The following is a 238,780-nucleotide window of genomic DNA, read 5'->3' as shown; positions in this document are numbered from 1 at the left end:
GCAAATTCTGCAGCCTTTCCACATCCAAAAAACAGGCAGAAAACGTGTGCAGAAAGCCGTGCTCCTGGGACCTGTAGTACTATGTACTTTCAGCAGCGCATGGCTGCAGGTGTGGTTGAATTGCCTGGTTGATGGTGTGGATTGCTCCAGCCCCGCCATCCTTTACATTGCCTAATGAAACCTGGGTATTAGGGCTCCTTCACACAAGTGTAAGCGTTTTTTAACACTGGCTGCATCGCGGGGACGAAAAACGCAGCGAGCAAGTCCCGATCTTAATTTGCGTTTTCTCATCCACTCACATGGGCGGCTGTGGCGTATTAGCGAAACTCTATGTTGTCGCTTGGAAATCCTTCGCTCGGCATAAATCCACGGAATGAGTTTTAAGGGTTAACTATAGTCAGATGTAATCATTTCCCAGCGCTACACGCAGCTAAACTCCCTCCCCTCCCTTTTATTGCCACCTCCTATAGAAGCCTATGGGAGCTTTCAGCGTGTCTCGGGAAAAGATAGGGCAAGACCTATCTTTTCCAGCAGCGCTCGCTGATTTCGGTCACCGATATTCTATGTTTCCCAGTGAGATTTTTTTTTACACGGCTAAAAATCGCTCATCTGAATAAATACATTGGAATCAAATACTTCAGATGGTCGTGATTTTTGCTGCTAGTGTGAATAAGGCCTTAGGGCTCCTTCAGGTGAGCGTGTTTTTCCCGCATGAAAAATGTGGAGAATAGAACCTATTAATTTCAATGCATTCATTTTCATTTCTTTTTTTTTTCTGTCTGGCGCAAAAATATAGGACCTGCTCTATTTTTTGTACATTTGGGCCCAAAAGAGGCCCATAGACTTCTATGGTAATGCACACACCTGTACCTCATTTGGCTAAAAAGCCATTTAAATCAGGATGCGGTGATTCTCCTGCCCATGAGAACTAGTGGTTCCTGCGCAAATGCACACAGTATTTGCACAGGCATGTGCGCAATATACACTCATTCTCTGCACAAAACTTACGCAGAAGCGAGCGTATTTTGAAATACGCACATCTGAAGCCGTCCCTTAAGACGCATACTGTGCAAATCTTTGTGTCTTGTTCTGTCCGTCTGCTTTTTGATCTGCATGTATGCGGCTTTTGTCTGATGTCCCCTCTGTATGTAGGTGTGCAGACACCTAGTGTGACCTATGTTATGTTTGGTGTACCCCTTTCATCTATAGGTGAGAGGATGCCTGAACCCCTTTCATCCTTGGGTAAGAGGGAGGACGCCTAGTATGAACTATGTCCTTTTTGTATTTGCTCTGACCCGGTTGCTGTGTGGGGCCGTCAATGTCGGGACGCTCACCCTGCTTTTAGGCAGGGTTCCTCTACTTGGTAGGTGTAAGGTCAGACTATCCTCCTTTCCCTTAGTTTGTATTACATTTGGTCTGTGTGGTGATCTGTGTCCAGTTTTGAGTTTATTGCACAGAAGATAGAAGTGGCAGCATCCAAGGTGCGGTTCAAACCACCTTTATTTTTCCCAAGCGATAAATATAACGTTTCGACTCTGTAAGTCATTTACAAATACAAACATTTAAATAGTGAAGCAATTAAAACAATTAACAAATCAGAATGTGGAGAAATAGCGGTAAGTAGCTTCCTGTATCAGGTGGTATCAGGGCGTCTGACCGCTCAAACAGGCGTCCATATGTTTGCCTATTGCGCATGCGCTATGTTCCGGTCCGCTGACGTCAATGTCATGTGATAACACATCACATGATATACTGCGCATGCGCACTAGGTCACATATCACTTAATGCGTTCCAAGCTGAAGCGCACCGGAGTGCGCAATGATATATCAAGCAGTCCCTTGCGCATGCGGACTAGGCCCCATACTGTCCCAGATATTATACCATAGCGTGCATGAAGAGACACACACAACGGCAGCGCAGTGTACCGCGCAATCCACATATCTTGTATGGCGCATAACAACGCTGACCAGGGACCTCAACACACCAAAGTATGCTCCAACTCACCACAAGAAACAAAAATGTATATAGCAGAAGTATAATGTGGCACCATAACAAATCACTAATGAAAATATGGACATTCATATATGGCAGGATAGTCATTATTTCAGTACTCTATTGTTTATAATCATCCTTAAGACGATGATGTACATACTAAGGGCGCCCACCCACTGGCGTTTGCGATTTTCGTGCGTGAAAAACGCAGCGTTTTCCGTGCGTTTTTCGCGGCATTTTCGCGGCTTTTTCGCGCCTTTTCCGTTAATTTCCATTGACTTTCATGGGTGCATTAAGAGAAAAATAAGGACACATATGCAACTGACAGTTCCTATGTTAAAAATCACAACGGACCAAAAAAAAACGCCAGTGGACAGGAACACATTCAATACTAATTGCTCTTGAGAAAAAACGCAAAACGCAAAGGAAAAAAAATCGCCAGTGGGTGGGAGCCCTTATACATATATACAAAACATATATGTACGCACTATACACAACTTGATGTTCCTTCCTTATAATATAAAGTATTTTATTCCAAAAAATATATATTTTTTTTTTTAAAAGAAACCACATCAAAGAAAATATAAATCAATAAAGATTGATATCGAAATGTTGGTGCGTAGTTTAATGCCTCGCTCCAAAGTCAACATCCTCATCATCCAAAGATTCATAATCATGATCTAAAAGAAGAAAAACAAAATTAAAATATATCCGACTAGGGCGGAACAGTAGATAACAGCGGGTCTATAAAAATTGTGCAACATCATATTCATGATTTAACCCCTTAGGGGTCAGAGTGTCCAATAGATAAATCTATCGAAGCTCCTTCTACAAGAGAGCCTCCTCTCGGTCACCACCCCTAGCCAAAGGGGGCACGCTATCGATCACACGAAATCTCAATTGACCGACAGAGTGTCCCCTCTTGATGAAGTGGCAAGAAACCGGTAGGTCTATGTTTTTTGTCCGGATAGTACTTTTGTGCTTATTAATCCTACTCCTCACCTCCATCGTGGTCTCACCTATGTATTGTAGTCCACATGACAATTTATTATGCGGGTGACAGGTGAGTTGCGGCAGTGAGCGGGGGGGGGGGGGGAGAGGGAGAGAGAGATCTCCCCTCCATTCCTCCCCGCTCTCCCCCGCCACTGGCAGCCGAATCTTTTCTTCCGAGCGGGCAGGTACTCGCTAAGGTCAATGCTTGATCGAGTAATTGCCCTTAGCGAGTATGCTCGCTCATCTCTAGTTATAAACAATAGAGTACTGAAATAATGACTATCCTGCCATACATGATTGTCCATATTTTCATTAGTGATTTGTTATGGTGCCACATTATACTTATGCTATATACATTTTTGTTTCTTGTGGTGAGTTGGAGCATACTTTGGTGTGTTGAGGTCCCTGGTCAGCGTCGTTATGCGCCATACAAGATATGTGGATTGCGCGGTACACTGCGCTGCCGTTGTGTGTGTCTCTTCATGCACGCTATGGTATAATATCTGGGACAGTATGGGGCCTAGTCCGCATGCGCAAGGGACTGCTTGATATATCACTGCGCACTCCGGTGCGCTTCAGCTTGGAACGCATTAAGTGATATGTGACCTAGTGCGCATGCGCAGTATATCATGTGATGTGTTATCACATGACATTGACGTCAGCGGACCGGAACATAGCGCTTGCGCAATAGGCAAACATACGGACGCCTGTTTGAGCGGTCAGACGCCCTGATACCACCTGAGACAGGAAGCTACTTACCGCTATTTCTCCACATTCTGATTTGTTAATTGTTTTAATTGCTTCACTATTTAAATGTTTGTATTTGAAAATGACTTACAGAGTCGAAACGTTATATTTATCGCTTGGGAAGAATAAAGGTGGTTTGAACCGCACCTTGGATGCTGCCACTTCTATCTTCTGTGCACTGGATACTTGAAGGGACCTATTTGGATCAGGTCTTACTTGTGGCTGTTGCATATTTCCGGTCCGGCCGAACGTGGTGTGAGGTTGTGCTGTCTGCACCCTATTTATTTATTTCAGTTTTGAGTTTATGTCCTTCCCTTTAGCTATAAATGTTGTGAGACGGTGACCGGCAAGGTACTGGAGGGCAGGTATATTTAGCCTAGGATGCTCTCCTATGCTACCTTGGGGAGCGCTTGGGCAGATACGTGCCAACGAGCAGCCTGGGCTCGGTGGAGGAAGCCGGCAGTATAGTGTTAGTAGCATTAAGCTACTAACACGTTGTAGTAAGTAAGTGGCTCCAAGCCGCATAATCCGGGCCGGCTTTTCCTGGAGTGACCAAAGTGAAGGGTGGGATGGTCACTCCCACGTACCAGGTGGGGCTGGTACCAGGCCTTATAAAGCCTGGGCCTACAGGGCCAGGGAGAGAGCTGAGACCTTTGCAGGTCTGAGAGTCCTGGCTGGCTGTGTGCAGGAGCCATTTGTTTACCAGTACGTAGACAGGGACGGTCCATGTATAGTAAGTGCTCAGACGAGCAGGATTTACTTTATGTTTGCCTGATGTTAAGGCCTGTATTTTGCTTTTGTTTGCTTGGAAATAAACCCAGGCAAAGCCTGAACTAAAGACTTTATCCTATGTGTCACTGTCTCTGACTGCTTATGCCCAGGTTGCTACCGATCCTAAACGCTAATCCCTCACAATGTATTACGTTTGTGTAGGTCGCTGTTCGCAGGAACGTAACACAGACACTGTAGTTAGTACAAATCCAGATGCTGCACTGTAATAGACACATCGGAGAACTGTACTGAGTGATGAAAATGATGAGTGATACATGTCTATAGTCAGATACTGATAGAAGCTCATTACCAGCCTCTGCTGGGAGCCGTAAAATAAGGAGGATTACAGTCATAATAAATGCTGAAATCCCACCAGCCTCAAAAATGTCACAAACCCATCTAATATTTTTCATGGACACTGGAAAAAAGTTCCCTATTTTTACAAACTGTCCAGAAATTTCTAGGCGGTTGGCAACCCTGGACTGCCTCTTATTGCCAGAATAGTGCCCACTAGAGATGAGCGAACGTACTCGTTTAGGGCGATTTCGCAATCGAGCACCGCTTTTTTCGAGTAACTGACTACTCAGGCAAAAAGATTCGGGGGACGGCGTGGTGAGCGGGGGGTAGCAGTGGGGAACAGGGAGGAGCTCTCTCTCTCACCCCCCACCCCCACTCTCCTCTGCAACCCCCCGCTCACCCCAGCACCCCCCGAATCTTTTCGCCCGAGTAGGCAGTTACTCGAAAAAAGCGGTGCTCGATTGCGAAATCGCCCTAAACGAGTACGTTCGCTCATCTCTAGTGCCCACATAATGCCAGCTGAACTTGCCCAATAAACAAGGCTGGCAACAAAGTGCCCTAAATAAACTGCTGCAGCGCTTCATTTCTCTCACCCACAGAACGAAAGGCTATGGACACCTGTGGACAAATGTTGTTTTTTCACCTAAAGCCACTTATAGATAAAATCGCACAATTTTCACGCGATGCAAGAGTGAGTAAAAAAAGCAGAATTATGAAACCAATGATTTTCAATAGTTTCCTTCACATTAGCAATATTTTCACTGATGCGGTGTTGCGAGAGAAAAAAATCGCGGCATGCCCTATCTTTCTGTGATATACGATTTTTCTATCTCCCATGCATCCCTATGGAGCCTACTTTTTATCACATCGCAACGCAGAAACTTGGAATTTCATGCAATGCATTTTTAACATTAGAAAGTCCTATTGACATTCGCAATAAAAAATTGCGCGATTTCATCGTGGGCGGATGCGATGTGATGCAAGATTATTCTCAAGAAAAAGCACCACTGACGCTCAAATATCACGGGAACAAAGATGCCATTTTCTGTAGCAAAATCGCGATCGCCCGTGTGAGACTCCTCTTAACGTGTGTATTTGGGCCTCACAATCATTTTTGCAATAGGGTTTTGTTACATTTTTTTGGCTGCGTTTGTCTTTTGCAGCTTCTACATATCGTTGTATGTAGATGCTGCAGCCTGAGCCTCAATAGGAGATCCGTTAGGCCGCCTGCAGACGAGCGGGTCGGATCCGGCAGCGAGAAATCTCGCCGCGCGATCCGACCCCAGAGCCTGCAGGGACGACCGCGTACTCACCCGCGCCTGGCGGCCCCGGCTCTTTGATGTGCCGGCTGCCGCGCAGCCGGCGCATGCGCAGACCGGAGCCGGCGGCCAGGTGAGTGCGTGCCCCGCAGGAAATTAGAACATGCCGCGGTTTGTTTGCCGCGCGAGATTTCGCGCGGCCAAACCGCGGCCGTCTGCATAGGAGTGCGTATTGTAATGCACTCCTATGCAGACTTTCAGCGGCGGAAATCCCGCGGGAAATCCCGCGGCGGGATTTCCGCTCGTCTGCAGGCAGCCTTAGTGAGGCTGGACTCACAAACCTGTTTAGTAAACGGTGCCAAATTTTTACTCAAACCCTACTACAGAATAGGTTGTCAGCCCCAAATTACATGTATTTAAGTGAAAAAAAAATGTTTGGTAACTCTACAGTAACAATTAATTGCTTACTGGTTATTTACTTACTGCTTTACTTACCATTGTTCACTTTCATTCCTTTGTTCATTAAGAAATATCGCATATTTTTGTTATTCCTTCTGCAGCATTGTATCCTGGATCTACATTACAATCCACACGTGACAACAGGACCCTTCCCATATTAACCCTTTCCAATCCACTGTCTGACATCTGAAGACATTCTGATTGAAGGCTGTACAGCTCCGATGTCAAAAGACGTCCGGCAGGGTATTCTTACTGTATATTACTGGCCGCTCTGTTGTCGGGGGCCTGTCCAGCATGTCCCATACCGCAGTACTGGCTTTAGCCAGCAGATGGCGCCATTGTATAATGGCAGAAAGAGAAAGGCCCCTAGGAAACTCTGAAACCAAAATTGGATTGCAAAGGGTTAATAAAACCGCTATATAAGGTATAAACTGTGATGGCTCTCTTGCATATAGATGTGAACGAGCCCTTACACTGCCTGCTTTTCATGTTGCCAGCATCTGAATCTTCTCTTCCGCTCTCCTCCTTTCAGCTGAGTGATGCGCTGCAGAACCAATGCGGAGCTCACATGTCATTGCAGCCCGGTATAGAAGGCAGGGGAGGGGGCCGCTGCAGCCTCTATAGTTACGCCACTACTTCTAATATATTTGTTGCACCTATCCCGGTGCATACTTTCCTTAGACGGGCGTATGAATTACTGGTCTATGTTAATATGCCCCAATGTAAGATTTCAGTCTATACGATTTCTGTAATAAATTTTACTGACACCAAACAAACCCTTTTAAAGGGAACCTGTCAGTTACTTCTTCTTGTCTTCATTGGGGTAAAGTTCTGTAGTTTCCAAGCATTTAGTGAAGCCACTTGTCCAGCCTAAAGTACTTGATAGGTTCCCTTTACGAATGCGTAAACTGTACCTTCTACCACTAGATGGCGCTAGGATACAGCGTGTTGCTGCTCAGCTTCACCCGCTTTTGCAGTACCGTGGCTAAATAGCGGCTCCGTTATTTGTCATTGCAATAAACTATATATTTTTGACGCTTTTTATTGCTATATACTGACATTCCAAAAGTCATGGGATAGCAGTATGTAAACTGATTAGGAAGTGGCGTTATCTCAGATGACGGCTCCGGAACATTCACACCAGTATAAGTTGTGAACTGTTATCTTAGCTGTCCAGTTATGCCTGGGGAAGGATCCTGAGTAGGTTTGAAAGCTTGCTGTAACATCATGTATTTTTGTTAGCCATTAAAAGGTATCATATCTACAAGATGACTTCGTTTCACACTGTGTTATCTTGTGAGACACGAGACATTCCATTTCCGAAGTTGTATGGGCATTTAATATTTCTCAATCCACAGTGTCACACGTGTATCGGGAATACGTCATAGAAGATATTACCACCTACAGCAGACAGCGCAGTTGCCACTCACTTGTGCTTTATGATCATGACCATGGGCGTCTGGCCATATTTGTCCATGTGAACAGACAAATGCCTTTGGAAGAATCACATACACATTCGCTGTAGGAGGCCCTAGACATATATCCTGCAGGTTAGGGCAGTGCTCTGTATTTTCCATGGGCTATGGGAGCAGAAGACCCACTAGAGCACCTCTGTCAACACCACAACCCCGGACACAGCGCCTCACCTGGGCTCATGGGATTGGTAACTTGACCCTACAGGACTGGCAATATGTGGCATGGGCCGATAAGTCCCAGGACCAATAGTTTTGGTGTGATGGTAGGGTTTATGTGTGGCACAGACCCTAAGAAGCCATGGACCCCATCATCAACAAGGCACTCTGCAGGGTGGTGGTGGTTCATACTAGTGTGCATTGTGTTTTTATGGGTCAGGAAGGATATTGTTTCTCTTAGACGTTTTAAACAAGCCTGTGAATTGTAAGCCAAAGCTAGAATAACCACACACAGACAGCTGTTTCGGGGGTTTTGCCCCTCATCAGTGAGACGTATAAACGTGGGTTAGGAAGGGTATCGTTTCTCCTTATGGAGAGCACCTATAAGGTGTGTGAGGAGACTTATAAGGCTATCCATGCTCCTCTGGGAAATATGCAAATAAAGAAGATGGAACAATACCTCTGCAGCTCCAACTATTGGAAAGCAACATTTCTGCAAGTCAATGTTAGACTTTTTAAACAAACTTTATAACCTTCTAGGTCCTCTCCTTAAAGGGGTTTCGTCATAAAAAATAAATTCGACACTCACCTATTTCTTCCCCGTCACAATCCTTACCACATCTCCTAGCTGAGCTTCTGCAGTGCCCCCAGGTTTATTCACGCACGCTGGCTGTCTTGTTATGAAGCCGGCATTCCTCAAATTCCTTCCGGACAGGTCAGTGAAGGTCAGGTCCCTGTGCTGTAGCGTTCGCTGGATAGGAAGGCATTCTAACCTATTTCAGAGGCAGCTCGTATGAGCAATCTCTGAAGAAGATCGGCACTCTCCCTGCTGGCCTGTGACGGAACCGTACATTGGCTGGCAGGCAGAAGATTGTGAACCAATGTACGTAACCTCACAGGAAGGAGAAGAATAAGGCATATTGACTCACAATTCCCAGTCATTGTTATAAGGCTTTTTTGAAAAGTCTAACATTGACTTGCAGGAATGCTGCCTTCCAATAGGTAGCATTGCAGAGGTATCGTTCCATCTTCCTATTTGTGTTCTTTGTTAGTTTGTTGTGACGCCAGTCTGTATATGGGCAGGGACCAATTTGGGACAAAAATAATACCGTATAAAAATGGGAGAACTAAACAAAAATAGGGGTAGCGGTCCTTGTCCCTAAAGTGTTGTGTGGTACCTCGGTGCAGCTGTAGGTGGTGGGAAGCACTTCAGGAAGCAGATTTTAGATGAAAAACAATTCCAAACTTTATTTAGGAGAGTTCTTTGTCCCAATAGCAGTTACACCATTCCCATTACGTTGATATTATTTAGATCACAGAATCTACGTATATCATTCAGTATAGATTCAGTGAGCTGACTTGGACTGTAAAAAGTTAACCGATGGCTTGCTTGCTGGCTTAACATCGCTTGTTTCTGTTTCTCTCTCCTACTGACACTCCAGGACAAACTTGACCTCATACTCACACTTTACGTGTTCAGGCTCCTCACCGCACAGGCTATCATGGATGTTCGCCTTGTTCCTCCCTGGTCTCTATCTCTGGCCTGTACACTCTCCATGAACTCTAGAACTAGACTGGCAAACCCTACCGACTCTCTACCTTTTATACCTATCCGGTCCACCAATCCTGGGCTAGGGGAAAACTGACTATCCAATTTCAGGCTAGCTATGGGTGACTGGCAGGTTTGAGAGCAGGTTAGAGTGTATTCTGCAAAGTCATACCATGTTAGGTGGTAGGAACACCAAAAGTCAACCCATAATGGACCAATTACAGTAGTACATAAACAATTTCACACATTTACAGATTTATATACACACTCTACATGAGGTAGCAATAGCAATGCTATGGGACCCCAACTCTGGGGTACTACACGTTCCCCCGATATGAGCCCATTTGAGCATTTAGGAGATGTGATGGTCCATTTGCAGCCGAGATCCTGTCCCTGACTCCTGAGACTTTTAACAGGACAAAGGGGTTGCGATACTTGCAGGAGCATCATGACTTCTCCACTGCAGATTCCAACATCACATTGTCCATTCATTAAATAATGTTGAGTTGCAGTACCGAACAGTGCTGCATGAGCAAAAGTGGCGCTGTTTTGTCAACTGCAGTAAAGGGACTGTGGCGCATCAACACAAGTCCAATCCTGGGATCTCAAATGGTTATCAGAATATAGGAGCCTGAAAACACTAGTTATGACTATAGCTGAGACTACAGACAGGGTCATAGATACAGATGTAGGCCTACTAGCAAAAATTACAATAGGGCGGCTTAACGGTGCTAGCTTATTCCAAGTCAGGCAGACCAAACATTAGCCTACCTGTACCATTGCTCTAGCTTCATAAGTGAGATGGCTGACTGAAGCTTGGGGGTCTTAGAAACCTGCCTCTCCCAGCAGCTGGATTCACGGACTCCAAGTAACAGAGCGCCTCCTCTTCTGCGCAGCTGCTGGGCTAAGGGGGTAGAGCACATAATGTCCTGACCCTGGCCAATGTTAGGATCCTGAGCGAAGTGATACCCAGAAGCTAAGAGAAGGATCCAGTAGTGGTAAATATATTGGGGTCTGATCTTGGGTCTCAAATTTTTTGTGTGGACTGGGGTCTGAATAAATTTAGAGGCCTTGGGCAGCTAAATGAAGAACAGTGAACTTGGTCTAAATTTTAAAGTCTTGAAGATCAATTGAAAGGGGTTGTGCCGAGATGGCATCTCCTGGTCATACGACTTATTATGGCATATGAATATCATTTGGTGGGGTCCCCCACTTAGGATCCCCCTCTAGAACCCAAAATGGAGAGCCGCTCAATAAGAGCAGCTCCAGTACTAATAGCCTTCCTGCTGTCCTGTAATACCCCATTTTCCCCGTAGAGGTCGCTGCAGGGATAAAGTCAGACTGGCCGTGACTTGCCCCAACAAAATCAGTGGTTTGTTGGGGAAGTTGAGAGCGGTCTTTGGGATGGTCAGCTGATTGTCCCACATTCTTGGCACAACCCCTTTTAATGGAGTTAAAGTGACCTTCCACTTTCAGGATGAGGAGGGGGGGGGGGGTGTATACTTGCTTCCCTACCATCCAGCCACTCCATTAGTTCCGGGTCCTGTTTTCGGCTATCCGAGATATCCGACACAATCTTCACATTACCTAATTCCCATAGTGCATTGCTAGTGCTAGGCTATGAATGCACTCTGATTGGTGAGAGCTGCTCATGTGATCAATATTGGCTAATCAGAGTATGCACTAGCTAAAACTGGGTCCTGGAACTGGCAGATTGGAGGTGCAACAGAGAATAACAAGTGCAGGTCATATACCCCTTCTTTTGTCCCAAGACAAACTTTTGTCCCAAAACCAGAGAATTGCTTTAATTTAACAAAAAATATCAAAAACGTCATCACATTGAACTAATTGTGCAGAATTATTATTATTACTTTATGATGTTGGGGGAGGGTGTCGCCTTTTTTATGTTTACCCAATTGGCCAAATTCTCTAGAAACTGCCTTGTTTTCTTCTACTACAGACCATCGTAGCCTCGCCTGCCCCTTTAAATTAAAAAATGCAAAGTAATTAAATTACTCTGTTCTGGAAATAAATGTACAATGAAAAACTCACATCTTCTTCCAAGACTGCAGTCACATGACTTCCTCAGTCCAAAAACAGATCTCCACAATTAGGGTTTTATGACCTGGAATGTGTCAGATGTGCTCCACACTAATTCAATCATCAGAAAATAAAAGCAGGGTGTTCAGTGTCTCCTGTTATTTAGTCAAACAAGCTGTGTTACTATAAGGGCTTTATTGTGGGGCAGATACACGTCTGGGCGGCAGTCATACAAACTTCACAGTAAGGACATGGTCACGCACCAAAAACTGCAGTGATGTAATGTATGTACACAGTGTTTCCACCAGCAGAATAGTGAGTGCAGCTCTGGAGTATAATACAGGATGTAACTCAGGATCAGTACAGGATAAGTAATGTATGTACACAGTGACTCCACCAGCAGAATAGTGAGTGCAGCTCTGGAGTATAATACAGGATGGAACTCAGGATCAGTACAGGATAAGTAATGTATGTACACAGTGACTCCACCAGCAGAATAGTGAGTGCAGCTCTGGAGTATAATACAGGATGGAACTCAAGATCAGTATAGGATAAGTAATGTATGTACACAGTGACTCCACCAACAGAATAGTGAGTGCAGCTCTGGAGTATAATACAGGATGTAACTCGGGCTGGATCCTGTGAGTTAGGGATGTTTTCTCACGTGGGTATATTGTTATATGTAGTATGTAGCGTATATGTATTGGTGAGGATGAGTGAGTGTAGTTTTGGAGTGCAGGTTGGTGTAGTGTGCTGTGTGTATTGTTTGGACCAGATGGACCTTTTGCTTTTGTCCCTTTGTCCTGCAGTAAGGCAAAGTACAGATAACACAAGTGATGATTTGTTTTGGTTTTATGTTTATGCCAAGTGAGCGATATTTATGTTCTGTTTATTGTTATGTTTTTCACTTTTATAATAAAAAGATCTACAGGATGTAACTCAGGATCAGTACAGGATAAGTAATGTATGTACACAGTGACTCCACCAGCAGAATAGTGAGTGCAGCTCTGGAGTATAATACAGGATGTAACTCAGGAGCAGTACAGGATAAGTAATGTATGTACACAGTGACTCCACCAGCAGAATAGTGAGTGCAGCTCTGGAGTATAATACAGGATGTAACTCAGGATCAGTACAGGATAAGTAATGTATGCACACAGTGACTCCACCAGCAGAATAGTGAGTGCAGCTCTGGAGTATAATACAGGATGTAACTCAGGATCAGTACAGGATAAGTAATGCATGTATACAGTGACTCCACCAGCAGAATAGTGAGTGCAGCTCTGGAGTATAATACAGGATGGAACTCAGGATCAGTACTAGATAAGTAATGTATGTACATAGTGACTCCACCAGCAGAATAGTGAGTGCAGCTCTGAGGTATAATACAGGATGTAACTCAGGAGCAGTACAGGATAAGTAATGTATGTACACTGTGACTCCAGCAGCAGAATAGTGAGTGCATCTCTGGGGTATAATACAGCACAGGTCCCCAACTCCAGTCCTCAGGGACCACCAACAGGTCATGTTTTCAGGATCTCCTATAGTAAGAACACCTGTGGCAATGCCTGAGGCATTGACAATAATTACATTACCTGTGCCATACTGAGGAAATCCTGAAAACATGACAGGTTGGCGGTGCCTGAGGACTGGAGTTGGGGAACATTGTAATACAGGATGGAACTCAGGAGCAGTACAAGATAAGTAATGTAATGCATGACTCCACTAGCAGAAAAGTGAGCGCAGCTCACCATTAGCAGAATAGTGAATGCAGCACTGAAATAAAATACAAGATGTAACTCAGAATAAGTAATGTATGTACGCAAGGACTGGCAGAATAGTGAGTGCAGCTCTGGAGTATAATATAAGATGGAAAAAATATTTTGGAAAAATTGAGTAGTTTGCTTCTGTGTTGATCTGGCAAACTTGAAGATTTGGCGCAATTCCTTGAACTGAACCTTACTCTCTGGGTCATACAGGTATACCCACATCTCATTCCCACTGACGAAGTCATGTTCCTCAGCTTCAAAGGCATCCGAGAGCTCTTGACAGACCTCAACCTGCCTTTGCCGATTGCTAATTGTAAATTGCTTGGGAACACACTTAGCATAAACTTTGTGATTTGACAGCATTTCCATAAACATTCTTGAGCCAATTATGGATTTCCTTGGGTGCAGACCCCTCATTCAGCAGATATTCAATGACAGCCCTTTGTTTTATCCTCGGATCCATGGTTCTAATCAGAGTCAGATGAAAAGCACACGTTAGTAGTGTAAGGACACCTGTATTACATCATTCATAGCCGTTCACAGTCACTCAAATAGATATAAAGTTACAGACATGGAGGCATGACTTTTTGATTCACCCTCATATGATCTGATATAATTTTCCATTTGACCCCTGAAGTTTTCTTTGTGTGGGCATCAGAGGCGTAACTTGAAGCTCCCGGGCCCCGGTCCAAAATCTGTAACAGGGCCCCCAACTATAATACTTTTTTCATAGTACTGGGCTCCCAATATAATATGGAGAAGAGAGGCCTTATGGGCCCCCTAAGGCTCCTGGGCCCGGATGCAACCGCATCCCCTGCACCCACTATAGTGACGCCCCTGGTGGGCATAGTTGTAGCAAGAATACTACTTTGATGGGATATTGCAGATACCTCTATCTAAATGGATTTTGCCTGGGTGACTGGTGCCCTTTAAGAAATAGAGAGAATAGAGTGTATAGACTATAAATTCTGAGTTAATCACTTAACTAATTGACCTTGGTTGATGATATCAGTCGCTCCTTTGAGTTACATATCTCTGGAGACTTCTTTCAACTCAGTCCAATGTAAACAATACGTAGATAAAAGCCGGATCTGTCTCGACATGTTCTTTCTCTGTGAAAAGCCGGCTTCATATTAACAGCGTGTAACATTGCCTATACTGTCATAAAGTCTCAGTTTAGTTTCCATTGGGTTGTGGGGATTTTTCTGCAGCTTGTGTCCGGCCGAAGGTCAAAGTGAGTCCTGAAATTTTTTGCACTTTCAAAGTGCAAAGTGGCATGACGGCACAAAAAGTCTTTTTGCCCGATGAAATTAAAAAATTCCTAAGCTTTATTTTAAACTGTCTTTCTTGCCCACAGCAACTAATCGCAGCCCAGTTTTCATTTCATATTCTGCTCTTCGAAGTGTGATGTGTTGCCAAGAAAGACAGTTTTTCATTATGATAATTGTCATAAATCTGGTCTACTTGTCATGGGTGGTGGTGCGAAACAGGTTTAGGATGGCGCGGCGATGACAGAGGTGGCACATTTGAAAAAAAAACCCTTTTCTGAACATGATTTTTGGAATGAGAGGACTGGAATACCCAGAGAGGCTATCAAAATTGGGATTATACACATTTTGCAATCTTTGCTTGCCCACAGAAGATCACTTCCTGGTTACAGGTTTCATAAATCCCGCCTCCAGGAAGCGATAGCTCTGATTGGTTCTCAAGCGCTGCTCAGCCAATTAATGCAGCGGTCGAAGAACCAATCACAGTCGTTTCGTTGTGGAGGTCGGATTTATAAACTAGCTGAGCTGCGGCATTCATTGGACAATTAATAAATCCTGCCTCCACAATGCGACGGCTGTGATTTGTTCTTCGACCCCTGCGTAGCCAATCAATGCAGCGTTGGATGAACCAATCATAGCCATTGCATTGGTTCATCGAGCGCCGCATTGATTGGCTGAGCAGCGCTCGATAACCAATCAGAGCCAATGGTTCCTGAAGGCGGGATTTATGAATCCCATAACCAGGAAGAGACCTTCCGCGGGCGAATGAGGACTGCAGGACAAACGGCGAAGCTCCGCAAAGCAGTGGGTGGACTCGACAGCTGCTAAGTAATGTATTCCCTTTTTTAGTGTAATGCAGCTAGGGCTCATTTTTGGGGTAGGGCTTATATTTCAAGCCTCCCTTCCCCGTAAATTCTGAAAAATCAGGGTAGGGCTTATTTTCAGGGTAGGTCTTATTTTCAGAGAACTACATTAGGGGACAGTGCAGGCAACTCTCCCGTAAATTGTTTATACCCAGGACTGCGACACTAACAAGAAGGCATCCTCCATGGTTAGAGGAAAGAAGGTATATCACCAACATATAAGGGGGTTCTTTACTGTAAGAGCAGTGAGACTTTAGAACTCTCTGCCTGAGCACATGGCAAAATTGATAGAGGGGTTTAAGAGGGGACTAGATACCTTTTTAGAGTGCTATGATATTACAGGATATAGACATTAAATAACCAGTGGAGTTGTTGATCCGGGTCTTGGAGTCTGGTAAGATCTTTCAAACGTTGACCCAGGGATTATTCTGACTGCCATTATGGAGTCGGAAAGGAATTTTTTTCCCCACTTGGGCTAAATTGGCTTCTGACTCATTGGTAGCTTTTTTTGCCTTCCTCTGGATCAACAAGAGGGGTAGAAACAGGCTGAACCACATAGACATTATCTTCCTCAGCCTAACATAGTGTTTTTCTATGTATTTGCATAGTATGACGCTCAATTGGAGGGTTCCGGTAGTTCAATGTTGCAAAATAACTTTAAAATACATTCTCTTAAAGCAACAATACTCTATTTCTCTTCTTCAACACTAGGTATATTCTTCTCATCAAACGGCGTCCCTCGCCAAGATACACATCACTTCTCATCGTTTCTTGGCAGCAGCAAAGCACATGACTATCACATCATCATCAGTGTCTTTTGCAACTTCTCTTGTATGCGGCATAACCGCTTTATACCTAATTATCTTTATGGCCGTAGGTCCTGACCACAAACGCCCTGAGGGAGTAGCGCCCTCTATACAGATCCCTTTACACGTCATAGACGGCACTTAATATCCCCAGGGGTCAACACACATCAAAGGCGGTAAAATTCCATTGTCACAGATTACTTTAATAGAATCCGTATTCCTACTCCTCTGTCATGTGCCCAGGGACGTAACTATAGGGGATGCAGGGGATGTGGTTGCACCCGGGCCCAGGAGCCTCAGGGGGCCCATAAGGCCTCTCTTCTCCATATAGGGAGCCCAGTACTATGAATAAAGCATTATAGTTGGGGGCCCCGTTCCAGGTTTTGCATTGGGGCCCAGGAGCTTCAAGTTACGCCTCTGCATGTGCCCCACTGCGCCATTCCATATACTGCGTCATATTCCATCATGTACTATTACAATCCTCCGAACGGTCATAGGCGCACGCCTGGATTAACACTTTACATTACACTTTATATATAACAGCACATATCCCATTAACCCTTGGAAGACCTTGCATAACCTAATCTATGGCGTCATAACTCTGATAACTATTTCTCAATCCTGTGAGTCCATTTAACCCCCACCCTGGCCAGGGATTTTACGCTATACTGTCTTGGGGTTGTCCACTCATGCTTGCTTGAAACATCTTTTGCTGCTTGCTGGCATTTCTTTGGCATCGCCATTATGGTGTCAAGCATTGCAGGAAGGGAGAATCCCTCTCCTCCTATGCACTGCGGGATGCTTCACCCCAAGGCACTCTCTGCTCCATCCTTATAGGTAGTCTGAAACCTTTGATCTGTCCCTGGACAGCTCCCCAGCATGGGGAATATACCTGCTGTGAAGCCCCTATATACGGGTATTGCCTTCTAGGCCATGTCACTGGGCCAACAGAGGGGAACACACACAGCGCCTACCAGCCCACATGCTGGTCTTCTCTTCTTCTCCACTCCCTCTCCCGGCCGGATCCCAGACTGCAGGGGATAAGGCCTATGCAGGAGATGCAGTTGTACCGGGGGCCCACAAGCCTTAAGGGGCCTATAAGGCTTCTCTTTTCCATATAGGGAGAATTATAGTTAGGGACACCGTTACAGATTTTGCATTGGGGCCCAGAAGCTTCAAGTTACGCCTCTGATCTACCCCATTAACTGCAGGACCCAGAGCAATGTCAGAGTGTTGGTCATGTGACCTGAAGGTAAGAAGAAAAGTGCAGAATGCACTGCCTGGAGGGAACAAGCTAGATTCTTCACAGCAGAGGTGACTAATTTTGGAATGGATTTCACAAAAAAAAAAAAGCGGAGTGCTTCATTAAACATTGGTTACACATATGTCTCCAATAGTCATCACAGAGGTGGGAGGATCCACACATCATCTCTGTGTTAACTATGTTTTCCACATTGTATTACTTTTTTTGTTCACTTTATTTATTCTTGGGTGGAATCTTAACCGCACAAAATAACAAAATTCCTCTTACGAGCACAATTTAATTTTTATCACATGTTGCTGGATTGGACATTTTTTCACTTTTCTACGTTTGTGGAAATTATGTATTTACATCATAATCATGAAGCAAAAGGCTGGAATTGTCTTAAAGGGGTTTTTCTGAGACTATTAAAACAAGTGGCTAAGGGCAAAGAATGGGACAAAATAACAGACGATGCAGTTCTTTCTGGTTAGTTGTCCTGCCAGTCCACGGCTTTGGTCCCAGAAGCTCCAGCAGTAGTCAAATACAGTTCATCATTCACGTGACTACTGCAGCCAATCACTGGCCCCAGCGGTCACATGTGCGTGAATGGCGCATAATCACTGAGGTCAGTCAATGGTTACAGCAGTCATATGAATGGCACATGACCGCTGCAGAAGCTTTTGGGACCGAAGTGGCAGGGACTGTTGCAGCTGCGTTGAACTGGGGAGATATCCCCTTAGCTACTTTTTGGAAAGTCTTGGAAAGCTCCTCTAAAGGAGCCTCGGCAAATATCTGATTTGGAGAAGCTTTTGCCTAACAGAGGGAGAGGGCTCCTGAAAAGCCGCAATGAGATTGTGCCATGACAGACTGGGGCCTGGTGAAGGCTCCCAGAGCTTCCATGTATTTCTACCTGATAAGACATTCCTGTGGCATGGTTTAATGGAATGCCTGCAGAAATTCAATATACTGCAATACTGAGGCACTACAGTATATTGCACAAGTGATCAAAGGGCCACTGGTTCAAAAGAAAATTAAAAAGAAGTGAAAAAGAGTTTTTTTTATTATTACAAAAATAAAAAAATTGAAAACCCCTTTTCCATTTTTAAAACAAACAAAAAAAAATATACATATGTGGTATCGCTGCGCATGTAAAAGTCTTATCTATTAAAATAACACATAAATTATCCTGCAAGGTGAATGCTGTCAGAAAAAAATACATAACGCCAGAATTGCATTTTTAGCCACCCCGTTTCTAAGAAAAAAAATGTAATAAAAAGTAATTAAAAAGTCAAATGTACCCCAAAATTACACCATTAGAACCTTCAGGTCATCTTTCCTGCATTGAGGAAAAAAAATAGAAAAGTACTGGCTGGTGGTGAAAAGATGGCAACAGAAAATACCTTTTGTAAAAAAAAAGATTTTTCTTAAGGCGCATTCAGACGACCGTATATCGGCCGCCGGCCCCGCCCTCGTCCTGCCTCTCCTCATTGAAAATAGTGCAGGGGGGTAGAGAGGAGGCAAAGAGGGGGCGTACTCCATAAAAAGAAGACCATCCCCCCAAAAAACTTTTTTGGGGGGGATTTATTTTCATTTCACATCATGTAGAACTTTTTAAAAGGCACTCAGTACATCATGTGTTACATCACATTGTACCATTGAAGAACACAGCTTGTGCCACAGAGACCAGCCCTCAGACAGCTATATGAACGGAAAAAAAAAAAGTTCTGATTTTTGGAAATGCAAAGGAGAAAACAAAATTGAAAGAGTTCTACATCCTCAAGCGGTTAAAAAGCAGCCAGCGGGATTTTTACCTGTACTTTAGATGTGTATGGAGAAGAAAACACACACCAGAAGCCAGCCCTGTACACAAATGTCACATGTAATGACTTCATAATGTACAGGAACTATATATGACAACATTAAAGGGGTTGTCCGGTTGTAAACTAGTGATAGGACCCCCTTAGGATAGGCCATCAATTATTAGATTAGCAGGGGTCTGCTGCCCAGGATCAATGCCGATCAGTTCTTTGCTGGGCTGGTGCACTCATGCACAGAGCTGATGTGCAGGAAGCAGGCAGCTTTGTTCTCACTGCATTGGCCAGGCTTGGTATTACAGGCAAAGTTTTCATTGAAGTGAATAGTAATTTTAGCTGTAATACCAAACATGGCCACTACAGTGAGAACAGAGCCGTCTGCTTCCTGCAGAAATCAGCTTAGTGCATAAGTGCACCAGGCTGGTGAACAGTGGTTCAACAGGGTTCCTGGCTGGAAGACATCCACCGATCTTCTACTGATTACCTATCCTAGTGATAGATCATCAGTAGTTTACAACTGGGCTTGGCTGTTGCTGGATTATCAAATGTTCTGGATGATCAGTCTTGTGGATTTATGACATTATACTGCAGTTCTGTGCTAGAAACAAACAGCTTCTCTAGAGGATTGGAGGCAAATGAAAGGAATTGCATGATGTTTTACTATAACCCTCAGGATGGACCCATCATTGTACGGAGCAGGGAAGTCTTCATGAAGAGTTTATATAAACTGCAGCTAAATGACTGTATGATGCGATCTCCTGGCCTCTGCCCAACAGGAAAGCCGGATCGGGTTCCACTAAACTATATTCAGATGTTACAGAGCGGGGAAGGCGGAGGACAATATGGGGGACGCGGTGGTACGATTCTAGATGGGAACTACAACGGACGATGAATGCAAATAATTCCCTAAATTGGAGCAGAGACATGACAGAGTCTGAATGGCTGAAAGGTTTATTATCTCCATGATATGATATTCAGACTTCAGCATTTCTTCCAGCTTTCCTGCAAGAAAACAAAGAAAGGAAAATGAGGCTGAAGTTACAACTATAATATATGCAAATCCTCCGATAAGGAATGTGTATTGTTTGAAGCCAGAACACACAAGCCAACTTTCATGGTTCTACCAGCTGCTGAATAATTATTGCAGCCACTGGGTGATGATAGGAGTTGTAGTGCTCTCATGTACTCTACGAATCACATCAGAATTCCATAGTGCTGTTCGCAGAGATCAGATATTTTTATTATAGTGATATGGAGCATGCTGGTATAACCTGGGCATCCTGTGTATAATGATAGTATATATAGGGAATAGAATTTATACATCTCCTGTACAAAATGATATGGACCATGTTGGTATAACCTGGGCATCCTGTGTATATAATTATATATGTATAGCTGGTATAAGTTATACATCTCCTGCATACAGTGATATAGAGCATGCTGGTATAACCTGGGCATCCTGTGTGTATAATTATATATGTATAGCTGGTATAAGTTATACATCTCCTGTATATAGTGATTCGGAGCATGCTGGTATAACCTGGGCATCCTGTGTATATAATTATATATGTATAGCTGGTAAAAGTTATACATCTCCTGTATATAGTGAAATGAAGCATGCTGGTTAGAGATGAGCGAACGTACTCGGATAGGCACTACTCGTCCGAGTAATGTGCCTTATCCGAGTACCGCTGTACTCATGCTCAAAGATTCGGGGCGCTCCGCTGCTGACAGGTGAGTCGGAGCGGGGAGCGGGGCAGAGCGGCCGGGAGAGAAGGAGAGAAAGATCTCCCCTCCGTTCCTCCCCGCTCTCCCCTGCAGCTCCCCGCTCCGCAGCGCGTCCCGAATCTTTGAGCACGAGCACAGCGGTACTCGGATAAGGCACATTACTCGGACGAGTAGTGCCTATCCGAGTACGTTCGCTCATCTCTAATGCTGGTATAACCTGGGCATCCTGTGTGTATAATTATATATGTATAGCTGGTATAAGTTAGACATCATATATGTAGTGATATAGATCATGCTGGTATACCCTGGGCATCCTGTCGTATAAGTTATACATCTCCTGTATATAGTGATATTGAGCATGCTGGTATAACCTGGACAACCTGTGTGTAATATATATATATAAAAGCGAAAGCCCTTACTTACTCACTCACTCACTGACTCGCCACTAATTTCCTAACTTCCTGGTGTTGTACAAACTTGAAATTTGGCACAACCATTCTTTAGGTCCTAAATAAGAAAAGTAAAGGGGTCACAACTTGATATTCAATGCCAAGTGCAAAAGTAAGTGACCCCCTATATAATGTACCTAATCTAATTCTCTAACTTCCCGGTGTCAAATAAACTTGAAATTTGGCACGACCATTCTATAGGTGCTAAATAGAAAAAGTAAAGGACTCACAACTTGATTATTCAATTTGAAATATGAAAATTCGCAAAAAATGCGATACATGAGATAGTTATTTTCTCAGAAACCATAAAGGCTAAGGAAATGATTTTTAGCACCCACACTACCCTCAGGTTGTGGAGGCGCACTAGGCAGGCCTTTTTGTGAAATTCAATGTCCAACCGCAATTATTTGCGAACAAAACGTGAATCTTGGAAATTTGCTATGTGAATAGGGACTGTGAAGGGGTCACAGCTTTATTATCTACCTCCCCTCTATGTATGCATACCTGATATAAGCTATACATCCTGTATATAGTGATATGGAGCATGCTGGTATAACCTGGGTACCTCCTGTATATAATTATATATGTACACCTGACATAAGCTATACATCCTGTATATAGTGATATGGAGCATGCTGGTATAACCTGGGTACCTCCTGTATATAATTATATATGTACACCTGACATAAGCTATACATCCTGTATATAGTGATAGGGAGCATGCTTCTATAACCTGGGTACCTCCTGTATATAATTATATATGTACACCTGATATAAGCTATACATCCTGTATATAGTGATATGGAGCATGCTGGTATAACCTGGGTACCTCCTGTATATAATTATATATGTACACCTGATATAAGCTATACATCCTGTATATAGTGATATGGAGCATGCTGGTATAACCTGGGTACCAACTGTATACCTGATATAAGCTATACATCCTGTATATAGTGATATGGAGCATGTTGGTATAACCTGGGCACCCTGTGTATATAATTATATATGTACAGCTTGTGTAAGTTATATATCTCCTGTATATAGTGATATGGAGCATGCTGGTATAACCTGGGTACCTCCTGTATATAATTATATATGTACACCTGATATAAGCTATACATCCTGTATATAGTGATATGGAGCATGCTGGTATAACCTGGGTATCTTCTGTGTATAATTATACATAAGTTATACATCTAACTTCTTCCACCCTTCTAAAAAAAAAAATCTACTTTTTACGCTTCTCTATTCCGATTTGTAAATAATTCACTTCTCTAGAATGTTCCGTGCGTTCCGCGTTGAACATTGTGCATTTATTATAATTGAGGCTTCGGGTTTATTCCACACAAAATGTCACCATAAAACTGACAATTCAAATCAACATTATTTTTGCAGCAATGATGAAAGTGGCGGCAACGTAACAAAACTTTCATTGCTGGTTGCTCGGCGAGTCCCGGCAGACCGTGTGGGATGTAAATTTAATACCTGGGCCGCATTCATTAATTATTTCCGTTGTTAGAAGCCGTCATTAGGGCTGTCACGTCAAGCTGCCATGTGGCGGGAGACGTCCCCAGCTTCACTTCTTTGCTGATTGCATTTTATTGTGTTCTGTCTATCACAGATATCTCCCCAGCTGAATACACCGCCGCTCCTGGGTGTGCGCTTAATCTACAAAGATCTGATATCTGCCTGCCATTAAATTAATCCTGCGCGGCTGCCGCTTTCTTCTCTTACGTTTTTTTGCCAACTTGGTTATCATTATTTGTTTGTGCCTTTAGTATATCTGCCTGCAGTCATAAGTCATGTACTGTTAATTTGCTGTAACTCAGCTTTCCCGAGCTCCCAAAAGGCGAGCTAAAGGGTACTTTATATGGTGCAACTATCACCCGAATTCTTGCTGGAAACAGCAATTTCAGGTGATAATTGTCCCATGTGCACCCGGCCGAAATCACTCACTTCTCGGAGTCGCTTAGTTTTTTGCAAGCGACTATCGGCCCATGTACACAGGAGCCGCTCCGCTTCCATTCACTTCTGTGTGAGCACACATAATATAGTTTTTTGAACAATGAATAGCGGGGGGATTAAGGAGAACTAGTAAATCTGAATTACACTCCGGAGCTGTATTCACAATTCTGCTGGTTGTTGGAAAACGTCAACAAGATTGTGAACAGAGACACTCCTATACTCATTAGATGAGCTCTTATAATGCAGGTGAACAGTAAGGGCTTCTTCACACTGGCGATCGCGATATCGCCGTGTGAAAAGCGCTGCAAAATTGCAGCTTCGTTCAGGCAATTTTTGAGAGTCAGCAATGTTTTTTCTTGCGAAAAATCGTGCATCGCATCACCGCCGCCCGCGATTTTCTCAATAGGAGTTTCCAATGTTAAAAATGCATTGCATTGCACAAAAATCGTAAGCTCGTGCGTTGCGATGCGATAAAAAGGAGGCTCTATAGGGAAACGTGGGCTAGAAAAAAAAACTAAACGCTGAAAGATAGGACATGCCGCAGCTTGAGTGAAAAAAATTGCAAATGGAAATGACACAACTGAAAATCATTGGTCTCATAATTTTGCGTTTTCACTCACTCTCTAATTGCGCGATTTTAAGGCAGACGCCGTTTTCCCTACATCAGATTTATGTGCAGTTCCTGGCGTAAAGACAATGACTCCCAGTATTTATATCACCAGACAAAGATCTGTGAGCTATTGCTCAGGCAGGGAATGCTGGGAGATTGTAGCTCTGAAGGCTAATGAATTGTAAATGCAGCTCTGGAGTATAATACAGGATAAGTAATGTAACGTATTCACACAGTGACTACACCAACAGAATAGCAAGTGCAGCTCTGGAGTATAATAAAGAATGTAACTTCAATATCGGTACAGCGTGCCGGACATCTTTATCGATAATCAAGGCCAGAAATGTAATAGACATCTTCACCCCCATTGGAATCAATGGGAGCAATGCCTCCTATTACACCTCAAGCTCTAATTGCAATGAGGAGCAGGAAGTGTAATTGGAGGCATTGCTCCCATTGATTAACCAGTAGCATTACCATTACACTTCCGGCTCTGCCCACTGATGATGATGTCTGGCTCTGGATTAGCTGATTGGTGGGGATCCTGAGCGGCAGATCCCCGACGATCAACTATTGATGATCTATCCTAAAGATAGATCATCAATGGTAAAAGTCAAGAAAAAAAAACATTAATGAAAAAAGCACTATACAAAGACCAATGTGACCACCATGACCATATAACAGTAGAAACTATCTATACACCGGCGCTCAGGAGATCATATAAGGGATTACTGTTAGGTCTGGCAGACGTGGGCGTCGTTCTCTGAATCTGTGATTGCCTTTTTTCCTGCACATCTATGGTTAAATTGGTTCTTCCTCTTCCACCCAGCTGCAGATTGTTTGTCATGTCTTCACCACTATATAGAGGCCTCAGATCTGACAGCCTCTGCTGCAGTTATGGTCTATGAGTCCTCTCATGTATCGCAGCTGCTCCTATTGTTCCTGTGTCTGCAGTTGGTGCTTGGTCTTCAGTTTGCTCAGTACTTCCAGCTTGGTCCTGAACTTGCTTACTCATTCTGCAAATGGCGTGGTGTTATCCAACTTCCTGGCTTCATGTTGACCAGTCCTGACAGGGTTAATCAGCACCTAGGGTTCCTGCACAGGGCCGCCCTTATCAGAGCAAATTCTTTGCTGTTGATAGGCAGGGACTTTCCACCTCCTGCTTCCAGCATAGGACAAGATCGCCTGGTCACCTTTGCATTCCAAGCCACACCTCCAGCGGTGAGCACCTGGGTTTCCAGAGACGGCTGTCTGCCCTGCCGGTATGATCCATCTACTGGTTGGGCGACATAGCAGATCCAAATTAAATCCCTAACAATTACAGTACCATTTTCTATAGTGATAGCAGGTGACTTCCCCTCTTAATCTAATTGTTCACTTTCCCTTTTCTTCTTCATCCGTCTCAGACCGCCATTATGACATTTTTCATATATCCCTATTCAACACCACCTCTACTCGAGACAACCTAAACAACCAATCACCGTGAATCAGTCAAACCAAATAACCAATCACCGCTATTCAGCCAACTCAAATAACCAATCACCGTGAATGAGTAAAACCAAATAACCAATCAGGTTGTGAATGGTGTGGAGGTAATATGCCTCCGGGCCCCTGCGGAGTTCCGGGTAGTGCAATCATGTGACAAGCGCATGTGATCGCTGCGGCCAATCCCCGGCCTCAGCAACACTGAGGTTGCGCAGTCATCGCAGCAGTCACTTTTGCTTGTCTCCTGATCTGGGTACATACTGTGTCTGGCAATAACATGAATTCTTGCCAAGTAGAGCATCTGTCACTGATCTGTCCAGAATTCATGATGGGACTGGCATGAATATCTGGATTGGGATCACAGATCATGCGTTGGTGAGGATCATGGCCTCCAGCTACGAGCATCTCACTCATCAGACACTCCCTATGAACTAGACGGTGACTTGACTTCTAAACACAGAGATTTAATCCGACTGAGAAACTCGCAGTCTACATGACCTTAGCTTAACACCCATGTCACGTAGAGTTCTTCTGATCATTACCGCCACAGTGTTTACATCTATACTCATGGTGCATTGCAACTAACGGAGTGACCTTTACTTGCTATATATCGTCTTCAATGTTGGGTTTGCATCTCAGCTCCATCAGGATATAATTATGAGGAACCTCAAGAAGGAAGTCAGGACCTGCATGAGGAGGAGCTTAGGATCTGCAGCCACTACTAGGGGGAGCTCAGGACCTGCAGCCACTATGAGGAGGAGCTTAGGATATGCAGCCACCACTAGGGGGAGCTCAGGACCTGCAGCCACTATGAGGAGGAGCTTAGGATCTGCAGCCACCACTAGGGGGAGCTCAGGACCTGCAGCCACTATGAGGAGGAGCTAAGGATCTGCAGCAACCACTAGGGGAGCTCAGAACCTGCAGCCACTATGAAGAGGAGCTTAGGATCTGCAGCCACCACTAGGGGGAGCTCAGGACCTGCAGCCACTATGAGGAGGAGCTTAGGATCTGCAGCCACCACTAGGGGGAGCTCAGGACCTGCAGCCACTATGAGGAGGAGCTTAGGATCTGCAGCCACAACTAGGGGGAGCTCAGGACCTGCAGCAACTATGAGGAGGAGCTTAGGATCTGCAGCCACCACTAGGGGGAGCTCAGGACCTGCAGCCACTATGAGGAGGAGCTTAGGATCTGCAGCCACCACTAGGGGGAGCTCAGGACCTGCAGCAACTATGAGGAGGAGCTTAGGATCTGCACCCACCACTAGGGGGAGCTCAGGACCTGCAGCCACTATGAGGAGGAGCTTAGGATCTGCAGCCACCACTAGGGGGAGCTCAGGACCTGCAGCAACTATGAGGAGGAGCTTAGGATCTGCAGCCACCACTAGGGGGAGCTCAGGACCTGCAGCAACTATGAGGAGGAGCTTAGGATCTGCAGCCACAACTAGGGGGAGCTCAGGACCTGCAGCAACTATGAGGAGGAGCTTAGGATCTGCAGCCACCACTAGGGGGAGCTCAGGACCTGCAGCAACTATGAGGAGGAGCTTAGGATCTGCACCCACCACTAGGGGGAGCTCAGGACCTGCAGCCACTATGAGGAGGAGCTTAGGATCTGCAGCCACCACTAGGGGGAGCTCAGAACCTGCAGCAACTATGAGGAGGAGCTTAGGATCTGCAGCCACCACTAGGGGGAGCACAGAACCTGCAGCAACTATGAGGAGGAGCTTAGGATCTGCAGCCACCACTAGGGGGAGCTCAGGACCTGCAGCAACTATGAGGAGGAGCTTAGGATCTGCACCCACCACTAGGGGGAGCTCAGGACCTGCAGCCACTATGAGGAGGAGCTTAGGATCTGCAGCCACCACTAGGGGGAGCTCAGAACCTGCAGCAACTATGAGGAGGAGCTTAGGATCTGCAGCCACCACTAGGGGGAGCTCAGGATCTGCAGCCACTATGAGGAGGAGCTTAGGATCTGCAGCCACCACTAGGGGGAGCTCAGGATTCGCTGTCACTACTAGGGGATACTCTTGACATTACTGTATACTGTGCTATCATTAAGATCTATGGGGCAGATTTATGAAACTGTCTAAAAGAAACCTGTCCTATTTCCCCATAGCAACCAACCACAGCGCAGATTTCATTTTCCCAGAGCAGAATACAAAATGAAAGCTGCGCTGTGATTGGTTGCTGCGGGCAATTAAGACATTTTTTTTTATTTTAGACCATTTCATAAATCTCCCCCAATGCATATTAGAAAGTTGTGGAATACATTTGTATGTAGCAGCCTGACATGTATTTATATATTTCCACAATCCTCTAGCATTCTGCTCGCCAGCAGCAAGTTCTGTGAAACTCTCCGCAGAGATGACGAACGGGAAAGTTCAGTCTCGGGCTGCTGAGGCGAAGCGCTGAAAATGTGATCTCACTACAAATATTGGAGAAGAAAGAAAAGAGGGTTTAAAAATACATGAGCTAAGAAATAATTTAAGGAAATCTGCATAACACGAAGGACGGAGAGTAGGAGGCAGGCAAAGCCCTGGCACGCTATGCAGAATGCGTGTTATTATGTATGGGCAGAGGGGGCACACAGAGATGGCACTATGTAAGCGGGTGGGAAACTTAAAGGGACTCTGTCACCTACTTTTAGCCCTACAAGCTAAGCTTATGCGCTAAAAGTAGGTGATCCGCTGAGTCCGGGAATATAGGGGTCCTTTTAGATGAGCCGATTATCATTTGAACGAGCGAGTGATGTCATCGCGGACTGCTTCGCTCTTGCGCAGCCAGTTTAGACAGCTCCATTCAGTTTTTCGCATTTGCTGTATAAGCGACTAAAGGAGCGCTGTATTAACCGAACGGTAAGCGAACGAGCCAACGATGATGTTCGTCTTCAGTCGTTGGCTCGAGATTAGACCGAATGATCATCGTTCATTTTTGCTCGTTTGAATAATTTTTTGAACGAACTTCGTTCCGACTAAAGAGCACCGTAAGACCAGCTTCACACGGGTCTATGTGTTTTTACGCAAGCCTTAACGCAACATATTTGCGCTATGAACAAGTCTTTATTTGCGAGCATATAGGCACATTTTACTGTACTTTTTGCGCAAACAGGGCATGTTCATTTGCGTGTGGCAGACGAACACGCATCGATTTAAATGGCTACTTAGACTAATAAGTTGCAGATTTGTCCTCTTTTTCATGGAATTGCGCAGTGTTTTACGCATCCCGTTGCGCTTTGCACGCATAATTACACCCCCATAGACTTCTATGGGGACGATTGGTGCAGAAAGATAGAACAGATTCAGTTTTGGTTTTTTTTGTGCGTTTGTTAAATTACGCTCACACAATCGAGAACTGAGAACAGACTCATTGAAATCAATGGGTTCTATTCACTGTATATTGCGCACATAAATTTTGCAGGTGCAAGAACGCCAGCCTGTTATATTTACCTCCCTTGTCGTTCCCTCGGTGTCAGCGCTGGAAGACGCTGGTCAATGTAGTTCACCTGTTCTAATTTTATAATGGGCGGACTATTTAGCAGCGCCGCTCAATGCACTGGAGCAGGGGCGTAACTAAAGGCTCAGGGACCCTGATGCAAAACGTGAGCTGGGGCCCCCCCTCTATCTGTACCCGTACCCATACCTAAACCATGCTGCACAGAGACATTACTTGAAGCTCCTGGGCCCCAATACAAAACCTGTAACAGGGCCCCCAACTATAATGCGTTACTCATAGTACTGGGCTCCCTATATGGAGAAGAGAGGCCTTATGGGCCCCTTAAGGCTCCTGGGCCCGGGTGCAGCCGCATCCCCTGCATCCTCTATAGTTATGCCCCTGCACTGGAGAGGGGCTTGTAGCCCTCGCACCAGGGGGGCAATGGGGAAGGGAAGAATAACACTAACAGACTAATGTTCATTGCATAACTGTTGGGGTTTGCTAATGTGTATTATGCAACTGACTAATGTAACAGGCTCTGTTGTGGCCCTTGTGGACGTTGTGCAAGTGGTTTCCATCCCGGTCACGGTGGCTTTTATGGAGGTTTACATAACCGATCACCATGCTGGGTGGAGTATGAGCATCTGATGGACGAATAGTAGGGCATGTCTCACCCTGCAGGGTGGTGCCTGTATTTGGTACAATGCGTGGGGTGTGGCTCACAGGAAGTGCGCTGGGCGCGGCGGTGAAGTGTGCAAGCAAATACCATAGGTCGGAATAAGTTGGGTGTGGCCTGAGTTGTGATCTAGGAGAGAAACTCTGGAAGCCTACCATGAAAGCGGTTGGGTGTAGACTGAGTGTGCACTGCGACACAAGCCCTGGAGCCTCCTGGTCAGAGTGCCCGGTCAGCTGGACCTTCAAAGCTGAGGGAGCTCTGGTGAAGACCTGCTGTACTGCCAAGAGAGAGGGAGTCCATCATTAAAGGGGTTGTCCAGGGTTTTAAAAACAGGGCTGCTTTCTTCCAAACACAGCCCCACCCTTGCCTGTGAGGTTGTGTTTGGTATTGCAGCTCAGCTTCATTGAAGTGAATGGGAGTTGAGCTGTAATACCAAATACAACCCATGGACAAGGATGGCGCTGTGTTTGGAAGAAAACAGCCATGTTTTTTTGTAACCCTGGACAACCCCTTTAAGAGAATGTGAGTGTATACCATTAACTATTGAGTGTGTTCACAGTGCTACGGCAGGCCTTTTGAGTACCTAAAGAGTTTGTGACTTGTTCCCACAAGTGCCAACAAGCCGAGGCAAAGTTGCCAAATTGTAGATTCAGCACTGCCAAGTACTGAAACTGTGTTGCAATGTCCTGCAACTGCGAGCCAAGTTATAGAGACTGTAAGCTAATTCAGCTGCCAAGTAAAGACTTCTTTTTTGCTACAATGTGTCAGAGTGATCCTCCTGTATAGGGACAAAGTTCCATCCTGGGACGGGAGCGGCTATATTACCTGCACTTGTTCTTCTCTGACGCTCCACTTATCCACCAGTTTCGGGTCCTGTTTTCGGCCATCAAAGATGGTTGCAGCAATTTTAGTGGATACGTTACGCTGCTCTCTGATTGGCCAATGCTAATCACATGAGCAGCTCTGGTGAATCACAGAGCAGGTATAGTGTATTAGTAGCTTCACATGGACGTAACCGCAATTGCCTGCACCTTAGGGCGCATTCAGACGACCGTATATCCGCTCGGCTTGATTTTCACGCCGAGCGGATATACGGTGTCCTCATCTGCAGGGGGGGGAGGATGGAAGAGCCAGGAGCAGGAACTGAGCTCCCGCCCCCTCTCTGCCTCCTCTCCGCCCCTCTGCACTATTTGTAGTGAAAGGAGGCGGGATGGGGCAGGGCTAAGTTCCAATAATTAGCCCCGCCCCCGTTCCGCCTCTCCTCATTGCAAATAGTGCAGAGGGGCAGAGAGGAGGCAGAGAAGGGGCGGGAGCTCAGAGCACTGCTCCTGGCTCTTCCAGCCTCCCCCCCTGCAGAGAGAGACGACGTATATCGGCTTGGCGTGAAGACCGAGCCGATATACGTTCGTGTGAATCCAGCCTTAACGGAACATTTTTGCGCTATGAACGAGGCTTTTTTGCGTGTGTGTCTGAATATTTACCTGTACTTTTTCTGCCCGCAGGGCATGTTTCTCGGCGCACAAGACACACAGACGCACCAATTGAAATGGCTTATTTGTCTAATGAGTTCTATATGTGTTCTTTTTCCAACTGAATTACGCAGTGTATCACACATCTCATTGTGTGCACATTTGCGCACCTCCATTGACTTCTATGGGGGCATTTGGTGCGCAAATGCACAGTAACATAAAGCATCTTCTATCTTTTTGTGCTGCAAAAAATACGGAAATGTGTACGAACACATTGAAATCAATGGGTTCTATTTTCTGCGTATTGCACAAATACATCCGGCCTCAGACCACCAATGCACTATGGGAGTTAGCTAGTCTGAATATTGCATTGACTATCTTGGGTGGCCGAAAACAGGACCCGAAATTGGTGGATTTGAAGGACAGTAGAGAAGAACAACCACAAGTAATATTTGCTCCCCGGAATATAATTCTGTCCCAAAACTGGAGGGTCACTTTAATCTCCCCATCCTGTGTCTCAGGGGTGTAACTAAAGGCAAAAGTTCAGCTTGGGCCCCCTTTCCTCCTCTTTTCCCACGGCCGGCAGTGCACTGATAGACTGCAGTTGTGGCCAATAACAGTGGAAGGGAGGGCCACGTACCAGGGGACTCTGCAGCCTGTAATTGGCAGCTGCCCAGGTAACAGTCCCTCCCCTCCCTGGGTGCCACCCACAGCAGTAAAATGGCAAATGGCAGGGCCCACGGGCCCCCTTTCTCTAAGGGGCAGGGTCACAATTACGACCCTTAGCGGTACGCCAGTGCTTTATCCCCCCATTGAGGCAACTATACAGCTGCAGATATATTCCAAGGATGGTCTTGCTTTTAGACAGGTTTGATAAATGGGGCCCAAAAAGTTTTATTCTGCTGTTGTCAATTTGTAAGTGATACTCCGATTATAAGGATAAAGGTTGTATCTGTAAGTGAAGATCATCCGTCCGTCAACCGGTAAGAGTAGAAACAGCGGAAAGCGTCCGTGGAAGTCCATATGAAGTCCTCAGAAATCCACTATCAGAGTGGGCAGAGGATTGGACGTCCCGCGGCCAACTGTGAGGAAGATTCTGCGCAAATGTTTGCGATGTTCTCTCTACCAACTCTAATTGTTACCGACCCTGAAACCGGACGACAAGAAGCGCGGCGGGGTTCTTTCTGCGAGAGCATGCGAACTGGAATGGAACGTGATGGTGTCATGGAGTCTTTAGTGATGAAGCCGCCTTCCACCTTTCAGACAATAAACATAATGTCAGAATCTGGAGGAAGGAAAACCCACCCGTCTACGTGGAGCGTATGTGTGACCCCCCAAGGGAATGTGTTTTGCACTGTAACCTGTAGGAAAGTCTAAGCCCCTTCTTCTTCCATGAGGAAACAATCCTGGAGATTTCGTACCTTGACATGATACAGATGTGACTTCTACCACAGGCGGAACAGGAGAGACCAGGTTTTATCCTCCCCCCATTATCACTATGAAGTCAGAAGCGAGCGTCGGCCACCAAGCAGATAGATTGGCCATACAGGTGGTGACTATAGGGAACATCTTCCTTGGGCTGCACGTTCCCCGGACCTTATGCCTTGTGTTGTTTCCTCTGGGGGTGTTAGAGTCTACAAGCCCCCTTTACCACCCACCATGTATGACCTGCGAGGACGCATCGTGAAGCCATTGCATCAGTCAGCCGTGATCCACTACATCGTGTACGGCAGGAACTCGACTACAGGCTCCATGTGTGCCGAGTGACCAAGGGGGCCACACTGATTACCTCTAAGATGGAAAACAGTGTTGATGATGTGCGAGAAAACTTTTTGAGTTTTTGTTTCCATTAATATCAAATTTCTGTATGTAGTTAGGCCGATGTTACATGACCGGGTCGGATTTCACCAGTGACCAGTGACCCCCCCACATACCTGTCCGGATTGGTCTTATGTGTGCTGCAGATGTGCCAGCGTGCCAGGGCAGTGCAGAAAATGCTGGGCTGTCCATGACGCGGATCCGGGGCATTTCAGAATCGCCGCATGTCGGACGGCTTCCATTGACTGCAATAGAAGCCGTCCGTGTGAGACCCGCACAAAAATAGAGCATTCTGAGATTCTTCCTCCGCAAGTGATTTCCGCTTGTGTGTGTGAGAGTCATTTTATATTGCACTCCATGAACGGACATTGCTGCGTCTGGCCGTGGATTCCGCAGCAAAAATCTGTCCGGGTGCATTGGGCCTAAATGGGAGTTATGGGGGGGGGGGGGGGGGTTATAACGGGAAGATGATTTGTAATAACCCTGTATTATTATGTGATATTGGCACAATGTGGGGCAAGCTCTTACCCCCTGACATGTCTTCACTGCCAGCTGTTATCCCCCTCAACGCCATGTCCACTTTCAGATGTACTTCCCCCTGTATTATTGCTCTGGCCATCACTGCACTCCGATATCCCTCTTTCCAACATGATTTCCATCATGATTACATTTTGTGAACCCATTTTCAGACACCCCTGTACCCCACTTATAAATACCCCCACTCCTATCTGCTTCCTGCATATTCACTTCTCACTGCCATTTCTCATCACTGTGCCCCACTCTTAATTGCTGTCCTTCCAATAACTAGTAGTGTTCCTATTACTAGAGAAGCCAAATGCCTAACAACAGGTAGTGGATTGCGAATGTGCTGGAAAAGAGATCCCTATCTCTCCGCACTTCAAACAGGATTTTCAGTGGTAATACAAAGTATTTTTGAATGCAAGTATATTACAAGATTGATGACACACAGGCTGTTAGATGAGCAGAAGGTGTGTGAAAAGTTAGTATCCATTTAATGGCTATAGACGGTTCAGAAGGATCTTTCTCAATGAGGGCACACTCTTGGCAGTTGTGTCACAACAAAACGGTGACTGTTGTATAAATGGGTGGTTACTCGTTAGTGGGTACATATGGCAAGCCCAGTGTTAGGATGTCAGGAGTCACTGACTACTCCAATTTCACCCCTCAGGTCACTGCTGGTACTGCTAACCAGGGGCAGTAGCATTCTCTGACGACATTGGCCTGGAATGAGACTCGGGCACGCTGTATAGAACACCGGGGGAGTTTAGCTTAAAACCCCTAAATTAATATGCAGGCATGAGTTCCATATAGACACAACAGTTCACGTTTCACTGTATCCTGTAAACCCGCCATCACCCTGCGCTGTGTGCACCTATTTATCACTGCCCTACTGGCCCCTTACTGTCCTGTACCCCATTTTCATGTCCATCACAGTGTCCTTTGTACCCCTCTTTATCATTGCTCTCTCCTGTACTGGTTCCCATGTACCCCTCTTCATCACTGTACCACGAATACCCCTCTTTTTCTCCCCCGCCCCCCGTCCTCTGTATCCCCTTATTATTACCATCACTGAGCCTTGAATAGCCCACTTTATCACTATCACCTACTGTGTATCCTTCTTTACCGCTGTTCTCTGGGCCCCTCTATGTGTCCTGAGTACCCCTCCTTCTTCCCGTATACCCTTCTTTTTCTGCCCCATCTACCTTTTTGTCTCAACTGTACTCCTCTTCATCGCTGGTCTTTGCTCCCCCTCTTCCTTTCCCCAACTACGCCCACTGTACCCCTCTTTTTTGCCACTTCGTCCTTTATGTGCCCCTTTTTTCTGTTCCCCTCTTTATCCCTGTCCTAATGCCAAAGTTTTTTCTGCCCCTTCTTGCTCTGTACCCTGAGTACCCCTTTTTTTGTCCCCTTTGCGCCCCTCTTTTTCACTGCTCTCCATGCCCTCTTTTCCTCTGTTCCCCTTCTCCTGTGCCCCCCTCTGTCATCTGTGTCCCCCCTTCTCCTGTGCCCCGTGTGTCCTATCTCCTGTGCCCCCTCCATCCTCTGTGTCCCCCCTTCTCCTTTGCCTCCTCAGTCCTTTGTGTCCCCCCTTCTCCTGTGCCTTTTCTGTCCTTTGTGTCCCCTCTTCTCCTGTGCCCCCTCCATCCCCCATTCTCTTGTGCCCCCTCCGTGTTCCCTCTTCTCCTGTGCCCCCTCCATCTATGTCCCCTGTCCGGTGCCCCGTATTCTGCCGCTGTCTGTACCCCTCTTCGTCCCTGTGCCCCACTATACCCATTCCCCCTCCACTGTCTGTACCTCTTTTACTGTGCCCCTTCTGTCCTCTGTCACCCCTTCTCCTGTGCTTCCTCTGCCCTGTGTTCCCCCCTTCTCCTGTGCCTCCTTCATTCTCTGTGTCCCCCCTTCTCCTGTGCCTCTTCAGTCCTCTGTGTTCCCCACTCTCCTGTTCCTCCTCCTTCCTCTCTTCTCCTGTGCCCCCTCCGTCCTCTGTGTCCCCCCTTCTCCTGTGCCCTCTCCATCTTCTGTGTCCCCTCTTCTCCTGTGCCTTCTCCATCTTCTGTGTCCCCTCTTCTCCTGTGCCCTCTCCATCTTCTGTGTCCCCTCTTCTCCTGTGCCTTCTCCATCTTCTGTGTCCCCCCTTCTCCTGTGCCCTCTCCATCTTCTGTGTCCCCCCTTCTCCTGTGCCCTCTCCATCTTCTGTGTCCCCCCTTCTCCTGTGCCCTCTCCATCTTCTGTGTCCCCCCTTCTCCTGTGCCCTCTCCATCTTCTGTGTCCCCTTCATCCTTTGTTTCTCCCCCCTTCTCTTGTGCCCCCTCTGTCCTCTCCTTTCCCCCCTTCGTCCTCTGTGTCCCCCTTTCTCCTGTGCTTCCTCCGTCCTCTGTGTCCCCCCTTCTCCTGTGCCCTCTGTCTTCTGTGTCCCCCATTCTCCTGTGCCCCTCCGTCCTCTGTGCCCACTCAGTTCTCTGTCCCCCCTTCTCCTGTGCCCCCACTGTATCCCATTCTTCTGTGCCCCCTCTGTGTCCTCCCTTCTCCTGTACCTATCCGTCCTCTGTGTCCCCCCTTCTCCTGTGCCCCCTCCTGCCCCTATGCCCGTCCCCCCGCCCGCTGTCTGTACCCCTCTTCGTCCCTGTGCCCCCCTCTTCCTCTGGTGCCGGCTCCTCTTCTCCCGGCAGGGGGCAGTCTTCCCCCCGCTTTCCAGCTCCTGAGTGTCGGCCGTGATTTCCCGCCCCCTCCTCCGCCTCAGTTCGCACTTTCCCCGGGACTCCGGCAGGTCTGGACCGTACTAGCCGCCCGGGATCCGGTGACTTTCCCCCGTCCGCCGCGCGGTCCCTAGAGCCCCCGAGGCTCTGATGTTTGTCCCCGGTCGTCGGCCGCCGCCGCTGGGAACTTTGGGCTGAGAGCGGACAGAAGTTTGTGGCAGCCGGGAGGTCGGAGGATGGGGCCGGGGGGGAGCTGCCTGCTCGTCCTCTGCTCCGTGGCCGCCGCTCTCTGGACACCTGCCCGCGGCGAGCCGGACGTCTCCATCCTGGACGAGGCGCAGCTGCTGGCCGATCACATGGGGAGACTGACGGCGGAGGAGCTGGGGGTCCACACCATGCAGGTGAGCGGGGGGGCGCGCAGGGGACATAGGGGCGCACGGAATGTACATAGGGGAGCGGGTATAGTGTGTATAGGGGCAAATGGACGGTGTATGGGAGGGCGGACAGCTTATGGAGGGGTGAGGGGAGAGTGCACGAAATGTATATAGGGGAGAGTGTATAGTGTGGGTATATAGGGGAGAGGGTATAGTGTGTGTATATAGGGGAGAGGGTATAGTGTGTATATAGTGGTGCACAATCTATATAGGAGTGGACTGTATACTATATGTGTATAGTGGTGCACGAAACCTACACATGGGTGAAAGTAGAATGTATACATAGCAGAGAAGGTAAAGTATATATTGGAGTACATGAAATGTATATAGGAGTGAGGGTATAGTGTGTGTAGGGGTGCATGGGAAAATATTTCTTCCCTGCCCTCCTATATACACAGACACTATACCCTCATTCCTATATACACTCTACCCTCTGCTATGTGTACATTCTGCGTGTATACAGCGGTGAGGGTAGAATGTATACATAGGCGTATTCGAATTGTATAAAGGAGAGAAGATATATTGATTGTGTCTGTGTGTATATATAGGGGTGCACAGAATATATACAGGGGAGAAGATGTAGTGTGTGTGTGTATATATGGGTGCATGGAATATATATCACGGAGAAGATATAGTGTGTGTGTATATAGGGTTGCATTATTTACACACACACACACATATACATATATATGAGGATATAGTGTGTGTGTGTGTGTGTATATATATATATATATATATATATATATATATATATATATATATATATAGGGGTGGACAAAATGTGTATATAGGGGGGTGGTAAATTGTATATAGGAAGTGCAAGAAATGTTTATAGGGGTTGGTGTGTGTGTGTGTGTGTGTGTGTGTATATATATATATATATATATATATATATATATATATATATATATATATATATATATATATATATATATATATATAATATTTAAAAAAAAAATTTTCATTAAATGTATACACCAACCCCTCACTCCTGTATACATATAGGGGTTCATGAAACATAAACAGAATGGAGTTGTTGGGTGTGTACATATAGGGGTTCATGAAACATATACAGAATGGAGGGGTTGGGTGTACATATAGGGGCTTATAAAACGTATACACGAGTGAGGGGTTGGGTGTGTACATATAGGGGTTCATGAAACGTATACACGAGTGAGGGGTTGGGTGTGTACATATAGGGGTTTATGAAATGTATACACGAGTGAGGGGTTGGGTGTGTACATATAGGGGTTCATGAAACATATACAGAATGGAGGGGTTGGGTGTGTACATATAGGGGTGTATGAAACGTATACACGAGTGAGCGGTTGGGTGTGTACATATAGGGGTGTATGAAACGTATACACGAGTGAGCGGTTGGGTGTGTACATATAGGGGTGTATGAAACGTATACACGAGTGAGCGGTTGGGTGTGTACATATAGGGGTGTATGAAACGTATACACGAGTGAGGGGTTGGGTGTGTACATATAGGGGTGTATGAAACATATACACGAGTGAGGGGTTGGGTGTGTACATATAGGGGTGTATGAAACATATACACGAGTGAGGGGTTGGGTGTGTACATATAGGGGTGTATGAAACGTATACACGAGTGAGGGGTTGGGTGTGTACATATAGGGGTTTATGAAACGTATACACGAGTGAGGGGTTGGGTGTGTATATATAGGGGTTCATGAAGCGTATACACGAGTGAGGGGTTGGGTGTGTACATATAGGGGCTTATGAAACGTATACACGAGTGAGGGGTTGGGTGTGTACATATAGGGGTTTATGAAGCGTATACACGAGTGAGGGGTTGGGTGTGTACATATAGGGGTTTATGAAGCGTATACACGAGTGAGGGGTTGGGTGTGTACATATAGGGGTTTATGAAATATATGTATGTGAGAAGGCACGGTGTATAGGAAGTCGCTCAGTGTATATAGGTGTGTCCAGAATGTGTACAGGGGGAGGGTATAGTGTATATAGGGGTGCCCAAAATGTATATAGGGGAGGGTATAGTTTGTATTTAGGGGTGCCCAAAATATATCCAGGGGGAGGGTATAGTTTGCATATAGGGTTGCCAAGAATGTATACAGGAGGGAAGGTATAGTGTATATAGGGGTGCCTAGAATGTATAGAGGGGGAGGGTATAGTTTGTTTATAGGTGTTCCCAGAATGTATATAGGGGGGTATAGTGTGTCTGTATATAGAATTGCACGGAATATATATTGGGGGTGAGGGTATGGTGTGCTTATATATATAAATGAGATAGTATGGTGAGTATATTTGGGGACTTGGAACGAATACATTGGGGAGAAGGGTTTGTGCTACATAGGGGAGAGGGTAGTGTCTATAGGGGTGCACAAAAAATGTATGGGTGAGGGAATATTGTGTGTGTATGTATATATATAATGCACAAAATGGTATACAGGGGTGAGGGTATTATATATGTGTACATCTAGGTGTGTGTATAGATAGAGGTACACAGAATGTATATAGGGCAAGGGTCTATAGGTTATAAATAGGGGCACTTGGAATGTGTATAGTTTATATATAAGGTTACATGGAATCTGTATATAGGGGTGAGGGTAGAGTGTATGTATAGGGGGTGCCCAAATGTATATTGTGTGTGTGTGTGTAGGCGAGAGAGTATAGCGTGTGTACATAGTTTATGGTGGTACACAGAATGTATATAGGGCAAGGTCTATAGTTTATATATAGGGGGTACATGGAATTGTATATAGGCTGATGGTATAGTTTATATATAGGGGCACATGGAATGTGTATATAGGGTTAGGGTAGAGTGTATGTATAGGGGGTGCCCAAAGGAACATTGTGTGTGTATATATACAGGCGAGAGGGTATAGTGTGTGTATATAGGGGTGCACAAAATGTATATAGGAGTAAGGCTATAGTGTGTGTGTATATAGCGTGCATGGAAATATACAGGGGTGAGGGTATAATGTATACACGGGTACATGAAATGTATATATGGAAGAGCGAATAGTGTATATAGGAGTGCACAGAATATATACAGGGGACAGACAGGGTATAGCATATGTATAGGGTTGTAGGAAATGTATATGGGATGAGGGTATAATGTATGTGTATATAGGGGTTTACAAGATGTATATGGGCTAGTGCGTATGTTTAGGGGTGCATGCAATATATAGGGGTAAGCGTATAGTGTGTGCATATATGGGGGTGCATGAAATGTATAAAGGAGTGAGGGTATATAGTATATACAGGGTTATTGTATAGTGTATATGGGGGTGATGATATAATGTGTGTGTATATATATATGGAGTGTGTGTGCAGAATATATAGGGTGAGGGCACTATATAAAAATATGGATTTGCACAGTGTAATTTGGGGGTGAGGCAATGGGGCTCTGGGGTATATGGATGAGGGTACAGGATATAAGTGGGGGGCTGAGGTATGGGAGCTTGGATGCAGTGTACATATGGGTACAAAGGGCTGTATATTTGGACTAGCATAGAGTATATGGGGAGTTTGGGGGCACAGGAAATGTTTGCAATGCATTGGGGGCACAGGGTAACAATGGGGGCGTAATATAAGGTGCTGCCTAAAACACTGATTCAATGTTTTTGTTTTTTCTCCTAATTGAGATGCTGTATCTTGTTGGGGGGCACTTATTTAGTACCCCTTATATCTGCAGATTGTGTTAAGAATGTTTGTAAATCTCTGATGTGACCGACTCCGAACTGCCGATAACCGCTGCGCCTGTAATACGGAGCGACCGAAAACGGTTGGATGAAATCTTCAGAGAAGCCTCCCCTGATTGCGCATTTCATGCATCGTCGCCGTTACATTGTCGCATGCATTTGCGAGTCTGACATCACAGGAAGGCGACTTCAGTTTCATGTTACAGTTCTCGCACCCCGTAATATGACAGTGATAAAGTTGCAGTTTGGCGCAAGTTTTGGTTATAGCCATCTGATCTAAACGGCAGCCATAGGGGTCCTGGAGCTGTACGCAGCCCAACGCGGTCGTTGCATCTCGCACAATTATCAAGTTAATGAGCGCCAATAATCGAAAGTAGAAAATATGAGCAAATCGATTTGTTTCAGTTCCATAGACGCAGCGGCGATCGTCGCATACAGTCAGATCGTTCGCAAAGTGTCACCTGACGGGGTTCGGTTTTGAGAGTGACCGCCATCGATATGAATTCAGGCTCGTTTATTTCACGTGAGCAGATTGGGGATTTCTATTGGCCGCTGTAATTAACCGCAGTAATGCCGGAAATTTTAGTCGCATCTGATGTTAATTATTACACTTGTATCTCACAATTACGATGTTATAACCATTTAAAGGGGGTATCCTGCAACCAAAGTGCGCCGTGTAGCGTTTGTGAAACCCCGCTCTTGTCTATTCACGTAGTACTGCTGCTGCAGAACTTCTTGCAAACCGCCATTCATTCATCTGGGTTGTCTGTATGTAAAGCTGCACAAGTGTATCAACAGTTGTGTCCTTTATATGTGAATATTGGTTTTTCAGCTATGCCGGTGAGCGCCATAGGTTCGAACCGCGGTCATTATTAAAACGCCAAACTTTGTTTGAAAAAAAAAACAAGTTTTTTTGGACTAATTTTGAAGATGAGAGCAACATCATTAAAGTGGCGTACAGGCCCCTTCACACGGGCGTATTTATTTTTTTTTGTGTTACATTCGTGTTTTTACGGACGCAATACGGACAGCGTGCAGCAGCATTGATTTGCATTGGAGAATACAGATGAGTTTTTCTTGCGGACTGATTATTTGCATTTCTTTGCATATTTACGTGTTTTTTGGCGCATATTGCCAGGAGACCGAAGGGGAAAAGAGTAACTTCAATTGGGCCTCATTATGTATTTCTTTCTTTGCGCGCCTGCAAAATGCAGAGAAAACGGATGACGTACGGATATAAAAAACGCGTATGCTTATGTAACACACGTAGTAAAAATCATGCTTTTTTTTACGGGTCTCCCCGCAATGTTTTACCGATTTGTAAACCGCGCCTCGCCGGCAGAGACCGCGTATGGCTGCGGGTGTACTGCGCTTGCCTGCATATCACGTGCACGCAGTCATGCGCAGTGTGCCTTTTTTTTTTCCATTTCCTGCTCTTTCAGAACTGGGATGCGTATGCCCATGTGCCTTGTATTGCGTACGGACAGCGTATCGCTCGGGCCGCGTGGTACAATGTTGCGATTTATTTCTAGTGCATATCGATAGTGTCTAGAGACTCGTGGGCATGGAGCAATGAGAGTCCATTGACTTTCATTGACTCCATTTACCGCGGATCACGCGGCCGTGCGACGCATGCGTAATTCGCTGTTAAATAATGAACGCAAAAAAAGCATTGTTCGTTTTGCAAAAACGCTACACTTGTCTGTGCAAATACGTAGACGCTTGTGTGAATCTGGAATTATAGTCCCCCCCCACCGCCATCCGCGGCCCCCCGTGTTCAGCTCTGGATCCAGTTTACATCGTGACTCTTTTGGGCTGCACTTGTCTGCCCTGATGAAATATTCCGTTTTTTTTCCCCCCGCATCTGCTCCATATTACACTTTATCAGGAACACATCGCACGAGGCGGAGAGGGATGGAAGTGAAAGAGATTTAAAGATCAATGGCGAGTGCGGCAGCCCGGGCTTCATAGCGGGAAATAACCTTGGATATTCACGTTTTGTATTCCAGACTGCGGTTCCTCTGAAATATCCATATCCATCGTAGTCTGAAGCCGGGGTGCTATACGTTCCAGTTATGTGCCCACTATGTATCGCCCATGACTGTAGCAGGATACAACCTGACACTTTGCCGCCATCTTGAATACACGTGGTGGTTTCTCGCTGTTCGCCTTCTACGACATCCTGTCCAGTGAGGGGCTTTCATGATCGGGAACATTCATTAAGGTGCTTTTAAATGGAACGATTAGCGTTCAAACGAGCAAAAGTGAACGATGAGTGTTTACCTTTCATTCCACGTTCGTTTTCTGCAGGCCTAAAACCATCGTTGGTTCGTTCGCTGGTCGTTCAGGTTAAATGGCGCCCGTTCAGTCCTTCTCATTCGCTTATACAGGGACTGGACGATTCACGTATAAACGAGCCAACAATGTATCTGCCTGTCTAAACGGGTCACGGGAGCGAAGGAGCCAACGATGACATCACTCACTCGGTCCAACCAGAATCGACTCTAGACAAGGATTGGAGGCTTTGGTTTTCTCTTTTCCGGATGGGTTAGCGCCATTTCACATGAGTGTTTTCTGCTTTTCGCCTAGTTGTTCAAAATGGAAAGAAAACGTTTCTTTTTCTGCCTGTAGAAACGCATTGAAACTGGAGATTTGTTACTAATTTCCCATTAATTATATATAAAACAGCCGTGCCCTCCGGCGCTGCAGGCTGCGCACAACTAGTGGACAGAATCCCCTGTCCTGTTGGGACTATTTTAGATGAGCCCATTCTCGTTTGAGCGAGTGACAGTATTATGTACAGGGTTTTGGGTCAGTTAGGGTACTTTTAGACAAGCCAATTATCATTTGAATGAGCGAACAAGCGAGTGACGTCACCGTTGGCTCGTTCGCTTTCGGGCAGCCTGCTTAGGCAGACGCATCGTTGGCTCGTTCATACGATAAGACCCAACGTCCACGGGCGGATTTGGTTGATGAGTCCGTGCAGGTCTCTCACAGCTCTAACCGCCCATAGAGAAGCATTGGGCATCCACACTTCATTTAAGTCCAGCAGGTTTTGATTTTCAATGATTTGCGTATGCACGCGCGGATAATAAATCGCAGCACGCTCCATTTTACTGCAGATCTGGCTCCATTCATCTCTATGGGAGCTTAGGATTCGCATCGCATCCGCAAATACATTTACATTTTGAAGGTTAGAGGCAATTGGGGAGGCGGGGTTGCAGATTTTTTTCCGCACGGATGATCCACAGTGCATCCGCGTACGAAGTCCGCCTGCATAAAATGAGTGAAAAGTGAACGATTCTTGTTAGTCGTTTCGCATTTAGACTGAATGATTATCATTCACATTCGCTCATTTGAACAATTTATTTTGTTTGATCATCATTCCATCTAAAAGCACCTTAATTATTGATAATTCCATCACTTTGGCGGTCCTGGAGAAGGAGACGAGTCGGACCTATTTAGCTATCTCAGCTTTCCATGTATCACTTTCTCTATGTATCTGCTATCTCATGATATATCGTATCACATGTCTGTGTATCTGCTATCTCATGATATATCGTATCACATGTCTGTGTATCTGCTATCTCATGATATATCGTATCACATGTCTGTGTATCTGCTATCTCATGATATATCGTATCACATGTCTGTGTATCTGCTATCTCTCGATGTTTCTATGTATATGATATCTTTCAGTATCTCATATCTCTTCCATGTATCTCTCGATGTATCACATCTCTCTTATATGTCTCTGTATCTGGTATATTATTCTTTCTGTATCTCATATCTGTGTGTTATTGCTGTTGGGATACATTTTCTTTCTCTTGATATCTACAGGGATATTTAGTATTGGAGACTCCCTTGCTGATTTCAGTGAAAACCCCAGACGATACAGTGCAGCATGCTGCGCTACTTTGTGCAAACACTGATCAGCCGGATGGAACCAAAACGAACCCCATTGTAGTTGGAGATGCTTCCGGCGTTGTTCGTTCCATCATAAGCCAGATCTCTGGGGTCGGGGGATTCTGTTTTTCCATTTTTCTGCTCTTAAGACTCAACAGGAGAATGGAACCCGCAACGCTGATGTGACCCGAGCCCAACACGGTGCAAACAGAAGTATGTAGCTGACCTGAGAGAGGGAGCCATGTAGATATAAGAGAAAGTAGTGTTTGTATTTCCAAACATCTTTTGAAATGAGATTAAAAAAGTGTAGATGTGTGCAGGTACGGCTAGTGACAGGCAATCTGTACACCCTCCTACCAAAAGTAACTGGATGCCTGAGCAAGAATGTAGTATTTATTTCCATATGTTAATACCTAGTGGGGGGGGGGGGGGGGGGCGGGGTCCTTTAGCCCTAATGGCATCGGATACTCTCCGTGGCATACTTTCTACCAACATCTGATATACTTTTGTTAGTGTTACCCTCCATTCATCCTGCAAATGTCTGGTGAGTTCTCTCAAAGATACATCGGGCCCGTCTTCAGTGGAGTAAGGAGCGTCATCATTGGACAATTGAGCAATGGAAGAATGCTCTATAGGGAATGAACCGCGCTACTTCATCTTCACATCAGATGGAGGTACCTGGGTGTAAATGTCTAGGAACGCCTTTTGCCTGAGTGTATTGTGTCAATGACGGCAGAGTATCCGCTACAGTCGAGGGATGTTTTACATGGCATGGTCTCGGTCCGTTGGTTGTTGTGACAAGAAGCATGAACAGGGAGGTGACCCTAATGTCCTAGACAATAATGTGTCGCTGGCAATATGGAAATACTCTGGGAATGGTCGGCCATACTTCCAACAAGACAAATCAAACGATGTTTTATGTTGATTGAGGATATGGATGTTTGACGATTGGACTGGCTGCACAGAGTCCCGACCTGAACCCTACTGAACATCTCTGGGACGAACTGGAACATCAGGTCAGGAAACGTGAACAGCGTCCATCATCTTTGAGAGATCTTACCAGACATTTGCAGGATGAATGGAGGGAAATACCAGCTGAAGTCTATCAGATGTTAGTAGACAGTATACCATGGAGAGTATCCGATGTCATTAGGGCCAAACATATGGAAATACTACTTGTGATTCTTGCTCAGGTGTCCAATTACTTTTGGTAGGCGAGGGTATAATGTTGCTTTATTACATGTGCAATAATCAGTCTTTTGGTTACCCGGATTGTAATATGACGTAATATCCAGCGACTACTGGATGTAATCCACGCCGGTCCTTGCAGCCATCACTATTATATCTTATTTACTCACAGCATAAAATTAAAAGCAGAATGAAAGGACTGGAGATAAAAGTGGAGTCAATTATGTTTTAGAGGCTTTGGAGATTAGCAGGCATGCATTTCTACACAGTCGGCAGGAGGTCGGCCCACATGGCCTTTTATCTTTGAAAGTAGTCCGCTTTCCTGCCTCTTCACGCCCTCCTTGTGCTGACCGCCCCCCTGCGAACTGCCATTGTCCACCAAACAAAAATATCCCCCCCACCTTGTCCTGTCTCTGCCATATAGATGGGATTCAAAGGAATGGGGGTAGTAGTGGGAATAGCCGGGGATTTATTCCTTCTTCTTCAAGGAATGTTCTGGATAATTTGTAGTCTGGGGCTGTATATACATCGGCGAGTGCAATATTGCTATTTTGCTTGCGCATTTTCAAGCATGAGATGCATTTTGCGCAAAAAAAAACCCCAGCGGTATGCGTCACATGTACTTGGACTTTTCGCATGTGAGGAAAAAAAACCCTAATTAAAATGTGGGGGGAAAAAAGCATCAAACTCACACGAAAATTGGGCTCATTCATAAGAGCGTATTTTCAGACCTGCGCTTTTAACTTGCATATTTACGGGCATGCGAAAAGACGCAGCATGCCCTACTGTGGTCCGTATTATGGATCGAAATGGCTTATCGAAGGCGATGGGAATGTGTGTAAATGTGCATGATGCATACATATTCGCTGCCTATTTGCACGTTAAATCAATGGAACTGCTTGTATTTTTATTTTTTTTTGCGCACGTGAAAAAGCTGTTAATGCGCAAAAGAAAAGAAAAAAGGCCAGAACGCCGGGAATACGCAGGGTGTCCAACCAAGAACTGCATATGCCCACGTGAATGAGCTCATACGCAGAGGGATTAATGGGCGATTCTCGCTGCAAAACCACCCAAAAATAGGACATGCTGCGTAAGCGATCTTGCACATCGGTGCGAACGGAAAAACGCCACATGTAAATTAACGCATTGAATATAATTGTGCCATGTGCGAGTTCAGTCAGTCTCACAATGCACAGAGCCTGAGTGTGAAGCTGGCCTGCAGCCTGTGATTGATACAATGTAACATATTTAGATACTTGTTTGTAAACATTGTGTGATACAATGTCTGAGTGATCTGATGTGGACTGATGCCAGGAGCAGCTCACGTCATGCATGCCCCATACAGGTGGCAGGGATTGGCATGGGATATCGCCTGTCATCAAAGACGTGTAAAGAAATATGGGGATCTGGCAATAGGAAACTGAAAAAGACCAGTGAAAATCTATTTTAACAATTGGGACATCTTTGGGGGGGGGGGGGGGGGGTTGGCCTTTTGAGTTATAGTCATGTGGTTTTTTTTTGTGAGAATCATGGCAGAAACCACTATACAACCGCAACATGTGTACACAAGCGCTGCGGAATATGTTGGCGCTATATACATAAAGATTATTATTACACAGCCTACAAAGTTTGCTCATTGTTATTGTATCTGTGGTCATCTCCCAGCTTCACCAGGAGGGGAAACGAAGACAAGACTCGAGTCCATGAGTTGTGGATTAGCTGAGAAAACTGCCACCGCAGGGTGTTCCTGTCACCGCCACAGAACTTTTTGAGATTGCCATAAGATCCGTCTGAATACCATAAGGAAACATTGCGGCCGCATCTGGGTGTTCCTACAATGTGAGTGAACTCAAGAGACATCATAGAGCCCTAGCCAAAAAGAGTTTTCTGGTTTAAAGGGGTATTCCCATCTCAGACTCTTATGGTATAGCCAAAGCATATGCCTTAAAAGTCAGGTGTGGGTCCCATCTGTTCCCTGTTCTGGCCCCTGCTGCCTTGGCCCAGCTGTATAAGACCTTCTGCGCATGCGGGATCCGGCTGTGACCCCGGGCTGACGAACCCACATACCTGCATCATCTGTAATGCGGATGACCGCGGCGGCTCGCCTTCGTCATGCACAGTACATTTTTTATTCCCCCATTCCCCCCCCCCCCCCCTCCCCCCAATATTTGTATTTACCACAGCATCGCGAAGCGACGACGCGGGTGCCTGCGGCCCATACACAATGTTAATTGCATATGGGCTATGGGTCGGACAGCCTCCATTAACCGCAATGGACGCCTCTGGTGTGGAAGCCACGGCAAAATTCATTTCCACGAATATGAAGGCAAAATCGAAAATGAATGCTTTTCAATTATCATGTTTTGCTACGGATCCTCTGTGCAGATTCCGATCGCAGATTCCGCGAATAGAATCTGCCCGCGTGAAGACAACCTAAAGTGGGCGGAGCTTGTCAAGATTCAGGAAACGACCAAGCAGGTTTCACTGTTTTTTCCTTGTGACCGGGCTCATACGAACGCTTGCGCATATCATCTCTAGTGCAAGCCTGTAGTAGGTATGCAATGACATCCTTATTGCTGCGTGCCACCAATCCCTATACACCGTCTTGGCATGTATGTGCGTGTTATGCCTACCAAGATGGTGCATGCTGGGATTTTTTGCATGAGTAATTGAGTATTGGCATCGCGTGCTCCGCGAGGGAAAATTGCACGTACAATGACAATATGCCCGTATGAGACTGGCTTAACTTCCATAGATGTCACACAAACAGTGTGGCACAGGGAGCTACGTGTCTGTAGCGCCAGGGTTACAAAAAATGGCATAGCTCGCTGGGCTATACTCCTGTTGACTTCTATGGGAGTTGCAGTGACGATGTAGCCCGGCCACACTTGTCTGTTTCAACTACCTCGTACAGCGCCGGGTTCCCATCGCCGCCATGTTTGCCTGAAATGGTAGACACCCCTATTCACAAGGAAGGGGAGAAGTAACTGATTGGGACGGTCCGACTGCTGGGATCCCCATTGATTGCCAGGACAGGAACTGGGGTCCTGGAAAGACTGTTAAAATGAATTGACCAGCAGCGCGCACGCTTGGCCCCGGCTCCATGCACTTCCGTGGGAGTGCTGGAGTTTTCCAAGTGCTTGATCTTGGCACTCCCATTGAAGTTATCAAGCATACGCAATTTGGTTGGGGGTTCAGCACCAATCAGCTAGTTATCCCCTAACTTACGGTCACCGGATTACCCCTTTTGAGCCTAGATGTAGACAAGAATGTGTCCATTCAGTGACAGGCAGCAGTTGAGTGGTTCACTTCGTTTTACTGCTTTATATATGGAAGTATAGAAGAAATACCCCGACCTCGTAGAAGCTGTCAGTGATCCGCCGCAGGAGTTGTTAGCCTTTCCTAGCATGGAGGCACATTAAAGGGACCTCGTCACCCGCTGCTATGGGGGGCGGTCGTCGGGGAGGGCACCGGGTAGTTTATGGAAATGGCTTTGACAATGGTTGTGGAAATAGACTTGTTGAACTGAAAATACGAGTTGATCCGGTGATTAGAGGGGTTTGTAATGTTTATATTCCACTTAGAGCGCGGTAATACCCTGCAGGTATTTATACAGCGAGCGCTCACCTGGGCTGCTTATATTGTATTATGGGGGATGGAGAGAGAAAATAGCCTTAAGGCCCATTTACACGTAACGGTTATTGCTCAAAATTCACTCAAATGAAAGAGAGTGCGCGATAATCGTTACGTCTAAACGCGAACCATTGTGCACTTTTTTCGTTTGACGCTCAGTTTCAGCCTGCATGAAGATCAGCAACAACTCGCTCACTTCTCATTACGTCTAAACGCTTCCTGATCAGCGTTTCACGTAGAATGTGACCGCTGAACGAGAAGTGAACAATCCTCAGCGATGATCTGCCTGTCTATAAACACTTTGCACCAGCGTGAACTGCGAACCCATCAGCGGGGATGTCACTCGCTCGTGCGCCCTTCCAACCAGAATCGTCCCGTGTAAAAGGGGCAATAGAAGAGTTGTACCAAGATGTAAACTTAATACCTGTCCACTGGAGGGGGTCCTACCGCTGGGACTCCCACCAAGCCCAAGAACCCCTGCATGAATGGGGTGGAGGTTGTGCATGCGCATTACTGCGCAAATCGTTTCAATGATGGTGCCGGAGATTGTGGGGCGCTTGTACTTGGCGATTTTCTCAGCTGTCATTGAAATGACTGGCGTGGTAATCTGCATGCTCCTCTCATGCAGGGACCGTTGCGACTTTCGGTTTCAGGATTGATATGGGTCCCAGCAGTCGGGACACCCACCGATCAAAAAGTTATCCCCTATCCTGCATAACTTTAGATCTTCGTACAACCAATTTTTTAAAGGTGTTTTCCAGCTCTGATCGGTTGGGTTTGCTGCCCAGAATTTGTGCCAATTGGCCATTGTGTACGGAGATGGGAACAGACATCCCTGTTTTGTGCAGTGGTCAGTCATGGTATTGCAGGCTGATCTCCCATTCATTGCAGTGCCACTGCAAAGTGTATGAAGCGCTCCGCTTACTGCTCCATAAACCGAAATAGCGGCCTGGGGAACAGCTAGTCGGCCGTTGCTGGTAGCAGAACCCGTCAACTAGGTTTCCAATTTTTTTAGACGTTGAAAACCCCTTTAAATCACTTTTCATGGTCTGGAAGCACCAGACTCCGAATCCACCAAAATGTGGCTGTGACTCCGCAGCCCTGATGATGTAGCGCAGTATCACAGTAGTACCGGGGTACTGTATAAAGGTATTGGGGCTCGTTCACATAAGCGCTGGGGATTTTTTGGTTATCCTCCATTTTGGGAACGAGAAAGTGGCACCGCCCGCCCGAATGGAACGTCATATGACTGAACTGGACAGCGCCAAATAAACTGGGACTATAATGGGGTCCGTTCGCCACCTGTGTGGCATTTTGCCAGATTTGATAGGATGAAAGTGCAGCATGTGGCGCTATGGTGGCCTGTTTTTCTTTTTCTCTGTTTTGGGAATTCTGCTATAAACGTTTTGAACGGAACCTCTTGACGCTTGGGGTTCGTTCACACTTAGTGTCCGTGTCTCTGCAGCGGGCATTCCGCGCCAAAATCCTAATCAGAACCGCATGAAAAACCAAAAACCATACCATAGTTGCGGATTTTGACACATTTTTTGATGCAGATTTGATCCTTTCACTTGAGCAGGTGATGCGTGCTGCGGATCCGCATTAAAACCATTGGTGCGGATCTTGACGACATTTTGGCTGCTGTTTTGACGCGTTTTGATGCAGATTTTCCGCTATGTGTTAAAGTACCCAAAGGCCGGCTTCAAACAACAATAGAATGTTCTTTCTGCGCATATTTGCGCACTATGGTCCTAATACAACTCAGTGGGGATGCGCAAATGTGTACGCAAAATGTAAGGAGATGCGCGAAACCCTGCATAACGCAGGAAAAACGCCCCATCTGGAAGTAATTAGCCGTTTGCGCACAAATGAACATGCCGTGTGGGGCAAGAATTACAGTAATATATGCCGATGTACACGCAAAAAAGCGTAGTTCATATCTCAAAAACGGAGCGCTCAGACATGCCCATTATGCGTACGTCCGTGTGATTCCGGCCTTTAGCGTCCTTTTACACGCAGTAATTGTTGGAGGCAGCAAACCAGTTGTTTTCAAGTGATGTTTCTTTTCCACGCACAGATGATCGCTTACGTTTTTGTATCAGTTGGTCGGTCAGGGGATCCTGGAAGCGCCTGGAAATTGTCTGTGATGGACCGAACGATGACCGCCTTTTACACGCAACGACTGGCAAACAACCAAACAATGGCGCAGGAAATACAAATATAAAAAAAAACAACTCGGCGAGCATCCGCTGTCATCCGCAGTAAAGAAATGACAGATATGCGGGATTGCTGGCCGCAGTCAGAGCCGGATTCCGCTGCGGGCTCCCGAATCCGATTAGTCTGTGTGAGACCGGCCTCGTTAATAAATGTCCTGTTTAAGGGCTTCCTCGGACGACCATATTTACATGCAAAATATACACGCGCAGAGAATAGAACCCATTGATTCCAACGAGTTGATTCTCATGAACGTGAATGTGTGCGCCAAAAAAATAGCTCTCGCTTTAGTTTTCTGTGCATGTGTGCAGCAAGGGTCCCATAGGAGTCTATGGGAGCTGCGTACACACAACGCAAGAATATATGCGATTCCGTGAAAAAGAAAACACATGGACTTCATTAGGTTAAACGGCCGTTTAAATCGCGGAAAGGGGTGTGTCACGTGCAGGTGAACTGGCCCTTCATGCGCAATAAGTACGCTACTATGCATAGACAAATGCAAATGACCTCATCCAACGTTGTCCATTGCGCTGAAGCATGCGCCATTGCACGTACACTCGTCTGAACTCGCCCCAAGGGTATTTTTTTAAATTTTTTAAATTTTTTTTAGACAAGCCAAATTACCTTTTCAACAAACGAGTGACGTCAACGAGCGCCGATTAAACCGCACGATAATGAAACGAGCCAATAAGCTGCGTTTAGACCGAACGATTATCATTTGCTTTCGCTCGTTTGATCGCTCGAAAAGCGCCTGAAATACCTTATTTTGGAAATACACGGAGTCTTATTTCTTTCCAGTACATTGCGTTCTCATGACAGCAGACGCGGCTACAACCGCCCCGAAAAAAAAAATGTCCGCCTCCACTGCAGACGACGGGCATAAGTAACATAATGGCCTGGAATTTCCTAGCAGGATAAAAATGAGTGATCCCGGCCGTGTCCCGGGGCGGCGCTACTCAACATTGTATTAATAATCCAGCGCAATTCCTGCTCGTGAGTCCTCATGTGCGGAACACGATTGTCTGCTGGGCGCGCTCCAAACACAACAATCTCCGGAGGGACTCTGTGAAAGCAAAAGACTGTTGCCGATTTTTTTTTTTCCCCCGCTCCCCCCCCCCTTCCCTTTTTTTTTCTGTTTTAATTCCACTTGGACATTTTTAGTTTCATGTAACGAAAAAATAAAAATGGAAGAAAAAAAAAAGCGACATTTTTTTGAATGGGCTCCAAGTGGAAAGGCAGTTCAAACGAGCAACGCTTAGGAAACGGAATTAGAATTTTTAATTAGGCTTTGAGTCCCGTCTTCAAAGTATGAGCCATCATTAGTGATGTAAGTCTGACTGCATTAGCCGAGAGTGACATTTTCACTTCAAACGCTCTCGTGCAGCTGTCCTGTGTAGATAAAAGTTGCGCCAGCGCGCTGCGGCAAGGTGGATTGGCGGGTAATTAGCTGTCCTCCTTCACTCACGGCTGCATTTTGCCGGTCTCCCTCGCAGAAATCATAGCTAGTCAGGGCGAATTATTAACAGTCGAAAATCCAAATATGTCAGAGTCATTTTGTCTCTTCAGCTTCGCCGGGACTGATAAGCTGACGGCTTAGAAATCTGCGCAAATGCAATTGACTAAACGATCGTTGGGGTATTAAAAAAAATAATAAAACCAATAAAACCTATGTAGAATGGAATATATAACAAAAATATATAGTGAACGAGGATTGTAAAAAAAAAAAGATAAGTGGGGCCTGTCACCGTTACTGACGCTTATCGTCCTGGGAAACAAAGGATTGGATACGCTCAAATCCAGTCTACTACTGGTCCCAATTGAGGCTGGCCTATAGGTATCATAGACCGTTGTGTAATGCTTAGCAAATCCGTGACCTATGAACACACTCTCATAGACTGTTTGATAAATGAGGTTGTATAGCAGAGCGGTAGCCAGTATATAGGATGCCTCCATATGGTACTATAGTCTGCCCTAAAAGCAACGCACTGTAAGTAGGTGCTACGCAGGGACAACCCCTTTTTTAGATGAAATTCTCCTTCAACTCTTTTCTCATCTGTGCACATGTAAGTCACAGGGGTGCAAGGTGGGTATAAAGCAGGCTAGGAAGCAGAACCCCCCCCCCCCCCTATCACAGGCAGTGGTTGAGAGTTGTTTCTTGACAACTGTCAGTAACGGTCGGCTCTAGCTCAGATGGCAGTTGTTTGACAGCTTACATGTGTGGTGAATCTTGACAGCAGCATGTAAACTGGCAGAGGGGCGAGTCTACCTGTCTATTTTGTATCTGTTTTCTCTCAGGTAGATGGAACATCAACTGAGCTTCCCTGTGCTATTGGGGGAATAAAAGAATTCAGGCTATCTATAAGCCGAGAGATGGTGAGGGAATACTTGGCTAACTTAAATGCATTTGAGTTTCAAGGTCCAGATGAATTACATCCTAGGATACTAAAGGAAGCAGCGGACGTAATTGCTGAACCACTCGCCATAATCTTTGAAAATTCTTGGAGAACAGAAGTCCCAGAAGATTGCAAAAGGGCAAATGTTGTCCCTATCTTCAAAAAAAGGGAAGAAGGTGGATCCAGGAAACTACAGGCCTGTGAGCCTGACTCCTATACCGGGAAGATCTTTGAACAAATTATTAAACAGCATGTATGCAAGTACTTGGATGAAAATGGAGTAATTAAGCAGAGCCAGCATGGGTTTGTAACAAACAAGTTCTGCCAGATGAATCTAATTTCCTTCTATGATAGTATCACCGACTGGGTTGATCAGGGAAATGCAGTGGATATAGTTCATCTTGACCTTAGTAAAGCATTTGACAAAGTATCTCATACCATACTTATTGAAAAAATGACCAAATCTGGGAATGACAAGGCAACTGTTAGGTGGATTCACAACTGGCTGAGTGATCACAGTCAAAGAGTGGTCATAAATTGCTGCACATCCAAGTGGAAGAATGTATCAAGTGGGGTACCACAAGGCTCTGTTTTGGGCCCTGTGGTGTTCAACATTTTATAAATGATCTGAAGTAGGGAATTGATGGGAAACTGATCAAATTTGCAGAAGACACAAAGTTAGGAGGGTTAGCTAACACTAGGGAAGAGAGTGTTTAAAAAGATTTAGAAAAGCTTGAACAGTGGGCAGGGACTAACAGAATGGTATTTAACAAGGAGAAATGCAAAGTCCTACATCTGGGCAAGAAAAATGAAAAGAGCACATGCAGAATGGGAGGAATTGAGCTAAGCAACAGCACATGTGCAAAAGACTTGGGTATACTAATAGGTCATAGACTGAACATGAGTCAACAATGTGATGCAGCAGCCAAAAAGGCAAACACAATTCGGGGATGTATTAAGAGAAGCATAGAGTCAAGATCATGTAAGGTCATTATCCCCCTCTACTCTTTCTTAGTCAGACCTCAAATCATGGTCTATGAGGAACGGTTAAAGGATCTGGGAATGCTTAGTTTGCAAAAAAAGAAGGTTGGGAGGAGACTTAAAAGTGGTCTACAAATATCTAAAGGGCTGTCACAGTGCAGAGGGATCAGCCCTATTCTCATTTGCACAAGGAAAGACTAGAAGCAATGGGATGAAACTAAAAAGGGGGAGACACAAATTCGATATTAGATAGTGAGGGGGATCAGTGAGTGGAACAGGTTACCACGGGAGGTGGTGAGTACTCCTTCATTGGGAGTGTTCAAACAAAGGCTGGACAGACATCTGTCTAGGATGATTTAGTGAATCCTGCACTGAGCAGGGAGTTGGACCCGATGACCCTTCTAACTCTACCATTCTGTGATTTTGTGATCATGTGATTGCGGGGTGCTGATGGCTGCTATGGGCCTAGTGGAGGCTGTCATGTATTTATTCATATTAAAGAGGTATTTATTTCCTGGCTTTTCATGGCCAAGTTGGGAAAACCTGGCTGCTCTGCTTCAACCATCTATCAGAAAGAGCTGAGCGCTGTTCTTTTTTTTTTTTGTAGCTCTTTAAGTGAATTAGAGCTGTGGAAACGGTGTGGCGCAGCACGCTGCATTGCTTCTGTGACTCCCCGAGCTATGGAAACAGTATAGCTCCCATTCACTTCAATGACGGCTACAGAAACAGAGCTGCGCTTAGTGTTTGGCTCTTTCCGTAAGCTTCGGTAGCCAAGGCAGCAGTTTTCCATCTCAGCTATGAAAATCCAATATGGCAATACCCCTTTAGGCCTCATGTCCACGGGGAAAATCAGGCCCGCTACGGATTCTCCAGGGAGAATCTGCAGCGGGTCCCTCCTGCCCCGCGGACATGAGCGCTGAAAATAGGAATAAATCAGAATAAACTCACCTCTCGCACGCTCCGGATACTTCCTTCGATGCGGCGTCCTCTTCTCTGCGTCGCGGCCGGATCTTCTTTCTTCGGCCCGGTGGATGCGCAGGATGACGTCGGAGACGTGCCCCGCGCATGCGCCGTCCCGAAGCAAAATGATCCGGCCGCGACTGAGAGAAGATGACGCGGCGGCGAAGAGAAGAAACGGAGTGGGTGAGTAAAATCTGATTTTTGTCTCCCGCGGATCCGGACGGCTTCCATAGGCTTCAATAGAAGCCCGCGGGAGCCCCGCATGAAAATGGAGCATGGTCCAGATTTTTTCATGCTCCATTTTTAAAAAAAATCACTTTTATTGACCATCTGCGGGTATTTATCTACCCGCGGGTGGTCAATGCATCCCTATGGGGTGCGGATCCGCGTGCAGGAGAAGAGTTAAAATCTGCTGCGGATTTTAATTCTTCTTTTGCCCGTGGACATGAGCCCTTAAGCCTTGCCTATGACTGGTCTTAATATGTGAAAGATACAATAAAATGAAGAACCTTATGTTGTAGAAGTGATCAAATGATCACAAGTTCAAGTCCCCCTAAGGGGACAAAAAAATTATGTAAAATTAAGTCAAAATTAGTAAAAAGAAAAGAGGGGGGGGGAGAAAGATATTACTGATATAAAATTGGCATCGCCGTGTCCAAAAAAGCCCAAAGTATCTAAGCGTCACATTATTTATCTCACACAATGAATGCTATAAAAAATAAGCTGAAAAATAAGGCAAACGCCCATAATTGCAGAATAGGGTTTTTACACCAATATAAATTGATCAAAATATTGTGTACCCAAAAATGGTAGCAATAAAAACTACGGCTACCCTCACAAAGACCCCTCGCACAGCTCCATCAATGGAGCTCTAAAGCATTTTAATTTGTCAAAAATTTTTTTACAGTTGTGAAGATATAAAAAAAAATATACAACCTATAAACATGATGGCATCGTCACAGAATGAGCCGAACCCCATTTTTTACCACATCATGAACATGGCAAAAGCAAAGCCCTCTAAAAAATGGTGCATTTACATTTCCCCCCATTCTACCCCACTTTAAAAAATGTTTCAAAAGTTTTCTGATACCTTATATAATGCATTAATTGGTACCATAAAAAATAAACACGTACACACCTTGTTAACGAACAACTGTCATATGGCCGTGTATGGGAAAATAAAAAAACTACTTCCTGGGACCCAGAGATGAAGTGGTAACAATAAAAAGGATGTTAAACGGTTAAATATGTAGGTTTTTAAAATTTTTTTATAGTTTTTCTCCAGCGGTGACCGCAGTCCATCAGTTCTGTCATTTAAATGGATCAACAATAGAGTATAACTTTTTAAGAGTCGACTTTTAGTGAAGTCCGGGATGCACAGAGCCCCCCTCTACACTAACAAAGCCCTTCTCCAATTCACCAGGGGTAAAAGTATGTTGAACAGTCGCGTAATGCAACCCATGAGCCGCGGAAAGCGCTAAACATGGCCGCCAGCACATTCCCCGGTGTGCAGGACAAATGTCATCCAGATGTTTCATCATCAGGTTTTACGTTCCCATCACTTGTAATTATACCTGATTCCAGCGCCGGTTCTGTATGCGCTCCTTTTTTTCCCTTTAACCCTTCGTCCTTGCTGATGGGGGTCTGCTTGTTCTCACCACCTTAGTACTAGAGACCGGTTTTGGTTTTGTACTATGATTTAAGCGCTCATTTCACCAAAGCCCTGCTTGCCACAATCATAGTGGATGGCGACCACATCAGAGCTCGAGGCCGCGCTTGGGCATGAAGGTTTTTTTTCCCCCTAGAACAGTCACTATCTCATTATTTTGTGGTTCCCGTTGGACCTTTTAAGATGACCTGTCTGTAGTTTACAAAAAAAAGTTAGTTGCATAAATATTCCCCCCCCCCCCCCCCCCCCTCCAGTAATTTGCAATTTATTTGGGTAAGTTCTGCTTGACTTTTGTGGATACTGGATACACAAATTGAGGTTTTTTTTTTAAATAGGGGCTTAGTGAGACTTAAAAAAACTATCATCTGGGCTCAAAATTACTTGATTCCGCTTGGGTCACATGATGCTGCTCCTTGACATCCACCCACGTCATGTGATGCTGGTCTTGGACATCATCCCTTCGTCATACAATATCAATGAGCTTTAAGGGTGTGAATATTTATGCAACTGACTGTTACACATCTAAATTCTCTTTCTTTTTTTGCCGAGTGATACAATGTTGCGGAGGAGTGGAATGTATCACTGTGTAACAATACAGGGGGGGGGGGGGGGAAGGTTCTAACTAAGTAACAACTCAACGGAGCACGTGAAAAACTGTCTGGAGATGCCTAGAAGGCCTCTAAATGTTGAGTAGGGTTTCCAGCTTCCGCCTCGGCCCCCCTCCTCCTCCAGTTGGATCCTATGAGCCGGTTTGCACTGAATACCCCCCCATTGAATATGTGTGCACTTTATTAGGTTGCGTTTAATAGGCACGCTGTCCAAATGAAAGAATGCTTTGTTGCTGTGAAAGAGCCGAGGAGCCATTGTGCCGCTGCGGAGCTGTGCGAGCGAGAAGAGGGGAACGTATAGGTTTCAGGGCTGAATGGAGGATAATGGTGGGAGCCGGGCTGGTCGTGGGGGCACAAGAGGCGACTCCGGAATGCACACAACATTGTTATTGGCCGCTATACAAGAGCTGCACATTTGTTAACAGTTTTTATTCTCTGCACCACCAGCTGAGGCTTTGCATAAGCAAGCAGGTTGGTGCCGCTCGGAAACTCATCACCCAGTGGGCAACAAGACCATCCGCGGTTTTCTTAATTTTTTTTTTCTCAGTTGCAAAAGAAAAGATCCCCACCCCCCCCTCCTCAGGAAGGAAAAAAATTCGATGTTGTAATTTTCTAGTTTTTCTCAGTTTCTGGGTAAGCTGGGGAAAGGCCCTTTTACATGGCGCAATTATTGTCGAAAAAAGTGATTAAATCGTCCGCTTTTCGTTCATTTTTGCAGACCACCGTTGGTTCGTTCGGTTTAAATACGGATCGTTCGGTCGTTGTCATTCGCTTATATGGTGAACGACGGAACGCTTGCTCGTGTGAGCGAGCCAACAATGTATCTGCCTGTATAAACAGGCGGCACGAGCGGAATTTGAGATTGTCTGCTCGTTCAAACGAGATCTCGGCAGGTCTGAACGGATCTTAAGGTTCTTGTTTAAGAATTGGCCATTATATGGGAGTATTAAAAGAACCCAATGCGATTTTTGTTTTAATTTAATAATTTTTTTCTTTTTCACCCCATGTGCGGGAAAAACTCCTATACATCTGCTGCAGATTGCTCGTTTTAAATGCAAAGCGCATCGGACATGAATGAAAGTTGCAGGAGAAATGATCTATCCCGCCCCCCCCCGATGTACATCGCACTGAAGATCATGAGATGCGAAGAGTAAGACCTACCTTGTGGCTGCTCCTGTAGAACAACCTATCGACTGCCTATAGCCGAAACTGTGGCATGTGACAGAGTACCCAAAAAGATCCAACATGGCAGAAGAGGTGTTTTGACATCCATCTGTTGAATGATGAAGGAACATGACCACTTAGTCAGTCGTCAAGAAAAACAGTTGGGCCCGCACCTTTTGGCCATCCTTTAAATGGGGAAAATTGGCTTCTAACTCATTGGGATTTACTAATTCTCTAATATCTATGACCTGAAGTCCGTTTAGATAGAGCATGTAGATGACTTTAATGATCTGCCCTCCCGATACCGCCATGCAGTGCTTGGAGGGACAGTCCATCTTGCCTAGTTTCCCACAATGATTTGCTGCAGGGTTCAGCTTTGTACTGCACAATGAGAAAGGTGCCCGTCTGACACCTCACAGGAGCAGGTAATATAATCTGATGTGTGCTACCAAGGCTTCGGGTCATGAAGGTGAGCGAGGGGCGCTGCTGGCGAGGTGTGCTCATGCTTGAATCCGCCCTGGGCTGAGAGTGATGGGCAAAAATTGGCTCAAATTGTGTTTTGCTATTGTAAGTCCCTGTTGATATATAATTACATTACTTATACTGATCGGTTGTGCTTCAGAGCTGCACTCTCTATTCAGCTGGTCTTTTGTGTACGTGCGTTACATTACATAGAGCAAAAAATCATTCAAAACAAGCGAATGATGATGGAGTCGTTTGCTTTTAAGTGCTGTTAGATTACAAATTTAGATTAATTCATTTGCTTCGTCGTTCGCTCATTCACTCGTTCAGTGCCAGTGAATGTGAATGATGGAACGATTGCTGTCTACACCCAACGACGAGCAAACAATGATTTTTTTTTTATTTTTGCATAAAATGAACAACGAAGGAATTGTAGTCCATCATTCAATCATTGAACACTTGTTGTTCAAATTTACATGTTACAACACATTTTTGAACGATAATTGTTCTGTGTGAAAGGGCCCTTATTTTGAGTAACCTCCTGTATTATACTCCAGAGCTGACCTCACTATTCTGCTAGTGGAGTCACTGTGTACATACATTACTTATCCTGTACTGATCCTGAGTTACATCCTGTATTATACTCCAGAGCTGCACTCACTATTCTGCTGGTGGAGTCACTGTGTACATACATTGCTTATCCTGTACTGATCCTGAGTTACATCCTGTATTCTACTCCAGAGCTGCACTCACTATTCTGCTGCTGGAGTCACTGTGTACATACATTACTTATCCTGTACTGATCCTGAGTTACATCCTGTATTATACTCCAGAGCTGCACTCACTATTCAGCTGGTGGAGTCACTGTGTACATACATTGCTTATCCTGTACTGATCCTGAGTTACATCCTGTATTATACTCCAGAGCTGTACTCACTATTCTGCTGGTGGAGTCACTGTGTACACACATTACTTATCCTGTACTGATCCTGAGTTACATCCTGTATTATACTCCAGAGCTGCACTCACTATTCTGCTGGTGGAGTCAGTGTGTACATACATTACTTATCGTGTACTGCTCCTTAGTTACATCCTGTATTATACTCCAGAGCTGCACTCACTATCCTGCTGCTGGAGTCAGTGTGTACATACAGAGCTGCATTTGCAATCCTGTAGACTTCGGTGTGGAATGTCCCAGCATTCCCTGCTTGTTCAGCGTCATGCTGGGAAGTTTCATCTTTACACCCCGCACTGGGCTGTCATCTGAGGGTGGGTGCCTGACAACAAACTTGTTGACTGTTTCCATTAGAAATGTATTGTACTGTATTTATGAAAATGTGGCAGTTCTACTTTATCATCTGCTTGGGTTTTCCAGCTCCGGTTTTGTCTTACTGCCGCCTCCTCTGCTGTCGTTCTCTCCTGATAGATAAATACGCAATGCTGAGAATAATGTAATCTCTCTTTAGGGCCAAATATCAAATGTTGTCTTTTTTTTTTTTTGTTTTTTTTTAAAGTTTTTGCTGAGGGTTTAGTTGAGGTGACCTTCTGTGGTCGCAGGAGCCGACTCGTCTAAGTAGACTGCGAAATGAAATGCGGCGGCGGGATGAAAGCGTCATATACTTCCTATATGGTGGCCTCTACCTTTCCGTGTACCCTTCCCTGCGACGGATACACAACACCTACTCTTCACTCTTACCCGCAGAATGTGGCACGACTACGTTTCTTGCGGGGGCTTTCAGCAGCTGTGGGCATATGGCTTCCATCGATCCTTCTGAATATTGAGTTAAAGGGATTATATGACCAAAAGTTTTAATATTTTTATTGAAACCAGATGAAGACACATTTTTATCATTTTTCTAGTCTGTTTTTATTTTCTGATTGTAGGTTGTTTCGTTTTTATTCTGTTGTCTACACACGACTATGGGTGCGGCCATCTTGCTTGAGCTACGTTTAACAGCATTTAGAGCATTTACAGCAGTTTCATGGGCCATTCCCTCAATGGACAGGAGGGACCCATTGAGACTGTTGTAGAGATGATATGTAGTAGTCACAGCTTTTACCTCTTGTGAATGTGTTGGGTTTTTTTTGTTTGTTTTTGTTTTTTTAACATTTTTTAAAAACTTTTTTTGTTCTTCTTTCCCCTCGCACTAAGGGCTTATTTAGACGACCATATATTGGCGCGGTTGTCACGCCGAGCCGATATACGATGTCCTTGTCCGCAGGTTGGGGGGATCGAAGAGCCAGGAGCAGGAACTGAACTCCCGCCCCTCGCCACTATTTGCAATGGGAGGGTGGGATGGGGGCAAAGTTAAGTGTAGGAGGGGGGCTTAGCCCCGCCCCTGCCTTGCCCCCTCCTATTGCAAATAGTGGCAAGGGGCGGAGAGGGGGCTGGAGCTCAGTTCCTGCTCCTGGCTCTTCCATCCCCCACCCCCTCTCCCTGCAGACAAGGACACCGTATATCGCCTCGGCGTGAAAACCGCGCCGATATACGGTCGTCTAAATAAGCCCTCATAGTGCAAGAGAAAAACTGAAGCGGGTTCCTATCTTTGTGCGATCTACATGTGAGAATAGACTTGCAATGTCTTGCTTGGACAAGGTGTCCATGTTTGGATGCAACTCGCTACTGGCCGTGTAAATGCCGTCTAATCCTGTTTATCAGCAGGATCTCGGCTAATTAAAAAAAACAAAACAAAACAAAAAACCCCAAAACTTTGTATATTTTTTGCGATTGTTTGTTTACCAACACAAATGATACTTTTTGACCAGGTGTTTGTGATTGAAGGGATGGAACAGATTGGTGTCATTGTGTTCTCTCTGCTACATTCACAAATCGGGATACAAAACTCATCTGTTCTCACTCATAAAACAAGAAATGTTTTTTAAAAAATTTTTTCTTATTCCTTAGATACTTTCAGCAAATGCGGCAGAAAGTTGTCCCGAGGTTACGTTTCCATGACACTTGCCCACTTGTAGCCATCTCAGCTGAAGATGAAAGCCCGGCTCCGTCTTTTCATAGCTGACAACTAATTGGGCTGTCTTATGCCGCATGAGGCTTTTTTTTTTATTATTTTTCTTTTTTTTTTTTTTTTCTTTATGTGAAAAATGGACAAAAACAGCTGCAGTCTGTCCATTGTGCGGCCGCAGATAAAACGTGGCAAGGATAGTGCAATCTAATACCATCTAATCAAGGCGTATTTACTGTGTAACCCGATAGCGAGTTATTTCTGCATTAATGGAGGGATTCGCCGCCGCCGGTTCAAGGTATTTCTGCTGAGGCGTTTGCAGGAGGAAAAAAAAAATTCCCCTTTGTACGCGACTATATGGATTTAATCAGGCTGCATTCTTCTGATCACTTTGAAGGCCGGGTTTTTTTCAGTGTTTGCTTGCCAGAGAGGCACAAATCTCTGCAGACTCAGATAAAGATCACTGCCTTTTGTGAACACTTTTTAAATTGTCTGCGAGGGTTCGCTGGGGATCGGTGCGTGACGGGCGCTGCTCACCTGCAGAAGTAAATGCCCGATCGTGGAGCTGAGGAGCCCGTGGATGAGAAGTGGCTGCAAGATTGAATGTTGTCTTGGTCATGTGACGTATGCCTGGATAAATGTCACTTGTACATGGCAGACACTGCTTTTGGGCTCTTTGTGCCAGGCAATGTTGGGCATCTAGCATTTTCGGGACTGCTGGCACTTTGGCACTATTGTTGGGACCACTGTTAGAGATGCTATTACTAGCCTACTGGCACCATCGTTGGGACCACTGTGGCAGGTTCTGTTGCAAACAGGCTGTATGCCCACTGACACCATTGCAGGTACCTTTAAGTGAAACACCCCTTTCCCCTCCTCCCTCTGTGGGTGCCGGAGTGTGGAATTTTTACCTTTCTTCCTTTTCTAGGCACCAGGATGTGATACTACCTCTTTTGCTCTGTGGGTGCTTGCTGGAGTTTGGGACTTTACATTCCTCTGTGGGCGCCAGTGTGAGGTTTTCCCCGTTCCCTCTGTGTGTGCTTTACCTTCCTTACCTCTGTGAGGGCCAGAATGTTGGGCTTCTTTATGGGTGCAGCACAGCGTTGGACTTTACCATCCTTTCCCCTGTGGGCGCTAGGATGTTGGCTTTGCCCCTCCCACCCCTGGTGGGCACTAGAATGCTGGTTGCTGCCCCCCCCCTTTCTAATGGGCGCTAGGATGTTGGTTGCAGCCCCCTTCCCTGTGGGCGTTAGGGTGTTGGCCCCTCCCCCCCATGGAGTCTAAGAAGTCGCCCCCCTCGTGGACGCTAGAATGTTGGCTTTGGCCCCCCCCAATGGGCTCTAAGTCTCCCCCCCCCCCCCCCCTCGTGGCCGCTAGGATGTTGAGCGCCCATCCCCCCCCCTTCCTGCCCATGGGTGCTAGAATGTTGAGCGCCCTTTTCCCTGTGGGTGCTAGGATGTTGAGTGATCCCCCTTCCTTTGGATGTTAGGATCTTGAGTGCCCACCCCCCCTTTGGGCTCTAGGATGTTGAGCGCCCCTCCCCTGGGCGGGGGAGTGTTGGGCTTTTCCCCTCCTTTCCTTGTCGGGTACCAGAATGTCTGCCTTCCCTGTGTGGGTTCCTAGAATGCAGAGCTTCCCCACCCCTCGAAGAGCCATGGGAGGGTAGAAGGCCCCCTACAACCATACTTTTGGCTGTCGGAGGGTAGGAGGCCCCCTATACCAACACTTTTGGCTGTGGGAGGGTAGGAGGCCCCCTATAACAACGCTTTTGGCTGTGGGAGGGTAGGAGGCCCCCTATAACAACACTTTTAGCTGTGGGAGGGTAGAAGGCCCCCTACAACAACACTTTTGGCTGTGGGAGGGTAGGAGGCCCCCTATAACAACACTTTTGGCTGTGGGAGGGTAGAAGGCCCCCTACAACAACACTTTTGGCTGTGGGAGGGTAGGATGCCCCCATAACAACACTTTTGGCTGTGGGAGGGTAGGATGCCCCCATAACAACACTTTTGGCTGTGGGAGGGTAGGAGGCCCCCTACAACAACAAATGGATGTCAAGCAGCTTGTTAACAATGCAGACTTTTTTCTGTTCCAACATGGACAAATGCAACGGTGTAAAACCGAAAGGCCGCGATATCGGATGACCCCACAGAAGTACGTAATAATCACTTGTGTAACGGCAGAGAAGAATCATGGCGAAAAGTTAAAAATAAATAAATCTCTCACTTTTTTATTTTTTATTTAGAGAAACGTCTCCGTTCTTTTTTCGTTTTGTGAAATTCCAACTTCTTATTGCAATTCTTCGCCCGATTATCGGAACTTCATTATTAGTTTTGCTGCTCTGTGTATATTTATAGTTTGTACTTTTTATGATTATTTTATATATAGTGTGGACTGTATTTTTTTTAAATGTTTTTCCCCGTTGTCTATCGGCTCTCCTAGTGATGACTGATTGTCCCGGCTCTAAAGCCTTGGGGTGGGTTTGGGGGCGGGGGGGTGGGGGGGGGGGGGGGCTTATGACCAGCCGCCGAGGAAGGGGAGATAATGTAAAATTAATGTCTCCAGCTATGCCTGCAATCTGACACTGTGGGAATGCAGGTGGTCCGGGCCCTCGTACAACATGCCAATCCTCGCCTGGGCTCGGGCGCTGCGGCCTTGCTCTCTAGGCCTTGAAATGCCTTCTGGCGTTGTTATGAAAACTGAATCGCAGATGATGCGAGCAGCCGGAAACCATATGGACTTGTTGTTGTAGCTGATAAAATGCGACACGTTGTGTGTTTTTTATATTTTTTTTCATCCAGCATAAGAATGCCGATCATCTGAAGTGCAGTCTGGGAGCTCGCTGCGTGGTCGGGTTGGTGCCTCATGCCTCCGCTCGGACCTGGGTGCGTTTGTATGCCTATCCGTTTATCTGGGCTGCCTTACAATAAAATTACATGTGTAAAAAGAAAAAAAAAAAGGTTGCCTTGATTTGCCGTAAGTATGAAGACTTAACCCCATTTATTACTTGGATTTCCTACTGTACAAGTTGCATTGCGCCGCACGAAAATCACGTTTTCGTGCGATGCAACAGAGAAGAAGGCTGCATAGGGAAACGTGGACTACAAAACCTCACGAGTCGCGGGCATAGCGCCGGACCCGCGGGGTTTTTGTGTTTCGTAGCATGCTACAAATGATTGCATGTGTGGTGGAACCCATAGGAAAGCATGGGCTTCACATACATGCGATTTGTAACATTGTAGCAACGCTTACAAAATTGCGCGATTTTGTCGCTTGTGTGAAGGAGGCCTAAGGCTGTATCGACACTGGCAATTTGGTTGCGATGCGACAGTGCTACAAATGGCATGTCTGTAGAGCCCATACTTTCCTGTGGGTTCGTCCACACGAGTGATGTTTTGCAGTCCACTACATTGCGAGACTACAATATCGCGCCATGCTCTAAACGGCTGGGATTTGCTATTTTTTGCAGCCCATGTTTCCCTATGGAGGCTGCTACTTTCTCGCATCGCGCCGCACGGACTTGTGATTTGCATGCTATGCGATTTTTAACATTAGTAAGTCCTTTTTAGGGCTCTTGTCCGCGGGCGATAGTTCATTGCGTTATCCGCAGCGATAATCCGGCCGCAGGTAGCGCAGTGAACGCTTTTTATAGCGCTGCCATGGATAGCACAGCCCCCGAGGTCTACAAGCGGAAAATCCTAGCGATCCTCCACTCGTGGGATTCAATTCGCGGCATGCCACGATTCTCCGTGGAAAGCCTATCTGTCAGATAGGTTCAGCGCAGAGACCTGACAGCTCCCACCCCGGCTCCCTTGCGGCGGAATATTGCTAGCGCTTTTCCGTCACGGCCGTAGACAGGGGGTCTTAGGCTGGCCGTCCACAGGCAATTTGTCATGGTGTCATCCGCAGCGGTAAATCGCACACACGACATGCTTTCCGTAGGATAACTAGAGCCTACGACTAAGTATCCGTTTAGACCTGCTGATTTCTCATTTGAGCATGCCAACGATATCGGGGTTCACGCCCGTGCCGCCTGTTTATACCGACAGACACATCGTTGGCTCGTTCACGTGCGAAATCGTTCAGTCATTCGCGGTATAAGCGCCTGAGAACGGCTGAGCGGACGGTCTTTAAACTGAATGATTAGCGAACAAATCAACGAGGATTTTTAGTCCTGCGTAAAATCAACGATGAACGAAAAGCGAACGATTATCATTCGCCGTCCGGTTTTTGGCCGTGTTTAGACCGAACGGTTATTGTTCACTTTCACTTGTTCGAACGATTTTTCGAAAAGGGCCTTAAGTTATCTTTATGCTGCGTCTTCAAGGTTGAGATGCATCTGGGCTGCACTGTCTGCACATGCTCAGTAGTGAAACTCCGCCTCTACAGAAAAAGGCGCTGGGCAGCGGCCATGCCTGCACTCACAAGTCCTATATGAAGGAGTCCGAGTCAAGGAAGGTGGAGGAGTCCGAGTCTTGGCTGTCCGACTCCACAGCCCTAGTATCTACGGTATAATTAGGGCTCGTTCTCATTAGCATTTGGTTTTGATTTGTTTTGTTTTTTGTTTTTTTTTAGTTTTTTTTTGCAATGGATGTGTTTTTCTTTTAATTTTTTTTTAAGTGAAACTGATAGCAAAGCGAGATTAAAATGGAACCACATTGACACCAGAGTTTCCTCTCCTTTTATTCTTAAAAGGACTGGTTGACATCTGTTAGTAAAACTGCACATTTCTATCAGTTTGTTTCCGCTTTGTCTGGTTTGCATCCACTTTTAACCGATTTTCTTTTTTTTTTCTTTTTCTTCTTCTTCTGTGCTTATTTAAAAACTGATCGGCTAAACGAGCCAGCAAAAAGCCCCAAAATAAATGTAAGCCTTTCCGATCATTTCCGTCACTCACTGACTAGAATATATAGTATAAAAAAAAAAGTTTTTTCTGTTTTACTTCTCAAGTTTTTAAAAAAGCGCTGCAGTCTGTTGCCGTGAAAAAGAAAAAATGACAGAATGGGACGAACTGAACGTAATTAAAGCTCAGAGAATCTCTTTAAACTTAATGGGAAGCAAAACGTAAACTTTTCCCCGTCCCCCAGTTTTGCTGTTCCCACAGCCGCTGATCCCAACGAGTCCTTTGGAAACTCTTCCCAACGTCTCTCTTTTGCCAAGCGTGCGCCCTCTTGAAGCGAGCAGGCAGCAGCATATGTGCGTCCTTGTCTGCAGTGCACTCAGATTGGGGTTGAAGTGTTGCTATTTGGGCTGGACGTGCTTGTAAAGGGGTCTTCACAATGGCTGGAAGGCTCTTGTTGCTGCCGCCGCCGCGGTGGGGGGAGGGGTTGGTAATCAGTCACAGACCGTCTCCCTGTCTTCAGGCCTCCGAGAACCATTTAATTGAAACCGCTTGCAGTGAGAGGTTTTGTTGAGACTAAACTTGTAGAGCGCCCCCCACCCCGGGGTCTTTATGAGCCGGAGCGCTGATAGCCCCTCAGTATATAGATGAGTTGGGGGGGGGGGGGGGGGGCTCTCTGACTGTTTTTGTATTTGCGCAAGCTGATTTTTTTTTTCTTTCCCTTTTTTTGTTATGGCGCAGTAAAAGTTGCGTTCAGATGGAATGATTGGAGTTCAAAAGATTGCCCGAATTTGAATGATGGTTCAGTGTAAACTCGGCCAACGATGAATGATAGTTCACTTATCATTAGTTTCATGCAAGCGTGAAAATAATAGTCGGCTCGTCCGGTTTAAATACTGATCAACAACAACTGAACAATTAGCGAAGCGAACTCTGATGTCATTTGGGGGAGGGTCCTGCTGCAGCCGCTGATGGAGAGCGAACTCTGATGTCATTTGGGGGAGGGTCCTGCTGCAGCCGCTGATGGAGAGCGAACTCTGATGTCATTTGGGGGAGGGTCCTGCTGCAGCCGCTGATGGAGAGCGAACTCTGATGTCATTTGGGGGAGGGTCCTGCTGCAGCCGCTGATGGAGAGCGAACTCCTGTCATTTGGGGGAGGGTCCTGCTGCAGCCGATGATGGAAAGCGAACTCTGATGTCATTTGGGGGAGGGTCCTGCTGCAGCCGCTGATGGAGAGCGAACTCCTGTCATTTGGGGGAGGGTCCTGCTGCAGCCGCTGATGGAGAGCGAACTCCTGTCATTTGGGGGAGGGTCCTGCTGCAGCCGATGATGGAAAGCGAACTCTGATGTCATTTGGGGGAGGGTCCTGCTGCAGCCGCTGATGGAGAGCGAACTCCTGTCATTTGGGGGAGGGTCCTGCTGCAGCCGCTGATGGAGAGCGAACTCTGATGTCATTTGGGGGAGGGTCCTGCTGCAGCCGCTGATGGAGAGCGAACTCCTGTCATTTGGGGGAGGGTCCTGCTGCAGCCGCTGATGGAGAGCGAACTCTGATGTCATTTGGGGGAGGGTCCTGCTGCAGCCGCTGATGGAGAGCGAACTCTGATGTCCTTTGGGGGAGGGTCCTGCTGCAGCCGCTGATGGGGAGCAAACTCTGATGTCATTTGGGGGAGGGTCCTGCTGCAGCCGATGATGGAAAGCGAACTCTGATGTCATTTGAGGGAGGGTCCTGCTGCAGCCGATGATGGAAAGCGAACTCTGATGTCATTTGGGGGAGGGTCCTGCTGCAGCCGCTGATGGAGAGCGAACTCTGATGTCATTTGGGGGAGGGTCCTGCTGCAGCCGCTGATGGAGAGCAAACTCTGATGTCATTTGGGGGAGGGTCCTGCTGCAGCCGATGATGGAAAGCGAACTCTGATGTCATTTGAGGGAGGGTCCTGCTGCAGCCGATGATGGAAAGCGAACTCTGATGTCATTTGGGGGAGGGTCCTGCTGCAGCCGCTGATGGAGAGCGAACTCTGATGTCATTTGGGGGAGGGTCCTGCTGCAGCCGCTGATGGAGACCCTTCCAGGAATTCAGGCGTGGGTCCTACGCATTACTGGGCCAAATCCCTGTGCGAAATCGCGTCAGAAAGCCACGGTTTTCATAGGCGTAATTCGCCACGGAAAATTTCGCACTTAATACGCAGTACCAATTCTCACATTGACTTTCACTTGTGCTTCCCTCACACAGCGCATGAAATGCACATGCAAAAAAAAAGATTGCGGCATGTACTATCTTGGCGCGTATTACATTTGCATACTCGCAACGATGGTGTATGGGGGTCAGGAAGGGTAGTGTTTCTAAAATGTGAGTGAGAAGACTTATAAGGCCATCCATGCTCCTCTGGGAAATATGCAAATAGGGAAGATGGAACAATACCTCTGCAGCGCCACCTATTGGATGCCAGCATTCCTGCAAGTCAATGTCAGACTCTTTAGACAAGCTTTATTACAATGACTGGGAATTCTCATGAGGTTTGTGTAAAGAGTGAAATCCTGACTTTAGGAAAATCTAAACTAGCCAAACCATAGTGAATAATGTAAAAAAAAATGGGGATTATAGAAGTGCTCGTGTTTTAAAGGGTTTGACCACTTCTAAACTGTTGACCTATCCTTTAGGATTGTCCTTCAATAGTAGATCAGCATGGCTCTGCCACCTGGGACCCCCCCATTGATCAGCTGTTCCCATAACCGATGCACTTGTGCACTGAGCTGCTGACAGCTCCATTTCCATTGCAGTGGTCAGGCTTGGTAGTGCAGGAAAAAAGTCGCCATTGATGTGAACATGGATTTTGTCTGTAATACCAAGCTTGGCCACTGTAGTGAGAACAGAGCTGTATGCTTCCTGCAAAAATCAACTAGATGCATAAACACACCTGCCCGGCCGATCTACTACTGAAGGCCAATACTAAGGATAAGTCAACATTAGTTCGCAATTGGGCAACCCCTTCAATGTACAGCGGCGCACACAGTCCCTGTGCTTCTGGATTATGGAAGCGATGCGGATAGAGCATCTCTATAACACAGCGCTGCAGGGAACATCGTTCTTTCTATCCATAACTACCAGTCAAGTAGAGCAAACAACCCAGAAGTAATCAGATCTTCCTTTTTTAAGGAGAAAAAAAAGTTTTCCGACTTTTCTCGACTGCTATGAACAGACCCTTTTTGTCAGCGCTGAGATGATCAGGTTTTATGGATTCTCGCTGCTTCTTGTTACCTCGCCTGGCAGGGAGATGGTTAACGGCCCAGTAATTGGCAGCCTTTGACTTTATAGTCATTGGTAAACTCTGGTAATTGGGTGTCCTGTTTCCTGTGAACCTCCCACTCGCTAAAAGGGAAGGCAACGGCCTCTTTCCAAGGGATCCGGGGACACCAAATGTTCTGTTACTTCTGTGTCCTCCATGTGCAGCTGAATTAAAGGGACGTTCTGACTAGTCTTTCCTGTTACAAGCATCCTACGTCTTCCTCTAGTGGCCCCAGATGGACGGAACGGGAAAGTGTCTAAGTGGAAAGAAACTTATGACACAAGTTATATCACCGGGCACGCTGCGGAATGCACAGCTTCTAATGCGGGGAATTCCACACCAAGATCCGCGCCGAATTCTGCGCCAAGCAGTGCGGACATTCTGCAGCGACTATGTCCCGTGTGGATGCATTTTCGTGACTTTCCACGTCCGAGGATGACAACTCTTTTTGATGCGGAAATGCTCGTTTCGGGTCAGAATTCCATACATTGATTTTTTTTCTCCATTGACTGCGATAAATCCATTTGCGAATCTGTGCCAAAAACCGCAACAGAAAGCTGTGGATTTTGATGTGGTTTTTAAAAAAAAATAAATTTCGGAATAAGCGTGAACAATCCTGCAATGAATTCCGCCTTGTGAACGTATCCCTAAGGCACATTGATATGTGGCGGTAGGGCTGCAGACTTCAATGGGGATCTTGGTACAGATCCTCAGCTGATTTCATTTTTTCAATAGGGTTGAAATGTGCTGCAGATCTGCGCCAATGTTTTGGATTGTGACGCGGTTTATGAGGCGGATTTTCTGCACCGCGTTTCTGCCAGATGTGAACATATACCCTGAGGCCGGCTTCACACGGGCGAGAAAATCTTGCACGAATATGAATCTCATTCTTTTTGAATGACCGGCGTGATGCGGGAAACAAACAGTGGCGCATCCTATCTTTGGGCGTGCCTCGCATTGCGTCGCACATTGTTTTCAGTGGGGCCGGCAGTAGCTAGGCGCACGCAGTGTGATGCAGGGCTTCCCCATTCAAAACAGTGGGAGGCACTCTGTTAACTTCTGCGGCGGCCGCCTCACATCTGCGGTGAAATCGCATGTTGGTGAGTGCGATATCAGGCCGTGCTTTACCACCTGATATTGAAGCTAGCCTGAGACTGCATCCGCACGGGCTGCAAAACACCGCTCATGTGAAAGAATCCATTGGAAACATTGTAGCGAGACTATGTAGCCCGTGCGGATGCAGCCGAAGGGTACGTAAACTTTGGCAACAATTTGTTATTGCTGAAACATAGCTATACAGAAGCTGTGCAAAGTCTGGATAAAATACCTCCTGCCGTTTTATGTACACAGGTTCTATGCAGACCTATGTGTCTCCATAGTTCTAAAGTCCAAGCAAATCCTCTGTGAAGTGTGATGCTGCAGTCACACGCTAGTTACTTTACACAGGAGTGATAGACGATTAGTGAATGGAGGCGGATCGGGCCGAAGATCTCTTCTGGCCACCCGCCCCCATTTACTGTGAACAGGCAGTCCTTCGAAAATGAATGTCTGCCTGTTTACCCTGATCCAGAAGTCGCTGACTAGTTTCTTCCTTTCAGTGAGCTCCAATGAAGCGACTAATGAACGGGTGTCAGCAAAAAGCAAGCGTTGTTCAAAATTGTTAGTTTTAGTGGTTTTTCGGCCGATGGTTGTCCCATGTGGAGCGACCCTTCCTCCATGTTTGCTCCCTCCTCCTCTTGCTAATATGGAGATAATAGAAGAGGCTGACGGGAGCTGTACAGGATCAGACTACGCAGGGTTTGTTTGTAGTCTGTAACCATAGAACTACATAGATTTGTGTAGGAGCTGGATACACTAAACGGTAGTAGATTTTAAACCATGTCTCTTTCTCCGTGTGGCTTTACATGGGACAGCGGTCGGCCCGAAAATCATTCAAAAAAGCGACTTTAAGTGATGGTTGTCCTTTGTAAACATGGGGCTCGTTGGGGTGCGGGGTGTGAAATCGCTCATTAGTCTCTAGTTTTTGTTTTGGCTCGGTGAAACAAAGCGACTTGTGAGCGACTTCTCGCTCAGTTTCAATAGGCGGCAGTTCGTCTTTGAGCGACTGCCTGTTCGCCATGACTGGAGGGGAGAAGACGAAAGATCTGCGACGCTCTCCGCCTCCATTCACTGAACTACTATACTTACCCCTCCATCGCCGCCGGGGGCCAGGGCTGGAGCGCGCCAATCCTGGTGATTCCTGTGACCGATAATAGGACCGTATTCACATAAGTGTGTCCAAGTTTGTAGCATGAAAAGGAGAGGCGGGACGGGGGTGGGGCTAATTCCTGGAACTTAGCCCCGCCCCGTTCCGCCTCCTCATTGCAAATAGTGCAGAGGGGCGGAGAGGGGGCGGGAGCTCAGAGCACTGCTCCTGGCTCTTCCAGCCTCCTCCCCCTGCAGAGAGAGACGCCGTATATCGGCTGGGTGTGAAAACCCGGCCCATATACGGTCGTCTGAATGCACCCGAAGCCAGTAGGTAGTGTAAAAAAAATTACATCAATGGATCCTTCTTGCATTTTTTTTCGCGTGAATACGCACTTAATTCCCAAATAGACATCGTGGAAACGATGCGATTGTTCAACCACCTAAACTGCATACTCATGTGAATAAGCCCTTATTTTGGACACCTACGGCTAAAATGGTATAGCAATCCAGAGGCCGCTGCTTCTCCGTGCGTTTTTTTTTTTTTCGTTTCCGCTCCTGATAATTACTTTACTTTGATCGGTGTGTGAAGTCGGGTTAATCAAATAATAGCGATATCAATTGTTTCATAATGATTTACTCTGATTCCCGCTGCATGGGGGGGGGGCAACTCTCACGCAATTTTAATTAAAAATCTTAGCTGCACCCAGCGTGACGCCAGGAAACGCCACTCATCTCGTCTCGCCTGAACAAGCAGACGGTCACATAAAAAAGCTGACTGATGCTACCGTGGAATCGTCTCATTATAGAAATGACTGTATTTCCCAATGTACGGTAATGTGGCTTTAATCCGGCATCTATAGGCCCGGGGGGTGTAGGGGCATCATGTGTTCTGGATTACTGGACGGTCACGGAAATGTCTGTAGTCTTTGTAATGGAGTCCTTTGTTTCTGGGCCTGTGATCTGCAGCCATGCTGGACTTCTGGCTGTTCAGATGTTGGACTGAGCTATTATATTGTATATTATGTGTCATTCCTGCAGACTATTATAGGCTCTGCAGACAATTTACAAGGTCTGTGTCAATCGAGATATATGCTCTGCTTTTTATATGCAATATGAAGACTTGTAAATACTTTGGAATTTATGCCAGGGGGCAGAAAAATACTTAATTATATTTTCATATTACCAATCAAGGTTTTACAAAGACCGCATGTCTTGGGAGTAACAATGGCCTAATTGGCCTTGTGTGAATTGGCCTTTTGTAGGAACGGAAACCAGCTCTTCTATAAAGGGGAAAAATGAGCATTAAAGTGCAATGGATATTACTGCACATGTATGACATCGTAAGGCCGGACCCACTAGGATAAAAAGAAATCCACCTTTACTTCTCAAAGCCATGTGTGAAGCAGATGCTGTGCAGAGGGTGAAGAATATTGCCTATTGTATGCAAGGGTATAACTATTATAATACAGCTACGTACAACCATATACCGATAACTACTATAATACTGCCTCCTATGTCCAAGGATAGAACGGCAATAATACTGCCTCCTATGTACAAGGATAGAACTGCAATAATACTGCCCCCCGTGTACAAGGATAGAACTGCAATAATACTGCCCCCCGTGTACAAGGATAAAACTGCAATAATACTGCCCCCTATGTACAAGAATATAACTACTATAATACTGCTCCTTTGTGCAAGAATATAACTACTATAATACTGCCCCCCGTGTACAAGGATAAAACTGCAATAATACTGCCCCCCGTGTACAAGGATAAAACTGCAATAATACTGCCCCCCGTGTACAAGGATAAAACTGCAATAATACTGCCCCCCCGTGTACAAGGATAAAACTGCAATAATACTGCCCCCCCGTGTACAAGGATAAAACTGCAATAATACTGTCCCCCCGTGTACAAGGATAAAACTGCAATAATACTGCCCCCCGTGTACAAGGATAAAACTGCAATAATACTGCCCCCCGTGTACAAGGATAAAACTGCAATAATACTGTCCCCCCGTGTACAAGGATAAAACTGCAATAATACTGCCCCCCGTGTACAAGGATAAAACTGCAATAATACTGCCCCCCCGTGTACAAGGATAAAACTGCAATAATACTGCCCCCCGTGTACAAGGATAAAACTGCAATAATACTGTCCCCCCGTGTACAAGGATAAAACTGCAATAATACTGTCCCCCCGTGTACAAGGATAAAACTGCAATAATACTGCCCCCCGTGTACAAGGATAAAACTGCAATAATACTGCCCCCCGTGTACAAGGATAAAACTGCAATAATACTGCCCCCCGTGTACAAGGATAAAACTGCAATAATACTGCCCCCCGTGTACAAGGATAAAACTGCAATAATACTGTCCCCCCGTGTACAAGGATAAAACTGCAATAATATTGCCCCCCGTGTACAAGGATAAAACTGCAATAATACTGCCCCCCCGTGTACAAGGATAAAACTGCCATAATACCGCCCCCCCGTGTACAAGGATAGAACTGCAATAATACTGCCCCCCGTGTACAAGGATAAAACTGCAATAATACTGCCCCCCGTGTACAAGGATAAAACTGCAATAATACTGCCCCCCGTGTACAAGGATAAAACTGCAATAATACTGCCCCCCCGTGTACAAGGATAAAACTGCAATAATACTGTCCCCCCGTGTACAAGGATAAAACTGCAATAATACTGCCCCCCGTGTACAAGGATAGAACTGCAATAATACTGCCCCCCGTGTACACGGATAAAACTGCAATAATACTGCCCCCCGTGTACAAGGATAAAACTGCAATAATACTGCCCCCCGTGTACAAGGATAAAACTGCAATAATACTGCCCCCCGTGTACAAGGATAAAACTGCAATAATACTGCCCCCCGTGTACAAGGATAAAACTGCAATAATACTGCCCCCCCGTGTACAAGGATAAAACTGCAATAATACTGTCCCCCCCCCGTCCCCCCCCCGTGTACAAGGATAGAACTGCAATAATACCGCCCCCCCCCGTGTACAAGGATAGAACTGCAATAATACCGCCCCCCGTGTACAAGGATAGAACTGCAATAATACTGCCCCCCGTGTACAAGGATAGAACTGCAATAATACTGCCCCCCGTGTACAAGGATAAAACTGCAATAATACTGCCCCCCGTGTACAAGGATAAAACTGCAATAATACTGCCCCCCCGTGTACAAGGATAAAACTGCAATAATACTGCCCCCCCGTGTACAAGGATAAAACTGCAATAATACTGCCCCCCCGTGTACAAGGATAAAACTGCAATAATACTGCCCCCCCGTGTACAAGGATAAAACTGCAATAATACTGCCCCCCACCCCCCCGTGTACAAGGATAGAACTGCAATAATACTGCCCCCCGTGTACAAGGATAAAACTGCAATAATACTGCCCCCCGTGTACAAGGATAAACCTGCAATAATACTGCCCCCCGTGTACAAGGATAAACCTGCAATAATACTGCCCCCCGTGTACAAGGATAAACCTGCAATAATACTGCCCCCCGTGTACAAGGATAAACCTGCAATAATACTGCCCCCCGTGTACAAGGATAAACCTGCAATAATACTGCCCCCCGTGTACAAGGATAAACCTGCAATAATACTGCCCCCCGTGTACAAGGATAAAACTGCAATAATACTGCCCCCCGTGTACAAGGATAAAACTGCAATAATACTGCCCCCCGTGTACAAGGATAAAACTGCAATAATACTGCCCCCCGTGTACAAGGATAAACCTGCAATAATACTGCCCCCCGTGTACAAGGATAAAACTGCAATAATACTGCCCCCCGTGTACAAGGATAAAACTGCAATAATACTGCCCCCCGTGTACAAGGATAAAACTGCAATAATACTGCTCCCCGTGTACAAGGATAAAACTGCAATAATACTGCCCCCCGTGTACAAGGATAAAACTGCAAGACGCTGCCCTCCCACCCATGTACAAGGATAAAACTGCAAGAACACTGCCCCCTGTTTACAAGGATAAAACTGCAAGAACACTGCCCCCTGTTTACAAGGATAAAACTGCAAGAACACTGCCCCCTGTTTACAAGGATAAAACTGCAAGAACACTGCCCCCTGTTTACAAGGATAAAACTGCAAGAACACTGCCCCCTGTTTACAAGGATAAAACTGCAAGAACACTGCCCCCTGTTTACAAGGATAAAACTGCAAGAACACTGCCCCCTGTTTACAAGGATAAAACTGCAAGAACACTGCCCCCTGTTTACAAGGATAAAACTGCAAGAACACTGCCCCCTGTTTACAAGGATAGAACTGCAATAATGCTTTCCCCTGTGTACAATAATATTGACCCCCCCCCCCCCCCACACATCGTGTACAAGGATAGAACTGCAAGAACACTGTGAGGCTAGGCTCAGATGGGTGGATTGCAATTGTAGCATCCGCGATCGAAATCCGTGGCAAAACAGAGGCCGTGAAAAGCATGTAAAATTGATTTTTTTTGCTCACACTTGCGAATACAAATTGCGCATTCCATGAGCGGAGGAAAAATCCGCATGCTGTAACCCGCAGCCCATAGGCAATTATCATTGCTAAAGCACAGGAAATACAAGCCTTCAAAAAAAACCCCCAAAAACAAGAAACCCTGTACTGCACATGGGAGACGGCGGGGCGCCGCAGCCATACGCACCACAAGAACAAAAGGTACGCAGGGTCGACAGCCGGGCCTAGAATGTTCATACCTGAGTGACGCTCCTCTGTATGGGGAGATCAGTGAAGTGGTGGATATGACAGGCCATAAGTTATAAGCTGGTCTGGTGACATAACTGTCATATATGGCTGCGTAGTATAAGGGGTCTTGGAGCGGGTGGCACTGTGTGTGATGGGCATTGATGCGAATGAGGCCGCAGGGTGCAGCTTGTCAGCGTGTTACATGGTCGGGACACCCGGTTCTGCTCGTTTCCATAATACTGTATAAGTGAGAGGGAATTCTGGGAGCATCCAATGGATTTTCTTGTAATACAGCAGAATGATCTCCTTTAAAGGGGGGCTTCTTCCGTTTTTATATAAGCATGGGCCAGATCTAGAGGGGAAAAAATGTGGCGTACCTGAAGGGATGGGGCAGAATTTTTCTTTAGCGGTCACTTCCAGTGTCGTCCTCCACCCGTCACACTGAGCGGACCGTGATTGCGCAGAATTACTATAAAAATCCACCAATTTTCTGGTGCAAATTGCACCAAAAACTGGCTTACATGCCTTGCATCACCTTCATGATGTGTGTTAACTACCTTTTGTACCGCAAAACATTGGAACGAGCATGACATGAGTGAATGCGGAATCCGACCCGGCCGTGTGCATTCGTCCTAGTGGTGACTGATATCCCCCAAGTAACGTAATTAATATTTGATAATAAGTTAGACCGCCGGATAGTCAACGCGATCCTCCTCCCAATCGCAACTTACAGCTGCAAACGTTGGGCATCGATGAAAGCAGACTGGAGGAAGATTGATGCCTTTGAACTTTGGTGTTGGAGGAAACTCCTACGAATTCCTTGAATTGCCAAGATCACAAACAAAGCAGTCCCAGGCCGCATCAAACCAAAGTTTTCATCGGAGGGCAAAGTTATTAAATGGAAACCCTTCCACTTCGGCCGCATAATGCGAGCTAATTCACTAGAAACATCAATAATGCTTGGAGGGGTCAGCGGCAAAAGATGACCGACGAAGAGCGCTCTGGATGCTGGTATCAAAGCCGACACCAACATGCAAATGATAGAACTGAACGAAGCCGTACAAAACGGAACTGCGTGGACAGCGCGGATCTATAAAGTGTCCGAGAGTCGCCCCGACTAAACTGATAAAGTTAGACTAGACAGTCTAAAGATAAGCCAGATCACAGGATACTGTGATGCATTTAAAGACTGTTTAGTCTAAGGGCTTCTGTCCAGGGGCGAATTTTCACAGCATTTCCCGCAGCGATAATCCAGCCGCTATGGAAAGTGCAGCCCCTCTGTCCATGACCAAAGAATCATAGCAATTCTCTGCTCGCGGCCACCAAATCGCAGCATGCTGCGAATTGCCACGGTGAGCCTATCTGTCAGGCTCACTGCGGAAATCTGTCTGGCGCCTGATCCCCGACGGCGGCTTCCGTGCCGGAGATCCTGCGTGGGATATTGCAACGCCCGTAGACAGGCAGCCTAAAGGCCCATTTAGACAGCGACTATTGCTCAAAATACGCTCAAAAGACGTCTTTTGAGCGATAATCGTCTAAATGTGCCCATCTTTCAGTTTTCTGCCAAATGACTGCTTTTAGTTCTGCTTGAAAACCACTGTTTGGCAGAGTAGCTGATAAGCAGGACAGCACACTGGTGGAGAGCTGATTACAGCTGATAACATTGTCTCAGCTGTCAGCCCCAGTGCAGAACAAAGCAAAAGTAATCAGAGAACAGCGTGAGGTCCGTTTCCTGATTACAGCTCCCAGCAGCTCACGCTGCCACTTGGTACTAATAGGCATTCATGCCAAGTAGTAGTTTATGCAAAATGATCGCTCAAAAGCCATCTTTTGAGCGATCATCTTTGCAGTCTAAATGCACCCTTAGGTCAGGCTCACACAGGCATTTTTAAATGCGGCCTTCGACAGCGGTTTTAACGCACCCTGTAATTGTAATGGGTGAGTGGGGTGTTAAAAAGTTCTGCAACTGAACTAGAACAGGCAGCATACAATTAGCGTGGCGTTAAACATGCTGTGCTAAAACACTCGTTTGAGAAGCCCCACTGAAATCAATGAATGCTTAGTACAGAGTTTTTAGCGGGTGTTTCCAATATCCGCTAAGCTGTAAAAACCGCCTGTGTTAGAGGAAGAAAGGCTACTTTTACATGGGCCGTTGGTTGCTCAAGTGATCGCTGAAAAGCGCGATTTCAGCAACTGTCATCCCGTACAAGTACAGACCTGACAGAGGACTGAGCGAGAATCACTGACTTGTCGAAGTCGCTTAGTTTTCAGATCACCTCAACACCTAGCAACTGTCAGCCGGTATGAACAGGCAGTCCACCTGTGAATGACTGCCTGTTTATTTTAAAAGAATGCTTGCGGCCAGAAGAGATCTCTGGCACAACCCAAGCCTAGAAGTGATAATCATTGGGACAGGTTTTCGGGTGCTTAAAGCACCTGACAGTCTAAAACTACCTTAAAGGGGTTGTCTCACGCCGAAACGTTTTTTTTTTTTATTCAGTAGGCCCCCCCCGTTCGGTGCGATGGGTTAAAAAAAAAAAGTTTATTACTTACCCGAATCCCCGCGCTGCGGCGACTTTTCTTCCTTTACCAAGATGGCCGCCGGGATCTTCACCCACGATGCACCGCGGGTCTTCTCCCATGGTGCACCATGGGCTCTGTGCGGTCCATTGCCGATTCCAGCCTCCTGATTGGCTGGAATCGGCACACGTGATGGGGCGGAGCTACAAGGACCAGCTCTCCGGCACGAGCGGCCCCATTCACCAGGGAGAAGACCGGACTGCGCAAGCGCGTCTAAAAACGCCAGAAGACAGTGAATTTAGACGGATCCATGGCGACGGGGACGCCAGCAACGGAACAGGTAAGTGAATAACTTCTGTATGGCTCATATTTAATGCACGATGTATATTACAAAGTGCATTAATATGGCCATACAGAAGTGTATAACCCCACTTGCTTTCGCGGGACAACCCCTTTAAGTTTGCATTGTCAGTTTCTCCTTACGTTTTTCCTCAGTTTGGCGCGATGCCTCCCGGGTGTTTGGCCATTTTTTGGGCATGTGTAATATGCAGTAAAAGAGCCTTAGTCCCATAGCAGAATCCAATTGACTAAAATGGTATCTGCAGTCCGACCAGCGGGAAAAAAATATCACTTAGTCCGGACTCATAGGGGCGGACCAAATTTGACATGTGGGAAGCCCACAACGGATTCCAGCCTAGCCCGGCCAGCAACCCTACGTACCTCCTTTTCTTGTATTCCGTACGACCGCGGGCGCTTGCTGTCTGTCATGCGCCTTACAGTGGCTTTTCCCCAAAAATGTTTCTATTTCCCGTGACGACTCTTAGCAATGACACTGGTGCCCGTATACACTGTTAATTGCGTATGGGTTGCGCGTCGGATGACCTTGATTGACTTTAATGGTGGCCGTCCGTGCAGAATCTCTGGCAAAATAGAGCATGCCGCAATTCGTATCCGCGACTGGGAGCAAATTAGCGGGCTTTTTTTTATTAAACATGCTTTTCAATTCCCGCGTTTTGCTGTGGATTCCACAATTGGAATCCTTCCCATGTGGGCTCGGTCTTACCGATTTAAAATCTACGTTGGGTAGCCGCGTTTGGATTGGCTTCATGGCTAATGGGCTCTAATGTGCGTACAGAATGTCTGCAGTGCAAGCTGTAATGTCATGGCGGACATCCGCTGCGCTGAACGCTACTGGATGCTTTATAATTAGAGATGAGCGAACGTACTCGTTTCGAGTACTTACGCACCCGAGTACCGCCATTTTCGAGTACTTCAGTACTTGGGTGAAAAGATTCGGGGGGGGGGGGGGGCGGGGAGAGGCGTGGCGGTGCGGGGGGGTAGCAGCGGGGAACAGGGGGGAGCCCTCTCTCTCTCCCTCTCCCCCCCACTCCCCACTGCTACCCCCCGTGCCGCCACGGCGCCCCCCGAATTTTTTCGCCCGAGTACGGAAGTACTCGGAAATCGCGGTATTCGGGCGAAAAAGGGGCGTGGCCGAGCACGTTCGCTCATCTCTATTTATAATGCTATGGTCTATTTTTCCATTGAGCTGGTGAAATATTCTGTCCTGCGGCCCCTTTAAATGTTTATTAGATGGTCCATTTGTGCCCGTAGCCGTTGGCAGCTCTTGCACATGGGCAGGGGCCCCGGGCATTGCAGGCATCTGTTTTATTTTACCGCTTTGGATAGAAGTTTTGTAGGGGGCGGCTGCTGGCAGCTTCGGGGGGCTGCGCTGTAGTCAGGTTACACGGCCTCCAACATGTGGTACCTATTTTTCTGGCCTCTCGCCTCTATCCTAACCTCCACTTGTAACCTTCAGCGTCGCTGATTGCTTTCTGGCAGTTGTTCAGGTTGCTGATTGCGAGAACCTTGTTTGGGGTCCCCTCCGCTTGTAACTATTTCCTGGCCTGGAGAGTGAGCACAAGTCCTGTTTGCCGGCTGACGCTGCTCCCCAGTCCTACATCACAGGGACTGGTAAAAACGTGCGCCCAGGAAAGTTGCGAGTTTTTTATCCGTGCGTGGATCAGGCAGCACACTGACTAGATACGGCGGCTCCGCTCTAGTATACATGTAAGTAATACAGTCCCCATGTGATAGTCAGGCGCCAGCAGCGAGGCCGTATTTACATGCCAATATTCGCGCATGGTTTTTGTGCGTTACGGCATGTACGAAAATGGACCTTTGCACGGGCATTTTTTTTTCTCTCTCGCAACGATGCAGAAAAATCGCAGCATGTCCTATTTACGTGTGAGTCGTACGTGCGGGAGTCCTACCGCGAAAAATCGCGGTATGTTGCATCCCTCTGTGATGTGTGATATACTTTATCTCCCATGGTTCCCTATGGAGCCTCCTTTTTATCGCAACGCAACAAACGTACGACACAATTTTTTTTTAACATTGAAAAGTCCTACTGACTTTCAAAAAAATTGCTGCAAAATCGCACCATAAAAAAACAAAAAAGCGCGGTAAGTCACAAGCGACCGCGATGATTTTGTGAGCAAAAAACCCGCACTGATGCTCAAATCGCGGGGGAAATCAAGACGCTTTTTCTTGCAGCAAAATCGTGATCGCCCGTGTGAAAAGGCGCTATGACACGAGCGCCGGCGCAGCCGAGGTGCGGGACACGTTACAGTGATGGGAACTAGTTTTGTCCATGAAGCGGACAATAATGGGACGTACTGGAATAAATTCCACGTGACGCCCCCCCCCCTGTTCACATGAGTGGCTGCTATTTGCGTCCAATTTTAGGCGGAAAACGCGCCCGTGTGCACGTAGCCTTATAGGGTGTAATTCACAGGGTCGGCCTCTAGGGTGTACGATTACCGCGCATTGCATGTGCACTGTCCGCCCGTTACACGGTAACCCGCAGGCAATCAATCACATTGCCTTATGCAGATCTGAGCACCTTGTGGAATTGCGTAATACGTGAGCGCAAAAAAACACAGCTCCTGTATATACGCACAATAGAAACCACCGTTCTCTCTGGGCAGCGTGTATACGCGCCATTGCTTCTAACAGCGGGGGAAATGTAAACAAAAAGGACAGGTGGACCACGCATGCCGGTGAGCGGGAGATACGCTGTCATGCTCAGTACAGTTTCGCCGCCATACGAGGCAGTACGCGGGGTCACCGCTAGCTGTAAAACGCAGCATGACGCAAGCGGCGTTTAACGCTTACGGCCTCCGTCTGATTTATTTACTACCGTGAACAGGAAAGCTGGGGAACGACCGGTATGGAGGAGCATCTGTTTACACGGGCCGCTCTGTCGTTCAGTGTCATGGATATTACATGTATAATATCACATTATTATCTGCTTTTACTTCGTTATTAGCAAACACTGAGAACCGTGAAAAGATGGGATTTCATGTTAGTGTTCCCATTCACTGACAGCAAGCAGAGTCTCCAATAATGGTGAGGGTTTGGTACGTGATCTTATATATAAAACACAAAATCTGTGTAATTAAAAATCGAAAACTCAGACTTCCCCTGTAATTTGTGTTGCCCATAGCAACCAATCACAGCGCAGCTTCATTTCTTATACTGCTGAGGTAAAACGAAAGCTGCGCTGTGATTGGTTAGTATTTCTTATACTGCTGAAGTAAAACGAAAGCTGCGCTGTGATTGGTTGCGATTTCTTATACTGCTGAGGTAAAATGAAAGCTGCGCTGTGATTGGTTGCGATTTCTTATACTGCTGAGGTAAAATGAAAGCTGCGCTGTGATTGGTTGCTATTTCTTATACTGCTGAGGGTAAAATGAAAGCTGTGCTGTGATTGGTTGCTATGTTATCCTTCTGAAGTAAAATGAAAGCTACGTTGTGATTGGTTGGTATTCATACTGCTGAGGTAAAACAAAAGCTGCGCTGTGATTGGTTGCGATTTCTTATACTGCTGAGGTAAAACAAAAGCTGTGCTGTGATTGGTTGGTATTTATACTGCTGAGGTAAAATGAAAGCTGCGCTGTGATTGGTTGCGATTTCTTATACTGCTGAGGTAAAATGAAAGCTGCGCTGTGATTGCTTGCGATTTCTTATACTGCTGAGGTAAAATGAAAGCTGCGCTGTGATTGGTTGCGATTTCTTATACTGCTGAGGTAAAATGAAAGCTGTGCTGTGATTGGTTGCTATGTTATCCTTCTGAAGTAAAATGAAAGCTGCGTTGTGATTGGTTGGTATTCATACTGCTGAGGTAAAACAAAAGTTATGTTGTGATTGGTTGGTATTTCTTATACTGCTGAGGTAAAATGAAAGCTGCGTTGTGATTGGTTGGTATGCTGAGGTAAAACAAAAGTTGTGTTGTGATTGGTTGCTGTTTCTTATACTGCTGAGGTAAAATGAAAGCTGTGCTGTGATTGGTTGCTATTTGTTATCCTGCTGAAGTAAAATGAAAGCTGTGCTGTGATTGGTTGGTATTTATACAGGCGCCTGTTAAAACGCTGCATTTTAACGCTTTTTTCGAACGACTGTTTCAAACACGTTCAGTAGTTTTTTGACAGCATTTTCAAGACACACCCCGTTATTGCAACGGGGGGGTAAGTTTCGTTAAAAAGTGCTGAAACGCACGGAAATACAGCAGGCAGTGTTCGAAGATCATGGCGTTAGAAACGCTGAGTTCGAACGCTCGTCTGAGAAACCGGAAAGAAATCGGTGGAGGAATCTCACCGCCGTGAAGAAACTGTGCGTGAGCGTGGCCTTAGGCCGGCTTCACACAGGCATATGTGCGTGCGCAATACGCAGAGAATATAACTTGATTTCAATTGGTTCGTTAACATTTCCGTATTTTACACGCACGTTTCAGTCTAGGAGAAAAAAATACAACATGCTTTATCTTTCTGCATATTTGCGCACCAATGGTCTCCAAATTTGCGCTTAATACGCAAGGAGATCCGTGAAACGCTACAAAAAGAACACGTCTGGAGCGAATTCGGCATTTCAATCGGTGCACTAGATTGCTGTACACAAACGAGCAAAAAAGGCTCGCTCAGTCCGTAAATACGTCGGCGTGCGCAGCTGTGTTTGTCTTGTTTCTCTCCGGTCCTTCTGGCCATGAATGCGCCCGTGTGACCATGATTGCGGTGGTAATCCCCAGCTTCTCGTGACCGTCATGTGATCGGCTCCGTTCACGGACATTCTCCTGATTACAGGATTTATTCCTTGGTGGGTCCAAGACCTTTCCCCGCCTCCTCTCACTTCTCGAGAATGTTTTTCCATGTCGGTATGAACATGTTTACTTTTGCGCGGTTTGTGGCTGTATAGGGATGCCATTAAAAACACTTATGCAGGTAAAGGGGAGATTTTGGGGGGCAATTTATTTTTTATATATTTTTAATATATTTTTTTTTTTTTTATAACGTTTGGTGCAAAGTGATAAAATAAGTCGTACTGATCCGGCGCTGTCATTTATCACAAACCTCCTGGTTTTCATTTATGAACCGCAACAGCCAATCAGAGGCCACAGTGGTCAGGTGCCGTTCTCCTGGCATCATGGCTCTCAGTACCTGGTCTGTGATGGCAAGAGGAAGGGTATGTGACCACGGCAGCGGTTAGGTGGTAGCCGTTAATAAGGCCTGAAAGGGCCACTGTAGCTGCAGTGCAGGATGTCGGGGGAACCCAATAGTTGCATCCATGTTTAAAAAAAATCCTTTTCACCTGGACAGCCCCTTTAAGGATGTATTCACAAACATCAGATTAGGTGTGGATTTACTGCAGCGGAAACTGTACCAAAGTCCAATTCCGCATCAAGATCCAGTCCATTGGCGCGGATTTTGACATGGATCCGCGGCGGACGTCACTGCTTCAAAGGTTAAATTCCACTCTGGATCCATGGCAAAATATATCAGGATTTGAACCAAATGGTGATAATTTCCTGGCGGATCTGCACCAAGATCTGCCACATGTGAACGCACCTGCACTGGTGCTGGTCTCTGTTATCAGCAGTTCATACTTGAAAAAGGCTTTTTTGTTTTCTTCAGTTTGAGAAGTAATAACCCATCTCGCCATGATGACTACTACCGTCTCTCCCATTTCTCCGCAATTATTGACAACATGGGTAGAAATGACTTCAGCCTCTATTTACATGTTGCTGATTTTCTGTGCAGATTCCGATCCAAATAAAAACCCTAAGGCTGGGTTCACACAGGGTGGATTTGCCGCGGAAATTTCGTGCGGAATTTCGCCGCGGCAAATCCGCATGCGGCCGCTAAATACGAGATTAGCCAGCCAAGTGGACGAGATTTCTCAGAAATCTCGTCCACGCCGGCCGACCGCAGCATGTCTATTTATTTATCTATGGGAGCGCCGGCCGCAGCGGAAGAGCGTGTGGCCGGGCCGCTTCAAAGCCGCCGCGGGTTTTCCCGGCGGAAATGTCGCGGTTTTTCGCTGCGGCCAAACTGAGACATTTCCGTTGGGAATCCGCCCTGTGTGACCGTGGCTTTAACCTGCTTACATTTGAAACATGTCCTAGCTACGCAGGGCTAAAATCCACGCAGTTGCGTAATCCAGCGGGGAAATCCGCAACAAATCCGCCATGCTTTAATGTGACTTTACACACTGCAATAATGTGCGCTAATTCAGCGATAATCATTAGGAACCAAGCATTGACGGGCAATATGGCGATTATTTTTAAGTAGCGTTAGTCATCTGATCTAAGCTGCGTTGCGGTCATGTTCCTCAGTAAATTGAAGAAAGGACGATCTAAATACGAGCGCGGTTCTTTTGAATGCGATCATAAACATGAGCGACTTAATTTTTTATTTTTTTTCTCTCCGCATTGCGGTGCGGCAAAAAATGCCTGCATGTCCTATCTGGGCGTTCACTTGGAACGCATCACCCATTGTTTTCAATAAGACAGGAAAACGCACCGCACGGCCGCACACGACTGTGATGCAAGGTTTCCCGTTGAACACAATAAGAAACACTTGTCGATGCGGCTGATGGCTGCGCTAGAGGATCACATTTCAGCGCAATGTATTTGCACATGTCTGCAACTTTTTTGCGCACGCCGGGCCTGTTTATCTGCGCCCCCCTCCGCCTTGATTTTAAAAGGCTATTTAGTCTAATCTGGTCCAGATGTGTTCGTTTTTCACATAATTACGCATTTGCGTTCCTCCAATAAACTTTTATGGAGACTTTGCTGTACAAAATCGAGCATGTTCTATTTTTTTTTTTTTTGCGCGTGTGACATTTAGTGCAAAAAAAGCTGTGAACGAACCCATTGACATCAGTGGGTCGTATTCTCTGCATATTGCGTGCTTTTATTTTGCAAGCGTCTGTCTGAAGCCGCTCTAAATCACGCAGGAAATGTTTACACGTGAAAGCATCGATCGACGTAATTGCCGCCTGTAAACGTTGCCTATAGATACGGGATAGGTTGGTAGACGCACAATTACGAGAGATTGCGCAGTGGAGTTTATCCAGATGTGACCTTAAATCTGTGGCGAAATCCTATGTAATATTGCGCAGTTTGTCCGTAGATTTTGCCCATTGCATGATAAAGACTTGATAATCCTCGTGGTGCCCTGAAAGTCCGCACAGCTCTTCTTCGCTGCGTTCGGGCGCTTTACTTGTAACGTAAATTGTTGCAAATTTGCAGTGCAGAATTTGCAATGATAAACCTGCCACACCTTGAAAGGGTCGTATAGCGCTATATCTACGTTAGAGCATGTGAGTATATAGATATGTATGTATTTTTGAATATAACGCTTTATTTTCTGGTCTTGTTGTCTAGTATCTGGATATAAATGGCAGACGAGCGGCTTTTTTTTTTCTTTACACTTCTCCGTAAATAAGAAGGTTGTTGGGGGGGGGGGGGGTGCAGCACGTTATATTCCTGGCATTTTGCTAGCAATTATTTCATAGCCTCAGGGAAGAATCGGAAGACGTTATCTGTGAACCGCCGGGTGACTAGACCTTTTCACAAAATGGTACAGTCCTAATTTAATGTGGATTTACTGGTTTTTGGTCGTCTGTGAAAATGGCAGATTTGCTAATAGGTTTTTTACCTCGGCTGCAAAAATTTTAATGAAAACCAGATCACCGCTTTGCCCGAAAGGGAAAGTTCAAAGTGTTAGCTGGCGAGCGCGACGCGGGCTTGTGTTGGTTAAATAATGCTCTCAGGTTCAGCGCAGGAAGTTAATTGTTGGGATTGAAGACTTATATTTAGGCCAAATTGTGAAATATTCATCGCGGCTTTTTTTTCTTTTTTTTTTTTTTTACTTTTTGCTTACTGGCGGGTGTTTTTGAGAATTAAGGGTTAGGTCGAGGATATTTTGGCGGTAACCCCCATAATCTGTGTATACAATATGCCTCATCAGAACTGTAGGACAGGAATTAGTTGTGTTGCCCATAGTAACCAATCAGAGTTCAGACTTAATTTTCCGCAAGAGCAGTTTGAAGGGGTTCATCGCTTTAGATAATCCATGCATTTAAGAAGGTTGCATTTACAATAAGATGTTGTCAAAGTGTTGTCCTGACCCAGTGTTCAGCTGTACTCTCTGGAGAAACCTGGTAGTTTGTGTTCAGTTTCCCAGCAGCACTCCCGCAGGAGAAACTTAGTATTACATGGTTCTCATTCAAATCAGTGGATTTATTTGTATAAGACGGGACTGATTCTTCAGAGGGAGTCTCTTTATAACTTCTCTAAACTCTGGCCGATAGGTGAGGATCCTGAAGAGAGCACGCCCCTCAGTTAACTCAGAATTCCTTAATACAGCGTATAAAAATGTTTTTTGTTTTTTAAATTAGACCTCCCCTTTGAAGAATGAAATGTGATTGGCTGGTATGAACATGTTTGGCCAACGTTTTGATGAAATAAGATTCCTTTCTTATGCAATTGTCATTAATTACTAGCTTGGGCTAATTGTAAATGATCATGGGTTATGTAGAGGCCCACATAGATGTTTGCCATAAGTTCATGGTACATGTGAGTTAAACAAGCTTTAGGCTCACTGCTGTATACCCAGACTGCAGCATTAACATGTCCATTCATCTTGTCTTGATAAGTGTATTATTTCTATGGAGGATAAGGGGCTTCTAGATGCTGCTTATCTCTAGTGAATCCGAGATGAAACATTCAACCTTGATCTATGCCTCCCCAAGCAACAGACATTAGGCTTTTCAGGTAGATATTAAAGTGTACTTAAATGGGTTATCCAGTTAAAAACTATGGATGTTTAGGACAGACAATCAATAATAATTGTCGGGGGTCTGCTATCCCAGACCACCCTGATCAGCTGTTTGCCAGTACAATCTGCTTATACACTAAGCTGATTACTTCAGGAAGCAGACCGCTCCGTTCCCACTGCAGTAGGTAGGCTTGGTATTACACACATTAACTTCAATGGGAGCTCTGCCTGTAATACCAAGGCTGGCCACTACAGCGTGAAGGGAGCTGTCTGCTTCCTGTAGAAATCTGTTCAGTGTACAAGCATACCAGCTTGGTAAATAGTTTAAGCACTGATCCTGGGTGGCAGACCCCTACTGAACTACTATTGGGGGGCCGGTCCTGCACACAGACCATCAACAGTTTACAATTTGACAAACCCATTAACTACTTCTCCTGTGGCCACTAGAAATATACAGCCAGTATGAGCAACTGGAGGGAAATGCATAAATTGTATCTTTGAGAAAACTGTTGTTTGTGTACATAAGAGGGACTGCAGACATACATCAGGCATGGAAGGGCGCCCCCGGTGGCCACTTTTTTTTCCCGCATGTGGTGAACAGTGGAAGGCGCTCTATCACTTGCCATTGATATTTCCCAGCGTCCTGTGGTTTAAGGTGAATGACACGTGCTGGCTGATAGCAGCCATCCATCTTCCTGGAGAAGGAAGCCCTTACAAAGCCCAGAATCTCTTCTTGGCTCTCTCCATTCCCTGGGAGCTGTTAAGCGGAAGAGATTTATTGCTGCCTTTTAGATCTGTGAGTTCACATTTCTTACATTCTCCAATTCCCAGCCAGCCACGGTGAAACGAAGAAAAGGGTCTGTTATGGAGAAGGGGGGAAATTGCGTCCATTGGATTTGCCAGGTTGGCGGGTGGGCGGGGGGGGGGGGGGGGGGAGTATTCACACATTGTAAAGCCTATGATTTGTGATGGAACGATGCGGCGTCATCACAATAACCTTCCTCAGTAACATGTAATGTACCAGAGAGCTGATGATATCTAAATTAAAAAGGAAAGGTCCTCGGTGGGTTAAAAATGGGTTCAAATAATGACATTGACGCAATTCTTCACCATTTATGAATTGGAGGGGGGGGGGGGGTACTATAATAAATGGGGATAGGATGTAACATACAGATATGCAGTCAGTCTGACTGTGAACTGTTGAATTGCTTCTGTTGTACAGTAGGGATATTACTGCTGCAGAGCATACTGGGAGTTGTAGTGGTGCTGAGGACAAGATACTTTATATGCATTCCGTATTTGGCGCGCATTTCATGAGTACCACGTGAGTTTCTCCTAACTTTTTTTTTTGTGTGTCTTTTTATGTCTACAGAAAATATTCAATTCATTTGTTTATACAGAGAAGATTTCAAACGGTGAAAGTGAAGTCCAACAAGTAAGTTCAGACTTTTGATTTCTCTTACCCTTTCTGCAGACTTTGGATCTTTCCTGAATGCAAATGCCAAAATTTTGTTTCCTTACCTGTAAAGGTCTCAATATTCGCCTTTTAGATGTCCAAACCAGCAGATTTGGTTGGAAATTCCTGAATGTGTATTTACTTTCCCCTGACAAATGATATCAGGCATATTGAATTTCAATGCCCGATATTTTTTTCTCCTTTCCTGGAGAAGAGCCGCTATCGGCGCTGTCTAGCTGAAGCATTCTCAATAAAACGCATAAAGGCCCAGCTGAACCGAAGCGTTCATGTGCCTGGAGGAGCTGGGAAAAAAAACTGCTGGTTAACACTTGTTGAAGGATGTTTGGTTTTAGGTTGGAGAAGAGACAGCTGTTGTCATCCTATTTTTACTCAAAATTTCAGACTTTCAAACTTTTATTTAGTTGTTGGCTACTCCCGTGCTATAACTAGATGCTATAATTACACTCCTATGCATAAGAATAGAAGTATTGTAATACTGCCCCTACATACAAGACTATACCTGCTATAATACTGCCTCCTATGTACAAGAATATAACTACTATAATACTGCTCCTGTATACAAGAATATAACTGCTATAATACTGCCTCCTATGTACAAGAATATATCTACTATAATACTGCCCCCTATGTACAAGAATATAACTACTATAATACTGCCCCTATGTATAAGAATATAACTACTATAATGCTGCCCCCTATGTACAAGAATATAACTACTATAATACTGCCCCTAATGTACAAGAATATAACTACTATAATACTGCCCCTAATGTACAAGAATATAACTACTATAATACTGCCCCCTATGTACAAGAATATAACTACTATAATACTGCACCCTATGTACAAGAATATAACTACTATAATACTGGTCCCTATGTATAAGAATATAACTACTATAATACTGCCCCTATGTATAAGAATATAACTACTATAATGCTGCCCCCTATGTACAAGAATATAACTACTATAATACTGCCCCTAATGTACAAGAATATAACTACTATAATACTGCCCCTAATGTACAAGAATATAACTACTATAATACTGCCCCCTATGTACAAGAATATAACTACTATAATACTGCACCCTATGTACAAGAATATAACTACTATAATACTGCCCCTATGTATAAGAATATAACTACTATAATGCTGCCCCCTATGTACAAGAATATAACTACTATAATACTGCTCCCTATGTACAAGAATATAACTACTATAATACTGCCCCTATGTACAAGAATATAACTACTATAATACTGCTCCCTATGTCCAAGAATATAACTACTATAATACTGCCCCCTATGTACAAGAATGTAACTACTATAATACTGCCCCCTATGTACAAGAATATAACTACTATAATACTGCTCCCATATACAAGAATATAACTACTATAATACTACTCCCTATGTACAAGAATATAACTACTATAATACTGCCCCCTATGTACAAGAATATAACTACTATAATACTGCCTCCTATGTACAAGAATATAACTACTATAATACTGCCCCCTATGTACAAGAATATAACTACTATAATACTGCCCCTATGTACAAGAATATAACTACTATAATACTGCCCGCTATGTACAAGAATATAACTACTATAATACTGCTCCTATGTACAAGAATATAACTACTATAATACTGCCCCCTATGTACAAGAATATAACTGCTATAATACTGCCCGCTATGTACAAGAATATAACTACTATAATACTGCCCCCTATGTACAAGAATATAACTACTATAATACTGACTCCTATGTACAAGAATATAACTACTATAATACTGCCCCCTATGTACAAGAATATAACTACTATAATACTGCCTCCTATGTACAAGAATATAACTACTATAATACTGCCCCCTATGTACAAGAATATACAATGATTGGCGTTGTATTAGAACCCGCCATCTAGTGTTGTGTTTTTTTTCCTTTGGCCTTCAGAACTGCTCATTGATACAATGTTTGCGCTTGCTCTTGCCCCCGGAGTCACACCTCTCTGTCTCTCCAAAGCCAACGTGCGAGTGATGTGGATGCTAGCCCGTTGGCTCTCGTGCAGCCTATTTAGACAGGCAAGTGCATCATTGGTTCATTCAAGCGAGAATCGTTCTGTCTTTCACCTTCGCTGTATAATGGCGTCTGCTGTTATAGCCTATCCTTGGGAATGAAGAAGAGGTTGTGCGCACAGACACGTTGGAGCACCGGCCTTGTGTGCAGCTGGGGTTTGCTTGACTGTGTGGGCCCTGTTTATCTGAACATAGATACAGGGAAACTCCAATGGTGAAAGGGCGGGGGTCTCTAATAAAGTGGACATTCCTATGCACTATTGAGTGTTTTGTGTTTTTCAATGCCCATCATTGTCTTTGAATTGGAGTTCTCACCCATGTAACCCAGCCGGAGCAGTTGGCGAGCTTATAAATAAACATTCATATACAATCCAGTGTTGGCATTCCTACAGGCTGCTAAAGATCTTGTTACGAAAAAGTTTGATGACCCCTGACCTCGAGAATGTGAGCCCAATGAGCTGCGGCAGGTTAGAAAGGGTTAAGGCACTTGTCCTAAAAAACAGAGTTTCCCTGAGCAAGGCCCCGTAACATAAGACTGTGTAAGCTGAGCCCGATGACATCACCCTGAATGGCAGGGCCCATCTTTCAGTGCGGTGAAAGGCCGGAGCGGAGAGTTTACTGGCCAGATGGAGAATAAACAGGGAGGGTGACGTTTGTCATTCAGCACTTTAATGGCTGCCGCTGCCGATTGACTGCAATGCAGTGTGTAAAGAGGTCAGGCCTCAGTAAGTTTGACTAACTTGCCGTGTTAAGTTGTAATGACATGAGGGGCAAAAGCCTTCTGCTAAGGAAACCCGATCGGAGAGATTTGTAACCGGGCAAATTACAAATTCTTGTTCCAGGAGACGACATGAATTGTAGCGTTACCGAGGCCCAAACAGCCTCTTAAGGTTTTTTTTCCCAGATTTACGTATATTAAAGGGACCTGTCGGTGGGTTTAACCCTACTAAACAGACAACGGGCCGACTGCTGATGAAGAAGAGTGCTTTCCAAAAAAAAAAAAAAAAGGTTGTCAGTGTTCCATTTAAAAACTGCAAAAAAGTTTTTTAAAACTTTCCTGCTCCACATGCTAACATCCGCGGTCAGTGCAGTGGGCCGGCCTGGATTGTCTTCTCTGGCCTGAGGTTTTTGAATAAACTCTCTCCTCTCGGCTGTTGCTGTATATGTCTTCCATGGAGGGCTTTGAACTTTCACGCATGCATCAGTTGTTTTATAGACTGGCCCATGTGCAGATCATGCATTCCTATTGTGGGCAGGCCTTTTCTCATCTGCGCATGCCCTGGTTCACAAACTTCTGGCACATGCACAAAAGGTGGAAGCATTCTGTGGATGACGTACCCAGCAGCGGGTGAGGTGGGTGGGTTTATGTAAAAAGCGCCCGCTAAAAGAGGCCGTCCGGGCCCGCCCACTGGACCAGAGCATTGATATTTGCATGCGGTGCAGGAAAGTTTTAAAGACTTTGTTGCAGTCATGTTTTGAAATGCAACAGTAACAAACCTAATTTTGGAAAGAACTCTTCAATCACTAGTCTGCCCCTGTCTCCTGTTCAGTAGGGTTAGAGCCGCCAGCAGAATCTCTTTAAAGCCGAATGCCCACGGACGGATTATCAATGCGGAAATCGCGGTCAGACACCCACCGCGATTTCCACAGCAATGTCCGTCCATAGACATGCTGTGTAAATCGATTTTCCCTTGCCCATGAGCGGGAATCAACTGCGATTTTTTTTTTTTTTTTTTTTTTTTTTTTTTTCTTTTTAAATTTTTAAAAAAAAATTTTTTTTTTTTTTTATTATCCCCCCCCCCCCCCCTTCCCCCCGCTAGCAGGGGGAGAATTGCAGCATGTTCTAATTTGTGCGGAAAAACGCGCGGGAGGCTTCCATTGCAGTCAATTGAAGTTGTCCGTTCCGCGATACTTTGCGCTGTGGGTGCAGCAAAAGTATTGCGGGAATCTGCGATATTCGCCGGCGTGTCATGCGCTGTACTGTGCCGGCTCGCCGTCCGATACTCGCGCTGCAGATCTGGACAGGTAAGTTTAGGGTCTCTGGGGGGTGCCGGATCTGATTCTGCTGCGAGACTTCAATTCATATTGAATTTGTGAAATCTGTTGCAGATCTGCACAAAATTCACAGCAAACCAGTCACTCTAAGGGCTCCTGCACGCTGGCGATCGCACACTTGCGATTTTTGAGCGATGCTTTTTTAACATTTAAAAGTCCTACTGACATTTGTGTTAAAAAGCGCAGCAATGTCACAATGGCCAGTGTGCCGGAGCCCTAAGGCTGTGTTCACACTGGACCGATACTCTGCGGAATGTCCACTGCAGAATTTCCGGTGTACATCCCGCAACATTTTGAAATCCCAGCTAAATGAATTAATCTTAGTGATTTTTTTAACATTTTTTTTTTGTCTACATGGAGTGTAAAATATTCGCTGCCTAATTGTGCTTGCTGGGCGGATTTTCACGTTGCAGAAAAACAGCGTATTAGCAGCTTTTTCCACACGTTTCCGCAGCAGAATTTAACATAGAGGTAATATAGAGGAAAATCCGCAGAAACGAATTGAATTCAAAATAACATTAAAACCCCCACAGTAACCAAGAAAAATGCCACGAAATCCGCAACAAGGGGCGACTTTATGTCTTGCGGATTTCAGTATTGTTTATCAACTGTCCAGCGGAGTGGAGAATCTGCAGCGTATCCGTCCCGTGTGAACACACCCTAAAGGGGTTAGATGAACATGGCTGCCTTCTTCCAGAGATGATGCATGTTGTTTCCATCGAGGGAAGCGGATAAGCTGCTGATATTGGACATGTAAGGCCGCCTGCAGACGAGCGGGTCGGATCCGGTAGCGAGAATTCTCGCCGCGGGACCCGACCCGAGCGCCTGCAGGGACGAGCGTGTACTCACCCGCGCCTGGCGGCCCCGGCTCTTTCATGTGCCGGCTGCCGCGCAGCCGGCACATGCGCAGACCGGAGCCGGCGGCTGGGTGAGTGCGTGCCCCGCAGAAAATTAGGACATGCCGCGGTTTGTTTGCCGCGCGAGATTTCGCGCGGCCAAACCGCGGCCGTCTGCATAGGAGTGTGCATTTTAATGCACTCCTATGCAAACTTTCAGCGGCGGAAATCCCGCGGCGGGATTTCCGCTCGTGTGCAGGCGGCCTAAAGCATGCACAAAACTGGAAGGGTCACCAATGAGACAGCCGCTCTGGGAACAGGCAGCCATCCCCATACTGGACACTTTTGATTGTGGGTCCTTCCTCGGCCCGTATTCTGTAGACGTGCATTTTTCTTTTTTCTATCTCTACTTCGTGATTTCTCATTTATAGGTTGTCCTATTTCAGCCCATCACTCGGATGCATTGTGGGAAATGCATAGGTGCCATATGTGTAGGGAGCAGCCGTGGCAGTTGCTCTGTGCGCCTCGTCGTTTGCCTATCCCCCCCCCCCCCCAAAGGCCCCTCTAATTGTGTTTTGTAAATGCTCTGATTTATCACGTGCCAAAATCTACTCCCGTATTCTTACCATCTAATTTAAATTAGTTTCCGCTTCGCTATAGGATTAAGGTTGGGGTGTTGATAACTTTAGGGCTTTACACCAGCTAGCTGGAGGTTATTTATGGGAGTCTCTTAACCTGTTTGTTCCTCATCAACGGTTGCTATTAAATATTCACTACGGAGACTGGTTTACCCGGCTGCTCAGTGTAAATCTTTACCTTTTTTTTAAAGGGGTAGTCGCACCAGTATATATTATATCCCTTGTACGGATCGTGAGCAGTTAACAATGTTCGCCGCTTGTGTGCATTTAAAGTAATCCAGCGAGAAGTCCTGACATCTTAATATGGCGCCATCTGGTGTTCAGTGTATGGCAAATGTGCATGTCCATCTAATGAGCGGCATGCGGGTGGACGCACATGCTCAGTCATTGCCCACACAGCCATGTCTGTGCATAGCGATCCTCTGTTCACTGCAGGTCAGCCAATAGGAATCATTTTCTACCGCGGCATAGAAGAATGCAGTAAAGCTGGGAAGTCTGCCCCCTAGGATTGACTGTGAGCAAGCAGCGATTTCTTTTAATGGCTTCATACTCCCTGGTATTATCCAAGTATATGCAGGGAGACTTATTGGGCACTAAATTTACAACTGCCAGAGGGGAGAGGAGACTAGCTAACAAGGGGGAATAGATTTACAGCTCCCAAAGAGGAAGAAGACTTACTGGGGAAATATATTGACAGCTGTCATAGTATAAATGATACGTATTTATAGCTGCCAGGGAAGGAAGGCGACTCACTAAGGAACTTATTGGGGGAGTATGTTCCCAACTACCAAAGGTGGAAGAAGACTGACTGGGAACTTACTGGGGGCTATTTTTACAGCTACCAGAGTAGGAAGGAGGCTGACTGGGGAGCTTACTGTGGGAATATATTTACAGCTGCCAGAGGTGTGAGGAGGCTGACTGGGGAGCTTACTGTGGGAATATATTTACAGCTGCCAGAGGTGTGGGGAGGCTGACTGGGAAGTTAGCAGGGACTATATTTACATATACCAGGGGGGAAAAAGAATGAGTTGGTGATGTTGAGCATGGGTGAAGGAAAGACTTATTGATAAGAGTAATGGGTTGTGACGCTGCCCAGCAGCCCACCCACAATAGCACATATTAGTTGTAATGAGGGGGACACAGAAAAGGTGAAAAAATATTTATATATTTTTTTCATTTAAAACCGTGCAAAGTACTTCAAAATGGCATTTAAAACCCCTTTCGGACATTTCTAGAGAAACTTTATTCATGGTATAACCCCTTTAAAGGCTGCGTCAGTCATTGGTTTGTGAATGTCCTGTCCTTGCTGTTTATCGTAGCCGATGTGAGGGGGGGATTTACACCAATTGGTCACTATGGGCCACACTGATTTATCTCCACAGCCTTTACTAGCAAACAACATAAAATGTTGAGTAACTTTGTAATGGCTTCTCTTTACTTGAGTTGTACTGGTTTTGAGTTACTGGCTGTCTCCATTCGGGTCTAGAGCCAAATCTAGAATTCTGCTCTTCTGTTACCAGAGAGCGGTGCATTGTGGGAGCTTAGAAGACAGTGATAGTTAGAAGTTGACGATGGCAGCATGGGATGTAAATGGAGACAACAATATGTCCTAGCAAAGAATCGGGTGTGTGTAAACCCAACATGTCCAGTCCTCCAAATATCTTATTGACCAAAAAATGGCCGCTGCCAATTTCTCTGTAATTAAATTTAAACACTAAATTAGTGAGCTTTGGCTATATTGGTGCCCCTACACATTAGGCACAGTGAGTCTAAGCCCTCCGATTTACTCAAATCATCTGACACTTGGTTGGCTGTAATTCTTCCCGATAACATAGATGTGCAGCCAACCTACTAGCGTTTTTATGCTTGCTGAAAGCAACCCTCAGTTGACAAACGAGCAAACGCTCGTTAGTTGGTTGATAGTTATCTCTTATACCCAGTAATCTCCGTTCTCCTGTGTCCCATCACTGGAGTGTTCTATCAATCCATTAGCTTCTGTCACTGTCCCTGGCGGTGTGCTGTATCAGGAGAAGCTGTTCTATTCTGCAGACTGCTTCTCCTCCTCACAGCGGGTCCACTCATCGCCGGACCCGATGCATTGTCAGGGACTCCTTACATCGGGTTGTGACATACACTATTGCACACCCAATGCATTGACACCCTGATGGTGCATCCAGTCTGTTGTTGAGTGGGGTTTTTTGTAGGGAGAAGCAATCTGCAGAATAGAACAGCTTCTCCTGACACAGCTTACCGCTAGGAATAGCGACGGAAGCGAGAGGATTTATACAACACCCCGGTGATGGTATATACACATTGGGGGACACGGGACAAATGAGATTATATGAATTACAATGCATTTGTTAATAAAATGGAACTGTATATTGTCAACAGTGTTTTTATAGCTGTTCTAGAGAGACCACTAGCAGACACCGCTGGATGGAGCCCCCTCTATTGCACCTTCCTCACCTAGCTGCAGAAATGCAGAGAATAGGGTTTTTCGGCCTATTGCAAAAATTCTTAAAATCGCCTTTTCTGTACATTTAAAAAAAGTATAGGTACTCTTTCACACCAATATTTAAAAGGGTCACCAGGCTGTCATAAATATCATGTTAGGACAGCAGTGTAAATAATGGAGGTTTCCATTTCCGTTTCCATAGCGATGTTCAGGGATATGTAATGTATCCCCCTTTTCTGCATTTGCAAAGTTTGGTGAGCGCACAGATTTTCTTTATCAAAAGCATATAGAAAAGAAACAAGTCTGGTAAGTGATGGACGTAACCGTGACCACTGAGATAAAAACCTCCATTCTTTATACTGCTGCCTGGAAAATAGAAACAATCGGGCAGGTTTATAAAATGGTCTAAGAGGAGAAAAAAAAGGTCTTAGTTTCCTACAACCAATTGCAGCTCAGCTTTTGTTTTCCCACAGCAGAACATAATATGAAATCTGTGCTGTGATTGGTTACTGTTAGAGTTGAGCGAACATACTCTGCCAAGTTTGATGCTCGTTCAAGTATTTGCGTACTTGCTGGTGTTCGTTACTCAAACGAGCATCAAGCCGAGAGCGAGAGAGATCCCCGTGCTTCACCCCAGCAGGTGAGAGCCTCGGTCAGATAGAAGGGTTTAAAGTGGTTAAAGCTAGTGCATGCTGGGAGTTGTAGTTTCGTAAGGACTACAGTCAGAGGTTCTCCCGCTGCTGTTCCGGCGATGATACTCCCCGCCGTCCTTTGCCCGCCATCATACCTCCCCCTCCCCTTTATTTACCAGCTGTGGATTCATATTCACAATCCGCTCTTGATAAGATTGAAATCCTTTTTTGCCTTTGAGATGTCATTTTTCATCTGAAAGGGGCTTCTTTTGAGATGCAAAGTTTAAGGGAGCGACGCTGCGGAGCGGCTCGGGGGATATGTGCCGATAAACAAAAAGGACGCCTGGGGAAAATTAAGCCAGATAAAAGGAACAGATAGGCTGGATAAAAAGAAAACGCCTCCCATTGAAAACACAAAAGGGATTGATATTCAAAGGGCTGTTTGAGGTTGTCTTATAAGAGGAAAATAAAATCCACTTACAAAACATATTTCCATATTTAACGCTATCACATCTCCGCTCGCCGGCTCCCCATAGGCCGGAGGAACCAATATTAGTTTGCTGCCGTCTGCTGTCGTTTTCCAAGTTAGGGTCACACGGGCGACCTCGGGGCTGCAGGCAAACAAAATAGGGCAGATCTACTATAAAATGTTAGGAAAAGTGATGTTCAGGCCATGCCCCTTCAGGCTTTTCAAATGATTGAAAGATTGACAGTCTTAGCGACTGTTTTTACATAAAGTACTAATAGGCCCATTAGCACTTTATCAGCTTCATTTGCGTGCCAATCAGCCTCTAGCAGCTGTTTGCAAACCCCAGCATGTGGTCTGGACTTTGCACTCAGCTGCAATGTCTTCCTAAGGGCTGGCACGAGTTGTCAACTGAACACAATGTAATCAGCTGCTCCTGTGGAGCGCAGTCCCTGCTATCCGTCTCTGGCTGAGGGATGGATTTTATGCTCACCTAAAAATCATCATTCAGCCAAAGAGTGAAGGATGGAAGTGTTTACATGCCATCGTTTGAACTAATTTTGAGCGATAATCGTTGCGTGTAAATGGGGCTTTAGTCATGAAGGGAAATAGTGCATGTATAACAGTTTTCAGGCACCTTTTTTAATGGTAAATTCGAGAAAATAAGATTTAATAGGGCTAATGTCGTTTGGATCTGTCTTTGGGAGTTGAACAACGAAAAAGCTGGAACCGATGAACCTAGCACATGTTTCAGCCAAACGGATCTCATGGACTGTAATGGGGTCAGTCTGGTTCTGGCATTCCGACTGTCATTTTACTGGACGAATGCTGTGCTACTTTGTCCCAGAATTTCTGCTGGATCTGCAATGGAGGCTTCAAAAGGAACTTTGACGCAATTTTTGTCATCTACGTGACTGATTAGATTGTTAAAGGGGCTGTATCAGAAAACGGTTATATCTCCAGATCACTGCTGAGATCCTTAGTGATCCCAAGAATCGGGCCCCGATGTCCTCTCTTCTGTCACTGCGGGCTCTCTGCACCCCACCCCCCAGTGAGGAGGAAATTAAATAGAGCGGTGGCTGAGCATACTTGTCACTTCATTCATTTCAATGGCGATGACGGAAATAGCCGGGTACAAGCACTCGACTATCTTCGGCCGTCTCATTGAAAATGGATGGAGTGTCATTGCGCATGTGTGATCGCTGCTTCATTAAGTCTCCTCCTCACTGTGGAGGGATACAGTAAGCCTGCAGTAAGGAGGAGAGGGGAACATGGGACCCGGGTTCTTGGGAGACCCCCACCAATCCCACTTTTATCATCCATCCTGTGAAGTTTGGTGGCTTGGAAAATTCATTTTCAAATGCCCCATTAGGAAATTTCGTGTTACTAGTTAGGGGTCACCCATTCAGAAGCCTTTCTTTACCTGGAGGACCCGACAATGCTCAGACAGCCCATTGAGTTAATTGGGAACTGTGTAATACTTCATATCCACCTGTGGTGTCACTACTTGTGGTTGGGAGCACCAGGTAGATGTAGGCTGGGGGCAGTCACCCCCTTAGGTCCACAATGGCAGCTGAACTTCCTCCATGCAGCAGTGCTTTGTGGAGCTACATGAATTATCTCCCCCCACCCACTCCCGCTCTGTCTCCTGCCCGCATTTTAACATCTTCATCAGCAATTCGGCCCTATTCAGCAATTCCAGCAACCTGATTGGTTGAGTCACAATTCCAGTAACCTGATTGGTGAATAGGGCCGAAGTGCTGATGAAGATGTTAATCTGCCTCCTGCCCCCTTATGCTCTTAGGCACTGCTGTCAGCCTCTAAGCACCCCCACAACACAATCCCTCAGTTCTGTTCCTGTATTTGGTATGGATTGGAGCTGGTATTGTTGATGTATTGAGGTTGGTTTGTGCTATATTTATACACTGACCTTTTGTTCTGGGGCTATATTTAAATATGGAGCTTGGCTCTAGTGCTGTACTTATATATAGAGCTTGGTTCTAGCGCTATATTTATATGCGGAGCTTGGTTCTGGAGCTATAATTATATACAGAGCTTGGTTCTGGGGCAATATTTATTTACGAAGCCTTACCCTAGGACTATATTAATTACGGCACTTGCCACTGAGGCTATATTGTACGGCGCTTGGCACTGGGGCTATATTGTACGGCGCTTGGCACTGGGGCTATATTGTACGGCGCTTGGCACTGGGGCTATATTGTACGGCGCTTGGCACTGGGGCTATATTGTACGGCGCTTGGCACTGGGGCTATATTGTACGGCGCTTGACACTGAGGCTATATTGTACGGCGCTTGACACTGAGGCTATATTGTACGGCGCTTGACACTGAGGCTATATTGTACGGCGCTTGGCACTGAGGCTATATTGTACGGCGCTTGGCACTGGGGCTATATTGTACGGCGCTTGGCACTGGGGCTATATTGTACGGCGCTTGGCACTGGGGCTATATTGTACGGCGCTTGGCACTGGGGCTATATTGTACGGCGCTTGGCACTGGGGCTATATTGTACGGCGCTTGGCACTGGGGCTATATTGTACGGCGCTTGGCACTGGGGCTATATTGTACGGCGCTTGGCACTGGGGCTATATTGTACGGCGCTTGGCACTGGGGCTATATTGTACGGCGCTTGGCACTGGGGCTACATTAGTGTGTGGCGCTTGGCACTGGGGCTACATTAGTGTGTGGCGCTTGGCACTGGAGCTACATTGGTGTGTGGCGCTGGGCACTGGGGCTATATCGGTGCGTGGCGCTCGGCACTGGGGCTATATCGGTGCGTGGCGCTCGGCACTGGGGCTATAATCGGTGCGTGGCGCTCGGCACTGGGGCTATAATCGGTGCGTGGCGCTCGGCACTGGGGCTATAATCGGTGCGTGGCGCTCGGCACTGGGGCTATAATCGGTGCGTGGCGCTCGGCACTGGGGCTATAATCGGTGCGTGGCGCTCGGCACTGGGGCTATATCGGTGCGTGGCGCTCTGCACTGGGGCTATATCGGTGCGTGGCGCTCTGCACTGGGGCTATATCGGTGCGTGGCGCTCGGCACTGGGGCTATATCGGTGCGTGGCGCTCGGCACTGGGGCTATATCGGTGCGTGGCGCTCGGCACTGGGGCTATATCGGTGCGTGGCGCTCGGCACTGGGGCTATATCGGTGCGTGGCGCTCGGCACTGGGGCTATATCGGTGCGTGGCGCTCGGCACTGGGGCTATATCGGTGCGTGGCGCTCGGCACTGGGGCTATATCGGTGCGTGGCGCTCGGCACTGGGGCTATATCGGTGCGTGGCGCTCGGCACTGGGGCTATATCGGTGCGTGGCGCTCGGCACTGGGGCTATATCGGTGCGTGGCGCTCGGCACTGGGGCTATATCGGTGCGTGGCGCTCGGCACTGGGGCTATATCGGTGCGTGGCGCTCGGCACTGGGGCTATATCGGTGCGTGGCGCTCGGCACTGGGGCTATATCGGTGCGTGGCGCCCGGCACTGGGGCTATATCGGTGCGTGGCGCCCGGCACTGGGGCTATATCGGTGCGTGGCGCCCGGCACTGGGGCTATATCGGTGCGTGGCGCCCGGCACTGGGGCTATATCGGTGCGTGGCGCCCGGCACTGGGGCTATATCGGTGCGTGGCGCCCGGCACTGGGGCTATATCGGTGCGTGGCGCCCGGCACTGGGGCTATATCGGTGCGTGGCGCCCGGCACTGGGGCTATATCGGTGCGTGGCGCCCGGCACTGGGGCTATATCGGTGCGTGGCGCCCGGCACTGGGGCTATATCGGTGCGTGGCGCCCGGCACTGGGGCTATATCGGTGCGTGGCGCCCGGCACTGGGGCTATATCGGTGCGTGGCGCCCGGCACTGGGGCTATATCGGTGCGTGGCGCCCGGCACTGGGGCTATATCGGTGCGTGGCGCCCGGCACTGGGGCTATATCGGTGCGTGGCGCCCGGCACTGGGGCTATATCGGTGCGTGGCGCCCGGCACTGGGGCTATATCGGTGCGTGGCGCCCGGCACTGGGGCTATATCGGTGCGTGGCGCCCGGCACTGGGGCTATATCGGTGCGTGGCGCCCGGCACTGGGGCTATATCGGTGCGTGGCGCCCGGCACTGGGGCTATATCGGTGCGTGGCGCCCGGCACTGGGGCTATATCGGTGCGTGGCGCCCGGCACTGGGGCTATATCGGTGCGTGGCGCCCGGCACTGGGGCTGTATTAAGATCTTGGCCCCGCACGGCTGCGTTTGTGCACCAGACTGTTCTGGTGTGTTTATTATCGGCAGAGGATTCCATCTAACCTATGGTCAGCATTGACTGAACTGCCTTTGTAGTTGACAGTCATCTGTTAAGCATCTAGAACCCACCAGTGTTGTACAGGAAGCTCTGGACTGGGTCTCTTCGTCAAGCACTTTTGGGTCCCCATACTTGTGATTGCTGCACCCCTTATTCACTCCATTACCCGCTTATTTTGTGGGCTACAGGTTGTTTAATTCTAATAGACTTAATACGGCATGGATGTAATAACTACTCAGGGACCAGGTAGAGATAGATGTATGGCATCTCTAGATTAGGATAATATTTCATTTCAGATTTTCCCTCCTCGGAGACGTCTGGTACAGTTGTAGATTTTCATGCAAATGACTTTGAATAATGAGCGATTGCTTTGCAAATCCCATTCACACAACAACATAAAAATATCCTGGCCCGACGCGTTTTGTTAATAACAGTTAAAGAATTCATTTGTCAATATAAGTTCTCAGCAACCCAGCTGGGGTTTATTAATTGGAGAGATTGGATTACTAGCTGAGAAGGGGTTGGATGTCTAATCACAGCTTACATCAGGGGCCCGGTGACTGGGAAGGGGAGAGGTTCGTGGTGAAAAATGGAAAGCAAATGTGTGAAGAGAACATTGAATACAATATGAAGCTTGTCCTGTCTGTGCAATACTATAGCAGTTATATTCTTGTACATAGGGGGCGGTATTATGGCAGTTATATTCTTGTACATGGGGGGAGGGCAGCATTATAGTAGTTATATTCTTGTACATAGGAGCAGTATTATAGCAGTTATATTATTGTACATGGGGGGCAGTATTATAGTAGTTATATTCTTGTACATAGGGGGCAGTATTATAGTAGTTATATTCTTGTAATTGGGGGACTGCAGCATTATAGTAGTTATATTCTTGTACATAGGAGCAGTATTATAGTAGATATATTCTTGTACATAGGGGGCAGTATTATAGTAGTTATATTCTTGTACATAGGGGGCAGCATTATAGTAGTTATATTCTTGTACATAGGAGCAGTATTATAGTAGATATATTCTTGTACATAGGGGGCAGTATTATAGTAGTTATATTCTTGTACATAGGGGGCAGTATTATAGTAGTTATATTCTTGTACCTTAGGGGGCTGTATTATAGTAGTTATATTCTTGTACATAGGGGGCAGTATTATAGTAGTTATATTCTTGTACATAGGGGGCAGTATTATAGTAGTTATATTCTTGTACATAGGGGGCAGTATTATAGTAGTTATATTCTTGTACATAGGGGGCAGTATTATAGCAGTTATATTCTTGTACATAGGAGGCAGTATTATAGCAGTTATATTCTTGTACATAGGGGGCAGTATTATAGCAGTTATATTCTTGTACATAGGGGGGCAGTATTATAGCAGTTATATTCTTGTACATAGGGGGGCAGTATTATAGCAGTTATATTCTTGTACATAGGGGGGCAGTATTATAGCAGTTATATTCTTGTACATAGGGGGGCAGTATTATAGCAGTTATATTCTTGTACATAGGGGGGCAGTATTATAGCAGTTATATTCTTGTACATAGGGGGGCAGTATTATAGCAGTTATATTCTTGTACATAGGGGGGCAGTATTATAGCAGTTATATTCTTGTACATAGGGGGGCAGTATTATAGCAGTTATATTCTTGTACATAGGGGGGCAGTATTATAGCAGTTATATTCTTGTACATAGGGGGGCAGTATTATAGCAGTTATATTCTTGTACATAGGGGGGCAGTATTATAGCAGTTATATTCTTGTACATAGGGGGGCAGTATTATAGCAGTTATATTCTTGTACATAGGGGGGCAGTATTATAGCAGTTATTTTCTTGTACATAGGGGGGCAGTATTATAGCAGTTATATTCTTGTACATAGGGGGGCAGTATTATAGCAGTTATATTCTTGTACATAGGGGGGCAGTATTATAGCAGTTATATTCTTGTACATAGGGGGGCAGTATTATAGCAGTTATATTCTTGTACATAGGGGGCAGTATTATAGCAGTTATATTCTTGTACATAGGGGGCAGTATTATAGCAGTTATATTCTTGTACATAGGGGGCAGTATTATAGCAGTTATATTCTTGTACATAGGGGGCAGTATTATAGCAGTTATATTCTTGTACATAGGGGGCAGTATTATAGCAGTTATATTCTTGTACATAGGGGGCAGTATTATAGCAGTTATATTCTTGTACATAGGGGGCAGTATTATAGCAGTTATATTCTTGTACATAGGGGGCAGTATTATAGCAGTTATATTCTTGTACATAGGGGGCAGTATTATAGCAGTTATATTCTTGTACATAGGGGGCAGTATTATAGCAGTTATATTCTTGTACATAGGGGGCAGTATTATAGCAGTTATATTCTTGTACATAGGGGGCAGTATTATAGCAGTTATATTCTTGTACATAGGGGGCAGTATTATAGCAGTTATATTCTTGTACATAGGGGGCAGTATTATAGCAGTTATATTCTTGTACATAGGGGGCAGTATTATAGCAGTTATATTCTTGTACATAGGGGGCAGTATTATAGCAGTTATATTCTTGTACATAGGGGGCAGTATTATAGCAGTTATATTCTTGTACATAGGGGGCAGTATTATAGCAGTTATATTCTTGTACATAGGGGGCAGTATTATAGCAGTTATATTCTTGTACATAGGGGGCAGTATTATAGCAGTTATATTCTTGTACATAGGGGGCAGTATTATAGCAGTTATATTCTTGTACATAGGGGGCAGTATTATAGCAGTTATATTCTTGTACATAGGGGGCAGTATTATAGCAGTTATATTCTTGTACATAGGGGGCAGTATTATAGCAGTTATATTCTTGTACATAGGGGGCAGTATTATAGCAGTTATATTCTTGTACATAGGGGGCAGTATTATAGCAGTTATATTCTTGTACATAGGGGGCAGTATTATAGCAGTTATATTCTTGTACATAGGGGGCAGTATTATAGCAGTTATATTCTTGTACATAGGGGGCAGTATTATAGCAGTTATATTCTTGTACATAGGGGGCAGTATTATAGCAGTTATATTCTTGTACATAGGGGGCGGTATTATAGCAGTTATATTCTTGTACATAGGGGGCAGTATTATAGCAGTTATATTCTTGTACATAGGGGGCGGTATTATAGCAGTTATATTCTTGTACATAGGGGGCGGTATTATAGCAGTTATATTCTTGTACATAGGGGGCGGTATTATAGCAGTTATATTCTTGTACATAGGGGGCAGTATTATAGCAGTTATATTCTTGTACATAGGGGGCAGTATTATAGCAGTTATATTCTTGTACATAGGGGGCAGTATTATAGCAGTTATATTCTTGTACATAGGGGGCAGTATTATAGCAGTTATATTCTTGTACATAGGGGGCAGTATTATAGCAGTTATATTCTTGTACATAGGGGGCAGTATTATAGCTGTTATATTCTTGTACATAGGGGGCAGTATTATAGCTGTTATATTCTTGTACATAGGGGGCAGTATTATAGTAAGCTTTTCGTCCCTAGGGACCTGGAAACGGTCATTTATCTAATTGTTCAGTATAATCCCTGTCGTAAACATGCCTGGGATTTCCCATGACTCTTTGTTTTCTGTCCTACCAGTTGGCCAAGAAGATCCGGGAGAAGTTTAATCGTTACTTGGATGTGGTGACGCGAAATAAACAGGTAGTGGAAGCGTCGTACACGGCCCATCTCACTTCCCCTCTCACTGCCATCCAGGACTGCTGTACCATCCCACCGTCCATGATGGAGTAAGTAAGATCTTAGTATTTTTTAAACGATTTTGTCAAAGTTTATTGAACTAATCTGGCGATTTTCAAATCCCAGTGTGAAGCTTAGCTGTGCCATTTGTTTCACACCTGGCATTATCTGTATGCTTTACTGATTTCTATAGTTACTTTACTTTGTATCATCTACATACAGTTTTAAAGGTGTCTCTTGGACTACTTTTATTGATTCTCTTCGATTACTGTGCCATCCCCAAATTTTCAGATAGTTTCGCTTATCCAATACCCTGTGTGTCTCTTCAATCTTGCAGTATACTTTCATTTATTTTCGTTTTTTGAATTACTGTTTTAATTCAAGTCTGAAGTGTTGCCCATCTGCAATTCACTGACTGTTATTAGACATTCAGCTTCTGTAGTAAATGGGATTTTTTTTTAGCTGTGGGGGAGAAACTGGCTTACAGGATCATCTTTCTTGGACTTGCGCTGCTCTCATATCTGCAGTCAGTGTGTACGTCATCTCTGCACTTATCTTTATGTTGTAGTTATTATTTGTCTCCAGTTTTCTGTAGCCAAAGCTGCAAATTTCTTATTGGACTGATCTTTATTGGGTCTTGTGTGTTTGCTTGTTTACATCATTTAACAAGGCCCCTGTGAATGCTGTGACAATGTAAACACTCCAGACTTAGCAGTCCAGTAAGAATGATGCTGTTTTTCCCACAGCAAAGTGGACAGACATATAATGTCTATTATATAAAGAGAACTGTGCATACCAGGTTGGAGAGGCAGAGATTATGAACTCACTCACTGCAGATCTGAGAGCCTGTGAAGCCAGCGCCTCTCCCACAGCTACTAGAACTCCCTAACTTCCCAGAACTAGAGAAGCTGAATGCCTGACTACAAGCAGTGGGTTGTAGAAGGGCTGCACTTCAGTTCTTATTTTAAAGGGTAAAACAAAAAAATATTATAATAAATAAATAAATAATGCAAGTATATAACGAGATTAGCGAGAGACAGGCCATTAAATGAGCCTAAAAGGTCAGGTGCCCTTTAGCATTCCTGAGAGGAGTTTTGGTAATTCTGCCCCATTTTGAGTCTCTTATTACAGAGTTACTTTTTAAAAAAGAGCAATTAAAGCAGCAGCTATTTGACACCTAAACTTCTAGCAGTCTGCATCTATCTTTGTGGTGGTCGTGTTGGGAGTTCACTATATTACAAACCCCCATAGAAATATATATATTAAAAATACATACCAATCTAGGGCAAATTTAGATATAAATGTAGATCTGCTTAGTCATGTGTTTAAAGGGAGTTTCATGTAAATCTTTTTAGCCCCCATTTCGATTTGGCTGTTTATACATGGGACAACTATTTAAGTCCCCGATACACAGAGGTGTTTAGTCTCCTTAACCCGTGGACTCTGTGATGTGTATGGGAGCAGCTCAGCTTTCCCAAAAATTGTTGAATTTTATTGCCTGATCATTTTGTTGCACAGGAGATAAGCCGTCACCAGAGCAGTCTCTGTGCAGCTTATGTCTTTAAACACACTAATGCCCGGCTGAGCATTCATGTATATAGAGAAGCCTGGAGAAACAGTTGTTAGCTGAACAATCGTGCAGCCTACAGTTTTTGGAGGCTTATTTTGGTGCCTTTTAGTGATGAATCATTACACGGACCCCTTTAATATATGTATTTTAGTGTCCGTGCAAAACATCAATGAATCAGGGTCTCTTTTGGCATTGTCTCTTTGCTTGGCTATTACCTTAAGGCCCATTTACACACAACGATTGTCGTTTAAGTGACCGTTTTGTGTAAATGTTCCCATCTTTCAATCTTTGGCTGAACGATGATTTTTAGCTGTGCATAAAATCCATCATTCAACCAGAGTGAATATGGTAACAGACTGCATGCTATGTTTGCTGTCCATAGTGCTGAATTCTCCACGGGAGTGCTGATTACATTGTATTCAGCAGAGAGCCCCTTGCAGCTCTGTGGCAGAACAATAGAGCTGTAAGTAGAAAACAGACCACCTGCTGTTCTCTTACATACAGCTTCTGTAGGCTCATTAACATGTAAATGAAGGTGATAAGCTGCTAATGGACATTCCTGTCCATTAGCAGCTTATGCAAAACAATCGCTCAAAGCCTATCTTTTGAAGGATTATCTTTGTGTGTAAATTGGCCCTCGGTGTTACTACTCTTATGTACATATACCCCTATGACCAAGGGATTTCCATTATATACCCTGTTTGATGCTACTCTGATTCCCTAGGGGAGTTTTATTAAAGAGTACCATATATGCTAAAGGATACAGCATGCCCTGTTACTGCTCCTTATATTCTCCTGAATTCCGTATGACGGACAGTATGGGCACATAGCTGCCATATTACAAACCTTTACAGTACAGATCAGCAGGTCTTATAGTGGCTTTACACAAGACAACTATCGTCTGAATACTTGATACCGTTGCTAAAGCTTAGCAACTGTTGTTCACTTGTTCAATATCACGATCCCTGAACCAATTGGTAGGAGCAGTCATTGGGGTTGAAATATCTTTCGTCGACTAGTTAGGGGGCTTGAGGATCTTTGGCAGGCGAATATTTGAAATTTCAACCTCTCACCAGCCCATGCTTATTGGTCTCCAAGTTCACTGAACACTTAATTATGTGCGGGCACTTGCAGCAACGAGAGGTCTTGTACTAATTGCTCTGTTGAAGGCCAAACCAGCGACAAACTGCAACAGCAAATGTATCTTTAAAGATCAGAACCAGACAGAAGCCGTCGCACCGAGTGTTCCGTCGAAGACCAGCAAGGACTGTTCAGTCGAGGATCACGCGCACATGTTTGTGTTATCAGGAACCAATGAGTGTTAAGTAAGGCTGAGTTCCCACAGGGTGGAATCCCGCCGGAAATTTCGTGGTTTGACCGCAACGAAAAACTATGAGATTTCCGCCGGGAAAGCGCTGCTTCAAAACCCACAGCACTCAGCCGTGCGTTTTGGAGTAGCTTGGCCGCATGCTTTTCCGTTACAGCTGGCTCTCCCATAGAGAAGAGTGCAACCGCAACAGAAAAAAGTTTACATACTGCAGCCAGGGAATCGGCGCCGAGTTTGCCGTGACGGATTGGCCGTCCCGTGTGAACAAGATTTTTGACAAATCTCGTCCACATGGCTGGCTAATCCGGCGATTACCGGCCACAGGCGGATTGGCCGCGACGAAGTTCCGGACGGAATTTCCGTGGCAAATCCACCCTGTGTGAACCCAGTTTAAGGGGGGCGAACTGTGTGTGCATGTAATAAATATATATATTTATTTATGTGAGCACGAGCCAATCAGCATTCCTGTGGGATGCACGCTGCACAAGCGCACACCTCCCTGCAAAGTTGTTGACTAGTGGTTGAAAAGCAATGATTACCTCCTTACAATAATCAACCAGCGACCGCTTTTAGTTGAGCTGAAATGAAACGACTATTGAATGAATTGCCGCTCGTCTCCCGTTTGGAGGCCGTGTTTACATGTAACAACTGCCCCTTAAAGGGGTTGTCCCGCGGCAGCAAGTGGGTCTATACACTTCTGTATGGCCATATTAATGCACTTTGTAATGTACATTGTGCATTAATTATGAGCCATACAGAAGTTATAAAAAGTTTTTTACTTACCTGCTCCGTTGCTAGCGTCCTCGTTCCCATGGAGCCGACTAATTTTCGCCCTCCGATGGCCAAATTAGCCGCGCTTGCGCAGTCCGGGTCTTCTGCTCTCTCCAATGGAGCCGCTCGTGCAGAATGCCGGCTCCGTGTAGCTCCGCCCCGTCACGTGCCGATTCCAGCCAAAAAAAAACCCGTTTTGGCGCGGGACAACCCCTTTAAGGTGCTTTTAGATGGAACGATTATCTTTCAAATGAGTGAAAAGGAACGATAACATTGCGTTCATCACTAGTCGTTTGGTTTAAGCGGTGTTCATTCAGTCCCTCTTATTTGATTCTACAGCAGATATGTAAAATCGCGCAATTCTCGTTTAAACAAGCCAACAATGCATCTACCTGTTGCTCGTTCAAACAATAATCAACTCCCCTCAAAGGACCCTTACATTGGCTTTAACAGGCAACTGCTCAGCTGGTAAGCCACTCTTATCACTTGTTTTTGTGGTTGGCATGACTGAGAAATCGATATTTCTTCGGTTGATCGAATGCAGAGTTTCCCAGAAGGAGCCTGCGCCCTGAGACGTGCCCACACTATCCCCCTCCTCACTGGAACGTCTGGACTTGAAGGATTATATTCACTTCTATTTCGGAAACAGTTTTTTTTTTTTCTTTCTTGGTTTTCTATGGTTTATCAAAGTCAGAGTTCAAGTTTCTAGATAAATCCCTAAATGCTTTAAAGCCGAATGATCTGTATCACCCTGGTATGAACCTCCGCAGTAATCTGAACAATATGACTGCCCTTGCCGTAGCTGATTAGAAAAGACGTCTCTTCACAGAAAGATACTGGCTGATGGCAGATGAAAAACATTTGGACCACCTTGTCTGTTCGGCTCATTTCCTGCCGTCCTCTCATAGACTCCACAGCAGGGTGTCAGGAAACTTGAGGGGGAAAAAAAGTTGACTCAAAGTTTGTGAAGATCCCCGGAGGTCACGTGACCACCTCATTTCTGTATCACTTAATTGATTCTATACTTGCAGTCATTTGTTTTGTTGACTGGTAGCTCAGAAGCTCACAAGGATCCATGATGAGAGGTTAGTTGAGTACACAGTTCCAAGGTCATGATATTTTTGAAGCTATGAAGACGTGCCACCTAGATGCAAAAGCATGGTGTCGAAGGTGCGGTGGTTGCCTTGGAAGAGGTGGTCAATTAGCAGTCTATCTCAGTCTGTTTTCACATAGCTAGTTGCTTTTAACGCACACTAGATGTATGAAATACACAACCAAAATATAAACTATCTTGCGCTCTTACTTAAAGGGGTTGTGTCATGAGTGCCAGTCACCCCTTTCCACAGGATAGGGGATAACTTGCAGATCAGTGAGGCCCTGACTCCAAGAAACTCCACCTTTCCTGAGAACAGGGCCCGGACATGTTCCAAAATGTGGGCAGCAGTGGTCGTCAATGCGTACAGATAGTCCATGCACTTCAATAGGACCGTCAGATAGTTAAGTTCAAGCTCTAAAGAGACCAACTAAAGTGAATTCATTGAAAATGTGCATATGTGACCGCTGCTGCCCACACTTTGGGACACGCTGGGGCACCATTTGTGGGATTGGTTGGCAGGCCCCCACAGACTGCTCCTCTATCTCTCATGCAGAAAAGCTGTCCCAGCATGGAGGACATTATCCAGCAGTAACGAGCAGTGTAGATGTGAATCCAGCATATGGGTGAGATAAAACACTAGAAACAGCAGTGTCTGCGTGAGCATTTCTGCCTCTGGCCTCCTGCAAACGGCCTGCTTGGATCCCACTGTGAGAATTCTCGCAGAGGGATGCGAGCTGTGCCCCTGCAGTGATCACCATGGCTCACCTCCTCCTGGCGTTTCCCCGCTCTGCCGACTGCAGGCCAGGCGGCACATGCACAAAGCGGAGCTGGCGCGTCACCAGTGACACAGAAGTAGGACATGCCGCAATTTGTTTACCGCGTGAGATTTCGCGCAGTCAAATCACTGCTGTCTGCATAGGATTGCATTATGTAACGAAATCCTATGGCAGCGGGCTCAGGCGGAAATTCTGCGGGAAATCCCACCACTGAATTTCCGCCTGTGTGCATTTACCCTCTCTCACTCTGCAGCTATTTCCTACTCCTCCCCCTCCATAGACATTTATTGCAAGCATGTAATCTGATCCCTCAGTGACTCGATCTGTTATGAGATGGATATTAGCAGTATCTCAGAGTGAATGATCAGCGCAGAAAGAAGTATTTTATGTAACTATATATTACAAAGTTTATTTTTGGTTTCACTGTTGATTTATGCAAAGTTTGTTGAAACGTGGCTTATTTAAAGGGAATCTGTAGAAGCAGCGTAGACTAAGTTATGATGCTTATAGGATGGGTTCTGGTGACTCCTGGGGTGTAATTTGTTTATGCTTATTGGGCTCCCTATTCCCACGCTGTCAGCCCAGGAAGTAGGTGCTCCGTCTATCAATATGTCTGTGCGTGCTCCTATTGTGAACAGTAGAGTGCGCGCACGGACTGAATAAAGAGTCAGGGCTCTTGCACACTTGTGTTTTTCTTGCGTGTTTTTTTTCCACGCGGTATCGCCGTGTTTTTTTTTTTAACGCAAGTGTCAATGGGACTTTTTAATGTTAAAAACGCATCACACAGGTTGGGGGGATGGGTGGTATATTGCTTGCAGTTCTTCTCTACGTTTCATCAGTTCCGGGCCCTAGTTTGGGCCAACCAACATGTCCAACACAATTCTTAGACTACTTTATGCCCCAAAGTGCATTGGCCGTGTTAGACTACCAATGCACTCTACCTACTTTCCTATTGGCCAATCAGAGCAGTGCAGTTTGTCCATAAGGTAGTTAGAAATTGCTGCAGCCACCTTGGACAGCTGAAATTGGGTCCCAGAGGTGGTGGATCATCGGAGCAGCAGAGAAGAACAAGGCAGGTAGTATATCTTCCTTCCCCCTCTGATCCTGGAACAGAATTTTGTCCTGAAATTGGGTAGTTGCTTTAAATAACTTTCACAACATAAGTCAGTGATAAAACTTCCTGTGAGTTGCGTGAGCCAACTGCATACCGTTTATACTGTACATTGAACACAAAAGTATACAGTAAGCTCCCCCTAGTGGTAACCGCAGGCACCCAAAATTTAATCATTTATATGTCTGTTTAAATCTGCAGGGGTATTCACGCACTGAGCTGATTTCTACAGGTAGCAAGCAGCTCTTTTCTCACTGCAGTGACCAATGGAGATATTTTTTTGGGTGGGGAGTCACGTGACATAACTAAAAATGAAGACTGTAGCTAGACCCGTTACAGTGAACCTATTACAAAATGACCTATTGTGATGATGTACACTGGATTTTATAATGCTAGTCTGTGCCCAGAATACCCCTGTAAGCATCTTGGGTTATTTTCTTTTCTGGTGTCTATCTAGCAGCTACTCTACGAAGTAACAGAATCAGCCGATTGATATCATTTGCAACATTGTATCAGCCCTGTAGCTAGACCATGTACATGCACATAGTGCTTCATTATCTACCGTCCTCTCAGGCCTCGTTTATTTGGCGTGCTGCTGTTGTAAGCTCGCGTTCGTCTTTTATATCGTTTTTAAAAATGTTTTCCAAAAAATTAAATATCGGGTTTGCAATGTGATTAAGGCCACATCAAATCTGGCCTGAGCTGAAGTGAGCCCCGGCTTGATGTGAGATTCAAAGCTCCTGCAAACCTTATTTTATCCTCTCCACTGCTGATCTCCAGCTTGTAAATCCTGTTGAGGAAGAATAAAAATGACTGCAGTCTGATGGGAATTAAGTGTCTGAAGTTCAAAGCGTGCAGCACATCAGAGCACCTGTCAATCAAGTGAGCATCTTGCAAGCTACAGAGGGGAGCGGATATCTCCGTGGGGAGCAGATCAAAGTGGGAGTCACCGCGCTGTTTTCTCCCTTGGGAGGCAGTTTCGATCAGTTTTTTTCATTAAAGTGAATCCAGAAGGCACTTTTCTTTCCCTCTTCCATTACTTCCCTCTATTTTTTTTCTAAATGCAACTTCCCTTGTAAATGAATTTCAGGCGGCTTTTTGATCTCCTGAAAGTCGGCGAAGAAACCAATTACAGTCAAATAAATGTGTTTTTTTTTTTTCCCCCCCTCCCTCCTTCTGTGGTTGTTTTTAAGGTCCCGGATTTCAGCGCAGTCGTTGCAGTGTCATTTTGTTTGTATGCTTCCCGCAGCAAGACAACTTGGCGTCCACCTCTTGGGATTTTTTTTTTATTTTAGGTTTTTTTTTTTGTTTTTTTTTTAACTCTTTGGGGAAGCAACCTGCTGTTTTTACCGCCTTTGAAGTCAGGAGATTTCCTTGTTTTTCACTCAGTGTGTGGTTTACGTTGTGTGTACACCAGGCCTGTCGAAAGCAATTCATTTTTCTTTCCTCCCCGTCTAATTGATAGCGGTGCTCGGCTGCATTTTGTACTACAAGCCGACTCTCCCTGTGTGTGTGTTTGTCATGCTGAGACCATCCTGGGTTAGAACGTCAGTTATTTTGTAGCTTCTTCAAATGACGAATAATATCCGATGCCAGGCGCTGTTGGGTCCTCGTCTCCCATTGCCTGTGGGTATGGATAGATATGCACAGCGGATCTGCCCATATAAGGGGCAGGTTTGGGTTTTTTGGGGGGCCAGATGACGAATGAAGATCTGCGCTACATTTTTTTTTTTTTAAGTAGTCATAAAGCATAGAGGTTTTTTTGTTCCTCCTCCGGTTTTCTTGTGAGAACCGTGGGAGAAGGCATCGTGATGCAAGAAATGCTGTCATGTGGATGATACATTATTCTAATAACAGAAGGTGATGTTGCACCTCCTCAGAATATTTCCCCCCACCCAATCATTTAATAAGATGATTCAGAATCCTTCACTCTGTTACATTAGATCCAACGAAGGATGTAAGTCCTATACACATCGAGAAAATAATAGTTTTCCGTAAAGGGATTGTCTGAAAATTCAAGAAATTAAACAAATTGCAGGAGAATAATAAAAACAAAAAACTTAACCCATTAAATCCCCCACTGCTCCAACGCAGATCCTCTGGCTGTCTGTACTGGTCTTATTTTTCTGGAACCATAACCTGATATAGTAGCACATGACTGCCCCAGCCAATCATTGGCCTCAATAGTTGTGCTATCATGATTGGCTGCAGCAGTCACGTGACAGTACAGGGGGTCATTGTTTCAGAAAAAAAAGACTATCAGAGCTTCAATGCTGAAGCAGGGGGAGATTTAACGGCTGAGTCATTTTTTTCCCCTAATGCCCTATTCACATCTGCATTTGGGCTTTCCGTTCCTCTGTTGCATTTTTGGAACAGAGAAATTGAATTTAAACGGATCCGTGTTTTTTTTCCCATTGAAATCAATAATTGACAAAGAAAACACAGAAATGTTTTTGAATAAATCTGTTCCATTTGACTTTTTTTTTAATAGGACCAAATAGCGCAGTCTGCTTAGCTATTAATGCCGTTAAAGAAAAAAAAGGAAGTAAAACAAAGTTGATTTTTTTTGTCTATCTTTGTTTTCAATGGAAAAAAATGGATCCGTTTAAGATTCAGTTTAACTTAATTTTTCTCTGTTCCAAAAACTGTGCCTAAAATACAACTGTGGCTCCTGCACTACAGAGAGAGCGGGCTCCATCTGCAATGACTGAGACCACAGTATTGGCTGATCAGCAGACATCCCAAGCAGCAGAGCCGTGACTGTGGGGCTATGCAGCTAGCCATGCTGACTTTATCCCTTGACAGGTCCTCTATAGAAATTAAAAATCTCACTGCCTGCAGCCGCCACTTCGGGGGTCTTGCAGCTTTATTATTGAGATCAATGTATAAACTAGTATGCAGTGGGCTCCCTCTAGTGGTAGCTGCAGGCTGAGAGAAATTAGAGTAACTGCACTTTTCACAAACTTGTGATATGTCAAATGTTTTGATCCGTGGGGGTCCTGCTGCTGAGACCCCTGTAGAATATTGAAACAAGGGGGGTTGCAGCACTCATCTGAGCGCTGTGGCCCTTCGGCTGTCTTTGTTGCCTGTTGGCTCCACTCAACAGCTGATGGATGCGAAAATGTCTATAGACCTCTATGTCTCTATTTTCAGCTGCCGAGTGGAGCTGGTAACCAGCGAAGACATGCGAAGGCTCGTAACGTTGGTTTGAGCTCTGCAGCCCCCTTGTTTTTGCAATCGGCAGGACCCCCACTTATCAAAATTTTTGACACGTCTCTTTAACATGTCAAAGGTTTGTGTAAAGTGCTGTTGCTCTTCACTCATTAAAGAATTGTCTCCAAGGGTGGAAGAAGGATCAAGAAGCAGTGGAACGTTCTTACATTCACTTAATAAATGACGTTAATCATTCATATATATAAAATGTCTTCACAATTGCTTGTATGGAAAATCATTGTCACGGTGCCACAACTCAGTTTTCTGCATTAATGGATTTTCCGTGCCATGTTTTCTCTGTTGACTTTAATGAGGGTGTAAAATGTTAAGAATTTTATAAGAATTTCACTTGGAAAAACGGGACCACAAAACGGTCTCCTCTATAAAATGCGCACCTGCCGGGGAGCGGTCTGATTTGTTAACCCCATAATTTTATTTTCTCAATTGTAGCTTTGATGGGAACTTCAACACCAACGTCTCAAAAACAATCAGTTGTGATAGATTGTCCACGACGGTCAACAATAGAGCGTTCAACCCCGGCAGAGACCTCAACTCAGGTAGGTGGGAACTCATCTACTCTATTGCAGCATTTTGATTGTTGGTGGTGGTTGAGAAGAAACCCGTGTGGCAATTATGTATCTCTTCAGTGCTGATTTTATGTGCAGCTTTTGATGTGACCGGAGCAGGAGGCATTACAGATTAACATGAAGCATAGTACTTACAATGCCACTTATCATTAAATACAGATTCAAAGGGGTATTCCCATCTCAGACTTTTATGGCATTTCCATACGATAAGCCATAAAAGCCTGATCTGTGCAGGACCCGCAGCCTCTGACCACAGTGAATGTGATGGCTGAGATTGATGGGGAGGATGAGAATAGCAGAGCTCCCCTGCATTACATTGTTTCCATAACTCCCATAGAAGTTAATGGGAGTTAGGCGAATAGTGTAGCTCAGTGAGCTGTGCTGTTTGAATAACTTGGGAGCTGCTGAATCTGTGCATCTTGCTGTGCTGTTTGCGTAACTACCATTGACTTCTATGGGAGTCAAAGAGAGCGTAGCCCGGTCAAGCTCTGCCATTGCACAATCGGGGGGGGGGTGTTCCCATCTCGGTCAACTTTAAAGAACAAACACATGCTGGCGTTATGCATAAGAACTAGGGCTGTATACTGTGTGAGGTGAGCCTGGGTGATATACACTGTCTTGATTCGTGGACTGATGCTTCTAGAGGCGGATGCTGGGAATTATTTTCTTTGTGGCTGCTCTGCTTTTTGCTCAGTGATTTTGTTGAAGCTATAACTTCATAATATATCCGTACAGAACTGTCATTTGTTCACATGAATAATTCTGACAGCCTGCAGCCACCACTAGAGGGAGCTCACTGTAGACCTGTTTAGATCGCTAGTATGGAATTTAAGGGGGTAGTCTGGTGAGACAAAAATTGAGTTAAAATGTTCTCAACCCTGCGTAAAACAATCCTACTCTCCTCACTTGAACATTCTGTTCTGACGGCGCCCAATCCCCCAATGCATTCTTCAGGCTCTTGTAAGGATGGCACGTCACAGGGTCATGTGACCACTGCAGCCAGTTACCAGCAGTATGTAACTCAGGATCAACTGATAAATGGCTGCAGCGATCATATGACCCTATGATCTGTCATCTTCTCTGGAGCCCAAAGAAGAATGCAATGGCAGACTGGGCGTGATTGGAATGGCATTTACGGGGAATCGGGGGAAGTGAGTTTGATGGTTTTTATGCTGTTGCCTTGCACTGAGAAGATTTCAGTTAAAATTTTCTTACCAGACTGCCCTTTAATGGGCACTGCATAAATCTGTATGCAGTGAGCTCCCTCTAGTGATGGCTGCAGGGAGCTGTTATAACAATCTCATGTTTCAAGTGCGTGGGCCCTATTTGGCTTGCTTCCGTGGTAGGGCCACCATTGTCTCTTTAACTGCTACTTCTGCGAAATGGCATTTCTCCATCCTTGTCACCCTCACCCGATCGCACACTCTTAATACCTCCTGTGTATATTGCAGTCACTTCCATGCAGTGTATCCTCCTGTCTGATACTTATTGGGCACCATCTTGATACTGAGATTTCTCCCTGCTCACTTTCTCTTATGCTCTAACACTCCCGTGCTGTACAGCATCACATGACCAGCTAGAGCCATTACCATCTCTGCCTGCAGGGAGGACATTACCATTACCTTCAGTATTTTATGTTCCCCTAAATAAATCACACACCTTTTACAGTCAGGAGGATGAGCTGCAGTTTCCTTTTGTGAGTGTAGCCTCTAATTAGAGTAACTGACTGTGATGGGAGCGTTTGGCCATGCTCACATGAACTGATCAGATGCAGCGTGCGGATTTCCGCAGCACAAGACCTGTGATCATTTGCAAAAAGTAATTGCGCAAGATCGCGGATGTACGCTATGCACGGTTTTTCTATCTGTTTGCTTTTGAAGTTATGAGAGTTTCCGCCGTTCATACGTAATGTTAACTTCATATGGGCGAGGAATACTCGCATCCATTGACTTCAATGGTGCAGTCTGAGCAGAATCCGCGCTATAAGAGGACATGCTGTAATTTTTCTTCCGCTCGCAGTATACGCATTTCCTATCCGCATGTCGGCGTGAACGTGCAAAACTTCATGCTTTTCAAAGGCCACATATTACTGTGTATTGTCCGCACGGATGCGGATCACTGTATAAATCAAATCCGGCTGTGAGAGCCCGGCCTTATGTCCCCCTCTGAAGAGAAACTGACCTTCTGAGAGAACATAAAGCCAAGTAATTCTCCCATGGTCACAATGAGATCGCATGACCACCTGAGGAGAAGGACTTCAGGAAGAACTAACCAAGGCAATACTAGCCCACTTGTATATACTGCGGGACTAGTTACATAAGGAAATTCACCTGATATATTACCAAGTTATTCTCCAGCCCTGAAGCGAACCTTAAAGTCCTTATTTTGCTATAAACCGTAATATTAAACTGCATTGTTGCTTGTCCATAAGGGAATCCCTCTCATTTTCATCAGCCGAGAAGTATCTCCTTTTTTTACTCTTTGCATCATTTTGACTCCTGTTTAATGCACTGCTGATATGTACATGAGCCTGGAGTAAGTTCATATTTACTATAAGCCATTACAAGACTCGTATTTACATGGCCGAGGGGCTGCGCTCCAGGCACTTACAGGCTGTTTATAATATCCAAAGTTTACGACTTCAATCTGTCTTTTACTCTAATAGAAAGTGGTCTCATCTTGGCTGTAAACACTCCACTGCTATAAATACATGTGACGGATGATGTTTACAGAGCAACTAATAAAGAGAAGTCAGATTAACAATATGGATCGCTGTAGGTCAAACACAGGCGAATGGGCTGACAGACGAGCACAAGAGAATGTTACAACCTATAATCACTTCTGAGCACCAGTTTATAGATGACTTTTTATGAAGACCAATCTCGTATCTAAAGGCTCTTTGAAAATATATTATATTATCTTGTACTGATCCTGAGTTACATCCTGTATTATACTCCAGAGCTGCATTCACTATTCTGCTGGTGGAGTCACTGTGTACATACATTACTTATCCTGTACTGATCCTGAGTTACATCCTGTATTATACTCCAGAGCTGCACTCACTGTTCTGCTCGTGGAGTCACTGTGTACATACATTACTTATCCTGTACTGATCCTGAGTTACATCCTGTATTATACTCCAGAGCTGCACTCCCTATTCTGCTGGTGGAGTCACCGTGTACATACATTACTTATCCTGTACTGATCCTGAGTTACATCCTGTATTCTACTCCAGAGCTGCACTCACTATTCTGCCTGTGGAGTCACTGTGTACATACATTACTTATCCTGTACTGATCCTGAGTTACATCCTGTTTTATGCTCCAGAGCTGCGCTCACTATTCTGCTGGTGGAGTCACTGTGTACATACATTACTTATCCTGTACTGATCCTGAGTTACATCCTGTATTATACTCCAGAGCTGCACTCACTATTCTGCTGGTGGAGTCACTGTGTACATACATTACTTAATCATGTACTGATTCTGAGTTACATGCTGCATTATACTCCAGAGCTGCACATGATTGGATTACATTGGGACACATTGTTGCAGCATAATTCCTTTAATACCTTATGAAGTAGAAGTTGGTCTAATACAAAAGTTTTCTCTTAGCTGCAGGAATGGTTTACACATCTCAGCTCATCTATCCAGTCGTTATTCAGATGCCTCTGCATTATGCCAGTCGCTGCATTGGCTGCCCATCCACTGCAGAACTAAATTTAAACTCCTCTACCTCACTTACAAAGCTCTGCATGGCGCTGCCCCACCATACATCGCCTCCGTCCTGTCAGTATACCACCCAGCACGCTCACTCCGATCCGCTAACACCCTCAGACTAAACACCCCTGTAATACGAACCTCACATGCTCGCCTACAGGACTTCACTAGAGCAGCACCCATACTCTGGAATGCTCTACCCCAAGGCATCCGGACAATTCCCGATGCACGAAATTTCAGACGTGCCTTAAAAACGCACCTCTTCAGGGAAGCATACCAAATCTCCTGACCTAGTCCCTCGCCCCGCCCTATGGCGCCCCATCCTGTTTGCCTTCTAATAAATGATCTGTACATTAAATTTTTTATTGCCTGTGTTCCCCACCCCCTGCACCTCCTGTACCACCCTCAACCCATTTGTGTCTAACCCAATGTACCTCACAGTGTAATTGTTGCAATTGTTGTATTGTTTTGCATTTATCCAAGCCTGAAAGCGCTGCGGAATAAGTTGGCTCTATACAAATAAAGATTATTATTATTATTATCTCACCGTCAAGCAATGTCTATTTGCAGCGTTACCATAAAGCACGCTTGTATAATGTTCTCGCTGCAGTTTGGTCTTCTATGTACCCCTACCCGGAGATCTAGACGCTCACAGCTGAGTCCTGCACATCGGTGCTATTCCTCTGCTAGGAGACACATCATCTCTCGTTCTGCAGCCTGCAATGAGCGTCTTATAGAGGATCTTCTCAAATTGGTTTGAAGGGCAAATAAATAATAAAAGAATCTTAAGAAACAAAACGCTTCAAACGCAGCAAAAGGAAAATGAGTATACTAACAATACAATGCTAAAACAGATTAGGTCCCGGATTATGTGGAAATCCCATTAAAGAGATTTTCCAGGATCTCCAAAGAATGCAGATATTGCATAATGTTAATATTAAAGAGAACATGTCATCAGGAAATAATGACCTTTTATGAATCACGTTTTTATGTTGAGGATACTTTTAAAGTTTTAATACCAAGTTTAATAATAATTCCTGTTCTGTCGGGCAAGCCTCGCAGCCGTTATGTCATTATCATCACAGGCAGGGTTACCATGAAAGGTAACACCTAAATGTACTGTAGGTAGCACCGGATCCAGCTTTTACAATAGGGGAGTCACAGCTCACCTCCTCAACCTCCCCTGCACAGTGACCTCTGTACAGAACTCAGAGCATGCACTTTCCCATAGAAGTCAACTATGCTTATGGACCATGAGACTGCCTTAAAAGCATCTCTAAATGCTATTAACTGGAACACAAGCAAGATGGCCTCCCCCATAGTTATGTACAGACAATAGAGAAAAATCAAGTACAATCAGAAAATGGAAACAAATTAGAAAAAGGTTTCACTTTCTGGTTTAATTAGTAAAAATACAGGTGATACGTTCTAAACTCCACACTTTTACCTAAAGTATCTTTCATCCTGAGCTTTCTGGTATTGAATAGAATGTCTAAACTACAGTACATACTGACATTTAATAGTTAAGCTGAATGCAGCTCGCTAGTATGGGGACAAGGGGGAAGTTTATGGTTTTTGGTGTAGGAAAGCTGTAAAATGAGGTGCAAACATCACGTGCGCAGAAATTTGGTGACTTTTTTGCTTATATTGCTTCATGCTACTTTCCTGAGAAGAGGAGCGTGGCCGCGCCGGCCCAATACATTTATGAATGCTTTATGCCAGAAACACAGCCGAAGAGTGTGGCACTCAGATGAGCACTGCAGACCCTTCATTTCAGCAATCTATGCCGCACCCACACTCCCCCCTGAGCAGAACCTTAAGGTGTGAAAAGTTTTAGGAAAGTTCAGTTACTCTGTAAAAGGGATTCTGTCATCTACTTTGAGCCCTATGCGCTAAGCTTATGGGCTGAAAGTAGGTGACCCGCTGAATTCGGGGATGTAAGTGTTATACTTACCTTCCCCGTTGTGAACCCTGAAAGACGCCACTGAATGCATTAGGAGGTGCTGCTAAGTAGTTCACCTGTTCTAATTTTACAACGGGCGAACTACTTGGCCGCGCCGCTCAGTGCGCTGGGGGCCAGCTTGTAGCGCTGACACCGGCGGAACAACGGGGAAGGTAAGTACAACCCTTACATCCCTGGACTCGGTGGGTGCCTACTTTAATCTTAGCTGATGGGGCTAAAAGTAGGTGATAGATTCCCTTTAAATAAGACGAATCGAGTCAACCGTAAGGTATTAAAGGAGCGATTGCTGCGATCTTAGACATTTGCTCTCATGTGACCCTTCGTTAGTTACTTCCTATAGTTTTCTGCAGCCTTGATACTTTGTGTTGTCCCTCATTGAGGCTTTCTCTCATTCTCTTGGGGGTATCGGGTTTAATTGTTGCTCGTCCTATTGAAGCAGTTTATGAGCTGTTTGCAGGCAGAGGATCATATGACCGTACGAGTCTGGCCGCATGTCTGTGTCAGGGGATCCATATCGGCGTCGGGGAGGCCTTCTCCTGTATGTTTATGGAGAGGCTCATTCTGAAGGAGGAGGTACTTTGGCGCTGAGTGCCGCTGCTCTCCGCTCCTTCCTACATATCGGGCTGACTGTCAGAGGCGGCTGAGTGATTTCCTCCTATAACCTCTTCACATTCTCTGCTCCACTTCTATAAACAATTGCTTCTGTTACATAATATTAAGTGGAGGCCAAGAGCTGCGCCAGCTACAACGTCTGTTCATTCTGTGGGTATTTTTTAAGTATCTTTTAATTTTGCCCCATTGGGGTGAATATAGTAAAAGGAGTATGCCCAGGCTTTTGATATATTGATAGCATATGGCATCACTTTGGTGGGGGGCTGGCTGCTGATCTGGACAATGAAGGGGCCGCAGCGCTGACTTAAGGTGCTTTTACACGGGATGACCTGTCGGACTCCGATGCCCGATGGGTCGTCCCAGCCATGATCGCTTTTATGCAGGAACCGATGGCCACTCTGTTAATGGAAGTGAAGCGGGCCGGGGATCGTTGCGCTCGCCTACCTCCATTCGCAGTAAACAACTGAGATATCGCCACCGCTCAGTGTCATTGGGTGACCAATGTTTGTTTGTGGAGACCGGTCTCTTGACAGTGGACCTAAAGTAACTGGAGTCACTGTGGCCAAATGGGGGTTAATGTAAACAAGTGGTTAAGAAAAAAGTGATGGAGCCGAAAATTTGGAACGCCAGTCAGCCACCGTGACGGGTCCTCTTTAAGAAATGGCTGCAATTATTTCTGAATCTACTTGGCTTTTTATTCAACTTTTTTTTTTTTTTCTTTCTTGATGTTTTCGCTTCTTCAGTGATTGAAGAGGCGGCGGCTGCGAGTATAACCAGGGGTCCGGTTGGTTTTCAGGGACTATAGAATTAGCATTTTGACTGTACACATAACAGGAAGAGGGAGGAAGGAAACGTGGAAATGAAAAGTTCGGAGACGTGGGACTGATGTATTGGGATTGTGCGGCGGCGGCCAGATGCGTTGTGTATTATTCTGATTGAAGTCTGAGACAATGCGTGCCGCGGCTGAACAATCGCTCGCCCTGATGTTTATTTTCACTGCCGACATCGTAGTGTTGTATTCTGGTGGGAGAGGCGAGATATTAGCTGTTTGCTATATGCTATTAACACTCCTGAGGGTAACGATACAACAACAGTGAGCGAGGATCGATTCATCTTCCAATGCCAACAATAGACGGGAGATTAGGGAGAAACCGCGCTCACTTGGACGCCAGGCGTTGGAACGGACCCGGCAGCGCATTAGAATAAAAGTATGCTCTCAACACCCAACGCGTTCCTCATGAGACCCCTCTCCGACATAAGCAGATGCAGGAATATCCCTGCGTGGCTTCGGGAGCCTCCGGTCTGTCCCATCCGCCGAGCACCAGCCGTTCACTTCTAAGGGTAGTTTTACATGTAACGAGAAATAGTTCGCCCCAGAAAACGATTGTTCAGTTCACTTGACCAGTGAATCAGAACGACTGAACGATCGGTGTTCAATCCAAACGATTAGCGAATGACTTAACGATACTTTTTATGTTTGCATGAAATAAACAATAAGGGGAGGGCCAGACGGGGCGGATTTGCCGCAGAATCTACCGCATCAGCAAAGTGGATGAGGTTTCGTAAATCTAGTCCGCAAGCTGCGGAAATTATACGCAGGAATTGAGATGGAGAATTCGGTTCCGCAAAATGTCAATTTTATCACCCGCTGCAAATCGGCCCCCTTGTGGACGCAGCCGAGACTAACAAATTATCATTCATTGTTCAATCGCTTACCGTGTTTACGTTGAACAATTTCGGTATAAATTTAAACGAATCGGCGATTTATTGATTTATCTTTTCGAAGGAGTAATTGTTCCGTGTGAAGGGTCCTTCAGGCCGTATTCACACAACTGCAATTTTGGTCAGTAAAGATCTGACCGTTTCTCATGCGTTTTTCATGCGTTGTTGCTGTTTTCACACGTGATTGGTATCCATTTTTACATTCGTTTTTCATGCTCGTTAAAAGAAAAAAAAATACACAAAGTTCTGATTCTTTTTTTTTCATGTGGTCTCCATAGTAACATGCATTAAAAGTGGATCGCACTAGCAAGGTATGTAAGTGCCATCTGTTTTTTTTAATGCTCCCATAGAAAATAATGGGTAATTTTTAGAACAAAAATCGCATTAAAAATAGGACATGCAGCGATTTTTCAGACTCGGACTTTCGGTCCGATCGAGAGATCGCGCGTGTGAATTACTTCATTCAGGTGATTGGGTTCTTTTTTTTTCTTAGTGTCCGTTCTTTCCATCTCCGACTCGGACAGAACTTGACTAGTGATGAGCGAGCATACTCGCTAAGGGCAATTACTCGAGCGAGCATTGCCCTTAGCGAGTACCTGCCCGCTCCAGAGAAAAGGTTCGGGTGCCGGCGGCGGGCAGGGAGCTGCGGGGGAGAGCGGGGAGGAACGGAGGGGAGACCTCTCTCTCCCCCCTGCTGACTGCCGCAACTCACCGCTCCTCCACGCCGGCACCCGAACCTTGTCTCTCGAGCGGGGAGGTACTCGCTAAGGGCAATGCTCGCTCGAGTAATTGCCCTTAGTGAGTATGCTTGCTCATCTCTAAACTTGACCATTAAACACGTCCGTGTGAATACAGCCTTCACCACATTGCCTTCCCGCTGCTACCACCTTTCAGCCGTGCCAGCAACAGTCCTGCCTTCCTTAGTACATAAAATGGGACCACCCTATCATCGCCGGCTGCGTATTTGGTGGTCTTCAGTGATGTCTGCCGTGTCGTGCTTCTACAGTGGCTGCTGATCCCACGGAGCTGGGCAGCCATGAAAGCCCCTCCAACATGCAGAAATACTTCACTGTCCGCTATAAATGGGTGGGCTTCAGTGCACTGCTAGACCACGGATTGCCCAAGGATCCCGAAGTCTATCGAGCATATACAGTGATCTCTCGCTTGCCTCCATTCCCCCACTGAAATACTCTGCGCTGCTGTGACTTGGAGCGTTTCTCTAGCTTTTTTCTATAAAGTTGCTAAAATCTCTGTTCAGCCTTTTCTTAGTTGTTCAGCTTTATTGTTGGGAGGGTTTCACCCCGCTTTCCCAGAGTCCTGAAGGCCAGGGTTTACTTGTGCATTGTGTTTTGTGCTGTAGATCATGATTTGTTTTTTCTCCCTGACTTTTATCATTGAGTCTTATGTTTACTTCTGCTTCTATTTCAGTTCTCGCAGACAACCTGAAATCCAACCCCGGTATTAAATGGCAATATTTTAGTTCCGAGGAAGGAATTTTTACAGTTTTTCCAGCGCACAAGTTCAGATGCAAAGGGAATTACGAGCACCGCAGCAGGTGGGTAACTCTGTTTTAGTATTTTCCTAATGGCGAGCAGCTCCTCTAGTTATTGGCATGTAGTAGCCAAAACCTACAAGTTTATGGAGGGACGGTGGAGTATTCCCGCCTTGTAAAACTGATGGCGTATTACTGTATGACCAGCGGTGGTCTGACCTTCTGGACTACCAACAGTGCTCAGAAAGAAGGAGCCTTCACTATTGCTGCCGGCCACCCGACTGTACAGGGAGATACAGCCGGCCATTCACTTGAATGGCCCGGCCATTGTCGGACTGGGATCCCTATGACCCACCAGTCAAATTTTGGTTCTGTGGGTCCACTGAACAGCTACATGCAAATATTACCTGTATGAGATGCTGCCTACTCTTATGTAGTGCAGTGGGTTACTGTGCCACTTGTGCAGGGGCCCACTCCTGACTCGGGGGCTACAGGGGGATTTATCTGTTCCCCTGTGGGCCAGTCTGAGCCCAGCCTGGGCACTATGCAGGAAAAAATAGTGATTGAGCCAGAGCAGCGATTCAGGAGTTTATTCTATGGCTCAGTGGTAGTACCAGAGGTCAAACCCCCACCGGTCATAAAGTAATGGTGTAAGATGGGAATAGACCTTTAGGTACGTTCACACTTGGTGGAATAGGTGCGGATTTAAAAAAAAGTAAAAAAATAAACACTCTAAAAACTACATGGACATGGATTTTGGTGTGGATCCGCAAAAAAATAACGCACCAAAAGGAGTTCTTGGAACAAAGCGACACTTTATATGTGTGAATGTAACAATGATATATGTAAATGATTACAATATTAGAGCAAAAGGATACATGGTTTGGGGGGGAAACTGTACAAGTCTAAGGGGGCACTAGTACCCTGATGGGCCACCTCTAGCCTAGATACATGATGAGATGCAATGGGCATGGAGGCATACAAGCTCCGGATGTCGTCCTGCAGCACATTTGTCCACAGATGTTGCAACTGGGCCTCTAGATCTTGCAGGCTGCCGAAGTTGGGGTGTCAGCTGATCCTATAAATGCTTGATCGGCAATAAATATGCTAAATGGGCAGGTCAAGGAAGTGTGACAACCTGGCAGAGACCACCACACCAGCAGGGGGCTGTGTGCCGCTCCACAGCAAAGGCAGGATTGAGGCGCTCACCCCGAGGTCTCCAGGCACGAACACGATTCCAGGTTCTGTTTGGGAACCGATGACTGTCATCGCCAAAGGCTGTATGCTTCCAGTCTGTAGCAGTCAATATTTCTCATTCACAACACCACTGCAAATGGAGGTGATGGTATTGGGGTGCTAATAGCAGGACACGTAATGGGCGTTGGGCTACTAAATTTCCTTTTGCTAAGCAACTGAAAATGGTGTGGGCAGAGATTGGGCCTGTAATAAAGGGGCCACCTAGATGGTGGACAATAAATCTGTTGGATCTGCTTATAGGTGAATCAGGCAATCCTCTCTACTGGTAGTAAGTCTGGGCTGTCCGGAGCCTGGTCACCATTTGTACATGCCCTCATGTAACTGCTGCTTCCAATACCTCCAATTCATTGAAATGACCATCCTTCTCTCATTTCAACTATGGGCTCCTCTCCAAGTCTATTAACTGGGCAAAACGTCTTTGAGTTCATCGTCTAGTAGCCAACGATCTCTCAACAAGAGGTCCACTACACAAGTAACCTCTGAGAGACTTTTTATAGGGGAACGAGGGAAGCGCTTCTACAGCCTTTGGTGACAACACCCAGTATCTAATCATCTATATATCTGCCTGAGACATAAGTGTATGCCAAGGTTTGTAGCAATCTGACATTTCTATCTGGGTGCATTATTATTTTTTTTGTCAGTGTGTACGTTACATGGGAAGGACAATTCTGCAACTTTCTAATATGCTTTGTTCTGCAATTTCTCACTAGTTGCATGATCACTGCTTATCTACACTGAGGGTAACAATCCTGGTCACAGTCATGTAGAGCGTGTCTTAGGGTGCTTTCACACAGGATGATCTGTTGGGCAACAGATGCCCGACGGGTCGTCCCAGCGATGGTCATTCGTGTACCTTTACACAGGAATTGGCATCGCTGACTGGAGGTGGATCTGGCCGGAGATCGTTCCGGCCCGCTCCACCGCCATTCACAGCGAGCAGGGAGTTGTTCACAAGTAAAGGGCTGCCTGTTTACATGGCATGCAGAAACTGAATGACAGACGAGAAGTTAACGAATTCTTGTTCATCGCTCAGTCAATACATGCGTTTTCACTGAGCCATAATTGTTCAGGTTCCTGCTGGATCATGGGAATACGAATGATGATACAAATGATGATCGTTTCGTGTAGAAGCACCTTAAGGCCCAATGTCCATGGGCGGATTTGATTTGCGGAATTGCACTGAAGATCCGCAATTCAAGCCACCTATTGGGAAGCATGGGCATCCGCACCTGAATTAAAGCATGTGGATTTGATTTGCAGATCTTTTTGCCTGGAAATCAAATTACAGCATGCTCCATTTCAAAACAATTCCTGCACGGACCAGCCACAGATTCTGCAGGAAAGCAGACTTTAACCCCCCCCCCCCCCAAATACTGCGCATACCGCACATATCATCAATAGAGAAAAAAAGAAGACCCGGACAGGTATGTGCGGTTTCCGGCCGCGGGCAGGGTGGGATTCCGCTGTGGGCTCCTGCATGGTGGACATGAGGCCTTGGTGTATCAGAGCTTTCTTTCACATTGAGTATCCGTATAATATGAGCAGGACGGCTTTTCAGCATTAAGACACTTTTAGGGGTACAGGTTGAGGGGCACTTAGGGAACAGTGACTACGATATAATTAACTTCCAGCTGTCATTCAATAAGAAAATTTGATCAGCTTAGAACTACTATCGGTAACATTAATTGAGACAACATCCTCAAAAATACCAGTACAGAGGACAAATGGGAAAAGTTTAAAAAAAATCCTAATCACTTCATGTGAGCAGTTCATTCCCTTTAAAAATAAAAGAACTTCAAGTAAAAGGAAACCAATGTGGCTCAACAAGACAAATGAAGCGTTTAAATAACAAAAGTAAGAAGGCAGCGAAGAAGCGCTAAAAGCATACAGGGAAAAAAACTAAATATGCAAAGGAAAGATCAAAATTGCTAAGGAGGAGGCAGAAAGACTGATCGCCAAAGAGAGCTAAAACAACCCGCAGCTATTTTTCAGCTACATAAACAGCAAAAGGATTTGCACCGAGAGCACTGGCCCTTTAACAAATAATGTAGGAGAAATCATAGATGACGATGGAGGGAAGGCAAACCTATTAAATAGTTTCTTTTCAAGCGTATTCACGAACGAAAAGGAAATGTCACATGAGCTGAAGGGGAATGAAATGAACCCCCCACAAAATATCTCATATCTAACGCGGGAGGAAGTGCGGAACCGGTGATAAAAGATTAAAATCGATAAATCGCCAGGCCCAGATGGAATACACCCAAGGATACGAAGGGAACAAAGTGACGAGATAGCTAGGCCACTATATCTAATATTTATAGATACTATAAAGACCGGGGTTGTACCAATTGATTAGCGCATTGCCAATGTAGTTCCAATATACAAAAAGGGGTCCAAAAATGAGCCTGGTAACTACTGGCCGGTAAGTTTCACTTCAGTAACTGGAAAAATATTCAAGGGATTCTGAGAGACGCCATCGAAGAATACTTCAAGGAGAACAACGGAATAACATCTCACCAGCATGGGTTCATGAGGGGTCGATCATGTCAGACAAATCCGATCAGCTTCTACGATGAAGTAAGCTCTAGGCTGGACCTGGGAGAGTCTATTGATCTCGTATATCTGGACTTCTCTAAAGCATTTGACACCGTGCCGCATAATAGGCTGATATACAAAATGAGACAGCTTAGATTGGGTGAAAACGTGTGTATCTGGGTAAAGAACTGGCTCAGAGATAGAAAGCAGAGGGGGTAATAAATGGTTCGTACTCTGATCGGGCCACAGTCACTAGCGGGGTGCCACAGGGTTCAGTATTGGGCCCCACTCTGTTCAATATATTTATCAATGACCTGATAGAGGGGCTGCACAGCAAAATATCAATATTTGCAGATGGCACAAAATTATACAAGATAATTAATGCAACGGAGGACAATGTACGGCTACAAACGGACCTGGATAAGATGGGGGCTTGGGCAGAAAAATGGCAAATAAAGTTCAATGTTGATAAATGTAAGGTTCTGCACATGGGCAGGAGAAACGGATGTCACCAATATACACTAAATGGGGTACTGCTAGAGAAAAGCAAGATGGAAAAAGAGCTGTGGGTACTAGTGGACTGTAGACTAAACTGAAGTAACCAATGCCAGTCAGCTGCTGCAAAAGCTAATAAAGTCTTGGGGTGCATTAAAAGAGGTATAGGGGCGAAGGACGAGAACATTATCCTCCCACTATATAAGGCACTTGTCAGGCCTCACATGGAATACTGCGTACAATTCTGGTCACCGGGGCTCAGGAAAGATGTTACAGTGCTGGAGGGGGTTCAAAGAAGGGCAACTAAACTAATACATGGAATGACGGGACTGGAATACCCAGAGAGGCATCAAAACTGGGATTATTTATTTTGGAAAAAAGACGGCTAAGGGGCGATCAAATAACTATGTATAAATACATGAGGGGACGATACAAGGATCTCTCCCATGATCTGTTTAGACCCAGGACTGCGACACTAACGAGAGGGCATCCGCTACGTCTAGAAGAAAGCAGGTTTCATCGCCAAAACAGAAAAGGGTTCTTTACTGTAAGAGCAGTGAGATTGTGGAACTCTGTGCCTGAGGACGTGGTAATGGCAAAATCCACAGGAGTTTAAGAGAGGACTTGATGTTTTTCTAGAGCGGAAGGATATTACAGGATATAAATTTTAGTTGACCAGCGGGTTGTTGATCCGGGTATACAGACAGGTAGGAACTGTTAGGAACTGGTCCAGGGATTAGTCTAGGGATTAGTCTGATTGCCATTAGGGAGTCGGGAAATAATTTTCCCCCCAAAAGGGCTAATTGGCTCCTGCCCCTTGGGGTTCATTCGACCTCACATACTATGTTAATACTATGTATGTTAGGCGGAACGATTCATCGTTGGAGCGAATGATGTCTGTGTTCACTCTTGCAGACGGTCTATGCAGGCGGATATACATTCGCTGTATAAGTGACTGAGAACGACTGAACAATCAGTATTTAAACCGAACGATTAATGAACGAGCCAATGATGATTTTCACGCTTGCATGAAATGAACAAATGATCATTCAATGGTTGGCGGCGTTTACACCGAACGATGATTGTTCAAATTCGAACGATCCAGCAGTTTTTTGGAACGATAATCGTTGTGTCTAAACGCACATTTACGCCCCGTTTAGACGGAACAATATAATTCAGAAAGTTGTTGAAAGGGACGAAACTGCATGATCGTTCAGTCTAAACGCGGGCGAACGACTGAACGGCGAGTGATACTTGTGAGGTTTTCGCTCTTCATTAAGTTTTAGCCGGCGCGCTCATCGTTCGATTTAAATGCTGATCTTCAGTGTTTCACGTAGGAATGGCCATTACTGAACAGTAAGCGTCCGAAGGGTTGTACAGTGTAAACGGGCTGCGCGATCGAGCCGGTGAGCACGCCATCCGCTTGTTCCGTCGGATGAACGAAAGTCGTGAGATTCTCGGCCCGTGTGAATGCAGCTTTTGGATGTAGAGCAGACAGCGGGGTTGGAATGGAGTTTCCTATTACAGACAATGTTGTATCAGTGGAGTTACATTGTCCACATGTGGGGGAAGGGCACGGCTCGGCGCTGTATATGGGGGGCTTCTAGTTTTGCACCAGTCCATCCCTAGATGAGTCCGCAGAGTACAATAAATCACCCCAGAGGCCTCCACTCTGCAGCTCAGCTGACAGTCTGTTTATGTAGCCAAGCATGTAAGATTAGTCTTAAGCACATTCCTGTTCGGGCCCCCTTCTCCTCCAGTCCCTGTCAAAGCCCCCTCATCTCCACCATACAGACCCTTCTAGGCCTGAGTGCAGCCTGAGCAGTTTACACAAAGAGCAATCGAGCCAGAGATCATTAAGGCCTAAAATCTGTCTCCCTCCGAAACCCCGGAGCAGCGGCGAATTCCCAGCTCTCCTTAACTAAACACCAGGCATTGTCCAAGAGGCTTATAGAGCAATCATTGAAAGAGTTTGGCAGAAACACTCCAGAAGTGAATAGCCAAACAACACTTGATGAAGACGTCTCGCTGCTGTTCCCGGCTGTACACAGATATTGAGGTTTAAGAAAATGACCAGGTTGGATCTTGCGTGCCTGCGGGAAATGGTCAAGTTTCCAGCGGGAAATGACTTTGCTGGCTCGTAGAGAGAACTGATTGGCCAGGATTCAGGAGTAAATGAGGCCTGCATCCTGTTCCTTTCACTCATCCTCTCCCCGTAGGCTGGAGAGACGCTCCCAAACCTCTGCTGTCCTAAATAATTGGGTCTAAAGGAGCGCTAATGTCCCTTTCCCACAAGACGACCTGTCAGGTGTAGATGCCCAACAAGTCAGTGCATCGGTAAAGGAACAATCATCGCTAGTGAATGGAAGGGGAGCGAGTCGGGGATCGTACTAGTCCGACAGCCTCCATTCAGAGTAAGCAGGCAGTTGTTCATAGATGTGTGACTGCCTGTTTAACCGGGAAAAAAGTTTGGTACCGTGTTAGCCAGTAGAGCAAAGTGTGACTTGTTCTCAGTGAGAGAAACCAGGTAATCTTGTAGATATGATAGCTTTTAATGGCTCACAAAAATACATGATGTTACGGCAAGCTTTCAGGTCTTGTATCGACCCTTCATCAGTCTAGAATAGAACATCCTAGCCTGTTGAAGGATCAATAGAAGAACCCGAAAGCTCGCTATTACATCATGTATTTTTGTTAGCCATTAAAAGCTATCATATCTACAAGATTACTTGGTTTCTCTCACTGAGCACAATCACACATGACTGCCTGTTTACACGGGACAAAGTCGTTGTTCAGTCTGCTGCTTAAACTGAACAACAAATGAGAAGAGAATGAATTCTCATTCATTGTTCAGTCGGGGCAGGCATTTACACTGAGCAGTTATCATTAAGATTTCCACTAGATGTGGGAATCTGAGCGATTTATCAGCCCGTGTAAAAGGGTCCTAATCCTGAATGTGTCTTCAGATGTTGCCTGGCAGGGAAAGCAAAAAATAGGCGAGATGCATCTTAATGTTTCCACTTGTTTGTTAACACCAGAGATGAGCTGCACCAGTCTGCTTAGGTTGCCACTTATCACCACCTACATGGCCGACCTTACCTATGTTCTACCTGTGCAGTTGCTTCGGGCGCTGGCCACCAGCTTGTCCAGGAAGATGGGAGTCACCAAGAAGATGTAGGTTAGGTGCGATCACCTCCCTTAGGTCTACCTGGCCAGATCATCTTTCTCTATGTGGCAGCATTTTGTAGAGCTTACAAATATCCTCCCGCTGGCTCTGTTTCCTCCCTTGTGATGATCCAAGGTGCAGCTGTCAGCCCATTGGCACCCCCAAAACACAATTGCTTAGTTCTGCCACTGTGTTTGTGATATGACCTTGGCTCTGGCGGTGTATTTATGTACTGAGGTGCTGGCGATGTATTTGTGTTATAAGCTTGGCTGTATTTGTGTACTTAGCTTGCTTCTGGCGCTGTATTTGTGCCATGCGCGTGCGGCGCTGTATTTGTGCCATGCGCGTGCGGCGCTGTATTTGTGCCATGCGCTTGCTTCTGGTGTCGGTGTGTTGCTCTCTTGCTGCTTTCTGCATAAGCAGAATACAGGCAGACTTCCTTTCAATGATTTTATATATATATATAATTTTTTTTTCCTTAGGCGGGAAGGGCTCTGCACAGGGTGGCATCTACAATGTGATGCAGCAGCCAAAAAGGCAAACACAACTCTGGGATGTATTAAGAGAAGCATAGAGTCTAGATCACATGAGGTCATTATCACCCTCTACTCTTCTTTAGTCAGACCTCATCTGGAATACTGTGTCCAGTTCTGGGCACCCCACTTTAAAAAAGACAGAGAAACTGGAGCAACTTCAGAGAAGTTACCAAGATGGTGAGCGGTCTGCAAATCATGTCCTATGAGGAACGGTTAAAGAATCTGGGAATGTTTAGCTTGCAGAAGAGAAGGCTGAGAGGAGACTTAATAGCTGTCTACAAATATCTGAAGGGCTGTCACACTGCAGAGGGATCAGCCCTATTCTCATCTGCACAAGGAAAGACCAGAAGCAATGGGATGAAACTGAAAGGGAGGAGACACAGATTAGATATTAGACAGTGAGGGGGGATCAATGAGTGGAACAGGTTACCACAGGAGGTGGTGAGTTCTCCTTTAGTGGAAGTGTTCAAACAAAGGCTGGACAGACATCTGCCTGGGATGATTCAGTGATCCTGCACTGAGCAGGGGGTTGGACCCGATGACCCTGGAGGTCCCTTCCAACTCTACCATTCTATCATTCTATGATCTAACCTAGGCTGCCACTAACCACCTATGTTTACTAATAGGCTATTGTGTTGATTAGATTTCTCCTGTAGACTAGGGATCACCCATTGACTGTTTCTAATTGCATGTCAGCCATCTTGGAGTGCGGTGGTGACATGATGGTGGATTACCAGTTTTGAAGAAATGAATTTCACTTGCAAAATGTGAATTTAAAATGTGAAATATTTAACTAGATGAAATCTGTTCTTCTCTCATTAGACCCATTTATGTCTCCACGGTGAGGCCACAGTCCAAGCATATTGTTGTCATCATGGACCACGGAGCATCAATCACAGAGACGCAACTGCAGATCGCCAAAGACGCCGCACAGATCATCCTCAACTCAATTGACGAACACGATAAGGTGACTGATTTCTGTCAGGAATAGATTATTGTAACTTTAAGGGTGGTCATAAGTTTTCAAAGAGTTCTATGCGAAGGCAAAAGAAAATAATTTAAACTTGGGACACTTATCCCCTTATTCTGTGGATAGGGAATGATTGGAGGGGTCCACCCACTGGAACCCCCATATATCTTGAGACCGGGTGTCCCCAGTATGATTGGAGTGGTGGCTGAATATGCTTGCTGCCATTCTCTTCATCTCTGAGGTTGGTGATTGCTCTGCTCTGCTTCTCTCCAACCATCCTGTAGAGTTGAATGGAGCAGCAGCCCTCATGCTTGCTTGCTCCTCTATTCGCAGCAAGCTAATATGTTTCCATTTACTGACTGCAAGCAAAAGAAACGGTGATGAAGTTAGAACTTCTTGGGTGCGTCATCCATGTAAACTAAATTCAAGGGAGAATTAAGGCGAGCCCTGTTTAAGAGGAAGGATATTTTTGATGAGGTCCCATGTAGAGCTCCTATCCACTGGCTATTAGACATGGACTGGAGAGATGGGGTTTTAGGCGCCACACCCTTTTACTTGCAAACACTGGTGGACACCTGAGTAGCCACCCATACTTATAGTGACACGGATGATCACTTTAGGATTTGGTGATTGGTGGCCATTGGCTCTTGCTGGCTTGCCTTTTGTAGGGGGCATGTGGTTGATCAGACCTTTGCGCACTTCTTGTGTGGCACATTCGTAATTGCTTGGGATACAGCGCACCTCAAAATGAGCAAAACGACTGATCTGGTGATGGGATCTCATTTTCTATTGGTCTCCAGTTTGTCCACTGGGTTCCTGAATACATTCTCTACAGACCGGACACATGGGTTTGGGTAGAATGAGGTTTGGAAGAATTGAAGCCTTGTATTGTAAGACATGGTAGGTGTTTGACTTAAAGCAGGGACGTAACTAGAGGGAATGCGGTTGCACCCGGCCCAGGACCCTTAGGAGGCCCATAAGGTCTCTCTTCTCCATATAGGGAGCCTAGTAGTATGAATAAACCATTCTAGTTGGGGGCCCATTCTTCTTACAGGTTTTGCTTAGGGGCCCAGGAGCTTCAAGTTACTTCTCTGACATAAAGGAAACGTTATCCTTCAGCAAATCTCAACGTATAAATTTAACAAAGTGCATCTGCAGCGAGTTCCTTCAACCCTTCCCTTTCAAACGTCTCTGAGCATGAATGTAAGAGAAGGACCTTCTTGTATTCCTTATGATCTTAGCCTTTTGGCTTGGCAGTGTGGACATGGAATTTCTATGGAAGGAAGGAGACAAGCAGCTGCCTGACACGTGATACTGCTCATCTCTGGTGAAGATCTAATGTGTTCGGTCCCTGTGTTCATTGATAGCATCTTGGAAGATGGTTCACACCTATTTTCCTGCTCCGTTATGGGAGCAGTAAAGTAGAATCTCCAAACGGACCTGCTTTATGATTGAACTGAACGGATCCTATTGACTATAATAAAGTCCATTCGGTCTTTGGCCGGCCGGCATTTTACCAGATGAAACCGTCTTGCATGAAGCTTTTCATACCAGATCTGCGATGGAGGCTTCACTCTCTGCCTACAGTTCCTCAAAACTACCATGGACAAAACAAAAATGCTGTAGCAAACGTGGGACCCATTCACACCTGCATTTAGGGCTTCAGTCACAATTCTATTTCTCTATTCTGTTTTTGGAGGAGAATACCCGAATTAAAATGGAAATAACCCCCCCCCCATTGATCTCAATGGGTTTTCAAATAAATGGGAAAACTTTCAGTGTGCTTCCGTTCCATGAGGCCACCAGTTTTTTAACAGGAGCAAATAACCCTGCAGATGGCGCTATTTGGTTCATGTAAAAAAAACAAAAACCTGAAGCTTAAATGGAAATCTGTTTGTTTCTGTTCTGTTGTTTTCCATTCTTAAAAACCCCATGGAATTCGGAAGCGTTTAAAGGCGTGGTCCAGTTGAAAATTGATGGCCTACTTGCAGCATATGCCATCAGTAATAAATGGCCGGTGGGCTGCCATCTTGGCCTGCAGTACCAGGCGGCACGACTGCAGTGAAAATAAGGCTGTTTGCTTTCTGCACAAATCGACTCAGTGTGCAGCTGATTGGCAGCGGACCCCCATTGTTCTACTATTGTCCTATCCTGAGGACATGCCATCAGTAGCTTAAGGCCCAATTAGACACAATGATTATTGCTCAAAAGCCAAAAATCGTTGCATCTAAACGCGCAGACATCATGCACTGTTCGTGCACTATTCGTTCATCGCTCATTTCTAGTCAGCTTGAAATGAGTGATGAGCCTTATCAGCACCGCACACTGATATCTCAGCGGGCGGTGGTGATAGCATTCTTTTAGCTGGTATCACACTGGCAGTTCTCAGCAGGATACCAGCTGAAAGCACCAAGAACAATGCAGCTGTTTGCATGTTCAAAACAGCTGCATTGTTCTCCGAGCTGTTGCGGTGGTATCTGGTTCCACCTGCATAACTCTTAAGTAGCTAATTAGCACTTATATTATTTATAATTATAGAATTTGAGTTCTGCAAAGATGATCTCTCAAAACTGTCAATCAAATTGTCGTTGGAGCATGATCGCTCAAAAATGGTTAGTGTAAATGGGCCTTTATAAATGGTAGGTAAAGGTAAAGTCCCTTGGTGCAAGCACGGAGTCATGACTGGCTCCTAGAATGACGTTTAATTGGCAGACTGTTTTTGCGGGGTGGTTTGCCATTGCCTTCCCCAGTCATCTTTTACCCCCCACCAAGCTGGGTACTCATTTTACTGACCTTGGAAGGATGGGAAAAAACACCCAGTAAGCCTAAACATAGGCTAAAAGCTAATGTGAAATGAGCCCTTAAAGGGTATGACTAGGATTAAGGGGTTACCCAGCCGTCAAAAAAAAAAAAAAAAGGTTTGTCATCCAATCCCCTGCTGCTCCCATTGTAACAGTACCTGATACGCCGTCCGCCTCCATTCACAGTAAACAGGCAGTCAATCGCAGATGAACAACTGCCTGTTTACACGTGCCGATCATCATTTCATTCATTTATTTATTTTTATTGCGTGAACTGAGCGCCAAGCGGTAAGCGAAAAAATTATCCTTCCTTGTTCAGTTGCGGGCAGCATTTATACTGAACAATTATCGCTCATTTGTGCGCAATCCAGCAATAATCTGAATAATTGTTGAAAATAGAACGTGCTCCGTTTTTTTTTTTTTGTTTTGTTTTGTTTTTTACACACAACAGAAATACACAGCGAAAATTCGCAAATGCAAATGAACCCATCAAAATCAATGTGTTCTATTTGCGGCGCATTGTGCATGTAAAGAAACGTGCGTAACACAGTACTGTATTACACTCAGTGCTAAAAGGACCCTAAGAAATCTCCATTCCCTTTTAGCCTTGTGTTGGGGTAGGGAACCTTAGCGCCACCAACTGGTCTAGGAATTCACACCGCACCATCTAGTGGAAGCTGAGGGTAATTGCAGTTGCTCTATAAGACTTGGCAGAAGCCTCCGCATATTCTTACCTACAGCGCAGGCTGCACGAGTCCTGGTCTGATTGAGTGGCAGAAGTAGGGAGATAAGAAATGCATTTTACATATTTTGGGACGGCTGACAAGTAAAATACTTGCTAAATAAAAAGTAAGCAAAATGTTTAGAGATAAATGGAGTCTTTGGCAGCGGAGCAGAGCGAGCGCGGCACATCTGCGATCTCCGTACGTCTCTGGGAATGTTCCTCTGGACATTGGGTGTGAAGAGGAATAACAATGTTGTAGACAAATGTTTTTACAAGGTCAGCTGTGCGGCGGCCGCAGGAGCTTTCCATCCTCTTCAGCTTGGAAACACCAGAATCTTCTCTCTTCCAGATCTCTGTCCTAACCGTGGCCGATGTGGTGAGAACCTGCTCTCTGGACCAATGTTACAAAACCTTCCTGTCCCCGGCCACTAGCGAGACCAAAAGAGAGATGGCCAGCTTTGTGGGGAGTATCAAGTCCTCGGACGGGCCCACGCAGCACGCGCTCGGCTTTCAGAAGGCGTTCCAGCTGATAAGGAATACAAATAACGGCACCAAAATGCAACCAAGTAAGAAATAGAACAAATAGGCAAAGTCATAAAGAAACTGCAACAATAAATGTAAAATGTATCTTTTTATATTCTTTACTGGAATGCTCTCCAATGTTGCAAAACTAAAATTCCCAGCATGCCCGTGACAGCTGCGGGGTTTTACTTTAAGCAGTACATGATTGGTTGCCATGAACAACGTCACATTTACCTAGTTGTCTAGCCATAGCCTGAAAATTGAAGGGGGTTCTCCACTTTTGTCAAACCATCAGTAGAGCAGCTGTATTCCCATTACAGATATCTGCGTAAGTCATAAACGGGGTCATGTGATCGCTGGAGTTAATCATCAGCTGAAGTGAACCGGTCATTAGCTACAGTGATCACATGGCCATAGTGTCAGTGACGTCATCGCTTAGCAAATCTTGTCCCCAGATAACCCCTTCACAATTTTTTTTTTTTTTTAGGCTTTCTGGAAAATGACAACCTAATTGGTTGCTTAGCTGCTCCTCTTTATTTGTACTTGTTTCCATGGCCCTTTATTGGAGTCACGTCTAAGGCGATCAGCTGAAATGCAAAGCCGTGCTGGCTGTACTAAGGAGGTTGTGCCAAGTTATGAAGTTGTCCCCTAGCCACATGACAGGCGATAACTTTATGCTCAATGGGGATCCAACTGCTAGGACAGATCTTGAGAACATGAATTAAGCGGCAGTTGCGAATACGCACCATGGCTCCGTTAATTTCGTCCGGAATCCTGGAAATTGCAGAGTACGAGTGCTTTGCAATCTCCGGCGTTGTAATTGAAATCAATGGAGCAATGTCGTGCATGCATGACCGCTGCAATGTGGAGACCTTTGGGAATTCCCTTTCTCGAGATCCATGGGGGTCCCAGAAGTTGGACCTTCATGATCATAAAGTTATCCTGTATCCACAAGGTAGGGATAATTATATAACTTGGTGCAACCCCTTTAAAGAGTACCTGCCCATGCACTTCAGAGCGCTCCTGCTCCACTGGCTTTTTGCATTTCTATCCGGCAGCTGAAGATTTTCTCATATAGCCCAATATAGCGCTATTTGGGGCGTCTTCAGCTGCCGAAAGGATCCGAAAACGGCCAACTGAAGAGCATTCCAAAGTGCAGGTAAGTATTGGATGAGCGTTCCATATATCAAGAATTGTAATTTAATTCTTCATCTACTGTAGAGCTTGTGTTTGTGGGCTCCTTGGAGCTCCCTGAAATTCGCACTGGGAAAGGGGAAAGCAAGAGTATTAAATAATGATGTTCCCATATTCCTTGGTAGCTATTCTTGTACATAAGGCATTTGAAAAATGGGTGCCATCTTGGCGCTGCCCCTTTAAGTATTCCTCTATGAATGGCCCTCGTGCTGTTATTACACTTGTGATGATATTATGTTCCTTTACAACAATGATTCACTTTAAAGGGAATACCAGGTAGAAAACCAAATACTTGTCTAATGTTTGCAGAAGGAAACGTCTTCACACAATACAGTATGCGAGTCCTTTCATCCTGCGCCAGGTCCGGGTTCAGAGGCTCCTGGCACTGTTTACCCACTCGTAGAGTGCAGCGGTAATTGCCAGGTTTTGCAGTTGGTAAACTTGCCGGCAGTCTCAGCAAACAGACTAAAGATTAATGTCACTGGGTTATGAATTTTCACGGAAACTTGCAGAAGACTCCGCCTGTCAGAAAAAGGTGCAAGACCTTATAAGAAGCCTGCAGATTGTCTAGTTTTCTGGATGGCTCTCACACCTGTTACCCTGGAATCTACATAGTTACCTGTGGTTATCCATTAACATGACTGAAGGCGTCACCTCACATGTGTGCAAGCTAAGCACTCCACAAGACAGTGATTCCAATTCTTCTATTTAGTCCTGTTGTAGTATAATATATTCTTGTACATAGGGGGCAGTATTATAGTAGTTATATTCTTGTACATAGGGGGCAGTATTATAGTAGTTATATTCTTGTACATAGAGGGCAGTATTATAGTAGTTATATTCTTGTACATAGGGAGCAGTATTATAGTAGTTATATTCTTGTACATAGAGGGCAGTATTATAGTAGTTATATTCTTGTACATAGGGAGCAGTATTATAGTAGTTATATTCTTGTACATAGGGGGCAGTATTATAGTAGTTATATTGTTGTACATAGGGGGCAGTATTATAGTAGTTATATTCTTGTACATAGGGGGCAGTATTATAGTAGTTATATTCTTGTACATAGGGGGCAGTATTATAGTAGTTATATTCTTGTACATAGGGGGCAGTATTATAGTAGTTATATTGTTGTACATAGGGGCAGTATTATAGTAGTTATATTCTTGTACATAGGGAGCAGTATTATAGTAGATATATTCTTGTACATAGGAGCAGTATTATAGTAGTTATATTCTTGTACATAGGGGGGCAGTATTATAGTAGTTATATTCTTGTACATAGGGGGCAGTATTATAGTAGTTATATTCTTGTACATAGGGGGCAGTATTATAGTAGTTATATTCCTGTACATAGGGGGTAGTATTATAGTAGTTATATTCTTGTACATAGGGGGCAGTATTATAGCAGTTATATTCTTGTACATAGGGGGCAGTATTATAGTAGTTATATTCTTGTACATAGGGGCAGTATTATAGTAGTTATATTCTTGTACATAGGAGGCAGTATTATAGTAGTTATATTCTTGTACATAGGGGGCAGTATTATAGTAGTTATATTCTTGTACATAGGGGGCAGTATTATAGTAGTTATATTCTTGTACATAGGGGGCAGTATTATAGTAGTTATATTCTTGCACATAGGGGGCAGTATTATAGTAGTTGTATTCTTGTATATAGAGAGCAGTATTATAGTAGTTATATTATTGTATATAGAGGGCCATATTATAGTAGTTATATTCTTGTACATAGGGGGCAGTATTATAGTAATTTATATTTTGGTACATAGGGGGCAGTATTATAGTAGTTATATTATTGTATATAGAGGGCTGTATTGTAGTAGTTATATTCTTGTACATAGGGGGCAGTATTATAGTAGTTATATTCTTGTACATAGGGGGCAGTATTATAGTAGTTATATTCTTGTACATAGGGGGCAGTATTATAGTAGTTATATTCTTGTACATAGGGGGCAGTATTATAGTAGTTATATTCTTGTACATAGGGGGCAGTATTATAGTAATTTATATTTTGGTACATAGGGGGCAGTATTATAGTAGTTATATTATTGTATATAGAGGGCTGTATTGTAGTAGTTATATTCTTGTACATAGGGGGCAGTATTATAGTAGTTATATTCTTGTACATAGGGGGCAGTATTATAGTAGTTATATTCTTGTACATAGGGGGCAGTATTATAGTAGTTATATTCTTGTACATAGGGGGCAGTATTATAGTAGTTATATTCTTGTACATAGGGGGCAGTATTATAGTAGTTATATTCTTGTACATAGGGGGCAGTATTATAGTAATTTATATTTTGGTACATAGGGGGCAGTATTATAGTAGTTATATTATTGTATATAGAGGGCTGTATTGTAGTAGTTATATTCTTGTACATAGGGGGCAGTATTATAGTAGTTATATTCTTGTACATAGGGGGCAGTATTATAGTAGTTATATTCTTGTACATAGGGGGCAGTATTATAGTAGTTATATTCTTGTACATAGGGGGCAGTATTATAGTAGTTATATTCTTGTACATAGGGGGCAGTATTTTAGTAGTTATATTCTTGTACATAGAGGGCAGTATTATAGTAGTTATATTCTTGTACATAGGGGGCAGTATTATAGCAGTTATATTCTTGTACATAGGGGGCAGTATTATAGTAGTTATATTCTTGTACATAGGGGCAGTATTATAGCAGTTATATTCTTGTACAAAGGGGGCAGTATTATAGTAAATATATTCTTGTATACAGGGGGCAGTATTATAGTAGTTATTCTTAGTCACTTAACTTTTGTGAGACAGAAATGATCTGAGAATTGTTGCCAGCTTTGATACTCATTGCAACTGCTTTGATCTGTCCAGCAGCCATATAGGTTTTCGGCCAACTTTTCCCAGAATCATTGGTTGTTCAGGGGAAAATGCTCTTTAATATACAAAACCGCTTTTGGAGGCACGAAGCAAAAACACTCTACGATCGCTAATAAAACTTCAGCTGCTTTCTGGTGTATGAAAACCGCAGCTTCGGCGCTCACCAGCGGGACGTTTACCCCTAAACTAGTCCCTAATGAATGAACCTGAAACCACTCATACCCTTAATTATGGAGCAGATGTTTATTAATAGAAATGTATTATATTTATGCCGCTCCAGATTCTCCCCAGTGGGGTTTAAAATAAAGCATCACAATAAAGCAATGTGCGGGTTATAGGCCAAGTACAGAATGCAGACAATGCCTGCTCTGTTTGTAGGCTGCCAATAAAATAGATATTGTGTGAAATCCGGCTGTGTTACATATCAGCGGTGTCCCTGTATAGCCACATGGCGTGCAGTCATTAGTCTCATTTTTCTTCATGTGTATATATTATACGTTTGTGTGTGTATATGTATGTATTATGTTTTTGGAACCTCTTGTTACTCTCGTTACCAATGAGAACGGATGTTCATTGCAGGACTCCTATTGTTCTTCAGGGGGAATCTGTTTTCTCAGCATTCTGCTTTTCGACTTCGTCTTGGCATTTTAGACTCAAAGCAAGAACCCGCCAACATTCTTTTTTTTTCTTTCATTTTTCATCCCCTATTACTTAAGGAAGGAATCCTCTTTTGGCAGAGGTTTGCTACAATGCATAAAGCTTGGTGTAATTGGTAGGTGTTTGTATAAATGCAGGGCACTGCTTCCAGTTTTTTTTTTCTATGACTTCCCTATGCCTTAAATTAAAAGGGTTTACCAGGGAAATACTGCTTGTGACCTGCCCTCAGAGTAGGTCATCAACAGTTTATTGGCTGGAGTCCACCACTAGGGATCCAGTGCCATAACACACAGGGGTATGGAGCACAAGCAATTAGCTCCGACCGCTGTGTAGTGGCTGACGCTTGTAATGGCAGGCGCTATTCTTTTTTTATTTTAATGGGAAATATGCCTGCAATTACAAGTGTCAACCACTATGCAGGATTTGGAGCCATTTGCTTCTTCTCTGACCCCTGTGTATTGAATTGGGCTGACAGCAGGCGTCCCATCAGCTAGGATCCCAAGTAGTGCACCCCAATGTAGGGTGCAATGCATGTGTCTGAAAAACCCATTCAATACACATGCATTACACCCTCCCTTATAGGCATTGTCCTCTACTACCTTTTTTACCTCCAAGAAAGAAGCCTTCCCAAGTATTTCTCCATCTGTAAACTGTTGATAGCCTGTCCTAAGGATAGGCCGTCAATACTAAATCGGCGATTTTCTGTCACCTAGAATCCCCGGTGAACAGCTATTTCCTCGATCAGTGTGCTCGTGTACTTGTCTGCTTCCTGCAGCAATCCGCTATCTCCGTTCCCACTGCAGTGGCCAGACTTGGTATTGCAGCGGAAAGTTCCATTCATTTCAATACCTGCTTCTTCCTGGATTGGACGAAGAAATTCCATTGTGCCGCCTAGAGCACAAGAATGGAGCAGTCTGTAGGGAAAGCTCTTATTTTCCTAAATCTTGCACTTTGCCAGAATGTAGCTACAGACCATACGTAAATTCTAAAATCCTTGTTACCAGAGAACAATAGCGTTTGCGAAATAAAAGGGTTTGTTACATTATATCCGATTTCACAAGGGTGTTTTATTTCCCCCCCTCTTGGGTTATATCAGCACATGTCTTATTCCTTTTAGGTTTTTGTAAGGAACACACGGTTGGGTGAAATTTTTTGATCATATTGTAAGACTGGTTTCGTTTTTTTTTTTCCTTTCCCAGATACAGACATGGTGATTATCTATTTATCTGCTGGAATCACCTCAAAGGATTCCTCTGAAGAGGATAAGAAATCCACACTGAGAGTTATTAATGAAGAGAACAGTCAGCTGAACAATTCGGTCATGATCCTTACCTATGCCGTTATGAACGGTGAGTCTGCTCTGCCATGTTATAGCAGGAGAAGGGGATGAGACTCCATTACTTAATATATCCAAGATACCAAGACCGAACATGTTGGTTCTCCTCCTCCAGCTGAGCGTGGTCCCTGCATCCCCTATTCATCGTAATAGAGCTTGCACAAGTACACTGCTCTACCAAAAGTAAGGTAACACCTGAGCAAAAATAAAAAGTAGTATTTATATCCATATGTTACTGTTTAGTGGGGCCTGCTTTGACCTTAATGACATTGAATACTCTTCGTGGCATACTTTCTGCTAACGTCTGATATACTTCAGCTGGTATTTCCCTCCATTCATCCTGCAAATGTCCTGTTTTCTCAAACAAGATGGACACTGTTCATATTTCCTGACCTGATGTTCCAGTTTGTCCCAGAGATGTTCAGTAGGGTTGAGGCCGGAACTCTGTGCAGCCAGTCCAATCTTGGAACATCCATATCTTCAAACCCATGTAAAACAGCGTTGGATCTGTGACAAGGCACTTAGTCTTGTAGGAGGTATTGCTGACCATTCCCAGAGTATTGTCACATTGTTGACAGCACATTATTGTCTAGAATGTCTAAGTACACCTCCGTGTTCATGGTTCTTCCCACTGCAACCAACAGACTGCGACCGTGCCATGTAAAACATCCCGAAACTATAAAGGAACCTCCGACGTACTTGACCATTGGCACAGTACAGTCAAGTAAAAAGTGTTCCTCAAGCCTCCCCCACACCCTGGTACATCTATCCGATCTGAAGATGGAGTAGGGTAGTAGGGTGATTGGTAACTCCATAGAATGTTCTTCCATTGCTCAACTGTGCAATGACGATTCTCATTGCACCATTGTAGATGGGCCAATGCATCTACTTTAAAAGTGCTCGGCAAATGTTTGCAAGATGAATGGAAGGAAATACCAGCTGAAGTGTATCAGACATTAGTAGAAAATATGCGAGAGTATCCAATGTCATTAGTGCCAAAGGAGCACCACTAAGTAATTACATATGGAAATAAATACTATGTTTGATTCTTAGGCTTGCCTGTCCACGGGGGTTGCGGAAGCCGCCACCTGGGAGCAGGAACCTGCAGACGGATCTCTGCGGTCAGCCTATCATAACAGGCTGACCGCGGAGAATCGCTGCAATTCGCAGCAGGCTGCGAATTGCCCTCCGCGAGCGGGGAATAGCTGTGATTCTCTGCTCGTGGAAAGAGGGGCTGCGCTTTCCATAGAAAGGCTATGGAATGCATGCATTGCATTCCCCGTGGCCAGATTATCGCCGTGGGGAACGCAATGTAAAAACGCCCGTGGACAGGCAGCCTTACTCGGGTGTCCAATTACTTTTGCTAGGTTAGTGTATACAAGTATGGCCACCACTCTGACAGGCGCAGGGATTTAAATTACTTTCACACCTGCCGAATTCTCAGCCTGATATATCCAGCACCGTTTAACACGGATGTAGATCGCTGCTTGTGTAATTTCTTTTATGTGAGCTGAACAGCAGCTTACAGGGACGAACGATTGCTAGTATGATCGCACAGCCCCGTAGTCTAGCGGTACATTTCCCTGTTCACACGGGGAGACGTACAGTCAACCAGCGTGGTACGCTAACTGAAAATCTGTAATCAGCTGGCGAACAAGCGTGTACTTGTTAGCTTTTTATCATTGGCCTTTTTTAGATGGGACGATTAGTCAATGAACAAGCTTTCAGAGGATTGCGTGAGCCCGATAATTGGGCCTTGTAAAAGGAGCTTTACACTCTCCCCAGCAAGATCAATGGGAGTACCAGAGGTCGCCCATACACTGAAGTCCTGTACAATATGCCTGAAATGTCTATAGCGGTGGACCCAACCTCAAATCTACGAAAATGCGTTGTGTTCTGTCCTCTTCTTTTCTTGACTTCTCTTTTCTTTTTAGACGGAGTGACTGGTATAAAGGAGTTGGCCTTCCTCCGTGACCTAGCAGAGCAGAACTCCGCCAAGTATGGCTTTTCGGATAAGAGCGGACTTCCTGTCACCAAGGGGAGCATGATGGTCCTAAATCAGCTCAGCAACCTGGAGACAACAGTGGGAAGATTTTATACAAACCTCCCAAACCGTATGATCGACGAGGCGGTGTTCAGCCTTCCGTACTCTGACGAGATGGGTGACGGTACGTCCTAACATTTCTATGTGGACACTGTGTTATAGCGGTTGTAAGTGCATGTTCTGAGTTTGTAGATGTTCAATTTTTTCTTCTTTCCTTCCGACTTGGAATTTGTCAGTCCTTTTTTTGTAATATCAAGCTTACTTCCATTGTGCACCATTTCTCAGTTTTCTGTATGCAGCCAATAATGTAAAGGGAGGTGTTCACGTATGTCACTGTGGGTATGGGACGTTGTCACTTAAAAGGGATTTCTAGTTAAAAACTATTGATAGCATATTCTTAGGATGGATCATCAATACTACATCAGTGAGGATCTGCCGCCTGAGACGCATACCAATCTGCTGTCCACCTAACTGGTGTGCTGGTGTAATCTGCTGATTTCTGCAGGAATCAGACAATTTAATTCCCAGTGGCCAGGCTTGTTATTGCAGTTATTGAAATGAATGCACTCTTCAGCTGCAATACCAAGTCCTGCCACTGCAGTGGGAACAGAGTTTTCAGCTTCCTGCAGAAATTAGTTAAGCGCACAAGCTCACCGATCCATATAATAAGCTGATCAGCAGGGATTCTGGTTGATTCTTGGGACACACAATCAATAGTTTACAACTGGACAACTGCTTGTAATCTTCGTCCTTGCATCACAGCATTAGCTGTTAGGCCTATGGATGCTGTTTTTCACATAAATACAGTTGCAATGTATCAGTACAGGCAGAACATTGACCACAGTTGTCAACGTTTGCTAAGATCCATCAAGCAGAATCAGAAGAGGGGTGCAAAATAATTTTTTGCGTTGTACCCCGACCATTTTTAGGACACAGCTCTAACCTACAGTGTTTGAAAAAGAGATGGAACATATGACTTCCTTCAACACACCCTGCAAAGAATGCAGACCCCAAACTACTGAAAGAAATATAGATCACACACAAGACCCTCTGAATAGATATATATATATATACCCCAGGCATGTATGTACCCATCACTCCCCGTTCCTGCAGTCTTACTCACTTTCTAGCGCTGCTGTAGACCTCTTGCTATCGGCTGGCTTGTGGATGTTGTATGCCTCAGCGCCCTTTATGGGAGAGAAGTATAAGGTATGATTTTAAAGAGGGTTGCACTAAAATAAACTTTTGTCACCTATTCACACCTATCCAGGTCACTACTGACACCTCCACCGATCCTGAGAACAAGGGTCCCTCCTGCCCCGCCCCCTTTCCCCGCAGTGAAGAAGAGATTGAATGGAGCATGCACTCGTCTATTTCCGTCAGTCCCATTGAATCGAATGGAGCTGCAGCTGCGCTTACGTGGCCACTGCTCTGTTCACTCAGATGTCGCTGCGGTTGGGAGAAACGACCCTGCAGGAAAAAAGAGGAGGAGTAATACGAGAGATCTTTGTGAGTCTCAGCAGAGATCCCCACCAATCCGACTTTCTTATCACTTAGCCTATGGATAGGTGATAAAAGTTGATTGTGGTACAACCTCTTTAAAGACACTGGGTTACCCAAGATACTTAGTGTTTTGTTTTGGGGTTCTCCTCATCCCCATGAATCCAGGATATCTACCCTATTTCTGTCCAGACTTTATCGTGCAAGTTGGCAAGTATTCGATGTCTTCGATCCAAACACAATACTAGTACAAATTGATGCTCTTGGCCGATGGCTCTTGCCTACACTGATACATTGTAATAGACTGTAGTTGTATCCAAGTATAGCACTCGGTGAAGACGAGTATTCTGCCTCTGCGAGGAGGATTCTTCTGTTGGTTCACATCAAGCAAAGGTCTTGAAAAATGGTTACAAAGAAAAGCTCAAGGTCTGTTTAGAAATTAGCAAAACCTTTCATTCCAAAATGACCCAACTGGAAAACTTCTTTACTCTTTTTCTTAATTTTTCCCGTAATTGCTGTAATTTTCCCTCCTGTTATATTAAACACCTGCACTTTCTGTGTTTTTCAGGTCTGATTATGACCGTCAGCAAGCCGTGTTATTTTGGGAACCTTCTCCTGGGAATCGTGGGTGTAGACGTTAACCTCGCTTACATCCTCGAGGACGTTACCTACTACCAAGACTCGCTGGCCTCGTACACATTTCTCATAGATAACAAAGGTATCTTTGTGATCCGGCAGGGCAGGAGTGCCGCAGCGCATACCATTGAAGTGGTGTAACCCTTTGCTAGGCACCGTGTTGTGCTTTTTCCAAGGCTTACGTCTGACTGTAACAATAAACAGTCATCTGCAGAGAATGGCAGGCTATCCTGAAGTTGCCTCACAACTGCAAATTTTGGCTAGGAAACAGATAAATATTAAGTGTCTCCGAGAGAAAAAAAAATGATTTCAGATCAAATAGCAGTTGGACCAACCTGCAAGATAAACAGCTCGGTAACTGTGGTGCCAAGGCACTTGGCACATTATATAGGATTTTACAACCTTGGCTGAGAGTACAGTCAGTCAGTGCTGGGAGCGGCACGGGAACATGTGGTTATTTTACGCACTCAAATCTATGACCACTTTTACAGCTGTCAGACACTGGTGTTTTCGTTAAAGGATCATTTGCAGCAACAGGTCAGCTTACAATTTGGTTAAGTAAACAGAAACGCTCCATTAGGCATCATCACACACAACCGTTCAATTTCCCTGCAGTGCCACCTTTGGAGAATTGGAGTATTGCACTGTTTCTATTGAAATCAATAGGCTGTTTACGTAATGCATGGTCATGTTGGGTCCTCCAGAATGGGGGACCCTCTTTATAACTGCACCCCACTCTTAAAGGGGTTGTGTCAAGTTATTAAGTTAACTCTTATCCATAACTTTATGACCAGTAGGGTTATAACTGCAGGGACCGCCACCTGTGAATGGAGAAGATGACTGGCAGGTGCTCCTCTGTTCCATACATGGGAGTGCTAGAGATAGCTGAATACTTGTACCTAGTGGTCGGAACGTCACATATGATAATGATCTCATCAGCTTTCTATTGGGGATATAACCTGGTATCATCCATTTAAGGGTCCAGAATGGGTTACCTGCTTCTATAAAAGTGGTTGTTCCAAGATAGACTTTTATTACCTATCTATAGGATAGGTGATTAAAGTCAGATCAATGCCAATAATGGGGGTCCCATGTCATCCTGTCCTTACTGCGAGCTTGCTGCACTCCCCCACAATAAGGAGAAGACTGATTGGAGCAATGCCTGTGTATGCGCTGTGCTGCTCCATCCATATTTAATGGGGCTTCTGGAGATAGAGTGAATCAGTTGGGAGCTGTACTGTGAGAACTCAGCCTTTCAGAGTTTCATCACCTATGGGATAGGTGATAAAAGTCCATCTTGATACAACCCTTTAAGTCCGAATTCCCTAATAAGACATTTGAAAATGGATTTTCTATAAAATCCCATTCACTTCAGTGGTTAGTCTGGACACGGCGTATTGTCACAGTGGCCTAACGGCAGAAGACAGGCCTTTGTCCGTGTGTACGGAGCCAGAAGCAAACGTTACCGTACACTTGGCAGCAGCCCTGGTTGGCATTGCATTGAATTTGATGGAAACAGTGCCTGCTATACTAACCAAGGCCACTGCAAGTTTATGGAGATTTCTGCATTCTGCTCCATACACAGCGGCCTGGAAATTACTTGATCAGCAGAGATCTTAAGCGGTAGACCTGAATCAACTGTAGATGACTTGTCCTGAAGATCATCAGTAGTTCAGAGGTGGACAATCCCTTTAAAGAGAACATGTCACTACGACAGACCTATTCTAATGAGGGCATTCGTATGATTGGGTAATAGAGTGGGAGTGCAACACTTAATGAAGTGTTAATTGGTATCATTTTTACCTTTTAATACTCATTATGCAAATATGCATTAGAAATCATATGGTAATAGAATGATTTTATGGCAGAAGCTCCAAACCATTCATTGGTTAAAGAGGACCTGCACTTCCACTTCGAAGCGCTCCTGCTCTGTTGTCCATTTTTGTCTCCTTTTGACAGCTGACTGCCCCGTATGGCACTATATAAGCGCTCTGTGGGACCGTCTTCAGCTGCCGGAAGGAGCCAAAAAACAGCCAATGGAGCAGGAGCGCTCCAAAGTGAAAGTGCAGGTCCTCTTGAAGCACAATTATCGTTTTTTTGTTGTTTAAGCATCCGTTTGATGGAGCCGCCAAACAGAACTGCAAAATACTTTGTTTCACTTCTATTTTGTACAGTTATTTTTTTGGAAAGCTGGATCCATCGAAAAAACGCTAATGTGAACATTGATGAATTGCAGGCATTGGGAAGAATTTCCAAACACTATAGTGTCACGAAAAATACTCTCTTTGGCATGTCATAAAACAATCATCCCTTTTTTTTCCTGCAAGGTTACACATTGATGCATCCCTCGCTGACCCGACCGTACCTGCTGGTAGAGCCCCCCCTGCACACGGATATTATACATTATGAGAACATTCCCAAGTTTTCGTTGGTTCGACAGAATATTCTCAGGTAAATTTTAACATTTAATACAGCCAATATTACTGACCTTATTTAGATAGGCCAAGACTAGTGTGTGCAGTGATCTTAGTAGGATCCAAGACTCGTTACTTTCTACAGATTATATGGGGTGTCTGTAAAAAGTGTAACCTTTTTTGCATCGCAGTCAAAGTGTATTTCAAACGAACCTTGACTGGAATTTAATGTGGCAGCAAATTGACAAAAGCAAATATGACAAATATATTCCATTACTACACTGCAAACATAAAACTGGAGCAATTTCACATGTCCCTGAAGCTTCTTTGATGGCCAAGGGTGAGAAATTCCCCATATGTCCATGTCAAGTAGAGACTGAAGGAGAATCAATAAACGCTCCATTCTGCAGTCTGACACCTCTTCAGAATGTTTGACTAAAGCAACATGTGTTATCTGCTCTGAATGATATAAATCACATGATACTACAATAGTACCCTGTGCACAAGAATGTAACTACTATAATACTGCCTATGTACAAGAATATAACTAGTATAATACTGCCTCCGATGTACAAGAATATAACTACTATAATACTGCCTCCGATGTACAAGAATATAACTACTATAATACTGCTCCCATGTACAAGAATATAACTACTATAATACTGCCTCCGATGTACAAAAATATAACTACTATAATACTGCTCCCTATGTACAAGAATATAACTACTATAATACTGCCCCTATGTACAAGAATATAACTACTATAATACTGCCCCCTATGTACAAGAATATAACTCCTATAATACTGCCCCCTATGTACAAGAATATAACTACTATAATACTGCCCCCTATGTACAAGAATATAACTACTATAATACTGCCCCTATGTACAAGAATATAACTACTATAATACTTCCCCCATATACAAGAATATAACTACTATAATACTTCCCCCATATACAAGAATATAACTACTATAATACTGCTCCCTATGTACAAGAATATAACTACTATAATACTGCCTCCTATGTACAAGAATATAACTACTATAATACTGCCCCCTATGTACAAGAATATAACTACTATAGTACTGCCCCCTATATACAAGAATATAACTACTATAATACTGCCCCCTATGTACAAGACTATAACTACTATAATACTGCCCCCTATGTACAAGACTATAACTACTATAATACTGCCCCCTGTGTACAAGACTATAACTACTATAATACTGCCCCCTATGTACAAGACTATAACTCCTATAATACTGCCCCCTATGTACAAGAATATAACTACTATAATACTGCCCCCTATGTACAAGAATATAACTACTATAATACTGCCCCCTATGTACAAGAATATAACTACTATAATACTGCCCCCTATGTACAAGAATATAACTACTATAATACTGTCCCCTATGTACAAGAATATAACTACTATAATACTGCCCCCTATGTACAAGAATATAACTACTATAATACTGCCCCCTATGTACAAGAATATAACTACTATAATACTGCCCCCTATGTACAAGAATATAACTACTATCATACTGCCCCCTATGTACAAGAATATAACTACTATAATACTGCCCCCTATGTACCAGAATATAACTACTATAATACTGCCCCCTATGTACAAGAATATAACTACTATAATACTGCCCCCTATGTACAAGAATATAACTACTATAATACTGCCCCCTATGTACAAGAATATAACTACTATAATACTGCCCCCTATGTACAAGAATATAAGTACTATAATACTGCCCCTATGTACAAGAATATAACTACTATAATACTGCCCCCTATGTACAAGAATATAACTACTATAATACTGCCCCCTATGTACAAGAATATAACTACTATCATACTGCCCCCTATGTACAAGAATATAACTACTATAATACTGCCCCCTATGTACCAGAATATAACTACTATAATACTGCCCCCTATGTACAAGAATATAACTACTATAATACTGCCCCCTATGTACAAGAATATAACTACTATAATACTGCCCCCTATGTACAAGAATATAACTACTATAATACTGCCCCCTATGTACAAGAATATAACTACTATAATACTGCCCCTATGTATAAGAATATAACTACTATAATACTGCCTCCTATGTACAAGAATATAACTACTATAATACTGCCCCCTATGTACAAGAATATAACTACTATAATACTGCCCCCTGAGGGTTATTGTAACCATTTGCACAAGTAGGGGATTATTTTATTAGGGAGATGAACTATGGATGTGAACTAATACATTTTCCCCAGTTTCCTTGTGTCTGTATGGTATGTGATTTCTGGTGTGAGTTTGGGTTCCCAAATGTCAACCTTTTTTATATTACCGTCTGTGTGGGGAATAGTGAGTGCTGCTTGTGTTGTGATCGGTAGTTTTCAGCGGTGGAACTGACAGATGATGACAGTCCTCAGAGCTGTGGATAGATGATGTTGGGTCTCTGTCACAGATAACTTGTGTATTTGTTTGCATGAGACATATCAGTGTCTGTTTCCTCCACAGCCTCCCCCTCGGCAGTCAGATTATTACGGTGCCTGTGAATTCCTCCCTGTCTTGGCACGTCAACAAGCTGCGAGACCCTGGGAAGGAGACGTACAATGTCAGCTATGCCTGGAAAATGGTAAGACCCTGCTAAGTGCCTGAATTGTAATCCTCTTTATTGTAATAAATGCATGTGGCTGGAATCACCAGGGGATGGAATCCAGATTTTCCCACATTAAAATAGGTTTTCTTCCAGTTCTATCAAATTATACTGTAAATAGGTTATGGTATCTGAACGCAGGATGATGTTTTGACCCTCTAAAAAATTGTCAATATACTACAAGTTCTCTTATACAATATCTTATAGAGTCACCAGCTTTTCATCATCATTTCAGAATTTATATAGTGAAGTGATTGCATTACTTATCCTGTACTGATCCAGATTTACATCCAGTATTATACTCCAGAGCTGCACTCATTATTCTGCTGGTGGAGTCACTGTGTACATACATTACTTATCCTGTACTGATCCTGAGTTACATCCAGTATTATACTCCAGAGCTGCACTCACTATTCTGCTGGTGGAGTCACTGTGTACATACATTACTTATCCTGTACTGATCCTGAATTACATCCTGTATTATACTCTAGAGCTGCACTCACTATTCAGCTGGTGGAGTCACTGTGTACATACATTACTTATCCTGTACTGATCCTCAGTTACATCCTGTATTATACCCCAGAGCTGCACTCACTATTCTGCTGGTGAAGTCACTGGGCAGTACTTGGGCAGTTTTTTCCTACATGAGGTCCCTGCATGGTATTAAAACAAGTTCCCATGATGCAAAGCATCAGAATTAACTGTGTGCCAAAACTGAACAAGCAGGGGATGCTGGTAGACCTCCGCTTATTGAGAGCTTGGACCTTTTGATGAGCTAATCCTTTCCCTACAGGTCCAGGACACCTCCTTTATCCTGTGCATTGTGGTGATCCAGCCAGAAATACCTGTCAAGCAGTTGAAGAACCTGAACACGGTCCCCAGCAGTAAGCTGCTGTACCATCGCCTGGATCTCCTGGGCCAGCCCTCTGCCTGCCTGCATTTCAAGCAGCTGGCTACTCTAGGTAAGGGGATGATTGCAGCTAATAGTCCAGTCTCTCCTTCCATAAAACATCTTCCGCCTTTTAGATAACCACTGACTTGATTTTACAGAAAGTCCTACCGTTATGTTGGCAGCCGGAAGTTTTTCCTCTCCGTATGAGCATCTGAGTCAGCCGGAGACTAAGCGAATGGTGGAGCACTACACGGCGTATCTCAGCGATAACACTCGGCTTATTGCAAACCCAGGCCTCAAGGTCGGTACAACAGAGTTCTCCAATCAGATGTCTGAACATAGTTACTATGTGGTCACATTTCGTATGTTGTAAGCACAGGGCTCTCTTGATCTGGTAGCCAAAGCAGTCTGTTACCCAGTTGGATGCCATCAGCAAGCGCCATGGTCATTGGTGCAACCGTGTTGGCATGCTCTATTGACACGATCAGATAAGAACACGACATCAGAAGATTGTCTCAGTAGTGCAGCCTCCAGCTTCACAGCTGTAATCTCTAGTAATCTTATCTCAGCCAAGATCTAAGAAATTAACTTTTTTCATATTTTTAATGTACATTAAAGAGTCTTATTATACACTGGTCACTTTTTTAAAGACACCGGCCTTTTTACGGTTGGAGCTTTTTGGTATAGAAATTACCCCCGTGACCCCGGAGTGCAGCATAAAATCATGTGTCACGTTTTCCATTAATCAGTTTGAGAGTAAATCCACATTAGATAGGAAAATTAAGCTATCTGTGCAACTTCCAGCAAGGCCTGATCATCGTTGCTGGACTAGCCGGGACAAGGATTTCACTGCCAACCTGGGTTTTTTCGCGCAGCCGTGCTGACAGTATACGGTGTGATCAAGGAAAAACATCCAGCAAAAGGGGTTCCTGTGGATGTAAAGAACTCATCGCTGAAAGGGGTCTGGGGGGAATGTTAAGAATTATTCTGACGAACAGGCGCTGCACAGCCATTTGTAGCTGAATACATTGCTGGTGCTACATCTAACGTGTCCAAATGTACAGCTCCTTGTTTCTTGGTACCGATAAGCTTATAACTATATGGAGCGCCATTGTGTCTAAGAGTAACAGAGACTCCAGTGGGCAAAAGAGCACAAAAATTAGGTCACCGAGCAGGGGAAAAACATCATCTGATCAGAAGAATCCTGATTTCTGTTACTCCATGCTGATGGGAGGGTCAGAATTTGGTGCAAGCAGCTTGAATTGATGACCCCTTTCTGTCAGCTGATCAGAACATGTCAGCACCTCCATCTAATTTGTGGCATTTACAAGAAGCTTCCTGTCCGCGGGGGCCAATATTCCTTCGGAACCGTTTTATCATCTAGCAGAATCTAAGCCATGACTAATTGCCGTGATTCTGAAGGCCAAAGAAGGTTCAAAGTGCTGCTAGTTGGGGGTCTCTTAAAAAAAAAAAAAACCACCATTCAGTGCGTTTCTTCTGATTGATCTTCTTTTAAAGTTTCCTTATTTCTTTTACTTTTTCATCTGTATCAAAAGTGACATAAACTTTGTGTCTATTTATGTTTTTTGGTATAAAGAATTTCTACTGTTGGGCTTATCGGTGATCTGCGCAAGCTTTCTGCAGATTAATATCCTTTCATGCCCGTCTTTAAAGCTCCCCCGCTGTGCTTGTCTTTATCTTCCAGTTTTCTGTCAGAAATGAAGTCATGGCTACCAGTCACGTCACCGATGAATGGATGAGACAGATGGACATGAGCAGTCTGAACAGTTACATTGTCCGCCGTTACATAGCAACGCCCAATGGGGTGCTGCGGATATACCCCGGGTCTCTCATGGACAAAGCATTTGATCCCACCAGGAGACAATGGTAAACCCCGGCCCTCATTACTTCTGTCGTGTCTGTCGCAGCAGATACTGCGGTACTGTAATTCATCTTTAAACTTTGCACTGGCCTCTATTATGCCTGTGATGTTCGGAGTTATTTGCAGTCTCTTTTACGGAAAATATTTGCTGATTTCCACGGTAAGCCCAGAAGGTTCTATGCTTAGTGTATCTACTAGATCGTTCAGTCCACACTCCACTGCATTACTAATTATGTGGTGATCGGTGCAGGCGGGTTGACTTACATAGTATGTAAGGCCGAATGAAGACAATGTCCATCTAGTTCAGCCTGTTTATCCTCCTATGTTGTTGATCCAGAGGAAGGCAAAAAATCCCAAGAGGCAGGAGCCAATTAGCCCTTTTGGGGGAAAAATTCCTTCCCGACTCCCTAATGGCAATCAGACTGTTCCCTGGATCAACCCTAATAGTTCCTATCTGCCTGTATGCCTGGTATTACTATTACGGGTATTTACACGGGGCGATTGTAGCGCAATCATCGTGTCTAAATGCACGGCCATCGTGCACTATTCGTTAAAGTTTGCTCTTCCGTCACTTTCAAGCAGTATAAAAATTATCACTTTATCCCTGGCTTCTCGCTGAGCATAAACGCTCCCCGCTCAGCGAGAACCCATGGAGGATCTGCCTGTCTAAACGCTCTGTACGAGCGCTAACAACCTAGTGGTGACGTCAGCGCAGGTGCAGTCGTTTAGCAGACTGTCAGCCCATCTAAATTGGACATTACCCTCCAACCGCACGCACTCCATCTTATCATCCAGCGCAATGGCCTCCAACCACTGGGTCCTTGGCTGTTGCAAAACCACAACTCCCAGCTTGTAGTCAGCGTATGCTGGGAGCTGTGGTTTACAATCACTGCCATCCGTTGTGTGAGTATACATAGATGGGAATGGGTTTGGAATTGTATTGATACACTGGGCATGACTGGCACACCGCTTCAGATGCCACTTGTAGCCCTTCTCCACATCCATAATGAAAGCCTCCTTTCTTTACACTGCAGGCTCTTGAAATGTAGACTGTGTGACGCTCTATGGCTACGTCCTTACAGCATGTACTGTTAGCAAGATTTGCAGATTTTAATGTGGAATCGGTGTGAATTTTAAAGCGACACTCTGGGCCGGGACAAACAAAGATGGCCAAACAGCTTCTCCAACTACCTGGTGCATACTATGCCTTAGTACATTGTAGATAAGTAGTCTAAGACACTACATGCTGCTCACATGGGCTCTTCTGGTCAATCAAAGTAGGGGTAGTGTCTTATTGCCATTTTACACGAGACGTCTTGTCAGACAAATGCCTGACAGGTAGTCCCAGCGATCATCATTCCTATGCCTTTTATCAGGAAGGCACAGGGGATTGTTCCTGCCCGCCCTTCTCCATTAACAATAAACAGGCAGTTGTTCATAAGTAATGCTGCCTGTTTACACGGGCCGATCCATCGTTCCATTTTCTGCATGCAGGAACTGAATGATGAATTAGAAGCAAACACATTTCCATTCGGCGTTCATCCGGGGCATGCATGTATATGAACGATTGTCAGTCAGATTCCCGCTAGATGTGGGTACTGAGTGATTTATCAGCCTAAGTAAAAGGGCCCATTTACACTGAAAGTTGATCGCTCAAAAATTTTGACCAATAATCTTTGCTCAACTCTAAGTAGTCTAATTGGCTACTAAAGAGTTAATGCAGGCGGAGTGGGATACCTCAGCGATCCCTACGAGAACAATAAAACTGTTTTGCGTATGCAAACAGATACATTGTTCTCCGTGCTTTCAGCTGGTGAAAGCACTAAGAAATGCCAGCAGTATACTACCTGAGAGAATCTTATCAGCGCTGCTGGCTGAGATATCAGCCTGCGCCACTGATAGTCATCGCTCATTTCTAGAAAACTAGAAATGAACAATGCACGAAAAGTGAATGATGGACAGGCATTTAGATGCAATGGTTATCACTCAAAAGACTGCCTTTGAGTGAATATCGTTGTGTCTGAATGGGCCTTTACACTATGCTTTAGTATGCATCATTAGTCTACCAGGTAGTCAGAAAGGCTGGTGCCGCCATCTTTTTGGTCCAGGCGCAGATGATTTGCAGAATTTAATATACATTGTTGTTTCTGCACATAATGGGTGAGATTTCTTACCTTTCCATGTACTTGGCCTGTACTATAGTACACTGCAGATTATCCACATGCAATTCTACAGAGGTAAATATGCATCCAGTGCGCCATGCGTGAGCGCACCCTTACATGTAACAGTCCTGTAGGTAACCCGGTGGTTGCTTTGTTGCCCATACAGGGCAAATTTTTTGCTATAAGTAGTCGGATGTTGTTACATTAGCAAAAAGGGGGGTAGATAACGGGCCGCCCTCTCAATTCTCTGTCTAAAATGGTTGTGAACAACAGAATTTATGTACGTTTTTTTTTTTTTTTCTTTTAAGGTATCTTCATGCATTGGCCAATCCAGGACTTATCACGTTTACTGGACCGTACCTGGATGTGGGAGGAGCCGGCTATGTGGTCACCATAAGTCGTACCGTCCAGTCCTCCAAGTAAGTTGATGTATAGGTTGCTCTGTAGAGAAGAGCTTGTTGCAACTGATGAGCAATGAATTTCAGGAACATATAACCTAATTACACTGGAGCTTGATGATGCATCTCCACTATAGAGCATCCATTATCATACATTGCTCTGAACACACCGCAGCATGTAAGGCCGGTGAAACTCGAGAGTATGATGGCTGCATTTTTGCATTCTTAATATGGATGAGTGTTCTGGCCTGGCCGCAGGTATCCCAACTTTAGCTACATTGGACTCCATGATGCTTGGAATTTCAGGGAGGATACCCGCAGTCAGGCCAGATCACTTACCAGTATTACGGACACATTATTGCCGTCTTAAAGGGGATTTCCGGGCATTTGCTATTGATAACCTAACCTCAGGATGGATCATCAGTGGTTGATAGAAGAGGGTCCCTTACTCTCGATCCCCACCAATCAGCTGAACTGCTGGCATTCTGCCAGTGCCGCCAAGTAGGTAGTGTAATAGGAGGCTTCACTTGAAATGATTTCAAATGCATTCTGTTACACTTGTGATTCCAACTTCAATGCAGCCGTCCAACTCAGCTGGACAGAAAGTGGGTCCAGGGATCAGCTGATCGTCGGGAAGCCCTACTGGTGGATCACTACCGATCAGCTGATACTCAGGCCAACTTTCTGTGCAGCTGAGTAACCAGGATTAGAAAAACATTGTCCAGGATTAGAATAACACAGCACCTCCCTTGTCCATCGGGCTGTGTGTGGTATTGCAGCTCCGTTCCATGAATTGAATGGAACCTGAGATGCAATACCAGGCATAACCCATGGTCCAGAGTCGCGCTGTGTTTGGAAGAAAGCAGCCATGTTTTTCTGATCCTGGACAATCGCTTAAATATACATATGTGTCACTGGCCTAAACCAGTGTGTCTGCAGCTAAGCAAATACATCTCCACAACAACTCCTCCCAACATGTACTGATTGCACCCATGTAGCCAATGGAGTATCTCATTCTGGTTGTATCCACAGACCTGCATATATGTACACATGTATAGATACTTTTCACTACAGTCTATACTAGATATACTAATATAGAGGTAATTAACAGTAATTAAAAATGCCAAAGTACAGTAGAGATGACTCTGAATGGAGACTTGGCAACCAGAAAGAGAACCACCATTCTTTACACTGCAGGCTGGATTTGAAAATTGGAAAATGGAGCAATGTAGAAATGTTTGGCTCCCCTTTAAAGTGATGCCCTCAGTCAGTCCTCCAGCATCATGTAGTCTCAACCTGCTGATGACCAGATATGTTTTTTCTGAATGAGTAACTTTTTCATCCTGGATTGTTCAGTTCCCAGGTCTCCTCTGGTTACACCGTCGCTGTAATGGGCATTGACTTTACTCTGCGATACTTTTATAAAGTTCTCATGGAGTTACTTCCTGTATGTAATCAAGATGGTGGCAACAAAATAAGGTAGGATCTCCGAGAGGGTTATCCTTACTAAGTTTGCTGTCAGTATGTAAGTGTGTGCAGTCAGAGATGTACAAAAGCAACGACTGCAGAAATATTTTGTTGTGGTTCTTGCTATTGATATAGATCATTAGTTACATGTCAGGATCAGTAGCGGCGTGGGACTGTGACAGCCAGTTGTCTTAAAGGGGCTGTCGCACTTCTAGCCATTACCAACAGCAAATTGGCAGGAGTCTACCACCTTGGACCTCCCGAGGATCTCCTGTCTTCCCAGGTCAGTGTCTTGTGTACTGCAGGAGGCAGACAGCTCCGTACATTGCACAGTGGGTGGGATTGGTACTGCAGATTGATTTGTACTAAAGTGAATGTAACTCAGTCTGCAGTACCAACCCGGGTCACCACGTCTTTGTGTACGGAGCTGTCTGCGTCCTGCGGCAAAACAGCCCCAGGATAGGTCGGCAACAGAGGTGGGACAACCCCTTTAAAGAAACCTGGTTGTCACTTAAAATGTATAGTTGTTTAAAGGCATATACTAGTTTGAACTAAAAAACTTTTTCATTGTATATATTTCCATAATAGTTTGTTCCTCACTGTTCTCTAGATCTCTGCTTACCGTCATTCTACACTATGCTATCAAAAGTAATTAGACATCTGAGCAAGAATCAAAAGTAGTGTTTAATTCCATATGTTAAACCCTTAGTGACGGAGCTTGTTTGCTTTTTTCCATTTTTGTTTTTTCCTACTCCCTTTTAAAAAATCGTAGCTCCTTTTATTTATCCATCGACGTCGCTGTATGAGGGCTTGTTGTTTTTTGCGGGACGAGTTGTATTTTTCAATGGCACTATTTATTGTACCATATAATTTACTGAAAAACTTTTAAAAAATTCTTAGCGGAGAGAAATGGAAAAAAATGACATTCCACCATCTTTCGGTGCGTCCTGTTTCTACAGCACACAAATTGCAACAAAAACGACCTGATATTTATATTCTATGGGTCAGTACGATTACTACGATACCAAACTTGTATAGTATTTTTTTTGCTGTAGTACTTTTATTTTTTTTTAAAGATATTTAATTTTTTTTCAATTGTTTTCTGCGGTCATTTGTGCGCACAATACCTTTTTTATTATTTCGTTGACGTAGTTGAGCAAGGGCTCATTTTTTGCGGGATGTCCTGTAGTTTCCGATAGTATCAATTTGGAATACATACGACTTTTTGATCGCTTTTTATTGCGTTTTTTCTGGGAGACGGGGTAACTAAAAAAGTGTATTTCTGGCGTTCTTTATATTTTTTTTCAGACGACGTTCACCGTGCGGGAAAAATAATGCACTACTTTGATAGATCGGACTTTTACGGACGTGGCGATACCAAATACATATTTTCATTTTATGATTTTGATTTTTTAATAATGGATATGGCAAAAGGGGGGTGATTTAAACTTTTATAACTTTTTTTTTTTTTTTTTTTTTTTACAATTAAAAAAAACTTTGATTTATTTTTTTTACATTACTTTCAAGTCTCCCTGGGGACTTGTGATGCTTTGATCGCTCCATCACAAACATGTGATGCTTTGATCGCTCCTGCAGTATGACGTAATGCTATAGCATTACGTCATACTGCTTTTTTACAGGCAGTCTTTCAAGCCACCCTGTGTGGATGGCTTGATAGGCAGTCTGCTAAGGCAGCCCTGGGGCCATTCATTAGGCCCCCGGCTGCCATGACACCTGCACGGATCCCCCGATCTCACCGCGGTGGGGGGGGCCGTGCGGGACCCCCGAACGCTGTTCGGGGGATTTAAATGCCGCTGTCAGAATTGACAGCGGCATTTAAAGGGTTAATAGCCGCGAACGGCCGAGCGCAGCTATTGCCCGCGGGTGTCAGCTGTAATAAGCAGCTGGTGCCTGCGCTGTATGGATGGAGATAGCGCCGCTACCTCCCTCCATACACGTCCTGCAACAGCAGGACGTAGTTTTACGATAGGGCCGTCACTAAGGGGTTAATACTTAGTGAAGTCTCTTTTGACCGTAATGATATTGGATACTTTTTACTAATGTCTGATACACTTGGGCTTGTATTTCCCTCCACTCATCCTGCAAACATCTGGCAAGTTCTCTCAAAGAAGATTGACGCTGTTCATATTTCCTGACCCGACATTCCAGTTTATCCCTGAGATGTTCAGTAGGTTCAGGTCAGAACTCTATACAGCCAGTCCAATCATGGAATATCCATAACCATTCCCAGAGTATTACCACATTGTCTGCAGCACAATATTGTCTAGAACGTCAGGGTACACCTCCGTGTTCATGGTTCTTGTCACTGCAACCAACGGACTGAGACCATACCACGTAAAACATCCCCAGACCATAACAGAACCTCTGTCGTACATGATGGGAGCCCAACACACTCAGACAAAAGGTGTTCCCCAGGTGTCCTCCACACCCAAGTACCACTATCTGATGTGAAGGTGGAGTAACACGATTCATCACTCCATAGAACGTTCTTCTATTTCCCAACTGACCAATAATGACACTCATTACTTGTAGACGGGCCGATGCATCTTTGATATTTGCAGGATGAATGGGGGGAAATACCAGCTGAAGTGTATCAGATGTTAGCAGACAGTATGCCGCAGAGAGTATTCAATGTCATTAGGGCCAAAGGAGCCCCACTGAGTATTACATGTAGTGTTAAACTATTTTTCATACTTGTTCAGGTGTCCAGTTGCTCTTGGTAGGATAGTGTGTATATAAGGCTGGATTTTGTGCGGAATTTCTGTGCAGCAAATCTGCCCACGGCTCCTAATCCCGGGATTAGCCATCCATGTGGACGAGATTGTGCAAAAATCTCGTCCACATGGGGGGGGCAGTCCGTCGCGGCGGAACCGGCGTTGTGGAGTAGAATGGACAGCCACAGCATGTCAGTTCTTTATCTTTTTTTTGGTTGCGGCCTCACTCCTCTCTATGAGGAAAGTAAGCTGCCACGGAATGCCGGCGGCCAAACCGCTCCAAAACCAACGACGAAGTGCCGCAGGTTTTGAAGCTGCGTCTCTCCCGCGGAAATCCTGTGGCTTTTCGGTGCGGCCAAGCTGCGAGATGTCCGTCCCGTGGGAACCCTGCCTAAACCTTTGTTTACATCCAATGACTGAAAACCTGTCTTATTCACAGCACAAAGGTATACGTATGAATTAGATGGGTTTGGAGCCACTGTTTATTAATAAGAATGTTCTCCTTCACTGGCAGCAAGCAGAGCTCTTAAAAACAGTGAGGAATTAAAGCACAAAGTAAATTTACAAAATTGCAGATCTTTTTTTTCTTTCTTCCGGATTCTTATTGGGATTCACACGTATAATCCTGTTATCCAGCTGCTTAGTGATATTCAGCGCGTTTGACCTTCATGTCCTTGCATTCTATATTTTTGCATTCCCCGGGCTCAGTCACTCATGCGTGGGATGTTATTAGTAAACCTGAGCTGATCTGCACTGAATTCTTTCTCGCCCATCTTCCCCCATTCTGACTGGTTGCTGTGGCTTTGATAGGTGCTTCATCATGGAGGATAGAGGTTACCTGGTGGCGCATCCAACGCTGATTGACCCAAAAGGCCACGCGCCCGTGGAGCAGCAGCACATCACTCATAAGGTACCGCTGCTCCCCACTACCTCCTCCTCTTTAGGGTGCAATCATCTGATAATTAAGAGCTCCCCATTTTTTTCTCTCTCCTATCCAGGAACCTCTGGTTGCCAACGACATCCTCAATCACCCCAATTTCGTCAAGAAGAATCTCTGCAACAGCTTCAGTGACAGAACCGTGCAGAGGTTCTACAAGTTTAATACGAGCCTCGTGGTGAGTTGTCCTTGGCAGGCAGGAAGCGTTTGATTTAAGATATGGACTTTGCAAGATAATGAGCGTCTGTGCCTCATTATCGAGATGTACTGTACCCAACAAAGGCTTTATGTCTCCTGACCTACTTTTTTCCCACCCTAAAATCTTCAGACAATGCTCACGTCTCCTTTACCAAAAGGATTCGGAAATGTGTCAGGAGCTATAGAGAATTCAGATCAATGTAAAAATCACGTTCGGTGGTGTATTCGCTGCAGAGGCAGATCATGCAACTTCTATGGGGCCCATGGTAAGAAGGGGCCCCTTCACTGAGACATAGTATTATTCTGCAACTTGCACTAGGAGGAGCTCCAGTGCATTTATATTTTTTACCACTTCCATTGAGTATAAATTCACATGCACTGTGCGCCACCTAGTGGTGGCTGCAGGCAGCTAGTTTTATCCTGTACTGTGCTTTTAGAGTGTTTTATTAATGAATTAGAGAGTAGTAGTTTTGATCAGTGGGGATCCGGGTGCTTACACACCAATCGGTGAAATAAAGGGGCTGCAGCACTCACTACCGGCAGCGTTTTACGTCTTATTCCAAAGGGAGAGATTCAGTACTAATGCAGTTTACTGATGCAACCCATTTATATTGCTTTATTTTTCTGCAGGGGGATCTGACCAATCTGGTGCACGGCAGCCATTGCTCAAAATACCGTCTGACAAGGATCCCCGGCACCAATGCTTTTGTGGGGATTGTGAATGAGACCTGCGATTCTCTGGCCTTCTGTGCTTGCAGCATGGTTGATAGATTGTGCCTGAACTGTCACAGGTAGGACATGGCAAGAACACGTTAGTCTACAGCAAGTCTGAGGGACAGTCGTGTCCATAAAGAGTTCTTTCAGTGTGACGTAAATGAAGTTTAATCCTAATAGGAATAAAAGTTGCGCGGTTTTCAATTTCTTAATGCTTTCAAGATCTCAGCTTGCTTTCAGTGAAAGGGGACCGTCTTGTTTTCATCCAGAGGTTGAGGACCTTTACACAGCTAAGGACTCGTTCACACCAGCAGTTTGCAGCGCAATGCAACACAAATGAGTTTTGGCAAAAAGCTGTTCTCACAGGACAGATTTTTTTTCTGCACAGCCGCAGTGCGGAAATGCAACTGCAGCACGGTTTTTAAAGACGCAACATGTCCATTCTTCTGTCTTTTCCGCAGCGCTTTTTTGTCCATAGACCTCTATGGCTGCACCAAAATACGCTGCAAAAAGTAAAAAAGCGCTGCGGGAAAAAACGCTTGCGGATTTCTCCACAAGAAAATCCGCAGACCAAAATTAACCTTTGAAGCGGTTTTGCCGCAGAAGCAGTTCTTCTGCGGCGAAACCGCAGCAAATACGCCCTGTGTGAACCCAGCCTAAAAAGGAGAAACCTAACGGAACAGAAGCAAAATTGAAAGCTTTTTGTTTTTCTGTTTTTGATTTTTGTTTAACCCCTTAAGTTGTCCCGCGAAAGCAAGTGGGGTTATACACTTCTGTATGGCCATATTAATGCACTTTGTAATATACATGGTGCATTAAATATGAGCCATACAGAAGTTATTCACTTACCTGTTCCGTTGCTAGCGTCCTCGTCTCCATGGTGCCGTCTAATTTCAGCGTCTAATCTCCCGATTAGACGCGCTTGCGCAGTCCGGTCTTCTCCCTTCTGAATGGGGCCGCTCGTGCTGGAGAGCTGCTCCTCGTAGCTCCGCCCTGTCACGTGTGCCGATTCCAGCCAATCAGGAGGCTGGAATCGGCAATGGAACACACAGAGCCCACGATGCACCATGGGAGAAGACCTGCGGTCCACCGTGGGTGAAGATCCAGGAGGCCATCTTCGCAAGGTAAGTAAGAAGTCACCGGAGCGCGGGGATTCGGGTAAGTACTATCCGTTTTGTTTTTTTTTAACCCCTGCATCGGGTTTGTCTTGCGCCGAACGGGGGGGGGGGGGGCTATTGAGAAAAAAAAAACCCAGTTTCGGCGCGGGACAACCCCTTTAAGGACTAAGCGATGTAAATTTACGGCGCTTGGTCCTGGGCTTTAGTCCCGCCCGATTGCAGAAATACGACGTGGGATTAAAGCCTCTGCTGCAGTCAAGCAGGAGCAGGTCACAGCTGAGAACTCAAAGAAGAGAGATGCGGTTTTTAACCAATTCTGCCTTCTCCTTTCCTGGGTACATAGCGCTCAATGAGTAGAAGTGTTTCTACAGGAGTCGGGGGTCACGTGATTCCCTGGCACAACAGAGCTGCAAGGTCCTAGTAGACCCTGATCAGCTGTGCCAGTGACTATTGTCACTACAGGGGATATTTTCCCCTGTAACTGGAACTCCTATGGATGCCCCAGCTACAGTGGAAACCTATGTAATGAAAGACATCATGTGAATGTCCCCCAGAGGTCTTATATGACGTTTTATGAGACATTGATGGTAAAAAAAATAGTTACAAAAATAAGGAAAGAAAAAGTTATAGAATAAAATAAAAAAATATACATAAAAAAGAAAATGACCCAAAGCCGACGCCAACCCAAACCGTTGCCGTATACGCCCTGTAATCCGAAACCATACATACTATATATCTAAAAGTCAAACAAAATAAGGAACCCAACAACAGGTCATGCTTTAAAGGGGTTGTCCCGCGCCGAAACGGGTTTTTTTTTTTTTCAACCCCCCCCCCCGTTCGGCGCGAGACAACCCCGATGCAGGGAGGTAAAGAAAGCTCACCGGAGCGCTTACCTGAATCCCCGCGCTCCGGTGACTTCTCTACTCACCGCTGAAGATGGCCTCTTCCTCCGTGGACCGCAGGGCTTCTGTGCGGTCCACTGCCGATTCCAGCCTCCTGATTGGCTGGAATCGGCACGTGACGGGGCGGAGCTACACGGAGCTACACGGAGCCCCATAGAAGACTGCAGAAGACCCGGACTGCGCAAGCGCGGCTAATTTGGCCATCGGAGGGCGAAAATTAGTCGGCACCATGGAGACGAGGACGCCAGCAACGGAACAGGTAAGTATAAAACTTTTTATAACTTCTGCATGGCTCATAATTAATGCACAATGTACATTACAAAGTGCATTATTATGGCCATGCAGAAGTGTACAGACCCACTTGCTGCCTCGGGACAACCCCTTTAAGGATTTCCTCAGTGTTGCACAGGTGATGTAATTATTGTCCGTGTCTCGGCTATTACCACAGGTGTTCTCTCTATAGGATATCCTGAAAACATGACCTGTTGGGGAGTGCTGAGAACTGGAGTTGAGAAACACTGAGTTAAACCACCACAGGGGTAAAATCCCTAAGGCCTCATGTCCACTAGGAAATTCGGGCCCATGTGGATTCTCCATGTAGAATCCTGCAGTGGGTCTCTCCTTTCCTACAGACATGAGGCCTGAAAATAAGATTTACTCACCTGTCCGGATAATGCGAATCTCCCCCCCCCCCCCCCCCCCCCCCTTTCCGTCGCAGCTGGATCCTCTTTCTTCGGCCCGGCGGATGTGCTCTGCGCGGCGGCACATGCGCCGCGCACTCTTTTTTTTTTTTTTGGAACTCCTGCTCTCCCACGGCAGAGCAGAAATTCAGCTGCGGGTGCACCGTGGATACGGACGGCCTCCATAGGCTTGAACGGAAGCCTGCGGGAGCCGTCCGTGTGGGGAAACCTGCAGAAAATGAAGCATGCTGCGGGTGATTATTCGCACGTGCGATCCGCTCGGCAGGTTAAAAGGACATCCGCAGTTATTTACTTACCTGCGGGTGTCCAATGCATCCCTAGGGGCGCGGATCACACGTGCGGGACACCCGTGCGGATTTGCTAAATCCAATTACCTAGTGGACATGAGGCCTAAAAAGTGCTGGTCCTTAAGGTACAAAACAGCCTGGTCCTTAAGGGGTTTAAAAAAAATTTGAAATCCATGGAATATAAACAGAACCATTTAAAGGCAGTTTCACATCTGTGTCGGAACCTCCGGCCGGAGTTTCCATTGCAGATCTGGCTGCAAATACTGGAAGAAAAAGTGCGGCATGCAGCACTTTTTCTTCCATTCCAAAACCGAGTTGACCCCATTAAAGTCAAAGGAGTCCGCCCTGCGCTGTTCGGTTCCTCCAAAGACTGAACCGTTCAGCCGCGACGATTCCGTTTGGGGAGCAGGAAAGGAGAACAGGAAAACGGAACCCCGAGCGCTGGTGTGAAACCAAACTATCTGTTTTAATTCTCTCTCTCTGCTCCAAAAAAAAAAAAAAGACAGAGACCAAGCCTGAACGCTGGTGTGAACAAGCCGCTATTCACAGATGAGGATTTGTTACAATTGTATCCAGTCTAGATAATACTATGTGAGCTGAACACATCAGCAGCACGAATCATCTCCCTGATAGTTTGCTACAATGTATCAGTGCAGGTAACCTGTATCACCCTTAGGTATTGTTCAGCTGTGAAATGTATCCGTTATGTCCAGGATTTTCAGTTCCTGGATGTAAAAAAGTTCTGATTCACCGATGGCTGAATGTTCTCATTCATTGAGCCGCGAATAGCAGTAAAATTATTTTACAAAATTTTTTTATATACGGTTTTAATATTTGGCTAATAATAATATACTTGCAAAAAGTGCTCAAACCGGGTAAAGTAGCCGATCGTAATCTTGTAAATTAGACCTATATCCTTAGGGTAAATTCATACATGGCAGGAAAAGAGAGCAAAACTGTATGGCAATGCCTGTGGATTCTGCAGCGGCTTCAGTGCGGTGTTCTCTGCTGCACTGTTATAATCAGGGGGGTTTTATACCTGATTTTGGTGCAAACGTGACTTGGTTAAAAGTAATAAATTTTATTAGGTTTTATCTAAAAAAACACGATTGGGCACAACAAAGGACACAACACAAAATCTAAGTTGTAATGGAAAAGCGTTAGCCCACCAAATGGTGAATAGAAGAATGATTGGTGGGTTTCAAAATTACAACTTGGTATTATTTCTGATACTCCGTATTTCTTAATGTCGCACATCACTTAGGAATACAGTCTACATGGGGGCTGTTCATGGATTTCCCAAAAACCGGAACCCCAATTAGATATCTGTAGTTTTATTAATATAATGACAGAATTCGACCAGAGATACTCAGGCTGCGGAGAGGTGATATTCAACCTGAGGAAGTGAATATCTCTGTCAAAATTACTGCCTAGTGGGCTGAAAAGTTTTTAACAGCTCAAAAGGACAGTATGTCAAGGAAATTGATTTTAGTCAATTTTTATTCCTTATGACCAGTACTCCTACTCATGGCGACAATGTTTGAGCAGAAACTTTCAGATTGCAAGAAAGTGATATTCAACCTAAGAAGATAGTTATCTCTGTCAGAGCTTGTTGCCTAGTGAGCTGAGACTTGTGAACGGCTCAAAAGGACAGTGTGTCAGAGATTTTAATTTTGTCAATGTTTTTTACTCATTATAAACAGTACTCCCACTCTACGCGTTTCACCACTGAGTGTACGTGGATCCTCAGGAGACTTAGTACTTAGAGAGTAATAATAACAATAATGTTTACAGAGTTATGATGGTAAACAATTAGGGTATCACTCCATAGTTAGAGTATCACTAAAATATTTAATCCTCAATCAGGAAATGAGCTCTTAGCGTTCAATTTGAGCTAGTAGGGTTTAACCTCGGTGAGGGGATAGATAAAGATTGTAGGTACGAGGTTCATTTCTTTCAAATGTTAAACCCTTCTTCTCTATCAATCCTACTTTCGATAGTCCCATGCCAGATGTAATGGTCAATAGGATCTCCTTACAATGAGAGTAGGGATAAAGAGTACTACATGCATGAGATTACTGGGTTTGGAATTTTGGTCTGGAGGTAATAACTCTAACAGATCCAAATCCCCTATAATTGAGTGAAGGAGGTTTCAAGTCCTAAAGTCCTTAACTACTCATGCAAATACAAGCAATGAGGCCGTTAGCATAGCAGGACAAGGAGTCAATCCTCCCTAGGTACAGAAGAGTATTTTTCCCTACACCCTCCTTTCTTTTTTCCTATCTTTTTTCCCCCTTTTCCTCTCTCCCAGTAAGCTCAAAGTTACTGCATGGAGTAGCCTACCATCAAGGCGATGGGAACTAACCTATGTCATGCTCTGACCTCTTGAGCACTCTATCTTTCTGTAGGGATTGCTGTCCATGCAGTAACTTTGAGCTTACTGGGAGAGAGGAAAAGGGGGAAAAAAGATAGGAAAAAAGAAAGGAGGGTGTAGGGAAAAATACTCTTCTGTACCTAGGGAGGATTGACTCCTTGTCCTGCTATGCTAACGGCCTCATTGCTTGTATTTGCATGAGTAGTTAAGGACTTTAGGACTTGAAACCTCCTTCACTCAATTATAGGGGATTTGGATCTGTTAGAGTTATTACCTCCAGACCAAAATTCCAAACCCAGTAATCTCATGCATGTAGTACTCTTTATCCCTACTCTCATTGTAAGGAGATCCTATTGACCATTACATCTGGCATGGGACTATCGAAAGTAGGATTGATAGAGAAGAAGGGTTTAACATTTGAAAGAAATGAACCTCGTACTTACAATCTTTATCTATCCCCTCACCGAGGTTAAACCCTACTAGCTCAAATTGAACGCTAAGAGCTCATTTCCTGATTGAGGATTAAATATTTTAGTGATACTCTAACTATGGAGTGATACCCTAATTGTTTACCATCATAACTCTGTAAACATTATTGTTATTATTACTCTCTAAGTACTAAGTCTCCTGAGGATCCACGTACACTCAGTGGTGAAACGCGTAGAGTGGGAGTACTGTTTATAATGAGTAAAAAACATTGACAAAATTAAAATCTCTGACACACTGTCCTTTTGAGCCGTTCACAAGTCTCAGCTCACTAGGCAACAAGCTCTGACAGAGATAACTATCTTCTTAGGTTGAATATCACTTTCTTGCAATCTGAAAGTTTCTGCTCAAATATTGTCGCCATGAGTAGGAGTACTGGTCATAAGGAATAAAAATTGACTAAAATCAATTTCCTTGACATACTGTCCTTTTGAGCTGTTAAAAACTTTTCAGCCCACTAGGCAGTAATTTTGACAGAGATATTCACTTCCTCAGGTTGAATATCACCTCTCCGCAGCCTGAGTATCTCTGGTCGAATTCTGTCATTATATTAATAAAACTACAGATATCTAATTGGGGTTCCGGTTTTTGGGAAATCCATGAACAGCCCCCATGTAGACTGTATTCCTAAGTGATGTGCGACATTAAGAAATACGGAGTATCAGAAATAATACCAAGTTGTAATTTTGAAACCCACCAATCATTCTTCTATTCACCATTTGGTGGGCTAACGCTTTTCCATTACAACTTAGATTTTGTGTTGTGTCCTTTGTTGTGCCCAATCGTGTTTTTTTAGATAAAACCTAATAAAATTTATTACTTTTAACCAAGTCACGTCTGTGAATAGGGCTTTTTCAAACTTTCAGTCGACTTGTGCTGCCCTCTCTGTGAATATGATTTTGGTGCAAAGTTAATTTAGCTGCTGTGACTGTTAAAGCGAATCTGTCATCACCTTTCAGTCCCATAAACTGTTATGTGGCTTGAAGGTGAGGGACTGTGAGTCCGGGGAGCTGTGTTTAATACTCATGGGGTGCCCTGTTCCTGCGCTGTGTCCCTGTGAAGTTGGCGTGCGCACACAACATGGCTCTCTTCAGCCGGCTATGTGTGTGCGCTCACATTCATATCTATGGGAAAGTGCACACACACAGGCAGCTGAAAAGGCGAACTGTATGGGCTCCAAATTCGTGAGGAGATGGCGCTGGAACGGAACGCCCATCGAGTATGAAACACAGGTCGCTGGATTCATTTTCCCTCAACTTTTGAGCCCCTTGTGTAATTTATGGGGCTCAAAGGTGGTAACAGGTTCCCTTTTAATAAGCATCAGAACTAATAAACTGGTTATCTGCAGTAAGGGTGTATTTACATGTATCAGTTTTGTCACATAGCCTTACCCCATGACAATCCTGCTACCCCACTGGTATGTGTGACTATATGCACATCCACACAGACAATATTCTATAGCTTGCTGAAGTTACAATAGAAGCTGATCGTCATCCTCAATGTTATCTTATGTCTGTTAGGATGGAGCAGAATGAATGTGAATGCCCCTGTGAGTGCCCCCTGGAGGTCAACGAGTGTACCGGCAATCTGACAAATGCGGAAAGCAGGCAAGTACACCTGTAACTAGGTAATCCACTAATCTTTATACAGTCACCTTGTTAAACCGGCATTCAGATGGTGTTTGGAGCCCCTTTTGAGGCTTTTGTCCCAGACCTCCATCTGGATGGCATAAAAATATCCAGATGGAGGCCTAAGCCTATGTTCACACGGGACGGATACGCTGCGGAATTTCCGCAGGGCAGTTGATAAACTATCCTGAAATCCACAAGTTATAAAGTTGCTGGTTGTTGCAGATTTTTGGGAGTTTTTCTAGGCTAATGGTGTGTTCTTTTTTCGGTGTGGATTTTAGTGCGATTATCCTACTTTTTTTTTTTATTTCCATTTACTTAAGCTTTGGTTTCTGTTTTAAATGTTTGTTAGATTCAGACATTTTGGCCAAACAAAATAGTGTAGTCCACTTGCGCTGTTCTGTCTGGCCAGAATCAGAACAGAAACCTGCTAAAACAGACACCAAAGCTTGCAGTATGTATGGACGCTGTTCTTGGTCATCTAGACGGAGGCCTGGAACAGAACCCCTAAACAGGCTTCTAACTGTAAGCGAATGTATCCCTACAGATAGAGCAGCCGTGTTTTGCTCCGTACAGAACCCTAGTGACGCCATTAATGAGGATTCTCTATTTGGGCTATTAAAAATTGCTCATCACCAGCAGGTGGCAGATTCCACATTTTAGTTTTGGGCTACCCGCCAATACAAGCAGAGCGCTGTTGATTGCTGATTAGTACTTTGGGAGAAATTTACTCAGCGCAGTATTTCCGATACCGAACTTAATGTAATTTTCCCAGCACACTCCTCACATCCCTGACTCTGGGCTTTCTCAGAAATTTACACCAGGCAATTAACCGCTACCCACCACATGACATAGGTTTTTGCCCTGGCTGTGAAGTACTTAACGCAAATGGACAAAAATTTACATCCTGTATTTAAAGTTGCGCCACGGTAACTATTGCGGTAACTCTGTAGTAATGGCTGCTGAAATTGTCTCCAGACAATCAAAACAATCCTGCCGCAGAAAAGCCCCCTTAAGTCACTGCTTGGGCAAATTCTCAGAAGGGGTGAGAGAAGAGCTCTATGCAGCGACACCGTATTGTGTATTAAGTATAAGGACAAAAGGGATGTCCTTCTATTGAGCACAATACACGGCCCTAGCAGCGCCGTCTGCCCAGTACGAGGTACTAAATAACATTTTGAATGTTTTTAAGGAATGTAGTTTTTAAAATGGGGTGATTCATGGGGGTTTATATATATATATACACATACATGAAAAAACGTCAGTCGCGTCAATAGGTAAAAGCATTCAAAAGTTATTACTACATAAAGTGACAGATGTCAGATTTGAAAAGTAAGGCTGTGTCCTGAATGGGTTAACCCTTCCCAAACCAACTTTTCAATTTTTTTTCTGGGGCATATTCTTTCTGCCAATTAAACAACCGGCGCTACCTGCTGGCTAAAGCCAGTACTGCAGGAGGTAACAGGTCAGATAGGCTCCAACAGCACAGCAGTCAGTTAGAAAACCCTGTCGTACGCCTTCTGACCTCGGAGCTGTAAAAGCTAAATCGTAATGTCATAAGGCGTCCGACATCGGATTGGAAACTGTTAAACAATTGACGGTTTGCTGCAGAGAACCGCTACATGTAAGGGCGCCATTATAGATGTTGGATTTCCTTTTGCTGCTAAATACCAGGGCTAGACTTCTCCTCAGAGGAAGCCTCTAGTATAACAACGGTGGTCCAACTACAGTGGGAGCCATGATGTTTAGTAACGGACTGCCCAAATTGGAGCCAATGACTTAACGCTGTAGTGTAAAACTTTTTGGTGCACCCTTTAGGTTTTAGTAATGATTTTATGACCCGGCTGTGTAGTAATATCCGCATCGGTTATGAAGCAATTATCAGAAGCCATGTGCTGGAGGGTGGGTGTTGTGAGCCCAGGGTAGCCTAGTCCATCACTGCTCACTATCTACTGCAGAATTGGGTAGATCGGGGTTATGATTTTTCATAGACTGGTGGATACTTGGTGTATGGAGAATTGCAATGACTATAAAGCATGCAGTGTTTTTTTTTCATCACGTGCAATTTTTGCTCCACCCTTCAGGAACCCGAGCTGCGAGGTCCATCAGGAGCCAATGACGTTCACGGTACTTGATCCAAACCTCCAGGATTCCCTTTCACAGTGTGTCAATACTGGATGTTCTCAGAGGATGGAGAGCGGGTACGATCGTTTTTACCCTTACATGTTAAAATGCTCAAATAAATTGAAGGGAACGCTTAAAGAGCTTTTCCAGGCAAAAGCTATTGATTACCTATCCACAGGTCATCAATAGTTAATCGCCAAGGGCCTGCAACACAGGCTCCCCAGCGATGAGCTGATCACCTGGCCTGCTGTCAATGCAGTGGGCTCGGCGGTGCATCATAAGAGACGGATCAAGAAGCGCCATGGCTGGCTTCTCTCCCTTTGAAATCAATAAGAGCTGAAGTGGCTATTACACTTCTGGCACTTCCGCCTCCGACACAATGAATGCAGTGGTTGGGAGGACGGAAATATCAGAGCACCCTGTACTGGACTGTTTCCGTAACTCCCGTAGAATTCAATGATTGTTACAGAAGCTACATATCCTAATTTATAAGCTGTGGAAACAGAGTGGCTCGCTGTGCTGCGCTGTTTGCATAATTCCCATTGACTTCTATGAGAGTTACAGATATTGCATAGCTCAGACCCCTTTAAAACTAAAACGCTTTATTTATTAAAAAGAAAAACTTTAGACCCCTTCTATAATGAGGGTCTTTCAGAGAGAGATAATCCACTCTACCCATTGGTTGAACAACTTATTTTCTTGATGGTTAAACTGATGTCCCGCTCTCTCTTCTGCAGTTATTGCTTTGGGGTACTAGACTGTGAGTGGTGCATGGTGGACAGCGATGGGAAGACGCACTTAGACCGCCCGTACTGCGCTCTCCAAAAGGAATGTTTTGGTGGCATTGTTGGAGCCAAGAGCCCTTACGCTGATGATTTGGGATCTATCGGTAAGCTGTGCACTTGTAATTTACTGTTGTAATGTCATCTCATGCAGTACCTATCAAGAGGGGTGAATATCGAGACTTTTGCAAAACTTTAGACACCCTTTTTGACATTCTTTCTTTAAATTACTTGTTTTGTTGATCTTAATAGGAACACATTTAGACATTTCTGTGCCTCTACTGCTGATTTTTGGAGTGTATTCTAATTAAGATAATGAAACCTTAATTTTAGCATGTGCAAACGTTTTGCCTCTTTATGTTTAATCAAACCCCATTTGGCAGAAATCACAACCTCCAGGCACTCATATAGCCGGTTATTCTTGCTTTAGTGCTGCACTAGAAGCATTCTAGAAAGGAATCTTAGTCTTTGGTTGTCTTGCATGCAAAGTTCGTTTCAGATCGGCCCTCGGGTTATTCTTAAAGGGGTTGTCTCGCGAAATCAAGTGGGGTTATACACTTCTGTATGGCCATATTAATGCACTTTGTAATATACATCGTGCATTAAATATGAGCCATACAGAAGTTATTCACTTACCTGCTCCGTTGCTAGCGTGGTTCCGTATAATTTCGGTGTCTTCTTGCTTTTTTAGACGCGCTTGCGCAGATCCGTCTTCTCCCTTCGGCTCCGCTCGGCAGCATCGGCGTTTTGGCTCCGCCCCCTTGTAGCGTCATCGCGTAGCTCCGCCCCATGACGTGTGCCGGTTCCAGCCTCCTGATTAGCTGGAATCGGCACGTGACGGGGGCGGAGCTACGCGATGACGCGTACAAGGGGGCGGAGCCAAAACGCCGATGGTACCAAGCCCAGCCGAAGGGAGAAGACGGATCTGCGCAAGCGCGTATAAAAAAGCAAGAAGACACCGAAATTAGACGGAACCATGGCGACGGGGACTCTAGCAACGGAGCAGGTAAGTGAATAACTTCTGTATGGCTCATATTTAATGCACGATGTATATTACAAAGTGCATTAATATGGCCATACAGAAGTGTATAACCCCACTTGATTTTGCGAGACAACCCCTTTAAGTCTGAAATATAAGAATTTATAGAATGAGCAATTAACAAAGATATGTCCTTCTAGGTGATGAGGTCATTACGCTGAATATGATAAAGAGCGCCCCGGTTGGTCCGGTAGCTGGAGGTATAATGGGTTGTATAATGGTGCTAGTCCTTGCCGTTTACGCTTATCGACATCAGATTCATCGCAGAAGTCACCAACATATGTCACCATTGGCAGCGCAGGGTAAGGCACTTCTTTACCTGTCAGTGGAGTCTGGGGGCTGAGAGATTGTGCAGCGAGGTGGTCCGAATATAACATTGCTTTCAGCCGTTGGGGGGACTATGAGCTTTGCATGGATTTAATGGATTATACAATATTCAAGCTACCTAATCCTGCTCAATGCATTGGTCATTTTAGACTTCTAACACACTATGCCTGCTCTCTGATTAGCTAGAGTTGCTCATATGATCAGCAATGGCCAATCAAAGAGCAGTGCACTGTACATTAGATCGAGATGGCTGCAGCGATTTTCTAAGGGCTGAAAACAGGACAGGAAGCAGGTGGATCAGATGGGTGGGAGAGGAGAACTGCGAGTAACCTGAAAAATAGCAGTATTCTCCATTTTTGCGCGGATTTCGCATGGATGGCTTCCATTGAAGTCAATGGAAGCCGTCCAATCCGGGGCCCTTACACATTTGACATTGCAGAAAGGTCGTGGATTCCACATCGTCACTAGGCGATGGCGCACGAAAAGCAGGAGTTCAAAAAAAGTATCTGTACTGCGAATATCCAATACGAAGCCAGAGAACAATGCAGGGTCGTGGCTGCGGTCAGGGACGGTTTCCGTGTGGGATCCCGCAGCCAGAATCCGGATGTGCTGTGTGCGTGTACCCTTAAAGAGGTTTTTCTGCGACTCGATTTTGGTTGACTTATCCTCCAGATAGGCCATCAATAATTGATTTGCTGGGATTTGCCATTCGAAACCTCCGCCGATCAGCTATCTGAAGAGGTTGAGGCGGTCACGTAAACACAGCCGCCTCTTCTCAGGCAAGTGTGGTCCTAACATTCATCGGCCACATGGCCTGAGAGCATGAAATTGAGGTGCAATACCAGGCACAGCCATTATACAATGTATGGCACTGTGACTGGTATGGGCTTAAGTAGCAACGGCGCTCACGTCAGCGCCGTTTTTATTTCAATCAGTTGATTGGCTGTGGTCCATTGCTCGGGACTGCAGCTAATCCTCTATTAATGACCTATCTCAAGGATAGGTTATTAATAGGAAATTCCTGGAAAGCCCTTTTAAGGAATTAAAAAAGGTGTATTGATGGACCTTACAGGGTTAAGGCAAATCGAATTGATATGCCTGCAAAACCCCTTAATTAGCAAATTTAATAAAGCACAAGTTATACTGAACCTTTCCGCATAAACATATATCAATCTGCTCAGCTCCTCCCGCTCTATAATATGATGTCTGCAGTTTGGACAGCATTTCGAGGTGACCGATTCCCTTTAATTCACTCCTGTATGTTTTACACAGAGATGTCAGTGCGCATGTCCAACCTGGAAAACGACCGCGACGAGCGAGATGACGACAGCCACGAGGATCGCGGAATCAGTGAGTAACTTAACATCTTATCATACTGGCCACCGATGTGTTAGCCGTGTCCTGACGATGCTCTTACTCTCCCCCAGTCAGTAACACCAGGTTCATAGCGGCAGTGATCGAAAGACACGCGCACAGCCCAGAGAGGAGGCGTCGTTACTGGGGACGATCGGGAACAGAAAGTGATCACGGTAAGGATAAAAGTAGTAACTTGTTCTGAAAGTTCAGTTCCTCGCTTGTAAGTTTGTGTTTCAACATTTCTGCTTTGTGTCAGCACATGGAAACATCCTTGAAATGTTTATTATAAAGTTGCGCAACTTTTCATTATACGATGTTTACAGCTTTGTTTAATCATGTCTGACTGCAGGCACTCTGCTCAGACGTTCTTTGGTTGTAGCTGGGTGACAAAAAAACCTCTTGGGATGTGCTCACAGCAGTAAAAGGGGTTCAGTTCAGAGCCTCCATTGCTGATTTCTGCGAAAATCCTGGAAGAAATAGTGTAGCGTGCAAAAAAAAAAACATTTGGTGTCACGTTGTCCATAAAAGTATTACCATAAATAACACTTTTATCTTGCATGCTGAGTAGCACAAGAAAATAAAAATAACACCAGGATTTCACTTTTTTGGTCATCCAATCTCCAATTCAAAATGTAATAAAAGACAATCAAAAAATTCCTGCTTCCGGAAATGGTATCTAAAGAATCTACAGATCATCTTGCGAAAGACAAGCCCTCACACAACTTCATCGTTGGAAAAACTAGGTAGTCAAAAGATGGTGCCTTTTTTTTGTGTTAAATTAAGAAGAAAAAAAAAGTAGTATAAACTGTATAAATGTGGCATTGCTGTAATCGTCCTGCCCCACTGTAAAAACATCCTTACAAGAAAATTGCATTTTATTTTTTTTCTTTCTCTACTTGACACTATTTAGAAACTTTCAGTTTATTATATCATATAGTCCCATTGAAACATACTGCTCAGCCTGCAAAAGACAAGCCCTCAGACTGTTGATTGCAAAATAGTTTTTTTTTGTTTTTTTTTTAAACAAAAAAAATGTCTGTGGTCTAATATATAGTATACAGATGTAGCAAAATTTTCAACTCAACTCTGATAACTTTCTGCAACACGTTATCTAAAGGCCCATTTACACGCAAAGACGATCGCTCAAAATTCGTTTAAAAGAAGGAGATTGACAGTTTTAGTAATCGTTTTGCATAAGCTACTAATGGGCACTAATGCCCATTAGCAGCTTATTACCTTCATTTGCATGTAAACGAGCCTCCAGGAGCTGCTTGTTGCAGAACACAGCAGGTGGTCTGTTCTCTGCATACAGTTCCTTTTTTTTCTGCCTTGGGGCTACAAGCTGAATACAGTGTAAGCAATGCTCCCGTTGAGAACACAGCCTGCGGTCCCTGCTATCAGCTCTCCAGCTGAACAATAGATTGTATGCACTCCTAAAAATCATCGTCCTGCCGAAAAGTAAACGATGGTAGTATTTACACACAACGATTATTGCTCAAAAGCCATCGTTTAGGCGAATTTTGAGCGATAATCGTTGCATATAAATGGGCCTTTAGTCATTGAAAATGCTTTCTCAACATAACAAAAGCCATTGTAATGAAGAGCAGATATAACTTTATGCGCGCCACATTTTAACACACTGAGTCAAGTTAAACTTTGCTGAATCTGTATACTGCAAATTGAAGTCTTCTAAATAAAGGGTCAAATAAAAACACTTCTGTAAAATTCCGCAATAACCAAATTTTATTATCTTCCTCTTTTTGTACCAAAATATAACCGGTTGTCATCCAGCATTTGATGTTTCCTGTTCTGCAGAAGTAATAATGCAGATTCCGAATAATTATAAAGGCAGCTACTGTAATGAACTAATCAGGCGGCTTGTTATCTGCAGCTTTGGGATCCGCTGTTATCTGCAGCTCCTCCCCGGGATGTGAAAGCGTAACAACCGCTTTAAGCATAATTTCGCATCCTTCAGAGTTGTCATTTTCCGTTTGACTAAAACAGAATTCCAGTAGAATAAACATCCTGCTGATCAGTAGACTGAGGCCTCGGATTCATTGATTTCTCTGCCAGTGAATGAATTGATTGTCCAGGAGCAAAGCAATCAAACGACAGATCGACTTGCTCATTATATAGTAATGTCGGTAAGATAGCAACTTGATTACGGAGGCTGAACTGCTGGATCCCTCCTGCCTATCGCCAGACTGATAGAATTTGTCATTTCTTTTTGGGTTGTAATATTTGTATAATGCAAGTTCTGCACCTTTCCAAAATACTTTTCATCAGTTTCTTTAAATTTTCAAGTTCTCTGTTTGCTGTCAGTTATTGGGAACTGTAAGGCCTCATGTCCTCGAGCATAATTGAATTGCGCAATCCGTGTGGGTCACCCGTGCGGATGATCCGCCGCTCAATATGCCCATAGACTATCATTGGGCATCGCACGGGGGAAAGAGACGCAGCATGCTCCATTTTTCTGCGTATTCCGCAGGGTCTGCTTCCATTGGAGTCAATGGAAGCTGTCTGGTCCGTTGCACACCCGCAGCTGACACTACGGACGTGCTGTGGCATACTCACACCAGAACAGTTTAGTGAATAAATACTGCACATAATATAATACTGCACCTGAAGCAAGCTGAGAACATAGATACAGTGCCTGAAGCAAGCTGAGAACATAGATACAGTGCCTGAAGCAAGCTGAGAACATAGATACAGTGCCTGAAGCAAGCTGAGAACATAGATACAGTGCCTGAAGCAAGCTGAGAACATAGATACAGTGCCTGAAGCAAGCTGAGAACATAGATACAGTGCCTGAAGCAAGCTGAGAACATAGATACAGTGCCTGAAGCAAGCTCTGTACAAATAATGGGGAAACTAAGGCCGGCTGCACACAACCAGGTCGGATTCAGCATGCAGGAGCCCACAGTGGAATTCATCTCTGACCGGAGTCGGCAACCCTGCGTACCTGCTTTCATCTGTATTGCGGATGACCGCAGCAGCTCGCCGTCTGTAATGAGCAGTACAGGTTTTTTTAAAAAACCTTTTTGTTTTTTCCGTGCCAATTGCGGGTTGAATGGCTTCCATTGACCTCAGTTAAAGCCGTCCGTGCGGATCCCACTGAAAAATAGAACATGCTGTGATTTTTTGAATCCGTTCGCGTAAATCACAATTGCTGCCCATGTGAGCCGACATGCGAATATTCTATTCTTTCAATGGGGGTGGAATACGGCGGAGCGTCCACACGGGTGACGATAGCGGATTCCGCAATTCAAATACCCCCGTGTGCAACCGGCCTAAGTGAGATGTTGTGGGTACGCCGATAGGTTGAGAATGGCATTTCAGAACATCCGAGGAGACGAAACAGAGCTAGGAGGATTATGATTCATGTAGCACCTTGAGACGCTGTCACACCAAGGAAGATCACTATCTGGCCAGGGACCCCAACCTACATCCACCCTTTACCACCCCTACAAAGCTGGTGGTCAACACCTTGTACGACTGCACAGGTCACACACAGCCAAGTTCAGCCATGGACCTACCCGTCTAACATCCAGCTTGACACATTTTACCTGCACTAATACATTGTAGCAAATAACAGTTTGTGCCGATATGTTGACTATATTTGTATCCAGTCCAGATAATCCAGTGTGAGCTTAACTTCCAGCAATGAGGAGTATTAGTTCTGTGGGGGTTTTCATCCTACAAGGAATGTTCCCGTTCACTGACAGCAAGCAGATAAATAAAAAGGGGTTCTTCCATAATTGGGGTGGGAACCCATAAAAGCTCTAAAACAGTGTTTCTCAACTCCAGTCCTCAGGGACCCCCAACAAGTCATGTTTTCAGGATTTCCTCAGTATTGCACAGGTGATGTCATTACTGCCGGTGCCTCGGACATTGCCTGTTGGGGGCGCTGAGGACTGGAGTTGGGGAACACTGATCTAAAAGAACCAAATAAACCTTTCTGGTCATCTCAATCCCCTGCTGATTTCTGTTTATAAGCAGCCAGTGATGATGGGCCATACTGGCACATGACCAAGCAGCCAATCGGTGACATCTGTTCTGGATTGGTGGGATATTTAAACGGTTGTCCAGACAATTTCAATGTGTTTTTAAATCTGCCAAGAATGGTATAAAATAAGTCATATTCACCTTACCAGTGTCCCCCATTGTGGTCTTCTGATTCTTTCTGGGTCCCCTATCGGTCTGTGATACATGCTCCCACATAAGCATTGGACAACCCCTTTAAACACAACATATATTACAAAGTTGCAGAACACTAGAGATGAGCGAACGTACTCGGTAAGGGCGATTTCGCAATCGAGCACCGCGATTTTCGAGTACTTCACTACTCGGGTGAAAAGTACACGGGTGCGCTGTGGGTGAGCGGGGGGTTGCAGAGGGGAGTGGGGGGGAACAGGGGGGAGCCCTCTCTTTCTCCCTCTCCCCCCCCCCCCACTCCCCGCTGCAACCCTCCGCTCACCCACAGCGCACCCAAGTACTTTTCACCCGAGTAGTCAGTTACTCGAAAATCGCGGTGCTCAATTGCGAAATCGCCCTTACCGAGTACGTTCGCTCATCTCTACAGAACACTTATTCATGTTGGTCGGTATGTGTCCCCTTACTTATTATGTCTGTGTTTCCCTTAGGCTACAGTACTATGAGCCCACAAGAGGACAGCGAAAATCCTCCATGCAACAATGACCCCTTATCAGCGGGGGTGGATGTGGGCAACCACGACGAGGACCTAGAACCAGACACCCCACCTCAGACTGCTGCTCTGTTGAGCCATAAGTTCCATCACCACTATAGACTCCACCACCCGACGTTACACCACAGCCATCACCTGCAGGCGGCGGTCACCGTACATTCTGTAGACGCAGAGTGTTGATGAACTCCAAGGACGTTGCGTGCGCCTCTACAACGAAACCTTCGGTGCTGCTGCTGCCATCTCCGCTGCATACGTTTACAATTCCCCGTATGCTCAGGACATAACATGGCTCTAAACAATGCAAACCTTTCTAAGGACCTCTCCGGTTATAACTTCTTCTTGCCTTGAAAGATGGGACGTCGACTGCAACACGAAATGGGTCTGTAGCGTTTTCGGAACTGAGCGGGGAAAGAAATGTGTAAAACAGAGGAAGATATTTCTTATTATAAAAAAGAAAAATATTTTAAATAACAGAAAAAAAAAGCAAAAAGACTGAACTCGAGACGAGCAGAATTGTGAATAGTTTCATAAAGAAATAATGCATCTTGATTTTTAAGGAAAGGATTATTTTTCTACTATTTATTTAAGTGTCAAGGACTCAAAAGACGGTGGATTCCTAAATCTCCCGATGCGTTTTTGGCCTTATGGGAGGAGGATGCTGCAGTGGATACTTCCCCCTTCCCTAGTATTCATGGAAGACTTACTCCTATCCTGTGAACACTACAACCCCCCGGACCACCAGGGGTGTATTTTAGCCTTCCCGCTCCCCAGGGGGGGGATTTACTAAACAAGAAACGTGTTGCTGTACAATCTTCGGTTTTTATGTATCAGAACATAAGTGGCGGACTTGTGTGATCTTGGACATCGGGAGCGACGGATGGTGTTACTCTGATACTTTAGGGTAGTTCCTCGCCTTGCAGTTTATGCAACTCGCTTTTATTTGATCTTGCTGGTTTTTAATGTTTTTCGATTTAACCACTGTTTACTAGATTGTTTTTTGTTTTTTTACACTACAACCACTGTGTCTTTACTGTACTTCAATGTGCCGCTGACAATCCACACGTTATAGGGGTCTACTCTAGAAACTCCTGCAAAAAGGTGACAAAAGTGCAAGTTGGCTTAGAGAAGGGATTATTCTAAACTGAATTTTAGCCCTTTCCAATCCAATTTGTATCCTGGTTTTCCTAGGGGGCTTACTCTTTTTCTGCCGTTATACAATGGCGCTATCTGCTGGCTAAAGCCAGTACTGCATGAGGTGACACGTTGGATTGGCCCCGACAGCAGAGAGGCTGGCAATATACAGTAAGAGAACCCTGAAGGACGTCTTCCAACATCGGAGCTGTACAGACTTAAATCATAATGTCTTTAGACGTCAGAGAGTGGATTGGATAGGGTTAATGCTGAGTTACTTTGTAGAAATGTTCATTTTATTCTTATTTCCCTTTCTCCGGTTACATCTAAAACCGCAAGCTGGGAATCCCCTTAAGGCCGCCTGTAAATGTCAGAGCTGGATTCCGCATGTGGGTTCCCGCAGTGGTTTCCGGCTCTCACCGCGGACGGCTACCCTGCATACCTGTGTTCTTCGTTATTTTTCTGTACTGTGGATGCTTGCAGCGAGCCGCCGTCGGACATGCACAGTACAGATTTTTTTTCAAATGCTTCTTTTTCACGCACCGTTGCTAGCCGATGACATAGAATCCGCGACCTGTCTACAATGTTAATTGCAGAAGGGTCACGTGTTGGACGGCTTCCGTTGACTTCATTGGAAGCCATCCGTGCGGAATCTGCGCAAAAATAAAGCATGCTGCAATTTTTTTATTTTGCAAGCGGAAATTGCTATTTATTTCTGTGTGCGCGCAAGAAAAAACAATTTCCCATAGCATGCATGAACGGTGTTTGCGTGGGTTTGCATTGCCACAGATTCAGAATACCAGCGTTGTGTATGGGATGTTAAATATCTCATCCACATTCTGCAGGGAAGATCTGCAGCACAAATTGACCTGCGCTGCGGATTTTAATGTCCACTTACGCAGCGGGTTTCACTTCTCCTTCAACTGAAGGGGTGAAATCTGTCAAAATCTGCACTATATGCATACCTGCAGTCTGTGAACGTACCCTAAGGCTGGATTTACTACTTACACAGGTGATATTCTTCTATTTTGAAGCGATTTTGCTGCACAAATTGTCCATTATTTCCTATGGGAGCATGAAAAAAAATAATAAATCACATCGTGCTCACATGACATTCAATCTGCATGCAGGTGCAATGCAATTTTTTCCATTTCAACTATTAAAAAAAAAAATAACGTGCTTCTTATTTCATTTTTTTTTTAGCCCCCATGTGCTTGAGTGCAATATAATGAAGATTTTCTCACCGCTATATCGCACTTCCTATGTAAATACAGCCGATGTGTGACTTTTTGCAGAGTGTAGATAAGCCGGGTGACCAGAAGGCAGCTTTGGGTGTGACTGGAGAAGGAAATGCATTGGCAGAAAAAAAACGATACAAATAAAGCCAAGTATAGCAAAGCTCCGCTAGTGTATCACTCAGTAACTCATCGCTGTAGGCTTTGTGCAGACTTGGGGATTTTCATCTAGGGTTCCTCCGTCATTATCTGGTCTGTTTGATAATCCAGCAATGTGTGTCCTGTGGATGCCAGACTATCAGAATTTTTCAGATATACCTTTATATATTGTACCCCTCCACCCCCTTCCTGCTGCTCCAGTCTCCGTAAACCAAGAATCTGCTGCTCCAACCCTTCCACCTCTTGCCGTTCATCGAATGCTGTTGTCCAACTAACCGTCGAATTATTGATTACCCCCGACATTCAAAACGATATCCCCTTCAGATCCTCTCACTTGGCTGAGGGGGTCAGGGATTTTCAGTAGTTGTAATTTCTGTATGGTGCCAAGGGGTTGGCTCTATAAATCGCTGCCCCTTCGTTCTGCAAATCATTGGCGGTCTGAAGACACGGACTGCACCCATCGGTTAGAAGATTAATTTACCTGGATCTCCCCTTTTATATGATGTCGTCATATTCATTTTAATTAATAAAATATTACCTGGAAAATGCCAGTTCTGCTCCAGTTATGCATGAAAGCCAACACACGTTAGCAGGTACTGCTGAATATACAGGACTTCCTGCAGAACCAGCATGGAAGACCGTGCCCATCGTTGATGAGACAAAATACAGTAGGCCATGCACATTTTCTGTAGATAGACTGACTGCCCTGTGACGTTGGCATCCAGCGGTTCCCATTGTACTCGGTGCCACCCATATCCTCCTGCAATAAAGCTTGGCAATGTAGACTGGAAAAAAGGGACATCTTCTGGCTGTGAGTAAGAAGAGCGCCGTATGTAGCAGTTACCCGTCTGTTCTTACAGTCTATGCCACTAGAAAGGGGATGTGGGCAGCGCCTGGCATGAAGGGAACAGCCTTATTCTACACCAAACGGGAACCTCACGACTCTTATTTGCCCAAACGAACAAGCTGGTGGCGCCATCGTTCTCGTTAGTTCACGTTTAAACTCAATGATTATCGTTCACTTTCGTTCGGTTGAACAGTTTTTGACATAAGGGCTTAAGGTGTGTTTAGACATAACGAATAAGGACCAGATACTTTTTAGAGATTTTACCCATGTGAAGGTTTTACTGCCCTATTTTTTTTGCTTCAGCTACCAGAATTATTTTTGCTGTGTTTTTTTTCTGTCACGCACTGGGCTATTTTTTTATATATATTTTTTGGACTGGCTTTTTCCCCCTGTTTTTCAGTTTTATTGGGGTAAAAAGGTAAAGTTTTTTTTTTAATTTTATAGAATTTAATTTTATAAATGTTTTAAATTATTATACTTACACCAAAATAAATATGGGAATGGGTTCCTCATTTTATTTTGGATGTTTTGATATATAATACGCATTTTTGGATTATAAGGCGCATGTGGCGCCTGGCTTTTTTTTTTTTGCATATACCATACTTTTTATTTTATTCTGTAATTTTTTTTTTTTTTTTCTTATTTTTGTAACTTTTTTTTTACCACCTATGACGTCATACAAAACCTCTGGGGGTCATTCACATTTTTTTTTTTTTTTTTTTTTTTTAATTTCACACTTTTCCGCTGGAGCATCCATAGGAGCCACAGTTACAGGGGAAAACATCCCCTGTAGTGACAATAGTTGCTAACAACTGATTGGGGTCTGGTAGGACCCTGCAGCTCTACTGTAACCGGGGGGCACCTGGCAGTCATGTAATCGCCGGGTTGCATAGTGTAAATAATACATACACTTTCACTTTTTAATTCAGACAACACTTCTCCTCCAGGTCCTTGGCTGTGTCTGACTGCTGAGGACCCATCCTGCTCCTACTTGATTGCAGGAGCAGAGGCTTCAATGCCACGCCGTACATTTGCTATCAGTGGGGACTAAAGTCTAGGACCAAGAGCCGTATATTAAGCGTGCTTAACCCTTAGGGTTTTGAGAGATAACTGGGCACCGACCTTGGAGGTAATTTGGTCTATTTGCTTAAAATGTACATGGCCTATAATTATTTTATTTTCAAATTAAAAAACAAAAACTGTATGTAGAGCAAATGACAATTTGTTAATTAAAGAAAAAAGTTTACCTCCCAGTCCCACCTTTCCAGGTGATAGGCCTTCTTTAAAGGGGTATTCCGAGCTTAGACTAACATTTTTAACTCTAATGTACATCATCACAATAAGTCATATTGTAATAGGTTTACTGTACCGGGTCTAGCTATGACCCTCCACCCCAAAAAATATTTTTTCTTCCTCTGACACCTTGTATGTATTTAGTACTTCCTCCCTTGTCCGTAGCCTTCAACTTCCTGCTGTGAGCAGTGGAGGATGGGAGTGGAAGCACTGTGCTGTTTTGCTTGTGCAGTTTAGAGTGCGGGAAGGTCCTGTCAGTCTGCTTCAGCAGGCTGTCAGTGAGAGGGAGGCTGGTACCAGTAAGTTGTAGGACCTGTGATCTGTGGGTGGAGCTACAGCGCTGATCGGGAAACAAGTTCTATGCCTGCTGTTTGTAAATTTGGCGCACTTCTTGCACTCTCTAAGGGACTGCGGGTCTAGTAGGGCCAACAGTTCAATACAAAAATCCGTCGCCAATTTTTTTTATTTTTTTTTTCACCAATTGGACTACACTCCAAACTGAAAGCTGGCAGATATGATAATCCTATAAAGGCAGATGGAGGCTTCATAAATATGGTGGACATACTTGCTCTATTTACTATTATGCAGCGACAGTGCAAAAAATAAACTGCACTCTAACTGGGTGTCGATGACTGAGGGCCACGTCCATCCCTAGTGTCATCTCTGCAGGACCCAGCGGCATCCTAACTGACACATCACAGTGGACAGCTGCGCACATGGAGGAGGAGAGAACAGCACCGAAGTTGTAAAGAAAAACATTTTTTTTAAAGAGACGTCAAACTTTATACTGTGTATAAAACTGTAAGCGAATGAGATGTCTGTATATAATGATGGATTTGTGAATAATTTTGGGATTGTTACAATTACTTTCATGTTTCTGCAAATTATTTCTATGTACGGATCCATAACGTTTCTACAACCGCAAATGGAATAAAAAATTATTTGCCAAAATCAGACTAAAGCTCTGTGATTTATATCATCGGATGTATCGCAGTGTGACTTATTTCCTGATGTCTTATGTCACAAACATTCAGAAAGTATCAGTCACTTTAAACTTTATGGGTGCTGTGGAACTGCAGTGAGCCACCTTGACCATGAGAGGGCCACAGAAAGGGAAGCCACCCTGACTATGTAGGAGTTAGGAGAGCAACCATGATCATGAGAGGGGCACAGAAAGGAGAGCCACCCTGACTATGAAGGAATTAGGGGAGCAACCATGATCATGAGAGGGGCACAGAAAGGGGAGCCACCCTGACTATGAAGGAATTAGGGGAGCAACCATGATCATGAGAGGGGCACAGAAAGGGGAGCCACCCTGACTATGAAGGAATTAGGGGAGCAACCATGATCATGAGAGGGGCACAGAAAGGGGAGCCACCCTGACCATGAAGGAGGAAGGGGAGCCACCATGGCCATGAGGGGAAAACAAGAGGGCGCACCCCAGCTTTGAGGGGGAACTCTAGGAAGGGGAATAATTTCACTGAAACCCAACACACTCATGTGACTGAGCCCTTGGACCATTTGTTGCCCATAGCAACCATTTAGAGCTTGGCGCTTATTTCCCAAACAGTTCTGGAATTTTTAAACCTGAGCTCTGATTGGTTGCTATGGGCAAAAGGAGCTGTAGTTGAGCACCTTTCACACCTACATTTGGATTTATGTTCGTCTTCATCCTATCAGCCATGCAACAAAAATACCAGAACAGCCAAACCCATCTAGATCCAAGTGGTACCAAAAAACTGAAATTTTCCAGGACGAAAAAGTGCAGCATGCCATACTATTCTGTCTGGGATTTCATGGCAGATCTACCCCAGAGGCTCTGATGTGGATCTGAAAGGGGCATTATTATTTGGGCCTAATGTATCAAAACAAACAGGCTAATTCTGCTGCGGGGATTCTGTTTTCCTGGAATCCCCTGGCCGAACAGGTCTGTCTTATGATGGAACCAATCAGACCCCATTGACTAGGTTTCCACTCAGAATGCCCGGCATTTAACCGGAAAATGAACCGAAGAAAACGTGTTGGATATAGCGCTTTTTTCCCCTTTTTTGTATTTTGTGGCGGATCTGGGACGAAACCTTCAAATGGAGGTTCCAGCGCAGATGTGAAGGCAGTCAAACGCCCTTGTTGCCCCTAGCAACTTAATTAGAGCTTAGATTTCATTTCCCAAACTCCTCGGGGAATAATGAAATCTGCACTCTGGCTGGTATGGGCAACAAGGGCAGTCTTACTGTTCCAGTTTGATACATTTGTCGCATTTTACGCTGATGAAAGAGAAAAAGCACGACCAAAAAAGACAGTTATACCCCTCATGGTACGTCATCCCAAAAAACGTATGCTAGCTCAGCTCTAAATTGGGCCTGGGCGACTTTAACCCCTTAAGGACGAAGTGCGGTAAATATACGGTGCTTGGTACTGGGCTTTAATCTCAGTTGAGGGCAGAAGTGGGATTAAAGGTTGGGTCTTCAGTTGTCAGACACAGCCGAGGACCCGAAGAAGAAGAGAGAAGCCGTTTTTAACGGCTTCTGCCTTCTCCTTTCTCGTTGAGTGCTATGTACTAAAGAGTGGAAGTATTAGTATATACTATATGTGACTGGCGCCGGGTGCCCCCTCTTACAGCAGAGCTGCAGCCTCCCAGCAGACCCTGATCAGCTCTGTTAGTGCCTAATGTCACTACAGGGGAATGTTGGCTCTTATGGATGGCCCAGCTACAGTGGAAAAGTATGAAACCTCCAGAGGTCTTATGTAACGTCATAGGGGACATAGATGGTAAAAAAAAAAAAATACAGAATTAAAAAAAAAAACCATATGCATAAAAAAAGAAAATGACCCACCGCTAACCAAAACCGCCACCATATGCACCCTGTAATCCAAAACGATACAATTTATATATCGAAAACGTCCGACACAAAATGCACTAGAAGTGCGGTGATTGGTTATTGAAAATTGGGCTTTCAAAGTTATTGCCTCCTTCCACATAATAACTGGTGTTGCACCATTTTGCAGCGGTCCCAAATCAGTCGTTCGGCTAAAATTTGATAATGAGTCGCTGTGCAATTGGCACAACAATCTTATGTGCGATCATCTTCAGTAATATTTCTTTTAGCGGAAAAGCTCATTAATATAAGTATCAGTCCAGGCAAAGTTTGCACATGGAAGGTCCCCTCCTCACTGAACACTGTTCAGTGATGAGGCAGCGCTCGGCTGTTGTTCAATGGCTGAGTGCTGTGACCAATCAGAGGTAGAGCTCGGCTGTCGTTCAATGGCTGAGCACTGTCTCTGATTGGTTGGTCACAGCACTCAGCCAATCAGAGGCAGCGCTTTCTGGAAGTAGGGATTTTTCAATCCCTGGCCACCAGAATACAGAAGACTCCCGGGAACAGCGCTTCTAGGTGAGTTTTTGTTGTTTTTTTTTTTTCTACAGTCAGGGATGATTTTCAGGGAAGGGCTTATATTTTAAACCCTTCCCCAAAAATCATCAATGCAGGTGTTACCTTCATCCCATTGCTTTCAATGGGGCGGCAGCACTGGGATGGCATTGTGCTCCTCTGCCACAGCTGTGGTAGAGGAACGCATCTTCTCATATTTTCAATGGGGCCTGTGCTGCTGCCGCCGGCCCCATGGACGACAAGGTGAAGCCCCCTGGATTCCAGGGGTTTCACATCCAAGGAATCTCCTGCTGCAGCTGTTACAGCCGCAGCAGGGAATAGCGATCCGCTCCCATTGCTTTCAATGGGGCGGCTGTAGCATCGGTCCCATTGAAAGCAATGGGAGTGCATCGCGCTCCTCTGCCGCAGTTGTCACAGCTGTGGCAGGGGATTCTTTCGTCCCTGCTGAACACTGTGACAGTGAAGGAAGATTTACGGTATGTTCAAACGCCGGAATCTTGTCGTGGATTCTGCGTGCCATTACTTTCTATGGTAATCCGTGTTGTTGTCTATACAGCACAGATTTCAAATCCACTTGCGGAGAAAACTTTGTCACTTCTTGCCATGGAATTCCACACACGGATTTATCTAATGAAAAGCGCCAAATCCACAAGCGGATCTGCGGCGGTACATTTACATGATGTGTGCAAATCTGCAGGGGTTTTTGGAGGTGCGTCAGATTCTGCCGTTTGAATATATCTTAATAGATAAATATGAAGGAATTTAACACAGAACGGATGCAAAAAAGTCCAATTTTTGGCCCAAGCCTTATGCCAAAAAAAATTTCCAACTTTTTTGAATTTGCGTTTGTTTATTAAAATACGCATAGCCTGTTAGGGGGCATTGCCGTCCGGGGCCAACAGATTTAAGTATTTGTGCCAGAAACTGGCGCAATTTATACCATAAATCTACAATCCACCAGATTGGCGTACGTGTCTTTGTAAGCGCGCTAATGGCCTGAAATGTCGCTATTGTAATAAAGAGGTGCGCACCTCTTCATACAGGGCGGCCCACAGAAAAGCTGGTTGGCAACCAACATGGCTGCCTACACAGCTCTCCCACAGCTCTCCCAGGGGTTGTCAGCCATGTTTCTGAACAGCACCTCCTCTGCGATTCAGAAGTCTTGGTAAGCTGGGTGTAACGGCGGCCATATTGGTTGTCAGAACTTAGTTTCTTTTTTTCCATGATGACTAATATTTTGCTCTGTGATTTCCGTGTGCCGTGGAGAGCGAACGTGACACCAACTTCCTGGCGCCGTCCCCAGTGTGTACATATGCCATGTGTACTCAGTTATATACACAGACACTCTGCTTAACAGACGACACCATAATACTAACGAATCACAAGGTTACCCACCATAAACGGACCAAAAAGCTGCGTCGGCCTTTAGGCCGCTTTCAGACGAGCGTATTTTCGCTCCGTATTAAGTTCATGATGAAGGGACCGTGAGAAAGAACTGATCTAAATCTATAGGGCTAATCACATGGCTGTATTTTTTACAGCCGTTTTTTGAAAACGCAGCGCGCTCTATTTATTGCGCGTTTACCTCCGTATTTGTATTCTTTTCTATTGCGCAAATACAGATCAGTATTTACCCAATAGAAAATAATAGAAACAGTGATGAAAGATTGATGACCTATTGATGTAGGCCGGCTGTTCACGGGCAATGCGGTATCCCGTGGTAAACCGCTGCCCGGGAGCAGGAGCCGCCGCCGAATCTCCGACGGTCAGCCCTGTCTAATAGATAGTCTGACCGCGGAGAATCAGGGCAATTCGCAGCAATTCGTGGACAGGTGCCGATGCTTTTCATAGCAGTACTATGGAAAGCGTCGGCCGGCGTGATTCGCCGGCGAAATCACTGCCGTGGACAGGGGGCCGTAATGCGCATCCGTGTTCTAGGCATGTTTTTATACGCTCATCTGAAACTAGCCTTACAATGAAATGCCATTAATTCGGCATCAAGGGGGCTTGATGAGTGCCAGATTATCAGACGGCCATAGAAGAGTGTATCAAACTCACTTGTAAGGCCGGATTCACACGAGCATAAGCGCATGTGTGACTCATTTTTGCGGAATGGGTGTTGTATATTCGCACGCATCGGTGTATTTTACTGTACTTTTTGTGTGTGCAACTTATGCGCAATTACAGGTGCAAAATAACACGCACCAATGCTCTCAGCCATTGAATGGGTAATAGGTTCACGAGTTCAAAATGTTCTCTTTCCCTTACGCAAATGTGCGGTAAAATAGAGCACGCTGCGTGGTTTTTTTTTGACCGAAAAATAATTGCAAACGATCGCGGAAGATCACAGATGCACGTGGTTTTCCTCGTATGCACAACGTATCGTCCGGGTGGAAAATAGATCTCTTTCTCCGCTCCATTCTGGCTTTTCTATCTATTTTTCTATCAGGTTGTGAGCGTTTGCGCTCAATGCTAATGGCGTACAGGATGCGGATCGCTTGCATCTATTAAGGCCGTCAGCACGGAATCCGTGATAAAATAGAGCAGGCTGCGATTTTTCGCAATTCAGACCCGCGAGTGTGAATAAAAAATGTGAAAATACATGCCTTTCAATGCCCGCGTTGTACAACGGACCGCGATTACGGAATCCGCAATTCAAATGCGTTCATGTGAGCCCGGCCTAAAACTCACACCTGACTTGTTTTTAGTTATTTTTTCTGTATTCTTTGAAGTACAGCCTGCATCTAAGTGGCCCTCAGAGAGCTGTCTGATGGCCCCGGCTCTATGGTATCACTTTATGTGACTGGAGGTTCACTGGCAGTCACAGAGGCCACCATAACTGGGAGCACTGGAGCTGTTACTTGAGCCACCATGACTGTCACTCGGGGCACTATACCATCCCTAAGTTTAGCTCAGCTTAAAATCTATCGTCCTTGATAAGCGGGACCGCACGCTGAGTTCTCCACAGGCAGCGCTGATAATATTCTTTCAGCTGCTGTCCCACTGGAGAACAATAGTGATGTATTTAGAGAACAGACCACCCGCTGTTCTCTAAATGCATGCAAATAAAGCTTGTTAGCTACTAATGGGCTGATTGGCCCATTAGCAGCTAATGCAAAATAATCGCTCAAAACAATCCGTTTCTGACAAATTTTGAGCGAAGATCTGTGCGTGTAAATGACGCTTTATAGTGGTCCAGGCCACTCCCGCTGTCAGTGCCGCAGCTCCAACCCCTGTGTAGAGGCTGGTGCTGCTGCCACTACATTGATTTTAATGAGCACTGCAGCTGCAGTTACAAGCGCCGGCCACTACACAGGGGTTGGAGCTGCGACACTGTGTATGCCGGTACTAACAGCGGGTGCTGCATGGAAGACCCCAGTAAATAGAGGGAACATGGACTGAAATTGGCACAACTTTGACTACACAGTTCTTGGCCGGCTCTACATGACTTCTTATAACCCACATTTGTAAAAACTTTGGATAGCAACTCCTTTTTTTTTTCTTGCAAATGCTGACGCATAAGGCTTACTTTATGCAGGCGAGCGCGATGTGCGGCTGTAAATCCTGCCCCCATATCGCGCTCGCCATCCATGTGAATTCCCAGGGATACGAGGCGTTTTCATGTGCATACAGCCTCGCATCACTTTATGGAGGCAGGGAACCTCCGCCGCGGTGAAGGTTCGCGGAGTTGGGCACTGCCACATGAGGGCACGCACAAGATAGAACATGCCGCGGTGCCGTGCGAGAAAACATCGCTCCTGTGTATGATCCCATGCAAAAGAATGGAGGCCATATTTGTGCGCGATTTATGCGTCTCGCACCTATAGGGGGCGCTACTACTGGGGCTACTAAAAAGGGCCTTGTTACTTCTTACTACCGTGGCCCCTGGTCGCAGTATGTTCCATATTTTGGCGCTCCCTCTGAACAGATGGCCATTTTTTCAATGGGACCTTGAAAGAAATCGCACGACCTCAGCGGCTGAATGCGGCTGTAAGACTGAACAGCGTGAAATTGGCCCCATTGAATAAAATGGAGTCCGGCAGTTTCCGTTATGCCCGCCGGCATTTCCCTAGGGAAATTGTGCGGCGCATTTTGATATTTTGTCGCAGATTTTAAAATCTGCGCCGGAGGCTCCAATGCAAATGTGAACGAGTGCGACTAGCGGTCCTGGAATATACAAAGGGAGCCACAAAAATAAGCCGAGCAACACAATCTAATGGAAGCAGGCCAAAGGACAATTTGTGTTGCCCCTAGCAACCAATCATTGCGCAGCTTTCATTTTACCTCAGCAGTAGAAGAAATGAAAGCTGCGCTGTGATTGGTTGCTACGGGCAACAGAGACAGGTTGTCTGTTCGCCAGCCCCCATAACAGTGTGGTGTCGCGGCTCTCCTGTCTGTCGCCCGATGCCAACAAGTAGTTGGTGCCACAAGTGTCTCCATGCCCGCGCTGCACACCTCCATACACTGACGTACATGCGGCGGTTGGTGTAACTGCCCGGCTCTGCACCCTCTATGCCAGCCTCTCTCCTGCTGCTGCCCGGTGACAGCAGGGAGGCCCCGGGGTGGGCGGACACTTCCCCGGCTCCTCCCGCCCTCATATCCAGGCACAGCGACCGAGCAGCCGCAGCAAAATGGCGGCGCAGGACCCCGGGCTTCCCCTGAACTCTGCGGAGTGGGGGGAGGAGGCAGCGGCCCCGGAGGATGATGCAGGGGAAGACGGCGGCGGGCCGCAGCTGGAGCCCGAGGAGATCCGGAGGAGGCTGGACGCCACCATACGGGAGCTGAGCAACCGGCGGAAGATCCTCATCCGGAACCTCCCGCACGACTGCAGCAGCCAGGTGAGGGGAGACCAGGGACCCCCAACCTGAGGGGAGGTGGGACCCCCGAGGTGAGGTGAGAGGAAAGGAGGGACCCCCCCAATCTAAAAGGAGAGACTCCCCCCTCCCCACCTGGGAGAGACCCCCCCCCCCTACCTGAGAGGGCAGCAGGGACCACCAGGTAAGGAGAGGTGGGACCCCCCAACCTGAGAGGAACCCCCAGGTGAGGAAAAGAGAGACCCCCCCACCACCACCACCTGAGATGGCAGCAGGGACCACCAGGGGAGGTGAGGAGGGACCCCCAACCTGAGAGGGCAGCAGGGACCTCTAGGTGGGGGGAGGAGGGACCCCCCCAGGTGAGGGGAGAGGAGGGATCCCCCCTTCAACCTGAGAGGCCAGCAGGCACCCCCAGGTGAGAAGAGGAGGAACCCCAACCTAAGAGGGCAGCAGGGAGCCCCCCCCCCCCCCCACCTGAGGTGAAAGGAGTGACCCCCCCCAGATGATTTGAGAGACCCCCACCTGAGAGACCAGTAGGACCACCTAGGTAAGGAGAGGAGGGAGCCCCCTAGCTGAGAGGGTGGCAGGACCCCCAGCACGACAGGAGCAGCACCTGATTGTGAAACAAGGACCCCCAAAAGTACAGACTGATATAACCAACTATAGGTATGGTCCTCCCCGACTGCTGCAGAGTAACAAGACCCCCCAGTACTATAGCGTGATACAGCGGTCGCCCCCAGCCGACTAACTACTTACGAGACAGCAGTCCCCCCCCCCCCCCCCCCAACTACTGCCACTAAAGAGCAGCAGGACCCCCTAAGTAGAGTCACATTACCAGCATCTGACAACTATAGAGAGGTCCCCCCGACTACTAAGGAGCAACAGGACCCCCCATAAACGCAGTCTGACATGACTGGTGCCGGACGGCTATGGAGAGGAGAGACCCTCGCTTTATAACTATAGAGTAAACCCACCTCAGTCCTCAAGCTCTGTTCGTCAGGGGGTCCTGTATTAACGAGACCCCCTTCCCTGAGAGTTTGTGGGGAATGTCTACAGGGGAGCGTCAGTACCCCCGCGGACCACAAGAGAGCAGTAAGACCTAGACATCACCAGGCAGCGGTACTAGAATGTGACAGCACTAGTGCGCCTTACTGACACATAGGACCCCCTTGACTACTAGAAGACCCCTCATCCTTCATGACTAAAGGGTAACTGCATCTCCTGAGGACTGCTGGGGTGCAACAGGGACCCCCCGACCACAGGACGCTGCCTATTAGGAACACTGTTATTACAGCTGTCTAAAAGAACATCTGTCTGTTTCCCCTAGCAACCAATCACAGCGCAGCTCTCACTTCACCTCAGTAGTATAAGATCTGAAAGCTGCGCTGTGATTGGCTGATTTGGGCAACAGACAGATGTTCTCTTAGGATGTGTTCACACGCAGCAAAAATGCTGTGGATCCTCTGCAGCAGCCAAATCCGCAGCATCTTCATAAGGCTGGGTTCTCACGGGACGGATTCTCGGCGGAAATCTCGCGGTTTGGCAGCAGCGAAAAACCGTGAGAATTCCCGCCGGGAGAACTGCTGCTTAAAAAAAAATGGACATGCTGCGGTCGGCAGATCCGCGCGCCGCAGCGGATATGCCGTCCCGTGTGGACAAGATTTCTGAGAAATCTCGTCCACATGGCCGACTAATCCTGTGATTAGCGGACGCATGCGGATTTGCCGCGGCGAAATTCCGCACGGAATTTCCGCGTCAAGTCCACCCCGTGTGAACCCAGCCTAAAAGATGGGACGCATTTTGGGGGGAAAAAAAAAGCTCTGCTGCACATGTGCGCCAACCGGGGCTTCCACGCACATCCGCAGTGAGGTCTCCGACAGGTAAGCACTGTCCTCTGCCGCGGCCAGGGTCAGTTTCCGCTGCGGGCCCGGTGACACGAGGCCACATTTGCTCAAAAAGTTCCTGCCGCTCTTGCCAATTTTTGAAAAACTGGATGAGATTTATCAGTTTGTGGCTTCTTTTACAGGCTGGGGGATTCCTGCAGAGGCGTCACGGCCCTGCAGCAGGCGGAGTCAGACTAGGGCCTCCTGCACACGGGCTACGTAGTTTTGGTCCTTGAAAGCGCCCCTGTTTCATTGCGTGCAAAATGCATTTTTGGTGCGTCTGCACATCTTTTGAGTTGTGCCGCGTACGTATTCACTGCACAATAAAAGCAAGAAGGCCCACCGTGTACAACCTGCAGTGAATACGCCCCGCGTGACGCCCGCTTTAAGCCCATTTCACGCGGGCTACAAAATCATGGCTACACATCGCATGTCTGTGGGGCCCGGGGATTCCAACGGGTGCTTTCAGGCTGCACAACATCTCATGTGGATGAACCCCCGGGCCCCACAGACTACGCATGTCTTTAAGGCCCACGGTTTGTAGCGGGTTCATCCACATAGTAGTAGCTGCCAGGTCTGCTTCTGTACACCCTTAGGGTTCATTTAAAGGGGCGATCCATTTTTCATGCCCCTTTAAAACAAGTTTTTTGTCTTGTGTTTTAATATTTCGACAGGTTATTTTGCCCCCAGATGTAAATGATGCAGCCCCCCCTCTCTGTTCCTTCCACATGGTGGGGTCTCTGTAGTATCCCCTCCACCCCGGGACATATGGCGCCATGTCTGCACCCTCCCCGGTCATTGCCAAGTGTAGGGGGTAGATCAGACAACTGCAGTGGAAAGCAGACGCGCCTCCAGCTCTGTTTGCTTAGTTTTATTTGCTCGGACTTTCAATATACCCTGAGCCTCTAATATCCCCAAAGTGATGACGTTGGCTTTCCTGCTCGTGGGAACGTTGCCAAAGGGCTATTCTGTTTTCTTAAAGGGACACAATCGCCCAAGAAAAATGTCATTGATGTAATTGTCCCACCAACGCATTGTTACGGCTTTGTGAACTTATGGATTTATGTCGCATTATGTCCTGTTTGTATCCCGGAGGTGGTGGTCTGTAGAAGGACCTCCCCGGACCACCGATTCTCTTTCCTGCAGGAGGGGCATGGTATAGGTGATGATGTCATCAGGGACAACCCCTGTTAAAAAGTAGCCACTCCTAACCCGCTTAACAGCTGATTTTGCCGGAGGAAGTCACATCAGTCAGTTGCTTCACCTGCCACAGTCTCTGCAAGGGGAATGTAGTATTACATGGTGACCGTTCAGATGAATGACCACCTGCAATGGCGTAACTTTAGGCGATGCAGTTGCACCTGGGCCAAGGAGCCTTATGGGGCCCTTAAGGCCTCTCTTCTCCATATAGGGAACCCAGTGAAGCATTATAGTTGGGGGCCCAGGAGCCTCTGCGTTAAGGGGTTAAGAGAAGCTGTGGGGCCCCCAAGATAAAGTTTTGCACCCAGTCCCATGAGCCTTTAGCTACACCCCTGACTCCTTGTATAACATAGGGACAACTCTTAGGCTTATAGCGTGGATATACCCTAATAGCTCATGGAGACAACCCCTTTAAAGGTGTCTAGAATTTGAGTTTGTCAGTGATATAGCCAATCTTCTATAGATTATACTGTTTTCCTGTGTGACATCACCAGCGCAGTCACGAGAACTACACTCCGTGACATTACAAGCCCCCAGCATCTGCTTTTTCACTTCATGACATCACCTGAGAATTACAGATAACTGCCTTTTCATACTGTGACATCATCTAACTCCGCCTCACACTGACATCGCCAGCCAATTCTAGATCATCCAGGCTCTTCACTTGAAGACGTCAACAGCCAATTCCAGATAACGCTTCCTCTTTACTCTGACATCACCTCTTGCTCTGCCTCTTCACTATGTGACCTCAATGCCCAGTTTCAGATAACCTTGCGTCTTCACACTGTGATCTCGTGTTACGCTGTGATAATGTCGGCTCTTTACGCTGTGACATCACCACTCAATTCTTTATAACTTCGCCTCTTCACACTGTGAAAGCATCTGATAACTACGCCTCACGCTTCTACATCACCACTCAATTCTAGATCACTCCCCCTCTTCACCTTGCCCCATTCTGGATAACACTTCCTCCTTATTCTGTTACATCACCATTTACTCTGCCTCTTCACTTTGTGACATCGCCGCCCAATTCCAGATAACTTTGCTTCTTCACTCTGTGACGTCATCAGATAACTCTCCCTCTTTATGTTGTGACATCATCACCCAATTACAGATATCCCTGCCTCTTCATCCTGTGACATCATTAGATAACTCCACCCCTTCACTCTGACCTCACCAGCCAATTCCAAATAACCCTGCCTGGTCATGCTGTGACATCACTACCCAGTTCCAGATAACCCTGCCTCTTCATGCTGTGACATCATCAGAGCACTACAACGTTTCACTCTGATATCACCAGCCAGTTCCTGATAACTCCGCCTCTTCATGCTGTAACACAGCATTAGTCCCCCTCCCTGCTCTGATTTCTGCTTCGGGATCCCCGTTATTTCTAGCTCTGTGCTAGACTTGGATTATCAGATGACAAATTAATTAACAGAACTTCACTAGAAAAATATAGATGGCAAACCTTTCCTGCCTCCTCTATACACCAGAAGTGGCGCCACCGTGTGCAGCTGAGCTCCTGCTGACATTTTATGGTCGGCACCACTGGTAACCGGTCAGGAATGGAGGGAGGCGGCAGAGAGAATCCTAATATTTATTCCCTGTAATCCGCATTCAGCCACTAATCCTGAATATAAGGACTTTTATTACGAAGGGCGGCCCTGATCTTGTTCTGTGCTGTTTATTAAAGGTCCGGCTCTCCCATACGGACATCCCCTCCTATAGCTGTTCAGCCCTGTGCAAGTTGTGTCAGTGGTAAAGTTCCATATACTAATGCTCTGCCCGTGCGACCGGCAATCGCATGTCGGGCAGCGCTCATTCCACATGTTTACATCGGCAGACGACCGATCATCAATACATTTGATCATTCCCATACTGGTGGTGCTGGTCGGGAGATGAGCAACCAGCCGGCGGGCATCTTCATGCTCACAGGGACAAGCCGAGCGGCCTGCAAATGAGTTTTACAGTTCAAGTTCTTTCCCTCCCCTTTTTAGAAGGCTCTTTCACGGATGCTCCGTTGCTCTCCTCCTCCTGCATTTTGAATTGTACCTGCATAATAGTTTTTGAAGTTTTTCGTAAAGTATAAACAGGTAGCAAAATAGAAACGGGCTGCGTGCAAACTGCAGATCTTCAGTTAGGGGGGGTCCAGACGGGGAGGAATTTCCATGCGGACTCTCCTACCTTTACAGTGGCAGCAAAGTGGATGTGATTTTTGAAAATTTCGTCCAAGTTGCGGAAATAATCTATACAAAACGCATGCGGAAATTGATATATGGTGCGCAGTTTAGGAGATTCATGTTTCCTCAACGAGAGGGAGAATTCTGCACAGAAATACGCAATAAAACCGGCTTCAAAATCCAAATGGCTGCAGACATTCTGCTGCAAATCAACCCCTGTGTGGGACAGCCAATGGATCTCCGTTAGCCTTCACAAATGCTACTGTTTCTGTAACAACTATTCACTACTATAATACTGCCCCCTATGTAAAAGAATATAACTACTATAATACTGCTCCCTATGTACAAGAATATAACTACTATAATACTGCCCCCTATGTACAAGAATATAACTACTATAATACTGCCCCCTATGTACAAGAATATAACTAATACTGCCCTCTATGTACAAGAATATAACTACTATAACACTTCCCCCTATGTACAAGAATATAACTACTATAATACTGCCCCCTATGTACAAGAATATAACTACTATAATACTGCCCCCTATGTACAAGAATATAACTACTATAATACTGCCCCCTATGTACAAGAATATAACTACTATAATACTGCTCCCTATGTACAAGAATATAACTACTATAATACTGCTCCCTATGTACAAGAATATAACTACTATAATACTGCCCCCTATGTACAAGAATATAACTACTATAATACTGCCTCCTATGTACAAGAATATAACTACTATAATACGGCCTCCTGTGTACAAGAATATAACTACTATAACACTGCCCCCTATCCACAAGAATAGAACTACTATCATGCTGCCTCCCTATGTAAAAGTAGTTATATTCTTGTACATAGGGGGCAGTATGATAGTAGTTGCAGTCTTGTACATAGGGAGACAGTATGGTAGTGGTTATAGTCATGTACACAGGGGGCAGTATGATAGTTGCAGTCTTGTACATAGGGAGACAGTATGGTAGTGGTTATAGTCATGTACACAGGGGGCAGTATGATAGTTGCAGTCTTGTACATAGGGAGACAGTATGGTAGTGGTTATAGTCATGTACACAGGGGGCAGTATGATAGTTGCAGTCTTGTACATAGGGGGGCAATATGGTAGCGGTTGTATTCTTGTACATGGGGGGGGGGGCAGTATGATAGTAGTTAGTTATATTCTATAGGCCTAGTGTTGGTCAGCAGCCCCTTGGATATGTCTGGAGTTGTATATATCTGCACCGCTGTCTTCCTAACTCTTTAGTTCGGTTCTTGTCCTTGAAGTATCTCCTCGGAGGATGATGGGGGTCTATCCATACTGCTAGTATTTGTTAACCATTTACCTCCTGCTGCAGCAGCTGGTTGTGCGGTTGTTGCTCTGCACCAACTCCTCTCATTGATGTAATGTTACTTGGAGAAGCGTCGCCATTCCCCAGGTGTTGTGTAGAAGATCCTGTGTCGCGATTTGCATGGCGGTCATGGTTGGACAAGCCGGGTTTGCATACAGGAGAACAAACTCAAAAAAAGCTTAATGCGATGAGTAAGATTTCCCTGACAACCCGGATCCCACAGGCTGCAGCCGCGATAGTCTGCGGCTCAGGACTGCTTTATGTCTCCGCCGTGATCTATCAGCTTCGCTGGATTTGGTTCTCTTCGGGTTCGCTGCATATTTATGTTATGTCTGACGGCTCATTCAAGGGAAATAAGAGCGTCGGGTGCAGTAATGAGAAAAGTGCATCTTCTTGCAGGACTCAAGCTTGATCCAACTTTCTTATATTAACCATTTGTGATATGTACCCATGCAGCTTTTCCTGAACTACAACTCTTAGCCACTTGTTGCCATGACAACTCGATGACATTACAGAACTTTTCCACAAATGATTATACGGGTGGTTTGTTTGATATCCTAATGGAGAATTCCGAGTTAATAGAGGAGTATCTCTGTTCAGAACCGCCATCATGTAGAATAGTGAGCCCCCTATAGAAAGTGTCGCTCGCTCCGGAGAGCCGAAGACGTCTCGATTACACGGACAAACCATTAATTTCAGTGGGCGCAGTGCAATACTGCATTTTTCCTGTGGAGGCGCTGTTAGAAAATTGAACACTTTCTGCTGGTTTCCGCTAATCCCTGAATGTTGTAATTGGGTTAGCCTCATGGGATTTTTAAGGGCCCTTTTACACAGAATGGTTGGTTAACGTTTATTTAGTAGCTGGATCATGCTAAACTGAATGATGATCGTCCGGTATAAGCACCGCCAGTGACTGCACAATGATTAATAATTCGCTTGCCCGTCCCTCGGCTTAACTCATTAAGGACCAGGCACGGTAAATATACGACGCCTGCTCCTGGGCTTAGAGCACCGCCGATCATGGGCTTAACTATAGTGGATGCAGGGGATGCGGTTGCACCCGGGCCCAGGAGCCTTAGGGGGCCCATAACGCCTCTCTTCTCCATATAGGGAGCCCAGTAGTATGAATAAAGCATTATAGTTAAGGGCCCTGTTACAGATTTTGCATTGGGGCCCCGGATTTTCAAGTTACGCCTCTGCCGCCGATAGTAAAATTACGGCAGTGCTTTAAGCCTCCTGTCTCTGCAATCAATTAGAAGCAGGAATGGGTTATCAGCTCAATGAGCTCTGTGTGCTAGAAAGTGAAAGCAGAACTGTAGCTTTCACTACGGGAGCTGAGGGTCATGTGACCACCGAGGTTCCCTGCTACAGTAGAGATGGAGGGTCAAACTAGACCCTGGGCAGCTGTGCCAGTGACTAATGTACCTCCAAGGGTTGTTTTCCTCTGTAACTGGGGCTCCTATGGATGCCCCAGTTACAGTGAGAAAGTGTCAAATAAAAAAAAATGAATGTCCCCCAGAGGTCTTATATGATGTCATGGGGGACATAAATGGAAAAAACATGATTCCATACACCAGTAAAACAAAATAACAGAATAAAACAACAATACATACATAAGAAAGAAAATAACTCAAAGCCGACGCCAACAAAAACCGTCGCCGTATGCGCCCTGTAATCCAAAACCCTACATACTATATATCAAAACGTCTGAAACAAATAAAGGAACCCCTTCCCATACTTTATTTTAGCATAAATATACTAAATAAAAAAAATAACTAGAAAACGCCGGCCGCCACAGGATCTGATTCTACTGCATTTGGACTTTAATACAAAAAATGCCGTACTTACAAAATAAGAATAAAGAGGACAGAATAAAAATAACAGAGAAAACTGTAATGCAAATAAAAGTGAGACACCTCAAACTTGCAGGTGTTCTAAACTCTCTTCATTCCTGCGGGTGGATAAGACAATGGCGCACATTTCAGCTGTAGGTTGTTCACCTTTTATATTGTCCCACGCATCTGTTATGGTTCTCAGTCTCTGGCGGAGTTTGCAGAACTGCATTTTAGTTCATTAAGTAAATCCCTTGATTGGGATTAGACAATGAGATGATAACGGAGAAGTACAATGAATATTACAGTCCATCTTCCTGTATTCCCTCCTCCTAAGCTAGCGGATGATGGATTTGGACAGCAAAATTCCTGCTTTTGTCTTTTGAAGCCGGTCCGATCTGCGCCTGCCTTCCTATGGAAGCAACTTAAGTGACAGATCTGGCACTCCTCCCCAAAGATGATAGTCCCCGACCCCATAGAAGTATTGGTCAGTGCGAAAAGCTAACCCGATAAGACCAAGTCAACCTTGTGGGTATTGGGCCTCGTTCACACGGGCGACAAAGTCGCACGATTTTGTAGCAATGCTACAAATCGCATGTATGTGAAGCCCATGCTTTCCTATGGGTTACTTAACACATGCAATATTTTGTAGCATGCGACAACCCGACACACAAACCTCGCAGGTCCGGCGATATGCCCGCGACTCGTGCGGTTTTATAGCCCACGTTTTCCTACGGAGCCTTCCTCTGTGTTGCATCGCATGAAAACGCAGTTTTAGTGCGGTGCAATGCAAAGCTATAATTTAAACCCTGGCTGCAGGAAAAAATACACATACATCACCTTACAAGCGCTGGCCGCCGCCGCAGCTGCTTCTCCCCAGGTCCTGGCACTGTTTCGTTTCATCATCTGGCTGGGAATTGAAAATTCCCCGCCTCCTGGAAGCACTGGCTCTGATTGGCTGATGCTTAGCCAATCACAGCCAGCACTTGATGAATGGCTGTGATTGAACCATTGGAGCTGCCAAGTACATACTCAGATTGTCAAGCGTATGTACTTGGCAGTTCCCAGCACTCTCATTAAAATGAGTGGAGTGGCAACCTTTTGGGGTCCCACTGATCATATAACTATGATATCTGCTATCCTGTAAAGGGGGAATAACTTTATAGCTAACCCCTTTAAGCTGGAAGCACTGTGGGTCATGTACCGGCAGATGCAGGTGGCCTTCCAGGGCTATATACCCAATCTGCGGTGTCCTGTAGGACCTGGATGTTGTTGGCGGCACGCGATGTTCTGCTCCGCCGTAGGAGATATTTTCTGCTGTGAAGTCACCTACGCCCGCTGTATGTATAAATACAGAACTCTGCGTCTGAAGTAAATACGCCCGGTTTCCATATGTTCCGGCAGCGGCATCTGTTCTTCTTCACAGATGGAGTCTTATTTTCAGCTGCTTTCATCATGCTTTTGTTTTGCTTTTTTCCAGGATATCCACGATTTATTGAAGTCCTATGAGATCAAGTATTGCTATGTGGATAAGAATAAGAAGACGGGTAAGTCTGCTGCTGTTATCTATATAAACCGTAGACGATCTGTGGAGATGCAGCGTGACTTGCTGATGAGAGCAAAATATCCCAGTCCTCTTCCCATCAGTCCATGCACTGTTCATCCTGAGCCTCCTAGTTCATGCATAGGCTGGAGCGTAGCTGTACAGGCAGCAGGTTTGTATGCCACATAGAGATTAAACCGGGTGATTAGCCTGTTGACATTGTAATTGCGACCAAAAGGGGATGACGCCGAGGTGCGTTTTATCCAACATTATTGATTTGCATTGGTGTAGTCAGATTGTTTTTTGGTTTTTTTTTGGTTTTTTTTTTTTCCCTCCTGCAGACTAATTGTTCAGGTTGTTGTGTGTTTTTTTTTTTTTTTTGTTTTTTTTTACCTGTCCAATTTTCATCTGTAATTATGGATAAAACAGTGAAGAAAGTGTCATCAACTGAGCCGCCTTGCATATATTTATTTATATTTTCATATGTGTTGAAATCAACTAGTGTGATAGTCTGGGGGGCAATCGCATCAAGGTCCTAGAGCCTCTATGCCCCCCGTATCACATCTTTGTATCCAAGCTAGAGGTGGTACAACAGGGTTACATAGTATGTAAGGCTGAATGAAGACAATGTCCATCTAGTTCAGCCTGTGTATCCTCCTGTGTTGTTGACCCCAAGAGGCAGGAGCCAATTAGCCTTTTTGGGGGAAAATTCCTTCCCGACTCCCTAATGGCAATCAGACTGTTCCCTGGATCAACCCCTAATAGTTCCTACCTGCCTATATACCCGGATTAACAATTAACCTAAGATTTATATCCTGTAATATCCTTCCTCTCCAGAAAGACATCAAGTCCCCTTTTAAACTCCTCTTTGGGGGTAAGTGCTGCGACTATTTGAAATACCTCTATGGATTTTGCCATCACCACTTCCTCAGGCAGAGAGTTCCACAGTCTCACTGCTCTTACAGTAAAGAACCCTTTTCTGTGTTGGTGATGAAACCTGCTTTCCTCTAGACGTAGCGGATGCCCTCTCGTTACCGTCGCAGTCCTGGGTATAAACAGATCATGGGAGAGATCCTTGTATTGTCCCCTAATGTATTTATACATGGTTATTTGATCGCCCCTTAGCAGTCTTTTTTCCAGGGTAAATAATCCCAATTTTGGTGCCTCTCTGGGTATTCCAGTCCCGTCATTCCATGTATTAGTTTAGTTGCCCTGATTTGAACCCCCTCCTGCACTGTAACATCTTTCCTGAGCCCCGGTGACCAGAACTGTGCGCAGTATTCCATGTGAGGCCTGACATGTGCCTTATATAGTGGGAGGATAATGTTCTTGTCCTTCGCCCCTATACCTCTTTTAATGTACCCCAAGACTTTATTAGCTTTTGCAGCAGCTGACTGGCATTGGTTGCTCCAGTTTAGTCTACAATCCACTAGTACCCCCGGGTCTTTTTCCATCTCACTTTTCCATAGCAGTACCCCATTTAGTGTATATTGGTGACATCTGTTTCTCCTGCCCATGTGCAGAACCTTCCATTTATCAACATTGAACTTCATTTGCTAGAGCCTCCATGCCCATCCCTATCACATCTTGTATTTAAGCTAGAGGTGGTACAACAGGGTACTAGAGACTCCATGCCCTCCCGTATCACATCTTGTATCCAAGCTAGAGGCGGTACAACAAGTACTAGAGCCTCCATGCCCCCCGTATCGCATCTTTTATCTAAGCTAGAGGTGGTACAACAGGGTACTAGAGCCTCCATGCCTGCTTGTATCACATTTTGTATCCAAGCTAGAGGCGGTACAACAGGGTACTAGAGCCTCCATGCCCATTCCTATCATATCTTGTATCTAAGCTAGAGGCGGTACAACAGGGTACTAGAGCCTCCATGCTCACCCCTATCACATCTGTATCCAAGCTAGAGGCGGTACAACAGGGTACTAGAGCCTCCATGCTCACCCCTATCACATCTGTATCCAAGCTAGAGGCGGTACAACAGGGTACTAGAGCCACCATGCCCGCACCCCTCCTCCCCCATCACATCTTATATAGAAACTTAAGTTTAAAAAAAATACAAATAAAGTACATAAACTGCTCTCACACATGAAACCGTCGCCACTTTCACCTGAGACGACACATATCAAAACCACAAACCAAATCGGAAGCCTGTTGTACTTTTTATTTTAATGTGAAGTTCCAAATATAAATAACTACCGTGTGTTAGTTTTATTATAACTTCTCATACCCTAGAACTTACCTCATATATATTAAACGTATTAAAAAACGAGTGTTTCTCAAAAAAAAAAGCCTCAAGTCCTTTGTTTCAGTTTCAGAAATTAAAGTTCGAGCTATTTGTGTAGAGTCCCAACCTAGTGCCTGCTTGTTTAGGACTGAAGCGTTGTGGTCATTGAGGGGTTAAGGACAGCAGGTGGTTCTGATCATTTGATACCCCCCCCCACTCCCGGCTTCATTGTGTGCGGCGTGTTATTGGCCTCACGTTTAGGTTTCTCCTCGGTAATTGCTCAGGAATAGCAGCGTCTGCATATAAAGCGCATCCCGGGGATTGTGGTGTCAGGCGGAGGAGACGCGGAGGGTAACTGGAGAGCTCTTTCACCTGACCCAGCAGTTATTGACCTCCCTCACACCCGCATTCTGCAGGATAATGGGAAATGTGCGCCTCGGCTGAGTTTGGGGAAATAAAATATTCATTAGACCCTCGCTACCATATTGTGCGCGCTCCGACCTATAATAGGGGGACGGCTCAGCCTGACTGCGGGGGAAGAACCCAACACTTATTGGTACTTGTAAACAAAGGTCTCCCCGAGTCACATTCTATCTGCACAATGGGGTTCACCCTCCGCTAGTTACCCCCCACCCCCCGCTCTGTTACTGCGCAGGCGGCCCATGCACAAAAGTTCAGTGGCAAGTTTCTGCTCTGCTTATTTTTATTTATTTTTTTTTCTTGTTTGCTTGTATTGAAATGGAAAGATGGCAGCATGTCCTATCTTCATGTGGGAGTAGGACTTGTAATGTGGGGTCTGCCGAACATCGCACGGTCGTGGGGTTGTGTGATGAGCAACGCAAGTCGCACCTGACAATCTTGGGCACCAGTTGTTTTTGGCCATGTAAATATGGCCTCAGCTAGACAAAAAGGGGGAAAGGACTTTAGGCTCCTTAGATTGCTGGGCGATCGTTGCGCCCCGTCTGCCTTAAGTCCTAAGCTGCCTTCATACATGGGAGAAATGCTGCAGTATTTACAATACAAGCCGTGTGGAAAGATAAAAATGTTCACCTAAAACGGACATTTTCTGCAATGAAACTACAAGGGCGAAATCCTGCCGGAAACCACAATTTAAAAATATGGCCATTTCTGGACCATTTAGGTTCGGCTGTGGCCACTCCGGATTTATAGCATACCTGTGTTTTTTTTTAAAATGTTTTTCCTTTTTTCCCCTCATTACAGAATACCTTCCATTAGGCTACATTTACACTGGCGAGAATCTTGCGTGAGTTTTGTGCGTCACGAGACGCAACGATGATGAACTCCCATTCTTTTGAATAGACTTATTAACGATTTTGATTATTTTTTATTTTTTCCTTCTCGCTGCCAGGATAAGAATCACAGCCTGTTGTGTCTTTTGGGGCAGTGAATGGCCTGCCCATTGTTCTCAATAGGACTTTACAAGACATTGCATGGACTCTTATACCGTGCGATAGGATGTTTGCCATTGAGATCACTAGGAAACACTTGCGATCCTCTGACACCCGTGAAACGCGTCGGAGGATCGCAATTTCACAGACCTAATGCGAGCTGCTTTTGAATGAAAAACTCCTCGCATCGGTGTGAAAAACCGACGTTGGCAAGTTTCACAGCTTAATATGGCGCTCGCCCGTGTGGATGTGGCTTTAGGATGGTGGCGCAGGCTGCATGCAGCGATCATCTATCTCAGTACTGATGGACCGTGATCTTACCAACCATAGTGCCATCTTGTGTGTGCTGCTCCTGGATGTTCCCCTGTTATAAAGGGAGGAACGCTCTTCTGCTCTGTCCTAGAGAAGATGACCCGAGTGATGTCTGTACCGGACTACCACCGATATCCAGAATGACTGCGCTCTCCGGGTGCCGATTCTGCAGCTACTATAGGGAGTCGTTCGGGGCAAAAGTATACAGAGTAGCGCTCCTTCAGAAAGAAGAAAGCTCTCTAGTGCCACCTATAGGTGGTCGCCTTGTTGTTCAATGTCCACTCCATTACAGAGCTTTGAAACATAACTAGAGATATAGGCCAAAACAGAAATGCCCGTTTATACCCAGCGGGGTCTTTCTCCTTGTCAGTACAGAGTAGGGCTCTGGTTGTACAAGTTTCCTTACAGAAACGCAGCCGATATAAGCGCTCCTACCCACTTGCGTTTCTTTTTTTTTAACATGATTGTGAATAGGTCTTTCTAATGTTAAAACTCATCGCACAAAAAACGCAAAGCACGAACTTGCGATGCCTTTTTAAAATTAGAAAGTCCCATCGACAAAAAAGCGTTAAAAAAACGCAAGTGGATTGGAGCCCTAAGGAGTCTTTTCTACATGGATTCTGAATTTCTGACCCAGATTTAGCCCTGTAACTGTGTATGAAATTGCATCTGAAGTTCTGCTGACGGATTTTGTCCCTTAGGCCTAATTCCCACGGGCGGATTTCCACCGTGATACGCGGTGGAAATCTGCGGCGTTGCCCCGCAGCTATTAGGTTCTATTGAAGCTAATAGCACAATGTTCACACCGCGGAATTCCGCCCCATGAAATCACCCGCGGCATGTTCTATTTTGCCGCGGACATACGCGTGGACGGCTTCCATTGACTGCACTGTAGGACAGCAGAAGATAGCGTGAAAGCGCTTCCCCCGCTCACCGACACCCGCGTCACGCACTGTACTGCGCATGCGTACCGGCACGGGATGCGGGGCGTCGGGCAGCGAATCCGGAGGAGAGTATGGGGTCTTTGGGGTGGCGCCGTGACTGGCTCCGCTGCGGTATTACGCTTGCGGAGCTTGTCACGGTCGTGGGCACTAGGCCTTAAGAAGTGACACGTCAAGCCCTACCTACCTTTTCCAAAAGTGGCCAGGGTGGTTTAAAAATTTGCAGACACTGAGGTTGCTGTAAAGAAATAAAATTTTTTAATTGCCAGAATATTGGGTAAACGTATTTATGAATTTCCCTCCAATGTGCTGAAAACCTTCGGTTCTGTTTCTAATAATCTTGGGGAACCTATTTAGGAAAGGTCCGCACAAATCGCCATTAATTTGCTTAAAATGTGGCAGATATGGAGTCCCAGAAATCTCCAGGCAGCGCCAAAGGGTTTCAGCGGTCCATAGAGTCTTGGTCTGTATGTTCTTGCGTTGAGCTTCTGTCTGTCCTCTCGTTTCAGCCTTCATCACTCTGACCAACGGAGAACAAGCACAAGATGCTATATCCAGCTTCCACAAATGCCTCTTCCGAGACAAGGAGATTTGGGTTCAGCTGCAGCCGACAGATGCCCTCCTGTGCGTCACAAACCTGCCCCCCTCACTCACCTTCCAAGAGTTTGAGGAATTGGTTCGGACTTACGGAAACATTGAGCGCTGCCTCCTGGTCTACAGCGAACTCAGCGGACGCTGCAAGGGCTACGGCTTTGTAGAATATATGAAAAAGGACTCTGCTTCCAAGGCCCGGCTGGAATTGCTCGGCAAACAGCTGGAGGAGTTCACCCTCTTTGCCCAGTGGGTCGACGTCAATCAACTGACAGCGGATTTTATCCATTCAAAGTGCCTGTGCGTTGACAAGCTTCCTAAAGACTTCAGCAATACCGAGGAACTGGTGGAAAGGTTCTCCTCGCTGCACCAACCGCTCTTCTGCCAGGTAGTGGATGAAGCTTACTGTCCGCAGGTTGTGTCCCCGCTCATTGCAATAGCACAACTACACTTCCACTTAATATTGCGCCACCCCCCCCCCTCCCCCTCATCTCTCACAATAGGTCGGAAAGCTAAATGGACACTGTAGGGAGGTTGATGGGAGTAATGCCTCGTGTCCACGGGTGGTTTTTCACCGTGTATTACACGTGCAATACACGGCTCTGTGATACACGGTGAATGGAATCAATTAAGGAAAATGGACTCTATCCATTAATGAGTGTATTAATACGCACAAGAAATGGATTGCAGCCTGCTCTATTTCTCAGTGTACCACGCAGCGAGGGCCCTATACTTTTTAGTATGGGCAGCGTATGCAATGCTGTCCATGCGCAATACATTGCGTATCGGCGGCGATTTATATGCAACCCCGCTATGAAGCGGGGAATTAAAAAGAAAGAGTGCCTTCACACGGGGCAGGAAGGCTGCAGAAGTTCTACTATGAACAATCCACTACAATTATAATAGAATCTGTGGATGAGATTAACAAAAAATGACGCCCGAGTGGACTGTGACATTTCCTCACAGTGTGAACAGCGGACGTCCGCCTTCGAGATGCAACGGTCAGGCTCCCTTCACCCGACCGCTGCGTATTTGTGGCATGAACACAGCAAAAATGTACCGACTTGTAATGACTAAATCCAGATGTGTTCTTTTTTTCCCCGATGCAATTACACAGTATTTCGCGCATCTCCTAGTGTATTTTACGGGTACTTGCATATTCCCATTGATTACTATAGTGACTTTTGGTGCCCACATGCGCAGGAATATAGAGCGTGCGACCGAAATGCACAAGAAAAATACGCGCATGTGAGCCAACACTTTGGAATTAATGGGTTCTATTTTCTGCGTATTGCGCCCACTAATACACCGAAGGGTGCTGTGGGGTTGTGCATGGTTTTTAGTCTGTGAAGGTAAATAAGTATGTTCAGATTCAGTGAAAGCAAGCAGAGATAATAAAACTGAAATACAAAGTATATTAGAAAGTCCAAAACATTTCCTTCTACGCTGAATTAATAAGCTATAACAAAGTGATCCACATTTAAATATAGGTTCTTATTTCGAGCCATCTTAAAGGGCCACTCCTTTGATCTCCGCCCCCCCATTCATGATGTAACTACCCCCCAATTGGCTAGTATTACTGTGGTTGGTTGATTATTTGTCTGAAGCTCCTGGCCTCTTTTGCCTCAGATGGTCTTATGATTTCGCTTCTGACCAGCTTGGATTTACTTGGTGTTGTGTTCTCTAAGTCTGTTTCACAGTCTGTTATGCTGTTACATACACCTACCACAGAAACGGTCTAGAGGGGACACAGGCACTTCTATCCTTTACTAATGATGATCACACAATAGAGGAGATCACAGCTCATCCTCCTGGCTGTATCCTTATAGTCTGCAGTTTATTTAGAAGAATATAGAAGGTAATAATAAACTGTCCACTAGCAGGCAGAAATGGTATAGCCTCAACTAATGCTGTGCTACATCATGGGATTGATGTGAAACTGAAAGTAAAAGATCCCGGGCTTCAGTTGGTGGCTGATAAGCATCATACAGGGGGCCGCACTGCAGGGAAGGGGCTGGAATACACAGAGGAGACGAGCAGAGTGTGACAGGCAATCAGGTGAGGGGGAAGCAGGGAGGGAAAGATGTGTGTTCGCTGCAGTGGCCCTTGCAAGAGGTTTTCTGGCACTTAAGTATTGATGACTTCTCCTCGGGCCCCCATGATCAGAACACCATGACCGCTGTTCATTTATTCGTCACTTAGGCTACATATGCACGGGTGAGTGTGATATTGGGCTGAGAAACTCTCCCCAATATCGCGGTCACAACACGCGTTCCGTAAAGTAGTGATCCTCCTGCGCAGCTTTCAGGCGCGTTGGAGGCGCGGTAAGTATTTCCCATTGTTTTCAATGTGAAACAATGCTCTCGTGTGCACATCGCACGGCGTGCTTTACTGTCTCATTGAAAACAATGGGTGATGCATTTGGGGGAACGTGAAAAGATAGAACGTGCCGCAACTCTTTCTCGCACAGTGATGGGGTGCGGGGCAATATTGCTCATATATATGACTCCATTCAAAAGAATGGAAAGTTTTGTGAGTCTCTTAACGCATCAAACCCGCGTGAGATTCTCGGCCGTGTGAAACTCTGTTCTATTCAAGTGAATTGAATTGAACTTCCACACCGAGCACCATCGCTACGGAACGTACGGCGCTTTATCTTGCATGCATTGAAGATGCCTGAAGGCTTTGGTCTCATTAAACAGGGGCTTGGAGTGCCAGACCCCCCACCGATTGGATATTAATGACCTATCCTGAGGATTGAACATCAGTATTGGGTCTCGGAAAACCCATTTAACCCTTTCTAATCCACTGCCTGACGTCTGAAGATATTGTTTTTAAAGGCTGTACAGCTCCGATGTCGCAAGATGTCCGGCAGGGTATTCTTACTGTAGATTACTGGTCGCTCTGATGTCGGGGGGGCCTCTCCAGCATGTCCCATACCGCAGTACTGGCTCTGGCCGACAGATGGCACCACTGTGTAATGGCAGAAAGAGAAGGCCCCCTAGGAAACCCTGAATCCAAACTTGGATTGCAAAGGGTTAATGATTATATTTGATTCATATTCGAAAATTTGTTATTAGAAAATTGCATAACCAGCAGTTCCTTATAGTAATGCATTTACTGGAATTGTTAAGCCCCCTTCACAAGTGGATGTTGGTCGGGATTAAGGATGAGCGAGTATACTCGCTAAGGCACTACTCGCTCGAATAATGTGCTTTAGACGAGTATCTCCCTGCTCGTCCCTGAAGATTCGGGAGCCGCCGCAGCTGACAGGTGAGTGGCGGCGGGGAGCAGGGGAGAGGGAGAAAGAGATCTCCCCTCCGTTCCTCCCCGCTCTCCCCAGCAGCTCCGCGGCGGCCCCCGAATCTTTAAAGAGGAGCAGGGAGATACTCGTCTAAGGCACATTACTCGGACGAGTAGTGCCTTAGCGAGTATACTCGCTCATCCTTAGTCGGGATCCTTCTTCAGAACATGTTCATCTGAAGAACTCCGGCGACATGTTTATTGGAGCTTGCTTACTAAGTGGGGGCTCCCCTCGAACTCTGAGCTAGTGGAAAGAGCGACTTTTCAAAAGTTTCTGTACAGGAGCATTCAGAATGTCGCCCTCTAGAGGTCATCACACAGTTACAGATGTTTACCCTGAGCTTGGGCTGTGGAAATGGTTAAACACAAGCCGTCTGAGAATAGTTCCCCACCACATAATAAACCTCCTCATTAGCAGCATATTTAGCTGTAATCAGGCGAACATCCGAGACTTAATCACAGGGACCGTAGGAGACCTTCATTTCTATGCAGGGGGATCGTTGGGGTTCTAGTAATATTCCCTTCCTGGAAGATAGAAATATCTGTTTTTCCTCAGGAGGCTTTTATTTATACACATCCATATATGAAGATCATAGAGGTGCAGTTATATATGTACATATTGTATCTGTGTGTATAAACATATTGTCCACACACTTTGCAGCCCTCTCAGGATTTGTTATAACCCAGTGCGAGGTTTCCGTCCCCGACCATTAACTACTGATGATCTATCCTGAAGACGGGTCTTCAATAGTATTTTCCTGGAAAACCCCTTTAATTCTATGTGTACACTGTATGTAATATGATCACAGAAGCTGGAATAGGAAACATTGCTGCATGTTAATATCGTATAGCGGTACACGGAGCGTTGCATCTCTGGCCCTGAGATCCCTACTCCTCAGCTGGTGTCTATAGAACATGTTCCTCGGCCTCCTGCCGTAATACCGCGAACGGTGTGTAAGCCATATTTGTTCTGCTGGGTTGCTAAGTGCAATTTCTGCCTTCAGCTATTTTGGGCTCTAGATCTCTGGTTAATATTAAATAGCCGCAGGCGGCGTTGTGTACTGGCAGGCGGCGTTGTGTACTGGCAGGCGGCGTTGTGTACTGGCAGGCGGCGACGAATAAAGCTTTATTATAGAATGAAAACATCCGCAACTTCGAATATATTCCACTTCATGTTTAATTTCCTCGCAGTTTTCAATATTTCTGCATTTTTATATAGAGACCTGAACGTTCATTAACAAGAAGCAAACAATGTATACAGACTGAAGGTCGGCTGTATCCAGTGTGGACCGCTGTCCTCCCGATCCGCTCGCTCTTCTGCTCGGATAGTTTGTTACAATGTATCAGTCCCGGCTGTGTAGCTTGCAGAGGATTGTCTACACTGGATACAAATGTGGCCAAACCTCAGCTGTGAGAAGTAGTGTAGGGGTTTTACATACCTGGATTTAAACAAGAATGAACTCATTCACTGACAGAAAGCAGAGATTTTGAAAATAGCGAGTGAGTGTGACAAAGTATATTAAGCAGTTTCAGAATCTTCGTACTAGAAGAGGACGTTCCCATGTAGTGGAAATGGTGCATCAACGCCGCTTCAAAATCCGCACTGGAATTCGCCCTTTTCATGCCGTTTTGATGCAGATTTTCCAATGTGAAAAACTTGCACCATTTGAGTTGCGTGTGAACGTCCCCTAAAACGAATCCTTCAACACTATTCATTGGGCGCATGGGCATGGCACTACCACTGCATGGTGCACTCCAGTATGCCACTCTATTGTGCCCATTTAGGACCCCTTTGCCCTCTGCAGATCGTGGATAAGATGGGAAGGCCTATGGGGTTTGGTTGCTGCCATTTGTGACCAAAGTATATGAAATTATGGAGCTTTTTATGTAACCCGTCAGTGTGATTTAATCTGGACTCAGGATACCCGCCTGCACAAAGCCCCCGGTATTATAGTGTTACCCCCCCCCCCCCATCTGTACCTTGAAACTAATTATGACACTAGTTTATTTATAGAGACGCTAGAAGTTTAAAGGGGCGTTCAGGCCTTTTACTATTGATGACCTGGCCTCGGGATAGGTCAGCAGTAGTAAAAGCCAAGAAAACAACCTTTAAATGGGTTGTCCAGATTAGAAAGCCTACTTTCATATAACCTATTGGGGAATTCTGAGTTTAGAAGAGTTGTCTGGTTACTGGACAACATGGCAGCTTTATTTGTCCCTTGTGGCAAAATAAGGAAAGGAGCAGAACTTGCCTGTTCCCTGCCGTCACGGCTTGTGTTGTGACAGATTGTTACTGGAGTCAGAGGCTGCGGTGTCACATTCCCGAACTCCTGGCATCATGGCGATCAGGATGTGAGCACGGATGGCAGGAGAACGAGCGGTAACGCAGCGATCACCTGTTTGTTTTTTGTTTTTTTTTTTTGTTTTTTTTTTTGGTGATATCCTTTTGTCACAACAAACGCCAAGCGCATGGCGCTGGATCACAGCCACTGAGAACATGTAAGTGCTTCGCCTTCTGCTTTCCCTTTAGGGTGACTACCCACTAGCGTTTTTCTTCCGCTGCAAATTTTTTGCCAATTGTCAATGGGACTTTCTAATGTTAAAACCGCAGTTTTAACATTAGGAAGTCCCATTGACAATTGGAAAAAAAACCTCGACGAATTCGCAGTGGAAATAAACGCTAGTGGGGAGTCACCCTTAAAGAGAACTTGTCGCTGGATAAAGGCAGCAATGCCCGCCTGACCCTGAACTTGAAAGCGAGAGATCGCTATATCTATATCTCTTTGTATACAGCATCTTATTCTGGCTTTCAGGCGTCATAAACTGCTGTGTATAGGTCGCCTCCTAGTGGCAGGAACAGGCAGATTGAATTATGGCCAGCATGTGCGAGGAACAGACGAGTGACCCTTTAGGACAGTGATGGCGAACCTTTTAGAGACGGAGTGCCCAAACTGCAACCCAAAACCCACTTATTTATCGCAAAGTGCCAACATGTCAGGGGCGGAGCTTATCACGACGTATGATTTTACCCCCGTCGTTATAAAAAGCACACGGCCGCTTCAAAATAGACCGGGTGCAGATTGTGACTGCTTTTTAGATGCGGAAATACTGCGGAATTTTCCACGGTAATTCCTGCCATGTGTAAACATACCCCAGCGGTAATAGGAACACCCCACGGCGGCCCCGGCGGTAATAGGGACACCCCCGAGTGGTAATAGGGACACCCCACAGCGACCCCAGGGACACCCCATGGCGGCCCCAGTGGTAATAGGGACACCCCACAGTGACCCCGGCAGTAATAGGGACACCCCCCAGCGGTAATAGGGAGACCCCAAGGACACCCCACGGCGGCCCCGGCGGTGATAGGGACACCCCAAGGCGGCCCCGGCGGTAATAGGGACACCCCCCAGCGGTAATAGGGAGACCCCAGGGACACCCCACGGCGGCCCTGGCGGTGATAGGGACACCCCACGGTGGCCCCGGCGGTAATAGGGACACCCCACGGCGGCCTGCAGTAGTAATAGCGCCCCTTCCCCACCGAGACCCATATACGTACCATCCTCCTCTACTCGCCGCTGCTGCTAGCGCTGATCCCAGTTACACACTGTGACATCATTTGTGCTGCCGGACGCCTTCGGTACTGGCGTATCTTGTCACCACCCGAAGCTAGGGGTATGACAGGGTTTCCATGCAGGAATGCTTTTGTTACACCCCTAGCTTCTGATTGGCTACTTGCAAGCAGGTTCTCGCAGCAGCGTGTGCCAAGCTTTTTGCCTGGCCTCCAGGGTTACGCCAGTGCCCCCACACTCATGACACAGCGCTCCCAGCCACCCCCGCTGCTGACACTGTGCTCCCAGCGCATCACACTCATGATAGTGCGCTCCCAGGCCCACCTTACCCCTGTGGCCGCTGTCACTGTACTCCCCGCTGTCCCACTCAATGCCGGCTGTGTATGGCCATGTGCCCCCGCGGCCACTGTCCTTCCCGCTGTTAGCCTGCATGCCGCCGCTGTTGTTTCCCCCGCGCGCCGGCCCAAGAGGACACTGACAGCGGGGGACGAGTCCCGCTGGTGCACACTGACAGTGGCGCAGCAGGCATGGAATATGCCGGCCCGCCGCTGCAGTGAAGAAGGGAGCGCGCCGGCCCGCCAGGACTAACAGCGGGGGACCAGTCCCTGCCGCGGAGCAGGCAGGGAAGATGCTGGGCTGCTACTGCAGTGAAGAAGGGAGCGCGCCATGGACACTGACAAGGCAAAGAGGGAAGACCGTCAGGGAAAGGTGAGGGAGTACGCCGAGGACATATCTCACCTGCCAGGGCCATTGTTCCTTTCTGCCGGTATTCAGTAAGTGATGAGCGGCCGATGGTGACGCGTGCCAGCAGGGAGGGCTCTGCGTGCCGCCTCTGGCACGCGTGCCATAGGTTCGCCACCACTGCTTTAGGATGTGTATTAGCAGAAGGCTCCAAATCGTTTGTTGCTGGTTTTGTAAAACTTTCCATTTGTCGTCTTCCTATTTCTTCCGGTTTCTCCCTCCATGATGGATTGTAATGTTACATCTGTCGTTGCAGCTGGCGGAGGAAGATGGCGGCTATTCTGGAGGCTTTGCTGTGGTTGAGTACGAAACTGCCAAGCAAGCAGAGGAGGTGAGGGACTCGATGGACGGAACAATTGTGAACGGGAGCAAGATTCAGGTCTCCTTCTGCGCCCCCGGATCCCCCGGCCGAAGCGTGCTCGCTGCCCTCGTAGCAGCACAGGGAATGGTAAGAGAGCGGCGGCGGGCACTGGGGGCATCAGACTTGTGTGACAGGGTCTCGTCGGCCAGTCTATACTGAGATCTGTGGAGTCTTTCTCCAATGAAGACCCCTGAGGGGATGGCAGGGGTGGTTTTCTGCAACTTTCTCGTGTTTTTTTTTTTTGTTTTTTTTTAAATATATAATTCTTCACAATTTGCAGTGTCTCTTCTTGTTTCTCATGAATAGAAGCGCTGACAACCTGTCTTGCTTAACTAACCCCTTAAGGACCTGGCTGTTTTGTACCTTAATGATCAGAAACTTTTTAGGGATTTTAATCATGTGGTGGTTTAACTGCCCTATTTTTGCTGCGTTTTTTTTTTTTTTTTTTTCTCTCCTTTTAAGATTCTTATGCTAGTTGTGTTTTTTTTTTCCATTTAGTATATTTACGCTAAAATAAAGTGTAGGAATGGGTTTCTCATTTTGTTTCCAATGCTTTGATATATAACGTGTGATTTTGGATTACAGGGTGCATATGGCAACTGTTTAGGTTGGCGCCTGCTTTGGGTTATTTTCATATATATATATATATATATATATATATATATATATATATATATATATATATATATATATATATATATATAATGTGTATATATATGTATGTGTATAATCTGTAATTTTGGTTTACCTAGTAAAAAAATAATTACATGCATATCTATACCCTTCATGACTTCATAGAAGACCTCTGGGGGATATTCACATGTTGTTTTTGTTTTTTTTGATTTGACCCTTTCCCACTGGTTCTGGAGCATCCATAGGGAAAACATCCTCTGTAGTGACAATAGATCAGGGTCCGCATGACCACCGACTCGCGTAGTGGAAGTTCTACTTCCACTTTCACCTCTTGTTACATAGCACTCGTTGAGCGCGGTGTACTCTGGGAAAGGAGAGGGCAGAAGGGGTTAAAAACACTTCTTCCTTCTCCTTCGAGTTCTTAGCTGTGACTACTGGCTGAAAACCCAACCTGCTTCTGATTGATTGCAGAAGTGGGGTTTTTAATCCCATGCCGTATTTTTTTACTGTCGGCTGGAATTAAAGCCCAAGACCAAGCGCCGTAAATTTACTGTGCTTGGTCCTTAATTGGTTAAACAGCTGAGGGTCTGTTTACAGTTACAAGTGTAAGCAATCCTTTAGGCTGTACTTGGCAGCAGCACAGATTCTTCTTAGACCTTCATATTAAAGCAACCATCTAGTTTTCCATCCCGGGACCGGAGAAGGCAGGTGATATATGACCTATACTTGTTCTTCTCTCCCATCTGTCCAATCTTCCGGTTTTGGCTCCTAATTTCATTTTTTTCTGTGGGCTATCCAAGATGGCTGACATAATCTTTGGACTACCTAATTCTCATAATTTGTTGGTAATGTTAGACTGCCAATGCGCTATACTTGCTCTCTGATTGGCTAGTGTTGCTCACATGATCAGTGCTGGCCAATTAGAGAGCAGTGCAGTGTTTGAGTTAGAAAATTGCAGCGGCCATCTTGGATGGCTGAAAACCAGGACCAGAATCGGCAAAATGGGACAGAAGAGAAGATCAAATGCAGGTAATATACTTGCAACCACACCGGTCCCAGGACAGAATTTTGTCCTGAAACCGGAGGGTCGCTTTAATAAATCTTACATGTTATACTCCGCTGCAGGAACTGTTAGTGCGTGCAATTAAGGACCCTTTTACGCGGAACATATTTTCATATTTTTGCTGGATCGCCGGAGTCTGGCGATTGTCGCTGGCAGCGCTGACACTGAACGATTAACCATAATGCGTTCACTTATTGTTCGTCGTTCAGTTTAGGCTTGCATAAAAACCGAACGACGATTGGCCCGTGTAAACAGGCAGCCGCTTCCTTGTGTGATTGTCGCTGGGATGGCAGTCATTCCGTGTAAAATGACCCGGCGCTGTAGTTGTGCTGAGCTGCATCGTATTTTGAGCAGGATTTGGTCATACTCCTAAGGTAACTAGTCTGTTATTACTAACGCTAACTAGTACTTTACACTAAATACTTGTCCTTGTGTCCAGCTGCAGAATAACAGGAAGGGATTGCTTCCAGAGCCCAACCCAGCACAGATCATGCAGAGCCTGAATAATCCCGCCATGCTCCAGATGCTCCTGCAGCCAGCGGCCCGAGGAAGGTCAGGGAAGCATGGTGAGTGGTCCTTGGCACAGTCCTCACAGTGCATTCGCGCCTGTCACTCTGGTCTGAGCTCTCCGTATCTCACAGGTTCCTCTGGACGACCGAACTTTATTAATCCAACAGTCAGCCAAGCACTATTACAGCTCAACAAACTTCAGCAGGTAAGGAGGGAGCGGCCCAGCCCTGCGGAAGGGTCTGCGGGCACAAGATTTAGGAGTGAATAGACGTCATTAAGTTGTCAGAGAGATTTTACTCCGCCATAGCTATATCTGTTTCTGGGGAAGCTGGGTGACAACCAAAGCAAGCATCACTACAGCTGCACAGCGGTTATCGTACAGCTTTGGGAGACTCCTAAATGGCAGATCTGCCTAGTTATATACACTAATGTGCCAAAAGTCATGGGATTGCAGTATGTAAATTGTTTATGAAGTGGCGTTGCCTCGGGTGACCGCCTGGGTACGCCTGTATAAGTTGTGAGGTGTTATCTTGTGAGTGCGGTTGAACACTGGCCAGCATGCTCATGGAAAGGGGACGTAACTTATCGGAGTCCGGATTGGGAATTATAGTTTCAGGCTGGGTTAGTGTGTGGTTCAGACCCCTTGAAGCCATGGACCCAGTTGGCAACAAGGTGTTGGGTGTTCTCATGACACAAGTTGGGTCTGCTGGTCCATCTAAACACATCATTGACCGGTGCTCACTATGTTTCAATGCTTGGTGACTATTTTGTAGACTTCATGTACAGCCACAATAGTGGGATATTCCAGCAGGATCTTGCATTGTGCCATGGGGCCCAAGTTTTCCAGAAGTGGTTGAAGGAGCATTCGGTAGAGTTCCTATGAATGGTGTGGCCTGCACATTCACCCAACATGAGCCCATTTGAGCAATTAAGGGATGTGTTGGAGAGGTTCATTCACACCTGCACCTACAAATATTACGGAGCTATGGGTGGCTATCCATATGACATGGCGTCTTCTGTCCTCTTGTGGAGTTGCACTTTGCCTGGTTGGAGGGGGTCCTGCACCACTTTAGTTCCTGTCACATGACTTTTCAGTACATCTGTGTATATCCAGTGCTCCATAACTAGGTCGACTTACTGTACAGGGCTTCTGGAAAACTGGATGAGAAGGGCGCTAGGATAGCGGCGGTATATAAAGGCTTACCTGAAGAGGGCGTCATGTTACTTCCTGGGAATATTGTATTTTATGGGGAAATGATAGACTTGGCGGACAGTTCTCTGTTTGCTGTCTGCTTTCCCAAATACTTCCCTGTTGAGGTTTTTCAGGTTTTCCTTTAATGTATCCAGCCAGAAACCTAGAGATCCTTTGCTGCTTTAGCCCAGAGCTCCATCCTGTCCTCCTATATCAGTCCGTATGTGACTTTTGTTATTCTCCAGAAGCCGGGACTCCCAGGGAACCTCCTGTTGCAGAATTACTCCCATCTGCAGATGGCCCAGCAGCAACTTATGCAGCTCAAGAGCTCACAGTCCAATAACAGTGTAAGTACCCACAAGGGGGCGCTCTTGGCCCTCCTCCACGTTTTGGCTTGTACACTGTACTTTATGCGCCGTTTTTGTTGATAGAAACCTGGCCTGCTGGGAGAAGCCCCGGTCTCCATGTTACAGACAGCGATGGGGACCGCACAGACAGGACCAGTGGAGGCCGCACAGAGAGACATGCCGAAAAGTAATGTGGATTTTTAATCTATGAGCAAGTTTGACTGTGAAGGATAGTAACGGACAGGAGCAGGGATTAAAGGGTTAACCTGGGCCATATGACGAATTCGGCATCTTATTAAGAATGGGAAAGCTGGGTGACCACTAAAATTGACCACCTTTCCAGCTTCCTCTGGGTTGTTGCACAGCTTTTCTAGACTCCTCTATGGCAAATCCACTTAGTTATGCTGTGAAGTAGGAGAGGCAATTGTTTCACTTTGTAACCATCCAAATGTGCCATTCAGGAGCCTAGGAAAGCTTAAGTCCTGTGAGAGCTCTAATATATAGTTGTCATTCTGCTTTTGCAGTAATAAACTTGTTGTCTTCCATATGTAACTATATAGGAGCTTTAAGGCCCGTGTTACGCACATTATGGCTGTATTTATGTGGCCGTAATACGGGTGTGTGTCCTGGGATGATGGCGGCTATCCTGACCCGATTACCAAGCATCATAGATTCCCGTGATGCTAAGAATTTGGGTCAGGATATTCGCAATTCGGGCCGGGACACATTATGGACCTACAAAAAGCGCCATATTGCACTCGTATCAACAACCTAAGAGTACGGCAATTGGAACAAGCCTGCAGCCATGGTGACATTAAGATCGTATAGCATTCGCTTGGCAAGTATTTACACCGAACAATAACTGGGTAGTTTCAATAGTTTGAACATAACTGCACCTCTAGTGGATCCTTCTGCCACTGCCTCCTATTTACAAATTGTTACAGCGTTTAACATGTTTTAATGCGTATTACATGTGCAAAGTTTGCTAGTGTAGCATTGTGTGTGCAAATATGCTCGTGTGAACAAGCCCTAAAGGCCCATTTACACACAACGATTATCGCTCAAAATTCATTAAAATAATGCAAATGAGCGGTAATCATTGGGTGTAAATACTACCATCGTGCACTTTTCGTCTGAGCGATGATTTTTAGGTGAGCTTAAAAACCATCATGTAGACCGCACGCAGTGTTCTCCACTGGAGCTAGAGATATTGTTTTTGTTTAGCAGCCCGTGCCAGAAGAATGGCGCTAATTGCAGAGCTCAGACCACCTGCTGAGTTCATTTGCACGCAAATGAATGTGGTAAAGTACTAATGGGCATTAGTGCCCATTAGTACTTTATGAAAAACAATTGCTAAAACTTTCAATCGTTTAAAAGGTTATCTTTGCCAGTAAATAGGCCTTAAAGGGGTTGTCTCGCGAAAGCAAGTGGGGTTATGCACTTCTGTATGGCCATATTAATGCACTTTGTAATATACATCGTGCATTAAATATGAGCCATACAGAAGTTATTCACTTACCTTCCCTGCGCTGGCGTCCCCGTCTCCATGGCTCCGTCTAACTTCAGCGTCTAATCGCCCGATTAGACGCGCTTGCGCAGAAGGGTCTTCTGCCTACGGGTCGGCTCGGCAGCAGCGGCGTTCTGGCTCCGCCCCCTTCTACGCGTTATCGCGTAGCTCCGCCCCATCACGCGTGCCGATTCCAGCCTCCTGATTGGCTGGAATCGGCACACGTGATGGGGCAGAGCTACGCGATGACGCATAGAAGGGGCGGAGCCAGAACGCCGCTGCTGCCGAGCCGAAGGCAGAAGACCCTTCTGCGCAAGCGCGTCTAATCGGGCGATTAGACGCTGAAGTTAGATGGAGACGGGGACGCCAGCGCAGGGAAGGTAAGTGAATAACTTCTGTATGGCTCATATTTAATGCACGATGTATATTACAAAGTGCATTAATGTGGCCATACAGAAGTGCATAACCCCACTTGCTGCCGCGAGACAACCTCTTTAAGAGTTTTTGACCTGGACCGTTGCCAGTGAACAGGTTCATGTGCAATCAATTATTAGAGAGAGATGAGATCAGCGTTTATCACTCTTGCGCAGCTGCTGATCTGTTACTGCATTCTGTGTCTGATCCCCAGGAACAGCTGACTTTTACATTGTCTTGTGAGGGGTTAATGACTGCAGGGCTGATATAGTTTGTCGTGTTTCTGAGGTTTTTGCACACAATAATGGCGCTAATCCTGATGGAAATCTAAGAACGTAATGTGGGCGAACCCAAACATAAGGGTGAATGGGAGCTCTAAAGCCTCGTTCACACCATGGATGGGAGGCATGAGCTGCTGCCAATGTGTGCCCCTTGAAAAAGACTTAGATTAAGTTGAAACGTCGCCATTTTATAGAACAATAAAACCTTTTTTTACAATTTCTACACCGCTGATGCTGCCGCCTCCTTGGACACAATTGCATTTATTTGGGGTTGGGTTCATGACCACACAGGTGGCTTGGCATACACAGATTGGAACCTCTGCACTGAAGTGCATGTGTAGGTGTTCTGCGGGACTTTCCTAGTCCTATACACATTAGTCTGTGGCTCTCACTGCTGTTTGTCATGTGTATGTGCAGCTATATGAGACGTGTTGTGTAAGCGGCTTCTAACCTGTCTTTCCTTATCTAGACCTGTTGCCCTACTACCACAGTCAGCACTCTGCTCTGCCCAGGCTACCACAGGACAAGCAGGCTGCACCGATGGCATCAGAGGGGGCACTGCTGACGGGACCGAATCCAGCGCTCCTCCAGGCCAGCGCCGCCGACGCTCTGCATGTGGTGAGAATGGGCTTCTGATTAGATGCTTCGTTATGAGGGATGTAAAGCTCTCCACAAGAGCTATTGCAGAGGGTCTTCTAATCTGGTGACATTCCTGCTCAAGCTTCATGGGTGCTCTGCTTAAGAAACCCCATTTTCATACATCACATGTTAATTCTGATTTAGCAGACGAGGCTCTGTGTTCAGGATCTTCAACTTTTGTCCAGAGTGGAGAGCGGCTACAAAGACTATTTCTCGCTCTCTCTCTGGAAGACTTGATCTGTCCCACGTTACACAGACAAACCATTGACGCAAAAAAGCACGGTGTAATGCTTCATTTCTCCTGTGGTGGCGCTGCTGGAAAAATGAACACACACTGATTTCTGGGGGCTCCTAGCAGGGGGAGATTATGAATGGTATATTTTTAACCCCTTAATGACCACCCATACATCTTGACAGTGGCCGTTAAGGGGCTTTATTCTGCAGCACCTTCTTTTGACAGTGGCTGCATGAATAAGCCTTGCGCAGGTCTCTCATGCCAGGGAGAGCGGTGCTCAGCTGTCTGAGAGCCTGCTATTTGCTCTAACAGCATGGATCGAAGTAATGTTTCAACCTCGCTGTTCAACCCTTTACACGCTGCGGTCAGTGCAACATGTAGAAAGCTGACAGAGGGAGTGGCCTCCCTGTCACCCATCGAACCTCCGCGATCAAATCTCAGGGTCCCAACGGGTTACTATGGCACTCGGAGGCTTGAATACATTTTTTTTTGGGTTTCCCAGCTACAGTGGCCTATACGGCTTAGCTTCGTAGGCTTTCTAATGCACTACTATACTAGATTATAGTAGTGGTGTTAGAAGAATGAAAAAAGATGGTGATATTAAAGTCCCCTAAAGGGGCAAAGGTTTTTTTTTTTTTCCTTCTTACTTTTATAACGTCAAAATCCACCTTTCCCCCTTTTACTATGTAAAAAAAAAAATTACAAATGTGGTATCGCTGCGTTCATAATGACCCAGAAAAAAGGTAGCACATTAACCCTCACAGTGCAAGTCATGAAAAAAAATACAAAAAACATGGTGAAAATAGCTAATTTTGTCTCTTCCTCACAAATAAAACAGAATAGAAAATTATTAAAAGGTGCAACTGATCCCGGAAAAATAAAACCCTTTCACAACAAAAGAGAAATGTTAGGGGTCTCTGAATGCAGGGATTAAAAAAAAAAAAAAAAAAAAACATTTTTAAAAAAAGTGTGAAATAGTTGTGAAAGGAAAAAAAATTACCATTCTAAAACTTATAGTGCCATCCTGCAGAACTAATTTATTATTTATACTGCACGGGATACGGTGTTCATTTTTAACAAAATCTGCAATTCTCGCTTTTTTTTTTTTTTTTTTAAATCTCGCCTCTAGAAGGCAAAACTGGAATAAAAGACAACCACACGTTCCCAAAAATTGGATAAAGTTCATCCCTCAAAAAATAAGCCCTTTATAGAGCTCCGGCGATGGAAAAATAAAAAATGCTTCAGGAATGCTGCGACACAAAAGCAAATAATTTTTAAAAAAAAGGGTTTTTAGTATACAAAAATGGCAAAACATAAACTTGGTGTCGCTGGAATCATGCTGACTCAGAGAATGTTATCACGTTATTTTGCACACCGAACCCGTAAAAATGAAATCCAAAAAACAAATGGCGACCCCCCCCCCCCCCCCAATGCCCTTAAAAAAACTGTTACTTTCTACAGTACATTGTAGATACTAAAAAAAATGCCATTAAAATACACAAACAAGCCCTCATACGGCTGTTGATGAAAAAGTTAAATTAAAAAAGCTCCTGGAATGCAACTAAAGAATTAGTTTGTCATTCAGGCGCAAAAAACCCTTTTCTAAAAGGCGGTATTATCCAATGCGAAGAACCTCTTTAGACGAGGCTTAATAACCATAATGTAGTAACTGCTGGGTAAGCGACACAATATAACTGATGTGATGGATTTTAGTACAACACTGCCACCCAGTGGTCAAGTTACAAACTGAAATGCCGTCGGCTTAAACGTCTGTTATAGTTTTTGATATTTTGACTTTGTTTAGGTTTCCGTTCTTCTGTTCCGTGACAGAACTTTTTAAGGCCGCCTTCACACAGGTAGTAAACACTGCAGATTTTCTGCAGCTTCTACAGGACAAGCCATGTTGAGGTTTCAGAAATCTGTTTCACAATATGGAAATTTTCCGTGACGAATCCCAGCTATGTCTGTATGTTGCACAATTTAACCCTTGAGATACAAAGGTTATATTCTGCAGCTGCTTCACAATTTAAGAACATGACCAAATCTGCACCTAAATGGCTGCAGCCCTTCTGGCCTCTGAGAAAGTACCCTAAAAATGTATACCGAGTCTGTCACATGACCGAACTCATTATGGGCTTCATTATTTCACCAGAAAAAAATAGCGCAGCATGCTACTTTTTTTTTTTTTCCTCCAGTGTTTACAATAGAACCGCTGGATGGAAGGAAGAAGCAGAAGTCTGAACAGAGCCTTGGCTCACCGATCATTATACTGGATACATTGTATCCGCTTTGCTGTCAGTGAATGAAAACATTTGTGTAAACAAACAAACCTGCTGCAAACAGATTCTGAAAATTGTAATAAACTGAAATGTGGAAGGAAAAAAAGCCCTAAAATATTTTTTTATTTAAAAAAACGGGGAAAGTATATTGAGAAGTGGTGGAACGTTTCATTTACACACTGATTTGAGGTGTATACAGACCCGGGAATTATTCTTTAATTATTAAGTTTGTCTAAAATCTGCCATGGGCAAAGCAAAGATCCAAACTATTGAATGATTTAATTAAAAGTGACACAAAATCGGTAACATGAGAGAGATTACTGCATACGGTCTTGTTATCAATGTGTAGATTGTATGCAGGCTCCCCCTAGTGGTGGCAGCGTGTACCCAATTCTGTCTATACAGAGATATGGAGCCATCTATTCCTATCAGTACAGAATATTGGACATAAACACAACAAGGCAGACATTCAGTTTAGAGAGTTCTGAATGTCAAAAGGTTATAAAAAGTGCCGTAACCCCGAGGATTTATTTGTATTACCTTACGTTTTCTAGTCTATCGTGTCGGTATGTATGAAATGTTGAGTACCAAATTACTACAGTTCGTATAAAGGCATCGTTTAATATTGTAGAGCAAGATGACCAACCAGACGTCGCTGCTGGGAGAGCCGCCCAGGGACATCCGGCTAAGCACCAACCCGTACCTGAACTTGGCCAGTGTGCTTCCTGGTAAAGTCCTGCTGCCATTAGGGGGTATTGCTTACATCCTTGCTCCGCGGCTTGCTTTGTCCAGTTTAAGAGCTGTGTAAAGCCATCTTAGAAATGGGATCTAGGGCTTATTTACACGAGCTTATCGACCTGTCTCCCCTTCCCCATCTTTACCAGCTCTCTGCTTCTCTCCTCACCTCCAAGCGTTTTGCAATGGGAGGGGGCGGGCTAAGTCCCCAGCCCAACCTCCAATCCCCTCCTTGTCCATAGCCAGCAATGGAAGTGGGTAGGATAGAGCAAAACCTGGCTCCGCCCTCATCCCACCCCCTCCTATTGCAGACGCTGGAGTGGATGAGAGGGGCAGAGAGACGGTGAGGGAAGGAGGGACTGCTCAGATGGAAGCGTATATCGGTCGGCCGTGAAAACACCAGCCGATATACACTCCTGTAAATAAGCTCTAAGTCTAGCAGATCATCAATAATCCTGTAAACTGCAGACATTTGTATCTAAGAATGTTACATTGTGTGCAGCGAGGGCCCCGGGCTCCCCAGGATCAGACCTTAACATCCGTCCTTTGTCTTTTAGGAATGGCCATCCGGGCGCTCCAGTCTCAGACTATGGATGGATTAATCTCTCAGGACACAGCAGCACAGCCGGACGGCTATTTAGCCTACAACCAGCAATACGGAGATTACTCTCAGGTAGATCGTCGGTCACATAGCTGCTCTGCTGATGGCAAGGGGTGTCATAGTAATAACACCCTGTTCTGTTTCAGGAGGCACTGCAGCAGTGGTATGACCAATACTCCACGTACAGCGGAGCCCAGACTGATGCACCAGGTGATAGCAGCCAGGTAAGGGGAGTCCACATTTACAAGGGATATTTAACACACTGCATTTTAAACAAATCAAACTTTTTTTTTTTTTCCCTCATCGCTCCTGCGAGTTTAAAGGGGTTGTCCCGCGGCAGCAAGTGGGTCTATACACTTCCGTATGGCCATATTAATGCACTTTGTAATGTACATTGTGCATTAATTATGAGCCATACAGAAGTTATAAAAAGTTTTTTACTTACCTGCTCCGTTGCTTGCGTCCTCGTTCCCATGGAGCCGACTAATTTTCGCCCTCCGATGGCCAAATTAGCCGGCTCCGTGTAGCTCCACCCCGTCACGTGCCGATTCCAGCCAATCAGGAGGCTGGAATCGGCAATGGACCGCACAGAAGAGCTGCGGTCCACGGAGGGAGCAGACCCCGGCGGCCATCTTCAGCAGGTAAGTATGAAGACGCCGGACCGCCGGGATTCATGTAAGCGCTGAGCGGTTTGTTTTTTTAACCCCTGCATCGGGGTTGTCTCGCGCCGAACGGGGGGGGGGGGTTAAAAAAAAAACAAAAAAAACCCGTTTCGGCGCGGGACAACCCCTTTAACGCGGGGACAGGAAATCTTGTTTTACTGTGCTAGCAGGACTCTGAGGGGAAGAGAACAGTGATATTCATTAAGTCTTTTCTAAAAGAATATGGACACTTTTTTGCAACCACTTGAAACAAGAAGCAACTTTGTAAATGTTCTAAAAAAATTTGGGGTAATGCCACAAATCCGTGGTGATTCAGTAGCAAAGTCCACATGTGATGCATGCAGATTTTACTGTAGATTCACCATTAATTTCAGCTCTGTTAATTGAAGGGGTGAAATTCTGCTACATTTTTGTCAAGTGTACTATCTTTAATTTTTTTCTTCTTGCACAATTTTCCCTCTGCACGTGGAGGACTGTTTTGAAACCCCGGTCACCTGCTCTGTATACTCTGATTTGTATGTGCTGGAATACCGCCATGTCTGAACTCGCCCTTACTGTTCTGTGTAGGCTGTAATCTTGGCGGTTTCCATAGGATCTGGGTACAAACAAGCCCTGCATGTAGTCTGTGATTGTTAGCCTGGATCAAAGTACCCAAACAAGACTCCAATCTGCCAAAAAAATCTCTCCAATGAGCCATTTTAAGCAAGAGCTGTCCCTTGTAAACTCGGCAAGAAATCGCTCATTAGTCGCTAGTCACTTTGTTTCAGCTCACTGATATGAAGTGACTAGTGAGCGACTTCCTGCTCCGTGTAAACGGGCAGTAGGTCGTCTTTGAACAACTGCCTGTCCCCAGTGGATGGAGGAGGGCAGCTAGAAGAGATCTCTGGCTCCGCCTCCATTCACTGAACGCCTGTGGCTTGTGTGTGGAAGTGCAGGAGTAACAGTCGTCCCGGGTAAAAGTACCCTCTGTAATTTAGCAAGGGGCAATACCTGCAGCACTTCTGGCCTGTGTGAAGGTACTCTCCTAGTCCTATAACCATGTAGACATGCAGGTCTGGGCTGGAGTTGGAGTCGCACATTATTTTTTTTATTTTTATTTTTTTGGTTTAAATTTATAAAGTTTTTATACGCATTGAGGCAATAAATAGTTACCAGGCCTACATACACTGAACTCCCTCATATTTTTGGTTGCACTGTTTGTCAAGGAGCTTCTGCATGTTGGAGGGACGGCCCGTCAGAGGATTTCGTTAGCATTTGGAGGAGTTATGTTGTAAGGGGAGGGAGCAGCCCGGCGCTGGCACGATGCCACAAAAGCCACATTAAAACATCAAGCTGCCAAATATACTGTTCGGTGTATTACCTTCCCCGCTGTAAATGCCATGCAGCGAGAACGGCAACAGATGTAGAGCTGATTTCTCCCATGATGCCGTGTTGATTACATATGTACATAGTAATTAGTCCCGCTCTGGAGCTAGGCTGTTAGTATTTGTTTTTTAAACTTGGAAGACACATGCAAATTATTCACCTTCCCTCGTGGGTGTTCGGAAAGAGCATGTGAGCGGCAGTATGGCCCCCTCCAGACATGGCGTTCTGTTATATAGTATGGGTGGACCAGCCGCAGGATCTGCATCTATGGATGTTTTTACATGAGGAGTTGCAGCCAAAATTGTACCAGTCAGCAGGCGCAGATTTCTCTTACCAGGTAGCACACTTACATTTTGTGTGCTGCTGCAGTCTTTGGGCATTTGTTGTCCAGGATTAGAAAAACATGGCTCCTGTCTTCCAGGAACAGCGCCACACTTGTCCACAGGTTGTGTGGAGTATTGCAGCTCAGTCTCAATCACTTCAGTAGAGCTGAGCTGTGGGCTGGTGTTTATATAGTCCTCTTTAATCCTAATTGTCTTTGTAGTCCTCTTCCACTCTGGGTTACGGAGAATACAGCACGTATATTCGAGCTCCTCCCACTTACTATACGAACGCACAAGCGCTGTACCAGCCGGGAGTTACAGCATCGGCAGATAAGGTACGTGACGTGAAATGCATCACATAATCTCAGGTCAGAAAATCTAATGGGGCATACGGATCCATCTAGGGCCAGAAGACTGGCGTAGAGAAGTCATAATTTTGGTGTAAGTGTTCAGTGGTATTCTCTTAATTGGACAGGTAACCGGGACCGAGAAGAGGGCATATATCCTCTCCAGCACAGACGCCGGCTCTGGATACTCCGATCACTACGGCCAAACCTCTGGCGACGGCTGCGGCGATGCCTACTTCAAGAGGAAGAAGGTCTATTAACATTTGCACACGTATGTCTGCACCTTCACACCCAAAGATGCACAATGTGGGTTATGCTGATCTTGCAAGCCATTTAGTCTGGCACTGAAAGGGTTAGAGTTGCCTAAACGAGTATAAATCATTTCTCAGGCTGAATTGTTCTATAAAAGCAGGTTAAATCTCGGTGAAGATTTGTAGATCTTTTCTACACTTAGCTGTGACTTGGTAACTGATTTGTTATATTCTTGCTATGGCCTGCAAAACCGTTTGTTTTTTCCTTTTGTAAATATCAAGCAATAAAGAACTAGTGAAGTTTTACTTTTACAACGAGTCCCCGAGGCTTCTGTGGTGTTTGGGGCAGGTGGTGATGGAAGCCTGTGTACTACTGCTCATAGAGGGGTAATAACCCTTATCAGGTACTAGACCAGACCTGCTGCACGGGGCAGGTGGTGATGGAAGCCTGTGTGCCACTGCTCATAGAGGGGTAATAAGCCTCATCAGGTACTAGACCAGACCTGCTGCACGGGGCAGGCGGTGATGGAAGCCTGTGTGCCACTGCTCATAGAGGGGGAAGCCTGTGTGCCACTGCTCATAGAGGGGTAATAACCCTGATCAGGTACTAGACCAGACCTGCTGCACGGGGCAGGTGGTGATGGAAGCCTGTGTACTACTGCTCATAGAGAGGGTAATAACCCTCATCAGGTACTAGACCAGACCTGCTGCACGGGGCAGGCTGTGATGGAAGCCTGTGTGCCACTGCTCATAGAGGGGTAATAACCCTTATCAGGTACTAGACCAGACCTGCTGCACGGGGCAGGCGGTGATGGAAGCCTGTGTGCCACTGCTCATAGAGGGGTAATAACCCTTATCAGGTACTAGACCAGACCTGCTGCACGGGGCAGGCGGTGATGGAAGCCTGTGTGCCACTGCTCATAGAGGGGTAATAACCCTCATCAGGTACTAGACCAGACCTGCTGCACGGGGCAGGCGGTGATGGAAGCCTGTGTGCCACTGCTCATAGAGGGGGTAATAACCCTTATCAGGTACTAGACCAGACCTGCTGCACGGGGCAGGCGGTGATGGAAGCCTGTGTGCCACTGCTCATAGAGGGGGTAATAACCCTTATCAGGTACTAGACCAGACCTGCTGCATGGGGCAGGTGGTGATGGAAGCCTGTGTGCCACTGCTCATAGAGGGGTAATAACCCTTATCAGGTACTAGACCAGACCTGCTGCACGGGGCAGGCGGTGATGGAAGCCTGTGTACCACTGCTCATAGAGGGGTAATAACCCTTATCAGGTACTAGACCAGACCTGCTGCATGGGGCAGGTGGTGATGGAGCCTGTGTGCCACTGCTCATAGAGGGGTAATAACCCTCATCAGGTACTAGACCAGACCTGCTGCACGGGGCAGGCGGTGATGGAAGCCTGTGTGCCACTGCTCATAGAGGGGTAATAACCCTTATCAGGTACTAGACCAGACCTGCTGCACGGGGCAGGCGGTGATGGAAGCCTGTGTGCCACTGCTCATAGAGGGGTAATAACCCTCATCAGGTACTAGACCAGACCTGCTGCACGGGGCAGGTGGTGATGGAAGCCTGTGTGCCACTGCTCATAGAGGGGGTAATAACACTTATCAGGTACTAGACCAGACCTGCTGCACGGGGCAGGCGGTGATGGAAGCCTGTGTACCACTGCTCATAGAGGGGTAATAACCCTCATCGGGTACTAGACCAGACCTGCTGCACGGGGCAGGCGGTGATGGAAGCCTGTGTGCCACTGCTCATAGAGGGGTAATAACCCTTATCAGGTACTAGACCAGACCTGCTGCACGGGGCAGGCGGTGATGGAAGCCTGTGTACTACTGCTCATAGAGGGGGTAATAACCCTCATCAGGTACTAGACCAGACCTGCTGCACGGGGCAGGCGGTGATGGAAGCCTGTGTGCCACTGCTCATAGAGGGGGTAATAACCCTCATCGGGTACTAGACCAGACCTGCTGTTCACTACTCGGGTGAAAAGTACTCGGATGCGCTGTGGGGTGGGGCGTGGCGGAGCGGGGGGGTAGCAGCGTGGAACAGGGGGGAGCCCTCTCTCCCTCCCCCACTCCCCTCTGCAACCCCCCGCTCACCCACAGCGCACCCGAGTACTTTTCACCCGAGTAGTGAAGTACTCAAAAATCGCGGTGCTCGATTGCGAAATCGCCCTTACAGAGTACGTTCGCTCATCTCTAGTTATGAACAGTTTCTGGCATAAGTTGCACCAGAAAACTGTTCACCAAGCTCTGTGCCGAACGTACTAATGTGATTGGGACGCTGGGAGAAACTTACTATGCCCAACACTTCTGATGCCGGGTTTAGTATCATTTCCCTCAGCGTAAAGTGTGTTTTGATACATGAAGACACGCATGCCTCGCCATGTATTAAGCATGACTGCCTTCAGACATGGACGCCTGCTCCCGACCAGCTGTCCGTTTCCAGCATAAATTATACATAAATCAGTTGGCCTGGGGCAGCCGGAAGTGGCAAGGTGGTGCAGAAGGTAGAAAAGTGGCAACCATTTTGCTCAAGCCCTTGTGACAAGTTTTTGTGTCTTTTCTACAACCGCTTTCTACCATAAAGCCCTCTTAAATACCCCCCAAGTATATGGTGGGGGCCCAAGGCGATGGTGGGCTAAACTTGGACTATACATTAAGGATTTTAAAATTCCTCACAGAGTAGAGCTATTGTGATGCCTTGTAAGACTGTCAAGGTCCCTCTACACCAAACGGTTTTCACTTACTTTTACTCGTTTGGGACCTGTTCATGGTTGTGTCTTTTCCAGTCAGCTTACAAAGCCTCATTAGCGGTCGCCGTCCTGTTTAAAAGCTCCCCGCACAGGAAGCGCCGAGTGTGAAGCGGATGAGAAGCCAGCGAGTGGCTGGACAGTCTTGGTTTGAATGCGATGCACGAGCGCCCACGGCCGTAGTGGTGACAGTTAGCGCTCGCGCAGTCGGCCCGTGTAAAAGGGTCTTTAATCAGTATTTGTAAAGAAGCCCCAATGAACATGCAGCAGATCTTCAACTCCACAGCAAGCGTATTGTTCAATGTGGATTTTTTTCCACTACAGTTGGATGGGGGTTTTAAACCCCTCTTAGACTTGTACTGTACCCTGCAGTCTGTAATCTGAGGGGTTGAGCAGGTTTAATAATCCCCCTCCAGCCACTGAGACCAACCGGCGCCAATCTTTCTAATCTAGTGGTCCTAGTTCTCTCTGCAGTGACGATGGCCGAGGGCACATGGACGTTGTGTGAGACTGGCTCTAATATACGCCAGCTGATGGTGTGTCTATATCCTGCGGAGGAGGAGGAGGAGGAGGAGGAGGCCGGATCCTTGTTTTACACTATTTATTTATAGAAATAGTTAGAAAGGGCTTAGATTCACGTTAATAACCAAAACATGTAAGAAAGCAAAAACCTTCAATTTCCTCTGTAACACTTTATAGATGGAGCAAATAGAACCCTGTTCTTGTGTGAGCGAGTCGATGCGGTCTACGGCTGCCTCCCTCCCATCCCTATAGGGAAACTTACAGGAAGATGCTACACCGAGAGAGCATG

General features: G+C 45.4%; 2 protein-coding genes across 3 annotated transcripts; both read left to right on the top strand.

Moving 5' to 3' along the window:
- The first annotated feature begins 36,412 nt into the window (after nt 1-36,412).
- Nucleotides 36,413-190,622, top strand: CACHD1 (cache domain containing 1). Its single transcript, XM_066597687.1, has 27 exons — nt 36,413-36,751; nt 90,661-90,723; nt 107,865-108,013; nt 118,278-118,384; nt 127,858-127,984; nt 136,733-136,877; nt 140,755-140,971; nt 146,855-147,004; nt 148,926-149,159; nt 151,104-151,253; nt 153,499-153,622; nt 156,135-156,252; nt 157,067-157,235; nt 157,324-157,466; nt 158,871-159,052; nt 161,518-161,628; nt 162,964-163,086; nt 166,620-166,719; nt 166,808-166,924; nt 167,575-167,735; nt 175,047-175,133; nt 177,239-177,355; nt 178,016-178,167; nt 179,240-179,401; nt 180,699-180,776; nt 180,854-180,955; nt 185,426-190,622. Exons 1-27 carry the CDS (start codon nt 36,587-36,589, stop codon nt 185,665-185,667), a joined length of 3,795 nt encoding a protein of 1,264 aa, XP_066453784.1. The 5' UTR covers nt 36,413-36,586; the 3' UTR covers nt 185,668-190,622.
- Nucleotides 190,623-198,116: 7,494 nt separating this feature from the next.
- RAVER2 (ribonucleoprotein, PTB binding 2) lies at nt 198,117-235,517 on the top strand. Of its 2 annotated transcripts, none has more exons than XM_066597686.1 (14): nt 198,117-198,379; nt 208,286-208,352; nt 213,759-214,228; nt 221,710-221,901; nt 223,950-224,076; nt 224,188-224,225; nt 225,458-225,559; nt 225,644-225,746; nt 228,231-228,379; nt 231,546-231,642; nt 232,207-232,322; nt 232,397-232,474; nt 234,822-234,935; nt 235,076-235,517. In XM_066597686.1, exons 1-14 carry the CDS (start codon nt 198,173-198,175, stop codon nt 235,205-235,207), a joined length of 1,992 nt encoding a protein of 663 aa, XP_066453783.1. In that variant the 5' UTR covers nt 198,117-198,172; the 3' UTR covers nt 235,208-235,517. The 2 variants fall into 2 exon arrangements, with proteins under 2 accessions (XP_066453783.1, XP_066453782.1); XM_066597685.1 differs by having other exon boundaries at nt 224,152-224,225.
- Nucleotides 235,518-238,780: the final 3,263 nt, after the last annotated feature.

The sequence above is a fragment of the Eleutherodactylus coqui genome, chromosome 3 (genome assembly GCF_035609145.1).
Source record: "Eleutherodactylus coqui strain aEleCoq1 chromosome 3, aEleCoq1.hap1, whole genome shotgun sequence".
In the NCBI taxonomy this organism is placed as follows: domain Eukaryota; kingdom Metazoa; phylum Chordata; class Amphibia; order Anura; family Eleutherodactylidae; genus Eleutherodactylus; species Eleutherodactylus coqui.
The sequence above is the reverse complement of the archived record's forward strand: the minus strand, read 5'-3'. Positions and strand labels throughout refer to the sequence as shown.

What these genes read in the sequence shown, in the direction of transcription:
- CACHD1 (XM_066597687.1), top strand. Translation starts at nt 36,587, where the DNA reads ATGGGGCCGGGGGGGAGCTGCCTGCTCGTCCTCTGCTCCGTGGCCGCC. An exon ending in TTGCAAACCCAGGCCTCAAG is followed by an intron (nt 157,467 to 158,870) that starts GTCGGTACAACA and finishes TTTATCTTCCAG; the next exon opens with TTTTCTGTCAGAAATGAAGT. An exon ending in CTGACAAATGCGGAAAGCAG is followed by an intron (nt 175,134 to 177,238) that starts GCAAGTACACCT and finishes TCCACCCTTCAG; the next exon opens with GAACCCGAGCTGCGAGGTCC.
- RAVER2 (XM_066597685.1), top strand. Translation starts at nt 198,173, where the DNA reads ATGGCGGCGCAGGACCCCGGGCTTCCCCTGAACTCTGCGGAGTGGGGG. An exon ending in GGATAAGAATAAGAAGACGG is followed by an intron (nt 208,353 to 213,758) that starts GTAAGTCTGCTG and finishes CTCTCGTTTCAG; the next exon opens with CCTTCATCACTCTGACCAAC. An exon ending in CACCAGGTGATAGCAGCCAG is followed by an intron (nt 232,475 to 234,821) that starts GTAAGGGGAGTC and finishes TTGTCTTTGTAG; the next exon opens with TCCTCTTCCACTCTGGGTTA.